This window comes from Delphinapterus leucas, chromosome 6 (assembly GCF_059928025.1).
Source record: "Delphinapterus leucas isolate spDelLeu-1000000601 "Yukka" chromosome 6, BTC_Dleu_Yukka2, whole genome shotgun sequence".
NCBI lineage: Eukaryota > Metazoa > Chordata > Mammalia > Artiodactyla > Monodontidae > Delphinapterus > Delphinapterus leucas.
Genome location: NC_143134.1, coordinates 80234636 through 80522993, shown reverse-complemented (window position 1 = coordinate 80522993; position 288358 = coordinate 80234636). Strand labels below are relative to the sequence as shown.

Sequence of the window (288358 nt, the reverse complement as noted above, 5' to 3'; positions counted from 1 at the left end):
TAACACAATGTTAGAGCTGGAAATTCTACAAACCTCTATATTTTGTGTATTATAAACCACAGAAAGAACAACTGGACAACATCTTCTTGGCTAGTGGGAGCATAGAGAACCTGAAGTCTTTTTTTTTTTTTTTTTTTTTTTTGCTTAACAGGGGTAAGAAAAAGAGTTGAATCAATTTCCCCTCTCCTTACCCAGGGACATATGAGAATCTTCAGTGGGGCAAGTTTGGAGTGTTTATCAGAAGCGGGCATAGGTTCAAAACACCAGGCTAAAGCCTGGTTCTGATACAGCTAAGGTCAGGTGGAATGTTCTTAAAGTTTCACTTTATTTATTGAGCAAATGCTTAACCTCTTTATTTGTAGTTGATTGCACCCAAAATGTGTATGTATAGAAAGAGAACAATGTAAAACTATTGCCACTGCTCAGCAAACAGCCTTTAGCTTTTCTAAGGAAGCTCCACAGTGTCACTTCTGCATGTGGAGGACTACAGTACTTTTATTCAAAGCATTATAGAAGAAAATCTGCAGTTCTTACCATGGTCTTCAGGCTGTGATCCGACTCTGACTTTTTCCTTCTCACTCTCCTCCTTGATCATTCTGCCCCAGCCATGCTCATCTTCTATTGCTCAAACTTTCAAGCTCCTACTTGTCCCAAGGCCTTTACATTTAATGTCCCCTCTCCCTCTTCACCAGATCTTCAAATGACTGCACTGTTTTGTAAGTTAGGTATCAGCTTAAATAACATTGCTCAAAGAGGCTTTTCTTGACCAGGTAACCTAAAATGAATTGTTCTAATCATTTCTCCATTTTCTTTTTTTCAAAGCTTTTAGCACCACGTAAAATTATTTATTTATGTGTTTATTGATTACCCTCCCAGTAAGCTTCTTGAAGACAGGGACCTTATTTCTATTTTCACTGCTACATCCCCAGTCCCAGCACAGTAAGAGAGCCCATAGCCACTCACTAAAATTGTATTGAATAACTGATTCAATTAGTCAACTAACATGGCAGTAATTCCCACTCCTCATTCACCCATCCAGGGGCACAAAATATGTGGTACAGACCAGAGAGATCATAGGCCTAGGTATGAGTAGATATCGAGAGCACTTAATAATAAAAACGTAAGAGAAATCATCTACTGAAAGCCTTCTCTGTCGGGCTATACACTTATTCTCCAAGCCCCACTAAAACTCTTTGGGATGTGTATTTTTACTATTCATTCCATCTTACAAACGAAAAAACCAAGGCAGGTTTTAAGAAACTTGCCCTGTGTGTTTAGTAGATGGCCAAGACCAGATCTGAAGCCAGGCAATATGCACTCTTAAGAACTATCTTTACTTTACTGTACTCATTCGTGCTGCAGTTTCAGTACTCCATCAACTTTCCCTAATTCTAGAGCAACTGGAGCTTCATTTGCTATACTGTGAAGAGTAGGCATTTTAGAAAATACTCTAAACCATTCTGGAGGTCATCACTTTTTTCTCCTTCTTAATGCCACTAAAACCAAATATTTTATCTCAGCTGCCTGAAGTGTGCAATCATGAATTTTACCCTGGAAGGCAAATATTTTTAAACTTTTATTTGTTACTCTCTGCTGTGATTACCTCATTTTATAGTAATCTGCATCGCTGTGTAAACAAACTCCTATGACATAGGAAAATCACTTGCTGAAAAGGGACAAAGGAGGGGGGAAAAAAACAGAATCAAGCTTTTACTTCTTAACTTTAGGGTTCTGCTCTGATAATAGAAACCAAGCAATCAGCTTACAAGTGTTCTGAAAAATCCTTGCAGGTAAAGGGTCTACACTGTTCAAACTTCCAAATCTTACTTCATGACTTGGTTTGTCCCCTGTCTTGTATGTAAGTCATTTTCAGAGTGAGTAAAGGAGTCAAGAGGTAGGTAATTTGTTTCCTCTTTGTATTTTAAAGAGTATATTGCTGGTTGTGGTTGTGAAACATTTTTTAATTGGGATCTTCATTCAAGCTATCAAAATGCCAGGTTACACCTGGGTGGTGCATACATAAAGCTGCCCAATGGAGAAATTAAGCTGTCTCAAAGTCCCTTTGGAGGGAGTCACTCTTCTAAGTGCTGGATTTAAGGTCTTGGAGATTGTATCTTGTGTTTATCAGAGCAAATAAAATTTCAGTCTCCTAATCTAAAGGAAATCCTTGGACCACATATTGTTCCCCTTTAAGCAGGCAGTCTGTGTGAAATGTTTTATTGTAGAATAAATCAATAAATACCTTGAAGCAACCGAAATAGTATATATACTTACATAATTCCCCCTAGCTTTGAAACTTCTTTTTCTTTGTAAATATAATGATTTTAAAAAATCAAACAAAAAGCATCTCTGGTGTATTATTAAACATACCAACAAATCTAAAATAAACAACTGGAGGAAAGGCCTAATTTTATTTGATAGTTCATAGAATGAGATAATGGCTCAAATTCATTCTCAAACAGAATGGTTTTTCTTAACCGGAAAACCCTGGTTAATCTCAATGGGAATCTCTTTTTAAGTTGATGAGTCTGAAGTTCAGCTTGAAGATGGTTAAAGACTTTTGGATATAGAGTTGTCTATGTAAGAATTATTATCACATCCATCCCCCCAGCCTGTAGATGCAATAGATGTAGAGGGAAGGGGTAGAGGGAGAAATAAGAAGGAAGAGGAAAGGAAAGAGAAAGGAAATAAAGAGAAGGAAGAAAGATGAAAAGAGAAAAATCACATTTGCCTTTGCCAGATGGCTCAAGAGCATTTTGGTTTGGGACCTTTTTTATCTGCAGAAGGTAAACGGCCTTTGGATTTGGAATATTTGTACTTGAAAATCATTCATTTCTGAAAGCTAGTCTATGCAAATATTTCAGGCTTACGGGTATAAGGAAACACATACCACACACTTCAGAAGACTATATGTACAGCCTTGTATATTTCTTTCAGAATTGAAATATCTTCACCATATTCAAAATATTATTCAAATAGTCCTCAAACTGTTTGGGATTGTCCTTGCATTTGCTAACAGCTCAGAACCTTGGCCACAGCAAGTGGTTAAAAACCTAGATAACTGATGCTATCCTGGATGAACTGAATAAAGCTTCTGAGTCTAAATCCAGGGAAACATTACTACCATTAAAACTTAAACTGCTGTCTGCAAATTGTAGTCCACAGAACATTAGACCCATGTGATGTTAATTAGTTTTCTAGGGGGAAAAGGTTACCTGATCAATTAAGTTTGAAAAAACTTGGTTTTCCAACAAAATGCAAACCTAATCACGTGGTTCTTCATGAAGGAGATATTTATGTCAGGTTTCCCAAATGTGTTTGTGCAGAGAATGCCCAGGGACTAGAGACCAATGGAACACACTTTAGGACACATTAGTCTAGACCAATTCCCTCCTTCACTTCCTTCACTGAACAATTTCTATTCTCTTTCAGGGGTAACCAGGTGGTGGCAAAATAAGGAGACAAGCTTCATTTTACTTAAAATTAGATGATTTGAGGAGAAGCAGAAGTCTGTTTTTCATATTATTTTAACATTTTGATAATCCCCAGAGTTCCAGGAGGAGCTGAAATTATCCCCACTGTAGTAGAAAACCTAGACCCTGGAAAGGTATCATGGTATAATATCAAAATAAACCACAGTTCAAATCTGGGCCTTAGCAACTACTTGCTACACGGCCTTGGGTAGTAAGGTCTGATCATCTCTGAGCCTCTACATTGTCCTCTTGAATGTGAAGAGAACAATGCAAACCTCATAACACTGTATCAGTTAAATGAAATACTGTGTGGAAAGGTACCTTTCCTAGGGTTGGCTACTGAGTTGACACAGCAAAAGTAAATTCTTTTCCCCTTTTTCATTCCTCACACTCTTGAAGCCCAAAGCAAATACAGTATCCCTGTTTAGCTCAAAAAAAACCACCCTGATAAACTCTCTTTGGCATTCCAGTCTGCTGGAGCAGATACAGAAGTTTGATTCCACTCACAGATGATGAAGCTTCCAGACTGTGCCTCCGGAGACACCCCTTCTGGAAAGGCCTCCTGTCAAAAAACACAGAGATCAATCTCATCCCAAAGGTCAACGTGTCTGTCACCTCCTGTCTAGACTACTGCAATGCTTGTGACCTGGATCTCCCACGGGGAGGCCTCCACTGACAGCCGATGACCCAGCGTGACAGCATGCCTGTTGTCAGGTCAGCCCAAGGCAAGCCCAGCGCACCCAGGCGGATGCTCAGCCTTGGCTGATGTTTTACATCAAGTCCCATTTAATTGGACTCAAATTAAATTGCTAGGCAGTGATGAGCCCGGATTGCTGGAAGACCTTTTCATCCCTCATGGCCCACTGATAACTTGTTGGACATGGAGGTATTGGGACACAATACAGATATCTCTTCATTCAGGTCTGTTTTCAATCCAAATAACTGGACTCGCATGTGCTTCTAGTTAACTGTGTATGTGCCAGGGCCATGAGGAGTTTGCATGCAGTTCTGCCCCCCCCCAGACCAGACCAGAGACTGGGGTTCAGGACATCTCAAGGGATTAAAGAAGTAAACTGAGCACAGAGAAAAAAAACGTTAATAGCTAAATTTAGCATTCTTGCACCGTTCCAGCCCTTTCCCCAGGTCATTGTCTTGAATTGCTTAGAATTCAAAATCCATTCCTGCCTACAAATCCAGAAGGTGCCACACTGGTTTTTCCAGTAGGGGTGGTATCATCAAATTCTCTATCAGCTCCTCTTATGACCAACATTTCTAATCCATTCATTTAAAAAAAATTACTGGCAAGAAGTTGGGAGAAAGTGCAATTATGTAACATAACCCTGCCCCATACACAGCCTTGGTCAGTGGGGCAAAGTAGGTCTCTTAAAAGAAAATTAGTCCTTTCAGGGATTCAACTTCTATCACCTTGAGCAAGAATTAAATTAAGCTAATCGACCATCACTTGACCTTTTGAAGACAGGAGGCTAATCTTCTCATCACTTATCAATTTGCCAAAAATATGACTTTTACTTAGATGTACTTGGCTGTGAGCAACAGCAGCAAAAGCAAGCATGTGGAGAGTAAGAAAGAATCAGGAAGAGATTAAAGACGAACAGAAAGCCAGAAATGAGGGTGTATGACAGAGAGAGGGAGAACCTCTATATTGGATTACCCTGGCTGCAATGTCCTATCAGTCAGCACAGATGACTGAGAGAACATGAAGGCATAAGCCAGATCCTATCCTCCAGCCATAAACTACACAAGCTTAGAGTCCTCAGAGGCTATGGCAAGGACTGTTTCAAGGAAAATTTCATAAAGAAATTATGCCCCATTTTTATCTAAGCAACTCTCCAGTGCTTTGTTGATTCAACACAGCTTCTGATAATCCTTTGCTTTGCACTCTTCTCCTCTTCTCATGAAATACCCTCTCTCAACTCGGAACAAGATAGAACATTCTACATTAAGAATCTTTGAGACAATCTAAGATTCCATCTAAATGTATACAGTCCCTATGGGATCAGACAGATTTACTTTTAAATATTCCAGGCACATACCTCTTTCCATATCTGGATTACTAGCAGGAACTTGCATATTAGTGCCTAGGCATTCTTTTGCCCTCTAGTTTCTCCTTGGATAAAACTCAAGGGATTTAGGAGGTTTCCACATAGTTCTCTTTCCAAGCAATCTGTCAGTCTGGGTGCATCACCCTCACTTTCCAAAAATGGCACAAAATCCAGCCAGACTCTTCCAAGAAGGAATTATGTCACTCCTTAATCCACTGCTTAAGTCGCCCAAATAAGCTCCCTTCCCACTGGAGAAGGAATGCACCCCCAGCTTTCTCTACAGGCCAAGGAGAGGATGGTGGATTTCTTGGCTTGTTCTTCATTTGTACAGTCACAGAAACAAACAAGAGTGATTTCTTTTTTCTAGATGAACATTTTGTACTGAGTGACACCCTTCTGTTGTGCTCCATATACTCTAAACTGTTGTCTATTCAATATTTCTGTTTCTTTCAACATTCCCTTCCCCTGTGGGTCTCATTCATTCCTGACTGCTGAAGAGTTCTGAGATAGGGCACCTGGACCAATGACATTAGAAGGAATGGAAGACAGAAATAAAGAGTAACAATCCAGTTGGGCAATCATCTTAATTGACCAAAAAACAAATAAGGCTGTACAGGCAAGTGCAAATTATATGCATACCATATATAAGTCCTAGACCTCTACCCTCTGGTTTCTTGCACTTCAGTAAGGCTTTGGGGTGTTAAGGAAGAAGAATCACTTCTTTCAGGAGAAATCTGATTTGCCTAAAACCTTTTTCTTCTCTTTATACTATAGAATTATATGTGGAGGCTTTCAGAAAATTTCCACAGTGAAACAAACTACTTTGTTCTTCAAAGGCTTAATATAGAAGTTTTAACTGCATTGGATTATCAACATTGAGGGAATTATTACATAAAGTAAATATATAGTATGAATTTACCCCATCACGACTGTAGAGTGGAAGTATACTATGAAAAAATCTTAAATAAAAGAAAACGGGAAAGATTGCACTAGGAGATATATGTCTATTGATAACTCTTGATATTCTATTTTCAATGAAAATTATATTTTAAAAATTATTAATTCAACAAGCATTTATTGAGTACCTAATTGTATATAAAAATCCCACCAAAAAAATCAATGAAAAATACTTCCTAGATATAAGAAATCTGATATGTAGTTGAGGAGATTAGACAAAATATAAACTTACACTGTAAAATTTTTACATATATATTTCCATCTGATATTCAAAATAACCCTGTGAGTTATGTAGAAATGTTCATTCTTATTTAATGTGAAAGAAAATTGAGGCTAAGAAAGGCTAAATGATTTGTACCAAGACCACACAGAAGTAATAAAAGGCAGAACCCAGACTCAACCCTTCCTAAGTTATCTGACACCAAATCCACTACAAGTCATTGCCTCTACAATTCAAAGTAAAATGTCACAAGTGCCAAAAGGGAGGTATGTGCAGAGTGTTATTGGTATTCTTTCTTGCTGAGGAGATCAGAAACGATTTCATGGAGGTATTTGATGTGAGCCTTGAAGGATGGCAGTTTTGACAGGCACAGTGGACCTAGAGGAAATTATAAGCTGAAGGAAATCATTTAAAGAGAGCAAAAGGTAAGGAGACAGGAACAAGTGCACATTTAAGAAATGGTAAGTGCTTCAGTTTGGCTAGAGTAAAAGTTATGTAAAGGAGAGCAGTGGGAGATAAGGCTGGAAATTTGGGTTGGAATCAGGTCATGGAGTGTCTTGAATGCTTTACAAATGAACATGAACACTTTGGGCTGGCAATGGAGAATTACTGAAGGTTTTTGAATAGAAGAATGATACAATCAGAACAGAGTTTTGAAAAGATTAATCTGGCAGTAAGACATAGAACAGTTTGGAAAAGACTGAGGAATTACAAGGCCAGGGCAATGATCCAAGTAAGAAATAATAGGGGTCTGATCTACAATAGTGAGAGTAGAAATGGGAAGAAAATAAGGAATAAATATGAGGAATGTTAAAAATACAGACTCAGAAAGGACTCCTTGACTGTATGGGAAAATGCAAATGAAAGAAGGAAGTTGGTCTGAGTGACTGTAGAGGAAATGACAATTCTTGAAAAAATAAACAATAAAAGCATGCTTGTATACAAAAAAAATGAGTTCAAATTTGACTGTGTCCAGTGTTCATCAGAGATATTTGTCTTAAAAACATGTAGCTGTAAGAAAAACATGACCTACTCTCCCTGCCATACCCCTACTCCTATACACACACCAGAAACCATGGTGGTTTCATTAAGAACTTAATCAGGCCTTTTAAGGGTCAGGTGTTTGTCTAATTACTGAAGTAGTCATTAAGAAGTATGTGGTTGGGACTTCCCTGGTGGTCCAGTGGTAAAGAATCCACCTTAAAATTGCAGGGGATGTGGGTTCAATCCCTGGTCAGGGAACTAAGATCCCACATGCCGTGGGGCAACTAAGCCGGAGTGCCACAAGTACTGAGCTCGCACTCCTCAACTAGAGCCCGTGTGCCACAAAACTACAGAGCCCACATGCTCTGGAGCCTGTGTGCCACAACTAGAGAGAGAAAAACCCACACACCGCAACTAGAGAGAAGCCTGTGCACCACAACGAAGAGCCCGCACGTCGCAATGAAAGATCCCACATGCCTCAACTAAGATCCCGTGTGCCACAACTGAGAGCTGACGCAGCCAAAAATAAATAAAATAAATAATAAATAAATCTTTAAAAGAGAAAAAGAATCCAGGAAGTACTGGGAGATTATTGTTGATTTTAATTCCCCCACTTGTCATACAACATCGACTGAATAACTCATGCAAATGTCCTGGGCACTGTCACTAACTGTAATCAACCATCAATCATCCTTCTCAGTTCCCAGAAACCACACGTGCACACTCCTCACACTGCTGCTAAAACCATAAATTAAAAATAAAAGAAATTTTTAAATTCTTGTAAGAGGACACAGGATAAATTCAGTGGCTGGAAGGTGTTTAAATCAGACACAGAGTAACCCCATTTTAGATGGCACAGGGCTGGCTTAGTGGGAAGGAGAGTATCTGGGATTTCCACTTAACCTATCCATGGCACCTTAGACAGCAGTAGAATTATTGAATGCTTAGAACTAAAAGGGATCTCAGAGAAAGTCCATTTTATCCCCATAGTTTATTATAAAGTACATAACAATAAAATGCCTTAAAAGCTGAATTATCACTCAAGTTCAAGTCCTTTGGCTCCTTGATTATCTTTCCAGTATAATACAAGGCCTTTCAAGTTCTATTTGTTATTGTTACTAGTAAGAGTGTTAGTATTACTATGTGTCAGGCACTTGGCTAAATTCTTTACATTCAGACTCTTATTTAATAAAATTCCCAATAACCTATACAAGGGAATCCCTTATTCTCATTTTTATAGAATAAGACATAAACTTAGAAGAGATCAGCTTAATTGATATAACATAGCTCTCTGTGGCAGAGGCCCACCTGGAAGCCCAAAGACAAAACTAGAATCCAAATCCCACACTCTTCTTTATCATGCAGACAACCTGCTCTCATTCACGAGTGACAATCTGAAAGTCCTATCTCCTCAAACACTGTCCGAGAATAATTATATGTCCTCGAATAATTATACAACCTCCAATATAATATTTCCTTTCAGATAGACAGACAGACAGACAGGTAGATAGATAGATCCGACCCATATTTGAGTCACTGACTTAAGCAGAAAAAGGTTAGGAATTTTGCTTGGATTATGCGGCTTTGGGACCATTCTCCTATTCCCTTTTTTTGAGAGGACATCATTTGAAGCTTCTTTGTAGGAAGCTTCTACTAGAAAGAGTCATCTCACGCCATTCTTTCCACATGAACAAAGACATCACTGATGCACCGGGTAGAGGCGAAGAGCATCAGACAAAGAGCTGAGAAATCTAAATATTAGTCCCAGCAAAGAGTAAAGCCAACTGTGACAAATGTCTTGGACTTCTGGAATATTGCCTCGGAGAACTCCACAACTGTCAGATAAAACAACTGCTCAAGTTATAATGAAAACTCTCCTTTGAAACTACCTCTGAGAGATGGACACAGTCTTGTGAGGTGAAGTATTTTCCAGAATAAAACCTGGTTTCTTATCTAAAATAAAATACTCCTAGTTTTTGCTCTTCAATGTGAGACTGAGCAAGAAAATGTACTGCTCTCCAAGACTCTCCAAGACATGCCTGGAGGTATGTCGATAAAAGAAGGTAATGTTTATACATGTGATTTTGAAACTGTAAAATTCTTTACGCGCATAAGTCAGAAATGGAAAGTCAACCTTGTTGGTTCTAAGTGGGGCAAAATACCCTGCTTTGTTCATTCCTTGCTGGAAGAGATAAATAGTTTAAGAGGTTATGGTGACATTGACCATTCCTGCTTCTTTATTCCCAGATATATAAGCACCACATTCAAAAGTTACTCAATGCTCCAGTCATTACAAAAAAGTTACCAGCAACAGGAAACACTGTAGTGATGCTGGGTGGTTTTCTTTAATTTTCTATTTTTTTTTTATGCCTTAAGAGAGAGAAGATCTTTTTGAGTCTTTGATCCTCAGACAAAAATAAAACCTGAGTCTGAAAACCCAAAGGCTTCACGTTTCTGTGAACAGCACTGAACATGCACAATAAAGAATTTATGGCCCATGATGTGAGTCGACTTCTTCGATAAGGGGCCTAAATTTAATGTGGCTGTGACCTTCCTGAGCCAATGGCTGGAGACTTGAAGCAATGTGTGTGGGCCAGCTGTGGAATTTGGCTCCGCTCCTGGTTGAAGTCACCTCCCTTCTCCAAAAATTCTTTAAATACTGGATGAGTTGTGTGTATGTAGAGCTCTGTTGCAGGGGGAGGAGGAGAGTTGGGAGCTGTTAGCAAACGACAACAGATGAGCTCGTGAAACTTTAACAAGCTGTTGGGGAGCATTCCACGTGTGGGGTTTGAAGACTGTTCCATGGCCCTTTGGTGACAGTAATAAGCTTACTGAAAAGGATAAGATTTTCAAGTGAATTTTAGTTTTGGAAAGGGAAGGGTGTATATCACATAGGAAGAAGACTTGCAATTCAGATCACACTGAAGGTCCATTCGTGAAAGCCTTCAGGCTGGCTGACTTGACTAGAGTACCTGTATTCAGGCATGAGCATTGTACACATGGTCATGATTTACTATAAAATTTCTGAAAGTATGTCACTTTTAGGTGCTCACCCAGTACTAAAACTTGTACCTGAACTTTCTGGAAATGTTCATTTCATACCCACTTATACAGTCCCAGGCAAAGACAAATGCAACATTTAGAGTTGCTGATATAGAATATCATTGGTAGCTTCTGAGTTTATACTCTTAGTATGACATGGTACCTGGTTCACTCACAACATTAGCTGAGAGACCCATATACTAGTCTGGTCAAATCTTTGACTTGCTTTTCCCATGACAGAAATATTTTCCTTAAAACAAATACTATTTTACAATTATGCAATTTCATTTTATTAACAATCTTGGTTGCATGACATAGTATTAAAAATTTTGCTCATGGGGTATGTTATACATTTGCTCTATGTTTCTGTAAGAGAATGTTTTCATAATCAAAATGTTTTTAAACAGAAAACCAGAGGGTCAAGTTTCTTAGAAAAATATGCCTGTGATCCTTTTGCATGTTTGCCCATTAAATTGTATCTAAATTCATTAACTGAATTGAAATGGCAAAACACCATTGTGCCTTTTCTTTAAGTATTATTCAAATAGAATAGAAAAAAATTATTTTAAAATAAAAATTCTCAGAGCAAATAGCTCATAGTCCTTTTCAGAGCTTTATAAAACTTTCATTGTCTGCATGTTCTTCATCCAGAAAAATCATTTGCAGAATGATCTTAATCTGCCCCTATTAACTTTTTGATCATGGGTAAGTCACTTACACCCCCAGATGTTTCCTCATCTGTTTATGGAGAGGTATTAGAAATGGTCCTAAGTTATCTTCTAGCCCTAAATTTTCATGAATAAGAAGATCTTATGGTCCCAAACCATTCTCTAGAAATTTTTTCATAGCATTTGTATTTAACTGTATATTGCACTTCAGCAAATGGTTTATTGTGTTCCAGAGGCCCAGAAGAATAAATGGAGCATTTAGTAACTAACCTATGTCCCAAGTCTATAAGAAGTAAACAAAATAAATAAATAAAATTTTAACTTAATACATTAGCATAATAGATTCTATGTGGAAAGTTAACAAGAAAAAAAGTAAAAATAGAATTATTATCCTTATTCAAGAGGCGTAAGTTGATGCATAAATGGCTAAACAATTTGAGTAAGTATGTTAGCTCTAGCAGAACCAGGCCAGCAAAAGGGAAATATTATTGGGCATCAACTATGCTGCAGACAACATGTTATGTTTTTTCACATATATTATCTCAATGATTCTCCAGGACAGACATTTTTATCTCCATTTTTAACAATAAGATAACCAGGATCAGAGAGATTATGCTATCTGCTGCTTCGAATTATGCTAATTGGTTCTTTCAAGTATGGAATTGAAACAGGAGTGTTTTGGCTGCAAGTAACAGAACGTATGATTGACAGTGACTTAATCAAATAGTGTTTTATATTTTTTAATTAACAAGAGGCCTGGAATTAAGTAATTCAAGGATTTGTTCAACCACTCAATGCTGGATCCACTTCTCTATGGCTCTTGTCACCTAACCCTGATGGTTACAGATGGCTGCAGGTCTACATCACTCAGAAGTACTATAAGAACAAAAGATACAAAATCTTGTGGGTGTATGTATATGTGTATGAAAGATGACTGAAATTGACATAATTTATGACCTAAAATTATCAAAACCTAGAAGTTCCTGGAGAAACATTCACCACTTGTCTCATAGTCAAATTTTACCCAGAAAGACAACTATGGAAGCAAAAAGTAGGCACAGGACCACTGGGAAAAACAGTCACTGCAAGGTGATCCATTCAGAGGCATGAATGAGCAACACACATTCAGTAAAAACCAGCTAATGTAAATAAACAAGATACTTTTCTACCCAAGGAAAGTCTTTTTAAAGAAACAAATAAATGTTGCTGTTGACATGATGGGCTCTCCCTTCAATGTCTCACAGATGTGATCTGCCGCACATTTATGCTGGTAGGTAACAAATGTTAACTTGTGTTCATTATCAGTTAAAAACAACAAAATTTTACAGAAGTACACCATAATACCCATGACTTGTCCTAATTCTTCTAAGGCTCTGCATTCCTCTTGCATAATGTGCTTATGAGCCAGTAGAACCAGGGCACAAACACCTAGGACTGCATAGCTCTAGGCCCTGCCTTTCTACTACTTGATGCTGCTTTTCTATTCCTAACAAACAATAGCTTTAAAATTCCTTTTATTTTCTGAAACCACCTTGCACCTTTCTCCAAGATCTTCCTTCTTTAGGTTTTCTTCACCATCTTTTCTCCTTTATTAAAATTTCTTCTTTGGCATTCCTTTTCTTAATCATAAAAAATTTTTCACCAGCTCAGAGTATCTATTTTAGAACTTACAGACATATCAAATCTCTGGGGTAGACGTGTTTCTTTAGAATCTGCTAAAGTACTTTACAGATGTCCCTGAGAATTCATATTCCCAGCAGGTTTGCAGAATTAATGCTGGTGCATTTCCTACTAGCCTTTCTGCTTCATGTTGTTCAAGCAGATGAGGTAGAGTTGCTCACAGAATATTATTTCAAAAAGGATTTGGTATGCAAAGAAGGTAATTTCAAATACTGAATCTCATATGGTCACTGTCCCCTTTTATATGGGAAAAGTGCCATGAATAAACATATACTTCAAGAAAAAACAAATGCCTATAATTCCTGCACACCTTTTAGATATGTAAAATTTCAATAGGATTCTTCTTCTAAAGCATTAAGTAAAAAAGATCCATAATACATAGCCTACAGTTGATAACAACACCACTCTCAGGTCATGACCTTAGGAAAGAATACCGGACATATTAACAGCATCAGTTTATAAGTGCAGCATGGGGTGTGAAAAGCAGCAAACTGGATGCAAGGACTGGATGTAAGGGCTTCATAACATTTCTCAGGGATGAATACATGACTAAAATTAACAGCCTGGTAATTAGATTTGGGCTTTGTGTATATTTTCCCTGGATGTGTGATATGAGGCTTTGGCTACCTAATGGCACCATTCCATTCAGGCAGAGCAATAGCCTACTATCCTCAGAGCAGCCATGTCCCAGTGTTATATAAGGATATGCTTGAAAAACAGACAGAAACAGTGAGTAGGGTCTCCCCAAATAAAGGTCTAGTCTCAGACCTAACATTGTCAGTGGAACCTTCCACAAATCACTTTCCCTCGCTAGATCTGTTCCCTCCTCTGTAAAATGAGAAAATTCTAATATTCAATATTAGAGCATCCCTGAGGTCACTTCCAACTACAAAATACTATAGTTCAGTATTATGTACTCTAAAATCTAACCAGTCCAACTACAGAAGGCAGAGAGGAAAGGGCAGATTTGGCCATTTATTTTCACGTACCTTCTCCTCTGATTTCCCATTATAATGTCTTTGAAACTCACTTTTAGCATTTGTATAATAATTACCTTTATGTGTGACAGGACCGGGTTTTCTTCTCCTTTAATCCCTTTCTTTTCTTTCCCTATTTCCCCCACCATCCATTGGTATTCATACCTCTTCCCTCAAAAGGGATCTTTGGGCAGATGGAGGAAAGCAAAAGAGCATACGATTCTGAACTCGTATCAAAATTATGCCCCAAAAAGGTGATTAATATTACAGAGAGAACGCTTTGTTTTTCTTATAGGTGGAGGACCTTCTCATGGAACCTAGGGAACATGTTACCTTCCCTCCAGCTCAGAGTTCTCCAGACTTTCTCAGTCCAAGGCACCTTAAATGTCAACTTAATTAAGACCAAACGAAATACTTAACAGTTCCATTTATGAAGTTATTAAATTCAAACCCTTAAAAAGCACCTTAGGCCTAACAACTTAGAGCAGTTTGAAAAAAATACTATGCATAAGTTGAAAGGAAAAAATATTTTTATTTTATAAATAACCACAATCACTTAGCTAATGAAATGTGTGTGCCTGTCGGGCACCACACAACTTCTTAAACCTTGGAATTATATTGCACGTTGCCATTGCCATTTCTTATTACACACTGATTTTCAAGGATACTGGCTTTTTATCACAGCAACTATGACTTCATTGAAAGCAATTTGCACTGTATGTTAAAACTGTAGTTCACCAGCAATTCCACTCCTGGGTATATATCCCCCCCAAAATGAAAACACTAATTCAAAAAGATACATGTACCCCAATGTTCACTGCAGCATTATTTACAATAGCCAAAAATGGAAGCAACCTAAGTGTCCATCAACAGATGAATGGATAAAGAAGATGTGGTGTATATATATATAAATATACAATGGAATACTACTCAGCCATAAAAAGAATGAAATTTTGCCATTTGCAACAACATGGATGGACTTGAAGGGTCCACTTATGCTAAGTGAAATAAGACAGAGAAAGACAAACATATGATATCACTTATGTGTGGAATCTAAAAACTAAAACAAACTAGTGAATATAACAAAAAAGAAACAGACTCACAGATATAGAAAACAAACTAGTGGTCACCATGGGGAAGAGGGAAAGGGGAACAGAAAACAGGAGTAGGAGATTGAGGTACAAACTACTATGTACAAAATAAGTAAACTACAAGGATATATTGTACAACACAGGGACTACAGCCAATATTTTATAATAACTATAAATGGAATATGACCCTTAAAATTGTGAATCATTATGTTGCACACCTGAAACATATAATATTGTACATCAACTATACCTCAATAAAAAAAAAAAAACTTAAAAAAGTAATGTAGTTCACGTGGTATCCAGCAGAGGCCAATCAGTTTTCCTCAAAAACAAAATATCCATTGTGGTAGTGCCTCTTTGAATTTGCTGCTGTGTTCAGGGGCAACTTGACACAGACTTTGGAACCCACAGCCTTAGCTCCCTTCACAGGAAAAACAGTTGTAATTGGAACCAATCTGGTACTAATTGTCTGAACTCCAGAAAACCAACAGGAGATAAGATGGGTAAAATATGGACAGGGCCATAAGGAAAGCAGAGGGAGAGAAACCAAAGAAAAAGGAAGGACTCCTAGTTGCCCATCCAACATGGACTTCATGAAAAAATGGTAGTTGACTCAATGGGAAAAGTAAAGTAAAATACTTCACATCCCTAAGCCTCAGCCATTATGGACATAAGTAAGAGTTTACATATGCATCTGTCTCCCTCACTAGATTAAAACACAAGCAAAAGATCTTGCTCATTTCAGTATGCCTCTGAATACCTAATTCAATACATTTTGTTGTATTGAATTCCCTTACCCAGAACACTGAACTTAAATGTAATTGCAGTAGAATGTGTTCTGATTTATTTTACACCTCTGGAGTTAGGGTTTCTTAGAATTCAACACACAGATTAATGGAGAGTATGAAAGTTTTTCTATTGCTCTACTTCTGGGTTCCCTTCATGTCCCTGCTGGAACGCTGAGAAGAGGACTGGATTTATCGTTTACTTTGTGTTTCAGACTAAGTACCTGAACCAGCAATGCATGAAGTCCAAAAGTGTACCCTCACTTATTTTACCTCAAAAATGACATTTGTCAGAGTTGATCCCATGGCTTTTTACTGTGTGAGCTATAACATGAGAGAACTTCTCCCTAACTTCTGTTAGCCTTTGACTTACCAATGTAATCAAAATGTCAGCTCTCTCTGTATCATCATTTGCCAGGAAAACATATGTCAAACAATTATTGCCCAGAGAGATCAAAAGGATGTGGGCTTTTTTCTTTAATGTGGTGATGAAAAGGACAGTTTAAAGAACGAAATTAAGTGACTAAACGTGGAGTAGAATAACTGGTTTATATTCCTTCTGGATTTGGAAACATTATCGCTGTTTCAATTTACAAGTTCTTGAGAGAGGGTGTTTGCTTTTTGTTTGTTTGGGTTTTTTTAATCCAGTTATATCATTTTGTTCACAGTCCCAGGCCTAATCATACTTTGCACTTATCTTGTTTACCTTTCATCAGAGAATTGCCATGCTAGGGATAGCCTGTGTGGCCAGATTCTTTCCCAGTGGCTGCACATAATGTGCAAGGCAGCTCTCTAAAAATCAAAGGGGTGAAGGAATGCAGGCCCCTAGAACCAGCAATCGAAATAGCCTACTGGGAAGGACACCTGATAAGTGCACTTACTTTACAAGCAAGGGAGGGATGGGATGGAATCAAATATCTCAGAGAGTAAAGAAAATGAGCACTTAGCATAGGCCCAGAAATACACTGTGGACTTATAAACCTTACCTCATTCAGCCACATTACAGAAGAAACTGAGGCCATCAGTGCTGATATAGCTTGCCCTTGATCAGCTACAGGGCACAACTAAGATCTAAACCTTGGTCGAGAAGAGCATCAAGTCAACATCCACTCGCCACACAAGTTTTTGACATAGAGCTGAGCTGTTGCCAGTGCAAATCTATGGAATCACTGGGTTTGAGGGGGAATGCAAAAGGGTCCCAAATTCCCTTTTCAACCTGAAGTTAGGAAAGTCCTTTTAGCATCATCCCACCTACAGCGGGAGACAGTTGGCCCTTAGGGGAAGGCATATCAATAGCAGTGCAGAATGATACCTCAGAGCTAATGACAGTTAGCTCTCAGTCACATAATATGAGCTGGCTAGCAATATATTTCGAACAGGGCTTCTCTCCCTCCTGCCATAAATTTACTCCTCCCTGTCATTTCCATTATAAGCCCATTATAATCGTTCCCTTCCTTATTGTCAAGATTTGTTAACTTGACTTTATTAACGTTTTTCCATGGCTAAAATTTGGCCTGATCAGCTTCATATTTTCTTCCTGTTTTCAACCAGTTGTAGAACTAAAAATGTTTAAAGCTAGACAAAGCTATTGTTCTTCAAACAAAACCGTCCTGCATGCCAAGTCCATAGATACTTTTTCAAGTATTAAATGTTTAATGACAAAAAAGCAACAACTAACCAGAGAACAGATCTCAGTGAACAGCTTTTATTTGGACCTATAAGGCAGATACAATTTAAAACAACTTCTAGAAACCAAAGTCTACGTTTTACCTATTGTCTTAGGTCTGGTTCCCTAAAAGCAGAGCCAAAGACAGAGATTTAGGCACTAGAGACTTATTGAGGGTGTATTCTTCATGAAAAATCTGCAAAAGAGTGAGGGAAATAGGAGAGGGAAGGGGAAGCAGTCTTAGTCCATGCCAAGCAGGTAATGAAGGAGGGGGGCCCCTCTGGGTTGTAGACATTACAGAGTTGTCCTCTCTTAAGGAAAGGAGCCAGGCTCTGGTCTGCCTCTATCAGTCCATCACCGACTGCTAGAGGTGCTGGGGAGGTGACCGGTAGAGAATAGGCTGGTAACCTTCCAGGCATGTCTAGGAAAGGCAGCTCCATCAGCCAGGACAATTTTCTGAGGAAGTTAGCAGGTATATGCTGTTAACAGCAGAGGGATGGATGCACCAGCTAAAAAAGAGGATCTGGGTGGACATCAACAGCATCTACTACAGCATCTCAACGTGTGGTTTTCTAGGAACTTGTCAGAAATACAAATTCCTCACCCCACCCAGACCCACTGAATCAGAAACCTGAAATGGGAGCAGTGATCTATTTTTCAATACACCCTCCCAGTGATTCTGACACACAATGTTCCAGGTGATTCTCTGAGTTTGAGAATCACTGAACATCTACCTTCCCACCAAGAATTACAAATCACAGCACTATTCACTAACAAACTTAAGTTAGTGCAAGTCATGTTGTAACCAGGAACCCCTTTTAAGATATTTTGATTCAGATATCTACAAAAGAGAACCCCATAAATAAATGCCTAGCTTCTATTAGCCAAACGTATTTCCACTTTTAGTTATTTTCCCTATTTTCCCCTAATTTTCTGGACTCTTTCCATGACTTGAGGGCTCTGTGCAACCTCTTCCCTGGAGTCTTTTTAAGAAGGCTTAATTAGTCTCATACACTCATGGGTCATAAACTCTACCTGCTCCCAAGGGGGGATTTATAACTCAATGAAAATTTTGTGTTGTGTTAGATCCTCCTTTTTGGAATAAACCTTGTGAATAGTAAGTTGACATTTACAGGCATTTTGCTCTGAGTAAGATCTTATTATTTTCTTAACTAAGCAAAGTGAAAAAATTAGGCATCCTACAATCAAATGTCTCTTTTGCAAGAAGTTAACAACTTCACACTATTAGTTAGGTTCATTCATTTCTCTCTAGAGAGTATGGAGCCAGAAGTGTTTGTAGGGTCTTTTTCCCACAAACTTCCCTCTTAACTTTTCCTTTTCACCATTAATAACCTATACTGAAGTATTATCTTAAATACTGGAAAATATTATAAACACTGCATTAAAGAATCTGCTTTCCAGAGCTAATGATATCTCCTTTATTATTGATGCTGTTATTATCATGAGCTATTTTAAACATAGAGGAAACTCCAGAGAATAATATAACAAACATCTGTAAAATCACATGTAGATTTTTAATGATTAATATTTTGTCATGTTTTCTTCAGAGCCTTCTTAAAAACAGAAAAGCTTTACAGGCATTATCAAAGCTCTCTTGACCTAGGAGGATGGCACATAGGTGTCAACTGCATAACCACTAGATTTGTTACCCTGCACAGAAATTTCTGCACTATGTACTAAATTTCTGCTTTACAATGTTGTGTTAGTTTCTGTTGTACAACAAACTGAATCAGCCATATGTGTACATATATCCTCTCTCTCTTGAGCCTCCTTCCCAACTCCCCCATCCCTCCCTTCTAAGTCATCACAGAGCACCAAGCTGAGCTCCCTGTGCTATACAACAGCTTCCCACTAGCTATCTATTTTACACATGGTAGTGTATATATGTCAATGCTACTCTCTCAATTTGTCCCACCCTCCCCTTCCCCACCTGTAGCCACAAGTCTGTTCTCTATATCTTGCATTATTTTTTATATTATATTTTGCAATAAAAATGTTTTAAAAGAGATAATATTTTACCTAGTTGTGTTATTCTATAAAATGTAAAATCTAATGAGATAATTTAAAACAATTCAAGGGATAAAGGAGGAACTTCAAAACAAATATTTCAAAATAAAAGTCATAAAGTTATAAATAAAATCTTTTTAGTAAATATAATGTGCATTCATTTTATAAAAGAATAGAAATATGGGTTTATGATTTAAGGAAAACTAAATAGAAGCAGAGTTTAAAATTAAAGAAATTAAAGATTAGAAAATTAATACTAATGAAAATAAACAGCAAAAGAGATAAAACAGAAGTTTTATAATCTTGAAGGTGAAGAAGCATTCTTTAAAAAAATTGTAAAAATCCAAAAAGTCCAAAGAAAATTTAAAAATTAACAGCATCAAGAGTATATAGCTATAAGAATGTTTGTTTGACGATGACACCTAATAAACCAGCTTTTCAAGTAATCAGTAGATTGGGAGACATTACTCTCAATAAATGAAGAAAATAATGAATATACAGGATATATAAAAATCTCTTACAAAAAATATAAAAAAGAGACAGTACTCCCTCCACCCACCACCCACCAAAAAAAGTCTCTCAGAAAAAATTCTAATGACTAAAATTTAATACAGGACTCCTCTAAACAAAAAAGCAGATTGCATGGGGTAGGAAGTAGCAATGCTTTTAAGTTAAAGAGTCAAAAATTATTGAGGCATATCTGGTATAAGTATATGTATACATACATAAATATAAGTTTTGTGTATACACATCATCACATATTATTATATTAGTTTTCTATTGCTGCATAAGAAATTACCCCAAAACTCAGCAGCTTAAAACAACAAACAAACATCATCTCACACAGAATTTGTGAGTCAAGAATCCAGGAATGATCTAGCTGGGAGGCTGTGCATCAAACTGTCTTACAAAGGTGCAGCAAAGATGTCAGCCAAGGCTGCAGTAACCTCAAGACTCAATCAGAGAATCTTTTTTCAAGCTCACTGGTTGGTGGTAGGCCTCAGGTCCTCATTGTTGGCTGGGAGCTTCAGTTTCTTGTCATATAGGCCTTTCCATAGGACTGCTAACAACATGGCAGCTTGCTTCCCCCAGAGCAAGTGAACTGAGAGACATTCCCAACACATAAACCAAAGTCTTTCATAGACTAATTTCAAAGTGACATGCTATCACTTCTGCCAAACTCTATTTGTTAAAAGCAAGATGGTGGAGGAGTAAGATGTAGAGATCACCTTCCTCCCCACAAATACATCAAAAGTACATCTACATGTGGAACAACTGCTACAGAGCACCTAGTGAACACTGGCAGAGGACCTCAGACTTCCAAAAAGGAAAGAAAATCCCCATGTACCTGGGCAGAGCAAGAGAAAAAAGAACAAAGAGATAAAGGAATAAAGACGGAACTTGTGCCTCTGGGAGAAAGCTGTGAAGGAGGAAAAATTTCCACACACTAGGAAGCCCTCTGACTGGTGGGGACAGGGGCATGGAGCTTCAGAGCCACAGAGGAGAGCACAGCAACAGGGGTGCAGAGGGCAAAGTGGAGAGATTCCTGCACAGAGGATCAGTGCCAACCAGCACTCACCAGCCTGAGACACTTGTCTGCTCACCTGCTGGGGCGGGTGGGGGCCAGGAGCTGAGGCTTGGGCTTCAGAGGTCAGACCCCAGGGAGAAGACTGCTGTTGGCTGCATGAAGACAGCGTGAAGGGGGCTAGTGCACCACAGCTAGCTGGGAGGGAGTCTGGAAAAAAGTCTGGACCTGCCAGATAGACAAGAGACCACTGTTTTGGGGTGAGTGAGGAGAGGGGCTTCCTGCTCTGTGAGCCCACAGACATCAGAACACCTAAGTGACCTCCAGAGACAGGCATGAGCCACAGCTATCATCTTGGACCCCAGAGGCAGGAACAGACTGCTACCGCTGCCGTCACTACCACCAAGGATCTTGGGTGCAAGCACACGTAACTACCGACATCCTCCTGGGAGCCTGTGCAGCATGCCACTGCCAGGGTCCCATGATCCAGGGCCAGCTTCCCCAGGAGAACACATGGCGTGCCTCAGGCTGTTGCAGTGTTACGCTGGCCTCTGTCGCTGCAGACACACACCGCATTCCAATTGTGACCACCGTACCCCTCCCTCTCCTTGGCCTGAGTGAGCAAGAGAGCCCAAATCAGCGGCTGCTTTAACCCCCTCCTGTCTGGGCGGGAACAGACGCCTGAGGGAGGCCTACGCTCAGAGGCGGGGCCAAAACCAAAGCTGAACCCAGGAGCTGTGTGAACAAAGAAGAGAAAGGGAAATCTCTCCGTGCAGCCTCAGGAACAGCGGATTAAAGCCCCACAGTTTTCTTGGTAAACACTGCATGTGTGGCATACCTGAATAGATAATGAGTCTTCCGAAAGTTGAGGTGGTGGACTCTGGGGGCAACTGTGGACTGGGGTTTGCTTTCTGCATTTGATTTGTTTTCGATTTTATATTGATCTTAGTTTAGTTTTTAGTGTTTGTTTACATTTGTGGGTTTGTTTATTGCTTTGGTTGCTCTCTTCCTTTTTTTTCTCTCTCTCTTTTTGTGAGTGTGTGTGTGTATGTTTCTTTGTATGATTTTGTCTGTTCACTTTTGTTTTACCGCTTGTCTTGGGGTTCTGTCTCTTCATTCTTTTTTTTCTTGTGAGTGTGTGTGTGTATATTTCTTTGTGTGATTTTGTCAGTTTAGTTTTGCTTTTACCATTTGTTTTGGGGTGCTGTTCGTTTTTTCTCTTTCCTTTTTTCTTCCTTTTCTTCCATACTGTGTGGCTGGCAGGCTCTTGGGGCTCTGGCCAGGTGTTGGGTCTCAGCCTCCGAAGTGGAAGAGCCAAGTCCAGGATGTTGGACCACAAGAGACCTCCCGGCGCCATGTAACATTAATCAGCGAAAACTCTCCAAGAGATCTCCATCACAACACTAAGACCCAGGTCCACCTGACAGCCAGTAAGTTCCAGTGCTGGACACCCCATGCCAAACTAGCAGCACAGGAACACAAACCCACCCAATAGCAGAGAGGCTGCCTAATGTCATACTGAACTCACAGGCACCCCAAAAACACCACTGGACATGGCCCTGCCCACCAGAGGGACAATACCCAGCCCCACCCACCAGAACACAGGCACCAGTCCCCTCCAACAGAAAGCCTACACAAGCCACTGAACCAACCTCACCCACTAGAGGCAGACACCAGAAACAAGAGGAACTACGAACCTACAGCCTGCAAAAAGGAGACCATAAACGCAGTAAGTTAACAAAGCAAAGAAGACAGAGAAATAGGCAGCAGATGAAGGAGCAAGGTAAGAAGCCACCAGACAAACAAATGAAGAAGAAATAGGCAGTCTACCTGAAAAAGAATTCAGAGTAATGATAGTAAAGTCCAAAAGCTTGGAAACAGAATGGAGAAAATACAAGAAACGTTAAACAGGGACCTAGAAGAACTAAAGAGCAAACAAGCAATGATGAACAACACAATAAATGAAATTAAAATTACTCTAGAAAGAATCAATAGCAGAATAACTGAGAGAGAAGAACAGATAAGAGACCTGGAAGATAGAATAGTGGAAATAACTGCCACAGAGCACAATAAATAAAAAAGAATGAAAAGAACTGAGGACAGTCTCAGAGGCCTCTGGGACAACTTTAAATGCACCAATATTCGAATAATAGGGGTCCCAGAAGAAGAGAAAAAGAAAGAGTCTGAGAATATATGTGAAGAGATTACAGTCGAAAACTTCCCTAACATAGGAAAGGAAATAGTCAAGTCCAGGAAGCGCAGAGAGTCTCATACTAGATAAATCCAAGGAGAAACACGCCAAGACACATATTAATCAAACAATCAAAAATTAAATACAAAGAAAAAATATTAAAAACAGCAACGGAAAAGCAACAAGTAACATACAAGGGAATCCCCATAAGGTTAACAGCTGATCTTTCACCAGATATTCTGCAAGCCAGAAGGGACTGGCAGGACATATTTAAAGTGATGAACAGGAAAAACCTACAAGCAAGATCACTCTACCAAGCAAGAATCTCATTCAGATTTGACAGAGAAATTAAAACCTTTACAGACAAGCAAAAGTTAAGAGAATTCAGCACCACCAAACCAGCTTTACAACAAATGCTAAAGGAATTTCTCTACATGGGAAACACAAGAGAAGGAAAAGACCTACAATAACAAACCCAAAACAATTAAGAAAATGGTAATAGGAACATACATATCAATAACTACCTTAAATGTAAATGAATTAAATGCTCCAACCAAAAGACATAGACTGGCTGAATGGATACAAAAACAAGACCCATAAATATTCTGTCTACAAGAGACCCACTTCAGACCTAGGGACACATACAGACTGAAAGTAAGGGGATGGAAAAGGATATACCATGCAAATGGAAATCAAAAGAAAGCTGGAGTAGCAATACCCATATCAGACAAAGTAGACTTTAAAATAAAGACTATTACAAGAGACAAAGAAGGACACTACAGAATGAAGAAGGGATCAATCCAAGAAGAAGACATAACAATTCTAAACATTTATGCACCCAACATAGGAGCACCTCATACATAAGGCAAACATTAACAGCCATAAAAGGGGAAATCGACAGTAACACAATAATAGTAGGGGACTTTAACACCCTACTTTCACCAATGGACAGATCATACAAACTGAAAATAAATAAGGAAACACAAGCTTTAAATGATACATTAGACTGGCTGTACTTAATTGATATTTATAGGACATTCCATCCAAAAACAACAGAATACACTTTCTTCTCAGGTGCACATGGAACATTCTCCAGGATAGATCATATCTTGAGTCACAAATCAAGTCTTGGTAAATTTAAGAAAATTGAAATCGTATCAAGTAAGTTTTCCAACCACCACGCTGTGAGACTAGATATCAATTACAGGAAAAAGCTGTAAAAAATACAAGCACATGGAGGCTAAACAATGCGCTACTAAATAACCAACAGATCACAGAAGAAATCAAAAAGGAAATCAAAACATACCTGGAAACAAATGACAATGAAAATACAATGACCCAAAACCTATGGGATGCAGCAAAAGCGGTTCTAAGAGGGAAGTTTATAGCAATAAAATCCTATTTCGATAAACAAGAAACATCTTAAATTTAAAAACTTAACCTTACACCTAAAGCAATTAAAGAACAACAACAACAAAAATAAAACCAAAGTTAGCAGAAGGAAAGAAACCATAAAGATCAGATCAGAAATGTATGAAAAAGAAATGAAGAAAACAACAGCAAAGATCAATAAAATAAAAAGCTGGTTCTTTTGTTGTCAAACAAAAATGATAAACCATTACCCAGAATCATCAAGAAAAAAAGGGAGAAGACTCAGATCAACAGAATTAGAAATGAAAAAGGAGAAGTAGCAACTGACACTGCAGAAATACAAGGGTTCATGAGAGACTACTACAAGCAACTATATGCCAATAAAATGGACAACCTGGAAAAATGGACAAATTCTTAGAAAAGTACAAGCTTCCAAGACTGAACCAGGAAGAAATAGAAAATATGAACAGACCAATCACAAGCACTGAAATTGAAACTGTGATTCAAAATCTTCCAACAAACAATAGACCAGGACCAGATGGCTTCATAAGTGAAAACTATCGAACATTTAGAGAAGAGCTAATACCTATCGTTCTCAAAATCTTCCAAAATATAGCAGAGGGAGGAACACTCCCAAACTCATTCTACAAGGCCACCATCACCCTGATACCAAAACAAAACAAAGATGTCACAAAAAAAGAAAACTACAGGCCAATATCACTGCAACATCACTAATCATTAGAGAAATGCAAATCAAAACTACAATGACCTATCACCTCACACCGGTCAGAATGGCCATAGGCAAAAAATCTACAAAAAATCTACAAAACAATAAATACTGGAGAGGGTGTGGAGAAAAGGGAACCCTCTTGCACTGTTAAGGTGAGCCAACACCTACCCTTCTCAAACTCTTCCAAAAAATACCAGAGGGAGGAACACTCCCAAATTGATTCTACAAGGCCACCATCACCCTGATACCAAAACCAGACAAAGATGTCAGAAAGAAAACTACAGGCCAATATCACTGATGAACATAGGATGCAAAAGTCCTCAACAAAATACTAGCAAAGAGAATCCAACAGCACATTAAAAGGATCATATACCATGATCAAGTGGGGTTTATCCCAGGAATGCAAGGATTCTTCAATATACGCAAATCAATCAATGTGATAAACCATATTAACAATCTGAAGAATAAAAACCATATGATCATCTCAATAGATGCAGAAAAAGCTTTCAACAAAATTCAACACCAATTTATGATAAAAACCCTCCAGAAAGTAGGAATAGAGGGAACTTACCTCAACATAATAAAGGCCATATATGACAAACCCTCAGCCAACATCATCCTCAATGGTGAAAAACTGAAACCTTTTCCACTACGATCAGGAACAAGACAAGGTTGCCCACTCTCACCACTATTATTCAACATTGTTTTGGAAGTTTTAGCCACAGCAATCAGAGAAGAAAAAGAAATAAAAGGAACCCATATCGGAAAAGAAGAAGTAAAGCTGCCACTGTTTGCAGATGACATGATACTAAACATAGAGAATACTAAAGATGCTACCAGAAAAATACTAGAGGTAAACAATGAATTTGGTAAAGTAGCAGGATACAAAATTAATGCACAGAAATCTCTTGCATTCCTATACACTAATGATGAAAAATCTGAAAGAGAAATTAAGGAAGCACTCCCATTTACCACTGCAACAAAAAGAATAAAATACCTAGGAATAAACCTACCTAAGGAGACAAAAGACCTGTATGCAGAAAACTATAAGACACTGATGAAAAATTTAAAGATGATACAAACAGATGGAGAGATATACCGTGTTCTTGGGTTGGAAGAATCAACATTTTGAAAATGACTATACTACCCAAAGCAATCTACAGATTCAGTGCAATCCCGATCCAACTACCAATGGCATTTTTCACAGAACTAGAACAAAAAATTTCACAATTTGTATGGAAACACAAAAGACCCCGAACAGCCAAAGCAGTCTTGAGAAAGGAAAACAGAGCTGGAGGAATCAGGCTCCCTGACTTCAGGCTATACTACAAAGCTACAGTAATCAAGACAGTATGGTACTGGCACAAAAACAGAAATATAGATCAATGGAACAGGATAGAAAACCCAGAGATAAACCCACATATATATGGTCACCTTATTTTTGATAAAGGAAGCAAGAATATACAGTGGAGAAAAGACAGCCTCTTCAATAAGTGGCGCTGGGAAAACTGGACAGCTACAGGTAAAAGCATGAAATTAGAACACTCCCTAACACCATACACAAAAATAAACTCAAAATGGATTAAAGACCTAAATGCAGGGCCAGACACTATAAAGCTCTTAGAGGAAAACGTAGGCAGAACACCCTTTGACATAAAACACAGCAAGATCCTTTTTGACCCACCTCCTAGGGAAATGGAAATAAAAATAAAAATAAACAAATGGGACCTAATGAAACTTAAAAGCTTTTGCACAGTAAAGGAAACCATAAACAAGACAAAAAGACAACCCTCAGAATGGGAGAAAATATTTGCAAATGAAGCAACAAAGTATTAATCTCTAAAATTTACAAGCAACCCATGCAGCTCAATATCAAAAAAAAAACAACCCAATCCAAAAATGGGCAGAATCCCTATATAGACATTTCTCCAAAGAAGATATACAGATTGCCAACAAACACATGAAAGAATGCTCAACATCATTAATCATTAGAGAAATGTAAATCAAAACTACAATGAGTTATCACCTCACACCAGTCAGAATGGCCGTCATCAAAAAATCTACAAACAATAAATGCTGGAGAGAGTGTGGAGAGAAGGGAACCATCTTGCACCGTTGGTGGGAATGTAAATTGATACAGCCACTATGGAGAACAGTATGAAGGTTCCTTAAAAAACTAAAAATAGAACTACCATACAACCCAGTAATCCCACTACTGGGCATATACCCTGAGAAAACCATCATTCAAAAAGAGTCATGTACCACAATGTTCATTGCAGCTCTATTTACAATAGCCAGGACAGGGAAGCAACTTAAGTGTCCATCGACAAACAAATGGATAAAGAAGACTTGGCACATATATACAATGGAATATTACTTAGCCATAAAAAGAAATGAAATTGAGTTATTTGTAGTGAGGTGGAAGGACCTAGAATCTGTCATACAGAAAGTGAAGTCAGAAAAAGAAAAACAAATACCGTATGCTAACACATACATATGGAATGTAAAAAAAAAAAGTGGTTATGAAGAACCTAGGGGCAAGACGGGAATAAAGATGCAGACCTTCTAGAGAATGGACTTGAGGACACGGGGAGGGGGAAGGGGAAGCTGGGATGAAGTGAGAGAGTGGCATGGACTTATATATACTACCAATGTTAAACAGATAGCTAGTGGGAAGCAGCCACATAGCACAGGGAGATCAGCTTGGTGCTTTGTGACCACCTAGAGGGGTGGGATAGGGAGGGTGGGAGGGAGGGAAACACAAGAGGGAAGAGATATGGGGATATATGTATATGTATAGCTGATTCACTTTGTTATAAAGCAGAAACTAATACACCATTGTAAAGCAATTATACTCCAATAAAGATGTTAAAAAAATTAAAAAACAAAAAAAATAAAAGATACAGGCACCCCAATGTTCATTGCAGCACTTGGCTATTTACAAAAGACATGAGAGCAACCAAAATATCCATCAACAGCGGAATGGATAAAGAAGACTGGTATATATGCACAATGGAATATTACTCAACCATAAAAAATGAAATAATGCCATTTGCAGTAACATGGATGGACCTAGATACTATCATACTAAGTGAAGTAAATCAGACAGAGAAAGACAAATACCATATGATATCACTTATACATGGAACCTAAAAGAAAATGATACAAATGAACTTATTTATAAAACAGAAACAAACTCACAGACTTTGAAAACAAGCTTATGGTTACCAAAGGGGAAAGGTGGGGGAGGGATAAATTAGGAGTTTGGGATTAACATATACACACTGCTATATATAAAACAGGTAAACAATAAGGACCTACTGTATAGCACAGGGAACTCTACTCAATATTCTGTAATAAGCCTATATGGGAAAAGAATCTGAAAAAGAATGGATATTTGTATATGTATAAGTGAATCACTTTGCTGTACACCTGAAACTAACACAGCATTGTAAATCAACTATACTCTATTATAAAATAAAAATTAAATTTTAAAAAAGCACTTTTAGAAAACTAGTATGATATATATCTGTGTGCTCTAATTCTTGATATGATTAATTACAATCTTCCTTTTAATGTTTATTAAAGTACTCTAAGGTATTCAACTCTTAATCATAAATAATCTTCTCTGTTTCTTCATTGTTTATTTGATTTCCAAGGAATATAATTCTTAAACTTGAAGTCTATGATGATCACAAAGCTTCTTTGTATGGAAAATTGGCTTTGTTCACTTCATCATAGAGTATTTTCATATGGGAAATTTTATTGGTTTCAACAATCTATAGAAATATTTGTTACAAGAAGCTATAAATTTTAAAATATATTTGTTAGAAAAAAATTGAATTTTTTCCCACTGTAAATGAATTCACCAACCATGGTGGTAATTAACCTCTGCAAATTAATTTATGAGCCTTGTGATAACTAATCCTCCATTGTAGTATGTTGTGTACGTTCTCTTATTAAATAGGAAGCATTTTTCCTAGGTCTGCTCTACAGGTGCAAAAATAAAAATCATCAGATAGGTTTCCTCCAAAATGAGCAGTAGGTTTGATTTCTTCCATAACCTTGCACAGCAACTCAAATGTATGCATGGAGTCATGGCTTGTGGACAGAAGCCTGGTTGGAGTAAAGAATATAAACTTTATGCCTTATGTTTTCCATACTCTTCCCTTTATCTAAAACATCCTTCCCCTAACATTTCTATCTGGTAACCTCCTATCAGCCATTCAATTCTGTGTGTGTGTATCCCATTCTCTCTCTCTCTCTCCATGTAGGACTTACTGCTATTTCTTTCATGTTCACCTAGTATTTAGATCATTTTTTGACTATGGCACTTGGCACAGTATATATATTATTTATATATATATGTCTTTCTATCAAACTAATCTATTAGACTTTTATGAAAGATCCCATGTCTTATCATTTCTATAACTTCAATGTCAAGCAGAGGAACTAGAGTATAAAGACATCCAGCCAATAGTCACTGAATTGAATTAAAGAAGACTGAATAATTACAGTGGAGTCAAATTATAGAGAATTTTGAAAGTCGGGGTGAGGAATTTTGACTTGATGGGGCAGGCTTGGGGGAGCTAGTGTGGAAGTGAAAGTTTTTTATAGGATACTAATTAATCTCTCAGACTCCTCCATGGGGTCTAACCAATTTGAGAAATACATACATGGTGATAAAAATAAGGTATTATATTTATTTTCTAAGCACTAGGATCCTTGATAAAAGTGGAATGGCTAATGCAGCCCAGATCTGTGGCCAAAAATATTCACACTAGCTCTTCTCTGAATTGAACTTACCTAGCCAGTCACAAGAGGGGTAGGGAGGGAGAAGACACACTGCCAGAAATCTATACCCTAGTGTGCTTACCACACGTGAGGCAAAAAACAGAGATAAGAAAGAAAGTCTAAGAAGGAACAAGAGCTAAGAAGCAGGGTCACACATGAGGAAAGATTTTTAATACATTATCCCCTCCCAACAAAGAAACTTGGTCCAGTAAACTTTTCCAGCTCTCTATCCAATTAGATTATTACCCCATAAAGAGGACTGAGTGAGGGATGTTGTCTTCCCTCTGAAAACTGTGTCCTTGAAGGCAGAGGAAAAAGTCTTCATGAAAAGAAGAGAAGGAGGGGAACAAGGATCCCCTTCTGATATTAGTGCCATCACCCCAGCAAGAGAAAGCTTTAGAGCAGGACTGTCCAGCAGAACTTTCTGTCCTAATGGAAAGAAATGTTTCTATCTATGCTGCCCAATATGGTAGCCACTAAGCATGTGTGTCTACTGAATACTTGTTAAGTGCCTAGATTGAAACCAAATGTTTAACTTTCTATAATTTTAATTAAATTTAAATAGCCACATCTGGCTAATAGTGGCATCCATATTAAACAGCAGAGGTCTCTAAGAACAGCTGTCAGGTTATTCTGACAATGGCAGGCAGAACTGGGTTATGGCAGAGGCACTTAGGGCAGGGAACAGATTAGTAAAACCTACCATTCCCTTGGCACTTCCTGTATGCTGGTCACTGTTTCTGTTGCTAATAGTTTAATGTGGATTAAATAATTTAATCTTCACAAAAACACAATGCAGTCAATAACTTCATTATTTCCCTCTTTCACAAATAAGAAAACAGTACCCAAGATCACAGTTGATGAATGGCAGAATTGAGATTTGAACCCTGGAAGTCTGGCTCTGCCTGGGAGGGAAGCCACATAGATTGTGGCAGTAATGCAAATGTCAGGGGGACAGAGAAGAGGTAAAGTCAAGATTTTGAAAGAACTGTAGGATATAACAAATGAGAAAAATGGGTCTACAATCATACCATCGCCAATGATAGTTTTCACTCCCTATTAAGCTCACAGCAAGATTAAGGTGACATTATGGTCTATTGTCACATCTGAAAAATGCTTTGAGGACAAAGTCCCATTAGGGAACCAAGTCACTCTATTTCCAGAGAAGTAACAGATAACAATCTAATGATAGCACAATAGATAAGACTATTACAAACTGAAGAAAGAGAACGTGAAAACTGTGCTCTGTAGAATTCACCAGTAAGTAATGAGATCATTACCCAGCAGTATTTCAAGGCTTATAATAGCAAGGTTTCTCTCCATTTATTATGGAGAATTAGAGGATAAATCACCAAATTTCAAAATGAAAGAGGACCCTAGACATAATCTTATCCAATCCCTTCATTTAATAGGTTAAAAAATTATACTACAAAAGAGATTTTTGAGACAACGCGAGCACAGCCTAGGTATTAGATAAAATTAAGGAATCATTGGTAATTTTATTATGTGTAAGAATGCTACTGCTATTATGTGTTCTTTTAAGTTATATGTATTATAATTACCCACTGAAGTTCTTAAATATATGGGGTGGTGATGGGGAGTCATAGATGAAATAATATTGATAAGATGTTGACAACTAATTAACATAGATGTTAGAAATATGGGGGATCATTAAATGGTCTCTCTACTTTTGTGCAATGTTTGAAATCTTCCATAATGATGTTTTTAATTACAACCTAAAAAGACATAAAGAGACAGTTTTAAAATGGCACATTAACATATGACAAAACTTTCAACTTATTTTGTTGTAAAAGAATTAGAAATGCTAAGATACCATTTAGGACCTATAAGGTTGGCAAATAATTGAAAGTTTGGCAACACAGTTTTTTGGCAGGACTATGGGGAAGCAAACACTCTTATATGGTACCACAGGTTAATTGTGTCCACCAAAAAGCATGTTCAAGTCCTAAGTCCCAGTACTTACAAATGTGACCTTATTTAGAAATAGGGTCTTTATAAATGTACTTAAGTAAAGATGAGGTCACACTGTCCTTACAGGAAGAGGGAAATCTGACACAGAGACATACAGAGGAAAGTATGCCATGTGAACACAGAGGCAGAGGTTGGAGTGACACATCTACAAGCCAAGGAACAGGAATTGCCAGCAACCCACCAAAAGCTTGGACAAGGCAAGGAAGCATCCTCTCTTAGAATCTTTAGAGAGAGCATGACCCTGTTAACACCTTACTTTAAGACTTCTCGAAACTGATGAGGAACTTCTGGGATAGTTGTGTAAGGAGCTCCATAGATTCACTACCCAGGGAAACATAAATAACTAATGAAAAGTATTTTAAAAACAACAGTCTCTGGAAATTGTCCTAAAGGCATATGGAAAATGAAGAAACATTTATTCAAGAAAAACTACTAAAACTTGGTTACAAAAACAGGGCTTCCCTGGTGGCGCAGTGGTTGAGAGTCCGCCTGCTGATACAGGAGACGCGGGTTCGTGCCCCGGTCCGGGAAAATCCCACATGCTGCGGAGCGGCTGGGCCCGTGAGCCATGGCTGTTGAGCCTGCACGTCCGGAGCCTGTGCTCCGCAACGGGAGAGGCCACAACAGTGAGAGGCCCGCGTACCACAAAAAAAAACAACAACAGGAGAGTCCGTGGTATTTACAGCACAACCTGCTCCCTCTCTTCACCCTGACCCCCAACTTAGCTTGAAACTCTCAGTGGGTGTGGCCAAGACTCAAAGCTTTCTGCTACCTCAGCAGCCAATCAAGAAATAGAGTTTCTAGGGACTTCCCTGGTGGTGCAGTGGTTAAGAATCCATCTGCCAATGCAGGAGACAGGGGTTTCATCCCTGGTCTGGGAAGATCCCACATGCTGCGGAGCAACTAGGTCCATGCACCACAACTACTGAGCCTGTGTTCTAGAGCCCACAAGCCACAACTACTGAGCCCATGCGCCACAACTACCGAAGCCTGCGTGCCCTAGAACCCATTCTCTGCAACTACAGAGTCCACATGCTGCAACTACTGAGCCCACATGCTGCAACTACTGAAGCCCACACACCTAGAGCCGGCGCTCCACAACAAGAGAAGCCACAGCAATGAGAAGCCTGCACACTGCAATGAAGAGTAGCCCCTGCTCACCGCAACTAGAGAAAGCCTGCGTGCAGCAACGAACACGCAATGCAGACAAAAAAAAAAAAAATACAGTTTCTCACCCATGGGGGCAGGTCATCAGCATTTCTCATTCCCTCCAACTCTGAATTTAGTCAAAGAAGCTAAATTCCTGGTGAATGCAGACAAAAGGTCAATAGATCCCTTCCTCTACCCAGCACCCAGGACAGAGAAGGAAGAGACAATTCATAAGAACAGAGAGTTCAAAAATTCTCCCCAAATAAATTGCCTTTATTTGAAACAGAGGGCAGAGAAGTTCAAGCCTCAGAATGCTCTCAAAAACAATGGCTCCTCTTTTTTTTTTTTTGCGGTATGCGGGCCTCTCACTGTTGTGGTCCCTCCCATTGCGGAGCACAGGCTCTGGACACGCAGGCTCAGCGGCCATGGCTCACGGGCGCAGCCGCTCCGCGGCATGTGGGATCTTCACGGACCGGGTCACGAATCCGTGTCCCCTGCATCGGCAGGCGGACTGTCAACCACTGTGCCACCAGGGAAGCCCCAATAGCTCCTCTTAATTAAGAGCAACAAACCATAGGCCAACTAGTTCACTGGAGAGAAACAGAGATTAAAACTAAGAGCCCTCCTGAGGTTAGAATAAACCTCAAACATGGACCTCTGTATCTCCCCTGCTCAAACTTAACTGAATCAGAGTACAGAGCAATTTATGCCCCAGGGCATTGTCTAAAGAATAGAGCAGTCATCTGGCAATTAGTGGGTCTCAACAGCTTGCTGTGATTAAAAAAAAAAAAAAAAATTAGGCCAACAGCTTAACAGAGAGTTCAGTGAAAGAGAAAGTCCCAGAGTGACTGTGCACACACCCAAGCCTGTACTCTATGAGAAGCAAAACAAAAAGCTTCCCACTATAGGAGATATATAACTCACTAAAATTATCTAGCCAAGTAATTAAACAAATAAACATGCAAACAACCAAAATAAGATCCAGAGGAAGTGGAGAATCAGTATCTAAAGCGGTCCATCAACAAAAAATTGAGACATGAAAAGAAACAGAAAAGAGTGACCCATACACAGGGGAAACAAGCAGGTGAAAAAGTCTGTGAGGAGGCTCAGACATCAAATTTAACAAAGGCAACAAAGTTTCCTTTGTAAATATGTTCTAAGAACAGAAGGCAATCATACTTCAAGGTGTAAAGGAAGCTATGATGAAAATGTCTCATTAAATAGAGAAAATAAATAAGGAGATAGAAATTATTTAGAAATAAAACAAAAAAGAACCAAGCACAAATTCTGGCATTCAAAGTACAATAATTGAATGAAAAATTCACTAAAGGGGCTCAACAGTAGATTTGAATGGCAGAAGAAAAAATCAGAAAAACTGAAGATAGATTGATAGAGAATACACAATCCAAAGAAAAAAAAAGAATAAAGAAAAATGAACAGAGATTCATAATAAAAACACTCAATAAACAAGAACAGAACTAAACTACCTCAACATGATAAAGGCTGTATAAGAAAATCCCATAGCTAACAACATACACAATGGTGAAGGACTGAAAGCTCTTCCTATAAGACAAGAACATGACAAGAATGCCTACTTTTGCCATTTATACTCAAGATAGTATTGGAAGTCCTAGCTAGAGCAATTAGGCAAGAAAAATAAATAAAATGCATCCAAATTGGAAAGGAAGAATTAAAATCATCTCTGTTCAGAGACAACATTATGTTAGATGTAGAAAAACCTAAGTATTCCACACACAAAAAAACTTTTAGAATAAATGAATTCAGTAAAGTTGCAGGATATAAAATCAACACAAGAATCATCTGTGTTCCTATACAATAACAATGAACCACCCAGTGGTGATCATTTTGCAATGTATAAAAATATTAAATCACTATGTTGTACACCTGAAATTAATATACTTTTATGTCATTTATAATGTAATTAAAAATCATAATTAAATAAACAAATAAGCAATGAAACATCCAAAAAGAAAATTAAGAAAACAATTTTATTTACAATAGCATCAATAAGAATAAATTTAGGAATAAATTTGACTGAGGAGGTGAAAGATTTGTACACTGAAAACTACAAACTACTGATGAAAGAAAATAAAGAATACACAAATAAATAGAAAGACATCCCATGGTCATGGATTGGAAGATTTGACATTGTTAAAATGTCAATACAGGGAATTCCCTGGCAGTCCAGTGGTTAAGACTCTGTGCTGTCACTGCCAAGGGCCTGGGGTTGATCCCTTGTCCGGGAACTAAGATCCCACAGGCCACATCGCACAGCCAAAAATAAATAAATAAACAAGTCAATACTACCGAAAGCTATCTACAGATTTAATGTAATCAAAATCCCAGTGGCTTTTTTTTTTTCAGAAATAGAAAAATCCATCCTAAAATTCATGTAAAATCTCAAGGGACCTCAAACAGCCAAAACAATCTTGATACAGAAAAACAAACTTGGAGGTCTCACACTTCCTGATTTCAACACTTATTACAAAGCCTCAATAATCAAAACAGTGTGGTAATGCCATAAAGACAGACATATAGACCAATGGAATAAAACAGAAAGCCCAGAAATAAACCCCCACACATATGGTCAAGTGATTTTTGACAAGGGTGCCAAGACCATTCAATAGGGAAAGGACAGCCTTTTCAACAAATATTGTTGGGAACACTGGATATCCACATGCAAAAGAATGAAATTGAACCCTTACCTTATACTTATAAAACAACTCAAAATGGAAAAGACTTAAATGTAATTCCTAAAACTATAAAACTCTCAGAAAAAAATCACAGGGGAAAAACTTCATGACATTGGATTTGGCAATGACTTCTTGGTTATGACACCAAAAGCACAGGTAACAGAAGAAAAAAATAAGTAAATTGGACTACATCAAAATTTAAAACTTTTATGCATCAAAGGACACAATCAACAGAGTGAAAAGGTAATTCACGGAATGGAAAAAGATATTTGTAAATCCTGTATCTGATAAGGGGTTAATATCCAGTATATAAACAGCTCCTACAACTCAATAACAAAAAAACAAACACACCAATACAAAACTGGACAAAGGACTGAACAGACATTTCTCTAATAATTATATACAAATGGCTAACAAGCATATGAAAATATGCTTAATATCTCATCATTAGGGAAATGCAAATCAAAAGCACAATGAAATATCACCTCACGCCCACTAGACTAACTACTAAAAAAAACAGAAAATAGCATGTGTTAATGACAGATTTGAAGGGAGAAATAGATTATTCAACGGTAAGAGCTGGAGATTTCAACACTCCATTTTCAATCATGGATAGAACATCAATTTTATACTGAATCAAGCAAGGATCATTCATGGATAACAAAACCATTGGGTGAAATTCATTGGAAAATAAAATACATGATCTCAAAAAAATGACCCTTTTATTGCCTATTAACTAAAAAGGAAAAACTGTACCTTTTATAATGGAGAAATCTGGAGGACACCTCCTCAAACAACTGGTCACACTTAATAACACAATGAAATACTTAATACCATGTGCCTCTTAATGGGATGCAATAAAAAGTCTATAATGTCATCTATGTAATATTTTTGCCTGCAAAATTATTAGCTTGAATTTAGTATTCAGAAAACAATCAGAATAATTTCAGATTGAGATATCATCTACAAAATTACTGGCTTAAACCCTTCAAAATTATCAGTATTACAAAAGACAAAATACTCAAGATTAAAAGAAACAAAAGAGACATGACAACTAAATGCAATGCATATTGTTTGTTTAGATTCTAAATTGGGAGGAAAAAACTCTAAAGGACACATTTGGAGCAAATGGCAAAGTCTGAATATAGGTAATATTTCTATATCAATGTTAAATATCTTGACAAATAAGGTAGCTGGTTATTTATAAAGGAGAATGTCCTTGTTTTTAGGTGATAAATGTCGGCATACTTAACCATGTTATGTCATGTCTGCAACTTATTTTCAAATGGTTGAGAAAAAAATTGTAAACACACATAAATACATATGTAGACAGATAATGATGTACAGAGAAATGGAACAAATGTGACAAAATGTTATCTATTGGTAAAGCTAGAGGGATCTATAACTGTTGTATTTTTCTGAAGGTCTGAAATTTTTCAAAATAAAAACGTATAAGGTGAGAGAAGAGGGAATGAAAGCTTAGGGGAAAAGTGACTTTTCCCAAAGCGCAAAGAGCCAGTGCAAGGGTCAGCATTAGCATAAGCTCTTCTGCTTTCTAGCCCAGGAATATAGTTACTGTACCACTAAGCTCTCTGAACACCCACATTTTACAATTCTTTTTATCCTCCATGGTGCATTCTACATCATGAGTTTTCATCACAAAGTGGCAGAATGAAGTACAATGGCAAATTTGTAAACTTGTTACCAGTGAAAGCTCAGAAACTAGAGTTTAAAATTTCAAGCTAGCCCGTAAACTTCCAGGCTCAAATATTTTGAATACCAGTGAGATAAGGGTTCATCTTTCAACCAAACTCTTACAACAAAATGCCTCTTTTCCTGTCAGCTACTGAGGTTTCCAGATAGGAATGAGTGTCCACACAAGTGAAGCATGGAGAAAAAAAGGTTTCCTTAATGTTGAAATTATATAAATATGTAAAAATATACATTGAATAGCAAGATGAACTCCTCTGAAGTCATATCTTATCTTTTTGATCCCAGTGTAGAAGCTGGTACTACACAGTTAATTTACAGTAAAAATCTCATTTCACCATTATTTGATAATGAATCCTGTAGTACTCAGAGTAAACAAGCTTCCATTATGTCAATGTGGAATACAGGTGGACATGTAATACATGCCATCCACATTTGTATGTCATCATGAGCCTGTTTCTCTGACATTTAAAAAATATACCAGCCTGCAATCCCTATCAAATTACCAATGGCATTTTTCACAGAGCTAGAACAGAAAAGTTTACAATTTGTATGGAAACACAAAAGACCCCAATTAGCCAAGCAATTTGAGAAAGAAAAACGGAGCTGGAGGAATCAGGATTCCTGACTTCAGACTATACAACAAGGCTACAGTAATCAAGAGAGTATGGTACTGGCACAAAAATAGAAATATAGATCAATGGAACAGGATAGAAAGCCCAGAGATAAACCCATGTACCTATGGTCACCTTATCTTTGACAAAGGAGGCAAGAATATACAATGGAGAAAAGACAGGCTCTTCAATAAGTGTTGCTGGGAAAACTGGACAGCTACATGTAAAAGAATGAAATTAGAACACTCCCTAACACCATACACGAAAATAAACTCCAAACGGATTAAAGACCTGAATGAAAGGCCAGACACTATTAAACTCTTAGAGGAAAACAAAGGCAGAACACACTTTGACGTAAATCACAGCAGGATCTTTTTTGACCCACCTCCTAGAGTAATGAAAATAAAAACAAAAATTAACAAATGGGACCTAATTAAACTTAAAAGCTTTTGCATAGGAAAGGAAACCATAAACAAGATGAAAAGACAACCCTCAGAATGGGAGAAAATATTTGCAAATGAATCAACAGGCAAAGCATTAATCTCCAAAATATACAAACAGCTCATGCAGCTCAATATCAAAAAAACAAACAACTCAATCCAAAAATGGGCAGAAGACCTAAATAGACATTTCTCCAAAGAAGACATACAGATGGTCAACAAATACATGAAAAGATTCTCAACATCACTAATTATTAGAGAAATGCAAATCAAAACTACAATCAGGTGTCACCTCACACCACTCAGAATGGTCATCATTAAAAAATCTACAAACAATAAATGCTGGAGAGGGCGTGGAGAAAAGGGAACCCTCTTGCACTGTTGATGGGAATGTAAATTGATATAGCCACTATGGAGAACAGTATGGAGGTTCCTTAAAAAACTAAAAATAGAACTACTATATGACCCAGCAATCCCACTACTGGGCATATACCCAGAGAAAACCATAATTCAAAAAGACACATGCACCCAATGTTCATTGCAGCACCATTTACAATAGCCAGGACATGGAAGCAACCTAAAAGTCCATCAACAGAGGAATGGATACATACATACAATGGAACATTACTCAGCCATAAAAAGAAATGAAATTGGGTAATTTGTAGAGATGTGGATGGACCTAGAGTCTGTCATACAGAGTGAAGTAAGTCAGAAAGAGAAAACAAATATCGTATATTAATGTACATATGTGGAATTCTAGAAAAATGGTATAGATGATCTTATTTGCAAAGCAGAAATAGAGACAGACGTAGAGAACAAAAGTATGGACACCAAGGGGGGAAAGCGGGTGGGTGGGATGAATTGGGAGATTGGGATTGACATATATATACTACTGATACTATGTATAAAATAGGTAACTAATAAGAAACTACTGTATAGCTCAGGGAACTCTACTCAGTGCTCTGTGGTGACCTAAACAGGAAGGAAATCCAAAAGAAGTGGGAAGATATATATGTGGCTGATTCACTTTGCTGTACAGTAGAAAGTAAGACAATATTGTAAAGCAACTATACTCCAATAAAAATTAATTTTAAAAAAAGAAAAACCCTAAAATATACACACACACACACACACACACACACACACGAGCTTGCCTCTGCCTAAATTTACATGTAATGTTGCTTTACGAGAGCATGCTTGGCATTTTTCTTGGGGAAAATACATATGAACAGATGATCTTTCTTCTTCAGGCCTTCTTGACCATTGTTTTTCAACTAATTAGCCATCTTGATTTTTCACTTGCCATGACCACCCTCTCTGCTAGTCATTGTTATCCATTCATCATTGCTTTCTCTCTCTAATCTTCCTCTATTCTTTCTCCTAATCTCCATAACCATCTTTTCTTCCTTCTACCACTACCTCCAGCCTCTTTTCCGTTTTTCTTTTTCCTTCTGCCCAGCCTACTTTGATCCTTCCTTCTTCCATTCTTTGCTCAATGAAACCACACTCCTTCACATCACTGAGATCAGATGAACTTGACCTTACCTCATATGTATGTAAACCCATATACATACGTACATACACACCCTATCACTCTGTCTCCTCATTATGAGCTGAATTGCATCCCCTCCCCCAAATTCATATGTGGAAGTCCATTACAACCCCCAGTACCTTAGAATGTGACTATATTTAGAGACAGAATCTTTAAATAGGTAATTAAGTTAAAATGAAGTCATTAGCATGGGCCCTAACCAAATATGACTGGTAATCTTATAAGAAGAAGAGATTAGGACACAGATGTGCACAGAGAGAAGACCTTGGGAAGACATAGGGTAAAAAAGACAGCCATCTAAAAGCCAAGTAGAGAAGCTTCAGAAGAAACTAACCCTGCCGACACCTTGATCTCAGACTTCCAGCCTCCAGAACTATGAGAAATAAATTTATGTTGCTTAAGCCACACAGCCTGTGGTACTTTGGTATGACAGCTGTACCAAACTAATACACGTCCCAATCCTAACCCACAATAATCTCACTGAGCTGTCAATGTATAGCTAAATTGGCTCACACTGCTCTATCCCTGCATTGTTCAATTCTAGCCTCACTTTTTTGTTATGCTCCAAGAGCTCGTGCTGAGATTAAGTCCCAAACACGTGGGACTGGGCATTTGACCCAGTTTTTGTGTAAGCAGCTATCTATCCAGTACCATTGGATGGGCACCAGAAATTCTATCTTCCCACGCCCAATATTCTCCTCTAGCTCTGTTGCTTCCTGCATGTTAAAACATGGGTTTAAACGCAAATGTTACCTAATAAAAGAGCAAGTCACTTGGGACATTTTAGCTTGACTAGAATTAGTCTATCATAGAGTCAGCAAAATACAGCCTATGGGCCAAATCCAGCTGGCCATCTGTTTTTTAAATAAAGTATTATTAGAACACAGCCATACTCATTCATATATATACTATCTATGGCTGATTTCACACTACAATGGCAAAGTTGAGTAGTAGCAAAAGAAACCATATGGCCCACGAAGCCTAATATATTTACTATCTAGTCCTTTACAGAAAAAGTTTGTAGGCCCCTGATCTAGACAAGTAAAAGCTCCCCTAGTCAGAGGGTAGGGAACTTGTTTGGGAACGGGTGATACCTTGGTGATATTTCTCTATGAGTGAGTGAACCAGCTGAGGAGTTCCCTATGAGTGGAGCTGTAATGGACCCACTTTGCAATTGTTACATTTTGTCCCAACTTTTAGGAACTTTTCATCTTCTTAATATAAAGCATTTCAGAAAGATTTATTTCTGCCTTTCAACCTTATCTACCATTGTTCCCTACTTCTGTGTAATCAGAATAAGAGCTGTCCTCTCATCATACTTCGTATTTTTCAACCTACTGTCTGTGTTGACAATGCTTCCTCTGCAGAATTACATATCCTTCAGGCTCTGCCTTGCAAAGTTCCTCACCAGAATTCTTCTGATCTGTTGGGCTGGCCAAAAAGTTCATTTGGGTTTTCTGTAAGATGGTACAGAAAAACCAGAACGAACTTTGCAGCCAACCCAATACTTTGGAGCCCCATATAGCACATTTCTTTTAGCTTGAAAAGTGCTGACCCCCATTTTAATGTATTCATATATGCACTTCTCTCTACTACTATATTGTGAGCTCTTGAGGGATGGGGACAAATGTCCTGTTCAATTTAGTGTCCTCTATAAGGACTTCATCGCTTTTCATACAGTAAATGTGCTATAAATGACCATTAAATTGCTAGCCACATTTCTGTATAGTGACTCACAAAATGCATGCTTCCAATTGCAAGATGGTTGTCTGGAAATGCGAACATGTTAAAAAGTAAAGTTGGGGGCTTCCCTGGTGGCGCAGTGGTTGAGAGTCCGCCTGCCGATGCAGGGGACACACGTTCGTGCCCCGGTCCGGGAAGATCCCACATGCCGCGGAGTGGCTGGGCCCGTGAGCCATGGCCGCTGAGCCTGCGCGTCCGGAGCCTGTGCTCCGCAACGGGAGAGGCCACAACAGTGAGAGGTCCGCGTACCGCAAAAAAAAAAAAAAAAAAAAAACACAAAAACTAAAGTTGGAAGCTTAGAAAAGCAATTTAATAAAACAATATTTTTAAATAGCCATACTTTTAGTATACAAGGTAATCAAAAGACAATAATAAAACGTATGCTTTAGGAAAGGAGATAACCTTTTTCCAACTTACTTTCATTTCAAAATAGAGCGCATGCTCCCTCATTTAGAAATAGAGTTCAGAACACTTGTAAAGCTTCTGCGAACTTTTGTTTCCTATCTGTCTTGTTTTGGATTGTCTGGAAGGAGACCCTGAGGCAAGGTTTTAAGTGCAAGTGGTTTACTGGGGAAGCAAGGGAGTTGGAAAGTGAAGCAAAGAAAGAATGAAGAACAGCTTATAATAAAGGGTGCAGAGTTGAGGCAGCTAGCACATTCAGTGACTGAAGCTTAATTTTACTTCAGCAACTCTGGGAGCCAATGTGAAAATGCTTCAGAGTTATCCCACCCAAAGGACAAGGGAACTAGGATATCTATACACCAACTCCAATCTGTCTGTGATTGAGGGCTGCTTCCAGGGGTATGCACACTTCCAGGAACTTTCATCCTGCTGTGAGTAGAAAGAAAGATTCAGTGGCTTAAAAAAAAAAAAAAACCCACCCACCCTTAAGTACAGATATTGGCAGCTGAAGAGAGCTGGTGTACCCTGCAGTGGCAATGGCAAGGAGTTATGGGCAGAGCATCAACATCGTCTGTTAGGCTAACTTTGAGTATTTCATAAATGCTCATTCATTCATTGAACAAGTAACCATTGTGGCCTCTGTTTGTGTCTCCAGCCACCAGGCTGGGTCCTGCAGAAGAGTAGTGAGCCAAAGCAGACACTGTAGCCACACTGATACAGCCTTCATTCTAGTGGAGAAAGCAGATAATAAACACACAAACCACCAAATAAGATAATTACAGACTGGAATAGATAATTTAAAGGAAAGAAACAGGTTGCTATAATAAAGAAAAATCAGGGTACAAACAAACTTAGATAATGTGGTCAGAAAAGACAGATTCCAAAGTAAGGGGGCTATAACAGACTAAGTAAGAACTAATTTCCTTGTTTCAAAGAAAACTAGTGCAGATCCTTTCTCTCTAGGTAAATGGGAGTTTACAGAGACTTAGATTCCCTGGGCGTTATCATCAAAAGTGACTCAGATGTGACTCCCTGTCTTAGTCCATTGGGGCTGCTCTAACAAAAATACCATAGACTGAGTGGCTTAAACAGCCTCACAGTTCTGGATACTGGGAAATACAAGATCAAGGCACTGCTAGATTCAGTGTCTGATGAGAGCCTGCTCCCTGGCTCATAGACAGCCATCCTCTTACAGTGTCCTCACATGGCAGAAGGGGCTAGGGAGCTCTCCGGAGACTCTTTTATATAAAGGGCCCTAAACCTATTCATGAGGGCTTGGTCTTCATGATCTAATCACCTCCCAAAGGCCCCACCTCCAAATACTGTCACATTGGAAACTAGGTTTCAACATATGAATTTTGGAGGGTCGCAAACATTCAGTCTACAGCACTTTCATTCCCCTAAGACCCAGTGGGGAGGAAAAAAAATCTCAATCAAAGATGAGGGTAATAATATCAACACAGATAAAGTGGATATTAAATGACAGGATTACTGAATAAAGCTCCATAAAAAGAAATCATTATCTATCTAGAACAAGCAGTTTCCTGTAGACCTCCAAGATCATATCTCTTCAAAAATCTTTTGAGCAGGCCAGAACTATTCCTCACTAGTCCTAAGTGAAGGGTATAACCACACTTCTGAATCTCTTAAAACCCAGTATCAACTCTGAAAGAAAACTAAAAGCTGATCCCAAGTGAATCAGACCCAACTGAACCTGACATCTTGAGACACTGAAGTGTGTATAATAGTTTAACACCCATCATGATTATCAAATTGAATCAGCATTCTGAAGGTCTACACAACTACACATAATTTAAGCACGTAACTATTATTGCCTAAAAGATGTATCTTCAGTGACCAAGCAGTGACTTTTAAGCCAGATAAAACACTACCAGGTTACTGAGAGCAATTTTTGCCTTTAAAAATTGTCTTAAAAATGTAGCTGACTTGCTGTCTAAGCATATTCCTCTTAACTGGGAAAGAGGAAGTGGGGAGTGCTGCAAAGGAAGAACTCGGTGATGTTCTCCTTCTGGCTGGATAAAAACCCAACCTTATTACTAAGATGGTCAAGGTATGCTGAAAGCATCAAAATTTCTTCTTTCTCAAAAACAGATTCTGTTGCTCTGTGGTTAAAACCCAATTTCTACCTATATCCTCAAAAGGTCCTTTTAACTTTCCCAGTAGGATGATTAGAAGGTTGGAGATCAGCTTCAAAGTATTGTTCTCACGATGTGATAAGGTATAAGGTTCAGCTCTGCCTTTTATTATCCCCAACATGACAATCTGGCACTCCTGGAACTTCAGTCAGTGAAGGCCTGTGTGTGATGGGACACAACACAGAACAGTGGCGTAGGCCCAGTGATGAAACTCAACTCTACCACTTCTGAGTTAAGTAGCCTTGGGCCTGTCCCTTAATCTCAACAAGGCTCAGTTTCTTCATCTGTAAAATATAAATAATAATGCAAATGTTGTGGGAATTAAGTAAATTTGCCTAGTTCATTGTCTAGTGCAAAAAGTAACGCTACAAGCATTTCTCAAATAAATGTTGAGATTGAAGGACAACCATTTTGGACAAACATTTACAAAAGAATTCTAACCATATTTTTTTTACTGCTATAAAATAGAGAAAGTTATTCAGTTTTTATGTGAGTAGGGATCCATCTATCTGTGTTTACTCAAACCCAGCAGATCTTCAGTGTTGTTTATTGATTCCTGCATCCACTGTCTGCCTGGATACTACATATCCAAGTGTGGTAACCAGACTCTTAAGATGATGTCCAATGATTCTTGTCTACTGATATTCATGCCCTTCTGCAGTTTCCTCCCATGTGGAAAGGATATTGTGGAAATAATAGTGTGACTTCCAAAGATGGTTCATAAAAGACATTGCAGTTTCAGCCTTGTTTCCTCTTGAGTCACTTACTCTAGAGCAAGCCAGCTGCCATGTTAGGATGACAACTCAGCAGTCCTATGGGGAGGTTCACATGCTGAGGAACTGAAGCCTCTAACCAGCACTAACTTGCCAGCAATGTGAGTGATTTACCTTGAAAGCAGATTCTCTAGTCTCAGTCAAGTCTCCTGGTAACTACAACCACTGCCAACTTTTTGACTGAAATCTCTCTCTGGGCCAGAATTAGCTAAGCCACTCTTAAACTTCTAACGCACAGAAACTGTGAAAAAAAAAGTTTATTGTTTTAACCCAACTTTTGAGGGAATCTGTCACTCAGCAATAGATAATTACAAACGATGCAAAATCTCATTCCTTCATCCCACAAAATCAATGCTTGTTTTCTATCAGTAGTGAGTGAGTGATATGTATCAGTGGTACAAAGCAGTTCATAACATACTTGGTATTTGAAGTGACATAAAAGTCATGTCAGAGTACAAAGATCACAGTTGCTCCATCCTGTTCCTCAAAGCGTCATCAGAAGGTACAAAGCATTTAGCTTTCATCATCACTCAATAGGGGATTTATTTCCAAATATTGATAGCCCTATTAATAATATTAATATCACTATGTTCAAAGAATAATAAAACATTTATCCATCTTTACTATGATGTTGCACAAAATCCTGCCTTCAACTGTCTATAGGAGTAACAGAGATACCAGTTTGAATACTAGATAAGCCACTGAAATAATAACTAACATTTCTGAATCTCATATTCCTCTTTTGTATAATGTAATTCAATTCACATCATATAGAACTGATGTGAAAATCAGGGATATAATTCATAACACAAATTGTATGCTCCATGAGTGAAAGCAAATAACCACCATCACCTCCAAAACCAACATAAGTAATCTCACTGTCAGTGAGCTTTGAGAAACGGGCCTCCTTTACCTGCGATGTCTGGGAATATAATTGGTACAACATTTCTGAAGGATAATGTGTCAAAAGCCAAAGAAACAATGCCCTTCAATTCAGCAATTCTATATCTAAAAATGTATCCTAAAGAAATAGTTGGAAATGTGTCCCAAAGTGTATGTAAAAGGTGTTCTTCACAGGATTGTACAAAATAATAACAACTAGGAATAACTTAAATATTCACCAATGTGGAATTGATTAACTTGACCCAAATTGAATCTAACTCAAAGGGAGCCCTTATATGGACTATCCAGTAATGCAAGACTTACATGACCTGATTTATGACCTGAACGTAGAGACTTCTGGCTAAAGTTCGGTTTTTCCTCTTTCTTACCCAAAGACCCATTAAAATAATAGTCAAAACATTAAAGTGTATAACCCCACAACAGAAACGAAAATAAGATTATGGCTAAACAGATGAAAGATTTCAACAAATTTCTGGTAGACATAAGCATGATGTTGAAGCTAGACTCTAACACATATGAAAACTGGAAGTGAGGAGAAAAGAATCTTTAGAAAGTTTCTGGACTCAGAGATTAAAGACACAATAAAGTGTGAATGTAAGAAGTGAAGATAAAAACAAGGGGAGTACTTTACGATCTGTATGCACCATAGTAGCCTACCTACTCACAAACTCCAATCTTAACACAGGTTCCCTGGCATACACCTACAGGCAAAACAATTCTTCTGATCAGAACTGCTGTTGAGGATGAGTGTTAGCACCCCAGCAAATGTCCCCTTCACTCACACAATGGGAGCTCCTCTAACAGTGTAACAGTTAGATCCCTGACCACTCAACCCAAAGGAGACTTCTTAGGTTGAACCTACCAGATCACTCTTTAGGTCTCTCTCTTAAATATAAGACCAACTAGATGTTCAAGAAAAATATGCATCAAAGAGAATGATAAAGACAAATATACCAAAAAACTGATTCCAGATGAACAGATATTTCAGAGAAGAAAAGAAAATTTTTGAAGTCCCTAATTGATATCCCTCTAAGAGATACAAGAAGTTATTACTTTCATGAAATGACAACATAATATTATGGAAAGGAAATATCATAGAAAATGAAAGAATTCTTCAATATTAAAGCCATAGTTTTGAAGGAGACCTTCAAGATGGCGGAGGAGTAAGACGTGGAGACCACCTTCCTCCACGCAAATAGGTCAAAAATAAATCTACATGTGGAACAACTCTTATAGAACACCTACTGAATGCTGGCAGAAGACTGCAGACTTCCCAAAAGGTAAAAAAATACCCACGTACCTGGGTAGGACAAAAGGAAAAACAGAGACAAAAAATAGGGACAGGACCTGCACCTCTGGGAGAGAGCTGTGAAGGAGGAAAAGTTTCCACACACTAGGAAGTGCCTTCACTGGTGGGGATAGGGGGTGGGCTGGGGGGAAGCTTCAGAACCACGGAGGAGAGCGCAGCGACAGGGGTGCAGAGAGCAAAGCAGAGAGATTCCCGCACAGAGGACCGGTGCCGACCAGCACTCATCAGGCCGAGAGGCTTGTCTGCTCACCCGCCGGGGTGGGCGGGGGCTGGGAGCTGAGGCTCGGGCTTCGGAGGTCAGACCCCAGGAAGAGGACTGGGGTTGGCTGCGTGAACACAGCCTGAAGGGGGCTAGTGCGCCACAGATAGCCAGGAGGAAGTCAGGGAAGAAGTCAGGACCTGCTGAAGAGGCAAGAAACCATTGTTAGCGGGTGCACGAGGAGAAGGGATTCCTGCTCCATGCACCCACAGAAGGTAGAGCACTGCCTAAGCATGCTCCAGAGACAGGCGCGAGTGGCGGCTATCAGCTCACACCCCAGAGACAGGCATAAAACACTAACGCTGCTGCCACTGCCACCAAGACTCCTGTGTGCAAGCACAGGTCACTACCACACCAGGAGCCTGTGCAGCACGCCACTGTCAGGGTTCCGAGATCCAGGACAACTTCCCCAGGAGAAGACATGGCACGCCTCAGGCTGTTGCAATGTCACACTGGCCTCAGCTGCCACAGGCTTACCCTGCATTCCAATTGTGACTACCGTACCCCTCCCTCTCCCGAGACTGAGTGAGCAAAAGAGCCCTAATCAGCCACTACGTTAACCCCCTCCTGTGTGGGCGGGAACAGACACCTGAGGGCGACCAACACGCAGAGGCGGGGCCAAAACCAAAGCTGAGCCCAGGAGCTGTGCAATCAAAGAAGAGAAAGGGGAATTTCTCTGTGCAGCCTCAGGAGCAGCGGATTAAATCCCCACCCACAATCAACGTGATGAACCCCGCATCTGTGGAATACCTGAACAGACAATGAATGTTCCCAAAATTGAGGCAGTGGACTTTGGGACCAACTGTAGATTTGGGGTTTGCTTTCTGCATCTGATTTCTTTCTGGTTTTCATGTTTATCTTAGATTAGTGTTTAGTTCTTGTTATCATTGGTGGATTTGTTTATTGGTTTTGTTGCTCTCTTTTTTGTTTTAATTTTATTTTTTACTTTTATTATTTTTTAATATATATAATATATATATTAGTTTTTTTCCTTTTTCTCTTTTTGTGAGTGTGTATGTTTCTTTGTGGGATTTTGTCTGTTTAGCTTTGCTTTTACCATTTGTCCTAGGGTTCTGTTTGTTTTGTGTGTGTGTGTGTTTGTTTTCTTTTTATGAGTGTGTGTATGTGTTTTTTGTGATTTTTGTCTGTTTAGTTTTGCTTCTACCATTTGGTTTGGGGTTCTGTCTGTTCATTTTTGGGGTTTATTTTTTCCTTTTTTTTCTTCCTTTTCTTCCAAGCCACGTGGCTGGCAGGGTCTTGGTGCTCCAGTCAAATGTCAGGCCTGAGCTTCCGAGGTGGGAGAGCCAAGTCCAGGACATTGGACCACCAGAGACCTCCTGGCCCCATGTAATATCAATCGGCAAGAGCTCTCCCAGATATCTCCGTGTCAACATTAAGACACAGCTCCACCCAAGGGCCAGCAAGCTCCAGTGTTGGAGGCCCCATGCCAAACAACTAGGAACACAGGAAGACAACACCACCCATTAGCAGAGAGGCTGCCTAAACTCATACTAAGTTCACAGACACCCCAAAATACACCACTGGACGCAGCCCTGCCCACCAGAGGGACAAGCACCAGCCCACCCACCAGAACAAATGCACCAGTCCCCCATACCAGGAAGCCTACACAAGCCACTGAACCAACATCACCCACTGGGGGAAGACACCTGAAATAAGAGGAACTACAAACCTGCAGCCTGAGAAAAGGAGACCCCAAACACAGTTGGTTAAACAAAATGAGAAGACAAAGCTATGCAGCAGATGAAAGAGCAAGGTAAAAACCCACCAGACCAAACAAATGAAGAGGAAATAGGCAGTCTACTTGAAAAAAAATTCAGAGTAATGATAGTAAAGATGACCCAAAATCTTGGAAATAGAATGGAGAAAATACAAGAAACGTTTAACAAGGACCTAGAAGAACTAAAGAGCAAACAAACAATGATGAACAACACAATAAATGAAATTAAAAATTCTCTAGAGGGAATCAATAGCAGAATAACTGAGGCAGAAGAACAGATAAGTGACCTGGAAGATAAAATAGTGGAAATAACTGCTGCAGAGCAGAATAAAGAAAAAAGAATGAAAAGAATTGAGGACAGTCTCAGAGACCTCTGGGACAACACTAAACACACCAACATTCGAATAATAGGGGTCACAGAAGAAGAAGGGAAAAATAAATTTTCTGAGAAAATATTTGAACACATTACAGTCAAAAACTTCCTTAACATGGGAAAGGAAGTAGTCAATCAACGCCAGGAAGTGCAGAGAGTCCCATACAGGATAAATCCAAGGAGAAACACGCCAAGACACATATTAATCAAACAATTAAAAATTAAATACAAAGAAAAAATATTAAAAACAGCAGGGGAAAAGCAACAAATAGCATACAAGGGAATCCCTATAAGGTTAACAGCTGAACTTTCAGCATAAACTCTGCAAGCCAGAAGGAACTAGCAGGACATATTTAAAGTGATGAAAGGGAAAAACCTACAACCAAGATTACTCTACCCAGCAAGAATCTCATTTAGAATCGATGGAGAAATTAAAACCTTTACAGACAAGAAAAATTAAGAGAATTCAGCACCACCAAACCAGCTTTACAACAAATGCTAAAGGAACTTCTCTAGGCAGGAAACAGAAGAGAAAGAAAAGACTTACAAAAACAAACCCAAAACAATTATAGAAATGGTAATAGGAACATACATATCAATAATTACCTTAATGGTCATTAGATTAAATGCTCCAACCAGACACAGACTAGCTGAATGGATAGAAAAACAATATCCATATATATGCTGTCTACAAGAGACCCACTTCAGACCTAGGGACACATACAGAATGAAAGTGAGGGGATGGAAAAAGATATTCCATGCAAACGGAAATCAAAAGAAAGCTGGAGTAGCAATACTCATATCAGACAAAAGAGACTTTAAAATAAAGACTATTGAGCTTCTTTGGTGGCGCAGCAGTTAAGAGTCCGCCTGCCGATGAAGGGGACGCAGGTTCGTGCCCCGGTCCAGGAAGGTCCCACATGCCGCGGAGTGGCTGGGCCCGTGAGCCATGGCCGCTGAGCCTGCGCCATCCGGAGCCTGTGCTCCACAACAGGAGAGGCCACAACAGTGAGAGGCCCGCGTACCGCAAAAAAAATAAATAAAAATAAATAAATAAAGACTATTACAACAGACAATGAAGGACACCACATAATGATCAAGGGATCAATGCAAGGAGAAGATATAACAATTGTAAATATTTATGTACCCAACATAGGAGCACCCCTATACATAAGGCAAATGCTAACAGCCATAAAAGCGGAAATTGACAGTAACACAATCATAGTAGGGGATGTTAATACCCACTTTCACCAATGGACAGACCATCCAAAATGAAAATAAATAAGGAAACAAAAGCTTTAAATGACACAATAGACCGGATAGATTTAATTGATATTTATAGGACATTCCATCCAAAAACAACAGAATACACTTTCTTCTCAAGTGCCCATGGAACATTCTCCAGAATAGACCATATCTTGAGTCACAAATCAAGCCTTAATAAATTTAAGAAAATTGAAATCATATCAAGTATCTTTTCTGACCACCACACTATGAGACTAAATATCAATTACATGAAAAAAAACTGTACAAAATACAAACACATGGAGGCTAAACAATACACTACTAAATAACCAAGAGATCAAAGAGGAAATCAAAAAATACCTAGAAACAGGGCTTCCCTGGTGGCGCACTGGTTGAGAGTCTGCCTGCCGATGCAGGGGACGCGGGTTCGTGCCCCAGTCCGGGAAGATCCCACATGCCGTGGAGTGGCTGGGCCCATGAGCCATGGTCGCTGAGCCTGCATGTCTGGAGCCTGTGCTCCGCAACAGTAGAGGCCACAACAGTGAGAGGCCCATGTACCGCAAAAAAAAAAAAAGAAAAAAAAATACCTAGAAACAAATGACAATGAAACCACGACGACCCAAAACCTATGCAATGCACCAAAAGCAGTTCTAAGAGCGAAGTTTATAGCAATACAATCCTACCTAAAGAAACAAGAAACATCTCAAATAAACAACCTAAACTTACACCTGAAGCAATTAGAGAATAAAGAAGAAGAACAACAGAAAAAACCCCAAAAAGTTAGCAGAAGGAAAGAAATCATAAAGATCAGATCAGAAATAATTGAAAAAGAAATAAAGGAAACAACAGCGAAGATCAATAAACCTAAAAGCTGGTTCTTTAAGAAGATAAACAAAATTGATAAACCATTACACAGAATCATCAAGAAAAAAAGGGAGAAGACTCAACTCAACAGAATTAGAATTGAAAAAGGTGAAGTAAAAACTGACACTGCAGATATACAAAGGATCATGAGAGACCACTATAAGCCACTCTATGACAATAAAGTGGACAACATGGAAGAAATGGACAAATTCTTAGAATAATACAACCTTCCAAGACTGAACCAGAAAGAGGTAGAAAATATTAACAGACCAATCACAAGCACTGAAATTGTAACTGTGATTCAAAATCTTCCAACAAACAAAAGACCAGGACCAGATGGCTACACAGGCAAATTCTATCAAACGTTTAGAGAAGAGCTAACACCCCCAAACTCTTCCAAAATATAGCAGAGGAAGGAACACTCCCAAACTCGTTCTACAAGGCCACCATCACCATGATACCAAAACCAGACAAAGATGTCACAAAAAAAGAAAACTATAGGCCAATATCATTGATGAACATAGATGCAAAAATCCTCAACACAATACTAGCAAACAGAATCCAACAGCACATTAAAAGGATCATACACACATCCTGTTCAAGTGGGGTTTATCCCAGGAATGCAAGGATTCTTCAATATACATAAATCAATCAATGTGATATACCATATTAACAAACTGAAGGATAAAAACCGTATGATAATCTCATTAGAGGCAAAAAAGCTTTCAACAAAATTCAACACCCATTTATGATAAAAACTCACCAGAGAGTAGGCATAGAGGGAACCTACCTCAACATAATAAAGGCCATATATGACAAACCCACATTTATGATAAAAACTCACCAGAGAGTAGGCATAGAGGGAACCTACCTCAACATAATAAAGGCCATATATGACAAACCCACAGCCAACAATGTCCTCAATGGTGAAAAACAAAAACCATTTCCTCTAAGATCAGGAACAAGACAAGGATGTCCACTCTCACCACTATTATTCAACATAGTTTTGGAAGTTTTAGCCACAGCAATCAGAGAAGAAAAAGAAATAAAAGGAATCCAAATCAGAAAAGAAGAAGTAAAACTGCCACTGTTTGCAGATGACAAGATACTATACACAGGGAATCCTAAGGAGGCTACCAGAAAACTACTAATCAATGAATTTGGTAAAGTAGAAGGATACAAAATTAATGCACTGAAATCTCTCACATTCCTATACACTAGCAATGAAAAATCTGAAAGAGAAATTAAGGAAACACTCCCATTTACCACTGTAACAGAAAGAATAAAGTACCTAGGAATATACCTACCTAAGAAGACAAAAGACCTGTATGCAGAAATCTGTAAGACACTGATGAAAAAAATTAAAGTCAATACAAACAGATGGAGAGATATACCGTGTTCTTGGATTAGAAGATTCAACATGGTGAAAATGACTATACTACCCAAAGCAATCTACATATTCAATGCAATCCCTATCCAACTACCAGTGGCATTTTTCACAGAACTACAACAAAAATTTTTACAATTTGTATGGAAACACAAAAGATCCTGAAGAATCAAAGCAATCCTGAGGGGAAAAAACGGAGCTGAAGGAATCAGACTACTGGACTTCAGACTATACTACAAAGCTACAGTAATCAAGACAATATGGTACTGGCACAAAAAAAGAAATACAGATCAATGGAACAGGATAGAAAGCCCAGAGATAAACCCACACACCTATGGTCCAATTAATCTAAAACAAAGGAGACAAGAAAATATGATGGAGAAAAGACAGCTTCTTCAATAAGTGGTGCTGGGAAAACTGGACAGCTACATGTAAAAGAATAAAATTAGAACACTTCCTAACACCATACACAAAAATAAACTCAAAATGGATTAAAGATCTAAATGCAAGGCCAGACACTATAAAACTCATAGAGGAAAACATAGGCAGAACACTCTATGACATAAATAACAGCAAGATCCTTTTTGATCCACTTCCTAGAGAAATGGAAATAAAAACAAAAATTAACAAATGGGACCTAATTAAACTCAAAAGCTTTTGAACAGCAAGGAAACCATAAACAAGACGAAAAGACAACCCTCAGAATGTAAGAAAATATTTGCAAATGAAGCAACTGACAAAGGATTAATCTCCAAAATATACAAGCAGCTCATGAAGCTCAATATCAAAAAACAAACAACCCAATACAAAAATGGACAGAAGACCTAAATAGACATTTCTCCAAAGAAGATGTACAGGTTGCCAACAAACATATGAAAGGATGCTCAACATCACTAATCATTAGAGAAGTGCAAATCAAAACCACAGCGAGGTATCACCTCACACAGGTCAGAATGGCCATCATCAAAAAATCTACAAAAAATAAATGCTGGAGAGGGTGTGAAGAAAAGGGAACCCTCTTGCACTGTTGGTGGGAATGTAAATTGATAAAACCAGGGCTTCCTTCATGACGCAGTGGTTAAGAAGCCGCCTGCCAATGCAGGGGACACCAGTTCGAGCCCTGGTCCTGAAAGATCCCACATACCGCAGAGCAACTAAGCCTGTGCACCACAACTACTGAGCCTGCGCTCTAGAGCCCACGAGCCATAACTACTGAAGCCCGTGTGCCACAACTACTGAAGCCTGCACGCCTAAAACCTGTGCTCCTCAATAACAGAAGCCACCGCAATTAGAAGCCCTTGAACCGCAGTGAAGAGTAGCCCCCGCTCGCAGCAACTTGAGGAAGCCCACGCTCAGCAACAGAAGACCCAATGCAGCCAATAAATAAACTAATAAATAAAATCTACTAAAAAAAAAAAAAAGAAAAATTTTTTAAATAAATAAATAAAATTGATACAACCACTACAGAGAACAGTATGGAGGTTTCTTAAAAAGCTAAAAATAGAATTACAATACGACCCAGCAATCCCACTACTGGGCATATACCCTGAGAAAACCATAATTCAGAAAGAGACATCTACCACAATGTTCATTGCAGCACTATTTACAATTGCCAGGACATGGAACCAACCTAAGTGTTCATGAACAGATGAATGGATAAAGAAGTTGTGGCACATATATACAATGGAATATTACCCAGCCATAAAAAGAAACTAAATTGAGTTATTTGCAGTGAGGTGGATGGTTACCTAGAGTCTGTCAGACAGAGTGAAGTAAGTCAGAAAGAGAAAAACAAATACCATATGCTAACACATATATATGGAATCCAAAAAAAAAATGGTTCTGATGTACCTAGGAGCAGGACAGGAATAAAGACGCTGACATAGAGAACTGACTTGAGGACACGGGGAGGGGGAAGGGTAAGCTGGGACGAAGTGAGAGAGTAGCATTGACATATATACACGACCAAATGTAAAATAGATAGCTAGTGGGAAGCAGCTGCATAGCACAGGGAGATCAGCTCAGTGCTTTGTGACCACCTAGAGGGGTGGGATAGGGAGGGTGGGAGGAGGGAGGTGCAAAAGGGAGGAGATATGGGGATATATATATACATATAGCTCATTCACTTTGTTATACAGCAGAAACTAACACAACATTGTAAAGCAATTATACTCTAATAAAGATGTTAAAATAAATAAAGGACTTAGTGAAAAAAATAAAATAAAACCATAGTTTCAAGTACTAGAAGATATTACGACTTTTGTTCAAAACCCAAAAGCAGTCAAAAGATGGATTAAAAATTTTTAAATATTTGCATGAAGAAAGCATTATAAGCAAAGTCAAAATTAAAATTCCAAACTGGGCGATAATATTTGCAACAGATATAACAAACGAGCTAATCTCGCTAGTATATAAACCACTTCTAACAATCAAGAAGAAAAAGACCAAAATCCCAATAGAAAAATGGGATAAAGAGAAAGCCCATAGAAAGAGAAAGGCAAATGACCATGACACAAACGAAAAGAACCTCAATTTCAGTATAGTAAAAGAAATGCAAATTAAAACAACACTGAGGTGACATTTCTTACCTTTGCAGACGGTAAAAATCCAAAAAGTTGACAATACAGTCAGTTGTTAAAATTGAAGAGAAACAAAAACTTTCATACATTCCTGATGAGAACAGAAAATGGTACCATCCTATGGAGGAATATTTGATAAAAATGTAATAAAGTTATATATGGGTTTACCCTTTGGCTCAGGAATCTCACTTTTAGGATTCCACCTGTAGATACACCAACTCAAATACAAAACAACAGGTGCTCAAAATTGTGATTCATTGTAGCATTATTGGCAAAAACAAAATACTGTGAGAATCAATTCAAATGCTCATCAGTCAAACACTGGTGCAACAATTATGGTGCATCTACCCCACAGAAAATAATCTCTAAGAAGTGATATGGAATGATTCCAGGGTATATTATATTTAGTGAACAAGCAAGGCACAGAACAGTATATATGTTACACTACCTTTCATACTAAAAAGAGAGACAGACATCTAAAAATGGGCAGAAGACTTAAGCAGACATTTCTCCAAAAAAGACATACAGATAGCCAACAGGCACATGACAAGATGTTCAATATCACTAATTATTAGAGAAATGTAAATCAAAACTACAATGAGGTGGGAATTCTCTGGAGGTCCTGTGGTTAAGACTCTGTGCTTCCACTGCAAGGGGCATGGGTTCGATCCCTGGGTGGGGAACTAAGATGCTGCTTGGCCAAAAAAAAGAGAAAAATCTGCAATGAGGTATCACCTCATAACAGTCAGAATGGCAATCGTTAAGATGTCTACAAATAATAGATGCTGGAGAAGGTGTGAACAAAAGGGAACTCTCCTACACTGTTGGTGGGAATGTAAGCTGGTGTAGCCCCTATGGAGAACAGTATGGATGTTCCTTAAAAAACTAAAAATAGAACTACCATAGGATCCAGCAAATCCAGGATCCAGCATATATCTGGAGAAAACCATAATTCGAAAAGATACATACACCCCAGTGTTCACAGCAGTACAATTTACAATAGCCAAGACATGGAAGCAACTTAAATGTCCATTGACGGAGGAATGGATAAAGAAGATGTGGCATATATATATATACATACACACACACACATATACATACACACACACAATGGAATATTACTCAGCCTTAGAAAAGAATGAAATAATGCTATTTGCAGCAACATGGATGGACCTAGAGATTGTCATACTGAGTGAAGTAAGTCAGACAGAAAGACAAATGTCTGATATCGTTTATATGTGGAATCTAAATAAAAGGGTACAAATAAACTTATTTACAAAACAGAAATAGAGTCACAGATGTAGAAAGAAGATATGGCATACACACACACACACACACACACACACACAAATGGAATATTACTCAGCCATAAAAAAGAATGAAATAATGCCATTTGCAGCAACATGGATAGACTTAGAGATTAACATATTAAGTGAAGTAAATCAGACAGAGAAAGACAAATATCATATGACAGTGCTTATATATGGAATCTAAAAAAAATGATACAAATGAACTTATTTAGAAAACATAAATAGATTCACAAACAGAAAACAAACTTATGGTTACCAAAGGGGATAGCGAGGGGCACGGGGGAGATAAATTAGGAGTTTGGGATTAACATATATACACTACTATATATAAAATAGGTAAGCAACAAGGTCCTACTGTATAGCACAGGGAACTATACTCAATATCTGGTAATAACCTATAATGAAAAGAATCTGAAAAAGAATATATATATATGTATATATATAACTGAATCACTTTGCTGTACACTTGAAGTTAACGCAAATTGTAAATTAACTATACTTCAACTTAAAAAAACTTAAAAAAAGAGAGAGAAAATAAGAATATCTATGTAGGTATGCACACGCATGTGTGAGTGTGTTTGATTAATTTTGTCAAAACAAACACAGTCAAGAATACAGTGACTAATGAATGATTACCTCAAGGGGTTAGATAGGAATGGGGTAGGAAGGCTAAGGATGGAAGAAAGGTTTCTCTGAGTAATGATTTTTACGTATGAACCATGTTTATCAGTTAAGGTTTAGTCAGGAGACAAAGCACACTAGTTATTTGAACAGAGGGAATTTAATATGACAAATTGTTAACTATATGACTGAAAGGGTAAAAAAAGAACACAAATGTATCAGGACAACAATAATTGCAGGAAACAGCTACCACCTTTATGGCAGAAGAATAATTAGAGACGTTGGAACTATTAAGATTTAGAAATTATATAAAATTTAGAATTGCTCTGCTGGGCTGAAACTCAGAACTTCTAGGAAGGGTCACTGTTCAGGTGGTGCTGAGGTCTATGAGTTCAAAGGAAGGGTCCATGAGCTGGACCTCTGGGGGAGGCTGGTTCTACGAGTATTTGAAAAACTGCAAACTGCCTTCAACTGCTTCTATGGAAGGAACTTATGCTGCAGGCGAGGTAAAGCATGGCTAGAGTGGTATGCACAAATAGCCTCACAAGGTAAAAATAGGAAGGAGCAAAGTTCCTTTTAACTCTTCTAGTTCTGCGGTCTCCCTCTAGCATCACCTTTGGAAGATCACAGCAGAGAACCAGCTGGAAAAACAGAAATGTGGTTTGCAGAATCCCAGGCCCAGCATCACAAAGCTGGGTGCAGAAGGCTGAGAATCAGTAGCTTAATAACTGACGCAACATGTGAATGTTTTATATATTCAAAACTTAAATTAAATAAAAAAGAGAAAGCAAACCATAAAATTGAACACCAGTACAAACAAATGAACCTAACTGTATAAAATCAATAACCACACAGAGGAAGAATTATTTCGAGTACAATAAACTGACTGTTTGTTCTTACTGTGATATAGTCCAAGGACAAAAAGAATTGCAAAGATATGTAAAACTTCACTCAGTATGTTTACTGTTGGTAGTAATAGTGCACTTTAGAAATTATTTTGCGCATATTACAGGATAAAGCACATGAGTACGTGAATGGTATTGAGAACCAAGATCCTCAGTGTTACAGAAAAGGTGTAACAATATAAAATAAGCTTTTAAAAATCTTATAATGTTAAATTTCAACTGGAAACAGTATGAATTTTTTTAAAGATTTCTCCCAGTTCTACTTATAGGAAGGGCCTAGAAGCAGTGACAACTAGAAGCAATGAACAAGCACCCAGATCTTGGTTTCTAAATACCATATCCCAGTAAAAGCAACCAGGGATCCTTGGAGAGATGGTTGATTCCATATCTGACGTACAGAAAGTACTAGGCAATGTGGGATATGTTGCGTCAAAAAGTAAGAAAGTGCCCAAAGACAAGCTGAGTCATGAGAAAAGGACACAGGGAGCTAGCTTGAATCAGCTCCCAGTGATCAAATTCAGGACAATCTGGCCATTGAAAAGAATAGTGATTATTATTGATTATAACATTTTAAATAAAAAGTCCTTGAAATACACAGTGAAATTCAAAATGAGAGAGAAAGGAGATAAAAACAAAGCTCTTCTCTATAAAAGAACGTCTACTAATAAATGTATAAGGAATTACAGAAGTAGATAATCACCATTTTGTAACTTTTAATATTATTGACTTAGGTCAACATAATCTTTGTTAAAACCATCAGGTGAAAGATCTTTGGAAAAACCTAATCACCTCATAGGTAACTTACTGATTGCGATGGGGAAAATATACCATTTCAGTGGGGAGATCTGAAGGGTATCACCTTAACAAAATGAGCAGACCTAGTAACACTATTATTGGAACAACCTGATATAATATGCCTTCTTACGTGACATAATATGAAATACACAACTTAACCTACAAAATTCTTGTGGCAAACTTTTTAACCTGAATATAATCAATTCTCTGGATCCAATTTAGAGGAAGTAAATTGGAAATTTAGCATGGAAAACATGCTAAATGATATCATGAGGATACAATCAGAAAAATCCAGACCGTGGGACACTATACAAGAAAACAAAATTGGTAGCAATGCGGGGATGAGAAGGTCAGTATACTTTTTCAGGCTCAAAAGAGTCAATCATAGCAACTAAATGCAGTGAATGAATCTAGATTATGTTTCTTAAAATGTATAAAAGATATTCTTTGGACAATTGAGGAAACTGAATATGGGTGGAATATTATACGATGTTACTGAATAATTGTTAATTTTCTTAGCTGTAAAAATGGTATTGTGATATTAGAAACAAATATCCTTATTCTTATGATACTCATTCTAAAATATTTAGGGGTAAGTGCAATTTACTTTCAAATGGTCCACAGCAAAGATATACATGTATATGTAAAGAGAGAGGGAAATGTGGCAAAAAGTTAACACTTCTTGAAATTAGGTAGACATTATTAGAATATTTGTTAAATTATTCTTTCAACTTTTCAAGATGTTTAAAATTTTTCATAATAGGGACTTCCCTGGTGGTGCACTGGTTAAGACTCTGTGCTTCCACTGCAGGGGGCATGGGTTCAATTCCTGGTCAATGAACTAAGATGCTGCATGCCGTGCACACGGCATGGCCAAAAAAAATTTTTAATTTAATTTAATTTAAAAAATTTCTCAAGATAAAATGTTGGGTGGATAAATGCATTGCTACAGAAAAAAACAGGGTTGCAAAATTTTTTAAACTTTAGATTAATGTACAAGCAGAATTCAAGAAATTAGAGGGGGAAAAAAAGAGAACATATGAAGACCAAGAAGATCAGACCAAGAGTTTTAACATCTAACTAACAGGTACAGCAGAAATAGAAAAATGGAAAATGTTGAGTAAAAACCTGTCAAAGAAATAATGGGAAAGTTTTCACAAAGTTGAAAAATATGTCTTCAAACTGAATGGTTCCAATGATTGCTAAGTGGAAGGAATGGAAAGAGACAAACATCTGGACTTATTCTGGTGACATTTCAGACCCCCAAGAATCAACAGAAAAGCCTAAAGTCTTCTGTAGAAAGAAACAACAATCAGACCAGCATCAGTCATAAGACTGAACAACAATGAATGCTAGAAGACCATGGAATAAGTCTTCCAAGTCCAAAGGGAAAATAATTTTGAGTATAAAATTCTACAGGCAGCCAACCTATCAGTTCAAGTAATAATGCAAAGTAAAATCATTTGCATCATATGCATATTGCATACATTGTTGTGGGGAGAATTAAGTAGAACCCATGCAAAAGTAGGAGAGGACAACTAGAAGCCTGCACTTGGTTTTTCCTGAAATCTGCTCTAAGCATCCTTTTTCCTTTGCAGATTTTAATTTGTAATAAGCCTTTCTGTAATAAACTATAACCATGAATATAACAGCTTTTCTGCATCCTGTGAGTCCTTGAGCAAATCATCAAACCTGAGAGTGGTCTTGGGAACCCTTGACAAGCAAAAAAGAAAAGAAAAAGAATTTACACTTTGCCTTATACTCACCAAAAAATTAATTCAAATGGATCATGAACTTGAATATAAAAGGTAAAGTATAAAACTTCTAGATGAACATTGGAGAATATCTTAGTAACCTTGGTTTCGGCAAAGATTTCTTAAATGTTAACAATAAAATAATGATTCATAGGAGAAAAATCTGATAAACTGAACTTCACAAATTTAAACACTTTAGCTCTTCAAAATCACAACTAAAAAAATTTTTTTAAAAAAATCCACAGACAAGGGCTCCCCTGGTGGCGCAGTGGTTGAGAGCCTGCCTGCCGATGCAGGGGACACAGGTTCTTGCCCCGGTCTGGGAAGATCCCACATGCCACGGAGCGGCTGGGCTCATGAGCCATGGCCACTGAGCCTGCGCATCCGGAGCCTGTGCTCCGCAATGGGAGAGGCCACGACAGTGAGAGGCCCATGTACTACAAAAAAAAAAAAAAAAAAAAAAATCCACAGACTTTTATATGCGCATATGAAAATATGAAAGAAAATATTAAAATGTCTTCAAATCATATATCTAATAAAAACTTGTATCTAGAATATATTAAAAACTCTTACAACTTAATTATAAGAAAACAATCCAATTTAAAAATGGGCAAAACATTTGAATAGACTATTTCACCAAAGAAGGTATACAAATGGCTACTAAAATAAAAAGATACTCAACATCACTAGTCATTAGGAATATGCAAATGAAAACCATAATATGATACTGCTGCATGCCCACTAGAATTGCTTTAATCCAAAAGAATTACAATACCAAGTATTGGTAAGGATGTGGAGAAATTGCAACTCTTATGCATGACTAGTGGGAATGTAAAATGGTATGGCTACTTTGGAAAACAGTTTGGCTGTTTCTTTCAAAAGTTAAATATATACTTACCATATGACACAGTGATTCTACTCTTTAATTTTCTACCCAAAAGAAATGAAAACATGTCCACACAAAGACTTGTATGCAAATGTTACAGCAGTGTTACTACTCATGCTAGCCAAAAACTGGAAGCTGTTCAAATGTCCCTCAACTGGTAGTGAATGGATAAACAAAACATGGTATATCTGTACAATGAAATACAGTACTACTCAGCAATAGAAAGGTTAGAACTACAACATGGGTGAACCCCGAAAACATTCTAAGTAAAAGAAGCCAGACACAAAAGACTACATATCGTGTGAGTCCATTTATATGAAGAATACTGAAAACGCAAATCTATACAGACAGAAAGTAGATTAACGCTTGCCTGGAGCTGGTGACAGGGACAGGGATTTACTCCAGAGAAACACAAGGGAACTTTTGGGGGGTGATGAAAATGTTCAAAATCTACATGTGATGATGGTCTCACAACTCTGTAAATTTCCTAAAAAATCATGGAATGTACACTTATAATAGATGAATTTTATGGTATATAAGTTATATCTGAATAAGGCTGCTTTTTAAAAACTCCAGGAAAACCAGAATTCCACATGAGGATATCATGGGCCGTATGTGAAATAACTAGGATGAGGTATGATTGTGATTAATTGGTGCAGTGTATGAAAGGAAACTCTTCACCTTGAGAGGAACAGGATTTATAATATTGCAATATAGAAAAAGAACTATAATCAGAGCTTTTTGTTCAGCAATTAACAAATTTAACATTATCATAAAAATGCAAACATTTTTGTATATTAGTTTTCAATTTTTAGAATCAACCTGTAGATACAGCATGGAAGACTTTAATCACAGCTACAAAAAATATATTAAAGTTATCTCCCTTATGATATTAAGCCATGTAATGGCTGACCAGAATTGAGGGAGGCTGAAGAAAGGCAAGGGGTGCCAACAGGTCATGTCTAAGAAGAGAGGGATGCTGGGAGTTTGGAGATACAGTTGAAAGTTGATAGAGCCAGAGATAGCGGTTTAATTCTAATACTGGAAATTCCAGAGGTAACTAATAGAGAAACTAAAAATAGCGACTTCATCATCAAAACTTAAAGAATATGCTGGGATGATGTAAGTAACCTCTATTCTCATATATAATTATGAGATACCAGAGAGTGACCAAATTTTCCCCAAATTTGCCTCAATTCTTGTCCTTTATAAGCTAAAATAGTTGGGGTTCTCCTGGATTACTGCAGACTCTTCTACTTCTTTAATATAACCATCGTCTCGGTCGCTGTTTAGCTTACACTAATTTTTAAATGTTGTATTCCATTCAATCAAAAGGACACACAGTAAAACACTATGTGAAGATGGACATGTTATATTAAGGGATCTAATTAATTATACTGAGTCTATCTAATAATAAGTCTCAGTATTAGGAAGTCCTGCTGACTGCAGCCATAAAACACCCTCCAATCTTAAGGTTTTATCAGTAATTAATGTGATATTTTGACCTTCATTTGCATTAAACCTTTGTTGCTAATTCTCATTTCAAAAATGGTGGGGAAGTGGGGTGCTATTTATTTAGTTCGCGTAAAGATCACATACCACCTACACTATGTTCCCGCTTTTGAAAAATGTATGTGTGTGAGAACACACCAAAAAAGACTTGGAAACAGATATGCTAACATACAATCAGTAATTATTGCTGAGTGATAGCATAATGGGCAAGATTTATTTTCTTCCTTTACTCTCATGGGCTTGAATTATTTTCCAAAAAAAACTGTATTAATTAAAAATGAGAAAAAAAATGATTTCCATTTTGGAAATTTGAAAAGCTTGGGCCTCATATCACGGAAAGGCATGATGGCCCAAGGAAGGACAGAGAAGAGGCGCATCTGCGGCTCATCAGCTACCAGCTTAATGACAACTCTAAAGCAGTCTTGTGTTAGGTAAACCCTGTCTTGGGGCTGGCCAAAATCATCTTTTATGCTCAAAATACTTATAAGGAAACCTATGCCTAGATTAGATCACATACTTCTCTAGCCATGGTTAGAAACTTTCTGATAATGTTTTAGTAGTAAAATCTTGAAAAACTTCAGCGAGGATCATCACACTTCATTATTTGGAGATCAATAAAGAGAACTAGGAATAGCACATAATATGGCCCTAGTAGAGTCTACCCTGCTGCTAAGTAAAGTTGCTCTCTCTTTTCTTTGGCCAACAGCACGGCTTGCACCCAACCAGTCACTGCTTGGGGCCAGCATTAGAAAATATTCTCTCCCTAATTTATGTTCCATTGACATTTTACAGTGTCAGGTACTGATCTTGCCTTGTGCTATCAGATCAGATGCTGCAACCCAATTCAGGGCCAGGATCATGACTGTAGGTGATCAGCCTTTAATGTGCAGGAGAAATGGAGGTGGAAAGCTGATTTATTTTGCTTTTGTAGTGTCTTGTATTACAGACACAGAGGTTGGGAGCTTTCCCAGCTAGAATCAGCCATAGAGTAGGGCAGGTGAGCTGCCCCGCTTTCCCAGAGTGCCACAACCATAAAACAAACTGAACATTCCAGGAGTTACTCGTTTGATCAGAGAGACAAAAATAGCACTGAGAGCAAAAGAAGAAGGATAATTTTTCTACAGGGTTACTGATGGACTCTAGGAATGGACAAAAAAAAGGATGGAGGAATGACTGACCGATTATATAAAATTAGATAAACTCAAACATCCTTGATATCTTTGTTCCAGAGCTGATAGTAAGAGTGGCTTGACTTGGCTTGACTTAGGCAATGTTCTTCTGTCATATATATTCCTTTATTGTTTTTTTTCTCTGAGTATTTTCTAAAGAGACTGACTTCATTGTTAGAGCAGAGGCACATAGGTCAAATCCCCACACAACACGTTCCAAGAGGCTGACAACATTATTCTGTTGGGCTGGAATGCTATTGCATTAAATATGCTGGCTATAGGAAGTATGCAAACCACCTGAGCCCTGGAGATCTTATAGTTATAGATAACTTTTTGTGGTATTGGAATTTCTAGAGTAAACTCCCACTGCCTTGTTATACAAATGTGGAAGATAAAAGAGAGGATGTGACATTTTAGAAACTGTGCATCCCTGCAGAAGAGGAGTAAGTAAGGGGAAATTTAGGTTGGTTTGATTTCCATCCGGAACATGAGAAAAGGGAAATATGGATGATACAATAATGTTGGGTTAGGAATATATGTATGTCTTTGTGTGTCTTTAAAGCTTTAAATGGATGCAAACTATTATATATAGGATGGATAAACAACAAGGTCCTACTGTATAGCACAGGGAACTATATTCAATTTCCCGGGATAAACCATAATGAAAAAGAATGTAAAAAGAATGTATATATATGTATAACTGAATCACTTTGCTGTACAGCAGAAATTAACACAACATTGTAAATCAACTATGCTTCCATTTAAAAAAAAAAAAAAGTTTTAAATGACTCCCTAAGTGATTCTAGTGGGCAGCCATAGCCGATAACCGTGGCTCTAGGTCCATCCCTTCCCAAGTGTTCTGAATTGAACACAGCAGCTGCTTCAAAGACAATGGTCACTGACATGCTAAACATTTAAACAGAAATATTTTGTTTTTCTACAGAGAAAATAAGTTCTTGGAGAGCAAGAACTGTTTTCTCTTTCCTTTAGATAATTTACCAGCACCTGGCTAAGCAAATAATAAGTCCTCCAGAAATATTTGTTGAAGTAAATTACTATTCTTACTCTGAGAATGGGGTCACTCTGTGACTTAAAATGTAAATAAGATTTTCTCAAATCACCAGTCCCCATACTGCGCAAGGTCCACTGCCTTTACTAATATTTGTATAAATGTTCAGGAGATTCACATTCCCAAAGTCACCTTTGGTGTTAATTTCATGCCCCTGCTCAATTTTTATTTCCTCATCCCCAAAGCATCAAGACCTTCAGCAGAAAGGTATTCCATTCTACATCACACAGCAAACATAAAATCCCACTATAGACTTCCCTATTCTTCAAGTCCTTTCTGTCATCCTAACACGAGAGACTTCTCACCTGTTCTGTCACCCTAGGTAACCTCCTATCATCTTGATGGCTGATGGCTCCTCCCCTCACCACCTCCCCCAACTCACTTCCTCAATGTCTACCTCCTCCCAGCTACCAAGTCTTTCCACTCATGGGACAGATCTGCTCTCCCGGCCCTACTGCCAAATAGCTTCAAGCTCCACTTTACACCTACCCATTAAGTGTGCCAGTTAACGTAATGGGTATCTATTTTTAGCAACACAAACCAACTGGGAGAGTCCCTGAGATTAGTGGGGGTTTTTTAATAAATTTTATTTATTTGTTTGTTTATTTATTTTTGGCTGCGTTGGGTCTTCATTGCTGCACGCAGGCTTTCTCTAGTTGCTACTAGCGGGGGCTACTCTCTTCATAACAGTGCATGGGCTTCTCATTGCGGTGGCTTCTCCTGTTGCAGAGCACAGGCTCTAGGTGTGCAGGCTTCAGTAGTTATGGCACATGGGCTCAGGAGATGTGGCCTGCAGGCTCTAGAGCGCAGGCTCAGTAGTTGTGGCGCACGGGCCTAGTTGCTCCACGGCATGTGGGATCTTCCCCGATCAGGGCTCGAACCCATGTCCCCTATGTTGGCAGGCAGATTCTTAACCACTGCGCCACCAGGGAGCCCTGAGATTAGTTTTTAGCAGTAGTTCTTAATTAGGGGTAATACTGCCCCCTTGCAGGAAAAGGCAGAAGGCTGGAGATATGTAATGGAACTGTGGCTTCCCCAGTACTACTCCTTCAGACTTCAAATATATTTAAACTACATGAGACCTGGGATTTCCCTGGTGGTGCAGTGGTTAAGAATCTGCCTGCCAATGAAGGGGACATGGGTTCGAGCCCTGGCCCCGAAAGATCCTACATGCCGCAGAGCAACTAAGTCTGTTCGTCACAACTACTGAGCCTGCGCTCTAGAGCCCACGAGCCACAACTACTGAGCCCACGTGCCACAACTACTGAAGCCTGTGTGCCTAGAGCCCATGCTCCGCAACAAGAGAAGCTACCGCAATGAAAAGCCCGCACACCACAACAAAGAGTAGCTCCGCTCGTCGCAACTAGAGAAAGCCCGCATGCAGCAACAAAGACCCAATGCAGCCAAAAATAAAAATAAAATTAATTAATTTTAAAAAAATAAATGAGACCTAAAACTTGGTTGGAAACCCCAGTACTATTCTATCTTTAATTCAGGACTTTACATGGATTGCTAAGGTGCTTCTAAACTTTGAGGCCAACCCCCATTAGGTAAAAAAGAAACATTGGTCGTGTGCTAATGCTGGCTGTGTGGTAATTTATTTCAAAATAGACTGTGTCTAGAGGCATCTGTTTAGTATTTGAAATACACTTACCAAGAACACCAGCCTCCAAAGGATTTTAGTAAGAACTTCAAATATGGTTATCGAAATCAACACCAGATGGTTTCTTTATTAGCATAAGAATTGTTAGAAATCATTTTTCTCTGGTAAAGTAAATGGAAATCAGATCGACTGTTAAGGCCTCACCAACGTTTCTTGAACCAGAAGAATAAAGTCGGCAATATCCGAAGTATCCTAATGCTTGGGACAGTCTAGAGCTTTGTTTGGTCCTATGTTCTTCCCACTTCACAGAGGACTGTCATCTGACCCAAAAAGAGAGTTAGCATCTAGTCATCAGAGAGGTATTGAATCGGCATCCCTAGAACCTCTCATTTAAGATGTCATAGAAATGCCAAAAGTCAGAGAAATAAGGACCTTCTAGGTTTACAAGAACAGGTAGTATGGCTATTTCGATGTCTCCTTACTAATGAAGCTGGGAATGTTTGGCAGAATTTGGCCTAAGGCTGTTTTCAACAGAAAATACCACCTATAGAAAAATTGTGGGGGAAATGGACATATGGGGATTTTGTGGAGTTTTAACAAATGCACCCGAATATTGCTGACTGGTCAAATTGGTTACGATCACTTCACCAACCTGAGCCCTCCTGTGTCTAAACAGAGAAACTTGAGCAGCATTTTTCAGACAGCACTGGCTCCCAATTTGAAGAATCATTGGCTTTTTGTGCCAACCTCACAACCTTAGTGGGTTCAGACACTTGCCCAGGCTCAGGCAGCCAGTTAGGGGTTCAGTTGGGCTGAAAGCCTATGACCTTCTAAACCTCTGCTTCACAAAAATTTTAAGCTCTTGGGCATTCCTTTCTCACCATTCTTCAGGAGTTGTTCTGCTGTGTTTTGTTTTGCAGAAGTACAGTGTACAGAAGTACCGTGTTCTACATTATTACAGGAGCATCTTTAAGCTCCTCAGCCTTCAGTATGCATAAGAATCAGTTCAAGTCTTTCTAAAAATGCATGTGCGGTTCCCAAACTTTACTGCCTATATTTCACTGCATTTGAGGTGGAACCCCAAAATCTGCATTTTTTTACTTGCACGTTCAGGGGACTTGAATGGAAACGCCCTGGAACTATGGTTGAATAAACATCTTTAGAATTTCACTTGGGCTTCATTAGGGGTAAGGAGGGTTATTCCAGTAGAGAAGTCTAATAAGAATGCTTCTGAACACCCACCTCTGAAAGTTTACGTATTAATTTTCAGAGAATGAAGTGACCATTCAAATCATGAAGTCCTTAGAAGCATTTATTAAATCTGGGATATATTATTTACTGAATATTATCTGTATTTGCTTTCCTCCCAGTATCTTATCTATTTCTTCTCATATTACTATTCCACTTAGGATGTTGCTTTTCTAAGTCCAGACACTAAAATCTATATATTCCTTCCTCTCAGGCACTTGGTTAGGAAATTTTCTAAAGGTTTAAATCTAATTCTGATGTTCCGTTCAAGAAATGGTTCTCAAATATTAATATACAAAAAAGTTGCATAGGAAAAAGAAGGATGCTTCCAGAAGTGATGCTTCTGGAAGCCTCTGTGAAGGCTACAAAAATAACTGGCCTAAGATAACCATGAGTGCAACCCATGCCCCAGGACAGAGGGAGCAAACTGAGCCATAAGGGGATCATACAGTACCAGGCCCTGGTCACACAGCACCATATCCCACCCACAGAGTCATTAAATAACACCCTACAGCAAGAGTATTCTCTCGCATCAGAATCACTTGGGATTGCTGGTAGAAATAGAGAGTCCTAGGACATACCCCAGATGTGCTGAATCAGAATCCCTGAGAAATAGGCCCCAAAGATGTATTTTAACAAACATCTTTGGTGATCTTGACACTAAAGTTTGACTACAACCCCAGAAGGGAACTTTTGCAATCAGATTCATGCCATTTACAAAAATTTCTCAACTGAGTGCCTGCAGTTGTGCCTATGGGCCTTTTTTAAAGAGTTTTGGTACAGAGAAGTGACACTTAAGCAGAAAGAAATGAAACAATAGTAAACATGTGATACTGGGGAGAAATGCAAATACTACAGGAGGTTCTGAGCCAGGAAGATTTAAAGATAAACAAGTGATTTATATCTAAGATAGGGTACTGTGGATAAAAGCACTACATTCTAACTAGCTACTTTAAAAAGATAATTAGGGTGTTAAAAAGTGCCAAATGCAGTTCATTTTATTTATTATCATAATGTAGATTTTTGACAAAATAAATGATGCCATAAAAATATAGATTCACGACAAGCAAAAGGCGTCAATAATCTGTCTGATGTGCAGAAACTAACCATGGGCTATTTAACAGGAACACGAATGCTAATCACCAAGTATAAAAAGCAGAAGGATAAATGCTGTGCTCTGCTGAGGGCCATGAACCAGAGCCAGAAACTCTCTCTTGAACGAGGCAAGATTTCCCATGAGGAGGGTGGTTTGCAAAGCAACAGTTTAGGCTGGTATGACTAGTAAAGGAGTCGAGTGATCAGAATTGGAAGTGCAGGAGCACAAATCACAGGTTGGTCTCCCCAGCTGAGTTCACCCACGTGTATCACAGGCAGCAGCACAATCGACAACAGCATAGATCATGGATACCTGTGGAATGCTCCAGTTTGAAAGGGAGCTCAGATCATCAAGGTGAACCTCCTCGTCTTAAAGATAAGAAACGTAGGCAAATAATTTAACCTCTCTGGCCTGTGATGTCATACCAACTCATCTGGGCCAAGGCAAGACTGCGGCCCAGATGATAAGGTTTCTCATTCAGGGCCCTTTCCTCCATTCAATCTCCTAAAATGTGGCCACTCTGCCAAGTCATAATAGACAATAGAATTTTATATAATGTCTGCCTCAAATTTTTAAAATAAGAATATTACATAAATCATGCATAACTTAAGCCTCAATTATTTATTTAATAACTCCTATGTGTGAAATTCTTGTTAGACGTTAGAATTCATCCTTCCCTCTAAAAAACCCAGCAAAGATGTTTCACGAGAGCATGCTTATTATGGTGTGTCTTCTCTTGTGTCTGTGTTGAACTGTTATTGCATTCTAGGATGATAACAGATTCTGATACCACTACATTTACACTTTGCACCTGCTGTCTACTGAGATTTGCACAAGAAACGGAAACACATTTCTTGAGGATCTCCCTTAGCAACAATGCTAACAATTCGACAAATGAAATGTTTTAAAACTGGGCTGATCTACCTGCTATTACTATTACTATCGAATATAATAAAGAGAGTTCAGAGACAGAGGCGGTGACTGAAAGTTCACCCACGTGTCTTTTCAAGGAGGAAAAGGGGTCCATTTTCACTCCAGGGAATTCTTCTATAAACTCTGCTCAAGAGGACAATACTCTTCAAACTGTGTACAGCCCAAGAGTTCCAGAAAGGTGCTTCCGAATGGATGGTGTCTGGGGACAGGGGCCTACAAAGCAGGGGTTCGGGAAGAGAAAACTGTGGATAAACGGAAACAGTTTATATACTGGGGTCCCATGTAAGCTTTCATTCCTCCCTCCCCCCCAAATTTTTCTGCTGCTGCCAAAAAAGTATCTGAAAACATCACACTAAGTCACCGTATACATCAAAAATTCTAATTTCACAGAATGGCATATATAACACTTTGCAACAACCAAGAGCCTTGGCTTACAACTGTATTTATTTCATAGGTATTTGTCTTCCTTCTCTATATATGAATATATCTTAGATCAGGAGAACTTATAAAACTCTCTCAAGGAGATCAAAACCAAAAGAACACTCTATTTAAATAATCGGTTTTTATGGGGTATGTATGTAAACATCAAAGTCCTAGATACCTGTCAGTCGTCTTTTATTTCTCTTCTAAGAAAGACTCAATAATTTCCTGGATGCTGCTCCCTTGAAACCTACCTTAATTATACCCTCATTGGTAAGTTTTCTACACATTGGTAATCACAGACGTCTATAATACTTGTCTAGTGAAAATGTCACAGGCAACTCTGTGTGATCTCTATGAGCACCACGTAATTAAAGGTCCTGATATATTCTGGGAGGGTCTCTGTGGGGATTTTAACCAGGGGCTCACTGGGCACACAGCTAGCTGAATAGATTAGCCCCTGCTAAAACCATATATCACTGTTGAATGGATTAATGGAAAAATAATCAGCAATAAAATGCTATGGGGATCTGAGAAGTTAAATACATGGTAATAGTCATCCCAATAAAACTGTTCTGGCAACAACCAATGAACCACCTCAACTTAATAGTATCTCCGTCATGCTAGGAAAGCAACAGAAGTGGAGCCAATTCGCACCTTAGAAGCTACTAGAAGCCTTTGTGAACTGGTGCCTTCTTGGGTTATTTTAGACAAGTTCATCCAACAAATATTTACTGCATGTCTGCCAAGTGCTAGGCACTGAGGGAGGTGAGGCCCTCTCTCCAGCTCTGTTCATGAAATGATGAGGGGTTTTATTTCTTTGCCGTGGTTCAATCAGTTTCCCTACCTCAGAGCCCATACTTTAGAACTTGCAAGGGTTACTGAGGTCAGGAAAGGGGCAGAGCTTGTCTCAACAGTTCCCCCCTCAACTCCGCAGCTGGGCTGACCACTGGACTGCAAACTTCGAAGGAAGATCAGCTTAGCTTCTTCTACCATCTCAACCACTGTCCATGAAGATCTTCTCATGTAAAAGTTAACTTGAAGAACCCAGGAAGGAAATGCTTTCAACATTCAAATCAAGAAGATAGAGAGAGCAGAAGGGCCTCTTTAATCATTTGCTTATTAAAAAAACCAATTCTGTGAGCATCAACCATACAGAGGTGCTATGTTAGACACAAAGGAATGAGTGAGCAGGACTCTTGCCTGAGAGAACTTAGCAGTCTAAGGGGGAGAAAGAAGTGCTATAAGTAAGACCTTGCCTTAAAGAGGCCACAAAGTGCTTAGAAAAGAGAGAAAAAGAAAACAACGCTTAACTCAGCTGACAAGACGAGCAAGGATTCACGAAGGAGGGGCAGTCTGCACCGAGGAGACTTGAGGCGATGAAGGGATGACCAGGCCAAGGCCTGACAGCCCCTAAACTCCACTGGCATTTTGTATACTAAGCACATAGAAAGCCAGAGGAAGCGTCCATGGGATATTGTTCCCCTTTCTGTTTCGCTTCATGTTTTTCCACAAGACCTTCCAAATGGGAATCTTAAGCACCATAAGATCATATTTCCATTTTTTCAGATCCAGGGAGATCAGGGCTGACCTGACCACTGGGGCATTTTCAGTCACCTTTATAAAAGGCAGAAAAGCCACTTCGAGAAGCCCAAGCTCTAGAGGCTGGAAGGATGATGTCAGATTCCCATCAAAGAGTCAAAATCGAAACATAGAACCTCTTTATCTCCTAAGATCCTCCCTGATCTACTACCTCTTATTCTCTCCAGCCTCCCTCTACTAAAAGGGTTTTGGTTTCTTCCTTGACTGAAACATAATCGTTTTTATGGAAGCCCAAAGTGTGAGATGGCCAAAGGCTAAGAAGGCCAGTGTGAACAGATTTTGAACCCTTATAGCCATCCTCACGAACCCTGCACCAACGTACCTAAGGTCTCCTCAGCAGGCGACTTGCTGTCATCCCTGACTTTCAATTCCTGGGGTGGAGGCCAGGAGCACAGGGATCCATTATTTCCCAAACAGAACTAAGGAGCCTAAGAGCAATGAGCAGAATGACAATATAGCCACCTGCTGATGGAACACTGAATAACCTCTCTGACCACTAGCTGGACAGCAAAGGCACCTTCACTCACGTGAGGGCATTCCCTCAAACAGAGTGTGCAGGTGAGCTGCCTAGCACCCAGTAGCCCTCAGTGCTTTTCCAATTCCTGGCTGCACCTGGGAACTTTGTAAAACTACCAAAACCCAAGCCCCACACCTGACTAATTAAATAAGAATATTTGAGAGATGGTGCTGAGGTGTCATTGTTGTTTGAAAGCTTCCCCAGTTATTCTAATTGAACCACCATGAGCGGTGATCCAATGGAAATGGACCTATCAGCACCTGAGAGGGTTCTCAGGCTTGAGATGCTCTGTCCTCCTGTCTCGTTAGTTTCCAGCAACCCCACACAAGTAATAACAGCACTGAAATGAAAGCCAGGAAGAGATCATTCGCAGCTGAAATCAAGAAGTCTTGTTCCTTTGTAAGAGTCCACAATACCTAACCATGGCAGTGGTTGTGTAGCAGAGCAGACATAACTCTGGAAGTCAAGACTTACTGATCAAAAGAGAGAATGAAAGAGGAGGGATCCCATCAAAAGGATGGGATACTCCCTTCTCTATTCTCTTTTAATTTTCTCTCCAGAGATTCTGATTTGATTGTGCTGGGGGTGGGACTTCAGGTATATATACTTTCTCAAAATTCCTGGGGTAATTTTAATGAATGCTAGGGCTGATATTCCAGCCTTAGTGCACAATCCTTGATGCATGTTAAAAGCACGCAAATTCTCTCTACTACAGGAGTTGTCTCCCACAGCTCTGACTGTATCTACAGCTCACCCTGCTGCTCAGAAGAGGTAGTCACCTGCCTCGAGAACTAATAATCCTGAGCACTGTCTCCAAAGCAGGAAGGTATGAGGCTTCCCAAGACGTCCCCTCCTCTCCAATCAGATAGAAGGCGTAACGTAACCATGGTCCTGCGTAGAATAGTCAGTTTGACCAAGTGTCACGGTCACAACGTGATCTGGGTTTGGTGTCGCACGTGTACAAAGAGCTATACTTGATTGATTTCGTAGTTTTAGTTCCTTCCCTGGAGCCCCGTGCATTAGGCACACATTCCCTGTTAATCTAGACATACATCACTGGCTGTGAGTCACTGGGAACAGCACACGTCAGCACCAGGATCCTCTGGACTTGAAACACTCTGTTCGCATGGCTTATTTATTTCTAATACAAGCCCACAGACGACATCACTAAAATGAAAGCCAGGGAGAATATCATTAGCAACCAGAAAACCCAGCTCCCTCTTGATAACCCACAACTGCATGTCACGGCACAGGCATTACTGAGGTTGGCAAAAGACCAGGGTTCAAGCCCAGCTCTCCAATATGCTGGCTGTGTGGCTCGGGGTAAGTGAATCTCTGCTAATGAGGCCCTCAGTCTCCTCATGTCTAAAAGAGACATCAGACAAGGTGCTTCTCCAAAGGGCGAGACTGGATGAAGCAACATAAGGGAGAGCATTTTGCAAAACATTATTTCTCTACCTTTTTTCCCTGGAACTCCTTTCTCTCACAACGCATAAAAATTCAGTTTTAAAGATTTAAATTATTTCCTGCTGTGATATAATTCCCCCACAGATGGGTCCCATTTGATAACCCAGATACCAAGTTGCTGTAATCTAACACATATGAAGGAAGCAGGCTACATGCAGAGGCTACCAATTAACACAGGATTTAGGAAAAGGCAATAATGCAATTAATAAGGAAACAATCACCATTCTCATTTCCGATTCTGTATGAGTGTTAGATTTTATCACAAGGGAAAGTGAAATCATGCAACAAGGCAGACTCTAAATATAAGACACAAAATAGAAAGGACCCGGGTTGTTGAAAAAAGTGAGACTATTCCATGACGCAAAGGCAACAACAGGAATGATAGAACAATGTTGTCCAGTGAGAAATGAAAAGGTCTTTATCAGCATAACAGGAGAGGCATGGTTCTTAGCTTCTTCTTTGTTACAGTTCTTCCAAGACCAGGGAAAGCAAATACATTCAGCTGTTGAATGAATTCAGCTGCTAGTCTATAAACCACCAGATTATAGAGAAGGAATATTACAAAAGAGATCTCTTTCTACATGTTAAATGCAGGTTATTGAAAATGATGCAGAGTATAAAAATGATGAAAATAGTGGCAGGCAGGAAGATTTCTCCTAAATTACAGATGAAGAAACTGAGATTTAGAAGATAATCCTACACTAGGCCAGTACTTCTACCCCAGACTCAGCTCTCCGCACCACACCACAAAGATGCTCTGGAAGATATATTTTCAAACAAATAAAAATACTGGCACCATTCATCTGAAAGACTACTGTCCACCTCAATACAGCCCAAACATAGAGGTAATAGTTATTCACGTGCTGAGTGCATTCTATACCCCAGGCTCTCCGTAAAATAACTGTCACATATTGACTCATTTAACTCCCAACAACCCTCTGAGTAGATGCCATTATTTCACCATTTTACAGATGAGAAAAAGAGGCACAGAGATGGTAAGTAGCTGCCTGAGATCACACAGCTAAGAACTGTCAGAGCCAAGATTCAGGCCCAGGCCGTTGTCTCCAGATAGCACATGTACAACCACTATTTGATAACGAAGTGAACCACAGACTGAGCATTGATAATAACTAACTCAAAACTCTGATCAACATCCATGCCATGATTTCTTTTCCTTACTGAAGTAGAGTTGATTTACAATATTATATCAGTTTCAGGTGTACAGCATAATGATTCAATATTCTTATAGATTACACTCCATTAAAAGTTATTACAAAGTAGTGCCTATAATTCCTTGTTGCTGTACAATATATCCTTGTTGCTTATCTATTTTATACATAGTAGTTTGTATTTCTTAATCCCATACCCCCTGTCTTGCCTCGCCCCACTGGTAACCACTAGTTTGTTTTCTGTATCTGTGAGTCTGTTTCTGTTTTGCTACATACACTCATTTGTTTTATTTTTTTAAGATTCCACTTATAAGTGATATCATACAGTATTTGTCTCTGTCTGAGTTACTTCACTAAGTATAATATTCTCTAGGTCCATCCATGTTGCTGCAAATGGCATTATTTCATTCTTTTTATGGTTGAGTAATATCCCATTGTATATATACATACCACATCTTCTTTATCCATTCATCTGTTGATGGACACTTAGGTAGCTTCTGTATCTTGGCTATTGTAAATAGTGCTGCTGTGAACATTGGGGTGCATGTATCTTTTTGAATTAGTTTTCATTTTTTCTGGATAGATACCCAGGAGTGGAAATGCTGGATTATATTTGAGGACCCTCCATACTGTTTTCCACAGTGGCTGTATCAATTTACATTCCCACCAACAGTGTACGAGGGTTCACTTTTCTCTACACCCTCTCCAGCATTTATTACTTGTAGACTTTTTGATGATAGCCATTCTGACAGGTGTGAGGTGATTTCTCATTATTGTTTTAATTTGCATCTCTCTAGTAATTAGCAATGTTGAGCATCTTTTCACATGCCTGTTAGCCACTTGTGTGTCTTCTTTGGGAAAAAAGTCTATTCAGGTCTTCTGCCCATTTTTTGATTGGGTTGTTTGTTTTCTTTGATATTGAGTTGTATGAGCTGTTCATATATTTTGGAGATTAACCCCTTGCTGGTCATGTCATTTACAAATATTTTATCCCCTTCAGTAGGTTGTCTTTTTGTTTTGTTGATGATTTCCTTTGCTGTGCAAAAGTTTTTAAGTTTAATTAGGTCCGGTTTGTTCATTTTTGCTTTTATTTATCTGCCTTAGGAGAAAGATCCAAAAAAATATTGCTATGATTTATGTCAGAGAGTGTTCTGCCTATGTTCTCTTCTGGGAGTTTTACGGTTTCAGGTCTTATATTTAGGTCTTTAATCCATTTTGAATTTATTTTTATATATGGTATATGCCATGATTTCTGACGCCTCACTGAATCTTATTTAACATCTGAAATTCTTTTTTTTTTTTTTTTTTTTTGCAGTACGCAGGCCTCTCACTGTTGTGGCCTCTCCCGTTGCGGAGCTCAGGCTCCGGATGCGCAGGCTCAGCGGCCATGGCTCACGGGCCCAGCCGCTCTGCGGCATGTGGGATCTTCCCAGACCGGAGCACGAACCCATGTCCCCTGCATCGGCAGGCAGACTCTCAACCACTGCGCCACCAGGGAAGCCCTAACATCTGAAAGTCTTAACAAGCTGACAAAGCAGTCTCACGTACAAGGCCACAAAATTTGGCCCCTGCCTACAGCTCCACCTTCACATTCTGCCATTCTTGCTCTGCTCCAGCCTCACTAGCCTACTTTAGTGCTCTCATCAGGGCCTTTGTACCTGCCATTCCCTGTGTCTAGAATGCTCTTCCCACAACCCTATGCCTGATGACCTCCTACTCAGCCTTCAGCTATCAGTTTAAACGTTCCTTCCTCAAGGGGGCTTAACACCATTCTACTTTTCCATAGTGCTTTTTATCAGAACGCTTAATAACTATAGATTTATTTATGTGACTACTGGCATTATACAGGCAAGAGTAGATACAATTCTACTCACCCCTGCACTGGCTGTGCCTAATATGCTCCAGAACACAATAGACATGGAATAAATAGTTGTTGGATATGTTAATTCAGGACATTCTTTCACATAATTTTCATGCTAACTCTAGGAAGTGGGTAGTCAAGGGTGTATTAAACTCATTTTACAGCTAAGGATATTTAAAACCAAAGAGGTTTAGGGTGATTTCCATAATCATTCAATGCTGCCTTTCATCCACTCCATGAGAGGAGTTGATAATGGAGCTGTCCTCTATTTTCAACAGCAAATAAGCTGCAGGCTCAGAGGGTCAGGCAAGGATGCTGTCAAGACCAGCTCTATGCCCATTTGCCCAGCATTGGAAAACACTAACGTTCTGTTGTTGTTTGATAGTTACGAAAAGTCCACAGTGTTCTAGGCACTGTATAGAATAAGCCTTTGGTTCCAAACATTACCTAACAACATAAAAATCAAATTCAATCTATTTTGAGGTTCCCTTAGAGTTTAGTACAAAAGCCTGGATGAGACTGATTCAGGGTTTGTTTGGAGTCAACAGAAAGAGTAACCAAATTCACGGGAAGGATTGTTCACATGGCCTTTGTCAGGGCATTGACCTTTCAGGCCCTCGGACTCCTCATGTGAAAAATGAAAATCCTGGACTTGGTGTCCTCCACAATTTCTTCTTCTCTGAATGCATGGTCTTCCAAACACACTTGTAGATTTGACCGCTCACGACTTGACAGAGTAACTTTTTGAGATACTAATTACGATTTTCTTATGTTTTCACCTTTCCATTCAAGAAGGTAGAAATCAATGTATCTATCCTGTGGAGCACACTAGAAATCAAAAGTTGCCTACATTCAATTCCTTTCCTAGATTTTATTTCCAAAAGAACCAAGACCATATAGGAGAAAAGAATTTGAGAGATGAAAGTTGAAGAGAAAGATGTCTGCAAATGTAGAGAGCAGATGGCTTGTAGACTGCTCCCTGGCAATGCCCAAGAAGCAACAGGACTGCCAAGAAAGAACCTCGTGGGACATGATGAAGGCTAATCTTCTGGGTTGGGGGCTCCCAGGCTCACCAAAGCTCACCACACACCAAGCACAACCCAAAAGCACCAGGTCAGCCAGAGATGAAAAGACCATGTGGCCTGGGACAATGGTGTTCTCACAGTTAACCACTTGTACAGAAGACAAATGACCAAAACAGGCTTGCAAACATCCTGGCACTTGCCTAAGATTTCAGAATGGGGTGTGGGGGGGAGGGCCCAAGCTGAAAAATTGAGTTCATTTCCAGAAAAAAAAATTTTTTTTTTTTTTTGCGGTACGCAGACCTCTCACTGTTGTGGCCTCTCCCGTTGCGGAGCACAGGCTCCGGACGTGCAGGCTCAGCAGCCATGGCTCACGGGCCCAGCCGCTCCACAGCATGTGGGATCTTCCCGGACTGGGGCACGAACCCGCGTCCCCTGCATCGGCAGGCGGACTCTCAACCACTGCGCCACCAGGGAAGCCCCAGAAAAAAAAAAAATAATAATAATGCAGTATTTCCTGGACTTCTGAGCTAGTTAACTATAATTCCTACTATTCTCATATGATAACCTGTATCAAGACCAATGGATCTGGTTTCAGTGGAAGCTGTGCAGAGGAGAAAATGTCACAGACAGAGCAACCTGCGTGCTCAGAACTGGCTGAAAATAGCAGAAAAGGAAGGTCCCCCTGATTTCTGTAGGGAGGGTATGAAAGGCTTTGACTGTTAACAACTTCTGGCTTTTTCTTCTAACAGAGTGTACAATTCGGTTATTTTTTCCTGTTGTCTCAGAGCCTAGCACTTAACAGACACATTTTAAACGATTCGTTCATTCTAATTTTTAGTTACTGGTATAATTTTTCATATATGTTACATTACTATATTAAGAACTATCTCAGCAATATATTCTCTATGTTCATATAACCATAGCTATTTTGGCCAGACTGTTTTTGGTATCCTATATTTCTCATTGTCAACTGAAAAAACACATCTTATAATTAAAGAGAAACTCCAACTGACATTCCCCAGTAAAGATAAATAACTAGCAAATGCATGAATAAAGTTTCTCTTTATGCTTTTATTGTAAAGAGTAATGACTTGAGAGGTGAATACTTTATATACATTAAGAATGGTAAACATTTACATTCTATGCTCTAAAATTAACCCCCAAAACATCAACATGAATAAGAAACAGAAGCACAATCTCCATTTTATAAAACCAAGGCACATATAACCCAGAGCAGCAATACATTAAGAAAGAAAAATCATGGAAGAATGGGTACAACCATTCAGTCAAGAAACAAGCTAACATATATATTTTTTTAATTCTCAAGAATTTTAGATACCTGGTAAAGCAGAAGACACAGGTGAGGCAACAGGCTGAAAAGAAAAAGATTATTTGCAAATGTGTTATGAGAAGCAATGAGGCCCCAGGTCCCTACCCAACACTAACAGATGAACACCTTCACGTTCCCTGCAGGAGATAGGCAGTATGCTGGGGGAAAATGAACAAAAGAAACTGCAGAAGTGAGGACACCAGACACAAAAAAAGGTACTGAACCAAAACCAGTAACTACGTAATTTGAAAGTCTATATGCCGAACAGAGAGACCTCCCCCAAACCCTCTTTTTTGACCAGTTCCAGAATTCTAGCAGTCCAATCTTTACTCCCCAAACAATATATTGGAGAATATTTTCCTGATGAAGTTGAACCATCCCAGAATAAAGACCTACAGAGACTGACGTGTAAGGGTTTTCAACCTAAAAGCTGGATAATCAGTCAACAACACCAACACACACTGGCTTTCAGTCAGCTTCAAGCCACCACTAGTAAATGTGAATGATGAGCCACGGATCATTTGAGGCAAATAAACAATGCCTCCAACATGAAAGATAAAGAGAAAATAAATAGATTAAGAAGAGAATTTGGAGAAAACAAGCAATGCAAGGAATGGGAGGAAAACCTTTAAAATAAAAATAGCTATATTATCAGAGGGAAAATAAAAGGTATTGCATTCATGAAAAAGAACAAGATACTATCTTTATAAATGATCAAAGAAAGGAAATAAATTTCAATATTAAAAATATGACCACCAAAATAGAAATTTCAATTGAACAGAAATTTCAATTAAATAGTGAGTGGGAAGGTAAAGTAAAAGAACTCTTCTAGAAAGTAAAAACAAAGAGACTGGAAAAAAGAACAAAAATAAGAAATTAGAGAACATCAATGCAGGAGATCCATCATATCCATATAGTAGAAGTTGCAAAAAAGAACAATGCGAGAAAATTTCCAAGTGAAATTTAATGAAAAGGATCCACTAAGTGCTCAGACTAATAAATGTAAAAGATTAATGCTAAGGCATATATTCTGAAATTTGAGAATAGCAGGAATAAGGGAAAAAATTCTAAAAATTTCCAGAAAGGATTCAGAAATCTGCATTGCATTGCATTGCATGTCCCAACAAGATCCTTAAAAGCTCTGTAGAAAACTACAGAGCAATTCTGAATTGAAAATTAGTTTCTACCCCAAATTTTATACCCAGGCAAGCTATCAGTTAAGTGTAAGGGAAGAATAAAAAAATTATCATGTATACAAAGTGTCAAAACTGTTCCTTTCCTTTAGCCTTTTCTAAGGACACTACAGAAGGATATGCTCCAGAAAACCAAAGTAATTACCAAGAGAAAAGGAAAGCAAATGACTCAGCAAAATGGGGAATCCAACACAGAATAAAGCAAAGAGAGCTTCCAGGAATATGGTAAAACAAAATGCAAAGATAATAGTTGTGAATTAGAGCAAGCAAGCAACCAGTCTAGAAGGACAGCATGGAGCAGAAGGAGAGGAACCTTGAGGAAAGATATCTACCAGATAATATGAAACTGAAATTTTATCTGACAAGTTTGTGTGGAAACTGAAATAAGAGGTATTTTACAATAGTACTGGAGGGTCAGGGAAACTAACCCATGGTTTCAAATATATATAAGCAAGTTAAAAAAAAAGAGAGAAAGAGTGAGGGAAGGGGTGAGAGAGAGAGAGAGAGAGAGAATCATTATCTCCAGGAAAAACAAAACGTTGTAGTAGAAAGAAAATGCAATCACTTGACTCACTTGAATATAGACTTACCCAAACTATATGAAACAATGAGTGGACAAAAAGAGGGAGTTGATAAAGAGCTAAAATTCTCATCTTCCATAATAGGAAGTCAATAAATGTCTGAGATTGAAGACTAAAGAGACAGATGTAAACTATATTATTTGGAAATATGGATATAAATACAGAAGATATAGCTTAAAAAATTAAAGATGGATGCCTCTGGCACTATTTACAAAAGCCAGGACATGGAAGCAACCTAAATGTCCATCAACAGAGGAGTGGATAAAGAAGATGTGGTACATATATACAATGGAATATTAGCCATAAAAAAGAAGGAAATAATGCCATTTGCAGCAACATGGATGGACCTAGACATTATCATACTGAGTGAAGTAAGTCAGACAGAGAAAAACAATATCATATGATATCACTTATATGCGGAATCTAAAAAAAAAGGGTAAAAATGAACTTATCTACAAAACAAATAGAGTCACAGATGTAGAAAACAAACTTATGGTTACCAGGGAGTAATGGGGGGGAGGGTTAAATTGGGACATTGGGATTGACATATACACACTACTATATATAAAATGAATAACTAATAAGGACCTACTGTATAGCACAGGGAACTCTGCTCAATAGTCTGTAATGGCCTATATGGGAAAAGAATCTAAAAAAGAGTGAATATATATATATATATATGTATATGTATAACTGATTCACTTTGCTGTACATCTGAAACTAACACAACATTGTAAATCAACTATCCTCTAGTAAAAATTAATATAAAAAAAGATGGATGCCTCTGGAAAGTAGATCAGCAATGGTCAGTGAGGATAGGTATGAATGGAAATAAAGATCTAAAAAGAAAAGTAATAAGGTAAAATAGAAGTTCTTTTTGGATTTTATAAGCTTTTTATCATCATTTGATATTCTAACTATACACATTCATTTTTTTCATAAAAATACAAATTAAATTTTTAAAGACAGCTAATTCCAGAACTTGAGGTTAGTTCATTTATAAGAAATGTAATAATATGAATAAACTCCAAACTCACAGTACTTGGAAAAAAACACATTTTCCTTTAATTATGAAGACTACTCGCTTTCTTTTACTGGAAAGATAATCTATGATTCCTCTTTAATGAGGGGAGTCATGAAATTACAGCCTCCTTATTGCTGCAATAACCATCAGCCAGACTAATGGTCAGCAAATTTTGTTAATGTTTTTCATTTTAAAAAGTAAACCATCTTTTAGGGAGCTTCTGAACATTTTGGAAGACCTTTGGAGCTATCCTATATATGGAAAAAGTGCCAGGATATATCCTTTAGTTACATGAATGTAAGGTCATTATCCAATCATTGCTTTTGGAGAAAAATGGGAGGCCAACTTGTATCTGAATGCAACAACTACTGATTGAGATGTTAACTGAATGTAATCATGTAAACTAAGGGTTTGTTTTACTGGACTATGCCCTTGAGAAGGGAACAGAAAAAGATGTCCCAGAGGAGAGATTTTTGGTATAATCTATAAGGTTCTCCATACTCCCCTCACCCGCATGAGACATACATACAATCACATAAATAGGGTTATGTATGACTGGATGATCCACAGTTTGAAAGCTGTGTTGTGGACTATTGTGATGCTCAGTCTGGACTAGGAAGTTTACACTGGACCATGACTTGAGGCAGCTGAATAAGACAGCTGTGTTTGCATTTGGAGCAAACTGCCAAAAAAGGGATGAGCCTGGACACAAAAAGTTGATGCTAGAACAGTTCTTGATCTAGCACTCTGAGGAATGACTGCAGGACCGGAGTTATGGCATATGGGGCCTCAAGCACCACGGTGATTCCTGCCAAGGACAGAGTCTTGCTCAGTACTCCGGATTACCTGATCGTGGAGGTTACACTGTGTCCCACCAGAAGCAGAAATTGCAGCAAGGAGGCTGGACTCTTCAGCACCCTGAACATTTTATTGATGGTGTCCTTAACTGACTCCTTTGGACTTAGTAAGTAAACCTGGGGGCTCCCAGAAAATATCAGAGAAGAGAACTTCTGAAGAAAAATGAACTTTTCATATGTCAGGATGGGGAATACAAAGCCATAATCATTTGAATAGCAAATATGCTGTGGCTTTATTATATCCTAAGCTGATGAGGTGAATGTATATCGCAGTTTATTTTGTATTGATGCTGTTATAGGTTGGGGAGGAGGGGGTATTTTTTTAAGAACGCCTTTAATCCAGCCATGAAGAGTAAAGCATTGTTAGTATTTGGGGATATTTATTTTCAGAAATGTTTCCTGTATAAATGTACAAATGCATATAGCAGCAGAGTTAATTCCCTCCCAAATGAGATAATACTATACAAACTGTTTTGCAGTCTGTTTTTTACTTGAAAAAATAATGTGATAACATTACATGTTAAATATAGGTCTATATCATTTAAAGTAATTGAATTATTTTCCATTGAATGAATGTATCATACCTTTTTAATCAGTTCCATGTTAATGAATAATTGAACATCTTCAATTTTAAAACATAATAAATAGCATTATAGAGAACACCCATTATGTCCATTCTTTGTATCACTACCCTCATTATCTCTTCCAGAACTGTTGCAATGGCTTCATAAATAGCATCATTTTGTCTGGTCTTGGCTCTTTTAAAATAATTCTCAGGGTTTCCCTGGTGGCGCAGTGGTTAAGAATCTGCCTGCCAATGCAGGGGACATGGGTGCAAGGCCTGGTCTGGGAAGATCCCACTTGCCACAGAGCAACCAAGCCCGTGCACCACAACTACTGAGCCTGCCCGCTAGATCCTGTGAGCCACAACTACTGAGCCCACGTGCCACAACTACTGAAGCCCACGTGCCTAGAGCCTGTGCTCCACAACAAGAGAAGCCACCACAATGAGAAGCCCACACATCGCAATGAAGAGTAGCCCCCGCTCGCAGCAACTAGAGAAAGCCGGAGCACAGCAATGAAGACCCAACACAGCCAAAAATAAATTAATTATTAAAAAAATAATAAAAAGAAGAAATAAAAAATAAAATAATTCTCTACTAAATAGCAGCCTCTCTAGACCAGTTTCACTATGAAATAGTGTCCAAGTTACAAATAAAAGAATTCTTCATGACCTAGACTCTGCTGACATTACTTATAACTTGATTTGGAGTGCAGTATTCTTTTTATAACCTGAAATGAAGATCAATCTCTGTTTGGAGAGGACTACCCTCTCCATCATTTGAGAAACTATTGTATTCAGTTATAGAAGGCATCCATTAGTTTACCCAAGCCCACAGCATTGCTCAGTAGGGCCACACGCTAGGGCATGCAGGACCCTGGGCAATATTAGATTTTTAAATGTATTATAAAATTCATGGCTTCACATGAAGTATAGGGAATAAGGGGTAGAGAAAGGTATTTAGAATTAACTGATTGTCCAATCGGTGCATGTGAAGATTCTTCAGAGTGTCCAGACACCACTTCTTCCTGTTCAGGTCCATCATGTCTTCTTTTTTTTCACTGTCAAATGTGTCATGCCTAGAAAATGTCCTATCTCCACCATGAGAAAAAGTAGCCACACACTTACTCACCATGCCCTAGCTCTTCAGAAACTCTTTGTGTTGAAACAACATAAGTCATCTTGCCTTTGCAGTTCCCTAATACCATTTATTTAGTGCTGATTATTTCATTACTCATAACACTGCATTATCCATTGCACTGCCCATGAAGCTGGCTTCTAATGATTCTCTCCAAGGTTGTTACTGTGGTTCACTGATGAAGACCATAAACACAAGATTTACCCAGAGTAAGAAGGGAAAATGTGGACAAAAATTTGTTTTCTGGCCGCATTAAATTTGCCATTCAAAATTTGATAGCATAAACATAGAACAACATATCTTCCAACCACATCTTCCTGTAATCACTGCATTCTTAGAATGTGAACTCTCTCCACATTAGCCACACACCTGCTCCCCACACACTGACACCTATAAGGAGGATAGGTGGGGGCCCATGGGTGCTGGAAGAGGAGCTGACCCATACACACAAGGAATGTTCATCCCTTACGACCAACCTAAGAGAGCACAAATGTCACCATATCAATTGGAGGCGAGAAAGAACATGGATGGGAAGGTTCCACTGGTGTCACAGATCAAAGGTCTTGAAAGCCCATGGAGAACATAGACACATCATGCCTGGAGACTGTCTGACAAGTGGTGGAGCCCTCAGAAAAGTAGAGTGCCAACCTGGGCACTAATGGAGGGGTGCACCCAGGATAAAGGACACCTGGCCCCACCCCTGCCATGATTACGTGCTATAGATTAGAGGTGACACTACGGTCAAGGCACATGGGTGAGCAAGAGAAGACACACAAGCCCACACACATGGCTCAAGCCCAAGGTGGACTGTTAGAAATCCAGACCAGAGCTCACTTTGAGTCTGGTGTGATGAAAGTCACCTACAGTCAGCATGTCAGCATCATTCTGGTGGCACAATCTCATGTGATCTCGCAAAAAAAATTTAAAAAAATAAAAAAAAATACTGCAACAGGAGTGATCTGCCGTCCTCCTGGAGCCAGCCAGCCACAGGGCCCCAGGACAACTCCACAGGCATGAGTTCACTGGGGCATCTGGTCAATGCCATCTGTACCACAACCCTGGCCAACCCCAGGCCCAAGTCGGTCTTACAAATTTTCAACCAAGGTATTCTAAAGCATGGGGCCCTCTGAGGCCTGGGACCCAGGCAGGCACCCTACTTGCCCTAGTCTAAGGTGAGTATTGTTCACATTCTATTACATATCTCATTCATTTCACAGTCTTTAGTTGAGTACCCTTTTTAAGTTTGCCTAGTTAAGTCAACAGATGAATCAAGCACAGCTAGTAATCTAACAAGCACTACTGATATAAATATCTGTCCCATATTTTAAGTAAAGAATTCTGATCCTCCAAAATTAAACAGAGAATTACCATATAACCCAGCAATTCTACTTTAAGTTAAAAGAACTGAAGAGAGCTACTCAAACAAGTACTTATACATCCTGCTCATAACAGCACTATTCATATTTGCAATAGCCAAAAGGTGGAAACAGTCCAGATGTACATCAATGGATGAATGGATAAACAAATTGTGATATATACATACAGTGGAATACTATTCAGTCATAAAAAGGAATAAAGTACTGATTCATGTTACAATGTGAATGGACCTCAAAAGCATCATCTTAAGTGAATGAAGCAAAACACAAAAGGACAAATATTATGACTTCATTTACATGAAATACCCAGAATAGGTAAATCCATAGACACAGAACACATATTGGTGGTTGCCAGGGGCAAGAAGGAAAAGGAAATTGAATATAACTTCTTAACAGTTTAGGCGTTTCCTTTTGGGGTGATGACAATATTTTGGAACTAGATAGAGGTGGTGCTTATTGACAACATTATGAATGTACTAAATGTCACTGAATTGCTTGCTTTAAAATGGTTAATTCTGGGCTTCCCTGGTGGTGCAGTGGTTAAGAATCCTCCTGCCAATGCAGGGGACACGGGTTTGAGCCCTGGTCCAGGAAGATCCCACATGCCACGGATCAACTAGGTCCGTGCGCCACAACTACTGCACCTGCGCTCTAGAGCCCGCGAGCCACAACTACTGAGCCTGCGTGCCACAACTACTGAAGCCCGTGCACCTAGAGCCTGTGTTCCGCAACAAGAGAAGTCACTGCAATGCGAGGCCCGTGCACCGCAATGAAGAGTAGCCCCCGCTCTTCACAACTAGAGAAAGCCCGTGTGCAGCAACAAAGACCCAACACAGCCAAAAATAAATTATTTTTTTTAATGGCTAATTTTATGTTATGTGAATTTCACTTCAATTTTTTTAAAATCTCAATCTTAAAAGATATTTATTTACAACATATTGATAATTAAGTTGTTATACTCAAACACAGAGTCAAGTCAACTGTGATAATTTGTGGTCATATTTATGATTATTATTTCTCATAGAATAAAATATCACTGAGAATATACCCCAAAATACATCTAGTTGGGCTAGTTTTCAGAGAAAGGAAATAGTGTTGAGGTGAAACATTGCTGAAAAGAAGAAAATCTATAGAGAAAAAACCTGAAAAAAAGAAATTATATTTGTTTCTTTACTTAAGAAAGTGATCTTTTTAATCAAGAATTTTTAATGTATCAAGGAAAAGAAACACACTCCAGCAGTTGGCCTTGGGAACCACAGAATAATCAGAAACCCATTTTATAACCAAAACCTTAAAAATATTACCTTAGCATGGTGGTCCTCGATAAAGATAACTGCTATCTGTTCAACAACAACTATATTACAACCAAAGATTTAAAGCAAGCACAACCTACAAATTTGCTGTGTTCTTTTATATGCTGTTCAAGAGATATTCACTGGAGAGATGAAGCAGCAATATAATTAATTCATATACGAGTTTAATCTTATTACAGCCATTACCTTCTAAGTGGAGATATGATTCAAACAATGCTATATTTCTTTTTAGACTGTTCTTATCAATTTCAGATATTAAAATAATTATTTTAAGCTGTTATAGCCCACAGGCAAAATGAAATAGCATAGAAACTATAAAGCTTTGTAAAACAAAACATGTAAGTAGTCAAACTGGGCTTATCACATCCCTGCCAGATAAAGAGGCTGATCATCAGTCAAGAAATAAACACATTAATGCTGAAGGAAGGAACATTTGCATTTCTATAATGCAAAATTACTCCTGCACTTAAAGATCATGTTGTTGAAAAAACTTAATGTATTTCTCCCCAAAACAATTTTTTAAAGTACTTCAATCCTTGGATTCTTTTGTACAAAAATGAAACAAAAATCATCTACTTTCAGACTATAATAAATTTTTAGGAGTAATTGTTCTTCAAAGAGATAAAAAGCTCCACTATTAATGTGCATGAGTTTCTAGATAATATTAAAAGCAATGCAATTACAGTTATGGTAATTGATATGGTTCTTACCTGATAATGATCAGGGGTCAAGAGTTTAAAACATAAAGCAGAACATGCTTTTCACTTTTTAAAGTCAAGTAAGCAATTTGAAGGTTGGCTCTGCGACTGCAGACCCTGGTCTCTCTCTTCCCTAACCCAGGTGGGAATGGGAGAGTGCTGCTAAGAAATTCCATGTCCCTTCTTCTCTCATTAAATGCTCTTATCTCCCCCAAACCAGAACTGTTCTTTTCTTAGGAAAAGAGTGTAATTCTCAGTTATCTAGGCAAATGAGAGTCATGCATAACAAGGATAAATTAATTTCACAGTTAATTTCAAACCCCAGTTTCAGCCCCATTTTATTAGTGTTCTACGCTTACTTAATAGATTGACTAAACAAAATCCTTAAATTAAGATAAATAAACAAATAATCTTTTAATTCATTCAAAGTGATGGCACCTTATAAAACTGTGGAGCCCTCTCAAGGTCCCATTGTGCAGTTTTTGTGTGTATGTGTGGTACGCGGGCCTCTCACTGTTGTGGCCTCTCCCGTTGCAGAGCACAGGCTCCGGACGCGCAGACTCAGTGGCCATGGCTCACGGGCCCAGCCGCTCCGCGACATGTGGGATCCTCCCGGACCGGGGCAGGAATCCGCGTCCCCTGCATCGGCAGGCGGACTCTCAACCACTGCGCCACCAGGGAAGCCCCCATTGTGCAGTTTTGAGCTTGCTGTTTTGTCCCTGCTGCTAATTGACCCCCTGACCTGGAGCCCTGTGCTACACTTTCTGACAGTGGAAGCTGTACAGAGCATAATTTAATTGGACCATTTGGATTTTCATTTGTTTGGGTATTTATGAACCAAATTCACTGGAGCCAGAGAATTTACCCAGGTGTAAGAAATACAGAGCAAGCTCATTACCTTTAATGTGACAGATAACAGGAAACTCTAAGAAAAAAAAAAGCTTAAAGGGAAGTCAATTTTTCGACAGCCTGGAGATCACAGTTTACTGTGCTTATGACAGTATCTAGATCAATTCTGCGCCTTTAATGACACAATGTGATTCTTTGTATGAACCAGAAAAAAAACTATGGCATTACCATATTAAAACACTGGCATATTTAAAAATCAGTGAGTAAACAGGGAAATGTTAACAGTGTTTTTAATCAAAGTTATCTTGGGGTGCTGAGATTATGGTATTTTCTGTACTTGTCTGTATTTTTAAGTTTTCCCCCAAATAAAATACATTGCTCTCATAAGTTTAAAAAAAAAAATCAATGATAATTTGTTACTTAATTTTAAAAATCAGTAGCATGTACTCTCACTGACCCAGAATTTTCAACTGGTTCCAGGAAAGAAGCAGAGTGTGCAGATATCCAGGCTCTTTATCCAAACTTCGGTTATATTTTCTTTAATAAAGCTTCACTTAAGATTTTTTAAATGATTCCACTGATTTTTTTTAAAAATTGATTGGACGCCATTCATCTGTTTCAGATAGTTTCTCGGAATTTACTGTAGACAGAGTTCTGTGTTGAGAGAACTGTCACACAGAGGTTGTGAGTTTTCTCTTGTCCTCCGACTCCTCCCAAATATGCCCCTCTATGCATCCACTTTTCATTGTTCTTTTTCTTCCATGAGTAAACCTCAGCCCTAGCCTAGTTTTTCCAGCTCTTACTCATCTTGATTCAGCATCACAGGGTCAAGAAACTGAGCAGGCAGAGACAGAACTTTTCTTAGAGGATGGGAGAGGACAGAACACTATATATACTTACACGTTAATTTACTATGTGTCTCCATTGTGTCCTTGGGTATTTGGGGGTGTGGGAGAGAGGATAGCTGAAGTCAGCTGAAAGGTTTTTGGTGATAAAAAGATAGATGGGGGGAAAGGGGTTTTAAGAAGCATGACTATAGGTTATAAAAAAGGATTCTTTTCGATGTTTTTGAGAAACTCTAAGATTTGATAGTAATCAATTGCAATTTTTTGTCAGACTGCTATTTCTTTGCATTTATACTTAATAAAGACACGATGCTCTTGTTATAAACAGGTTCCAACCATATGAGTGGTAGGAGCAAGAATGAAAGAAAATCTAGATGGATCTAGACATAAAACTCTCTGGGTCCTCAGCATGCAAATGTCTCTAAGGAGACTCACTGTGCCTCTGAATCTATTGTGGTTAGCACCAATATGTGGTTAGCACATATAAAATTTGAGGTGTGCCACTTACATTTGGATAACTTCCAATGTTCCTTGTAAGACAATGACTCATACAGATGCATACAGAGACAGAGATACACATACACACACACACACACACACACACACACACACACACACACTTTGTCTTCTATGTGGACCAGGAAATGCTTATCTCTGTGTCTGGCTAGTTTTTAGGGGACAAAGAGTTGAGCTAATCATTCATGAGACAAAGCATGGAAAGTTGGACAGTCTGTGTCCGGCACTGTCAGCAGGTTCAAGCCAAGGGGGAAAGGTCAGCGCTCTGCCTTGTCACAGGTGAACAAAGGAGTCATCTGAGAATCTTACAAGAGTCATGAGAAAGAGTGAAGCGTAGATGGCAAGTCGTATCTCAGTCATATGGAGAAGGGTGGTTCTTTGTGGCAAGCTGTTCCCAAAAGATAAAAGAGTGAGGGGTTCTCTTAACTGCGGTGTTCTCAGGGCTCAGGCAAAGTTCAACATTGCCAGGTTCAGTGAACTTCTGAAGGGGAAAATAATTGAGTACCTGAGACTCTCACATAAAAAGCACAACTTCATTGTATCACTGGTTACAGAGGCTGGTGTGACTAGTTAATATCTGTAAGCAAAACTCATCTGAGTAACACTTGAGCATTTTACCACTTGTAGAATTTGAAAAAAATGTAGATTAATTCCTTTCCATTGCTCGGCAACAGAATGAATATGATGAAATCTGAACGTATCTAACAGGCAAAAAGGCATGTTGGTGACCAAACTGCATTATAAATGTCATTCAGTCCAAAAAAAAAGTTTTTTAGTGACACAGCATGGTACAGAAGAAAGAACACAGATGGACTTGGGTTCAAATCCAGGGTCCATCATTTATTAGCAGTGTGACTTTGGATGATTTAACCTCTCTAAGTCTGTTATGGAAAAAAGGAATAAGAAGACTTACCTTGAAAGAGTCCCTTGATTATAGATCATGAATGTGAAGCTCCAGTGAGAGCCTGCCTGAATGTTGCAGGTACTCAGTGATGGAACCTCACTCTGGCCAAGGCTGAGGGGTCCCACACTCAATCAATGAATGCCCTCACCCAATTTGAGGAGGGTTGTGTGTATGTGAGTATTTCATAAGCATTTGAGTCTATGTACATTAAGTCAAACTCTCTCCAGTGAATGAAATTAAAGATGTAAATCTTGGGAACTATCAATGGTCATATCTCATGACATATGGGGAAAGTCTCTGCTAAGAAAGATGAATGAAGCTGAACCCAGAGAAAAGTCGGAAGGGAGGGACTAAGAGTCTTGACATTGTTCAAGTCCTTGGTTCTAATTATCCTTCTGTCCAGCTTCACCCTTCCTATAGCTTGGCTATGCTGAAGGCTGGGCTTCTGTCACTTACATGCCACAGAGTTCTAATCAATACAGGCAGCAATCATTGTTCTTCTAATAATAAGCAAAATGGCAAAAGTCAAAGAACGACAGCTGAGAATAAACAGTCTCTTCCCAACTTTATCTCCTACTTAATAATTTATTCCATCACTAATTGTCTGCTTCAGACTAACAGAAATCAAAGAATATTAAATATAGTTGATATTTTTTCAAAAGATGTTTTTTCCTACATATTTGGCTTCACTTTCTTGGAATTCTTCTTCAAAGAGTAAATTTCATCTTGACTCTAGTTCTCATCTTCCCAGTGGAGCTTTTAAACTAAGCTAATGGTTTTGATGTACATCCAACTCAAGCTGCATAGTATACTATGATACAGCCTGTTCCATCTGGGAAACACTTAGAGATAAAGGAAATAATCTGATTATTTGCTTCATACTAACTGCTGCTCTGAAAATTAGTTTTTTAATGTAGAAAATAAGACCATATTTAATGCTTCTTATCTGGCTTAGGCTTTTTAGATATTCAAAGGACTCCAACTGAATATTGACATGTAGTAAAACAGTGCAATTATATATAATAGAGAAATTTCAGACTATGCAAATGAGAATACATTTATGTTGCTATCCTGCATCTAGAGTTATTCTTAAGAGTTGTTTTCAGGGACTTAAGAACCTAAATAACCAGAGATAAGAATAAGGCACCTAAGAACTTACTAGGACATACTAAATTCATTCTGATTTTATATACTCTGGGTAGCACTACACAGATATGGCCAGACACACCTTCAACAGTAATTTGAACAGTGTTTCGTGGACAGAATGTACTGTGAGCTAAACCACTGTAAAAAAAAAAATGTAGCCTACATACAGGATCCCAAAAAGGACAACAAAAACACAGATTTATATAACTGTACACCCCTGTCATGCATAAGATGCTTCTGAAATGAGAACCCTGCTATCAACACTAGTACTTGGTTTTAAGAGTTTTAAGTTGTCTGAGTTTATACTTTTAGTTACCTTTAGAATTTAAGCAGAATGTTTTACAACTTTCAGAAAACTTATTAGAATGTCAACCTATTTTATAATTAAAATAAAATACATAAAACCAACAAAACTTTGCCTTCTTTGTCAAAAAGTAGTTACTGCTTTAATTCCTAGCCAGAAGAAATCAAGCAGATGCATACACACATGGTTTCAAAGTCCTGCCCATATCCCCTTCACCTACCCAGAGGTCACTTGCAGACAGTTCCATTTACCACTGTGGCCTCCCGCAGCATCTCCTTACTTGAGGGCATCCTCTGACCACACAAGGAGGTAAGGCACAGACTGGAAGTACCAGGAAGTAAAAGCTCCAGGAGCAACCCTTAACTAGTAAGGGTGGGAGCTGCTGGAAAACCCAAAATTCCTCATCACTCAGGGTGACATTTGGAAGCTCATTCCATCTCATTTTGAAGGGCAGGACTTATCTTTCCTCCCTTCCCTGTCTCATTTCCCCACTCCCTCACAGGACCTCCCACAGATGCTACTTGCACCCACATCCTGGTCATAGCATGTGCTTTGGGGAGAACCTAAACAAAGACCATCTCCAAGCAGCTATATTCACTCTGCATTGCTCCCTTCCCTTCTTACTACAACCTCCCTGCTTTAAACACCCAATCAGTACAAAGAAAGCTTATCTCTACAAGTCATTTTAAAAAATAGTTGATCTCTATTACACTGAGAAGAGAGACCCAGGAATAATGGACCATCCCCTTTGCTATCCAAGAATTTCACTTTTGGTAATGCACCCACACAAACACACACAAACCTGGAAGTCACATTATAAAATAGCAAGTAGATTCTTCTCATAAATATATGAAGACTACCCAACTGTATCTGTAAAGCTGAATTAATGATAAAGCCATTCCTAGACAGAGATGCTCAATCAATACTTATTCATGGATGAACAGACAAGAGAATGAATGAATGACTACCTTTCAATTGTAGAACTGAGCACATGAGTCATGAAAGCACGATAAAAATTAGAAAGGAACATAGAATTGAACATAAGGACCCAAGTAGAAAAGCCTAGCTCCAGCTCTATCACTGACAATGTAACACATACAATGTCACAATCACATATGAGCTTCACCTCGAATCAAGAGTGTCAGACAAGCCAGCATTAAGAGCTTTGGCCCACAAGTCAGGACAGCTGGACCGGAGATCAAGCTCACCAGTAATTTGACGTTTGGCAAATTACAATCTCTACTGGAATAAATCCTGGAGTGATACATATGCATTACAGATTATTATTAAAATGAAAAGAAAACATGGCCTTGAAAATGTAATTAATTAGGTTCTATACCCAAGGTAATTACCTGAGGACCTTCAGTTCTATTTGTTTTCTTTAAAGAAACAGGATAATGCAAACTCTTGGAATGGCAATTTTGGGGGGTTTATTACCAGTAGAAAGTTATTCAAACTGAACTCTTAGGTAGAAAGCCAATTTATATATGTTCATTTATTCAATCAACAAATATTTATTGTGAACCAGGCATTGTTCAAAGTACAGCAGTGAACACAATAGACATAAAACCCAGACCTTGTGGAATTTACAATTTAGAAGAAGTGCTCTGGCTGAAGTGTATTATTAGCTGGGAGAGGCAAGGGGAACAGTCCCTGGGGCTTTTCAGGATGCGTAAGAATCATCTGGAGCACTTGTGTAACTCCCCCCCCTACACTCCTCCAGCATCTGATTCTCTGGATCTCAAGAAAGGAAATCAGAACACTCACCAAGTACTCCAAACTGCCTGATGCAGGTGATACAGACCACACTGTGAGAAACACTGCCCTCAAGTTTCCTATGGCACAATTGACAAACTACATGCCTAGATGATTTCTCTAGGAGCCAGCCTTTCCGTCTTGATTCTCAGATGGTTATCAATAAACATATTTGATGGATGCCCCCAGTGAACTAGAACCTGGGAAATTTATCGTTTAATAAGAGATATACTTTGTGCCAAATTCATAGTTAAATAAAAACAAAGTACTTTAGGCCTCATATATCAGATCCTAAAGTATTCATAAGAGTAAATTGGACAAATGAATACTTGTTAGTTGCTCCTCAACCGAGTTCCCCAAGCACTTGGCACACACCTTGTACACTTACCCTAAGTATCATTAAGTATCTGTTTCTGCCAGTGTTTCCTACTCCTGAGTGGTTGTTCATCAAATATGAGAACTGTGATTTATGTTAGTCTTTGTGTCCACAGTGCTACCACAGTCTTGTTACATGGTAGACACTAAATACTTGTGAATAAATGAGGCAATAAATGAATGAACAAATGAACTGACAGGTAAATAAACAGCCTGGCTTGCATTAGTTTTCTCATCTGGCAAATGATCTCCTTCTACATGGTATGTCCAACTTCCCTTCCAAATCTCTAATCCTAATATTGAAAGAAGAAAAATCAGGAATAAAGAGAAAAACCAGCCAAATATTAACTGCTGCAATTAAACCTGCAAAAATTAAACCTGTAAACATATATCTACTAAAGAGAAAGCTTGTTATAATAAGGCACTTTATAAGAGTTTGCTGGTCCTCCAACACTAGAGTTATACAAAGGTTCCATAGCACATCCTCTTTCTACTGTAAAAACTTTTAACCAATAAAGTAATTCCAAGAATTTGATAATGATGACGACAACAACAACAACGATGATGAGGAGACGAAAAGAAAAGCCTCCGTTTTCTTAGGTATCACTGCCCTCTGCTGGATAGAATGAGAAGCTTCCACATAAATGTACATAATTTTCCAGACTCTGGCTAGGAAGGGACTTTTAAAGTTACCCTTAGGTGCTTTGTGACCACCTGGAGGGGTGGGATAGGGAGGGTGGAAGGGAGGGAGATGCAAGAGGGAAGAGATATGGGAACATATGTATATGTATAACTGATTCACTTTGTTATAAAGCAGAAACTAACACACCATTGTAAAGCAATTATACTCCAATAAAGACGTAAAACAATAAAAAAATAAAATAAAATAAAGTTACCCTTATGTAGTCAAACCCAGGGCTAAGGTGAGACTAAGGATCAGTATTTGATTTTCCTTTTTGCATAAGACTCCACTATGGTTTGGCATGCCATTGTTATTGATCCTGTCTTTATACAAAATTGTGATATTTTGTTCCTCATGGATTATTCTGCATTTCCATTTTTTAAATATGTATTAAAATATTGTTTATCTTGAGTACTGACTCTTTTTTGTGTCCTCCTAAATTTTTCACAGAAGATGACTACCTCACTTGCCTCACCCCAGTCCCAGCCCTGATTAAAAGTGCCTCCTCAAGGTGGTTGGCCTGCTGTGAACACTTCAGGGACACCTTCCCTCACTAGGTCAAGGTTCCCTAAGACAGGCTCCCACAGGGCCAGGTACCTCTCCTTGCATAATTGCTGGATAAACATCCATCTCCCACTCTAGACTCAGAACTCTATGAAAGTGGGAACCACAGCTGGTATTTGTTCTAAGCATGGGATTTCCAGCCCCTAGCACAGACCTAGCACATCATAAACCTCCATAAATATAAGTTGAATGAAAGGATAAACAAATACCACCAAGGAAAGAAGGAAGAACTGTGTAGCAGACTTTTCCATCTTCGGAAGATGTTACCATAGAGCAAAGTAAAAGTAATAAGAACAACTGCCATTTACTGATTGCTTACTGCACAGCAGACACTGTGCTAAGTAATACATGATCTCACTTAATCCACACAACCCCCTATGATACATGTACCTTTATCACACACATTACAGCAGAGGAGGAACCTAAGACCTAGAGAAATACAGAAACCAGAAACATTTCTTCCTGCAGTTTTCACACTGGTTCTAGAACTTTTCCTCAATAACACTTTCATATATCACATAAAAATAATTCCAACTCCCACCAAAAAAAGTGTTATATATCTGTTGAAGGGCACTACAGTAAGATCTTCAAGGGATAAAAAGAAAAAGTAGAACACATTTCTCTCTGGGATCCTCAGTCTAGAAAAATGGAGAGGATTTTTTAAGTATGCAAATGATAATTTAAATACATAGCTCAGTAAGGTCAAGGTCATAAGCGAAGGAGTAAGTGTAAGTTCAAATGAGAGAATGGGTATAATCGGGTTGGAGGGATCAAGAATCCCTTCATAGGAGGTGGAAGTATGTCAAATATGCCTTGAAGGAGGGATAAAATATTAGCAGGCAAAATCAAGGGAGAGAGGGAGAGGGAGAGCAATTTAGAAAGAGGCAGTAGTCCAAGCACAGTGAGAGAGGCAGGAGCCTGTGGGTGTGTGGGTGTGTGTCAGGAGTGCTCCAGTTTGCAGGGTGGCATACTGGAGCATATTACCGAGGGCTCTCTGGGCCAGCCTGAGGTATCTGTATTTAAGTATTTCCTACTAGAAAGAAAGAGGATTTTTGAGCACAACTTTCCTCCCCCACTGAAAGCTCAAACCGGCCTCCCCCACTGAAAGCCAGCAATTCAGCTTGCTAGTAGTTCCTTGGGCCATCCATCCCAGCTATTGCTGCTTCTAGAATTTGCTACCTGCTGGGACCACAAAGGCGGGTGAAAGGGTCTGGAAGCACTGGTAGGATGGGTGAGGGTGATCCTGGTGGCCGCTAAGCTGACCGAGGCAATGGGGAAGGAAGCAGCACCTTCCCTTCCCCACACTGCTCCACCAGGACCTGGGCTGGAAAACAGAGCAAGTAGGCAGCAGTCACCTTGGTGGTGGCAATGTGGGTGGAGCTGGGACTTGGGGTCTCCAGGTCCCATCATGTGGGAGGTGCTAACATCTGGATACACACCCATCCCAGGCACTTTTGGCTGCAACAAAGGCAATGAGAAAGTCCTTGGAAAGACCTTGATGGAATTCCCGGTATAGAATCATGGCTCTAAATGCAACATGATTTAGTCAGGGACAACCACAAAAACATTATTTTTTGTAAAATCAACAGACAATTTAGAAATTATTAGAACTGGATGAACGATTTACACTAGAATTTACAGCACTTGTTTTATGACATAAAGTTCAGTTAGAGAATAAGAAATACATTTCTCATCATATCTTGGGTGACAAATCAAGCCTTGGTAAATTTAAGAGAATTGAAATCATATCAAGTATCTTTTCTGACCACAACGCTATGAGACTAGGTATCAATTACAGGAAAAAATCTGTAAAAAATACAAACACATGGAGGCTAAACAATACACTACTTAATAACCAAGAGATCACTGAAGAAGTCAAAGAGGAAATCAAAAACTACCTAGAAACAAATGACAATGAAAACACGACGACCCAAAACCTATGCGATGCAGCAAACGCAGTTCTAAGAGGCAAGTTTATGGCAATACAATCCTACCTTAAGAAACAAGAAACATCTCAAATAAACAACCTAACCTTACACCTAAAACAATTAGAGAAAGAAGAACAAAAAAAAAACCCCAAAGTTAGCAGAAGGAAAGAAATCATAAAGATCAGATCAGAAAAAAATGAAAAAGAAATGAAGGAAATGATACCAAAGATCAACAAAACTAAAAGCTGGTTCTTTGAGAAAATAAACAAAATTGATAAACCATTAGCCAGACTCAGCAAGAAAAAAAGGGAGAGGACTCAAATCAATAAAATTAGAAATGAAAAAGGAGAAGTAACAACTGACACTGCAGAAACACAAAGGATCATGAGAGATTACTACAAGTAACTCTATACCAATAAAATGGACAACCTGGAAGAAATGGACAAATTCTTAGAAATGCACAACCTTCTGAGACTGAACCAGGAAGAAATAGAAAATATGAACAGACCAATAACAAGCACTGAAATTGAAACTGATTTAAAACCTTCCAACAAACAAAAGCCCAGGACCAGATGGCATCACAGGTGAATTCTATCAAACGTTTACAGAATAGCTAACACCAATCCTTCTCAAACTCTTCCAAAGTATAGCAGAGGGAGGAATACTCCCAAACTCATTCTAGGAGGCCACCATCACCCTGATACCAAAACAAGACAAAGATGTCACAAAGAGAGAAAACTACAGGCCAAAATCACTGATGAACATAGATGCAAAAATCCTCAACACAATACTAGCAAACAGAATCCAACAGCACATTGAAAGGATCATACACCATGATCAAGTGGGGTTTATCCAGGAATGAAAGGATTCTTCAATATATGCAAATCAATCAATGTGATATACCATATGATTACCTCAATAGATGCAGAGAAAGCTTTCGACAAAACTCAACACCCATTTATGATAAAAACCCTACAGAAAGTAGGCATAGAGGGAACTTACCTCAACATAATAAAGGCCATATATGAGAAACCCACAGCCAACATCATCCTCAGTGGTGAAAAACTGAAACCATTTCCACTAAGATCAGGAACAAGACAAGGTTGCCCACTCTCACCACTCTTATTCAACATAGTTTTGGAAGTTTTAGCCACAGCAATCAGAGAAGAAAAAGAAATAAAAGGAATCCAAATCAGAAAAGAAGAAGTAAAGCTGTCACTGTTTGCAGATGACATGATACTATACATAGAGAATCCTAAAGATGCTACCAGAAAACTAGTAGAGCTAATCAATGAATTTGGTAAAGTAGCAGGATACGAAATTAAGGCACAGAAATCTCTTGCATTCTTATAAACTAATTATGAAAAATCTGAAAGTGAAATTAAGAAAACACTCCCATTTACCATTGCAACAAAAAGAATAAAATACCTAGGAATAAACCTACCTAAGGAGACAAAAGCCCTGTATGCAGAGAACTATAAGACACTGATGAAATAAATTAAAGATGATACATATAGATAGAGAGATACATCATATTCTTGGATTGGAAGAATCAACATTGTGAAAATGACTATACTACCCAAAGCAATCTACAGATTCAATGCAATCCCTATCAAACTACCAATTGCGTTTTTCACAGAACTAGAACAAAAAATTTCACAATTTGTATGGAAACACAAAAGACCCCCAATAGCCAAAGCAATCTTGAGAGAGAAAAACGGAGCTGGAGGAATCAGGCTCCCTGACTTCAGGCTATACTACAAAGCTACAGTAATCAAGACAATATGGTACTGGCACAAAAACAGAAACACAGACCAATGGAACAGGATAGAAAGCCCAGAGATAAACCCACGCACATATGGTCACCTTATCTTTGATAAAGGAGGCAAGAATATACAGTGGAGAAAAGACAGCCTCTTCAATAAGTGGTGCTGGGAAAACTGGACAGCTACATGTAAAAGAATGAAATTAGAACACTCCCTAGCACCATACACAAAAATAAACTCAAAATGGATTAAAGACTTAAATGTAAGGCCAGACACTATAAAACTCTTAGAGGAAAACATAGGCAGAACACTCTATGACATAAATGACAGCAAGCTCCTTTCTGACCCACCTCCTAGAGAAATGGAAAAAAACATAAAAATAAACAAATGGGACCTAATGAAACTTCAAAGCTTTTGCACAGCAAAGGAAACCATAAACAAGACAAAAAGGCAACCCTCAGAATGGGAGAAAATATTTGCAAATGAAGCAACTGACAAAGGATTAATCTCCAAAATTTACAAGCAGCTCATGCAGCTCAATATCAAAAAAACACACAACCCAATCCAAAAACGGGCAGAAGCTCTAAATAGACATTTCTCCGAAGAAGATATACAGATTGCCAACAAACACATGAAAGAATGCTCAACATCATTAATCATTAGAGAAATGCAAATCAAAACTACAATGAGATATCATCTCACACCAGTCAGAATGGCCATCATCAAAAAATCTACAAACAATAAATGCTGGAGAGGGTGTGGAGAAAAGGGAACCCTCTTGCACTGTTGGTAGGAATGTAAATTGATACAGCCACTATGGAGAACAGTATGGAGGTTCCTTAAAAAACTAAAAATAGAACTACCATATGACCCAGCAATCCCACTCTTGGGCATATACCCTGAGAAAAACATCATTCAAAAAGAGTCATGTACCACAATGTTCACTGCAGCTCTATTTACAATAGCCAGGACTTGGAAGCAACCTAAGTGTCCTTCGACAGATGAATGGATAAAGAAGATGTGGCACGTATATACAATGGAATATTACTCAACCATAGAAAGAAATGAAACTGAGTTATTTGTAGTGAGGTGGATGGACCTAGAGTCTGTCATACAGAGTGAAGTAAGTCAGAAAGAGAAAAACAAATACCGTATGCTAACACATATATATGGAATCTAAAAAAAAAAAATGGTTATGAAGAACCTAGCGGCAAGAAGGGAATAAAGACGCACAAGTACTAGAGAATGGACTTGAGGACACGGGGAGGGGGAAGGGTACGTTGGGATAAAGTGAGAGAGTAGCATGGACATATATACACTACCAAATGTAAAATAGATAGCTAGTGGGAAGTAGCTGCATAGCACAGGGAGATCAGCTCCATGCTTAGTGACCACCTAGAGGGGTGGGATAGGGAGGGTGGGAGGGAGGGAGACGAAAGAGGGAAGAGATATGGGGATATATGTATAACTGATTCACTTTGTTATAAAGCAGAAACTAACACACCATTGTAAAGCAATTATACTCCAATAAAGATGTTTAAAAAAATACATTTCTTGTTTTCTTATTCACCTATTTATATATATAAGCATAGCAGTTGCTGACTGTTTCAAACATCACTCACGTTTATAGGCATTCGTTTCCATGGAGACAGGGAACTGTCAGGGAGGGGCCTGTGCAGGAAATGAGGGTATACAAAGACAAACCTCCCTCCTACACACTGGCTGACCTCACCTGGGTGTATCCATGACCCTTAGCTCCTACCCCACTGACCTCTGTGCTATGGTATCTCCAGCCAACTCCTCTAAGGCACATGTTGATATAATGTGCATCTAGTTTGCTTTTTCCTTCCGAGGTGGAAGAGACTGTCACCAGAACACAAGAGCTTTATTGACTGATTAACTTACCTAAAGGTTAGGTATGATGTATTCATTCATTTTAAAACATGTAAATATGGAAGTCTTGCTATGTGCCAAACACTGTGCTAGACTCTGGGGACACAGTAATGAGTGACAGGTAAGTATCCAAGGAGGAAGGACCCCAAGCCAGCCTTAGAGGGTAGGAAAAGCTTTCCAGAGAAACTGCTGTCAACACTGAAACCTGAGAGATGAACAAACATTAGCTGGACTCTGGAACTGCTGGGGAACAGAGGGAAGAAGAAAGGAGGGGAGGGAGGGAGGGAGGCGAAGGAGAGCACAACTGCTGCTCCTGCAGAAAGGACAGCCGTGCAAAGGCCTGGGAGGCGGGGAGAGAGAGAGAAAAGGGGAGGAGGAGGGAGCATGGTTCTTTGGGGAACTGTGTTGTTTTTAAGGCTGGAGCACTGAGCACAAGGTGGGGAGTAGTGAGAGCAGACTAGGGTGGCAAGCAAGGCCCAGCTCACAAAGGGCCTTGAGAGCCAATTAAGGGATCTGAGCTTCATCATGACAGTAATGGAGGGACACAGACAAGACTTAAAAGAGGAGTGACATGATCAGGTTTGCATTTGAGAAAGGACACCCTAGCTGAAGCATAGGGACTAGATGGGACACAGGTAGACTAGAAGCATGGAGACAAGTAACGATGCTTGCTGTGGTCAATAGAGTGAAAGGAAATGGTGTCCAGAACTAAATTAATTACCACAGGAGTTGAGAAGTAGCTGTTTTAAACACTATTTATTAGGAAGAATGGGAAAACCCTGATGATTGATGGATGGTGTTACTGACCAAATGTTTGTGTCCCCCCCAAAATTCCTATGTTGAAGCCCTAATTCTCGGTGTGCCTAGATTTGGAGATAGAACCTCTAAGGAAGCAATTAAGGTTAAGAGAGGTCATAAGGATGACCTGATCTGATGAAATTAGTCTTTATAAGAAGAGACACCAGAGCGAGTTTTCTCTGCCTCCCTCTGTCTCTGTCTCTCTGTGTGTCTGTCTGTCTCTCTCTTTCTCTCCCCTATGTGAACACACAGTGAGAAGGCAGCCATGTGCAAGCCAGGAAGACAGCTCTCACCAGAAGCCAAATTTGCCAGCACCTTGATCTTGCACTTCCCAGCCTAAAAAATTTTGAGAAAATAAATTTCTGTTGTTTAAGTCCCCCAGAACCTAACAGAATACTGTGGTATTTTGTTATAGCAGCCTAAGCAGACTAATACAGATGGGAATTCAGGGAAGGGAAGGAGTCCAATGGAACATCCAGGGCTCTAGCTTGGTCACTGGATGGCTTGGGGTACCAGCCACTGATAGAGAGGCACAGGACAAAGAGGCTTATGGAGAAGGATAATGAGTTCAGTTCTGTGCAGACAGAGTTTGAGAGATTACAGGATATGCTTGTGGAGATGTCCAGTGAGCAGATACATCAATCTGGAGCTCACGAGAAAAAAGCTCTACCAGAGATACAGATTTGAGAATAATCGGCATAAAGGTAATAATCAAAGCCTTGAAAAGAAATGAGATTTCTCAGGAAGAATATGAGAATGAATAAAAAGAAAAAAAAATTTAGGACATAAGTCAAAAGATCACCAATATTTAAGGAGTGGGAAAAGGAAAAAGAAGAGCTCTTAAGAAAGATTAAAAGAGAAAGGACAAATCCAAGAAACCACAGTGGACAAAGCAAAGGGGGAGCGAGATATCAAGAAGGAGGGCATGAGCAATAGTGCCAGATGTTGATGGGAGAGTAAGTTAGGCAAGGGCAGAGAAGGGATCCAAGGGTTAAGCAGCAAGGAGGAGGATGATGACTTCGAAAAGAGAACCTTCAGAGGAGTGGAGGGGGCTGCCCCTGGGGTGCAGAGTTAAGGGCTGACTATGCAGAACAAACTCTAAGAGAAATGGAGGGAAAACAACGTGAGAAATAAGAGCAATGCATATTTGCAAATTTTTTTACCCTTGAGTTGTAACTTTTTTAATAGATGTAAATAGTAGGACAGAATTCATTACTAGAGGCGTAAAGAGATACTTTATTCATGCCATGCTATTTTTTTTTTTTTTTTTTGTGGTACGCGGGCCTCTCACTGTTGTGGCCTCTCCCGTTGCGGGACGCACAGGCTCAGCGGCCATGGCTCACGGGCCTAGTCGCTCCACAGCATGTGGGATCTTCCCGGACTGGGGCACGAACCCGCGTCCCCTGCATCGGCAGGCAGACTCTCAACCACTGTGCCACCAGGGAAGCCCCACGCCATGCTATTTTTTAAATTAGGCGACTTGGCAGGTTAGAAATGAAGTCACATTTCAACCTCATGTGGAACTAGACTGGCATATTTTGTTCATGTTTTGTTTAATAGAAACGAAGCCTCATGAATCTCTGAACTTTCAAAACTGTTACTTCTGTTTTTTTCTGAAGTGGCTTGAGAGCAACTATAAATGTGTTCTGAAGACAGGCAAATTCCGGGAAATTTTTCTCTGTGTATTGTAATGGTGGTTGTCATTATTGTTATTTGGAGATAATAATATTCTGTACATCATCAAATGATGTACATCTGGGTCTTATTGACCCAGAACCTTACTCAACTATGGTTGAGATAGAAATCTCTGAGTCTAGGAAGAAACTCACCCCATCCCTCTCCCTCATCTTTTCTCTCCTTCTGTCCCTCATCCACATGTGAAGACCCCTAAATCAGCAGCTATCAAGATCACAGCTACTGTCATTTTGAGGTGACTCTGTTTACCTGTGCATTTTAATTCCTCTGAAAGAAGTCCTTTCCTGCTCTTAAATCCTCAGATGAAATGAGGATTCTGTCACTCTCCTCCTCCCTCTAAATTCTAGAACGTGGTCCATCTCAGACCCACTACCTTCACACTTTCCCTCTGATTCTCTTCTGCCCAACTCCAGGCAGACGTTATCCAGTCTTTATGCAGGACACTTTTGTCTTTGCAAGGTCTTGATTTCAAAAATACAAGTTAAAATCAGCTCTGTGTCAGCCCATCCCCATGGCATGAAGGTGAATTTCATAACACATCAAGCTGACACAGAGGTACAAATTCTATGGGGGGGAGGGGCAGGGTAGGGAGGAATATTAGTTTATTTCTCAAAATATTATCTTGCCACCTAAACAAATAAAAGAAGAAAGAAGGAAAGAATAGGGAAAAAGCAGTTGGATGTAATACAAAAACCTAAAGCACCCATCAATCAACATCATAATTACTGGGGACAATTCTGGTATACATCTTTTCAGTTCATTATCTATTTATATGTACATGTATATATTTCTACTATTCCTAACTTTTGCTACCTGTAGCTTGCAACCTGCTTTATTTAATTTAATCATTCATCTCTCTCTTGCACAACAACATTATTTAATTCTGGAAATCCCTGCAAAGTGAGCAAACAGTAATTTTTATATTTTCATTAATTTTAATGGGGAAAATTATGATACATTCCATCCCAACCTATAATACCCAGACAATTTTCACACTGCTAACTGAAAAATGAAAAGTTATATAAGCAATAGACAACAATATATGAAATGATATGAATATGGTTTGTACATTGGCTGAAATATAATAAAGATTTGTTATTCTCACAAAATGAGGAAGAGTCTTGATAGTAGGTATTGACTGGGCACTGCTTTAGGGAGTCACTCTTTCAGAAGATGAATTCTCCATGTACCATTCTCTTTACCAGATTTTCAAACTTTGGGGTATTCATGGTCATTATTTTGCACTGAAATGGGACCTAGATATAAGTTATAACACTGGAAACCATTTTTCAGGCAAAATAAAGGCTAAATCTGCCAGTCCTTAGTAACATATGGAAAGAGCACACAGAGATGCTGTATCTTTACTGCACTTGATCAGTGAACATGTAAAAAGCAATCATTTTGGAATCCCCAAATATGGTGCCCAATTCACTGTTTCATATTATATTATTTGATCAGAAACTATTGTGTTGAGAAAACTGGTGAGTGTTCATTAGCCTAAAACCATAATTTTTCTTATAGCATATTTATTTAGTATTGCTTGGGTGAAAAACAAATACTTTTTTTAAAGAGTTGTCTGAAAAATGTTAAATATGTTAACACTGTTAAATAAATATGTTAAAAAATATTAAAGCTGTTAAATAGGCAAAAAAGAATTAAATGAACATCTTATGAAGCAAATCTATATACGAAAATATCAGTTCATGCCAATAAACATTAGTCTATAGCAGTATTTGAAATGGCTGAAAAATTACATTATGTAAATTTACCATAACTCATTTAAACAATTCCCAATTGTTAGAAATTTAGTGAATTTTTTTTTTGGATTTTATTGTTATAAACAACACAACTGATGAACATTCTTGTTGTTATGTCTCCTAGGAGGTTTTTCATGTGCAAGAAGTATCTTTGACCTCGAGCTAGATCCTAATTCTTCTGATTCCAAGTTAATATTTTTTTCTCTATGCCAAAATGGGGAGAGTTAAGCCACATTAGATTTGCTATACACAGATACTGCACAAATACAGAAACAAATATGCAGATTCCCATGAACACACACATAGAAGTTTATACTGATTGCCCAATTCAGTTGAATGCAATTCTCACTCCAGAGAATTCGACTGACAGTTTATTAAATAATATGCTTTTTGAGACATACAGTCAAGAAAAAATGCAGTTCTTGCCTAACTTACATTGTCCTAATGGCTTGGATCGGGAATCCCTTCTGATTCAATGTCTGTGGGCCAGAGCCTCTTTAAGAGTTTTCCAGCTTTCCTTACTTAACCAAGTAGGGGGAAAACTGTGTTGTGCTTACACACATACCAAAAAACTGCCTGGCTCTAATTCTTCTGCCTTTATCTTTGTCTCTTTATTGACTCATAAACGTAATTAACATGGAAAAACTTTGGTGAACCATATGGCAACAGTGCTCAGCACTAATCATGTTACATACATACACAACCCACCCCCCCCCACACACACACACATTACCTGGGTAACTGCACACAGAGGCGGAAATGAACCTGGTGACAAATGTAACTGAAGCAAGACTCCATGGCCTTTGAAAGGTATAATCTAGTATGAATAGAAAAGAAAACTGAATGTGTTTTCATATACAGAGAAATAAATGGCCTCAAATCCTACTTCCAACTCAGATGTAACATTTTCCTGATGAACCATAGGTCCTGGCCAAGCAGAATGCTGTATCATAAACAAGTTTTCTATAGATGCTACCAATCTATTTCAAATTCAACACGTTCCTTTAGCTTCTCTCTCCAGTAGTTCACGTAAAATATACAGCATATTAATACAATTTATCCCTCTTGTTCAAGAAGGATAGAGCAAGGTTTACATCAATTCTGTCAAGAGAGTACAGAATTGGTGAGGTGAACTGATTTCCCATTTACTGTCTCTGGAGCTGATTTCCTTGAAAATGAGATGTGTTTGGATTTAACCTTCATAAATAGCAAATCAATGACCATTTCACTTTCCTTCATTCTCTTATAAGGAGGCAGCCTAGGGCTCCCCAGACATAGAAGCGGAAATGCCAAAGAGGTGCTACTGCTGCTTAAGGGACCGCTGGAGTTTGTAGTTTGCACAATCCCACAACCCTCACAGCAACCACCAGCAGCTTCCAGCAACCATCTGCTACTATGCAAGCCAAAAACAGAAAATGTATCTTTTCCTCTCACTTCTGAACTCTCACAAATGCCTCTCAATGACAGAACCTAAGAGGAAGCCAGTTGGCAAAGGAGCCTGGGAAATGTAGTTTGTAGACTCCCAGATGCTACAGTACAGAACCAAGTATGCAAGAGGAAGTGTCCGGCTTAGAGACAACAGATAAGTAAGTAGCATACTTCTAAAGTAAAAAACAGAAGCGGAAAAACAAAATAGAATTAAGGAGTTCAGAGGAAACAAAATACAGGGAACAGGAAACAAAACAACAATTATTAAAGTAATAATTAACAACTTCAAAAAAATGAGAGAATGTATAACCTTCATACAACAGAACTCTTAAAATAAGGGAACTTTCAAAAAGAAAATGGAAGAGTTCTTGAAAAATTAAAATCGTCATAACCAAAATTAAAAATAAAATTCAAAAGAAGGCTGGGAAGGTTAAGTCAAAAAATTTCCCATTAAGTTTTTTTCTTTTTTTATTCTGATAGAAAGTAAAGACAGGAAAATTAGAGTATATTTTGAGGAGTTTGTCATCTGAATAATAGAAATTCCAGAAAAAGAGAATATCAACAAAAAATAGTGAAGAGGAAACTATAAAAGATATAATAGAAGACATTTTCTCAGAACTGAAGAAAACAAATCTACAGTTTGAAAAGGCCCATGAAGTACCCCAAAATACCAAGACACTTCATCATAAAATTTAGCATACCAGGAATAAAAGGAAGATCATAAAAGTTTAAATAGAAAAAAAGGAGGATACATCAAAGATTCAGGAATAAGAATATAATCACATGTCTAACAAGCAAAAATAAGGGGAGAGGGGGGCATAGAAAATTCTGAGGAAGCAATTCTTTCCAAATTAGAATTCTTTCCCATCTCCATTATCAAACAAAAAATAAAAGACTTTTTAGAATATAAGGTACTCCTCAGATAATATATCTCTCAAGAATTGTTTCCCAGAAAGCTATTAGAGTGTAAATTCTAGCCAAAAAAAAAGAAACACACCAAGAAGCCACAAGATCCAGAAAACAAGGAGTTAAACAAGGAGAGAGGTGAAGGGAATTTGGAAGAGAGTGGTTCCTGGATGGCAGCTCTTCCAACCAACCCAGACTGGAGCAGTAGGATGAAAGGCTCCAAAAGAGTTGTTTCCATGGTGGGGGGACAAAGGTAATGGATTATCTGATGACTGTGGCTATGCAAAAAAGACACTTACCATTCTGACAGAACGTTTGGGGAAGAAGTAATGATAGGCACATATGAAAAAACACAGCAATTATAAACTTCAGGGAAAAGAAAACTGTTAGGAACTATAATCATATACTTTAGGATGATCTGTGAACGATATTTACATGATCAAAATAATGTAAATAGTGAATATTGATTTCACTAAAAATGTATAATATGACTGTATTAGGAAGATGGGAGCAGAAGCTTAGATGGGGCTGATGGGAGCAGGTGTTAAGGGAGTACAAGAGAGATAAAATCTCAACTTCTCTAGTAGAAAATCAGTAGAATATATTTAAAACTGAAAAACTAAGGAATATCATTTAAGCATGAGGATCCATTTTACCAATAATAAAACAAATTTTTTAATGTTGTAACTTGCCACAGGCTATACTCATAGTAATGATGGTGGCAGAATTCCAATCTAAGTCTGTTATGCAAAATCTGTGCTTTTAACCCCTCTACATGCTGATTCTGCCTCTTTGGCAATGTCATCTTTTATATCTCTAGTGTTTAAGTTCTAAATCCTACTCTACAAGATGTGCATTTCTAACAGCACAAAGTCTCAAATAGCATCATATTAGGGATATTACTCAGAAATTAATTGCAGAGAAGAATTGTACCAAACCATTTGTCAGTATAATATGCTAACAACAAAAAGTAGCACATCCTTTGACCCACATTCTCTGAGAATTAACTGTAATACTAAGATCTTCTTATAATTTTAGGAAATCATTTTAAAATAGATTCTCATTGAACGGTATGGAGGTTCCTTGAGAAACTAAAAATAGAGCTACCATGTGATCCAGCAATCCCACTCTTGGGCATATATATGGAGAAAAACATGGTTCAAAAGGATATATGCACCCCAGGGGCTTCCCTGGTGGTGCATTGGTTAAGAATCCGCCTACCAATGCAGGGGACACAGGTTTGAGCCCTGGTCCGGGAAGATCCCACATGCCGCAGAGCAACTAGGCCCATGCACCACCACTACTGAGCCTGCACGCTACAGCCCGCGAGCCACAACTACTGAGCCTGTGTGCCGCAACTACTGAAGCCCACGTGCCCTACAGCCCATGCTCCACAACAAGCAAAGCTACCTCAATGAGAGGCCTGCATGCCACAACTAGAGAAAGCCCATGCGCAGCAATGAAGACCCAACACAGCCAAAAATAAAATAAATAAAATAAATTTATTTTTTAAAAATGATCAAAAAAAAAAGGATACATGCACCCCAATGTTCATTGCAGCGCTGTTTACAATAGTCAAGACATGGATGCAACCTAAATGTCCATTGACAGAGGAATGGATAAAGATGTGGTACATACATAAAATGGAATATTACTCAGCCATTAAAAAGAATGAAATAATGCCATTTGCAGCAGCATAGATGGACCTGGAGATTATCATACCAAGTGATGTAAGTCAGGCAGAGAAACACAAATATCATGATATTGCTTTACGAGGAATCTAAAAAAAAGGGTACAAATGAATTTATTTACAAAACAGAAACAGACTCACAGACTTAGAGAATGAACTTATGGTTACCAGGACGGAAGGGTGGAGGGAAAGGATTGATCAGGACTTTGGGATTAACATGTACACACTGCTATATTTAAAATAGATAACTAACAAGGACCTACTGTATAGCACAGGGAGCTCTGCTCAATATGCTGTAATAACCTAAATGGGAAAAGAATATGAAAAAGAATAGATACGTATATGTATAACTGAATCACTTTGCTGTACTCCTGAAGCTAACACAACATTGTTAATCAACTATACTCCAATATATAATTTTTTAAAATAGATTCTCATTCCTGACCTCTTAAAAATAAATAATCACTGTTAACTTTATATTAATGATTCAATCTACTGCTTTTAAAGTCTCATAAAAATGCCCTTTTTCAGGCATTTCGAGGCTACTTTGGAGGAACTGTAAAGTAAATGGCAGGTCTGCAGTAGTTCTTTGCCAGCTATAATTAGAATCACCTGGTGAGTTTTTAAAATTACTGATCCCTAAGTCCCGCTAGAGACTGATTAAAAATCAGAATCTCTGAGTGTTTTAAGAGCATCCCAGGTAAATCTGTAACGTAAAGCCAGTGTTGAAAATCAGAGGTCTAGAACAGTGATTCTCAAAATGTTGTTCCCAGATAAACAGCACCAACATCTCATGGAAACTCGTCAGAAACGTGCATTCTCACCCCTGACTCACACCTGTTGAACCAGATACTCTGGGAGTGGGGGCCAGCAATCTGTTTCAACAACCCCCCCAGGTGAGCCTGGTGCACACCTGTATACAGTTCCTGGGGCTGCTAGGAAACCAGTGGCTTAAAACAACAGAAATTTATTTTCTCACAGTTTTGGAGGTGTCAGCAGGACTGCACTCCCTCCGAAGGCTGCTTCTGCTCCTTGCCTCTGCCAGCTTCTGGTGGCTGTTGACATTCCTTGTGGCTGCATCTCTCCAATCCCTGCTTCCATCTCCACACGGCCTTCTCCTCTGTGGGCCCGGGGCTTTTCTCTGTCTCTTATGAGGACACCCATCATTGGATTTAGGGTCCACCTGGAGATCTTTAACTTAACTACACCTGCAAAGACACCTATTCCCCTCACACTCACAGGTTCTAGGAACATATCCTTTTAAGGACACCACTATTCGGCCCACTTCAACACTCAAATTTGAGAAGCACTGCTAAAGGGAGAATGAATGAAAAAATTCCACATCAAAAGATACTCCCCTTAATTTCACATGAACCTTCCACTCTCTTTTCCTTTTCTCCTCTACATAGTCTCGCTCAATACCTTCTCTTCATTTATCTGTTTGACTGTTATGTTTTTCTATTTATTTTCCACTATGTAACTGGTTTTTCTTTCCTCATATTCCCTGAGGAAAAATCTTTCCATTATTCTGAATCCTTTTCCTTATAGTTTTATTCATACTGGAAACTTAGCAGATTTTAGCAGAAAATGCAGGGTAGCCCCCAAATAAAGCTGCCTTTCTCAGACTAAATATCAGAAATCAGATTGCACATAAAGTGTGATCAAAGCTGATTTTAGAATTAATACTATGGATATCAAATTCTGGATATAATTTTTTAGGAACTCTAATTTTTATCATTGCAACTAGTGCCCTCTAGTGGCCAATGTCAGAACTTAAAATAAAAACTAAACATTTTAATCCTTTTTCTTGCTCACTGATTAAACATATACTGAGCATCTAATATATCATACACTGCAGATGTCTATGTGATATATCCAGACAAATAAACTCCGTATCCTGTTCAACGTTTTCCCAGAGTTGGCTTGGCATTTGGGGTTCGGCTGACTGGACATACTGCATTTCTGATCAAGCAGAGCATTTACAGAGACACAAAAGATCTAAGTTTCAGTTTGCTGACGTGGCACCCCAGGCAGTTGCAGCTCCATCTTGGGTGCAGAAATTTATTTCAGTAATTGCAATACAAATCAGAAATCCTGGGTGTGATTTAATGAATCATGAATATTGATATGGAAATTTGAACTCTCTGACATTAACCTATAATTATTACACACCTTTTTTTCCTTTTAAAACTAGCAGTGATGGCTAGTTTTCAAGACAGCTAGCCAAGCATACACATTTCTCTCTCCTTCCTTCCCAATCACACTGAAACAATTAAAGAAATATAAACATGAGAATAAATCTGTAGAGTTGAATAATGGGAAAGTTGTGACACCAGACCAAAAGAAAGTGCAATTCTGACAAAATGTACATGGTAAGCATATAGAGGATCCATGTAAGGAATGCGATCTTGTGGTTACTATAGGGCTTTCCCAGGGCTGTATTGGTATTCACAAGAGGAAGAGATTAATAGGGAAGATGAGGTCACAGCAGGGAAAAAACTAGGAGGATTCAGAAGAACCAAGAAATTAGAGCAGGTGTGACCTGAAGAAATAAAAATTTCTGGAGATCTCTGGAAATACTGGGAAGAACACAGATTTCCAACAGCATATGGGACTAATGTCGGAAAAATTCTATTAGGATCAGGTAACTTCCTAAGGCTGAAGGATATGAAGACACCCAGACAACAAACTGATGGGTACGAAACAGCTAAAGTTTGCAAACCATTTGTGTGTGTTTTTTTAAAAAAAAAAGTTAGAATGGCCTTGCTCTCTCTATAATAATGTCACCCTTACTCACTTGCACTTAATATACTTAATTGATTGAGAAAGGGGCAGCAAGAGCTAGCTTGAGGGCAATAAGAACTGACCATGGGTGTGTTGTACCGGGGAATATTACCCAGCATGTTTCACTGTGGGAAAAAAATCTGAGATGATTCATTTCACGGAATTCACTCAGGGAGCCTGTCCTGATAATGCACCTGATGTGTTGTTCATAATCCTCCAGTTGAGGGCAGCTCAACCAAGGGATGGCCCACACTTCCCTGAATGATGAGAGTAGAGAATCAAGAAAAAAAGATTGCTCCTTCAGTACCCTCACGTCCAAACCAGTATATTTATCCAAAAGAGCCCCAAACATCTACTTTCCTTGTTATAGGCTGCACCGTATCCCCCCAAATTCACGTGTCCAAGAATGTGACTGTATCTGAAGATGTCCTCTTTATGCCGGAATGAGAGTGGCATTCTTATTGTCAAGGGTGGAAGGCTGAGAATTCTGTACAAACAGACTTTGTTGAAAAAGTAAATGTAAGACCAGCAACAACAGTGTTTTTAAGGCACCATTGAACTTGGGAGATTCTTTGTTTTTACCAGGTAGGTAGGTATCTCTTCATGGCTCTTCAGGTAAAGATTTGATCCAATAGCATATTGATGTAAAGGTTTCTTACTCGGTACATGAAAGACACATGATACAAAGTGTTCATTCTGAGGAAAAAAGGTTTTACTCACTGTGTTATGCTTGTGGTTACACTTCTTTAAAAAGGTGATTAAGGTAAAACGAGGCCATTGAGGTGAGCCCTTCTCCAATCTGACTAATGTCCTTATAAGAAGAGAAAAGTTGGTCACACAAAGAGACACCAAGGATGCATACACACAGAGGAAAGATACAGCAAGAAGAGAGACATCTTCAGCCAAGGAGAGAGGTCTCAAGAGGAACAAAACCTGCCAATACCCTGATCTCGATCAACCAGCCTCCAGAACCATGAAGAAAGAAATTTATATTATTTAAGCCATTCTCTCTGTGGTATTTTGTTAGAGCAGCTCTAGCAAACTAATATATTCCTCAAGGTACGATACCTGATTTTTAATTTTCTATCTCACTACTCTTTTTTTCTGCTATTGAAGTCCACTCACCAAAAATCACCAAAACACAGTTTTGGTCAAAAGAAGGTTAGGTTTGGGACTTCCCTAGTGGCACAGTGGTTAAGAATCCGTCTGCCAATGCAGGGGACACGGGTTCGAGCCCTGGTCCGGGAAGATTCCACGTGCCGCAGAACAACTAAGCCCATGTACCACAACTACTGAGCCTGTGCTCTACAGCCCGCAAGCCACAACTACTGAGCCCACGTGCCACCAACTACTGAAGCCTGGGTGCCTAAAGCCTGTGCTCCACAACAAGAGAAGCCACCACAATGAGAAGCCCTCACACCACAACGAAGAGTAGCCCCAACTCGCCGCAACCAGAGAAAGCCCATGCGCAGCAATGAAGACCCAACGCAGCCAAAAATAAATTAATTAATTAATTTTAAAAAAAAGGTTAGGTTTATTAGCTTCCTGTAGCAGGAGGGAGCACACACATCTCAAAGTAGGATAGTTAGAGAAGGGTATTTACAGGGTTTTGGGGCCTGGGGTTTGTCATTAAATGGTTTCAGGACAGAAGATAACTAGCAAGGTCTTGGGCAGGGATCAGTCAAAATTTGCAAACTAGGTGAGTTACTGGAACAATCAGTGTTTTTTATCTCTAAAAGATACAAGTCCTTATACAGTTACTATTTGATCAAGTTTGTGACTTATCTTGAACAAAGGGATCAGAGCTTAGACAGTTTGTCTTGTAGTCATGGTTTGGTACAAGTTTATCTGTTTTGCAAATTATGGTACAGTTTTGCAAGGTGTGCTTTCTGTTTCATTTCTCACTTCTCAGAACCTCTTTGTGCTTCCCTCAGTGATCTCAGATACAATCCAGAGAGCTGATATGGATAAGTGAGCACTGTAACACTGTACACTGATTATGCTTACTTTCTGGGTGATTCCAGAATTCCTTATCTGTTTACGAACCACCATAATCCTTAGAATAAAAAGAGGCAACTAAGGTCTGAAAAACTAAATGTTCAGCACACTCAGTTAACACAAATTTACTTTTTCATGTTAACTGAGATCCAAACAGTGGGATTGCATTAACAATTTAGCTCAAAAGTTGAAAGCAGGGCTCTGGAGTCAGGCAGATCTTGACTCAATTCACATCTCCCTAGCTTATTAGTTATAGGATCTTGGGCAAATATCCGGATGGGAAGCAGGTTAAAGAATCATCAGACCCATCCAGCAGCATTCGGGAGAGAAGCAACTCTTGCCAACAATTGCAGTATGTGCCGCTGAGGAGTAGTTACTGGAAGAACCATCCTACAGAACCTCCATGTTTGTGTCAAGGTGAAAAGTCTAAAGGTGCCATAAAAATAAACGCAAAAGGAGATATACAGAAATTGATCATGAAAAGACATGACCTCTATTGGTTGGGGGGCACAGGAAAGTTGATGCACAAGCCACAGTATTTTAAAGCAGAAGAAAAGGAAATGAGTGTGGGAGGAAACTTGAACTTAGTGGCATTTATGCAATATCTACAAAACGCTACCTTGGGCATGCAGGCCTAGGTAAGAGCCAGTCTTGGCACACTGATGGGAGTGCTTGTACCATTAGTCTGGGAAACGGCTTTAGTGACTAAGGGTGAGGCTATCATAACACTGAAAATCCCCACCTCCACACAGATCATTCTTACAGGAAAACTGTCTTATCTTTATAAGAATAATTAGAATCTTAACACAAAGTCACCAATGAACTTCTATGCTGCCAACACCAGTTACCACCCTCTGTCTTAATCTTATTATTTCTTTCAGTAGCTTTTCACACAGTTAACCTATCCTCTCCTTCCTTTAAATGTTTTTCTCTCTTAGTTTCAATTACTCTGCACTCTTCTTGTTTCCTCCTCTCTCTGTCTACTCCTTCCAAGTTAGTTTCCTTTGCTGGCCCTTCTCCTTGACATCACCTCTAAAGGTTGGAGGTCCTCAAGCTCCAGAAATGGCAACCATTCTCTTCCCATATAAATAAATACCACCTATACCACCTATACACTGATCACCCCCAAATGTATATCTTAAGACCAGAACCTCTCCTCAGAGCTCCACCATCATATATCCAACTGCCTGATATCTCTGCTTGTATATTTCACATATCTTATATTCAACATGTAGAAAATACAGTATTTGATTCTGCCCCTACTCACACTGCTCTTGTGCTCCCATTGCACCCTGAAATCTGTTGTTCTTTGAGTCTTCCCTATCTCAGTAAATGACGAATCACCATATAACCAGTTCTCCAGTCATATGCTCAAGAATAATGCTTGACTCCTACTTCTCCTTCAATCCACCATATCCAATCTTCATTGACAAGTTCCGCTGAGTCCACATACAAAATATATCTAGAATTCATCTCCTACCTACCTTTTCACTGCCAGAACCCCAGTGCAAGCTACCCTGGACATGGCCAAGGTCTTCTGAACAGTTCTCCCCATCCCTACCTTGACAACCCTCAATATACTCTTCACACAGCAACCACTGTAGCTCTTTTGAAAAATAATTTGTTTTTCATACATATGTATTTCCATTTTTCCTCCCTCAAAGGACTCAAGAAGAAAAAGAGTTACAGAATTCTTATTCAACTATAACAACAGCTTAGGTATCAGACCTTACTCTTTCTAAGAGGCAATGTTTCTGTTCTCATAAATCTTCTTGTCTTACTGTTCTTTTTTATATGTCAGTAAAATGCCTAAGGAATATATCCCCCACCTGCCCAGGGAGTCCACTTTTTGACATGTGTGCTAGCCAAATGAGCTCCATAGTGGTCTTCTTATAAAAGACAGATCAATTCATGTAACTCTTCTGCTTAAAACTTCTCAATGACTTCCCTTTGCATTTAAAAGGGAATCTAACCCTTTACTGGGGTCTATAAGGCCCCCGCAACAGCATTTCTCAAACTATCTATGGTAAAGACTCGTTTCTTTTTTTTTTTTTAATTTCCAATCCGTCTCTGATAGATACTTTTATAAGATATAATGGAAATGAATTACTAGAAAAAAAATAAGCCAGAAAAAAGGACACAAATACAAGTCCAAATTTTTATTAGATTTTTATAGATATAAAACCACTTGTCAAATCATTTTAAAGATTTTAAGTGCTTTTTTTCATTTTCTGTATTTATCCCTTTATGGGGCAATTCAAGGATTGGTACTGAACTAGATAATCTGGCTCCTTCCTAACTGTCCAACTATGTCTTAAGGACTCTCTTTCTCCTTCACTCTCATCCTGCCCTACTTTCTATATCTTAAACAGAACATGTTCTTTCCAGCTTTAAGGCACATTCCTTTCCCGGAATCTGAAAGCTTCACCATCCCCCACTCCCCTGCCTAGAGAGATCCTTCTCATCCAGTCTCATTTTAACTCCATCTTCTCAAATGAGTATTTCAACTGAAGTAACTAGACCTGTTATTCCCTAACACAGCACCTAGTCCATCCCTGCATACCACTTATCATAAGTCATACTATTTGTTTGTTTATATGTTTACTGTTTGTCTCCTAAACTAGACCTCAGTTCAGTAATAGCAAGAACCATATCACCTTTATTCATCACCAATACCCGGCATCTATTAGGCACTACATAAATATTTGTTGATTGACTGACTGAATGAATGAATAAATGAGTGAGCTTTTCTCACAAAGCCCACCAATAGCCGTGCTGTCTATCCTTGAATACTGAGCACTTGGGCCAAGCCAACCTAGTCAAAACAAACTACAAAAGCATACCATTATCCTGTGGGTTTGTTCAACTGTTTATTTAAATTCAAAATACCCTGAAGGATAGTACTAAACCCCAAATAATTATATAATGACACAACTGTCTGCCATTAACTGACCTTAATAGCGCTTTTGTGCAAAAGAAAAATCATTCTGAGTTTCTTCCTTCCTTTTGAGTAACTTCATAAATACTGTTTTACTCACTTAGTATTAAGTATGTGGCACTTACACTCCATTCACCCACAGGGGTCAACAATTTAAAGTTAAGACTTAAAATAGCACAACTAGGGTAGGAGGAGAGACCAAAACTATGATTTTTTTGTCTCATGGCAGTTTTGTTTCATGATTTTTTAATTTTGTCTTTTATTTGTTGGCTGTTGTATAATAACCTGAATATGAAAAATAAGTCAATCAAAACCAAAAATCTTCTCCAAGCATATAAGAATCTTGAAGCCTTTGTAGAGAAAAAGGCTCGATAAGCAGGTGGTGCCCTAGCTGACTAACTGGAAAAAAATGAAATTTAATTTAATTTCTCCACTGTTTTCCTGAAGAAATTCAATTAATTTTTATGCATGCAGGAAATATTTTTCAAGATACAACCATCCACATTTGAAACATTAAATAAGGGATCAGGAGATCCTCAATTTAGAGGGTGGGGGTTAGAGAGAAAGTGTCAGACATAAGTTGCAGAAGCCTCAAAGCCAAAGCTAAACAATGCACACGAGCCAAGAATGAGATTTCAGAATCTCTGACCAAATAACAAAGGGCTGGAGAACTAGGAAAAGGTGCCTCTTTAGCACTCCCTAGAATGTCTCATTTTCCTTTTTCAGGGTCAAAGGGTCCGGGTAGGGATGACGGAGAGGAGAGGGGTTGCCTCTAGATCCTGAAGAGTCAAACATGCTCACTAACCAGTGTAAACAAGATGAGGCAGCTCCCAGCTCTCATTTCCCATAGAAACAATGAAAAACAGGCAGAAACTGTCAGAACCACATTTGTCAGAACTGTAGCAAACAAATACTGAGTCAAAAAAAAAAGGCACTTCAAAATGTTAGGTATGGGGGCTTCCCTGGTGGCACAGTGGTTGAGAGTCCGCCTGCAGATACAGGGGACGCGGGTTCGTGCTCCGGGTCCGGGAAGATCCCACATGCCGCGGAGCGGCTGGGCCCGTGAGCCATGGCCGCTGAGCCTGCGCATCCGGAGCCTGTGCTCCACAACGGGAGAGGCCACAGCAGTGAGAGGCCCGCGTACCGCAAAAAAAAAAATGTTAGGTACGTTTTCTAATTTTACTTGTCCTTGTCTATCCACTGCCTGGCATGGCAGTGGTTTTGGTCTTTAAACAGTGGATACCTATGTTCCCAGAATGGTACACTTGTCCAGGAGGGAGCAGAGCAGACCTTATTCACAAATTGTGTACATCTGTTCTAAGTCTACGGGACTTAGTCTGGAGTTATGGGACGGACCAATGTAAGGCAATCTTCTCTGTCTTGCCTAACTCAGAAATCAGGCTGGCAAAAGGCACAGCACTGCTCAAAACCATTATAAGCCAAACAAGCAACTCACAGATACCTGGGGCAAAAGATCACAGTCTAAATGTACAATATACTGCTTAAGGCAAAAGCTAGGGAAACTGTTTTGGGATATTAGGACACTCAAAGCATCTGGGTACACTGGGATTTAGAAAGCTATGCATGCCCAGGACAAGACACATGCGGAGAAAAGACCTTAGAAGACCCTAAGCTTTCACCTTGGGCTGATCCATGGCCAAGTTGAAGGAGGGCCCCAGCACACAACCAAACTTATAAAACTGTAAAGATTGGGATAGGTGGTTTTTTCCTTTCCCTGTTTTTTGTGGGGTTTTTTTGGCTGGTTTGTTTGTGTTATTTTTAGCTCCTAGAATTCAAGGAAATCGGTCAAAACATTAGCTGAACACAACAAAGGAAAAGAGACTTCAGTGACTTCACACAACAAAGAAAGACAGTCTTGGCAATAATATTTTCAAAAATTCACTACATACTACTATAGCCTTCAACAACCAAAAAAAAAACAAAACAAAAAACAAACAAAAAAACCCACAAAGCCAACTCTAGGGAAGGGAGCAAATCTGATTTCAAGAGTTACCATGTTATAATATACAAATATCTGGTTTTCAACCAAAAAAAACCCACAAGGCATACAAAAATAGCAAGGAAAATATAGCCCATTCAAAAGGAATAAAATTGACAGGAGGAAATATCATTGAGGAAGCCCAAATATCAAACTTACTAGACAAATACTTAAAACAACTCTCTGAAGTGTGCTCAAAGACCTAAATTAAAACACAGACAAAGAACTAAAGGAGGGATTTCCCTGGTGGTCAAGTGGTAAAGAATCCATCCTGCAATGCAGGGGAAGGAGGTTCGATCCCTGGTCGGGGAACTAAGATACCACATGCTGCGGGGAAACTAGGCCCATGAGCCACAGCTACTGAGCTCATGCGCCTCAACTAGAGAGCCCCGCATGTCACAAACTACAGAGCTCAAATGCTCTGGAGCCTGCACACCACAACTAGAGAAAGAAAACCCACACACCACAACTAGAGAGAAGCCCACACACCACAGCAAAGAGCCCGTGCACTGCAACAAAAGATCCCACATGCCGCAATGAAGATCCCATGTGCCACAACTAAATACTGACACAGCCAAAATAAATTTAAAAAACAAAAATAAATTTAAAAGAGAACTAAAGGGGGGCTTCCCTGGTGGCGCAGTGGTTGGGAGTCCACCTGCCGATGCAGGGGACACGGGTTCGTGCCCCGGTGCAGGAAGATCCCACATGCTGCAGAGCGGCTGGGCCCGTGAGCCATGGCCGCTGAGCCTGCGTGTCTGGAGCCTGTGCTCCGCAACGGGAGAAGCCACAGCGGTGAGGGGCCTGCGTACCGCTAAAAAAAAAAAAAAGAACTGAAGGGAATCAGGAAAATGATGAGTGAATAAATTAAGAATATCAATAAAGAGAGAAATTATAAAAAGGAGCCAAACAGAAAATCTGAGGCTGAAAAGTAAAATAACTGAAATAAAAAAATTCATTACAGGGATTCAAAAGCAAATGTGAGCAGGCAAAAGAATCAGCAAACTTGAAAGTTTTACAATTGAAATTATTGAGTCTGAGAAGCAGAAAAAGAAAGAGTGAAGAAAAATGAGCAGAGCCTAAGGGACCTGTGGAATGACATCAAGAAGACCAACATATGTATTACAGGAGCCTGAGAAGAAGACATAGGGAAAAAGGCAGAAAGAATATTTGAAGAAATAATGGCTGAAACTTCCCAAATTTGAGAAACTCAATCAACTCCAAGTAGCACACCCAAAGAAATCCACACTTAGACACTTATAATCAAACTGTTAAAAGACAAAGAGAGAATCTTGAAATTAGCAGGAGAGAAGTGATGCATCATATACATCAGATCCGTAATAAGCTTAACAACTGATTTCAGAAAACATGCAGGCCAGAGGACAGTGGGATGACAGATTTAAGTGCTGAAAGAAAAAAACTGTCCACCATGAATTCTATATCCAACAAAACTGTCCTTCAAAAGTGGTGGGGACGGGCTTCCCTGGTGGCGCAGTGGTTGAGAGTCTGCCTACCGATGCAGGGGACACAGGTTCGTGCCCCGGTGCGGGAAGATCCCACATGCCGCGGAGCGGCTGGGCCCGTGAGCCATGGCCGCTGAGCCTGCGCGTCCGGAGCCTGTGCTCCGCAACGGGAGAGGCCACAACAGTGAGAGGCCCGCGTACTGCAAAATAAATAAATAAATAAATAAAATAAAAATAAATAAATTTTTAAAAAGTGGTGGGGAAATAAAGACACTACCAGATTAATGACAATGAAGGAGTTCATTACTAGTAGACCTAACCTACAAGAAACACTAAAGACAATCCTTCAGGTAAAAATGAAAAGACTCTAAACAGTAATTCAAAGCCATATAAAAAAAATTAAAATCTCTAGTAAAGGTAAATACATGGGTAAATGTAAAAGCAAATATTATTGTTGTTTTATCAAGTTGTATTATATTGAAATTTATAACTACAATTTTTATTTCATACAGGATTAAAGGTAAGTGCTTTAAAATATATAAACATATTACTGGACACACAATGCATAAAGATGTAATTTGTGACAACAACAACATAAGAAGAGGATGGATGGAACTGTATAGAAGCAGTTTGTGTATGCTACTGAAGTTAAGTTCTTATCAATTCAAATTAGATTGTTATAAATTTAGGATGTTAGATGTAATCCCCATGGTAACCTCAAAGAAAATATATTAAATAAACACACAGAAGGAAATGAGAAGAGAATCAAAACAATCCACTGCAAAAAAGGAAATAAATAAATACAAATGAAGGCAGTAATGGAGGAAATGAAGAACAAAAAAGATATAACATATACAGAAAATAACAAAATGACAGAAGTCCTTCCTTATCAGCAATTACTTGAAACGTAAATGGATTAAACTCTCTATGCAAAAGGCAGAGTTAGCATAATGAATGAAAAACTGTGATCCATCTGTATGCTGACTACAGAAGAATCACTTTAAATCCAATGGTACAAATAGATTAAAAATAAATGGATGGAAAAAAACACTCCATGCAAACAGTGACCAAAAGAGAGCTCAGAGCCTATACTAAGATCAGACAAAATAGACTTTAAGTCTGCTAAAAAGAAACAAGTAAGAATATTATATATTGATTAAAAGGGTTACTTCATCAAGAAGATATAACAGCTATAAACATAAATGCAATATATAGTCCCAAATATATGAAGCAAATATTGACAAAATTGAAGGGGAAAATAGACAATTCTATAATAACAGTTGGAGACTTTAATATACTTTCAATAATGGGTAGAACATCTAGACAGAAGATCAATAAGGAAATAGAGGATTTGAACAATGCTATAAACCACGTAGATTTAACAGACACGTATACAACACTCCATCTAACAACAGCAGAATACACATTCTTCTGAAGTGTACATGGAACTTTGCAAAATATCTCTCCAGGCTACAGCATGTGATAAGCCACAAAACAAGTTTCAATAAAGTTTTTAATGGAAATCATATAAAATATCTTTTCTGATTACAATACTGGAATGAAGCTAGAAATCAATACAAAAGGAAAACTGAAAATTTCACAAATATGTGGAAATTAAACAACGCATTGTTAAATAACCAATGGAACAAAGAAAAAAATCACAAAGGCAATTAGAAAATACTTGTAGACAGATGAAAATGAAACAAAACATACCAAAACTTATGGAATGCAGTGAAGGCAGTGCTTAGTGGGGAATTTCTAGCTGTAAAGAATTACATTCGAAAAGAAAAGATATGTCTAGTCAATAACCTAAATTTATACCTTGAGGAACCAGAAAAAGAAGAATAAACTAAACTCAAAGCTAGCAGAGGGAAAGAAATAATAAAAATTAGAGTGGAGAAAAAAGTATAGAAAGATAATAGAGAAAATCAACAAAATCAAAAGTTGGCTCTTTGAAAAGATCAAAAAAATTGACAAAACTTTAGCTAGACTGACAAAGAAAAAAGAGATGACATAAATAACTAAGATGGAAATGGATGCACAAGACCAACACACAAAAATCAGTATGTTTCTCAAAATCAACAATCCAAAAAGTAAATCAAGAAAGAATTCCACTTACAATAGCATCCAAAAGAATAAAATACTTAGGAGGTAAAATAAATCTAACCAAGGAGGTGAAAGACTTGTACACTGAAAACTATAGAACATTGCTGAAAGAAATTAAAGACCTAAATAAATGAGAAGACATCCCAGGTTCATGGGTAGGAAGACTTAAAATTGTTAAGATGTCAATACTATGTAAATCAAACCATGGATTAATGCAATCCCTATCAAATTCCAATGGCCTTTTTTGCAGAAATGGAAAAGTCAATCCTCAAATTCATATGAAATTTCAGTGGACTCCAAGTAGCCAAAAACAGTTTTGAAAAAGAAGAACAAAGTTGGAGCACCCACATGCCCCAATTTCAAAACTTACTACAAAGGTACAGTAATCAAAACAGTGTGGTACTGGCCTAAGGGTAGAATACAGATCAATGGAATAGCATTGGGAGTCCAGAAATAAACCTATACGTGTATGGCCAATAGATTCAAAAATCTATGAAGGACTGTCATATCAACGGGGAAAGGACAAGCTTTTCAACAAATGGTGCTGGATCAACTGGATTTCCACAGGCAAAAAAAATGAAGTTGGACCCCTACCTCACAACATATATAAAAAATTAATTTAAAATGGATCAATGATCTAAACATAAGAGCTGAAACTACAAAATTCTTAGAAGAAAACATAGTGGTAAATCTTCATGACCTTGAAATTAGCAACCAAGTTTTAGATATTATACCAAAATTAAAATCATAAGCAGCAAAAGATAAAAATCAATATTAAAAACTTTTGTGCATACCTGAAACTAACACAATTTTGTAATCAACTATATTTCAAAAAAAAAAAACTTTTGTGCATCAAAGGACATTATCATGAAAGTAAAAAGGAAAATTACAGCATGGGATAAAATATTTTCCAGTCACAAAATATTTGCCAGTCACATGTATGTAAGGTTTTAATATCCAGAATATATAAAGAACTCCTAAAAGTCAATAAAAAAAGACAAACAACCCAATTTTTAAATGGAAAAAGTACTTGAATAGACATTTCTCCAGAGAAGTGTACAAATGGCCAAGAAGCACATGAAAATATGTTCAACATCCTCAGTCATTAGGGAAATACAAATTAAAACCACAATGTGATACCACTTCACATCTACTAGGATGTCTATAAACAATGGAAAATATAAAAAATGGAAAATAACTGTTCATGAGGATGGGAGAAATTAGAACTCTCAAACATTGCTAGTGGGGATATGAAACAGTATAACTGCTGTGGAAAAGATTTTGGTAGTTCCTTTAAAAAGCTAAATATAGAACGACCATATAACCCAGCATTCCTTTCCCAAGTATAATACCCAAAAGAAATTAAAATAAGGACTCGGGCTTCCCTGGTGGCGCAGTGGTTGAGAGTCCGCCTGCTGATGCAGGGGACATGGGTTCGTGCCCCGGTCCGGGAAGATCCCACATGCCGCGGAGCGGCTGGGCCCGTGAGCCATGGCCGCTGAGCCTGCGCGTCCGGAGCCTGTGCTCCGCAACGGAAGAGGCCACAACAGTGAGAGGCCCGCGTACCGCCAAAAAAAACAAAAACAAAAACAAATAAAATAAGGACTCAAATGGATACTTGTATGGCAACATTCACTACAGCACTATTCACAATTGTCAAAAGATGGAAACAATACAAGTGTCCATCCATCAACAGATGAATGAAAAAACAAAATGTAGTCTATCCATACAATGGAATGGTACTCATCCATTAAACAGAATGAAGTTCTCATACATGCTACAACATAGATGAACCTTGAAAACACTATGCTAAGTGAAGTAAGACAAACACAAAGGACAAATATTTATGATTTCACATAAGAAATATTAGAAGAAGCAAACTCAAAGAGACAGAAAGTAAATTAGGGGTTATCAGGGGCTAGGAGAGGAGGGGAATGAGGAATTACTTCCTAATGATTATAGACTTTCTGCTTAGGGTGATGAAAACATTTTGGAAACAGATAGTAATAATGGTTGCACAACAGTGTGAATATAATTAATTTCACTGAATTATACATATAAAAATGTTTAGGGACTTCCTGGGTGGTCCAGTGGGTAAGACTGCACTCCCAATGCAGGGGGCCGGTATTCAATCCCTGATCGGGGAACTAGATCCCTCATGCATGCCGCAACTTAAGAGTCTGCGTGCCACAACTAAGAAGCCCAAATGCTGCAACTAAGAAGTCCACATGCTGGAACTAAAAAAAAACAAAAACAAAATAAAACAGAAACCTGCATGCCACAACTAAAGATCCTGCATGCCGCAAGGAAGATCCCGCGTGCTGCAACTAAGACCTGCACAGCCTAAATAGATAAATAAATATTAAAAAAAAAAAAAAGACCAAGATTCAGATGACTAACTGCAATCCAGATTTAAGGTGGATCCTCATTCCAAGAAAATTCAAATAAATAAATATTTTTTAAAAAATAAAAAGTAAATAAATAAAAATGTTTAAAATGGTAAATTCTATGTTTTATGTATTTTAACACAGTTTAAAAAATATATAAATAAACACATGTATACTAACGAATGTGAGCAGATGTATATCCTGGGAATATATGCCTTTTAGTAGGGAACTATATTTATTGAACTAACATTTCCTCCTGGTCCAGACTCTGTGCTAATGCTCTGGTCAACAAACATTAAGACAAGGTCCTTGACCTCAAGGAACTTACAATCCAGTAGAAGAGGCAGATATACCTAATGCCAACCATGATAAATTCAGGGATAGATGTAAACTTGGGAAGCCAAGCCACACACAAATAAGTACCTAATCCAGACCAGGATAGGTAAAGAAATAAGACTAAAAAGGATCAAAGTATTCTGGGCAAGAACAACAGCTTTTACACGGCTGGAGGTGAGACAAACACTGTACATTACGGAGGAACTGCCAGTGGTTGAGCGAGGTTGGAGCAGAGTTGGGGAGGGAGTGGTGGTTATAGAGGGGCAGTGAGGTGGTAATATAATTATGGGCCGCTCTATAAAGATGGATTTAAGGGTGGTAAAACTAAAGTTTAAAGGAGAAATCTTCAGCAAACAGAAGACCTATCAATAATGCCCTAAAATCACAAACTTTTGATAAATTTTCTGTTGGTGAGGCTTTGGGTAAACAGGCATTCTCACACGTTACTGACATAGGGCAGTTATCCTATCAGGGTAATTTGACAATATTTATGAAAACTTACGTACATATTCAGCAGTTCTTCTGGGAATTCATCCTACAGATAGGTATGTTCATGTATAAAATGACATACATATAATGTTATTTATCACTGCACTGTCTGTAATCATAAGAGATTGGAAATAGTCTAAATATTCATTAGTTGCAAACTTGTCAAATAAATAATGGTACAGCCAAACACTGGAATACTATTTGATAATTAAAAAATAAGTGATAAAGGTCTCATGTATACATAGAGAATAATTGCCACGATAAATTTTTAAGTAATAACAATAATGAAAACAGAACAAACTCCTCCCAAAAAGACTGTAAAATATGACACTCTTTATGTAAAAAAAAAAAAGAAGAGGGAGGGAGGATCTAAATTTAAAGAGAAAATGTTATCATCAAAATAAAATTTTAAACAATAACAACAAAAAATAAACAAAGGAAAAATAAGTTACTATCTGTGTAAAAACAAAAGAAAAAAGTCTTGGATTTAAGAAGAAAAATGCTATAAAGGACATTAGTAAGACAATTGGGGAACTAGCATGATAACCATGTTAAATTTCCTGAATGTCTTGATTGTGTTGTGATTATATAGAAGAATGTCCTTCTCTTCTATATTCACTATTTGCTTTATAATTCATTCCATAATTTTGGCAATGATTGCTGTAAAGCCCATTTACCTATAGTTTCTGCAATTCAACTCACTATATTCTTCTTTGGAAAATAAGGACATTTGCTGCCATCAAATTTATGCCTATTGGAGAGATAATAATGCCTATTGTGCAACTGACTCCTAGCAATATTAGTCATTCAACATCCAGTTCTAAATTTCCTCCTGACCATCTGTCTGACATATTGATTAGAGTCCTATGGGTTTCTCATCTTCTCTGTGTTTTAGGAACATCCATAAGAATTAATTTTAAAAGTGGGCTTCAGACACAGACCTTATACCCTTCACAAAAATTAACTCAAAATGGATCATAGACCTAAATGTAAAATGCAAAACAATAAAATGCCTAGAAGATAACATAGGAGAAAACCTGGAGGACCTTGGGTATGGTGATGCCTTTTTAGATACAACACCAAAGACACAATCCATGAAAAAAAAAAATGATAAGCTGGACTTCAATAAAACTAAAAACTTCTGCTCTGTCAAATACAATGTCAAGAGAATAAGAAGACAATCCACAGACTGGGAGAAATATCAATATTTCCAAGAGACATACATGATAAAAAGAAAAAGATGTTACCCAGAATATATAAAGAACTCTTAAAATTCAACAATAATAAAACAAACAGGGGCTTCCCTGGTGGCACAGTGGTTAAGAATCCACCTGCCAATGCAGGGGACACGGGTTCGAGCCCTAGTCGGGGAGGATCCCACGTGCCGTGGAGCAACTAAGCCTGTGTGCCACAACTACTGAGCCTGCGAGCCACAACTACTGAAGCCCACACCTAGAGCCCGTGCTCTGCAACAAGAGAAGACACTGCAACGAGAAGCTGGCACACCACAACAAAGAGTAGCCCCCGCTCGCCACAACAAGAAAAGCCCACGTGCAGCAACAAAGACTCAACACAGCCAAAAATAAATAAATAAATTTATAAAAAAGAAAACAAAACAAACAACTCAATTTAAAAAATGGGCCAAAGACCATAATAGACACTTCACCAGCGAAGATGTACAGATAGATGGCAAATGAGCATATGACAAGATGCTCCACATATTCAGAGAAATGCAAATTAAAACGAGATACCATGACTCGCCTATTATAATGGCCAAAATCCAAAACTCTGACAACACCAAACTCTGTAAGAATGTGGAGCAACAGGAACTCACATTCATTGCTGGTGGAAATGCAAAACCGTGCAGCCACTTTGGAAGACACTTTGGTAGTTTCTTACAAAACCGAACATACTCTTACCATACAATCCAGTAATCATGCTTCCTGATATTAACCCAAAGGAATTAGAAACTATGTCCACACGAAAACCTGCACACAAATATTTACAGCAGCTTTATTTATAATTGCCAAAACTTGAAAGCAATGAAGATATGCTTCAGTAGGTGAATGGATAAATAAACTATGGCACAACCAGACAATAGAATATTCTTCAGTGCTAAAAAGAAATGAGGTACCAACCCATGAAAAGACATGGAGGAACCTTAAATGCATATTACTAAGTGAAAGAAGTCAATCTGAAAAGGCTAAATACTGTATTATTCTAATTACATGACATTCTGGAAAAGGCAAAATTATGGAAACGGTAGAAAGATCAGTGGTTAACAGTGGTTGTTGGGGAAGGAGTGATGATTAGGTAAAGGACAGAGGATTTTTAAGGCAGTGTTACTGCTGTACGATACTCTGTATGACACTATAACCATGGATACGTGTCATTATACATTTGTAAAAAACTACAGAATGTACCATACCAAGAGTGAACGCTAATGTGGACTTTGGGTGATTACAGTGTGTCAATATAGGTTCATCAATTATAACAAATGTATTCTCTGGCAGAAGATGTTGATAATGGGGAAAATTATGCATGTGTGCGGTCAGGTGATATAGGAAAAAACTGTATCTTCCTCTTAATGTTGCTGTGAACCTAAAACTGCTCTAAAGAAATAAAGTCTTAAAAAAGGGTGGGGGGCTTCCCTGGTGGCGCAGTGATTGAGAGTCCGCCTGCCGATGCAGGGGACACGGTTTTATGCCCTGGTCCGGGAAGATCCCACATGCCGTGGAGCAGCTAGGCCCATGAGCCATGGCTGCTGAGCCTGCGGTCTGGAGCCTGTGCTCCGCAACAGGAGAGGCCACAACAGTGAGAGGCCCGCGTACAGCAAAAAAAAAAAAAAAAAAAAAAAAAGTGGGAGGGGGCACTTCCCTGGCGGTCCAGTGGTTAAGACTGCGCTTCCACTGCAGGGGCCGTGGGTTCGATCCCTGGTCAGGGAACTAGGCTCCCGCACATCGCACAGCACGGCCAAGAAAAAACCACTGGAATTCAGACTAAAAAATAAATTCTAAAGAGCACTTAGGAATCTTTGAGTTCAAGGTTAAACATTTAATGGCATTTTTCCTCATTTATAATGAAATATATTCCTTAATTTGTAAGCCTGGATCACAATGCATAACCTCCCTCATCACACCCTTCAAAGAAATTTCAAATAGAAAAAACTTCCTTATCTTTAAAGTGTAGAACTAAGACCAAATGATTTACTATAAAATTTTTCCAGTTGTGGATTTTTAAATTTTTACTTTTACTTTTTGTGACTGTGTGAACTGTGAACAGATACATCTTTCAGGCACAAAATTTCTAGATCAACAAGTAAACTATTATGTCTTACATTCTCTTTTATGCTCTAGTTTGACCCATGGTAGATAATTGAAAATGAAATTTTAAAGATAATGAAGTTAAATTTCAGAGAAGGAAAGAAGGCAAGAACTTAACATTTATTAAATGAATAATATGACTAGCATTTTCTGTACATTACCTCTTGACATCTGCATAACGATTTTGCTTGGTAGCCAACAGTATCCTCATTTTAGAGATGAGGAAACAGGCTCAGAGAGGTTAAGTGACTTGCCTGAAGTCATTCAGCTAGTTTGTAGCCAATCCAGGACTAAAAATTCAGCTCTCCCTGAAAATGAATGTCTTTTTCTCTATGCCATAATTTGTAAAACATACTGCCTTCTGTTAGTAAAAGGGGAAGTCAGAATGTCTTGTACTATTTTGACTTTTTCTGAGAATGTCTGGCTCTATTTGAAATTTCTGAGGATGTCTAAAGTGACGATGTCTTAAGAAATCTATATTTAAAATGTTCTGTATTTCTGAATCATAGGGAATGATTCTAGTGACAATATAAACTGACATTTTGTACCTCTTGATATAAATGATATAAACAAGCATTTCAAAAATGGTCAGTTGTATATAAATCACAAACAAACAAATCTTTATATAAGTCCTTATATTTCCTTGATTTGTAGTGTCAAGCCCCTGTTTGGGAAGCAATTTGACTTCAGAATCCAAATAATATTGATCATACCTCAGTGACACCCATAACTAGCCAGAAGTAATCCTGTTTTCCTGAAATCTGAAAGATCATTGTATGCCTATTTTAGAACTACTCATTTTATATATATATATATATATATATATACACAATGCAACTTGTATATATAATTTACTGTATGTATAACATATACATTAATTATATATAGAGAGAGAATACATAATAAGAAATATACATTTGGTCTCCCTCCCCTTTTCCTGGCTCACAGTTCCTAAAACTCTTGTAACCTCAGAAGTGATGTCTTTTTTGTATGCTAATGAGATGACTAACAGCTGGGGGATCCTGGAAAGCCTCAGGATGACAGCTGTTTAACCAAGGAAACAAGCCTCCCCACCTCTGGGAGGAAGGAGGGACTGGAGGTTGAGTTAATCACCTATAACCAATGATTTAATCAATCATGCCTGTGTAATGAAGCCTCTGTAAGAAAACCTAAGGGAAAGGATTTGGGGAACTTTTGGGTTGGTGAATACATGGAGGCACTGGGAGGGCAGCACACTCAGAGAGGTGGGGACTCCTCCAGTCCTTTCCGCCACACCTTGCCCTATGCAGCTCTGTCAAACTAGTAAACATTTTCCTAAGTTCTGTGAGCCACGTTAGCAAATTATCAAGCTCAAGAGGGGTCAGGGGTCATGGGTATATCTGAATCATTACCACCCAGGTGCACAGGTGACAACCTGGGCTTTTGATTGGCATATGAAGAGTGGCCAGAGGCAGTCTTGTAGGACCGAGCCCTTAACCTGTGGTATCTAGCCCTAACCCCAGGTAGAGAGTATCACAATTTAACTGAATTATAGGACACCCGGTTGCCCTCCGGAGAGTTGGAGAATTGCTTGGTGGGGAAACCCACACATTGGTGTCAGAGCGTGAACAGTAAAGGAAACGAAGGTTTTCCTTCTCAGCCTCCACTGAGGCCTATCCCAAGTTTTGCTAACATAAGGCAGTCCATAAGACCAAGCGGTTGAAATCGACTCACTGAAAAGGCACTTGCCTGGTGGCTGGTGCGCTGCCCGCGCTGGACATGAAGGCCTGGGCTCCAGTCCCCCAGGGCGAGGGGCCGGCAGCCTGGGGACTCGCCCTCAGAAATGTGGCAGCAGCAGGGGTGCTCGCTACCCCTGTGGCAGAAGGCACAGCGGAGCACGCGACAAAGGTCGCGGGGAGGCTGTGTTAGAAGTGCTAAAGCGACAGCTGCGACGCTCACGCGGTACTGCACGTGGTGGTATGAGATCTCCTAGTCCAGATCTCGCGAGATGACCCGGCGCAGGCTTGGGGGCGGAGACCAGCGTGGCGAGCTCGGGGCAGCTGGTGCTGCAGAGCCCCGGGCGCTCCGGTCCAAGTAGTTGTGCTTCTGCCTGCGGGTCCCCCTCCCCGGCGGGTAGACGGCATTGGCCAGCGCGGACCCCATGCTAGTCCGGAGGGGTGAGCCCTGCGTGGAGACCCTCTGGACCGGCTGCTGAATGCTTGCGGAAAATCGCGGATTTAGAGGTACAGCTTGGTTATCACCCAGGTGGTAGCAGAGATCCGTGCACCTGGGCCTTGGGTGTGTTGCCAAAGAAATGTAGATTTCCAAAGTAAATGGAAAAATATTTGAAGGACAGGTAAGGAAATCATGGGCGCAAGAAAAGGTCCATGCAGCCGTGGGAGGTTAGAATTCAAGCACCTGTTCCATTTCTGCTGCTTCGCCCCCTTCGTGAAGACGGAAATAGGCGGAAATCTGATATGCTTTCCATTTTAAAAAGAAAAGAAAAGAAAAAAAAACAAACACTTACTAAACGTGTACATAAATGTTTATGGCTTTTCAAAATTGCCAAAAACTGGAAACAACCCAAATGTTCAGCAACAAACTGTTACATTCATGAAGTGGAATATTGCCCAGCAATTTTTAAAAAAGGAACTGTTGATACATGCAACAAATTTGGATAATCTCAAAAGCATTATGCTGAGTGAAAGAAGTTTGTCTCAAAAGATTATATATACTGTATGACTCCATTTACATGACATCCTGGAAAAGACAAAACAGGGATGGAGAACAGATCAGGGATTGACAGTAGATGGAGTGATTGGGGTGGAGTAGGGGGAGGGTGTGACTAAAAAGAGATAGCACATAAAGTTATCTGGGGTGACGGAACTTCTGTATCCTGATTATGGTGGTTATACAAATATATACACGTGTTGAAATTCATAGAACTCTACATAGAAAAGGGGAAAAAATCAATTTTACAGTATAACTTTTTTTTTAAAGCACACTTACTCTATGCCAGGCGCTATGTTATCTGAGGCAAAAACAATGAGCTCAATGAGATAAGGAGCGAATATAAACACAAAATAACTATGGCACAAAAATATTTGATACATGATAACTGAAAAGTAAAAACAGCAAATGTTATAGGAAATTAAAGGAGAAAGAGATAATTTCCAGCTTAACTGAACAGAAAATGCTTCAGAGCAGAGGTTGCCTTGGATTTCAGTTTCAAGAGCAAGAGAGGACAGAGGATCATTCCCTATGGAAAATGGTCAATTAAATAATTATGTCAATAGTGTGCAGGAAGGAACGGAACAGAAAGTGCCTGAGTGCAGAAAGTGAGTCTGGTTAGATGGCAAGGAATTTGGGGAGAGCCTGAGCTGGGAAAGTGCCTGAGTGCAGAAAGTATGCCTGGTTAGATGGTAAGGCATTTGGGGAGAGCCTGAGCTGGGGTGCTGGCCATATAGCACAGCAAGCCTTTCTAGGCAGCTAGACCCACACCTGCAAGGTACCCTGGAGACCATGTATAAGGTTTTCCTGGTCCACATCTTAATTTTATTCCCACCAGTTGAGTTTTTTGCCTCATTTACAAATGTGGGGCACATCTTCATCTTCCTTGCTGCAACTTTGGCTCTTCCTAATTATAATTATACTGTCTCTTAACTGCAGTCTGTCCTCAAATCCCCAAGGACATCCCTTTCCAGCTTATTTTATTTACCAGCAACCTCTACTCAGATGCTACCCCCAAAACAGGGTCACAAACTCCTCCTTGAGAATCCAGGCAGTAGTAGTGGAAATGGAAAGGAAAGCACAGATTGAGAGACATCATTTTGGAGTTAGGATTGACAAGGGTTGTAAATTGGATGTAAGGGATAAAGGAACAGGGAAGAAAGAACAAATACAGGTTTTAAAGTTCTAAAAGGAGGAAATGTAGATAGTGATAATTTTATTATTATCCAACAATTGCATTTAAATATTAGTTTGCTTTAATCAATATTTTAAAATGAAACCAATTTTTCTTCATTAAAAAAATACATGCAGGGCAATAAAAAAATGTTCGAGAACAGGCCATTCCAACTTCAAATTAAAACCTTAAAAGTATTTTAAGCAATAGCATGATGTAATCCAATTTTTTAAAAAATCAAATAATAGACAATTCCTCAGATCACAATTAAAAACTCCTTACTGGTGTGGAGATGAGAGAATTTTCATGGATTTTATAAAATACAGAACAAGAAAATAGTATATAATCAAAGTATTCTTTAAAAATGAGTATTGGTGACTTTTCTCACAATAAAGAAATTATGTTGAAAGAGAAATAAAAATGACATATAGAGAATAAAGTTTGTTACAAAACTTGCAGTAAAAAGGAAAATTTGATAGTACTGGATGTATATTGTTACGGTTTTAGTATTAAACCGCAATTGTATGCAGCAGAAGGGATCCACAAACTAATTTGAACACAATGAGATTTTTCCTATTGGTATGAATTTACGTGAAATCATTACTAACACAGCAATAAAAAATACAGGCAAGCCATTAAAATAAGCAAGGCACATCAATGAAAACTGAGGAAGTGAAACTGGCCTTTTATTCTTACTCACTTGAAGTCATTACAAAGTTTACTGGGCTCTTGGTTCAAAGGAAACATAATAGACACAAATATTTACCTTTTTACCATGGTTTCATTCTTAGGATTCCTAGGTGGGTCTAACGACAATGCTGTTAGACAAATACTAAGTAAAACCATTCAACATATTTAGTTATTCTTCAGCTTAAAAAGGAATTCCTTAAATGCAGAAGTGTTATCAATATTTGCTGAATATTCAGCAATATTCATTGCTGAGAGATGAAACAGAGAGAAAACACAATGAACACTGATATTCTGTGATTGGACATACTCTATGGAATTGAGTCATCTTATTGTAGTAACTCAATAAGTAAAATTAGGACACAAGAGTTTCAACTCCTTTTCATCTAGGATAGGTAATAGGGGCCAGCCACAAAACACAGATGATAAATTCAATCCTTTCAGATTTCACTTTGGCTAGCATTTCCATTTCTTCCCATACTAACCTTTTATCAGGAGATAAAATTTTTTTAAAAAATTGATTCAATTAGGCCCTTCCCATTCCCCCGTGTGTGGCTAAAATGTAGTTAGAGAAAAAAAAAAGAGGACGGAGAGTCAGAGCTGAAGATAAAGAACTTGGAAAATCCTCTAGAGGAAAAAAACGCCTAAAGTAGGAAAACAGTCTCTCACACAGCAACATGATTTAGAAAGAAACACCCATGGCAGCTATTTCGAATCCTCTGCATCTGATTCCTCCTTGGTGATCAGCTCTGCCATTAATTTACTGTTTCTAATTAAGACGTCACTTCTGGGCCTCAAGCTCCAGCTATTAAAAAGTGGAGAGGGGCCAGAAATTAGACTGAATAAATAACGTCTGAGGAATGTTCAAGGACGCAATTTAAGAACAATTCTCGTACAAAAAGTTTTCTTGCTGAAATTTCCCAGTGGGGAATAAATGCTAAATAATCAGATGTAGTGGTAGTAACTGAATTCACATAACAGTACAGAAGAAACCATTACTAACTAAAAATGAAAAATGGAGAGAGAGAGAAGGCAGAGTTTCCATTTTTAAGAGGGAGAAGAAAGGCATTCACAAATCTGATACAGTATCTGTAAGCAGTGACCAAGTGGTTAAAAACGTGGAAATCGACGCAAGAGGGAGGAGATATGGGAATATATGTATATGTATAGCTGATTCACTTTGTTATACAGCAGAAACTAACACACCATTGTAAAGCAATTATATACTCCAATAAAGATGTTAAAAAAAAACAAAACGTGGAGATCACATGACTCATAGAAAAGCAGTACCCCCAGCACTGATGAATGCAGACCTAAAGATAAGCAAAAACCTCCCACTACACCACAGCACACTCATACGCAGCTGGCTTGAAGACCTCCAAGTGCCCTTTCATCCTGAGATCCACCATCTGAACCTCAGCTCTGAGATTAAGTGCAGGGGTTCTTCATGTGTCCTGCTGCAGATCAGGGGGTATCACATGATGGAAAACTGACACAGCAACCACAGTGACTTATGCTGTAATCTGAGATTCTCAAAAATCAGATCCTTGATCGAGGTCCTCTAAAAAATTGCAGCAATGACACTTGGCATTCACACAAGGAGCCAATGTCACCTGATCCTCATTACAGGGGCATCAAGGGGCCTGGCTAGTGTCACAGCGCTCAGAAATGACAGGGCAAGGGTTACAGGCCAGGTTTCCCTGAGTCCTGGTGTCATGGTGACAAATCCTCTCTACCTGAGAGCTTTTCGGAGCTGTGGACTTCTCTGCAGCTATTTCTAGTTTCAGTCAATGACTGGCTTTGGCTGATTCTCCACACCACCCAGTACCCAAACAGGCCTCACTTCTACATCTGAAACTTCCTCTTGGAATAAGAAGGCATTTTCCTGGTGGCCCCAACAGTTCCCCTCCTGGAGTGGCAAATGATGAAATACCCAATTTAGTTCTTATACTATCGCCTTCTTGTTCAAAGTTAGTGAGGATTCTATGATACTTTACTTCCAGGTGTCTTAGATTCTCTACTGTATGTCATTGACACTGGGAGACCAAATTCTTGAAGCTTAGACCTTACGGGGGAAACATACAAAGCTGAAAAGCTTATCCATTTAAATAGACACATTGTTCCCATTTTGAAGGCGTATGTAAGAGCAAGATGCTAACACCAAATTAGAAATCATCCAATTCCAATTACAAATCACCACATACCAAATATTGGACCTATGGTCTTTCTAAGCCTATCAAACCACTCCAAAGCAACAATATAAAGCTGAAGCAGTGGCAGAGACATTCTCCTCACTTGACGTTTGAATTATTTTAATAATAACAACAGTAATAACCAGGTCTTTTCAAGTTACACATCTCTTCCTGTAACTCACAGAAAGTATATTTATCTTGAAAAATGCTACTATCACAAGTAAACACATCTAAATGACTGTAAGGAAATATCATTGTCCTCCACCCATTTTAAAAGCATTTTAGGGAATCCCACTCTTCACAATAATGGTGCCTTTGAAAAACAGTGTTAATACATTCTTCATCTGTACACATCTATTTGTTTTTCATGAAAACTTCCTCATTCAAGCTTATGAGTATAGCCAACATTTATTTAGCAGTTACTCAGGCAGGTACTCTCCTAAGTCATTTCCACAGATCATTTTATTTAATCCTTTTAACTTTAAGCAGTAGGTACTATTACATCCTCCATTTTACAGTTAAGGAATCTGAGTGTTTTAGGTAACCTGTCCAGGTCACTCAGCAACAGGCAACAGAACCAGACTTGAATCCAGAGAATTCTACTCCAAAGGCCATACGCTTCGCCACTTCTTGAAGCATTCTTACGATTTCATATCAGAACTATGGGTAATTTAGGAAAGGTCACCATTTCTCCTTTGCTGTTTAGCCTCTTTCCTCCTTGTCTCTTCTTCCATCTTCCTTCCTGCTTCCTCTCAGTCTCTCTAACTCGCACCTTTAGATTCCCCAGTTTTCTTTTCCAGCCACAGCCAGGAACCTGGCCTCACTCCAGCTCCTAGCTGGCAACAGTGCAAGTTTAGGTGGGAGCCTGTGGGGAACAATGAGCAGATGGCCATTGGCAGAAGACGCAGCGGAACTGCCTCGGAAGCGTGAGGTTACCTGCATGTCCATGATGACCTCCCACGCTTGGGTAAGAAACATTCTCTGACCCTTCCCAGGGACGCATTTATTTTCATGGTGAGGTGGAAATATGTGAGGAGCCCTCAGACTCTCTGAGGGAAATGTTGAATTTAGCAATGCAAACTCAGAGCAAGATGAACAGCTGCTAATCTAGACTTTCCTTCTTTCATACTCAGTCTATGCATTGAGTTGGAAATGTTGGAAACTTAGGGGTACGACCTGCTTCATTAAATCATATTTCTTCAGGGTTACTGGGAACCAAAAAGTTTTGCCAAAATTTTTCTGGGGGAAAAAAAAGGAGATCCTTTATTAAAAAAAAAAATGCTTTTTTAGAGGGTTGGTTTAAATAACACATTCAATTACATTAGCTCAATTTATTAGATACTACATCCAAAGCTTGAGTTGGAAAAGGAGCTGGTCTCTGTCTACATATTTTTCTGGCAGCATGTGAATGGCGTCACCTGTCAGTTGCAGTAGGCAGCAGATGCATGAGCTCAGGAGTCGGCCAGACCTGCATTTCCACCTTCCAGCAGGGTAACCTTGAGCCACTTACTTAACTTCTTCAAACCTCAGCTTCTCTGTAAAAAGGTAGGGGCGTTAATGTTCGCCGCCCCAGGGTTGCTGTAAGAATCAAGTGACATCAAGTCTATGAAAGTACCTAGCACAGAACTAGCAGAGTAGGCATTTAATAAATGGTTGTTTTATTTAATTTTATGTCATTTTAAGGGAGAAGATGTACAGACTTGTTATTAAGAAATAAGGAGACAGAAACCGTAAATTTGTGGTCTGTAATTTTTCCTTCATTTAAGAAAACTGTTCACCAAAGCTATATTTTCAGTTAAAATAGAGCAAAATCTTTTGCAATACCTCTCCCACCAAAACCTCAACTTTTAGTAATCAGACACTTCGAAGTTTGACTGCACAATGTATGGCTATCTGTGTATTACTGCTACACACATATTTACAACATAAAATTCACGAGAACAAACACAAAAAAGTCAACAGGGAAATGCTGATGGTCAGATGTAAATGCTAGGCTCTTGTAGCCTATCAGAAATCATCATTTACAAAGAAAAGATGAAAAATACGTGATTCACAAAAGAAAAAATATCAGTAAATCAGAAATTCTACACAATAAAGAACAGTCATGAGGAAAGTTTATATGGAAACATTATGTTTTCAACTCTGCCTAAAATTATCTCAGATTTCAGTTTTAGCATTATTTCCAGTTTGATTTTTAAGAGAAAAAAAAATACGGTCACCACTGCTTTGCTCAACATTTCCCTTTGGGTAACAACATACCCAATCCTATTTTAAAAAGCAGCCAATGGGGGTGCTCACTGAAAAAAGAGAAACTGACAACTGTAATGCATGGCAATCTAGCAACAAATAATTTGCAAGACACCAGTCCCAGAAAGAAACTAAAATGGGAAACTATGATAAAAACTGTTCTTTGCATGAGGTTACTGGGCCTATAGCTGGACAAGTCTCCCACTGCCCAAGGGGCTGAAAGGTATTTTCTATGTAAAGGATGCAGTGTCTGGGAAGGAGTTCAGTCCACAGTGACTGTCAGAAAGCTCGGGTTACAGCAAAACCTTCAAAGTCATTTCTAGAATATAATCAAAGCTCTCCTCTGCACAGAGTCAGAGTGGTGGCAAGTTCCTGGAACTGAATTTTTTTGCTGAGTTCAGCATTAAACAATCTCTGCAAAAGCTCAGATAAGCTAGACTGAATAAACAAGCAGCAAAGTAAATTTTCCCATGGAGTTTCAACCACAGCCAAATGCATTGTGCTGTTTCAACCAAAAAAAAACTGTGCATATACCTAAGTCTACCCTCCACTGCCAAAAAAACTATACATAGTTGGCCAACTTTCTAGAATTCTCTTAGTTTTGATAATGTTAAAAGCAATGACAGTGAGGCTTCTTTTCCTCAAATACATTATAAGTCTACAACAAGCATGTAGTATTTTCATAAAAATTGTCTATATTCCTACAAACTGTGTTATCTCTACTGATGTTAAAAAAAATTGAGTGGGGCTTCCCTGGTGGCGCAGTGGTTGAGAGTCCGCCTGCCGATGCAGGGGACACGGGTTCATGCCCTGGTCCGGGAGGATCCCACATGCCATGGAGCGGCTGGGCCCGTGAGCCATGGCCGCTGAGCCTGCGCGTCCGGAGCCTGTGCCCCGCAACAGGAGAGGCCACAGCAGTGAGAGGCCCATGTACTGCAAAAAAAAAAAAAAAAATTGAGTGCTTAGTTGGCATCTATCCTGATTACCCCCGGTCCAAAGTATACAAGAGTAAAAAGTTAGAGATTTCCAAAAGCTTTTTGTTAAGGCACAAGCCCTATTTTAAAAAACAAATCCTTAAAAGGTTCTGTGGGAACAGAATTTCAATGAGAATTTCATATATTCAAGTTTATGCTTATGAAGCAATAAAAATGTTTAATTAAAATTTACACATTTGTTTTGAAAATAAAATACTAATTTTAGATTTTGTGCTCATCTTTCGCTGTTACTACTTATACAGATGTCTTTCTACTAAAATGTATTTGGGGTATTTGATAGACCTCTACCAGGCTTCTCAGGGTATCCTTTCTCAAAGCACCCACAGAGAGAAAAGCCAAAGTCACAGACAGAGGAAACTCCTCTAAAGGCAGTTATTCATTTCCTGAGCTAACCCACTTCCTTCTTCAGACATTTTCTTCTCTTCATCAATGTGTGTTTTTGAAATTAGCATCAAAGGCTTCTTGCAAAATATACTTCTGGGTCTGGGGCCTGGAATCCGGGCAAATGCCAATGGCTGTGTCATTTCTAATATCATCACTGCAGTGATACAAGATTAGAATCTCAAATGAAGTGTCACTTCAGTAGTACAGAAGGCTCCCTGCAATGTTAAACTGATGTTTTAGCAAAAGAATCCAGATCATTACGAGGTAGAGCCATGTTTAGAGAAAATAATTGTCACCAAAGTGAAAAACTGAACGCTACTCCATTATGAAAAATTATAGCAGCTTCCATAATAAGGAAATCAATTTTTTAATCTTTTAAACCTTAAGCAAACTTTAATGAGTTGCTGGGTTTCTTCATATTAAGGCCAACATTGGAGAGAAAATTGAAAGTCTCATAATTATTAAAGTTTATATCTTTTATTAGAAATGTATCTCCTCAATGACTGTTGTCTTCACTTTAATCAAAGCAGATATAGAAGGCTGAACAGAAGTTTGGCTACTATGCCAACTGGATCCCCCAAGACACTGAGAATCTCCCGACCTCCACACGATTTCCATCCCAGACCCCCTAAAGAAGGGGAGGGGCTTAGGGAACCCTACTTTGTCATGTACCATCAATAAAATACACTGTATCCAGAAAAAAAAAAAGAAAGAAAGAAAGAAAATTTGGCTACTATGATTCTTCTGTGCTAATAATACAAAATGTTATTTAAAAAATCAAATCAGTCTTTACCTAAATATAAATATAAAAACCTTTATTTATTTACCAGCAAAGAGTGATACCACAAACAAAGGAAATAAAGTCTCTTAAAATGTTTATTTTTGTCAGAATAGCTGACGATTTTCTATTAAGTCTTTCAGTTTATTATTATAATAAGCATTCCCCCCTTGAAAAATCCATTCAAAATATCTCAATCCTTGAGGTAAAGAACTTTAAAAAAAAAAAATCCCGATTTTTTTAAAGAAAAAATTTCTTAAAATTCTTTTAAGCTTGATAAATAGAAATAATCTCTTCTTGTTCTACTCTGGTGAACAAAAATGTACTTTATACAGCAAAATATCCAGTCACTTATTGGCAAACTGAAGGTGAGACCTATTCATTTACATGTTTTATTCAAACAGCGCAATACTGCCACGTTCATATAGACTTTTTTTTCTCTTTTTTTACAGTTACCAACACTCTTCTGGCAAAGACAAGGTTTTGAAATGGCAAAAGCAACACAAGTTTTAGATCTCAAAGCTCTGGAAAGGAATTAATCTGAGTCTTCATCATCAAGATAGTCCTCGGCATTGCTTAATGTTCGGACTGCATCTAAAAGGAATGGGGGAAAAGCAAAACAGAGAAATTACAAATGGCTCAGATTTTGTTTTCACTTTCAAAGCTCCTGACAATTCAAAACACTGTAATCTTCCCTCAGACCTACGGGTTGTATTTTCTCCAAGGATATTTTTCTACGTTTGCTTTCCAGTCTAACTGATTAGTTTCTGTTGCCACAGAGGCTGACAAGTACATTTGTCTGCATGTTACCTAGACATGCAGAAAAGTAAAGCACATGGTGCTGAGGTACCATTAGTCTATCTTAAACAAAATACGACAGCCACATGCACCATGACCAATGTGGAACACACCAGAAGCCCGTCCACCCTGACAACTGTGCATCCAACCTCCTTTCCCAATGACAAGTGCACAGGTGGCTTCAGTCAGTCGACAACCTGTGGCCTTACCTGAGGGCAAGGTCACTGGGTAGAAAGATAACTAATGAGGGGGGGGGAAAGGAAAAGAAAAAGAAAGAGAATGAAAACACAAAAGCTTCAGTTTCATTTTAGAAAACATTGATAAAGTATACTCAGAAGCAAAAGAAACTGAATTGAAAAATAAAAGTTTTAAAATAGAAAGAGCTGAACCCCATCAAATGTTAAGTCAACCTTAAACAGAGTTCAAAAGGAAGACATCTGATCTTTAACTGTTCACCTGTCCAGTCAAATTCAAACTGTCTAGTCAAATTCCTATAGCAACAGGTTACACGAGGTATAGTTTTAAGGGGAAAACTGAAATGCAAGTATAAGCACATTGTTAGAGCTCAATAAATGTATGTTATATATAGCACCCAGAACATGGTCTCTAAATACTATAAGCCCATGCTCATTGGAGATATGACTGATTCCAAGTCTGGGGAAGAAACTGTAAAAGAGAGACCTGAAACCTCTTGTTATGCCATAAAACAAGGATCCTAGCAAAGATAGCATCATTTTAAAAGGGCTCAGGATCCAACCAGAAGAGGCCTCCACTAGCCAAAGATAGGCTACCAGTAAGGAAACTATGCTGGATTAAAACACAGCAAATATTTCAACACACACCAAAGAGAATTCATTGGCCCCCTTCGAAAAATAACAGGGAACCAGCAGGTTATTTTGAAAACTCTTAAAAGGTAAATAAAAATCAAGGCTTTATTCTGCCCCTGATATACAAACTATTGCTCGAGTAACCAAAGAGTTGATAAGGGGAAATTTTTCTTTATAGAATGTTCCAACTAATAACCAAGAAAGGAGTGACAAAATTAGAATATCACCATTTTGCAACCATTAGTGAAATAATGAATCTAGACAATGATCATCCATGGATGCTAACATTGCAGGACAAGTGACAAACAGATACTATGCATCTCTGATAGAAGAACACAATTTTCTTTATGAAGTATTCTTCCCTCTATCCCTAAGATAGATAGATAGATAGGTGATAGATGATAGATAGAATCCAAATCTAATCAAACCTCTAGATGTAACACCAATTGACAAAAATACAGAGGACAGAGGAGCATGACAACACCATGGGAATGCATGCATGCAATGTCTACACTGGGAAATTCAGGGAAATTGGCCCAGTTTCTTTAACAAATAAACTGCAAGGCTAAACAAAGAGGAAAAGGAGAGGGAAAGGAAACATTAATTGAAAAACAAAGAAACGAGACATAGCTATCAGTTTGGACCCTACTTAAAAATACATAAATAAATAAGCAAAGAATAAAAAACATGTAAGAGAAAATGGTAAATTTAGACCATCACAAGATGTTTGATGATACTGTAGTTTTTTTAAGTCTTCATAGGTTTAGAAAAATGATTATTGAAAAAAAAAGGAAGGGGCAGGGGAGAAGGCAGGGATATAGAAACCGATTTATCTCATACAAGAGAGAAAGAAAGGTAAAAGAACAAGTGGCTTTACGCAGAACAGAGGTGGCCTTCAATGACTTCAGCTTCCAAACTATTAGAAGTCTCCGGGTTGACTGTACTCTTCTCCATTCTCCTTAAGAGGAGTTCTGGAGACCTGGGAGGAAGGTATTTTGTTCTGTTCCATACACACCCACAAACTTCAGGACTGGCCATGAACTTGGTAAAAGTAGCCTTTTAAGCTAAAGACAAAAAGACAAATAGCAAAGCTCTTCCCCTTTCTACTTTGCTACTACAAACCTGTGTTTTTCAATATTGGAGATATTCCTTGTCCTTCAATGGTTACTTTGGCACTTTGCTTTAAGCAAGAGGAAGATGACTGGCCACGGTGCAAATTCTGACCAAACAGAAAGTGAGAGCCAGGCAAATAAACTTCTCCTTCCTTCCTTCTGTGGACTGCTCTGAGGCACAGTTTCTCTGGAAACTTCTCATATGGCCAAGTGCTGATAATGAGCGGTATCTTCATAGCCCGTCTTGGGGCATGACTATCATGGTAATGTATCCCCTAGTAGTGCTTCTCAGCCTCCCCTACCTCACTTCCATTTTTTTTCTCAATCTCACTGCCCTGGATTTACATGTTCCAAAGCACCAGAACTTAGATAGACAAACAAACAAATAAATAAACAAACGGTGGAGGGATAAACACAGTAACATGTAAAATCTCATAGACGTGTTACGTGAAAGAAGTTAGACACCAAAAAGCACACACTGTTTGATCCCATTTATATCAAGTTTGAAAACAGGCAAAACTAATCTATGGTGAGAGAAGCAGAGGATTCTGAGGGAGGCTTCTGTTGTGCGGGAAGTGTCCTCTATCATCTGAGTTATGGTTAATAAGTTTAAGCACAGTGGGAATCCCCTGGCGGTCTAGTGGTTAGGACCCTGCACTTCCACTGCAGGGGGCCCAGGTTCAATCCCTGGTTGGGGAACTAAGATCCTGCATGCCGTGTGGCACAGCCGGAAAAAAAACAAAAGGTTAATTTCAGTGTAGATTAAATCAGGTTAATGAATTTTAAAAAAAGTGTAAGCACAGTAAAAAAAAAAAAATCATCAAGATGTACACTTAAGATTTATGTACTTTACTTAATGTAAATTATACCCTAGTTTTTAAAAATTGGAAAAAGAACTGAAAGGTTCAATCCTCAAGTATGGCTTGACCCCACCCTGTATCCTAAAGTTACCCTTCACGGTAACTGTAACATGTAAATTATTTTGTCCCTATAAGAAATTCAAGATGTGGTGTTTTCTTTTGTTTTTTTTTTTGTTGTTGTTTGTTTGTTTGTTTGTTTTTGCTGTACGCGGGCCTCTCACTGTTGCAGCCTCTTCTGTTGCGGAGCACAGGCTCTGGACGCGCAGGCTCAGTGGCCATGGCTCACGGGCCCAGCCGCTCCGCCACATGTGGGATCTTCCCGGACTGGGGCATGAACCCGTGTCCCCTGCATCGGCAGGCGGACCCTCAACCACTGCGCCACCAGGGAAGCCCTCAAGATGTGCTTTTAAAAGTGGACCACGATGTCAGAATATACCTCTTCTGGCTTAGAGCTCATGCTGGCAATCTGCTATATGGCCAAATATTCAAACTCTCATTCCAACGAGGATCAAAATACAAATTAAAATTTTTTAAACTGGATAATTGGGCAAATGAAGAAAAAGAAAACAGAGAAAAAGGTAACATGAAAAATGAAATACGAAGATTCATTTCTTGGCTCTGTGTGCCAGGCCCCAAGATTAATTACCTCATTACTGAAATCAGTAGAGCACAAATTTAGGAAGGTAAACTAAAGAAACTTGGAGTAAACAGAGAAACAGAACACCAACGTCCCTGCCCTTTTCTACAAAGACTACAGAAAAATGGGGAGAAAAAGAGAAAAGTTTGCCACCTGCCTCTTCCAGCTCCAGCTGTTCATGTGGAGGCTTCTGGGTGTAGCTCTCTGGGGTCTGAGCAGGTGTGATATTTTCATTGTCTGTCACCATCAAACTCATAGTGTGCATGAGACTCTGATAACTGTTAGCTCATAAGAAACCTTACTCCTCAGTCAGGATGTTTTGGAGGTGCCCATATAGCGGCAGGAAGTCAGTGGCAGAGAAAGGAAATTAGGTCATAGTCCTTCTTCCTGACCCAACCAAGGCAGCAGGGCGTGAGAGGTCCACCTCAAGTAAAAGTGTTTCTCCCACATGGCTGCAAATACGGCTTCTCAGTCAAAATGTAGCTAGGGAGCACCACTCAGCTGGTGAACACTTTCTCACTCATTTGGTAGAACCTATACACATCTATGCATGAGTAATTACTTTAAAGAAAGACTTGCTCTGCCAGCAAACATTCATGGCTTAAATAATTAAGAAGTCCCTAACTGCTTAATAGTTTACATTATACCTGAACTGAGGTTAAATAAGAATCTGGAACAAACACTTATCTGAAATAAGGGACAAACGGAACAATGGATTTGTGAGAATTATGATGGGAATTTGATGATAGGTAAGGAAGATGATTCTGGGAAGTTCCCTTGGTAAGCCACAAAGAGAGGGGGGCTGTTTGCTTTCTTTAATTGACTACAGCAGGAAACCAGGGGACTGATATACTTTGCTGCTTATGCTAGAAATGGAATATGGGACAGCATAATATTGACTCTTCTCATAAATCAAGGGATACCTGAGGGAGAAATAAGTTTTCCAAGGGTTCAAACATTAATGGGAATTTGATTCAAATGATAGAAACAGAAATGAGCATCTCATTACCCAAGTTGGAGAACTCTGAAAATGATAATACCCTAAGGATAAAATGAAAACACATGCACTTAGCCTCTATAATGGAAATTTCTAAAAAGTTGTCTTGGTGATTCTCCACCAACATGAACCAGTCTAAACTTCAGACTCTAAAGCGATACTAAAAGAGTCCAGAATGATGAGTAGCAATGCAAAGACTTGCAAAAGGTGAATCCTCCATTATACTAGTTCCTTTCTAGAAAACGGCAGTAAAAATGTATCCATTACAGGCTTATACTGCAAAGTGGAATTAAAGTGCCAAACAGGAGATAATTAAGTAGAATAAGGCTTGAGAAGTGAGAAAAAAGAGATCAAATGTTCCCTCCAACCAAGCATCTTCCACCCTTCTTTTTTTCTACCTCTCTGGGTTTCTCATGGGCCAGGAGGCTGATGATAAATGAAAGAGGGACAGAGGAGAGGTGGATAGGAAGAAGAGTTCACACCCTGCCACTCCCAGTACTCCTTTCTGGAATCACCATGTTAGAATGAATCTAGGGGAGCACATTCAGCAGGCTATATACTGAGAAGTCAAATCAACAGCCAATCTCTGAATAGTAATTATGAACAGTGCAAATGTGTTTAACACCTCTTCTTTCCTTTAACACCTTTTCAAAACCACCAAACTCTTCATTTTTATAGAACCGCATGTGAACTTTTCAAACCTCTTCTCCCACATCAATAGGCATTATCTTTAAGAATATACACTCTATCTTCAGACTTCCCTGGTGGCGCAGTGGTTAAGAATCCACCTGCCAATGCAGGGCACATGGGTTCGATCCCCGGTCTGGGAAGATCCCACATGCCGCGGAGTGACTAAGCCCGTGCGCCACAACTACTGAGCCTGCGCTCTACAGCCCACGAGCCACCAACTACTGAGCCTGTGTACCACAACTACTGAAGCCCACGCGTCTAGAGCCCGTGCTCCACAACAAGAGAAGCCACCGCAATGAGAAGCCCGTGCACCGCAACGAAGAGCAGCCCCCACTCGCCACAACTAGAGAAAGCTTGTGCGCAGCAACAAAGACCCAACACAGCCAAAAATAAATTAATTAAAAAAAAAGAATATACACTCTTATCTTTAAAAAACCACGCATAGAACTGTGAAGAGATACCGATACATTTACAAAGTCTAGAATAATTTTGATTACAAAATTTTGATTACAAATAATTTTGATACCCTCATTTAAAATAGAAACAAAATATAATCATAAAGCTCTTGAATGCATAATTAAAAAAATATTTAGTGATAACCACTCATAAAAACAAATCTGAAATGAGAATATGGAAACAATGGTTCTCTGATAAGGACTGTAATGGAAAGCACAGTAATTAGAACTTGATTGCAAGGAATAAAAGAAACATACTAATCATAGCAAAAAATCGATGTCTCTTCAAATTTGTTTGCATAAAGGTATTCTTCCATGTTGAAGTTCTGATTCAGACCAAGGATATAAAATCTAACTTGAGAATCACCTGAAGAATTTACCAAGAAAACATTTTCCCTAATATTAAATCGATAACTCTTAGTCATGATGGCATCAGGAGGAAGAAGGATTAAAATCAAGTACCTGTTCCCTGTTTCTTTTTCAGGAGAGATGCACAGGCAGCATTAGTAGCCATGTCCAGGGCCAGCTTCTTCTCATTGTTTCTTAAGTCTGTTCTAGCACCTTCCCCAACACAAGAAAGTAAATTAGGTGTTTTGAAGACTCTATAGTAGCAGCCAAACCTTTTTTTTTTTTTTAGTTTCTTTTTTCTCTTTTTCTTTTCTTTCTTCCAGTTATATTGAGATATAATTGACACACAACACTGTATAAGTTTAAGGTGTACAGATAATGATTTGACTTACGAACATCATGAAATGATTATCACAGTAAGCTTAGTAAACATCCATCATCCCATATAGATACAAAATTAAAAGAATATAAAAATTTTTTTTTCCTTGTAATGAGAACTCTTAGGATTTACTCTCTTAACAACTTTCTTATATAACAAACAGTAGTGTTAATTATATAGCAGCCAATCCTCTTTCCATCAAAACTAATCACTTTTGGCAGAACTGACTAGAGAACCATTCTGGCCCCGAACTAGGCTCTTTCCAAACAGTAAAACTTTCTCAAAACAGTAATAGCATATTTGGCAGCTTTAATCAGGGAGCTTATTGCTGCACCTGTAATAATTATACACAATTAAAATATAGCCTTCCTTTCGAGTCCCTGTAGAATTGCATGTGAACTTTTCAGTGAGGAGTTGACTGTCCCTGTGGACAGTAAATCAGTTAGACTCAACGTGCCTTGGCACGAGTTTTTGGAGATTAAATTCAATACACCTTTTGCCTCTTCTTTTCAAGAAGGTCTTTAGAAAAGACCATGTAAGTTGAGCTTGAGGAGATTAATATTTATCTTAAGTATACTCTCATGCTTATTAGCAGAATTAGTAACCCTAAAATCTAGAGGCAATCCATTGTTCCCACAGCCCATCGTCTACTCCCTTTTTTCCTTGTCTTTATTATGTGATAAATTACATCAGAATTCATAAATCTTTCTCATTGTCAAAGATTCAAAAATACAGATGTATGCTGAACAAAAGCTTATGTCTCATTTCAGCCTTCAACTAACCCCTTCCTTCCCCATCTTCTACCTTCCCCAGAGGTGACCATTCCCAACAAGTGGGCATCAGTTCCCATCTCCCTTATGTGCAAGAATGCATTCACAGACATATGTGGACATATACACAGAATCATACTCCATGTATTAGTCTGTAACTTGATTTTTTTTTTGGCCAATGATATTTTCCTTTTTGTTTAGTTGATGTACAATATTTATAAGTTTCAGGTATATAACATAGGGGTTCACAATTTTTAAAGGTTATATTTCATTTATAATTGTCACAAAATATTGGCTATATTCCCTGTGTTGTACCATGTATCCTTGTAGCTTATTTATTTTATACACAGTAGTTTGTACCTCTTAATCCCCTACCCCTATCTTACCCCTTTCCCTCCCGCTCCTCCCTGGTAACCACTGGTTTTGATTTTTTTAACTTAATAATATATCATTGTATTCATTCCTTAGTAGTACACATACTTATAACCCAATCTATTTAAATATTTATAATTATTCCATTTTGTGCATATTCCAAAATTTATTTAACCACTCCTCTACTGAGGGGTGTTTAGGCTTTTCCTAATTTTCATTATCACAAACAATGCTGCCATGAACCTCCTTGAACAACATCTTTGTTTATATGCATTTCTGAAGGACGGTTTCCTAGAAGTGGTGCTGAAATGTAAGGATATGTATGTTTTCATTCTGCCAGCTACTGTTAGACTGCCTGACAAGAAGGCTTATCAATTTACACTTTCTGCCACAGTGTTTGAGAGTGCCATTTTCTCTACAACCACATCCTCTTCAGTAAACAAAATATAAATGTCCTAAGACTCAAAGGCACAAAAATACTGTCAAGAAAACAATAATATGTTTAATTAGGAATACGGTGACCATGTGTGAAAATCTCTCATGAACAGATTTAGATATCCACAGCTGGGGTTATAGGGAAAACCTCATTCTCTCACTGTACTACAGGTCAAAAATCCTGCAGGTTCATAGTTATGTGACTAATCATACTTTACTTTACACTTGAGAACTCACATACATGATTTCTGTCAGGACGGGAAATGTTCAGAGACAGGATGCTAGAGAAGAAACTCAACCATTTCCTGTGTCCCTCTCAACCAGCGCTGCCCAGCAGAAAATTATGTGAGCCATAGATGTAATTTAAATTTTTCTAGTGGCTACGTTTTCAAAATGTGAAATTCATTTTAATAATATATTTCATTTAACCCAGTATATCCAAAGTGTTATCACTTCATCATGTAACCAATATGAAAATTACTGTGATACTTCACTCTTTTTGTTTCTACTAAGTATTCAAAATCTGGTATTCATTTTACACTTACAGCACATCTCAATTCAGACTAGCCTCATTTCAAGGGCTCAGTAGCACGTGTAGTTAGTGGCTGCCATAGCAGACAGTGCAGATGGTGGCATACCTTTGGGGGGCACTACAGTGGTCCTCAAGGTGTCTGATCTTTTGCACCTGGAGTTTACATCATCAACATCCTTTAAATCAAAAACATTTCCTCTCATATAACCCACAACATTGCTCCAAGGATCCCTAATGATACTGCATCCATGTGACAGGTAGGCAGGGGATTCAAGCATCCTATATTACAGTCTTCTAGACCAGGGTGCAGTACGGGGTGATATCCCTGGCCTTCTATAAGGGTTAACTAATATTTGTGGGACAAACGGATGAATGGATGGTGAGTCCATAATTTCACTGCTGCTTCTGACTTGTGTAAAAACAGGGAATCAACGTATCTTCTTATTTTCTGTACATCTAGCATCTGCTCAGCTCAAAGCAGGACATCACAGCCACAGCATTCTTTCTTATCAAGCTTTCCTGTGAGAACAGGGGCCTCAGCAACTTTACCCATACAGCTTTCTTAGAGAGATCTCCTCTGTATGTGTGCATGCACATGTGTGCGCATGCACACATACATACACACACACACACACACACACACACACACACACACCCCTTCTTTCTGAGGCCCTTTAATCCTGCAGAAATGCACAATAAGTTCTTACTAAGGGTAATATATGTGATTTTAAAGCTTACCAAGCTTTTGAGTTAAAATTAAAAACTTACACAAATCACCTCAATTTTATCTTATCATAACAACTCTGATGCAGAGTAGAGACCAAAATTCCAGTTTTAAAATAAGAAGCCTATTATTTTCCCTACTATTTCAAGTGGTAAAAGTGGACATAGCCTATTTTTCAGGGTAAGCAAAGACCAGAAAAACTAAGCACACTTTACCTTTTGCCAGAAGCAACTGGACAATATCTGCATAACCCTTCCAGGCAGCAGCATGCAAAGCTGTGTCTCCCAACTTGTTCTGTGGTGATATAACAAGAGAAAGCAGCATTTTAAAAAGAGAGTGTGGATTGAAACTGCGCATGAATTTAGGTTTACTCTAACCTAAGTAAATCTAAAATGAGAACGAAGTTATAAAATCATATAAAATTCCAAAGAGGGAAAGGAGACTCAAAAGATGACAGGTGAGTCATTTGGGGAAAGGGAATGGGATGGAAGAGGAGAAACTGACTCGGCAGATCACAAGGGGAAGTGCAGATGCCTGCAGAGGGAGACGCCAGGAGGAAACAAGCAGATTTGTCTCCGCAGAAACCAGCATGAATTAGGAACTGGAGATGCCTGGAGACACGGGAACAGGAATGAGGAATGGGAGTGAAACCAAGAGTACTGGGTGAAAGTGTTTCTCAGGAGTAATTAGAACCCCAGAACCCCAGATCACCTTCCTTTCTCCCTGCTGCCAGATGACCCAGTACAGATGGTAGAATTACCCTGTTGAGAAATTAACCAGATAGCTTCCAAGCTCATGGAACTTGCAGGCACAAGAGAAGGTGGCAATTAGGCTAGGAACTAAAAGCAGGGGGCTAGCTGAAAAACCTGCAAACTGAGCAGTAAGACCCCTCTCCCAGCTGCCTTTACCTACCCCAGTGCCCCAGTGTGTACAGTCTAGCATCTACGCCCAGGGAGGAGGCTGGAGAATACTTCTCTGGGAGAGCTGAACAGTCCCAATGCGGGGGAGGAAGGGAATATTTTAACTGGCATCTGGGTATAAGCCGGCAGAACATCCAGGACCTCACCACTTCACCCTACGGAGGAAACCACCAGTCAATAAGCCCCACAAGCACACAGAGCTTTCAGTCACACTCACACATGAATGGACAGACAAAGGTACTGTATATTTGAGGACAGCCTCCAATATCCGAAGAAAGATCAAAACAATGCTAATGGATCTCAGAGGAAAAAGACACAGTGTAGTGAATAGCAGAAAATGTTTTAAAATATGTATATAATTAATATATCAGAGATATAATATGACATTATGTTAGGAAATGAGAAAAAGATGCTATGTAAAAGTAAAAATAAGTGTAAAAGGGGGAGCTTGTGGTAGAAAGAATTCTAAGACAGCCCTCAAGCTCCCTGCCCCCTGGGATACAGCTCCCTGTATAATTTCCTCCCCTTGAGAGTGGGTGAGACCAGTGAATATAGCAGGATATCACGCCCATATTTTCTAATCAGTTGATGTTTACCCTGGGCGGACCTGACCTAGTCAGGTGGGCCCTTATAAGGAAAGGCATAGCACCAGCAACACAATCTCCTGCTGGCCTTGAGGAAGAAAGCAAACAGCCATGTTGTGAACTGTCCATCAGGAGGGGTGGTCTCTAAAAGTTGAGGGCCTCAGTACCATAGGTGCAAGGAACACAATTCTCCCAGCAACATGAATGAACTTGGAATAGGACTCGAGCTCCAGATGAGAACCCCACTCCAGCCAATACTTTGATTCCCACCTGTGAGACCCTGAGCAGGAAACCCAGCTATGCCACCCAGAATTCTCACCTACAGAAAGCATAAGGTAAATGGGTATATTTTAAGCTGCTAAATACGTGGCAATTTGTCACACAGCAACAGAGCTCTAATACAGTGCTCTGGGGAATTAAAAAGGCGACCAAAATAAAGCACAAAGATGAGAAAACCTCTGAGGAAAACTAAGAAAATCAGAGGCTCAATCTGAGAGGTCCCACATAGCTACTAATGGGCACTCCAGAACCAAAGAGCAAAGGAAACAGATAAAAATATATAAGAAATAATACAAGATATTTTTCCAGGCTGAAAGAGTTCACTACCATTTTCAGGCAAAGACCCATTCTAAAAGCACATCATTGTGAAAGTTTGGAATACCACGGATAGAGTAAAATTCTAATCATGAGAAAACGCAGGGAATTTCCTGGCCGCCCAGTGGTTAGGACTCTGCGCTTTCACTGCTGAGGGCCCAGGAGCCTGGGTTCAATCCCTGGTCAGGGAACTAAGATCCTATAAGCCTCGCAGCACGGCCAAATAAAAAAGGGAAAAAGCAGTTAACACACAAAGAATGGGACTCAAAAAGGCAACAAACCTCTCAAAAGCAACCCTGGAAACTAGAATACCATGGAGCCATGCCTGCAAAATTCTGAGGGAAGTCATTTTCAACCCAGAATTCTATCAGCCAAATAGTCAAGCCCAAGCTCCCCTTTCTCAGGAATTTACTTGAAGGTATTCTTCAACAAACAGAAGACAGAGGATCCAGAAAAGTGAGGACACAACACAGGAGAGAGGTGAAGCGTTTCCCAGGAAGACAGCAAAGGACAGTAGAGACCAAGTTGCTCCGATCAGAGAATGAAGATGGAAGGCTTCAGTGTGATTCCAGGAAGAAAAAAAAGAGAGCAATTATCTTATACAATTTAGAAAAGTATATCAAGAGAGTATAAAACAGTGTAGAGGTCTTTGTGAAATACAAAAAAAAAAAGCACTAAATAAAAGTCAATAAATACAGAAACAAAAAAGTTACACAAGCAGTGAATGATATTTAAATAGCCATAATACCATAAGCATTATATAGTAATATAACCAAGAACTTTGCTATGTATGATACATTAGGAGGACCGAAGGAGGAAAGATTGGGCGCTGGGTGCTGGAAGATGACAGCTGGGCGGTTGACAAGCGTAAACCTTCACCTACCAGATAGGATACCAAAATACTTTATGAAGATGATGAATTATGAGACAGCTCCACAAGCATATTCCTTAGTAACATGAAGGTAAAAGGAAAGCACTAAAAGCTGAAAGTGATATACGAGGAGGAGTATGGCAGGAATTTGGGGCTTTATGCAATTTGGACTTTAATGTAATCATAATTTTTTAACTATGTGCTTGTTGTATTTTGATTAAAAGTTTTATGAAAAATAATAAATGGGAAAAGGTGAGTTCCAAGACACCAAGATTGGATTTTACACACACATAAGCTGTACCAGGAGAGCAAGGTAGGTGGGTTAAATGACTTCTGCATAAGCAATCTCACCTGTTGGTTCAGTTCAATGTTTGGTTGAGTAAACAGCATTTCCACTATATCTGAAATTCAAATAGAAAAGATTTTTTTAAAGAATGAGACTAAAAGTCTGACAAGACTCGGCATAATAATTTTAAAAGAGAGGATTCTTTTTAGAAGAATCATCAAGAAAATAGTTATAACAAAGTTTTCAACATTTATGTAAATAGAAGACCTAAGACTATAAAAGGTAGAATTACTTAGGGAAAATTTTTTTCAAATATTTTGGCTTTTGTATTTGCACATGACATCTATGATCGGAATATTTTTACATTTGCTGGGGCACTTAATATTCATACCACTAATCTGTGTTTAAATTTTCCTTTGGCCACGCTATTTAATTTGTTGGATTCTTTCTTTCTCATTACTGTTGGGATCATTTTCTGTGTGTTGTAGAAAGAGGGAGAAAGAGAGTGGGTGTGGTAGGTTCTCAGCCAGGCTGAAATACAGCTAGAAATTCCATTTGTCATTATTATTGATTATAACAGAGGAAGTTGTCAACTGAATCACTAACTCAAGCAAATGCTGTCTCTTTCCTAAATCTTAAACTTAGAATGTAAATCATAGAAGCTTCCTGGGAGGGCTTCCCTGGTGGCACAGTGGTTGAGAGTCCGCCTGCCGATGCAGGGGACACAGGTTCGTGCCCCAGTCTGGGAAGATCCCACATGCCGCGGAGCGGCTGCGCCTGTGAGCCATGGCCGCTGAGCCTGCGCGTCCGGAGCCTGTGCTCAGCAATGGTAGAGGCCACAACAGTGAGAGGCCCGCGTACCGGAAAAAAAAAAAAAAGCTTCCTGGGAAAAACTAAGTCAGAGGAATCAATTCTAGTCCTTTCTTCTGCGAGATTAGACAGTGGGGTTTGTTTTTATATTACTGTTGTTTTCCTGTAACCTTTGCAAGTCTGAGAGAGGAGAGGAAGCTTGCACTTCTTCAAGTGAAAAGGTCCGTGTAGTGAGGCTGACCAATCACATTCTACCTACTGTTTTACAGAGCTTCCAGGGACTGGGCTTTTGGCTGACATTCTGAAAAATTTAAAAAGAATAACCAATTTTTTTTTTCATTTGTGTAAGTCTGGCTCCCCTAGATGAAGCACATTTTCAGTAGCACAGATATTTATGATAACAAACAAAATGTAATACCTTTGTGACCCCCGTGACAAGCCCAGTACAGGGCAGTGCTTCCAGCTTTGTCCAAGCCATTAACACCTACTCGGTTGTCCAAACACTCTCTCAACCAACTCAAGTTGCCTGAAAACATTTTACATTTATAAAAACACATGAAAAAGGTTTTTAGTTTTTTTCGTTTTGCTTTTCAATCAATTTCATCCTGCATAAATTCGCATTTGCAAAGGATTAATCAGTAAGTCTGAAATTAAAACCTGCCCCATAATGCATTCTCTATGGTACATTTTGACTTCCAGTTTATTAATGGAAAGCATTAACATCAATTTTTAATGGTAGGTTAATGGGAAGACTTGCCTAAATGGGTCCATTTAAGGTATTTTTACTCTGTAAAAAAAGCTTTTTTTTCCTTTGTGAAATCCTGGAACTTCGGGAAAAAATTTCAAACCTAAGAACAAGCAGACACTACTCATATTCATATTTAAAATGCATTTTCAGTTCCTATAAGAAAAGAAAAACTAAATAACCTACTCAAAGCTGCTGCTCTTATGTGTTAAAGTATAACTACTCATTTAATATCCTCTGGCTAATGCCCTAAATATCTAGTTTACAAAGAATTTTTTAAATGTCAATTTAGTAGTTCTACTTATGCACAATCCTAAACCAATAATTTCCTTTTGCACATTCAGATTTCAGAAATATCTACAATTAAATGAAAGAGAGCTTACTGTGGCCTTATAAAAAATTCCCCACAATCTACAGCAGGGTTTCTCAACAGCGGCCCTACTGACATCTGGCGCTGGAGGGTTCTTTGTTATGGGGGCTGCACTGCACGATGTTTAGCAACATCCCCAGCCTCTACGCAAAAGGTGCCAGCATCCCCCCAGTTATGACAGTCGAAATGCCTCCAGAGGGCTTCCCTGGTGGCGCAGTGGTTGAGAGTCCACCTGCCGATGCAGGGGACACGGGTTTGTGCCCCGGTCTGGGAAGATCCCACATGCCGCGGAGCAGCTAGGCCCGTGAGCCCTGGCCGCTGAGCCTGTGCGTCCGGAGCCTGTGCTCCGCAACCGGAGAGGCCGCAACAGTGAGAGGCCCGCGTACCGCAAGAAAACAAACAAACAAACAAACAAACAAAAAAAAAAATGCCTCCAGATACTGCCGAATGTCCCAGGGTTTGCAGAGAGGAATTACCCTCTGTGGAGAGCCACTGATCTATGGGACAAAGCCCCACGTACAAGCCCCATCCCTGGTGCTTCCTTCCTCCCCAACTCCATCCTCACCATTCATACTTGCAATATACCAACACTCTCCCAGGTGCTGGACCCCTGAGAAGCCCCCACCCTCTGCCCTCCTGTTACTCATTCTGGCCTCTATAGCCTGTTTAACTGAAACACACTTCAACCGCTATACTTATCACACCATCTTGTAATGATCTGCTACACACATCTCTCCCCTGCCAGACTTTGAGCTCTGCGAGTCACAGAGCATGACTTTCCACTTGCAGCTAAGCACAGGGCAGGTAAAACTCAAAAGTTATTTGTTGACTGACATTTTAAAAATTAAAATCACACATTTCTGTAGAGTGAAAGAAGGCCAGAGCAGAGATTGCCTCTGGGGGAGGCAAGGATTTAACTGGGAAGGGAACTTTCTGGGATGATAGAAATGTTCTGGATCTTGATCTGGGTGTTGGTTACACAGGTAAATGCATTTGTTAAAAGTCATCAAACTACATAATTAATATGTCTGTGTTTTACTGTTTTATCTCAATCAAAAAGAATCAGACCTACCTCTTTTTGCAGCTTCATGCAATGGATTGTCAATGGATTCTGCCTGCTCAGCCACTAGATGGAAAAAAAAAGATGCAAATCAATGTTGAGAGGGCCACCCAAAGGATTCCCTGAAGCCAGTTCAGTGTCCCAGCTTCAGAAGTGCCAGGACCTTCCACCATACAGCTTCCCTTACTTAATGTGAGTTTTAAAAAATGGCAGAAAATCAAAAGTGATGTTTTGTGCTTTGAAAGAAGCTGAATTATGTGTCAAAAGAAGCCAAGCTAAGACAATAACACAGCAATTAACTGGGAGTATAAACAGAAACAAACATAGCAATTAACTGGAAATATAAATAGAAACAAACAGATCCAGGGTCTGCCTACCAGTTTGCTCAAATATTTCACCAACAAATTTAGTCAGGAAACTGCAAAAGAAAGCATTTGAGGTTCGTTTTTACATTCTATAAAAACACCCTAGGGCTTCCCTGGTGGCGCAGTGGTTGAGAGCCCGCCTGATGATGCAGGGGACACGGGTTCGTGCCCCGGTCTGGAAGGATCCCACATGCCGCGGAGCGGCTGGGCCCGTGAGCCATGGCTGCTGAGCCTGCACGTCCTGAGCACTCCGCAACAGGAGAGGCCACAACAGTGAGAGGCCCGCGTACCACACACACAAAAACAAACAAACAAAAAAAACACCCTGCTTTGAAGATGGCTAAAAATAATTGTCTCCCTTGTGTGTGTGGATATGAAGGGTGAGGTAAAGGAGAAATATTTTGCTTTCTATATTCAGAACGGGCAATCAGCATACCTACCTGCCCCTAAGGAAGGTGTATTCACTGCTGTCCTAGAAACAGTAGAAGTGACCACATGAAGACTGTTGTTCAAATGAGACTTCACACCCACCCCTCCCACCACAAAGGGCTGTAACTAGATACTCCCTTGGCTACCAGGGATCTAGCAACTGAGAAACATTTTGCACCCTCAGTGTATGACCAGCTGGAGAAGTTGTTTATTTGGGATTTCAAAGGTTAGAGGAGTGTAGAAATGCTTAAAGTCTTTTAAAATCCAGAATGATATGGCCCTTAGACCAGGTAAGTGGGGCCCATGTGTTGAGCCCCAGGTCTCACTCATTTCCCTCCCCCCACTTTCTCTCCTCCCCTCCACCTCCTCCCCTCCCCTCCCCTAGGAGCTTTGAATTGCCTTCCTTGAAATTTCTAAGTCCCCTTCCAGTGTTTGGAACTGGTGCCTGATGTCAGCCCTATTGGTCTAAGGAAGTATCTAATGCTAAAGTCCCAAGGAACCTTATAAGTGATTTAAATCAAACCCTCTTGTTATACAGATGGAGAAACGGTCCCAGGGGCAGCAGTTAAGTACCCTAACTAAGGTCCCTTGCTGTTAGAAGTGGAAGAAGGATTAAAACCCAGGACCCTTGTTTATCAATCCTGTGCGCTTTTTACTTTACTCTGCTGATTTCTACGAAAGTCTGCTTTGTCCCCCTTCCAACTAGAAGTGCGTCTCACTGCTCAAGTGCCTCAAACTGCCCTAATATTCATTTAATGAACATCACTGCCCCAAACATTAATTAACATAACAATGCAAGGTTACTTCATCACAAAAGAAAGGGGGGCTAGTCTAAAAAAAACAAAGAAGAAAGAAAAGAAAAAGAAAAATGTTCTAAGTGTTGAATAAAGTAAAACCATAAGTATTTCCCTGGAAACCTTAGGTTCTTTCAAGAATGTTACAATGCATTTTCTTAAGCCAAGGAGTCAAGTTCAAGTACATCCAGCATCCATGACCACTCTATTAAGAGGAGGCTCAGAGTAGAACATGCCCTAGGCTGGCAATGACTCCATTGATTTCTCAGCCACAGCAGGAAGCAGAAAGGCCTCAGGAACCAGATAACTGAAAATACACAAAGTACAGCCCAAGTAAAGCCACCGCTGCCATACTTACCATAGTTGCTTGGGATTAGTCCCGTCCTGCCTTTGGAGGTGCCTTTCCACCAATTGGTATCACTCTGGTGAAAGAAGACTTAAATTAAGTGGCACCGAATCCAGTTTACATTCAGTCATTTTTAAAACCATATGGCGCATATTGGCCTCATTTTGGCCTTTTCAAAGGGTAGAGCAGGTGACACTTTTTGTTTTATTTTAGATAAAATACAACATACTTCCAATTCAAATGCAGAGTTACTGCTTTACCAAATGTCCATCAGCCCTGGTCACATTGATCAAGCTTCCTCACTCCCTAGTTATGGATGTCCATTCCCCTTATCATTAAATTACAAATATACACACATCTGCCTGCAACAAATCAAAGACACTTCATCATAGAGACTCCACATTCAAACAAATCAAACAGAGATAATATGAAAGAGAAGGGGAAAAATTATGTTTAGTTTAGACTATCTGTAGGATTTTTTGGTCCAGAGTCTAATTTCTCTCAGTCTCAAGATATGCATATATTTGGTTTTCTAAAGATCTCTTTATTTCACCTTTGCTTTTTTGGTAACTTTTTATCATAGAAAAATTCAAACCTATACCAAAGTAGAAGGAACCGTGTAAGGAACCTACACATACCCATTTCCTAACTGTATGAACTATTTACTCATGGCCAACACTGTTTCATGCATATCCTCACCTACAACCTCCCTCCCCTTCAGATTATCCTGAAATAAATTCTAGACATCATATTCTTTTATCTGTAAATATTTTAATACGAATCTCTGAAAGATAAGGACTTTTCCATAATAACAACATCATTATTATGTGTTATTTTGTTTGCTAGCTTAAAATTTTTTCAACAATAATTCCTTAATATCATCAAATATCTACAATACTCAAAATTTCCAGTATGTCTTATAATAAAGTCCATACAGTATGATTGATTGACTTGCCTCTTAAGTCTCTTTTAGTGTATAGTTTCCCCCTTCATTTTTTTTTCACTCCTTCACAATAGACTTTTCATAGAAACTAGTTTGTTCCGAAGAGTTTGGAAGAGTCTGGATTTTCCTTGTTGTATCCCTTGTTATAAAAAAATGTGTTCCTCGGCTCCCTGTAGTGCCTATAAATCGGTCGTTAGTTCTAGAGGCTTAATTAGATTCAGATTCAATTTTTTAGCAAGACTATTTCATGTGTAGCATTGATTCTTCCATCAGGAGACACACATTAGTTTGTAACATTAGTAACCACTGATGAGCATTATTTGGATCCGTTATTTCATAAGGGTTGCAAATGGTGACAGTCTAATTCTATCATTCCTTCTTCATTTAAATAACTAGAATATTACTTTAAAGACGAACTTTCCCTCATCAACTCTCAGGTTACCCAGAGATAAAGTTCATGGAGAAAGGCAGAATAAATACTGATTCTTTTCCTTTAGAGTTGTCAGAATAAATACTGATTCTTTTCCTTAACAGTCATCAGAATAAAAAGTTAGTTCCCTAGCATTCTCTCAGGTTGACCAATGATTTTTGTTTTTAAGTATCGTTAGGAGCTCATGAATTTAAACAGAGTAGATTTGTTTCAATCCTTGGGATTGTTGCCCTAACTGATTGCTCATATTGTCCTATCTTTGACCAGCGGCAGCCTCTTCAATTTAGTTCTGTGGCTTTCCAGTGTGACCCTAGTAGTCTTTGGGAGTTTCCTTGCTGTCTAAGAATGAGATGTCCTGGGATTATCTTGTACCTTTCCTGCCCCCAACCTGGTACCAGACATTTCTCAAAGGAACTTTGTTCCTTTTAATGGGAAATAACATATTATTATTAGGTTGGTCTTTTTTTTTTTTTTTTGGCCTTTTCAAAGGACAGAGCAGAAATCTTTTTGTTTATTTTATTTTAGATAATATACAACATACTTCCAATTCAAATGCAGAGCTACTTAACTTCATTGATCTTACATCTATCTGTACATCCTTTCTTGCAGGCTGAAACTGCCAGTTTTCTACGTCATTGACTTAATGACTCATTTGCTCTAAAATGCAACACACATGCATCAATCTCAGAATAACAATACCAACACTTCTCCAACATCATGATTAAAAACTGTTTATAATTTGGGGGTAGAAGTTCTTTTTGTTCTTCATATTATTCTACTAGAGATATTCAGTTGAAATGCTGAGTTTTAAAGTCACTTGGAATAGTTCCTCTCTGTGTGTCATGCCAAATACCTGGGGTACAACTAAGTTCATTTGATTCATTCTGCTTTTAATTTTTAGGGATTGCTTTTTATCATTTAATTTAATTTTATAACTATGCAAAAATTTACATGATTCCAAAGACAGATCTCCAAAACAAGGTGTAATTTTTAAAAAGTCTATATTCCATCTATGTTTCCTCTACCCTTTTCCCTTTCCTTTCAGAGAAGAAACTACTTTTTAAAAATTTATGACTCCTCCTTTGACTTTTTATTTTAAATTGAGGAAAATAAGTATATGTATATCCTCTCACCCTTTCTTACTTACATAAGGCACACTATCCACATTTTTTTCACCTTGCTTTTGTTCACTTAAATTACTCCATAATATCATACAGAGATATTCCTCACTCCTTTTTATAGCTGCATAATACTCTGTTTGTAGATAGAGCAACGTTTATTCAACTATTTTCCTATTGATGGAGTAAGGGCTACTTCCAATCTTACGTTATTACAAATTATGCTCAGTGAGTGAACTTGGGTATATGTATTTCTATACAGATATACATGTAAATAATGTACAATATTACAGCTATACAAAATAGTCTTATACATCTTTAGTTCATGCGTGGTAGGACAAAATATTGGCTGGGCTTACCATGTCAGTAATGTAGATAATATCACCTTCTTCAAAGTACAATTCATCTGGCTAAAAAAAAAAAAAAAAATTAAGTTTTACTCCATGTGATTTTTTTCATGAATTAGAATACAATGATGATGATAATTATACAAATTCCACATTCTAAAATCCTTATAGACAGCGTAGTTTTTATATTCTTAAATCTGCACATAAACCATATAACATTATTGACAAGCTAACACATGCACAGAAATGTGAATTTTCCCACGATAAACTTCAAAGAATATAAGAAATAAGAATTCCTCCCCCCCCACACACACACCTTATTTTCTTCCCCAATGAAAGCAAGGCATTTTTATACCAAAATAGAATATTAATAAAACTTTTTCATTGTAAAAATTTCAAAAGGTGATATATATTTTTTCATAAAAGGATAAATGTCTATAACTAAAACCATGAAAAATAGCTAGAAGCTTGGCTCTCTCCTAAACGATTAGCCTTCAATCCTTAAACACTTTCATATCAACATCGCTCTCTACTTATTTTGAGAAAACCATTATCTTAACTCTTCATGTTCAGAGAGAATGAATATCTTATATATGAGAACAGTTAATACGTAATTCAACCATTAATAAGACTAAAGAGGGCTTCCCTGGTGGCACAGTGGTTGAGAATCCGCCTGCCGATGCAGGGGACACGGGTTCGTGCCCCGGTCTGGGAAGATCCCAAATGCCGCAGAGCGGCTGGGCCCGTGAGCCATGGCCGCTGAGCCTGTGCGTCTGGAGCCTGTACTCCGCAACGGGAGAGGCCACAGCAATGAGAGGCCCGCGTGCCACAAAAAAAAAAAAAAAAAAAAAGACTAAAGAGCTGAAAGATATGAAGCAGTAACTCATTCTAGACCTTAAGCAAGCTCTAAGGGGTTAATTAATTACACAGACAATACATGCTCTTATACCAGCCAAATGTCCTACAAACTCCCTGAATAAAGCCGGGCACTTTAATTAAATATCGTTTTCCCATCAGTAGATAACACTTATCAGCATGACTGTAAGAGTAAATAAAATGTCTAGGGAGTTCCCTGGTGGTCCAATGGTTAGGACTCAGCGCTTACAGTGCTGTGGCCCAGGTTCAATCCCTGGTCAGGGAACTAAGATCCTGTAAGCCGCCTGGAGTGGCCAGAATATATATATGTGTATATTTATGTCTACTGATGAGCAAGTTTCAGATATTGGGAAATGTTTACATTGTCATGCTAAGTGAAGAATGTAGGGCACAAAATTTTACATAGGATAAGATCATGAGCACATATTAGTTTCATAATGCTGGTTGGAAAAAAATTTTTTTAAAAGGCTTTGATATTTGATTCCAGTTACTGCTCCACACAAATAAAAATTATGCTAGTGAAACAAATTATTTCATTCTTTCCTTTCGTTTATCTCTCTCAGCTGCAGACTACGGCAGTAAATGTGACTCTGCAACAGTCATTTATTGAGTTTCAAAGATGATCTCTATTATTTTTATAACTATTTCCCCGTGAATATAGATGAAGACTATATCAGCTATATCATGCTTTAAGCAACCACAACTCATAAATATTTAGATGCAATATGCATTCAAATATAAAAATTAGCAAATGATGATTAATGAAACTAAAAAAGGTGAGTTCCTCTAAAAAGCACTTTCTGAAGCATTTCTTAATTTACACTTCGATCTACAGAGACTAGACTTACACATAGCATATCTATGCAAAATTAGTTGAGCCTGTGTAGATCAATGACATACATTTTAATATTATTGGAAATAGGCATTTGGAAGAAAAAAAGTAAAGCCTTCTAAGACTTTTCTCAATTTTTCCCTAAAATGTCCTGATGATCTATGATCAATATTACTACCAATATGTGATGGATATAGAAAGTGATTAGGGAAACAAATTGTTTACTTTAGCACTTCCCTGCCGTTAACTGGCTCACTTCTCAGAGGCCAGAAAGGTGACTCACTGCCACCATAGCATCCCAGCTGGTGGGATGGAGTAGCCATCCTTACAACAGTAAGGAATGGGTGGGGAGAATGAAGCAGGATGCAAGGAAGTAAAGAAAATAGAATATATGTGAAATCTTAGCATTTTTTTGGAATGACTGAGTTTCTTGGAGTTTTGAAAGAGTTCAATGTCTTGAAGAGAAGCTAACCTTGCCCACTTACGTCTAACAATCAATCCTCCTCAACCAGTGCTTACGTTGAAGTGAAGGAGTCATGTCTAAAATCACAAAAGTCAAGTTTGCCTGAATTTCCACACTTAATAAGATCATTCTCCCTTGAAACAAAAGGCAAATTTTGAGAAAGTGCCAAACACATAACTTAAAAAACAAAGAACATACACAAGTCTCTGTAATTAGTCTTCCTCATAAAAAGGAATAAAGCCTGGAAGAATGGGAAGTCAGTGTTTAATGGGTACAGAGTTTTCTTTGGGGACAGTGAAAATATTTTGGAACTAGACAGAGGTAATAGCTGTACAACATTGTGATTGTACTAAATGCTTCACTGTTCACTTTAAATACAAAAAATTGTTAATGTTGTGTTATGTGAATTTTACCTCAATTTTTAAAATCATATGGTATTTGTAAATAATTCTTTTCTTTTGTGGTTTGGTAAAATGCATGATTTGGAAACTGTCACCAAGTACAGTCATTTCAAAACTTCTTGCGCTGTTTCGGATTTTAAATTAATGGCTGCTCTTCAATAGCGGTGCCTGCCTCAGCTACCCGTTAGATCAGACTTGTTTTTCAACTAAGGGAGCAACAAAAGGCAGTCGATTTCAGTTAGGTAAAAAAAGGTCTCGCTAAGTTTTCATCCTGAGAAAAGAGAGTGGAACGTTTATTTTCTTTTTAATCAATAGCTCCCAGACACACAATGCTACCCCCGCTAAAATATCTTCTTCCAAAGAAGCTAGGGGCGGTTCTTCCTAATGTAGCTGAGGAGGTCGTTTACCAAATTCTTCAGACTGCTGGTGGCAATATAAACGACAAGGTAATTTCATGATTTTAAAACTCAGATAGATTTGTACCTCCGATATTCACACTTTCCATTAAGAAACCACTTGCAGGACACAATGTAAATGTTCAGTGAGGATCGACTTTTAAATTCCTGGCATCGTATTCATGGACTATGATGGGAAAAGAGTGATACAATCAAGTAAGCACTTGTCTATTTCTAGTCTGTTCTTTGGTTTTTAACCACATTCTTCTTTTCCTCTCTCCTTGAAGAACCACAAGGTATCAGAACAAGTAAATTGTTGGCCACTGGGATGTTATAGGGATGAGTACCCACTTGGTAATGTATATCCTGTTCCATATATTCTTGGTAACATATAATTCTCAAGGCATTAATTTTGGTTGGTTTATGCAAATATGTATTTTATGAAAAATTTTGGAAAGACCGTGACGTCCTTTTGAAATTTTCCACATTTGTCAACCTGGAGCCCTGATAATTAATAAAAAGAAAAAGAAAAAAAATCAAATTCTCCACAGATGTTTTCATTTAGCACTTTACAGTATTATCATGTACCTGGCACTGGTCTGGACACTTACAATCTCACAGCAACACTGTGAGGTGGGTGCTATTCTTATCATCACATTATAGATGAGAAACTTGTCCAAGGCCATACGGCAGGTACATGGTAGACCCTAAATTTGAACTGTGACATTGAGATTCTGGAGTCCCTGCCCTTCATCACCACCTCTGCTTTCTCTCGTACAGAAGGGTCATGCATAGCCATTACTGGCTGCCATGGTGTCATGATCAGGATAAAAGGCAATGGCTGTGGAAAATATCTGTTGTTTCTCTCTTCCCCACCCCAACATAATGCAATACAACAAAATCAACAGCAGTGCCTTATACTTGCAAAGCATACTTAACGTCATTTGATCCTACAATAGCCCATTAAGGCAGGGCTGGGTCATGGGTATAATCTCCATCTCACAGCCAGGCCCAGAGAGGTTGAAGAACTTGCCACGAATCACACAGTTAGTGAGTGGTAGGGCTGGGCTCCTACTTCAGCTTTTGGAATCAGCTTTTGGGGACAGTGAAAATATTTTGGAACTAGACAGAGGTAATAGCTGTACAACATTGTGATTGTACTAAATGCTTCACTGTTCACTTTAAATACAAAAAATTGTTAATGTTGTGTTATGTGAATTTTACCTCAATTTTTAAAATCATATGGTATTTGTAAATAATTCTTTTCTTTTGTGGTTTGGTAAAATGCATGATTTGGAAACTGTCACCAAGTACAGTCATTTCAAAACTGTATGAGAAATGCTGTTCTCTCTCCATCAGTGCAACACTGGTCTATCCAGTCTTACCAGGCCTCTATATGATACTTTATTGGATTAGGGGTTGGGTAAGAAATAAGAACCAAACAGGGCTGGGTGATGTCAGGACTACCTTGCCTTCATGCACGACAGAGGAGAGAAATGCATTGACAGGAAGAACCAAGAGTGACAAGCTTCCCAGTGGATCACCGAGATGAGTTGGGTATTGCTGTCCCTATCTCCTGAGAGTAGTACAGTAGCTAAAAACTGGACCCAGGTATTTCTGGGGTGCTGTACATGTCAGCGATGGTCTCACAGAGTCCAGCTCAGCCCTTCCAACTTCTTTGTCTCAATGACTTTTAGGTGAGTTTAGGATATACTGGGGTACACCCATCCCACTAGAGAAGATGGCCACTGGGCCCAGGGGAGAAAGACCAAACCGAGCTTGTCCAAAAGAAATTCTCATTCAGAAAAGAATGTTAAGATGAACCTAGTTCTAGGATGACATTCAAAATACTGAACAACTGGTACAGCATGGGCACTTAAGCAGTCAGGAAGACCCCCGGGACCTGATCAGCCAGACACCTCCCCTTCAACATCTGTATTGAGGGAAGATGGAGAGGAGCAGAGTGTGGGAGCAGCAGGGCATGAGGTAGCCATTACTGACCATCCAGCACACACAGGATGAATTAGCGGCACTGCTCTACAGCCTAGGATCCTTGGGACCATGGATATTAAAAATAGCATTTTAAATGTGGAATATTCAAAACACCTAGTGAATTAAATGTCTATTTTCTCCTGTGCATTCAATAATAACCAAGACTTTTAAAAAGCTGTAGAGGGACCTCCCTGGTGGTGCAGTGGTTAAGAATCTGCCTGCCAATGCAGGGGACATGGGTTTGATCCCTGGTCCAGGAAGATCCCACATGCCACGGAGCAACTAAGCCTGTGTGCCACAACTACTGGGCCTGTGCTCTAGAGCCCACGAGCCACAACTACTGAGCCCATGTGCCACAACTACTGAAGCCTGCGTGCCTAGAGCCCGTGCTCCCAAACAAGAGAAGCCATCGTGATGAAAAGCCCGCGCACCGCCACGAAGAGTAGCCCCTGCTCGCCGCAACTAGAGAAAGCCCTCACGCAGCAATGAAGACCTGATGCAGCCAAAAATAAATAAATAACAGTAGAGAGACTCCATCCTGGAAAAGAACTGGAGGTGAATTAAAGTAATCAATACATCAACCAATCAAAAGTGTGTGTTAAGAGTCTATGAATATAGCAACCACTACTCCTTCTAATAGTAACAATGACTCCTTAACAGTAACAGCAGCTTTACACAATCTCACTTAATTCTCACTGAAACGCTATGAGATTATTATTATTTTCACTTTACAGATGAGTACACTGAGGCACAGAGGTTAGGCAATTTCTGAATTTACCAGGTCACACAGCTGCTAAAAGAGGCAGAGCGGGTCCTAAAAGCTACTCTAAGTTCTAAACCCCTGTGTTCTGCACCCTAGACACTGTGCTGGTGAGCAAGACTGCAATGCCACGTGCAGAAATTCAGAGGCGGGAGAGACATCCCACTCCTCCAGGGGGTGATCAGAAAGTCTTTATGGAAGAGGAAGTGTGTGATCAAAGCTTAGAGAGGTGCAGAACCATGAGTCTACAAAGAGTTCAGAGATGAGCTGTACTGTGCACCAAATCCAGACTGGAATGGTCCACGAAGGGGAAGGAGTGGAGGATGGCAGGACTAGAAAGGGGGCTGGACCACAGAGGACTCTGTCCTTAGTCAAATGAAGGGCTGAAGCAGCTGATGGCCATTTAGGACAGAGGAAGTATCTAAATGAAATCCCTTTTGGTTTTTATGTCAATTTGAAAGTGAAAAACTGCATACTTACAGTTCTGGGTTCAAACGTATAAAGAGCTCTGAACACTTTAACTTGCCCTGAAAGAAAGAAAAAACACATGATCAATTCTTTCATTTCTAAATTTGCTGTAAACAGTATTTTCCTTTATATTCTTCAGAACTCCTTAACTAAAAGCCCCTATGAGAAATTTATTTTGGAATTAAGTGTTTTTTCTGCATAGGAGGTATTTTTAAAATATTTGTTAAATGAAAGTATGAATAAACACATACCTTCCCCCTCTCAAACAACAGGAGCTACCTAATTATTTGTACTTAGCTTCTGTCCTAGGTAGAACCTCTCCAACCCTAAGATCTAAGTTTAAAAACAGAAAGGTGAGAGTTTAACATAAAGAGATACTTAATGGGACAATCAACAGTAGTTGAATATTCTTAAATTAATGGCTTAGGATTTTATATTTTCCAAGAGAAAAGAAAATATCAGGGAGAAAAATTGTACCTGTTGGAGAAATCTGTGATTCCATTAAGTCCCACAACAGAGTTCAATAACTATCCAAAAATGAGTCATGTTCATGAGAGCTGTCCATTCTGCCAAACCATCTCTCTCTTTCTATGTCCCTTTGCTGCATTTCCATAACACCTGGTATCAGAATAACTGATTTGCTGGCCTGTCTCATTTGAGGGCAGGAACCCTGACTTGTTCAATCTCCTGGCATCTACCTGACATACAGTACGAACTTAATAAATGCTTGCTAAATAAATAGATAAGTATAAGAACAAATTCAAACAGTGTCGGAAAAAGCCTACACATATCAAAATAGAAGAACTACCTACTTAAAATGTGATAACAGTTCAGTTTCAGTACTGGAAGAACATTTAGAGATGACCACCTAGTCCAAGGGCATTATTCAGAACAGTGGTCCCCAAGGTGGGACACAGGAAGACTACTTCAGAAATTATGTACATTTTTATCTTATTCATTTTCATTCCTATTTTAACATGTTTTAAAATATAACAGCATGATTGGGACTTCCCTGGTTGTCCAGTGGTTAAGAATCCACCTTCTAATTCAGGGGATGCAGGTTCTATCTCTGGTCGGGGAACTAAGATCCCACATATCGCAGGGCAACTATGCCCGCATGCCACAACTACTGAGCCCATGAGCTCTGGGGCCCGTGCGCCACAACTAGAGAGAAGCCCACGCACCGCAACGAAGAGCCTGAGTGCTGCAACGAAAAAAATCTTAGTTGCGTGCCGCAACTAAGACCTGATGCAACCATAAATAAATAAATAAATATTTAATAAATAAGTAAATAAAATATAACAGCATGATAGAATACAAATACAACTTATAAATACATTTACTGGGAGCAGTCAAAACCTTTTGCTGATAGAATGTTAAGCATTATGAGGGTAGGTGTTTTGTTTTATGAATGATATATCCAAGTACCTAGCACAGTGCCTGACACATAGGAAGCACTTAATAATTATTTATTGAATGAATGAAGAAAGGATGAATTAAGGAATGGAAACATGTACTCAAAAAAAAGTCTGAAAACCAGTAGTTTAGAACAGCACTGTCCAATACAACTTTATGCAATGATGGAAAAGCTCTACATCTGTGCTACTCACATATAGCTACTGAGCACTTGAAATATGGCTACTGAGGAACTGATTTTTACACATTATTTAATTTGAACAAGGTTAAATTGCCACAAGTGGCTGGTGGCTAGCATACTGAATGACACAAATTTAGAACATCAGAAAATGAGAAATGACATGATGTCCATTAAGAAGGGACTATGTAAATCAACTCTGATTCAACCTTATGATAAAGTCATTTAAAAAGAATGCTGCAGACAGACCCACAGACACTGATGTAGCAAAAAGCCTGCAAAATATTCAGTGGAAAAAAAAAAAAACACGTTATAGAACAGTATGCCAAGTACCATCTATTTATGTTAACAGCACACAAACATCTTGAGTGAAAACACCAATTATGGGAATCTTCACATTCTACTCTACACGCATTGTTTAAATTTATTACACTGAGCGTGTATCACTTTTATTATCAATGAAAACAATAAAGATACTTTCACTGCGGGTATAGTGGGGTGGGAATCATTCTTTCTTCTAAATGCCCTAATATAGAAGAGCCGTTCAAATCCCCTGTTACTTAGTGTGGCTGCAAGAAAACATTATTTTTGCGATCTGAATTCTAGTGCCACTTCTAGAAGCAAAAGTGAAAACTCTTTTTTGTTTGGAGTTTGTTTTTTACCCCACACCCTTAGGCCTAAGAAAGGAAACATTAAATGGAAGGAGGAGCTGCCAGGAGAAATATTTTCTGCCGACCTGTCTCTCTGAGAGGAGAGATTAACTATCTTGATTACTTCAAACTTTCCAAAGAGAAGTTACACAAGGAAGCATCCACTCGTGACCAAACTCAATAATGACAGAATGTTCTTGCTCCTTTGAGGGAAGGGCAGGGATGAGACAGGCTATGTATGATTTTGGAAACAAGATCCAATGTCAACTTAACGAGCTTAGAGAAAATTCAGTATAAATTTTAAAACCTGGAAAAAGAAAACTTGGAGTGTGACTAAGCCGCTGATTTCTGTAACTGTATCTTTTGCGATTGTCTTACTTAAAATGTTCACAACTTAAGAGGAAGTTGGAGATTTATTTGCATCTTGATTTATACTAAACAGAGGACATCAGGCAACCCTCTAGGCCATTATACGAGGGAACGCTCTCTCTATGTAATGCTGTAGAAAACACTTTCACATACACGATCCTTTTTCTCAGTTAATGTTGAGACATTAGCCCCTTGTGGGTCCCTTTTAACTCATACATTATAAAAGTTCTAGGCCTTAATTTATTCCATTCTCAAAGCTGAGTCAAGTAGAAATGAAAGAATACAAAGAAGCAGGCAGAGGTTATGAAAGAATAGCATAAAGAAGCAAAACAGATGACTTTCAACCCTGGATATAGCCTCTCAAGAGAATAGCAATTAATAATACTTAATTCACTGATCATTTTTATATCATATTTAATTCAACTGTGTGCAAGATTCTATAGCACAGGTTTACACAGAGTACTAAAGGGAAAAAAATCAGGGTACTCTGTGTTTCTATAGTATTGTCCTTGCAGACATCCAAAACACAAACAAACAAAAAAACAATCTTAATAAGTCATCAAGAGCAGGCGCTGATCAATTCCAAACATATTTAATGAAGGCAGATTCACAACGTAAAATAGTTGTGTTCTTGTATGTGCAGAGAGGCTAAATTAGATGCCTTCTCCAGATACCCTTCATCTTGACCATTTTCTCGCAGAAGTCTGTTTACATACAACGAAGGGAGAAAGTGGAACTGAGAAGATGGCATGAATTACCTGAAGTCACCCTGGAATTCACCCTGAATTAAGACTGGAAACAGGCCCAATCTTTTGCCTGATGCTTTATGTGACTCTCATAAACATGAACTAGCATGTGAATGGTGTTAAGGACTTCAGCAGGGCTGGCCTCCTAACATAAGCAAGATAAGCAAATTCCTATGACACCAACAGCAGCTGGCTCCCCACCTTGCCAGGCACACCCTTCTCTTTTGTTTGCAACCCCACCTAGACCCTGTAGTGAAAGGCTGAGTCATCAGCCAAACACTATTTTCCTCTGGAGTCAGGCTGACCGCTTCCCCTACTACCACCTCCCAACCTCCCCTCACCCCCGACTTCAATAAACTAATCCTTGTCCATAGCAGTTGAGGCTGATAGAGGGAAGGGGATCTGGGATGGGGTCTCGAACAGGCAACGAGTACGAGAATTTGCTGTTTCTGAGGTCTGAAAAAAGAATATGTATTGTTGCAGCACTAAGGCCCTGAAGCAGCACATAGAAGGACTTGGGGCTTACAAACTCAAACATACAATTTCTGATCTACTTTATTCTCTGTTGGTGGAAGAGTGGAGGAAAAGCTTCTAGACTGAGCCACTAGGACAGCATTAAAAGCAGACTGCTCACCACAATGGACAGACATACCATAAATGGCAAGAAGAATGACTATTCAAAACATCAGAACTTAGTCATCTGTAACAGATCGACTATTTCATTTACATTCTGCTGAAAACTGTTGGGAGGCATGAGACATTTTAGATGGACTTCATTTAAAATGGCTGTGTAACTACTACACACCCACTATGATAGTTAAACCCCAAAACACTGACAACGCTAAGTGTTAAGAAGGATATGGAACAACTGGAATTCTCAGACATTGCCAGTAGGTGTGTAAACTGGTACAACCACTATAGAAAATTACTTGGCAGTAGCATTAATTCATTTTTTATGTCTTAACATGTCTTTGAGATCTTAAATGCATTTCTGAGGAAGAAAACCATCCTTATTTTGCATACAAAAATGACCCCTCCCAGACAATGTCACTATCCCCAGAGTAGAGTGAGGCTCAACATTTTTAAACTCTAGATCATGACATATTAGTAGATGGTAAAACTAATTTAGTGGCTTTTAAAAATATTAAATAAAACAGAAAAGACCAGAGTACACTGTAAATAATAGAAATAATTATGGCTTTGTGAAACTTTTGTTTCACTAGGAGGACTGGACAGATGGATGCAGAAATGAATGTTTATTTTAGAAATTTACCAAATACACACTTTGGCATAATGCCAAATGGCCAAATATTAAAATCAACATTTGCCAAAGCTAAATGTTGCCTTTACAGAATGAACTACCGGGAAAGAAGAATAAATCTGAAATTTTATTCAAACATTAATTATGATTACAATTTTATTATTAAAAATCCTGGTAGACCCATATTTAAAGTTTGATATAAAAGGGCAGGAAACATAATTCCTCAGCACTGTCAACTGCACCCTGATAAAACTTCTGCAAAACTAGATAAATGTTCTCTCTAAAATGAGGTCTGTGTAAAAGCAAGACATTATGGTGCTACTTCTGCCAGTGTAGCTGTTTCTGATGATGATTTTGCCACCAAGTTAGTAAGCTGTCCTTCCTCCCTAACAGAAACCGACTGAAGTCAAGACTTACCTCCTCTTCATCTCCTGCGCTTGAAGATTTGCTCAACGCTGGTGATGCAATTTCATTGAAAGCAATCCCGCAAAGGAGACAATTGTTTCCCCCAAATTATTAGGGACTGTATTCTCTCAACACTGTCAATCCACACCTATGATTTTTACTATTTATATAATAACATTTGGACATATAAAATTCATAGCCTCACAATCATCATTGATTATCACAATATTTTATTCTCCAATAAAAAATGTACATTTATACTTTCAGTTGACTGAGAGAATTTTCATATATAAAGTACAAAGAGGCCATTTGAATTAAGTTACATTTAGAGTATGTACCTATCTTTCAAAGTGAATATTAAGAGAACAGTAAATCCAAATGGCATGCCTTGTTTGCATCACTGGCATGGCATAAGGGATACCTATGCAATCTACAATCCTTCATCAAGTACAAGTCTTGGTGTGCCAAAACTGACACTGAAGTAGGCATTCCATCATTTGGTCAGTCATCCAAAGCTGAATGGCAGACTTTGGAAGAAGTATGAGGGGAAGGTAAACTTCTGTGTACCCCTATGCTCGTGTGTGTGTGTGTGTGTGTGTGTGTTTTTGAATGTACCAGGTCATGAAGTAAAACACATATATTTCTTATTGGAGGTCAAGGTCAAAAAAAGTTTGAAAGCCACTGCTCTAGACTATCTGATCAAGTTAGAAATTTGCTACAGGACTCTAAAGAATGGGTAATATTCTTCTACTTTATGAATCTCAAAATTCAGCTAGCATATAAAATATAATATTCTCCCATCACCCCCAAAAGAGGATATTATAATGAATTTTAGATAATTATAACCAATCAAAAAGAAAGATGAGGAAGATAATTATTTGAACAAGGAAAAATTATAGAAAAATAAGAATTTACTATGTACATATATTTCTCACATTTATCTAAGCAAATGCAGGGAGTATTAATCTTAATTTATATCCTGTGAGTATAAAAAAATGTGCCTCAGGGTAAGTAAAAGTATTAATGTTATTTCTACGAGGCACATTTAAATTATTCTATTAAACAAGCATGATGAAACAGGATGTTTTCTGCTCAAAAACAAAAAAGAAGGAGTCTATGTGATAGTATCCAAGAGTCAAGGTCATCATTTCTATTGCTGGGGTGAAAGGAAACAGCTGTGCTGTTAGGCCAACACGGGGCTCCCCTGGGCTTTGTGGATTCCAACGCCCATAAATGAGGTGGTCAGTTCAGAACAGACTTCAGGGTGACGATCTCTATTTGTCAGTCCACAAAAGCCCAGTGCTCTTGAAAAATAAATGTTTTTTCTTGCAAAGAAAATCATCATGTGAGTAGAGCAATGTCCAAGAGTTTCCAATGTAAAGAATAAGTTTCTTCCCTCATACTTATATTCTTGGTTGAATTAAATCAAATCCAACGAACTCTATTTGCATATACCTTTAAAGGCTATAACTAACAAAAAAGACTATGAACATAATGTTTTCATCTCTCCTTACTCCACTACCACCTCTTCCCTGCTTCCACCCTATGCAATCCAAAGGGGGAAAAAAAAACACTAAAGAATTTGAAACGTGTCTTGATTGCAGCTGCAGGAATGGCAGACTTATTAAAAACAGTAGGCAGTGTGTTTTCTGACAAGAGGGTTCTGTTTATTAACAGTGTGCCTTTCTTATCCATTTTTTCCTTTGCTTTATACTTTGCAGTGCCTTTCGGCAAAGCTGGTTACTTTCACATCTTGAGGGGCCATATCTGCTGGTTATTTTTATTTCTTCTCTGCGGTATAACACAGAAGTCCGTAAGAGCAGGGTTCAAAATTTCAAAAGACAAGCTCACTGCCAACCATGTCTTGACTGGTTAAAAATTAGACAAAAGAGCAATGGCCTGTAAAACCCTTCATCTCTAGACACCGTGCTTCCAGAGTCAGTTTGACAAGGAGACCGGGGGGGGAAGAATGGAAGAAAACTATTTATTTCAGTCCTTGGAATTTAAAGAAAAAAGGCCACAGCACCTTCTGCAAAAGGGCAAGATGAGTCTGAGGGCTGACTCATGACAGCAACGCCTGTTTCTGTACAACCTGTGAGCTAAGAATTAAGAATGGGGACATGTGTATGCATATGGCTGATTCACTTTGTTGTACAACAGAAACTAACACAGTATTTTGAAGCAATTATACTCCAATAAAGATTAAAAAAAAAAAGAATGGCTTTACATTTTTAAATGGTTGGGAGGGAGCGGGGGAGGGAGGATTGAAAAAATATTTCATGACATATGAAAATTATCTGAAATTCAAACTGCTGTGTCCATAAATAAAGGTTTTCTGGAACGGAGCCAATATTTGTGTATCCTCTACGGCTGCTTCCCCATTCCAATGGCAGGGTTGAGTGGTTATAACAGAGACCATCTGTGGCCCACAAAGCCTAAAATATTTACTATCTGTACCTTTACAGAAAAAGTCTGCTGCCCTCTATCCCATGGTCCCCCTTTTCCTGTGAAGGACAAGTCAGACCAAAGAAGCATATGTCACAGGCTGAGGAGCTGTTGGGCCTGCCTCTCACTGGCCCCGCAAGCAGTCTGGGGCTCGGCCTCGTCCTATGGGAAATGAGTGCATACATCCAAGATTGAAATAGAAAATTCCCTAACACTGGAACCTCTAATCTAAAAGGGAATGACCCATTTAAGCTCACATTTATGGGACACTTACCACGGACCAGACACCATGCAAAGTGCTGACTTGCAGCAACTCTTTTAATCCTCAAAACAATCCTGGGACATAAATACTTTATTAAGACTATGTTACAGCTGAGGAAACTGAGGTTAGAAGGGGTAACTAGTCCAGGTCTACACAGCTAGGAAGCGGCAGAGATGAGGTTTAAACCCATGCTGTCTGGCTCCAGGGCTCATGCTCTAAACACTCTGGATGTGGCTCCAAAAGATCTGAGCTTTTAATGCTGGCACACTGGTATTAAATGGGTTTAAACAAATTTATATATGTAAAGTACTGAGTGCAGTTCCTGAGGTATTGTATGTGCCCATAAGTGTTAGCTTTTATTAATTACTATAAGTTTTTACCTTATTCCTTATTCCTTGAGTTTTTATCTTCACTGGCAAGATGGCCTTATCAAAACCCTATATATTACATATATCCTGTATATTAGATATATATATCCTATATTTTATATATATACCCTATGTATCCTGTATATTAGATAATTTATCATTCACAAGACCCCCACAGAGAAACTGAAATGCTTTTGTTAAGCAAACAAAGCATAACATCTAATATTATATCCCTTAGTGGCTATTAAAAAATTCAATGGGGGGCTTCCCTGGTGGCGCAGTGGTTGAGAGTCTGCCTGCCGATGCAGGGCACACGGGTTCATGCCTGAGTCCGGGAGGATCCCACATGCCGCGGAGCGGCTGGGCCCGTGAGCCATGGCCGCTGAGCCTGCGCGTCCGGAGCCTGTGCTCCGCGACGGGAGAGGCCACAACAGTGAGAGGCTCGCGTACAGCAAAAAAAAAAAAAAATTCAATGAGAGTTTTAAGTTGTCATTTTTGAAACCTATAGTCATTGTCCTCAGTCAGCTCAACCTTCCTCAACAAAATACTATAGACTGGGTGCTTACGCAGCAAACATTTACTTCTCACAGTTCTAGAGGCTAGGAAGTCCAGGATCAAGGTGCTGGTCAATTTGGGTACTGGTGAGAGCACTCTTCCTGGCTGGCAGATGGCTGCCTTCTCACTGTGTGCTCACATGGCCTTTCCTTTGTACAGGCACAGATAAAGAGATCTCTCTTCCTCATCTTACAAAAACACTAATCCCATCATGTGGGCCCCACCTTCATGACCCAATATAACCTTAATTACTTCCCCAAGGCCCCATCCCCATCACACTGGGGGTTAGGACTTCAATACATGAATTTTGGGGGAACATAAACATTCAGTCCATAACAGCAATGAATACAGAATTACAGAAATGCATGAACATGTTAAATGTATACATATGTTGTTATACAGGTTACCACAATAATAATAATAAAAGGATTTATGGGGGCTTCCCTGGTGGCGCATTGGTTGAGAGTCCGCCTGCCGATGCAGGGGACGCGGGTTCGTGCCCCGGTCCGGGAAGATCCCACATGCCGCGGAGCAGCTGGGCCCCTGAGCCATGGCCGCTGAGCCTGTGCGTCCGGAGTCTGTGCTCCACAACGGGAGTGGCCACAGCAGTGAGGGGCCCATGTACCGCAAAAAAAAAAAAAAGGATTTATCATGATCTTTAAAAAAATTAGCTTTGGGGGGATATGCTTATGTTATGTAAATATAATATCACTGGTGGTAATTTATACATACAATCAGCTATGTAATATAAAGATATTCACAGAAGAAAAACTGGGAGGAAACAACACAATGTAATCTCTGGGTGGTAGAACTATGAGTCATGTTTATTTTCTTCTCTATTTTCTTAATTGTCTACAAAGAATACAAATCCCATACATAACCAGGAAAACATGGTCTCTTTTAATGCCCTATTGAAGGACAACCTAAAAATTATGTGTACTTTATTTATCGGCAGAGTATTTATTAACATGAGTCCTTTTCTTTTTTTTGGCCATACCTCACGGCTTGTGGAATTTTAGTTCCCCAACCAGGGATCGAACCTGGGCCCTCAGCAAGCAGAGCATGGAGTCCTAACCACTGGACCACCAGGGAATTCCCCTCCTTTGTCCTCTTTGGCTCTCTGATCTCACTACTAAAAAAAAGAATTGGTGGAAAGACAAGCAACTGTAATGCCAAGTATGCTCACAAAAATGAGAATACAGGGATCATGTAAGCAACACAGACAGTGGGTAAACTCTTAGGTCAGTGCTGGCTGTATGGGAGAGGGCACACACTTTGTTTTTGGAAAAATGTCAGGAGTGGCAAAGAGAGGCAGGCGACAGGGTAGGGCAGACCTGGGAAACAGCAGTATACAGACAGAGGGGCTGGAGGCCAGAAAGGGTGGCCTAGGAATGTCACGTAGATCAATGTGCCTGAAGCCTGGCAGGAGAAATGGTGAGAGATTAGGCTGGGGACCAGAGCACAGATGGGCTAGAGATTTCTCAAATTTTTCTGATACCCACATTAAGAAATATTTTGCACATCAGGCCCAAGGAAACACACACACACACACACACACACACACACACACACAACGAAAAATTTTTCACCAAAAATACTTATCCTTACATTTACTGTATGAATGTGTGTAACCAGTGTTTAGAGACCAAATGGAAATTTTTCAGATTTAGATATCTGGTACTCCTTGCAATAATAAAATATTCTCAGAATATATTAAAAAATGGCCTTGGAAATTATTTTATTTCAAGAGATTTTTTTTTTAATTTGAGCAAATAATAAATGGACAAGCTTAAACTTCAGACTTCATGAATGACTAATTCCTTGGGAATTAGTACATGGGAAATAAAAATTTGCAAAAACAGCAACAAAAATGGTTTTAGCCCTCTATAAAGACACACGCTAGCAAGATAACATGATGAAAAAAATGTTTCCTTTATTTAAAGCAGAACCCCTTTAAAACCTGATATAGGGACAAAGATATACACTGTATCTAAAGGAAGAATAAGAGAATCTCTAGAGATATAGAACAGAGCTTAAGTAAAGTACTCACTTCATGCTTACCGGATGGACACACGGGGGTCAAATCTGTAGCGAGAGCATTTTACTATTTCTAGTTAATCCTAGAACTCTTGTATAATAATGCAAACTCTGGATGTGTGAAAAATATTATCAAACACAACTAGAAAAAGTAATTAGATGGCAAAGAATAAGCAATAACCTTGAAACTGAGCCCCTCTCAGTTCAGAAAAAGAATTAAAATTTTCTTCTGCAGCACATATGAGAGACTCTGAAAAAGTCCCTATCCACCACAAACAATAAATGCTGGAGTGGGTGTGGAGAGAAGGGAACCGTCTTGCACTGTTGGTGGGAATGTAAATTGATACAGCCACTATGAAGAACAGTATGGAGGTTCCTTAAAAAACTAAAAATAGAATTACCATATGATCCAGCAATCCCACTACTGGGCATATACCCAGAGAAAACCATAATTCCCAAAGACACATGGACCCCAATGTTCATTGCAGCACTATTTATAATAGCCAGGACATGGAAGCAACCAAAGTGTCCATCAACAGATGAATGGATAAAGAAGATGTGACACATATATACAATGGAATATTACTCAGCCATAAAAAGAAACTAAATTGAGTTATTTGCAGTGAGGTGGATGGTTACCTAGAGTCTGTCAGACAGAGTGAAGTAAGTCAGAAAGAGAAAAACAAATACCGTATGTTAACACATATATATGGAATCTAAAAAAAAATGGTTCTTAAGAACCTAGGGGCAGGACAGGAATAAAGACAGACGCAGATGTAGAGAATGGACTTGAGGATAAGGGGAGGGGAAAGGGTAAGCTGGGATGAAGTGAGAGAGTGGCATGGACTTATATACACTAGCAAATGTAAAATAGATTGCTAGTGGAAAGCAGCCACATAGCACAGGGAGATCAGCTTGGTGCTTTGTGACCACCTAGAGGGGTGGGATAGGAAGGATGGGAGGGAGACCCAAGAAGGAGGAGATATGAGGATATATGTATATGCATAGCTGATTCACTTTGTTTTAAAGCAGAAACTAACACACCATTGTAAAGCAGTTATACTCCAATAAAGATGTTAAAAAAAAAAAAAAGTCCCTATCCAAAATTATAACAGAATCAAAACCAGGGAAGTGAATTCAGAGAGGCCATCTATAGGAAACCAACAAGATGTCTAAGACATTCATTCCTTCTAAGATCATCTACTCACTAAGACAACAGCTTTTAAACTGGAAATTGTTTCCCTAATTGCATCCTTTCTCAAGTCACACAACAGTGCTCCTTCAAAAGGTTTATGAAGTATTCCAAAGGGTCACGTTCCTGGCGTGAAAGTGGTGAGCCTTGCCCAGTGGCCCCAGAAACGTTGGACAGGACACCTCTAGTGGAAGCTACGCCCATCGGCCATTCCAGGGCCAGACCTGGCATTGTTGAAGACTCAGCCCTGGCAAGGGGATGCCCTAGGTGATGAGTTCCTCTGCCCAACTCACCTGGTCCTGAAAGTCAAGATTGTCTATGGAAAGGAGGGGCTACAGCTGGAAGGTCTGGGAAGACCCAAAGAGACCAAGTGACTCCTGGAAAAGGTCAGGGGAGAATCTTAACCCCAAGAAATGTTCAGGTATTTTCCCAAACCAGATCAGCTGTTGGGAGGAGGAAGAGAGGAAGAGAGAAGGGAGTCCTTAGGATTTCCCCTAGAGAAGGACAAGGCTACAGAGAGACAAACAAAAAGGTCTAGTTTTCTGGGGTTATAATTAACATAGGGTAATAATTACAGGACCATTCTTATGAAAATCTCCTTTCTACTCAAGGCCTTGGGCAGGAGCTGTGATAACATTCCTGAGGGTTCTACACTTATTTACAGTGACTAACCTCAGCCACTAGAAGGCCCAAGGCACCTTTCACACCTACTCCTGAGACTGCAAATTGCTCTGGACTTTTTCTTAACTCTTTTTCATTAATGGATGCCCAGAAGATCACTTCTCTTTTTTATTAACACAGGGTCATGGGGGAAGGCAAAGTATTGAGACATTGGAATTTGTTCTTAAACTTCTAGGAATACTGCTGGTCCCTTCCCTTGACCTTGCAGAACTATTTGTTGTTTACAATGTGGATGGGTAGACAGTGCAAATAACCTCTCTGCCCAAGGGACAGAAGAGGGAAAACTCCATGCTCTCTAGGGCAATGGCTTTCCACCAATATGCAACGGTCATCCAAATTGCAGGCTTTCATAATAATTACTAGGAATTTGCCCTCCTTCAGTACCCACCGTCCATATGCAGAAGTACCCCGCCTTCTCTTGTCATCTGTCCTAACAAATTGAAGTTCTTTACCTACAGTCTTAAAGATGTTTAGTGGAAAATTAACACTCAAGAGCACAATAATAATTTTTAACTATGAAACAAATTTTTTGTGTGTGAGTTCTAAAGTTATAGCAATAAAACTTATTCCCGTCAGTACAATTCTATGTTATTAACACTGTCATTATATCAGAAGCCCTGTAAGCATGTAAATGTTATTTTCTTTAAAAAGTTGGTTTCGTGTGTCAGATCTACATAACTGACAGAGCGATGGGTCGGCTGAGAACCACTCTCTTAGAGGAAGACTGTCAATCCTCTTTTAGAGAGAAGCACTGAAAACCCTCCTTCCTGGAATGAAATGTGAGAATTTCTATACAGCGAGGTCTGAACTTGAATTCATGGCTTAAAATTATCACCTCCAATAAAGACAGGAAAAAAAAAAACAAGGAGAAAAGGGGATTCTGAACAGTATTTTACACAGAGAATTAATTTCTAAAAACTAGCCAAAGGGCTTCCCTGGTGGCGCAGTGGTTAAGAATCGGCCTGCCAATGCAGGGGACATGGGTTCAAGCCCTGGTCCAGGAAGATCTCACATGCCGCAGAGCAACTAAGCCCGTGTGCCACAACTACTGAGCCTGCCCTCTAGAGCCTGTGAGCCACAACTACTGAGCCTGCATGCCACAACTACTGAAGCCCGCGCACCTAGAGCCCGTGCTCTGCAACAAGAGAAGCCACCACAAGAAGCCCACGCACCACAACAAAGAGTAGGCCCCCCTCACCACAACTAGACAAAGCCTGTGCGCAGCAATGAAGACCCAACGCAGCCCAAAAAAACAAAAAACAAAACTAGCCGAAGATATATTCTTAGATCTCAAATCTATGGAGCTGATATTATTGAGTTATAATTAATGTTATACATTTTCCAAACACAAACGTCCACATGATGGCTACATTTTGCGAGGGTCTTACTGGAATCCGCGCATGCAGACCCCAGACACATTTCTGCAGAGCCATCCCAATGTTGCCTTCTAGGCAGCTGCAAAAAAAAAAAAAAAAAACCCAAAACTCCACTGCCCTGTGTAGCCAGAGACCTAAATGAAATCAGATCAGACCTAATTAAGAATACATTATGTCCCCACCCTAACCCACTTCCCATCCTTCTCTCTCTTTTCTCTCTCTCTCATAGAAATCTGGATTTATGAACTGCCTTTAAAAAGTATTTAATTCCTCCATGTTTGCATTCACGTGGCACTGAACACTGATAGTAGCAGGAAGATGGGTAGGGCTTATCGAAAATGTCCAGGGCCTCTATAAAAAGCACAGGATGAAATCATGTCGAAACTTGGGGAATTATGTGAAAAGTCAGTCTAAGGCAATAAAGATTCAGAATCAGATTTAGAATCAAACGAAAAACTGAGGCCCAGAACAGTCTAGGGACTGCTTATCAAAGTGACCTAGCAAGTTAATAAAAAAAAAACTGGGACCAGAACTTCACCCCAAAACTAATGTCCATTTCCCATTACTATATTCTGCATCCCTCTCCTCCAGATCACAGCTTGGTCCTAGAATATCTGCCCTAATTAGCCCATCTTTATGCTTAAATTCCTATTACTAAAGACTAGTTCATTTGAAAAGCGAATTTCTGTCTCAGGAATCTTACTTATAGCTTATTTTTTAATGTAAGCACATTGGGGAAGGGGATTTTGATAAATCAATGATTGGTTTAATACTGCAGGTGAATTTACTCATCAGATGTGAAGCAGTGAGTTTATTCTCAGAGGCCCGTGGAACTAAGACAAGAGGAAACCAAGTTCCAGGTGATGTCAGCAACGAAAACCATAATGGTCCTGAGCGGGATATTATAAGGCTCTCTGGGCATGTGGCCCTGGTCCCAGAGGTACCAAAATCAGAGCTCCAACAACAACTGGCTACGGCACTCAGGTGTGCCAAAGGTTAGGTCTGAAGGATGGGTGCCCCAGGGGAAATCCATCTAAGAGCAGACACAGACCGACGCCAATCTTAAGGTCACAGCATATTGGAAAGGCACGGGTGCGTTAGCCAAAGGGCCGTACAACATGGAGCACGTGTCCAAGCAAGCTAATGACAAGGGTTCAGGGCAGCAGATATCCCAGGGCCAGTTAATAAGAGAGTGCCTGGCTAGATGTCAAAACATCAGAGAGACCCAGTACCAACCACGAATCAGGAAATGGGCAGGAACCCATTATGGAGAACAGAGCTCCTACTAAACCAGTGTCAAGTCCTAGGGACCATTTAGAGACCCAATATTTAGGTATAGAATTGGCCCTCAAGAGTGGCAAGGTGTTAGGCAAGAACTAGAAGCAGCCCTATGGATGGGACAGACTCCCTGAAAGAGGAAGTGGGCAGTCACCCTGAGCAGTTGACTCCCACTTCACGGCTCTGCTTAACGTAGGCCCAGGCGGTGGTTAGCAGCTGCTTGGGTGTCTTAGATTTAGAACCTGAGTACAGACGAATAACAGAGAACGATTTACTCCTCAACAGAAAAACAACGTTGAAAACTATCTCCGGTTTGGTATACCGTTCAGAAACGAACTTTGGAGGGAATGGTGTCTGTTGCTATGTTTCCCAGCCAGTTTCTTTGCCTGAAAAACCAGTTTAGGTCCTCCCAGGGCTACTGTCAACAAACTTGCACTGACTCATCAAAACAATGGGCCCAAAAAGCAGCCCCCAAACCCTGTAAACATGGATAGGCAACATTTTAGAGATAGTCCTAAGAGTCTGGTTTCCGAGAAAGGAAATATGAGACTCTGGAATCTTCCAAATCTGGAGTCTTGAGATACCTGCCAACTGTGCCAAAAGCCTGGAGGAGCTCCTCTCAGCCTCTAGCTGCCCTCATCTATGCTCAGAGAGCTGGAATTTGGAGGGGTCCTCCCCCTAAGCATGGATTGGGTCAAGAAATTCCAAGAAGATAACAGCCACTCCAGAACACCCTCCAGGTGGAAGTAATTTCCTTGTCTCATACAAGTGAGTTGAATCAAGCCTTTCCTCACAGATGAGAGAATCCTGAAATAGAACCCATGAGTTTCTCAGAACCTACCAAAATCCCTGGAGTGAAGGGATGCCAGAAAGACTCTCTAGGGCTGCTTTCAGATCATTGTAAGAGGCTGGAGGCAGACCCTCCAGCAAGAGAATCAACTTGGTCTAGAGACCCTAGATCCATCTCTAGGGTCTTCCTGAATTTGAATTTAAATTGCTTTTAGGTTCCTGGGAAACAGGAGCACCAGACTGGGAAGGAACCCTCAGATCCCTCCCCCCAACCCCGGGACCCCCGGCCTCTCGCCATCCCACTGTCCCCTCTGTGGCTTGCCCTCTTGCTACAGCCACCACCTCCACCTTTTGCCCGTCTTACCTAAGTGCCCTTCCCAAAACCCTGAGTGGCACTGCCCTCCCTCCCAAGCTTGTCTCTCAGTGGCTGAAGACCCCTGGGGTGGGGGGCTTCCTCACTGTCTTGCCCACCTAGCCGCAACTGGAGCCAGGCACCTACATTCTCCACACCCTCTCGAAGCTGCTGCTCTGCCGTTGGCCCTGACACTTGGAGGGTGAAGAACAGCCTGTCTGCTCGCCTGCTGACTCAGTGCTCTACTGGCTGTGCCCGCTCCGGCCTCCTGTCTTCTTGGCTTCAGGCTGGCAGGGCTGCCCATGCCCCCTGCCCCTTCCTCTCAACCTGCAACTTGTACCCACTCTGACCTGGCTCCTCTAATAAATTCATGTCCACAGGGGGGTACAAAAAAAAGAAAAGAATGAGTACATTCTTTCGTTCCAAGAATATAAAACCAAGGTAATTTATCAAATTCTAAGGGATGCTAACAAGTTGAACATGCTAATCAAAATACAAAACTCTCCCCTAACTCTTACCCTGAGAGCAAGTTGAGGGATTTGACTTGTAACTTTCTAAAAATTCTACAGATACTCAAACAGTGAGTGGGAAACAACTGGCGAGAACTAATAAAAAGGAGGTGGCCTCAGCAGTCCCACCAGTGACTTGTGTAAGTGAGTTGAAGCTGTGGCCCTCTTTAGCTCATTTCTGCAAACTACCACCCACAGCTCTTGTTAACACTCTAACAAACAGATAAGCACGTGAGTAGATGGCTCACATGTGGACGTTCAAATGCTTGCTTTCTGTGTGGAGCGATACTGTTTTCCACAACCTGCTACGCTAGGCAAACGGCCTTCTCTTTAATTCAGAACAAATTTCTCTGGTTCACAGTTCCACACCAAATCCCCCTGGCTTCTGTGAGCGAAGCTCAGCTCCTACGCAGTCAATCAAACGTGGGCAGGACGTCATGCCAAGTTATTTCATTTCTGTCCACGTCAAACGACTTTTCCCTCTTTTCTGCCTACCAAATTCTTACTCAGCATTCAAGACCCTGCTTAATTTTCCCCTCTTCTGTGACACCTTTTCGGCTTCCTCAAGCTCCTTGCCTTGTACTTCCTAGACCTCTGACCACACTTTGATAATATCTCCTATCACATGCGTTGTAATTTTTCTGTGTAAGGCGTGCTCACACATTTTTGGTAGGAAAGTATATTAGTACAACCTCTTTGGAGAGCATTTTGGAAATGTCTGTGAATATGGCAATGCACATACCCTCTGACACAACAATCCCACTGCCAGGACTTTGTCCTGTGGATATACTCACACAGGTAAGCAACAAGGTTGTTGTAACACTATTTGTTATAACAAAAGAGTGGAAACAATCAAAGCACATTTTAATACGGGTCTGGTTAAATAAGTACAATAGAGTACCATGCAGTAAGAATCAGAAATCTCTTTCCATACTGGTGTCTGAAACTCTTTTCCCAAAGTCCCTTAATTTATCTGATAGAGAATCTTTTTTCCCCAGCTTTATTGAAATATGAATGACAAGTCAATAGAGAATTTTGACTGAATAGTTCACATCAGCCCACTAAAAGGGTGTGTCTGCCCCCTCTCTCTCTTCCTCTCCTTACCCCCATGTATTTTGCTTACCCTGGCCATTAAGCAAGTGAGGACAAATTTGGCGATGGTCTTCATTGGACGTGAAGTATGAGGTGAAGGGGATCAGAAAATGTCAACCTAAAGTATGCCACTTTGGCATAAGGATTATTTTGAGTTGAAGGCAATTGAGAAAAGGCAGACACAGGAAGGACTCTGAGCCCTCCCCCATCTGCCTGAAAGCAAGGCATAAATTCCCCATGAAGGTATCCTCCTCCTGTAGGTCCCCCATTAAAGACAGAGGAGAAGAACCCTTATCACCAGGGATAGAGATGGCACAGAGATGAGTCTGCATAAGCAAACCTTACTAAAATAACTCTTATTTTCCATTAGTTTCCCCATATCTCTACCTTCCCACAATTTACTCCCCCAGAAGTTCAACGCCTCTTTCCTTTTAGTCACTTCTCTACAATGTGTTGCCCTTTGTTAAAGTGGTATATAAATGTCCAATTCTAACCACTTCTTTGGATTTTCCCTTCTTTTCTGTATAGCCCTTATACACATAAAATTAAAAACATCAATTCAACTTGTATGCCTTTTCCTCCTGTTAATCTGGTTTTTTGTTACTTTAATTCAGTTAATTCACAGTAACTAGATATCAAACCTAAGTGGGTAGAGGAAAAGTTTTTTTCTCCCTTACAGAGGCATGTCAGAAAAGCTCATCACTTAGTCCCATTGAAGTCAAACCATGGGAACGCTGAAAACACAAGAGGGAGGGGACCCCACTACTTCCAGAAGTCGTGTTGATGGACACTGCCTCCAGCCTTTGCTATTTAATGTGAAGCTACAAGATATGCCCAATCACAGTCTCCCCTGCTTTCTTCTAGACAAAGACTTTATTATGTATCAAGACTTTTTATGTAACTGCCACACATACAAAGTTTAGTTGCTGTGCAGTTACAAAGAAACAAGAGACTATTCTACTCTCAGAAAGTGTCAAATATTGTTAATCAACTATGCTCCAATATAAAATTAAAAAACAATTTTAAGTGTCAAATAGTCTAATACAGATCCAATTAAAGAGGGGAGCTATACAAAGCAAATGCAAATAATACAACTGCATAAGTTAATAAAGGTGGCTGCCCAAGTAAACCCAGTCCAACCTAATAGAACCCTCACAGGTTTCTCTGCCCAAAATGCATAGACTCCAGTTAAGGCTTTTGTGCCATTCCCAGGCCAAACCAACCACTTCCTAGCTTTGAGACCTTACAAAGTTTATTTAACCTCACTAAGTCCTATTTCATCCATAAAATGGGGATATTAGGATCCACCTCATAGGGAAATTAGAACAATTAAATGAGACAGAGCATACAAAGTACTTGGCACAGTGCCTGACACTCAGGGCCAAGTAAATGTTAACTATTACTATTAAAATCATCATCATCATTCTGGAGTTTTCAAGATGTTTCTCACACTTCATTCTGCCATCAAGTATTAACAGAGCATCAAGTTTATGAAGGAGAATTATTCATGTGCACACCTCGAGCCAACTCCGTATCTCACCTTTAACTAATTCATTAATTCAGAGAAGAAAAAATTATACAAAACTTCAGATCATTTTAGGTGAAAACCTTTTCCCTCTCAAAGGTGTTATATAAGCAACATATGTGTGACATCTTTGAAGTTTTATGATGTTTTTACTGTAAATATGAAAGAACCCAAAACACTGACGTATGCTTCTTCAAAGTCCCACTAATTTATTTTCCCAAGACAAGCGAAATATTTATGCCACTTTACTTCCACCACCAAAATCAATAAGCCATTTAAAAGAACTGGTCAAGGTCAGACATCAGGCTTCCAACTACAGAGGAAGGTTATCAAACGTGCTTAAAATGAGAGGATTCTAGTCCAAATCTCATTCAACATCTTTTGGCCCATCTTTACCTCAAGACTCAGAATAAAGTCTCTTTTTAAAAAGTCTTTGTGAGGGAGTTCCTCAGTGGCCTTATTGGTTAGTATTCCGGGGTTTCACGGCCATGACCGTGTGATCCCTAAGCGACACCTCGGCAAACACACACATACACATCACGTTGATGTCCCTCCTGCTACAGCACAGACATCACTTAACGTCTAGAGATGAAAAACCTCATGAACGGCTTTTCAGGACCTTCTTTGAAATAAAGTACTCTGTTTAGCTATCAAAGAACAACTCTTCTTTGTTGGTTACTTGAGGTCCTGATTTACATCTGAGTTTAGAAGGCTGCTGCGTCCTACAAACAGACTTAAAATGCAAATTCCTCATCAGACTCCATATCTAAAGAAGCACAGAGCCCACTTCCAGCCTTTCTCCACCATTGCTTACAGCGGAGCCAAAGTGCCAACAAAGTCACACCCAGCCCAGCAAAATTTAAGTCCTCAGTGAATGACTATGTCATATATGTGAGTATGTACATAATTTTCAAATAAAATGATTTGAAACTACCACTGTATGATGGTAAAGGAAGAAAACTGGATAACCATGAAAGTTGAAGTGCTTGACTAAAGTTTAGAAAAATCAAGAAAAAAATTAATCACTGAAATTACTCCTTCCTAATCAAGGTTACTTCGAAATTTGATGTAAATGGATAAATTTCAGCCTGTGCTATACTGAATGAAGTTGCATGAGATTGGAAGAAAAAAGTTCAGATCCACTTCTCTTCCATTTCCCACGTTTTCAGTAACTACCTACTCAATGAATGCACGAAAGAGTTTATTACAGTGTTGAACTGCAATACCTCAGTCGCTTTTAAATTCTCCTTTCTCCATGTCCCAGAAAATATTCCAAGGATCGAATAAAAAATGAACAAGGACTATCGGCCAAGAAAGCTGCTTGAGGAACTTAGTAAGCTCACCCTCTCCAGTTTAACTCGCCTAATTCACTGAGGGAGCGCAGGCAAACGACTTGTACTGCATGATAAAGTGACACTTCCGAAGAGTAATAGCTGAGATTACTCTGCCGCAGCCTAGATTCTTCTAGTCAGGAGCTCGAGTACAGCTTTCTAAAAGCTTTTCCCAAGATCTCGAGGTCAATTTGCGGACACTCATTCACCCACCCCACCCTACCAGCAGCGCACTTCCCGTTCGCTTTGGCCGGTCAAGAGCTCAAACTTGACAGCGACACACACTGAAAAAAAAAAAAAAAAAAAAAAAGAGGAAGTGGCTAAAAAACCATTTCAAGACATTTATTTAATTTTTTTTCCTAAGGGAGATCAATGGCCCTGTCTTCCAGGAAATCTCAATGGGACGTAGCCATCACGTCGACTGGAAAGTTGCAGCTAATGACAATGCTGCAAAGCCGAGGGTGACTCCTCTTTACAAATCAAATTTTAAAAATTCCTCGAAAATCTTCTTGCTATCCAAAACGATCCGTCCCCTGCAGCGAACACAGCAACGCTAACAACTCCCACCCTGGTGGGTGGCATCGAAAGCGAGGCTCGGGGCCGGGTACGTGCCTGATCTGCCCTGCCAAGTGGCAGAGGGAGCGCAGGGCACGGCGGCGGCCAGGGGACCCAGCGAGCACCTTCCTTACCTGGTTTGACCGGTTTGGGTGGCGGCTTGGACATCTCTCTTCCTGGAGCGGCTGATTCTAAAGACCACGCACGAAAAGCCAACCGAATGCCCCTCCAGCCGGCACTCCGGGCGCCTCAGAGTTTCTTTATGTCTGGTTTGCAGTGGTGCGCCTTCAAGGACCTGCGTCCACCCCGGGAAGCCGGACGAGCAGAGGCAGGCAGAGCAGCTCGGCGAAGTGCCCCGCCCCGCCCCGCGGCCGACAGAGCTGTCCAGAGCGCGCAGCCGGGCAGACGAGGAAGTAGCCGCTGCCTCGCGGAGCGCTAATTGGCTCCCCGGCTGCCAGCTTCGCCGCTGCAGGAGCGCGGGCGGCGCGCACGGCGGCGCGCGCGGCGGCCGAACCAGCGGGAGCCGAACGGGGGCGCCGCAGGCTCGCGCCGGGGCCGGCCTGGCCGCGCGCGCCCCGGACGGGAAAGGGCTGGACTGGGCAGGAGCGCGCGCGCGCAACCACGCTCGCCGGAGTCCCGCCCCATCCAACGCCGGCCGGAGCCGGGCGCTGCGTCCGCTCAGGGTTGGGCAGAGCCCTAAGTTGGCCGCCTCTGCCCTGCGCCGCCTCTCACCCGGGAGGGGCACGGGAGAAGGGGCCGTGGGCCTCTCGGTTAACGAGCTTCGGGGGTTGCGGCGGGTTAGTGACAGGCGCGCTTGGCAGTCGCCTGTGCCGCTTTGCTTGGGACCACTCGAACTGGCGCCCGGTGAGTACCTGCCTGACGCCCCGCCGCGCAGACTCCGTGGGGCCTGGAGGTGTTTCCAGAGTGTTACTGCGCTGGAGCCCGAGCCCCGTTGTGTCTTGCAAGCCCTTTTGGGACTCCTACCACCCTAAATGGGCTGATAAGTGGCCTGCCAAGGAGGACGTGCACTCGTGATGGTGTAGTGCCCTCACGCCCCCTTATAATCCTGAAAACGGGAGTCTGCCTTCTAGAGACCGGACAGGTGGTTGGGAGAAGTCACTGAGGTCAGGGTCAGGTGTTGATCCCTGCCAGAGGAGACAGCTTGACTCCTCTAGCGTTGAGGTTGACTAACTGCGGCCCTCCTGCTGCCTGTTATTGTACAGCCTAAGAATGGTTTTCAAGTTTATTTTAATGGCTTAAAAGAAATCAAAAGAAGCAGATTTTGTGGCACGTGAAAATTATATGAAATTCAAATTTCAGTGTCCATAAAGTTTTATTAGAACAGAGCCACTGTCATTTGCTTATGTATTGTCTGCGGCCGCTTTCACTTCCTAACAGCAGAGTTGAGCAGCTGCCCGCAAAGCCAAAAACATTTACCATCTAGCACTTTGCAGAGCAAGTTTGCCGACCCCAGACCTAGCCAACTGAATTTCCACTGAGATGTAAGGGCTGGAGCAGACAATAAATGCACCGTGTGTATATTCAAAATAGCACAGGCAATATGATAAATCGCTTGTATGTTTGGGGGAAGAAAAATTGAAAAGAAAAACTTTACGTGAGAGTCTATGTAAAATGAAGCATTGAAGTTTCTACTAGGGGTTAGTGACAGAGTGATTCCAAGAGAACTGGGCAAGGGTTGTGTATTCAAACATGCCAGCCTTGGCATTTACCAAAAAGGAGCAAAGTTTAAAAAATAGTAGAAAAAGACTACCCTGTCACATAGAAGATAATCAAAATATTGAATTAAATAAATCAGTGAGAAGTCCTGAAACATTTCACTCTTTTAGAATCCAAAATGTACCGTATTTAGTAGTGAAATAATTTAAATATAGTAAACACATACCACTTACGAAAAAAGGACTCAACAACATATTTTACTTAGGGTTAAAAAAAGTATAAAAAAATTAAAAGTACTCATTTTGGATTTGCTGTTTGCCATCTTCATCTGTTCTCCTCCTCCTAAGCAAATTCACTCTGCTGTTGAGGAAAGCCTTGCACTTACTGGGAGAATAAAGTACAGTTGACCCTTAAACAACACAAGTTTTAACTGCGTGTGTTTATTTATACTCGGATTTCTTTCACTAAATTCATACTGGAGTACTACACAATCCAAGGTTGTTTTGATCTGAGAATGCAGAATGGTGGATACAGAGGGCTGAGTAAAGTTATACGTGGATTTTTGATTGTGAGGAGGTTGATATATCCAACCCCTGAGTTGTTCACGGGTCAACTGTACATAAATATCCCACAAGAGTGGCAGTGGTATGTACTCCTAGTAATTGGCTGCCCTGGATTGATGAGGTTAGAAAGTCCAAATGGTTGTCTCTCCGGAGACATCTAGTGATTTACAGTTTGTAGGGGATGGAGATTGTGTTTCATTCATTGAAGTCTACTTCTACGTATTTTTGGAGCCTGGCACCTCTCGAGTGCAAGCTTTTTAAATGTGATTTTAAAATAGTTCTTAAACGGGACAACAGGCAGTGAAATAATAGAACATGGTGTGGCGATGGACAGTGCCAGGGCTGAACTTGGAGTTCACCTGAAGCTGCCCTGTGCATCCAACACTGGTTTTGAAATACATGGCTTCTGGGATTGCTATACCCATCCCACACCCCAGCCACTCAGCCCAGCCATAGGTCTTGCTTCTGCTTCTCTCAATTCCCTAACCTCCCACCACAGTGTCACCTGTTCATTGCTAATGGACTGTGCCCAATATTTACCCAAACACTGTCTTGGAAAGGCTAAAACTGCTAACTAATATAGAAGTGAGGGTTCCTATTTTGGTAAAAACTGGCATTTGACTGTGGGAGTTCTCTCCCGAGCCCAGGAGATTTCATAAGAAGATTCTTGACTCCCTTACTGTTAGTTTCTGAATTTAGATTTTCCACCCAAATAACCACCTCAAGCCTATTTCAAGTGCTTCAGCCACACTTCCTTGTTATTTACATGCTATGTAATCAGCACAGCTTCCTCATGTGTACGCATAGGTGTGGCAAGAAGCACAGGAGACTAGTAGTCCTTGCCATTCAGTGGATACAGAAAATACCCCATCAATAATACATCAATAAAAATAACATCTATTATACATGAGAGCCTCACAATTAAGCCAGCACCTGTGCAACATCCTTCCTTTGCTCTTGGTAATAAAGTGCTTTTTAGCAGCTTAGAAAGATGGAAAGAAGTTAACTCACTTGGTTTAGTTTTGTTTCTAGTTTTGTTTTTTGGCCACACCTCACAGCTTGTAGGATCTTAGTTTGCTGGCCAGAGATCGAACCCTGGCCCCAGCAGTGAAAGCGCTAGGTCCTAACCACTGGACCACCAGGGAACTCTCTCTAGTTTTCCATTTACTGTCTGTGTGATCTTGAACAAGTCACTCCATTGTCTGGGCCAGTTTCAACTTCTGCAAAATGAAGGGGTAGACTGTGTGATACCTAAGGCTGTATTTCTCCAGGCTTGAGAAGTTATGCTCTGATGAATTATCCAAAAATAGGTGACGTGGAAGCAAGGAATAACAAACTTTCATGAATTTTTTTCTTATTTTGCCAAGTGAGGACATCAATCTACTACTACCTAGCCAGCATAATTTCATAGGAGAAAGGACATTTAGCACCAAAAAATGTAAGCAAGCTACCATCTTGCTTGTAAAAGGGCAACCTTTCCTTTCCCAAAAAAGGATAGTTGGCAGCCTTACACTGACATATTAAAGGTAATAATAAGGTAAAACATAATTCAAAAGCAGAAAAATTACAATGTAAAAATTTATTTTACAATACTCATTATATGTAATTGTTCCCTTGATATACTGTGGCAATGTGGATGGAGATAAATATTCAACAATGCAGCTCCTGGTGAAACTCAGATGTCCAACTTGATATGTTATTTTATTTCTGTCACAATCACATTCTTGTCTCATGTAATCTAGTAAATGAAAGTGGAACCAAACCTTACTAAATTGCACTCAATTTTGAATACAGCTGTTCCTTAGTAGGGGGGGTGGTGGTGATTGGACAACACCCCCCAACCCAGGAATACCAGAATCTGCAGGTACCCAAGTTCTTTATATAAAATGGCAAAGTATTTGCATATAACCTATGCATGTCCTCCCACATACTTTGAATCATTTCTAGATTACAGGTAATCCCTAATACAATGTAAATGCTATGGAAATAGTTGTAAATACAATGAAAATACTATGTAAATAGTTGCTGGTGCAGCAAATTCAAGTTTGGCTTCTTGGAACTTCCTTAAATTTTTTCCCCTAAACACTTTCAAACCACTGTTGGTTGGATCTGCGAATGTGGAACCCTCAGACATGGAGGGCCAACTGTGTTCTGAAAAAACTGAGGACAGGCCAAGGAACAACAGCCCTCTCTCCACCACGCTCTTTCCTACTATCTCCCCACAGGGGACACAGGATAGGAACTGGGAGGGTAGCTGAGAGCCTCCAGCTCAGCCACCACACACCCCAGGTGGCACAGCTTAGGTTCCTGGTCACCCCACCAGAGGAGTCAGGAATAAAGAGCAGCATCAGTCAGAGGCAACCTTCTAGAACCACTATGCTAAGGTTCCCTGCAGCTGAGCTTCATCTTTTCACTTAAAGAGATGACAGTGGTCCTTGGAATATCCACAGGACTGCTTTGGTGAGCCTTAGGGGGCCATGCATGAAGTTGTCCTCCACCCCTCATACCAGGGGTCAATAAGCAATGGGCTGCAGCTAAAACCTGGCCCCCTAGGGACTTCCCTGGTGGCACAGTGATTAAGACACCACACCCGAAGACCTTCAAGATGGCAGAGGAGTGAGACGTGGAGACCACCTTCCTCCCCACAGTTACATCAAAAATACATCTACATGTGGAACAGCTCCTATAGATCACCTACTGAATGCTGGCAGAAGACCTCAGACTTCCCAAAAGGCAAGAAACTTCCCACATACCTGGGTAGGGCAAAAGAAAAAACAGAGACAAAAGAATAGGGACGGGACCTGCACGAGTGCGAGGGAGCTGTGAAGGAGGAAAGGTTTCCACACACTAGGAAGCCCCTTCACTGGTGGAGATGGGGGCGTGGGGTGGGGGGAAGCTTTGGAGCCATGGAGGAGAGCGCAGCAGCAGGGGTACAGAGGGCAAAGCGGAGAGATTCCCGCACAGAGGATCGGTGCCGACTGGCACTCACCAGCCTGAGAGGCTTGTCTCCTCCCCCGCCGGGGCAGGTTGGGGCTGGGAGCTGAGGCTCAGGCTTCGGAGGTCAGACCCCAGGGAGAGGACTGGGATTGGCTGCGTGAACACAGCCTGAAGGGAGCTAATGCACCACAGCTAGCCGGGAGGGAGTCCGGGAAAACGTCTGGAGCTGCTGAAGAGGCAAGAGATGACTGTTTCAGGGTGCGCAAGGAGAGGGAATTCAGAGCACCGCCTAAACAAGCTCCAGAGACGGGTGTGAGCCACGGCTATGCGCATCAGAGCGGACCCCAGAGACGGGTATGAGATGCTAAGGCTGCTGCTGCCGCCACCAAGAAGCCTGTGTGCGAGCACAGGTCACTACCCACACCTCCCCTCCCGGGAGCCTGTGCAGCCCACCACCGCCAGGGTCCTGTGATCCAGGGACAACTTCCCTGGGAGAACACATGGTGCGCCTCAGGCTGTTGGAACGTCACACTGGCCTCTGCCGCGGCAGGCTCGCCCCACATCTGTACTCCTCCCACCCCCCGGCCTGAGTGAGCCAGAGCCCCCTAATCAGCTGCTCCTTTAACCCCGTCCTGTCTGGGCCAAGAACAGACGCCCTCAGGTGACCTACACGCAGAGGCAGGGCCAAATCCAAAGCTGGACCCCAGGAGCTGTGCAAACAAAGAAGAGAAAGGGAAATTTCTCCCATCAGTCTCAGGAGCAGTGGATTAAATCTCCACATTAACTTGATATACCCTGCATCACTGGAATACCTGAACAGACAACGAATCATCCCAAAATTGAGGCGGTGGACTTTGGGAGCAACGGTAGACTTGGGGTTTCCTTTCTGCATCTAATTTGTTTCTGGTTTTATGTTTATCTTAGTTTAGTATTTAGAGTTTATTATCATTGGTAGATTTGTTTATTGATTTGGTTGCTCTCTTCCTCCTTTTTTTTTTTAATATATATAGATTTTTTTTTTCCTTTTTCCTTTTTTGTGAGTGTGTATATGTATTCTTCTTTGTGTGATTTTGTCTGTATAGCTTTGCTTTACCATTTGTCCTAGGGTTCTGTCTGTCCGTTTTTTGTTTGTTTGAGTATACTTTTTAGCACTTGTTATCATTGGACGATTTGTTTTTTGGTTTGGTTGCTCTCTTCTTTCTTTCTTTCTTTAATTTTTGATTTTTTTATTTTTAATAATTATTTTTTTATTTTAATAACTTTATTTTATTTATTTTTTTCTTTCTATCTTTTTTTCTCCCTTTTCTTCTGAGCGTGTGGCTGACAGGGTGGTGGTGCTCCAGCTGGGTGTCAGGACTCTGCCTCTGAGGTGGGAGAGCCAAGTTCAGGACACTGGTCCACCAGACACCTCTCAGCTCCACATAATATCAAACACCGAAAGCTCTCCTAGACATCTCCATCTCAATGCTAAGACCCAGCCCCACTCAACGACCAGCAAGCTAGAGTGCTGGACACCCTAAGCCAAACAACGAGCAAGACAGGAACACAACCCCACCCATTAGCAGAGAGGCTGCCTAAAATCATAATAAAGTCACAGACACCCTAAAACACACCACCAGATGCAGTACTGCCCACCAGAAAGACAAGATCCAGCCTCATCCACCAGAACACAGGCACTAGTCCCCTCCACCAGGAAGCCTACACAACCCACTGAACCAACTTTAGCCACTGGGGGCAGACACCAAAAACAACAGGAACTATGAACCTGCAGCCTGCGAAAAAGAGACCCCAAACACAGTAAGTTATGCAAAATGAGAAGACAGAGAAACACACAGCAGATGAAGGAGCAGGGTAAAAACCCACAAGACAAAACAAATGAACAGGAAATAGGCAGTCTACCTGAAAAAGAATTCAGAGTAATGATAGTAAAGATGATCTAAAATCTTGGAAATAGAATGGAGAAAATACAAGAAATGTTTAACAGGGACCTAGAAGAACTACAGAGCAAACAATGATGAACAAAACAATAAATGAAATTTAAAATTCTCTAGAAGGAATCAATAGCCGAATAACTGAGGCAGAAGAACAGATAAGCGACCTGGAAGATAAAACGGTGGAAATAACTACCACAGAGCAGAATAAAGAAAAAAGAATGAAAAGAATTGAGGACAGTCTCAGAGACCTCTGGGACAACATTAAACGCACCAACATTCAAATTATAGGGGTCCCAGAAGAAGAAGAGAAAAAGAAAGGGACTGAAAATATTTGAAGAGATTATAGTTGAAAACTTCCCTAATATGGGAAAGGAAGCAGTCAATCAAGTCCAGGAAGCACAGAGAGTCCCATACAGGATAAATCCAAGGAGAAACATGCCAAGACACATATTAATCAAATTATCAAAAATTAAATACAAAGCAAAAATATTAAAAGCAGCAAGGGAAAAACAAATAACATACAAGGGAATCCCCTTAATATTAACAGCTGATCTTTCAGCAGAAACTCTGTAGGCCAGAAGGGAGTGGCAGACATATTTAAAGTGATGAAAGGGAAGAAACTACAACCAAGATTACTCTACCCAGCAATGATCTCATTCAGATTTGATGGAGAAATTAAAACCTTTACAGACAAGCATAAGCTAAGAGAATTCAGCACCACCAAGCCAGCTTTACAACAAATGCTAAAGGAACTTCTTAAGGTACGAAACACAAGAGAAGGAAAAGACCTACAATAACAAACCCAAAACAATTAAGAAAATGGTAATAGGAACATACATATCAATAACTACCTTAAATGTAAATGGATTAAACGGTCCAACCAAAAGACATAGACTGGCTGAATGGATACAAAAACAAGACCTGCATATATGCTGTCTACAAGAGACCCACTTCAGACCTAGGGACACATACAGACTGAAACTGAGGGGATGGAAAAAGATATTCCATGCAAATGGAAATCAAAAGAAAGCTGGAGTAGCAATTCTCATATTAGACAAAACAGACTTTAAAATAAAGACTATTGCAAGTGACAAAGAAGGAGACTACATAATGATCAAGGGATCAGCCCAGGAAGAAGGTATAACAATTGTAAATATTTATGCACCCAACATAGGAGCACCTCAATACATAAGGCAAATACTAACACCCATAAAAGGGGAAATCAACAGTAACACAATCATAGTAGCGGACTTTAACACCCCACTTTCACCAATGGACAGATCATCCAAACTGAAAATCAATAAGGAAACACAAGCTTTAAATGATACATTAAACAACATGCACTTAATTGATATTTATAGGACATTCAATCCAAAAACAACAGAATACACTTTCTTCTCAAGTGCTGATGGACCATTCTCCAGGATAGATCATATCTTGGGTCACAAATCAAGCCGTCGTAAATTTAAGAAAATTGAAATCTTATCAACCACAACGCTATGAGACTAGATATCAATTACAGGAAAAAATCTGTAAAAAATACAAACACATGGAGGCTAAACAATACACTAGTAAATAACCAAGAGATCACTGAAGAAATCAAAGAGGAAATCAAAAAATACCTAGAAACAAATGACAATGAAAACACGATGACCCAAAACCAATGGGATACAGCAAAAGCACTACTAAGAGGGAAGTTTAGAGCAATACAATCCTACCTCAACAAGCAAGGAACATCTCAAATAAACAACATAACCTTACACCTAAAGCAGTTAGAGAAAGAAGAACAAAAAACCCCAAAGTTAGCAGAAGGAAAGGAATCATAAAGATCAGATCAGAAATAAATGAAAAAGAAATGAAGGAAACAATAGCAAAGATCAATAAAACTAAAAGATGATTCTTTGAGATGATAAGCAAAACTGATAAACCATTAGCCAGACTCATCAAGAAGAAAAGGGAGAAGACTCAAATCAATAGAATTAGAAATGAAAAAGGAGAAGTAGCAACTGACACTGCAGAAATACAAAGGATCATGAGAGATTACGACAAGCAACTCTATGCCAATAAAATGGACAACCTGTAAGAAATGGACAAATTCTTAGAAAAGCACAACCTTCCAACAGTGAACCAGGAAGAAATAGAAAATATAAACAGACCAATCACAAGCACTGAAATTGAGACTGTGATTAAAAATCTTCCAGCAAACAAAAGCCTAGGACCAGATGGCTTAACAGGCAGATTCTGTCAAACATTTAGAGAAGAGCCAACACCTATCCTTCTCAAACTCTTCCAAAATATCCCAGAAGGAGGATCACTGCCAAACTCATTCTACAAGGCCACCATCACCCTGATACCAACACCAGACAAAGATGTCACAAAGAAAGAAAACTACAGGCCAATATCACTGATGAACATAGATCCCAAAATCCTCAACAAAATACTAGCAAACAGAATCCAACAGCACATTAAAAGGATCATACACCATGATCAAGTGAGGTCCATCCCAGGAATGCAAGGATTCTTCAGTATATGCAAATCAATCAATGTGATAAACCATATTAACAAACTGAGGAATAAAAACCATATGATCATCTCAATAGGTGCAGAAAAAGCTTTTGACAAAATTCAACACCGATTTATGATAAAAACCCTCTAAAAAGTAGGCATAGAGGGAACTTACTTCAACATAATAAAAGCCATATATGACAAACCCACAGCCAACATCGTCCTCAGTGGTGAAAAACTGAAACCATTTCCACTACGATCAAGAGTAAGACAAGGTTGCCCACTCTCACCACTATTATTCAACATAATTTTGGAAGTTTTAGCCACAGCAATCAGAGAAGAAAAAGAAATAAAAGGAATCCAAATCAGAAAAGAAGAAGTAAAGCTGTCACTGTTTGCAGATGACATGATACTATACATAGAGAATCCTAAAGATGCTACCGGAAAACTACTAGAGCTAATCAACGAATCTGGTAAAGTAGCAGGATACAAAATTATTGCACAGAAATCTCCTTTTTTTTTTTTTTTTTTTTTTTGTGGTATGCAGGCCTCTCACTGATGTGGCCTCTACCGTTGCAGAGCACAAGCTCTGGACACGCAGGCCTAGCGGCCATGGCTTACGGGCCTATCTGCTCCGCGGCATGTGGGATCTTCCTGGACCGGGGCACGAACCCGTGTCCCCTGCATTGGCAGACGGACTCTCAACCACTGCGCCACCAGGGAAGCCCTGCGCAGAAATCTCTTGTATTCCTATATACTAATGATGAAGAATCTGAAAGAGAAATTAAGGAAACACTCCCATTTACCATTGCAACAAAAAGAATAAAATACCTAGGAATAAACCTACCTAAGGAGACAAAAGACCTGTATACAGAAAACAATAAGACACTGATGAAAGTAATTAAAGATGATACAAGCAGATGGGGAGATATACCATATTCTTGGATTGGAAGAATCAATATTGTGAAAATGACTATACTACCCACAGCAATCTGCTGGTTCAGTGAAATCCCTATCAAACTACCACTGGCATTTTTCGCAGAACTTGAACAAAAAATTTCACAATTTGTATGGAAACACAAAAGACCCCAAATAGCCAAAGCAATCTTGAGAAAGAAAAATGGAGCTGGAGGAATCAGACTCCCAGACCTCGGACTATACTACAGAGCTACAGTAATCAAGACAGTATGGTACTGGCACAAAAACAGAAATATAGATCAATGGAACAGGATAGAAAGCCCAGAGATAAACCCACGCACATATAGTCACCTTATCTTTGATAAAGGAGGCAAGAATATACAATGGAGAAAAGATACCCTCTTCAGTAAGTGGTGCTGGGAAAACTGGACAGCTACATGTAAAAAAATGAAGCTAGAATGCTCCCTAACACCATACACAAAAATAAACTCAAAATGGATTAAAAACCTAAATGTAAGGCCAGACACTATAAAACTCTTAGAGGAAAACATAGGCAGAGCCCTCTATGATATAAATCACAGCAAGATCCTTTTTGACCCACCTCCTAGAGAAATGGAAATAAAAACAAAAATAAACAAATGGGACCTAATGAAACTTAAAAGCTTTTGCACAGCAAAGGAAACTGTAAACAAGATGAAACGACAACTCTCAGAATGGGAGAAAATATTTGCAAATGAAGCAACTGACAAAGGATTAATCTCCAAAATTTACAAGCAGCTCATGCAGCTCATTATCAGATAAACATGCAACCAAATCCAAAAGTGGGCAGAAGACCTAAACAGACATTTCTCCAAAGAAGATACGCAAATTGCCAACAAACACATGAAAGGATGCTCAACATCACTAATCATTATAGAAATGCAAATCAAAACTACAACGAGATATCACCTCACACCAGTTAGAATGGCCATCATCAAAAAATCTACAAACAGGGGCTTCCCTGGTGGCGCAGTGGTTAAGAATTCAACTGCTAGAATCCACCTGCCAACGCAGGGGACATGGGTTCGAGCCCTCCTCTGGGAAGATCCCACATGCTGCAACTAAGGCCGTGTGCCAGAACTACTGAGCCCGCGCGCCTAGAGCCTGTACTCTGCAACAAGAGAAGCCTGCACACCACAACAAAGAGTAGCCCACCTAGTCGCAACTAGAGAACGCCCACGCACAGCAACAAAGACCCAACGCAGCCAAAAAATAAATAAATAAAATCTACAAACAATAAATGCTGGAGAGGGTGTGGAGAAAAGGGAACCCTCCTGCACTGTTGATGGGAATGTAAATTGACACAGCCACAGTATGGAGGTTCCTTAAAAACTAAAAATAGAACTATACCATACGACCCAGCAATCCCACTACTGGGCATATACCCTGAGAAAACCATCATTCAAAAAGAGTCATGTACCACAATGTTCATTGCAGCTCTATTTACAATAGCCAGGACATGGAAGCAACCTAAGTGTCCATCGACAGATGAATGGATAAAGAAGATGTGACACATATATACAATGGAATATTACTCAGCCATAAAAAGAAACGAAATTAAGTTATTTGTAGTGAAGTAGATGGACCTAGATTCTGTCATACAGAGTGAAGTAAGTCAGAAAGAGAAAAACAAATACTGTATGCTAACACATATAAATGGAATCTTAAAAAAAAATGGTTCTGAAGAAGCTGTGGGCAGGACAGGAATAAAGACGCAGACATAGAGAATGAACTTGAGGACACGGGGAGGAGGAAGGGTAAGCTGGGATGAAGTGAGAGAGTGGCATGGACATATATACACTACCAAATGTAAAACAGATAGCTAGTGGGAAGCAGCTGCGTAGCACAGGGAGGTCAGCTTGGTGCTTTGTGACCACCTAGAGGGGTGGGATAGGGAGGGTGGGAGGGAGATGGAAGAGGGAGGAGATATGGAGATATATGTATATGTAAAGCTGATTCACTTTATTATAAAGCAGAAACTAACACACCATCATAAAGCAATTATATTCCAATAAAGATGTTAAAAAAAAAAAAAAAAAGACTCTGAACTGCCAATGCAGTGGGCCTGAGTTCATTCCCTGGTCAGGCAACTAGATCTCACATGCATGCCGCAACTAAGAAGCCCGCATTCCACAACTAAGACCTGGTGCAACCAAATAATAAATAAATATTAAAAGAAATTTTTTTCAATAAAAAAATTAAAAAAATAAAACCTGGCCTTCTGCCTGAACACCTGCAGTCCCTTTTGTAATAGGAGACACTCACTCTGATATCCAATAAGGGAAATGTTATCCCAATAGAAAAGGAATTCTATTTTCATTTGTAGACATGAATTACGGGAAAAAAAAAATTGTACTCAATTATTATGTTTTGACCTCCATCAGAAAGTTTGTGGAAATGTTTTCTCTCTTATTATATAAGTACCTACATAATAATCTTGATTTTGTCTCTTGGCCCGTAAAGCCTCAAAGATTTACTAACTGGCTCATTTTTGAAAGCTTGTCTACCCTGGCCCTAGGGTGAGGAAATAGCATACTTAAAGGGAATTCACTTCCTCTTGCCTCTGGCCAGCAGTGACTGTCTCCTCATTTCAGAAGGAGAGAGAGGCCATCTCTGCCACTTCTCTGCCTTGGGGGTAATGGGTCATCCCTGGGTGACTGAGTCATGCAGGTGACAGGCCACCTGCCTGAGGGGAGCATGAAACTCTAGTGTGCCTTGTGGCTCAGCAACTCTTCCATGCCCTTGAAAACAGACCCTCAAGGATGTATGCTTGGCCATGGGGGCCCCTTTAGTTCACTTGACTTGCTTACAGGCCCTGAGCACTTCCAGCTGTTGGCACATAGCAGGAGACTGTGGCAGAGAGAAGCCAGTATAGTGTGAAACTTTCCCACAGAATGTGGGTAATCCTAGGGGGGTAACCCAAAGATCACTGACATCTTTCCCCCTCAGCTGGCCCTTGTAAGTTAGGACTCTTATCTCTTTAGACACCTAAGTGATGTGCTTTCAATTTTTTTTTTTTTTTAATTTTAGGAAGACGTGATTTTCAAAGCTAATTATGAAAACATTTGTCATTGGAATCGGTGGGTGAGTAATTTTGCTACAGACAGCTGATTGAGATACTCAGGATGTCCAAAGGGTGTTTCCATGTGGATGTGGTGGGGGAAGGAGAAGCAGTGAGAAGGATTCCTGAGTCCCAGAAAAGAGAACAGGACACTTGAATTTAAAACGGTGGAGCACTGGCTATGTAAATGCCAACAGGAGATGGGAGAGTTTCCTGTAAACAGAAACAGGGGAGTCGGTACACAAAGTTTACCTGCTTTACTGTTTGTTTTCTAAAGCTGACACCAGAGGCAAGGCCTGATCTAATGCTACGTTGGTTCAGGGTGATTTATCGTTCTCCATATGGCTGCTTCTCCAGTGTGACATAGGAGAAAATCTATCATTTCTTGCCAGTTATGCCCAGCTTTGGACATGTGGAATAAGGAATCACCTCACCTCTACCCCTTTTCCCCATACTTTTCATCTTGAGGTAGTCCTTATTTCCCTGGCATGATTATTAATCATTCACCCCTCTCCCTCTCAGAAGTGTCCTAAATTTTATGGTCACCCTACCCATGGTACCAAGAAGTGGGCAATCAAATAAGACAACAGCAACTTAAAATGACATTATTTGTTTATTTGTTTTGCTAGTGTATTATGTTCATCTTTCTTCTGAGTCCTTTCACATTATGTGTAGTCTAGTTAATAAAATATTTAAGACTATTGAAATTAAAGGTTTATAATTTGGGGGAAATCAATGTATTATTGCATTACATAACTACAATTAATTAATCTAATTAATTAGATTAATTACTTCTAATTAATCAATTAGAAGTAACATTGAATGAATTAAATGCCAGAACTCTGCCTTGACTTGCTCTCATCTAATCAGAACCAAGTTCAGTTTTTCTCTGCATTGCTTCTCATCCCTCCTTTCCTTTCCACACTCACTGCCACCATCCTAATTCAAGCCCTCATTCCCTAATTCCAATCTCCTCCTCTTAATTTTCCCTGCATACCTCTGCCAGTTTCATCTTCATACAGAATTTTTAAATTTTCTCTCACCTGATGAACAATATTTGGTGGTTCCCAGTTATTTAAAATGCAGTCTAAATTTCCTGATATATGAGGACCATCCAAAAATAATAAAATGGACTAGCTTCGGGGTGGGCAGATAGGCAGGGTACAGGAAAGATTTGATACAGGAGCTTAGTGGTGTCACCAAAGACTCCGTTTCTCTCTGCCTCTTCTCTGTGTCTTCCTCCTTTTGGATTCATCCTAAAGTTGGCTGCATTTTTTGGTCGCAAGGGACTACTAGCAGCTCCTGGGACCTCATGCTTCTCCTTAGCCTGTCACTAGGGGGAAAAAAGTGCTTTGCTTCCCTTAGGTCAAGGGTCTTTGACAGGACCACCTGGGTCACATAGCCACAGTTACTGTGGCAAAAGCGAGGGGATTGCCTTGATTGGTTTAGGCCATTGGGGCCCTTGCTCTGGAGTTGAGAGCGGGGTCAATCCCAACCAGACCTTGGAAACTGGGGTGGAACCTGGGGAGGCCACTACCAGGTCCACTACAGAATCCAATCCGACTTCTCTTCTGCACGTGTGTGAATAAATTCTCCTCCTCTCAATATTCCAGTATAATGCCCTCTATCTAGAAACCTGTGTCATGCTTTCGTGCCACGCGCATTTGGTTCTATGCATAACTTCCTAAGAAAGCCTCTCTTCACTGTCTCTTCCTCAGCAAGTGCCAGGATTTCATTTTAGTGCTGCTGCTTCTGCAAAGCCCCTGCCAGACTCAGCTGCAGTTCCTGCCTTCCTTCCTCCAAACTCACTGTGCTGTATCTCTCTCATGTACTTACCACTTGCTGCCCTATGAACTAAATATTCAGTTGAGACTGCAAGGAATAGTAAAGGTTCTAGAGGATTCAAGTGGCATCCATGAACCTCCTGAAAACTTAATGCATGTGTGAAGATGTTCATTTTTCTGGGGAAAGATTTTACAACTTTCATCATTCTCACAAAGTTCCTTCCTTAATGTTAAGAAATGTAAACTCCATGGGTGTTAGAGTTGGACTTTGTATCTCATCTCCATTACTTGCTAGTCGTTACCTTGAGCAAGTTTTATGAGAATACAGCTTTTACTTTTCCCCCTCCCTCATCTTTCTGACCTGGACTGCCTTCTAGCTGGTCCTTCTCTACCAGGTCTACAAAAATGGGGTGCTTATTTCTCATTGGCTCTAACTAAGTCAGTGAGAAGGGATCTAATTACTGTTGGTTCAATTGCATGATCTTAACTAAAGAGGTGAGTCTAGAAAATGATACATTTTCTAGCCAGGTTGCTCATACTGTAATAAAGTTATCCCTGTTTACTATGTATTTTAAACCAAAATTCAATAATCGAACTATGGGCATTCAACATGGATTACAGACATTTTCGGTAAAGGGGGAAAAAATTTCTCATAACAGTATTTTCTCAATGCATAGGGTAATACCCACCCACTTTTCCATTTTTAAAGAGATTGCCCATATCCTACCCAATTGTGTGATCTAAGGTTAAACAGAAAAAACAAAAAAAGTGTGAATCAAGTTTCTTCTGTTAATACTTTGTAGGTGTAAGATATTTGGCTAATAATTGAATTATATCCAATAAACAATTTTGATGAATAAGTATTAGTTCCTTTCCCCTTTCTAGATTATAAACATACTGCAATTCATCTTACCTCGGAATAAGCACAATTCATGTGCAGTCAGAAGTTTTTTGTGCTATAGACATTTGGTGGTATGATGAAGTCTTGCTTCCTCCGAGTAGTGGTTTTAAATGCACAAAATAAAATACAGCAATACAGAGGAAACCAGTTATGATAATATAGTTATAAAAATATTTTTAAAAGAAAATTTGTAGCATTATGATACACATGCTTCTTTGTTAACTCACTAAATAACTGTGTCCTGTGGTGAGTCTAAAAGCTGCTGTAAATTTCAAGTAATAGAGTGTCAATGATACTTCAAGATGTCTGCCCCAAGTGCAACATGATATGAAAATACCTGTCTGTGATTTCTGTTGGTGAAAAAGCCACAGGTACTATTAATAATACTGTTGCTTGTGACTTATATTTTAATTAAAGGAAATGCCAAAATTCTGTTAGAATTTATTGAAAATAAAGATATAATATCTTTCAAGTTCACAAAGATCCTGAATCTGTCCATAGACTCTTTGGAAGTACATAAGCCCCAGGTTTTAAAAAAAAAACTCTCTGAGTGACTGAGTGGAGAAGTGCTTCCCCCCCAACAATGCATGGTTCTGGGTACTGGAAAACTGGATACATACACAGAGGTGTTGGTCAGGGTCGCCGTTCTCCTTGATGTCACAGTCCAGCCAGAGGGGACAAGTAACTGACAGGATGTGATAAGCTACAATGGACCTCCCAACCAGCGCCAAAGTGGAGAGAGATTGGGGAAAAGGAGGCATTCCAAAGGAGGTGAAAAGTCATGATAGGTGGGCTTGTAATAAGCCACTCCTCCATTTTTCTTCACTGTGCATTGAAACAAAATCACAGTGACCACGTGCAGTTTTATATACTTGCACTAAAGTGTGCTACTCATATTCTCTGTGTGGCATGTGAACCTTGTGAATGTTTCAGCATAGACAAAAAATTATTTTGCTTCCAATGCAATAGCTGTAATTAAGTCTTAGTATTACGCAGTTCACTTGCCCAATATTAGTTACCTTTCTGCTCCATCCTTTCCAGCTTATTTCTTATCATTTGTTGCATCAGACCTGCTTGAGCCTATGATTTTTGCCAACAAAGTCCTATCTATGAAAGAAATATTTTTTTCTTAGATATTACATATTGTTTTAAATATCCTTTTTCTAAGATCACTTTAAAATGTTTTATGTTCTTTTAATGCATCTTCCTTCTTGGTATTTTCTTACTTTGTTTTCTTTTTTTGTTGTTGTTCAGTGTGACAAATGGTGGGAAGACAACACTGGCTAAGAATTTGCAGAAACGCCTTCCAAACTGCAGTATCATATCTCAGGATAATTTCTTTAAGGTATCTATAAAACTTCTCAGATAATTTATTTAACCAAAAGAAGTCATAGTAGCAAAGTTAATTGAATTACATCCAAAAGCATTTGCTGAGTGATTGTGCTTTTGTAGTGAAGGGAGGCTCAATGCAGTAGTGTTAGTTCTCCACTAGATGGCACACTTATGGGAGCTAATCTAATTTTATTTATCCTCACCATCCAAAGCATTTGTTAAAATAAAGGTTTATCAACTCTTCATTCTATGATTGCATTATTTCTGCACTGCACAGTTTTTATGGGTACTTTATTATTTTTCCAGCCAGAGTCTGAGATAGAGACAGATGAAAATGGATTTCTTCAGTATGATGGTAAGTAGATGAGCTTACAAAACATTATGCAATAATGTTTGTTTCCTTTTTCAAACCCAAATAACTTTGTTATCTCTGAAGAGAGTCTCAAAATAAGTTTAAATTATGTTGCTGTACTTTAAGCATGCTTTTGTAAGGGTTTCTGATTTATGTTCAGCTATTTAAATAAATGAAACCTTTTCCCCACTTTTATAATTAAAACTGAAAACATTGGAAAATAAATTTTTCTTTTGAAGGTGGGATAAGGTGGGTCTCTGTTAGTCTACTCCTCTTGCTTGTAGCGAACTTTAGGGCTCTCTATCTTCTGAGCTTACTTTCTCAGTGACCAAGGTACTGAGTCTTTTCACTGCTCAAAAAGAATAGTGAATATTTTTTAGATGGATTCACTTTACCCTCTTGCCCAGTCTAACACTGCTTTGAAGCCAGCGGAGGAAAGTCCATCAGAAAAACATCTATATAGACCTGCAAAGGAATGCTGTACTAGTAAACTATATTTAATGGTCTTATCAACATTTATAATTAACAAGATGATCATTGAGTGCTTATGCAAACTAGCAATAGAGAGAGCTCTCTTAAAGAGCCATAAAATTTGTTCTTTATTTTTAACTTTGATAACCTTGGAGGAAAAATGTTGTGTAATCAGTTCTTACAGAAACATGATAGTTTTAAAAGAGGCAAAATCCTTGACTGGCTGTATCTATTCTTGTGTCTTGAGCTGCAGCCAGGATAGTTTTTTCTTCTCTCCCCCCTTTTCTAAAGGTTATTAAGGAAGATTATTACAAAGTAAGAGTTAAACAAGGAAAAACGGTTTTCAACAACTGACGAAGAATTACTCCTAATCTAAATAAGTTCTTACAAACTGATAAGAAAAACACTAATATCCCAATTGAAAAATGTCCAATGATGTGAATAATTGTTCACAGAAGCAAAAGGTTATATGATTAATAAACGTACAATAAAAAGTCAACCTCAAAAGTAGTCAAGGGGGGCTTCCCTGGTGGCGCAGTGGTTGAGAGTCCGCCTGCCGATGCAGGAGACACGGGTTCGTGCCCCGGTCCGGGAGGATCCCATGTGCCGCGGAGCGGCTGGGCCTGTGAGCCATGGCCGCTGAGCCTGCGCGTCCGGAGCCTGTGCTCCACGGCGGGAGAGGCCACAACGGTGAGAGGCCCGCGGTTATGATTAGGACTTGGCACTTTCACTGCCAGCGCCCGGGTTCGATCCCTGGTTGGGGAACTAGGATCCCGCATACTGCACAGTGTGGCCAAATTTTTTTTTTAATTTGAAAAAGAAAAAAGAAAAGTAGTCAAAGAATTATAACTTATTTTTTCCTCGCTTACGTAATCAACAGATTTTTAAAAGATTAATAATTAGTAATGGCATAGGCCAAATAAAACAAAAACTTATAGATGGGAATATAAATTGGTACAACCTTTTCTGGAAAGGAGGTTGAGCACATGTCCCAAAGATGGTAAAATATTCATGCCATGTGTTCAGGTGTCCCACTTCCAGGAATCTATCTTAAGGAGAAATCTGAACTTTTAGGTAAATGTACAAATTTAAGGTAAGTCAAGGTAATGTTGAAATCTTTGTGATAACTACCAAAACAATAGTTTTAAAGTATATAGCTATCAATACTTCCCTGGTGGCACAGTGGTTAAGACCCTGCACTCCCAACACAGGGGGCCCGGGTTCGTTCCCTGCTCAGGGAACTAGATCCCACATGCATGCCTCAACTAAGAGTTTGCACGCCACAACTAAGGAGCTCACCTGCCGCAACTAAGGAGCACGCCTGCCGCAAATAAATGAAATAAATATTTTTTAAAATAAAAACAATAGTAATAAAGTATATAGCTATCACATTTATAAGTAGGTAGAATCATTAAAATATAACTGATAAATGCAAAAGAGGTAAAAAACAGAACTAAAATATCAAAGGATGGTGGAAAAATAGAAGATGATAGTAAAATGATAGCTTAAATCAAACATATCAGTAGCTATATTAAGTTAAATTAACTAAAATGAAATACTCAAAAGTTGTCAGACTGGATTTTTTTAAAAAGCCAACTATAAGCTCCTTATAAGAGATATATTTAAACATTAGGATATAGAAAAGTAAATAGTAAAAGGCTAGAAAAAGATATACCATGCAAATACCTACTGAAAGAAAATTAGTGTAACTGTACTAATATCAGACAAAGTAAAATTTAAGGCAAAGAGTAGTACTAGAGATAAAGAGAGCTCAATGAATCAATTCAACTGGAATATAAAAAATCTAAAATTTGTATGCACTTAATAATAATGACCTCAAAATACATTAAGCAAAAACTGACAAAACTAAGAGGACAAATAGACAAATCTATAAGTATTGTGGGAGACTTTAATACAATTTTCTCAGTAACTTATGGAACAAACTGACAAAAATTATGAGTCTAACAGATTTGAACAACATAACAAACTTGACCAAACTAACATATATAGAACATGTACCCAACAACAGCAGAGCACACATTTTTTTCCTCAAGAACGCATGGAACATTAACCAAAATGGAAGGCATACACAAGGACATGGAACAAGTCCTAATACATTTTAAGGTATTGAAGTAATATAGAGATATCTTCTAATCACAGAGAACTGAATTAGAAATCAATAGCAAAAGAGTAAATAGTAAATTCCCAAGTGTTTGAAAATTAATCAGTACCTTTTTTCTGATTCTTAAAAACTTTTTCTTATGCAAAATTTTAAACATATACAAAGAAAGGCAGAAAAGTATAATGAACTCTCATGAATTCACCATCCTGCTTTTAAAATGATAAACTCTTGGCCAATTATATTTCATCCATACCCTCACCCTCCTGCTCCTTCTATATTATTTTGAAGCAAATTCCAGACATCATCACATTTGATCTGAAGCAAAACACTTCTGTATATCCCAGGGGTCACAGAATAAATCACAATGAAAATTAGGAAATATTTTTAACTGAATGATAGTGGAAATACATTAAAACTGATGGTACTTCTGGCTCCAGCCAAGATGGCTTGGCCCCATTCCTTGCTATTCCTCCCTCTTATAACTAAAAACCACGGATGCAATACAACAAAAAGGAAAAACTCTGAAAGATGAAGAGAGAAGACTGACTGGGGGCTTTGGATCTTGAGGAATGACATAGCTGTGAGTTTCCTGTTTGATTTTTGTTTTTTGTCTGTCTCTCATATATCTGGAAGGGGGTGACTGGTGATGGAGAAGTGTACAACATGGAACCATCAATAGGTACAACCCAAAATTCCCAAGAAACCTGTTCCGTATAGTCAAAGGACTAGAAAAAGGGTGGCCTAACAGAATAGAAAATTAATTTGTTAATATCCACCTTACTGTAGGCAAACAAAAGGAAAAACCAACTTCCCCTCATGGTGTTAGCAGGGCCTAGTGGAGGGCTAGACTTTTGGACCCATCAGCACCAGCAAGGTATGGTGAGTTGGCTTTCCATATCGTCATAGGGATCATATCAGTGGTGCCAAACGGAGCTGAACTTCCACACCTACCTGGCAGCAAAGAGACCGAATAAGGCAGTGTGAGGTGGTGCTAGTTGGCACTCCACTTTCCTTAACCAGGCAGTGTCAACTACTGTCAGCAGGACCCACTTGAGAGCTGAACTTCTATCCTCACTGAGCTATAATGAAGCCACACCCACGTGCTTTCCTCTTTTCCCCCCACAGTCACCCCCCACCTCAGTATTGGTGAGGCCCAGCAGGCAGCTGAACATCCACCCCACCTGGACTTGCACACTACACCTAAACAGGGACACTGCCTGCAAAAAAAAAAGATTAAATAGGATCCAGAGCCTCATAGCATGATACCCAAAATTTCCAGGATGAGACTAAAAATCATTTGTCATATTAAGAACCAGGCAACTTTCAACTTGAATGAGAAAAGAGAATTAGACACTAACACTGTGATGACACAGATGCTGGAATTCTGACAAGGACTTTAAAGCAGTATTCATAAAAAGGCTTCAGTGAGCATTTGTGACCATTCTTTTTTTTTTTTTTTTTCTGGTACACGGGCCTCTCACTGTTGTGGCCTCTCCCGTTGCGGAGCACAGGCTCCGGACGCGCAGGCTCAGCGGCCATGGCTCACAGGCCCAGCCGCTCCGCGGCATGTGGGATCTTCCCAGACCAGGTCACGAACCCGTGTCCCATGCATGAGCAGGTGGACTCTCAACCACTGCGCCACCAGGGAAGCCCTGTGACCATTCTTGAATCAAGTGAAAAATTAGAAAGCCTCAACACAGAAAGAGAAGATGTGAAAAAGAACCAAATAGAAATTTTAGAACTGAAAACTGATACAATAATTGAAATTTTAAAACTTACTGGATGGGTGTAACAGCAGTATAAATATGACAGAGGAAAGAATCAGTGAACTTCAAGACAGAACAATAGAAATTATTCAATCTGAACAAGGAAGAGAAAGTAGGCTGAAAAGAAATGAACAGAGGGACTTCCCTGGTGGTGCATTGGTTAAGAATCCACCTGCCAGTGCAGGTTACAAGGGTTCAATCCCTGGTTCGGGAAGGTCCCACATGCCGTGGAGCAGCTAAGTCCGTGCACCACAACTACTGAGCCTGCTCTCTAGAGCCTGCGAGCCACAACTGTTGAGCCCACACGTCACAACTACTGAAGCCCACATGCCCTAGAACCCTCACACTGCAACTACTGAGCCCATGTGCCACAACTACTGAAGCTCACGTGCTCTAGGGCCTGCATGCTGCAACTACTGAGCCTGCATGCTGCAACTACTGAAGCCCATGCACCTAGAGCCTGTGCTCTGCAACAAGAGAAGCTACCACAATAAGAATCCTGTGTACCACAATGAATAGTAGCCCCCACTTGCCGCAACCAGAGAAAGCCTGCGTGCAGCAATGAAGACACAAAGCAGGCAAAAAGAAAGAAAATGAGCAGAAATGTGGGACAATAATGAAAGATCTAACATTTATATCATTGGAAGCTCAGAAGGAGAGGAGGAGTGGTGCTGAAAAAGTATTCAAATAAGTAATGATGTAAAACATCTCAAATTTGGCATAAGATATAAACCTACAGATTGAAGAATCTGAGTGGTCCTCAAAAAAATTAAATAAGACTGATCAATAAAAAAAATAGAGAAGGCACAAATTACATATATCAAAACCAAAAAGGTTAATATCACTACAAATACTACAAACATTAAAAAGATGAGGATATTATGAAGAATTTTATGCAAATAAATTTGAAAACTTAAATGAAATTGACAGTCTTACCAAATGCAAATTAACCAAAACAAACACCAGAAAAAAAGAGAAAATCTTAATAGCTCTATATCTTTTAAATGAATTAATTCATAATTTTAAAACCTTCCACTAAAAAACCTTTAAGAACAGATGGCTCAGTTCAGTCATTCTGGAGTGGGGCTGAGAATTTGCATTTCTAATAAGTTCTCAGATGATGCTGATGCTGCTAGTGTAGATAACATGCTTTGGGAATCACTGTTATAGGGTACTTTTCTAGCATTAACAACTGTAAACTCTAAAAGTATGCACATTTTAGAATTTGAATGTGACATACTTGTATCCTTTGTAAATTCTTTTAATGATTTTCCTCCTCTTATTTATCTGTAAGAGCTCTTTATATATTAAAGATATCCATTCTTTGCCAAATACGTTGCAGGTATTTTCACCAGTGTGTCATATCTTTCAAACTAATTTATAAATATTTTGTTATCCAAAAATGTTAAACTTTTATATAGTCAAGGGAGAATAGAAGTTATAAATAAAGCAATGAGTCTATAATTGTCAAAGCTGGTAATGGGGACATGGGAGCTCATTGTACTCTATGCTCTACTTTTGTATATGTTTAAAATTTTCCAGGAGTTTCCTGGTGGTGCAGTGGTTAAGAATCTGCCTGCCAATGCAGGGGACGCAGGTTTGAGCCCTGGTCCGGGAAGATCCCACATGCTGCGGAGCAACTAAGCCTGTGCGCCACAACTACTGAGCCTGCGCTCTAGAGCCCAAGAGCCACAACTACTGAAGCCTGCACGCCTAGGGCCCGTGCTCCGCAACAACAGAAGCCACTGCGATGAGACGCCCACGCACCACAACAGAGTAGTCCCTGCTCACAGCAGCTAGTGAAAGCCCACGTGCAGCAACAAAGACCCAATGCAGCCACAAATAAATAAATAGATAAATACAATTTTCCAGGATGAAACTATATCAAGCATACCACTTTATCAATATTAGAGTTTATATTTTTTGTCTAAAACATTTGTTAATTTGGTGTTTTTTTAGTCTTAGCTGCGGCGCACAGGCTCTTAGTTGCGGTGCACAGGCTCTGCATTGTGGTGCGTGGGCCCTCTAGTTGTGGCATGTGGGCTCCTCTCTAGTTAGAGCACGTGGACTCAGTAGTTGCGGCACGTGAGCTCTCTGGTTGTGGCGTGCAGGCTCTAGAGCGTTCAGACTCAGTTGCCCCGCAGCATGTGGGATCTTAGTTCCCAGACCAGGGATCGAACCCGTGTCCCCCGCATTGGAAGGCAGATTCTTAACCACTGGACCACCAGGAAAGTCCCTAATTAGGTGTTTGAAGGGTAAATAAAATAGTGTTATTTTATATATTTATAGACCACTGGCTGCACTCATCATAAAAAGCCACAGCGTAAAACTTTTGTTGTATTGATTTCATATTTTTGTGTTTGTTTGAAGTGCTTGAAGCACTTAACATGGAGGAGATGATGTCCGCCATTTCCCGCTGGATGGAAAGCGCAGCACACCCTCTGGCATCAAGGGACAGGGGAAACGCTGAGGAAATTCCCATCTTAATTATCGAAGGCTTCCTTCTCTATAATTATAAGTAAGCATTCCCCACTCTAATATTGACTCTGAGTGAATGGGAAAAAAAAACTTTGTGCACTAAATATGCTGTTAATTTAGGCCCCTTGACACTATATGGAATAGAAGCTATTTTCTGACCATTCCGTATGAAGAATGTAAGAGGAGGAGGAGGTAAGTTTTGAAATTGCCTTTGTGGATTGTAATTCAAAAGACAAACTTTAGGAAAAACAAGGAAACAGCATTATTGAGCAATGTGTATATGTCGTTTTTCAAGCAAGAGAAGCCTCAATTCTTCATACAAAGAGCAAGACCTTTTTCCATAAATGGTCACCCACATGGAGTAATGCAAATTACTTTTCTAAGAAAAGGCTCTTGTACAAGCTCTTTGGCTTATCTTTCCTAAATCCTCATATGAAGTAATCCCATGTTGATTATGGTTTTAAATTAGGGGGCCTGTATTCTGCTACAGCCACAGAGAACACCGATTAGTTTAAAGCTTACTACAACATATCAGTATCTCTATCATTATTTACATTAACATTTGTCTCTCAATTCTTTTATAAATCACTAGAGGGGGGAAAATAATTATGAATGGTAGTGAATTAGAGTTCATTTTTTAGATCAGGGGACTAAATCCATTGGGTGTTGTCTTTGTAACTGGCATTGAGTCTAAAAAGTGTAGTCGTAATCCTGTTTAGACTCAGTCTCTGAGTGATTTCCCCGTTGTCCTGACCATTATTTTACTTTATCAATTGTGTTTATGTCAACGTAAAGTTTCCTACGTATTTTGATAGTACAAGGATCTACGAGCCTCCAGACACCCCAGGGTACTTTGAGGGCCACGTGTGGCCCATGTATCTAAAGCACAGAAAAGAAATGGAGAACATCTCATGGGAAATCGGTAAGTGCCTTTTTTTCCCCTTTTCCACACTGGCTCTCCTGCCTTCTGTTTCTCTATGGCTCTTGTGAAAGTTTGCCAACTTCTAGATGGTCATTCATTCAGCAAATATTGATTGAATGCCTTCCATGTACAAGGCACTACCCTGGTGATATCAAGGGAAGTAAGGCAGACTCAGTCTCTACTCTTATGAACCAGCATTCTATCAGGAAAATGGCTGTTAAATGGATGACGCACAAGATTATCCTTTTTAGCTGTGCTGAGTACTGTGACACTGAGCTTCAGGGGGACCGCCCAAGTCTCAGCAATCCAGGAAGGCTTCCTTGAGGAAGCCATATTTAAACGAGATGATAGATATAACTGGACAAAGGGAGGTAACTTGGGGAGATAGAAGGTCACCCCAGATGGTGGGTATGGTGCATGAAAAGACCAAGGGGCACCAGAAGGAAGGTTGTGGTAGAGAAAGCCAAGGCAAGAGGTGATGTTGCTGGTACAGGAAGGGTCCAAACCCTGCAAGACCGTAGACCAGTTAAGGACTTAGGTCATTATCCTAAGGAAAGTGGGAAGCCCTCTACAGAGAGGCTTTATACAAGGATATGGTAGATATAAAATTTTTGTTTTAGTAAGATCCCTCTGGCTATGTGAAAGGTAGATGTAGAGGGTGCAATATTGGACATATGTACTCAGAAGAACTGCGTGATAGGATAGACATGGAGGGTGCGGGCAATTGAGGTAGCAAGGACAACAGCTCAGGAATTGGCTGGCATTATTTCAGAAAATAGGAAAAAGTGAAGGAGTCGCAGATTTGCAAGGAGGAATGCGAGTCTGTTTTGCACATAATGAAGTTGAGATGCCTGAGGGACTTAAAGCAGTGATTTAGAAATAAATATCTGGATCTATGGGCCTGGGCCAAGAATGGATCCTTGGGATATAGAGTACCACATGGAGAAGATGCAGGAGGCTGGAGAGAGAAGGGTTTTGGATGGGGTAGAGCAATCAAAACTGACGTATCTTTTCAGAATAAAGGGAGTTGCGCATATTGTGAGAAGCCTCGTGGCCTCTTTGGTAGCTACAGAAAGCACACAGGGCCTCCCCATGATCTGGCGGCTATTATGATCCCTTCTTCAGTCCAGTTCAACCCCTCTTCCCCATCCACAGAGCCTCTCGTGACATTCTGGCCACACCACTCCCAACATGGACCATTGGTTGCAGGGATGTCTTCTTACTACCCCTCTCTCTCTCCATCTAAAATGCAAATCCAACCATGCTCCTACCTTGCTTAAATACCTTCAAAGAGTCTCCAGCCCTTCAGTATAAAATCCAAACAGCCAGACCTCAAGGCCACTAAAAACTAAGGCACAGCTCTAAAATCTCATCTCTATACTGTTCCTGCCTCCCCACATTCTAGCCTTTCCAAACTGAACATCTTTTCCTTAACAGGCAAAGTTCCTCCTACCTCCCTAACCTCTGCAGTTTTCTGGCTAGAAGGCCCTTTCTTTCCTTTAACCTACATAACTTCTGCTTTTTATCCCAAACTGACTATGCCAGTTTTGTTAAAAATATATATTTCATGGGCCTGGAGAATTCAGATTCAGTACACATGTGAACTCAGACCCCCTGCATGGTTTAAGAAGCCTCACAGGTGATCCTGATGTATAAGTAAGCTCAAGAACTACTCCCTTAAGTGGTTTCTTTTTCTTTCTTTCTTTTTTTTTTTTTTTTTGCCATGCTGTGCAGCTTGTGGAAGCTTAGTTCCCGGACCAGGATTGAACCTGGAATCCTAACCAGTGGACTGCCAGGGAATGCCATAAATGATTGTTTTGAGAAGGGACCTCTTCAGTGCTCCTAAAGTGCCATATGCACAGTGCCACTTAACTCTGTTTCTTCCTTTTTTAATTTTCACATCAGCTAGTTTGAATTTTCTCTGCAATAAATCAAAATTTCTTACCCGTTGTACCTGGCTGTGATATACTTCTCTCTTTAATGGCTATTAATTTCTTTTTAAGTTATGTTCCTGGGTTCTTTGGTTAAACCTATTGGTGTTCTCAAGAGATGCCAAGTGCCAGAGTAAGCATCCTGTATTAATAAGCCTGTTAGCATTTAAACTGCTCTCTTTTCTCCCTTCTCAGTTTACCTAGATGGAACAAAATCTGAAGAGGACCTCTTTTCACAAGTGTATGAAGACCTAATACAAGAACTAGCAAAGCAAAAGTGTAAGTATTGTCCAAACAAAGTGGATTGTGAAGGAGCAGCCAGGAGAAATAGTTCATTACATACCCAAGAATGGTATACCAGACAGCTAATGTAGGAGTGATTGTATCTATTCATGCATTGCTTTGAAGATAGTACAGAATCAGACACTCTGAATGGGTCTAGGGACTTGATTACTTTGTGAGGATTTTTTTAAGGGTGAAAATATTCACCCTTTGTTATATCTCTTAATGATATTTATGTTATTTAGTTTAAAATTTTTAGTAGATGGCTGTTATTTCAATGGGACTGAAATTATCCTTTGAGTCTAGTGAAGTTAAAATGCTGGTGATCTTCTTTTAATATGTATAAAGTTCCCTTTCTCATTTATTCCTCCTAAAGACTTTTCGTAAATTCTATTTCCCAAAATAAACAAAAAAATTTTTAAATTACTTACTGAGTGTTTCTTCAAGGTTTTCATATCAGACGATACATTTTGCAAGTGACAGAAATCCTCCTAAATCTGGCTTAAGCAGAAATAAAGTACAGGAGTGGCAATGGCTTCAGGCTCAGCTGTATTAAGGAGCTCAAATGGGGTCCTCATGGTTTTGCCTCAATTTCATTTTCTGTTTGGGTATATTTTGAAGTCAGTCTGTCTCCACTGACAGATATGATGTCTTTTGGCAACACCATCCTCCTAGGTCCAACAGCCCCAGTAAAAAGACAGTTTATTCTTTTTCAAGATTGTCTATGAGTTGATAAATGTTGAAGCTGGGTGTTGAGTACAGGGGGTCTATATATTATCCTCACTAGTGTTGCATATGTTTAAAATTCTTTATTTTGAACATTTTTTAAAGCAGTTTTCCATTTTAGCCCAGTGGAAAAGTCCCAGGAAAGATTTTGATTGGTCCTGCTTGGGTCACATGACTTTTGCTAAACCAGTCACTATGCCTGAGGAGATGGTTTATTCTGATTGGCTAGGACTGGATCATGTACTCATCTTGTAATTGAGTACCTCTCCTAAGACCTCCTGACTTAAGGGGAGAAATTCCCCAAGGGAAAGCAGGGCAGGAGGTAGAAACCAGAAGAAGAAGGATGACAAAGTGTGCTGGGAAAACAAAACTATAGATCTAGCTGTTTCATTGGAACTGTTTGAACTAAAAGGGTTTTCATGGCTAACATACAAAATGCAGTCATCAGCTGGCTCAAGAGATGACGTATGAGCCAGTTTGGCAGTGAAGAATATTACATGCTCTTTTGGTGAGAAACAAATCCCCCAGTCCAAATCTCAAAATCTCTCAATAAGAATTAGATTTCCTATGCCCTCAGTAAATTCCTATCTGACTAGCAGTCTAAGCCCAGCCAGGCAGCTCATTGATCCTGACACATTCCCAATTTCAGGGTCAGCCCTTCATGTAGACATGAACCTATTTAAAGAAATTTCAGGACCATATTAAAATTTCTTCCTTTAAGTGGAACTTAAAATCCTTGCCAGGAGCTGATTCACTTTGTTATAAAGCAGAAACTAACACACCATTGTAAAGCAATTATACTCCAGTAAAGATGTTTAAAAAAAAAAAAAATCCTTGCCTGCTCAGGTATGCCTACTCACCCCTGCCATCTGTTACTCTGATAGGCCTCCCATAATGAAGCTCAGGCACCAGCATAAGTGGATACAGAGTGTAGGGTGAAGACAGGGGCTCAGCCTTTGTAAACGATAGCACCTGAGCCAGAGCCACTTCTCTGAGAGTTATTGGCTCCCTTGCTGACCTTGATAAGATACTTATTGGGTGTTTCAGCAGTTGGACATCTGTACCTTTCCATCCTCTCAATAATGGCTAATGCTTGGGTCCAATTTTCCTTTAATGACCAAGTCACACGTTGAAGTTTGCCCTTATGATCCACCTGCTGATAAAAGTAAAGGAGCCTTGGGACTTCCCTGGTAGCACAGTGGTTAAGAATCCACCTGCCAATGCAGGGGTCATGGGTTCAATCCCCGGTCTGGGAAGATCCCACATGCCGCGGAGCAACTAAGGCCCTGAGCCGCAACTAAGCCCCTGAGCCGCAACTGAGCCTGAGCTCTAGAGCCCTCGTGCCACAACTGCTGAAGACCGCGCCCCTAGGGCCCGTGCTGTGCAACAAGAGAAGCCACCGCAATGAGAAGCCCGCGCACCGCAACGAAGAGTAGCCCCCACTCGCCGCAACTAAATAAATATATATATTTATTTATTTATTTATAAAAAAATGAAGGAGCCTTGATCGTGTAGCTCAGGCAAATTGCACCTAATTCCATACCAAGTACCAGCTTGTGCTATCTGGTCCAAGGCCCAAGAATAGCTGGCATGTTTTGATGAGGGCTGAAAGCCCACAGCAAAGTACATTTCTATGTGTGTGACACCCTCCTCTCTCCTTGCCTACATCCTAGAGGTTTGTAAGGAAGTATTCCTTTGTAAGGCTATCTTGCTTGTGTTCAAGATATTGCATAAAGCTTAAAAAGAAAAAAAAAATAATAGCAAAATGTTAGAAAAGACGTAAAATCCAAAGAAGATCAGCTTTTCCTACCTCCAAGATCTATGTTCATTTTTTCCAGTTGCATAAATAAGTTACTGCATTATTTATGACACATCACATTTCCTAGTTCTTTCAACCACAGTACCTGCCAAAGCCAGCCTGGAGGGATCCTCAGCATAGCCTGGTTTAACCCTCAGTATGGGTCTGAGCTAGCCAGGAGACCTTTCCAATGTTTCAGTCGACTACACCTCAAGCTTCTGATAGCATCTCATAAACTGTTTAACTAATTTTCTATTCTAAGCATATAGAATCATAATTGTGATTAAGTAATAATAATGAAAGGCAAACAACAAAGATTGAATTTAATTATTAATGAAACAAATAACCCAGGAGAGTAAGTTTATAAAGTTATATGTTTAATCCTTATTTAAATCCAGACTTTGAGGCAAAATCTAATCATTACCTATTCTCCCTATGACAAGGCAGCCCTAGCTACCAGGAACATTCAAACTCCCTTTAAATAAAATGTTTATTTTCATCTCATTATAAAAACATAATAATTTTTTTAAAATTTTAATCTTTTAGGGAGAAAATAATCACCTATATTCCCACCAATCATCACTGTTAACATTTTGATAAGTACATATCCAATGTTTTTGCTATTCCCATCAGTCTTTTATATGGTTACATGGTTTACATAGTTAATTGCCATGCTTACTTTTGTTTTTAAATTAGTATTTAATATTTAATAAGCTTTATAGAGTCCATTATGTAATGAAACTGAATAAGACTAAATAGTTCTCCCAGTTAAAGGATTCAAGGCTGAGTTCTGTTTTGCTCGTTAAAAGTAAATTATAAGACCTGACAGTGACATCTCACTACAGAAGAAAGATGTCAAATCAAAGGAACAAACATTGTAAAATAAAAATTTAATAAAATGAATTTGGGATATTTTTCTATATTGAATTTAAAATAGCTTCCAGTTACAAAGTAATAGTAGTATAATTACATAGTATAATATCCAAATTAACAAAATTATCGAACCATTTCCCAATTGTTGGATGTTTTGTGGTGTTAGAAAGCTTTTTACATTGACAAATAACATGCGGTAAAAATATCTGCACAAATTACTGGTTTTCTTCTTCTTGAATTAAAATTTTTCAGAAGCAGCACTTGCTTGGTCAAAGAGTATCATCATTTTTATATTTTACATGCTTCAAAGATTAAATAGTATCCTAAAATAGGTGTGCTTTTCCAGCATGAGATATGTAATAAGAATGCGGTAGGCTTATCACTGAGTTTGTAAGCCAAAGTCACTAAGTATTCAGCAAGGCTTCCTTACTTTACATAAATAAAAAATATTAAAAAACTAAAGATTGAAGGTAAGAATACTTCTTTCCTCAAACCAAGGATAACATTCCAAAACAAGAATTCTACTGTACCAGCCACCTTTTGTGTTTTTCTTCTAGTTCTCAGATTATTTCATTCTTTGAAGTCAAGGATTATTTTATCAATTGCAGATGAGATTGGATATCTGATAGCTGAAAATAGGCTTAAATTTAACACGAGGATTAAATGAATGAGACTTGGACTCTATTTAGTTCTTTACAGAAAACCAGCATTTCTTGCCCCACAATCCCTGTAATCTTAACATCCTTAGATGTTAGTGTGAAGATTTAATAAAATGACAATTGGAATTCTCCATTAATTTCTTTTCTATTTATAATTATTCCCCAGGTCTGCAAGTGACAGCGTAGAGTTGGAATGCACTGAATCCTTCCTGGAGTGAATTAGGAAATTCAAAGGAAGCTATGCAAGAACCTTAACCAAGATACAATGTGTACTTCGGTATGATGACAGCCTGTTGTTTCGTTTATTTGCTTCTCTGTTTGTTCTATCACACATGATTTCCTTAACACATGGAAAAGTAAGTAGTTATCCATGACAATGGACAGGAATTTACTTTAACTTTGTTCTCACTCCAGGAAGTACAAGACACAGCATAGCTCACAAAGAGTGAGTCAGTTTCTCTAGACCAGTGATTGTCAAACTCTTCTGAATGGGACCCGGAGTAAGGAATAAGATATAGATCACAATCCAGTATATATGTAATCTATTGATGTGTGTGTTTGTGTGTATGTATCTATATGTGTTGCATGTATCATATCAAGAATTATAAAATATTTACCTCACATACAATGTACTCTTGATATTTCTCTATTTTTAATTTTTTAAAAATATTGGTTACCATCCCATACCAATGCCCACCTCCTGCAAATAAAGGGATTACCAGGAGTAGTCATATTGGTAATCATATTGAATAAATCAACAATTTGCCAACAGTATCTTTTTTGTGTTTTGTCCTTGTTGCCGCTGTTACTGTTTTTTATATGTGTCTGAAACCACTGAATCATTTGTGTCACTTATGTTGAGACTTTGTTACAAATAAGGTTTTTATGTGCATGTTTTATTTTGTTTTTGTCAAACCATTGGTCTAAAATAGCAGAAATAAGTTACAGTTACTTCAGTGATATGTAATACAGGGGAGCTTTCATTGAAAAACACAACAGGAGATCTGTATAATCGTATCATTTTTTTGAGGCCTTATTCAATGCTGGAAGTTAAATTAGTGATCAACTTGTTATTTATTAATAATAGATTGCTCACACCCTCTCAGTCCTTACAAATATAAAATATATTCTTACATTAACTTTAAACATTCTCTACAGACTCATCTGATCAGCACTCAGAACTTAGAAATTTGTAACTAGCTTACACTCACCAATGACTAGGGGGTTTTTTGGTCACACACACTGAAAAAAAAAAAAAAATCTGGGCTCAAATTAAGTTCATCCTTTTAATAGCTATATGTCTTTGATCAAACCATTTAAAGTCTATACTTCCTCTTTATAAGAAGGGGATATCAACAGTGCTTAGTGTGGGTTTAGTGGAGAGTAAGGATAAAGTTCACAATCCTTCATATGGCCCCCAAGACATTCCCTGATCTAGCTTATGAGTGCCTCTCTACCCTCATTTCCAGTCACTCAACCCACTGCTGTTCAGCCATTGGGACCTCCTCTCCTCAAACTTACCAGGACCCTTCCTGCTTCACAGCGGGCTCATGTGCTGCTCCCGATACTTAGAGCAAACTTCTGCAACCCTTCCCTCCAATTAGTCTGCTAACAACTCCTCCTTCAGAAGATGCTGCTTCTCAGAGGATTCCCTCCTCCTTGCCCCGCCCTCATAGGTGCTCTCAAAGTTCTACTTTTCCTTCAAAGCGTTAATCACAATTGTAGTTATACTGCTGCTTACAGAATCACTCATTTAGTGGCTGTCTCTCCAGCTAGACTGCAAGCTGCTTGAAGGCAGGACCTACCTCTGTGACTTAATTACAAACACACCCCTGCTAACTAGCATAGTGCCTGGCACATAATGAACACAATAAATGTTGGGTACTTGTTATAAATTACTACTATGTCAGGAATGAGTTCACATGCAAGCAACGTGTTACTTGACTAATAGTAGCTTATTGGGGTTTATTATTTTTACATGACCAAGAATTATGGATTAGAGTTAGAGTTAGGGTTAGGGTTAGCGTTGTCAGATTTAGGGGGAAAAAAAACAAAAAAGAAAATTAGAGGGCATACAGTTAAATTTGAATTTCAGATAAACTATAAATAACTTTTTAGGGTAAGTCCCAAATATTACATATTGAAGACCTGTTTTTCTGAAATTTAGCAACTTGAAAGTGTTATGGAAAAGCCAGGGTCTTTCATCCTTGCCTTCGGAGCTACCCCAGGAGGTCACAGGAAGGCAGCAGAAGCTCCCCGCACAGTGTCAATTATAAAGGCAGGAAGCTGGGCAGAGGACGCACAGCCAGCCGCAGGCCTCCCAGAGTCACCCAGCAGTGACCCCAACAGCCAGAACTGCCTCCATGGCCACTTCTCACTGAAAGAGAGGCTGGGAAGAGGCGTTCTGAGAGGTTTGAGCTCATTGTGTTTCATTGTCTGGGGATGTTGCCACGGGAAAGAAAAAGCTTTTACTGAGGAAGGAGGAGAAAATAGGTAAGCAACACCAAGTATTAGCACAACCTTTTCTCTGCTTATCCTCCCTGGCTCTGATTTTAGCAAGCTTAGATAGATGTAATTTGTGTTATCAAAACAAGAGGATTTTTTTTTTTTTAGTGTAAAAGTCTAGATATGACTTTTCAAACTTTATTTTTTCCAAGAATTTCTGAAATACCATCCCCCACAGAGGGCAATTGTTGATTGAGAAGCATCATACTTGACAGTCATTTCCCCCCATTTCAGCATGTGAAAACAGGTCAGAGAAAGACTCTTTATCTTGAGGAAAAAAAAACACTTTAACAAACATTAAAAATGTAAACGTTCAGGGCTTCCCTGGTGGTACAGTGGTTGAGAGTCCGCCTGCCGCTTCAGGGGACACTGGTTCATGCGTGCCCTGGTCCAGGAAGATCCCACATGCCGTGGAGCGGCTGGGTCCGTGAGCCATGGCCGCTGAGCCTGCGCGTCTGGAGCCTGTGCTCCGCAACGGGAGAGGCCACAACAGTGAGAGGCCTGCGTACTGAAAAAAAAAAAAAAAAGTAAACGTTCAAACGGGGAAGAAGTAAACATTTTTGCTTACTACTATGAGTGAGAAGTAAATCAGGAATTTGAAATAAAGAATACTAGTGCTTCATTTCCAGTGTATGCTTTCATATTTAGTTACTCTTATCAAAGCAGTTAATGGGATAGATATCTGTTTAGAAAGACACATGCTCTTTATTTATTGAAAAGGAGCAAATCTGCTGAAGACTTCACCTTCTATGTATAAATAACCTCAATCCCTTTAGGATGAATTTGCTGTAGGAAGGTTTCATTGTGCTTAATGTTAAACCCAGAGGAGGAAATTTAGAAGAGGGCCTCATACACAGACTGTTACAGTAAAGGGTGAGATTCAAGCCCACCAAGTTACCTTTTAAGGATACGCTTGTGGTAGTGCATAGAATCATAAAATGTTGGAGCAGTATCAACTTGTCTAATGTTCTATATTTATGTGTAGAAATTAGAGCCAGAGTTGGTGACCTGCCCAACCCCATGCAGCTAGTTATTGGCAGGACCAGGGACAGGACATAATCCCTACACCACATGAACACGCACACACATATTTTTCATTTTAAAGCGAAAAACGGCAAAAAAATATCTTGCTAGCATGCATCTCACCATCTTTCCTTCAAAGGGAGCAAATTGGAAAGGCAAAGCCTATGTCGGGAAAATGAAGCTTTCTGTTCTGGGCTGTTGGAGCTTTGTCAAGGAGGCAAGCCAACTCATGAGTTATCTGAGGGGCAAGGAGCAGTGGTGAGCTAATGTGAGCTCCATGCCACTGTCTGCTATGCTGGCCTTAGGTTTGTGGCTCTAGCTCTTCTTCCAGTAACTGCAGTCATGGTGGAGACCTAGGGAAAAGCAAGGGTATGGAAAATGTAGAATGGGCATTACTCTCCGCTTCTGTGTACTCACAGAAACAGATGAAAATTGCAATAGCAGCTTTGGGGCCTGCATCAAGGTAGCATGACCTGCAGATAAGAGAACATCAAAAACAGAATTTCTTACCAAAGTGAACATAGCTGATGCAATCATGCCCACGAGTCCAGAAACACATCATCAATGTAAAAGTAGAGATTAAAATATTATTTTCCGTGCTAGCTTCCAGATCCCAGAGAAGTTAGGTTGTCTTCTTCAAGATTAAAAATTGAGACTAAGGACGTCCCTGGTGGCACAGTGGTTAAGAATCTGCCTGCCAGTGCAGGGGACACGGGTTCAAGCCGTGGTCCAGGAAGATCCCACATGCCGCGGAGCAACTAAGCTCATGTGCCACAGCTACTGAAGCCCGCGTGCCTAGAGCCTATGCTCCACAGCAAAGAGAAGCCACTGCAATGAGAAGCCCGTGCACCGCAACAAGTAGCCCCCCCTCGCTGCAACTAGAGAAAGCCCGCACAGCAACAAAGACCCAAAGCAGCCAAATAAATAAATAAATAAATAAATAAATAAATTGAGACTAAAACTCATACAGATAAATCCTTATTGACTCTCCTCTTTGTGCCTGCACAGCAAGTTCCTAGAACTTACTGTTATAACAGTGGTTCTCAAACCTTAGCATGCACCAGAATCCTTTGCAGGGCTTATTAAAACAGAGATTGCTGGTCCCCAATCCCAGAGTTTCTGGTTCAGTTAATTTGGGGTAGGGTGCTAGAATCTGCATTTCTAACAAGGTCCCAGGTGATGTCGATATTGCCTACTCAGGGCCCAGGAGGAATTGCTGCTCTATAGTGGGCAAATAAGCACCTTGCAGGCCCAGGAGGGCCCAAACTGGCTGTTATTCAGACACTACCAGACTGAAATTATCAGTGTTGTCAGATCCTAAAAATATTACAGAATAACTCTTGCATCAGTTATTGATTTTATTCACTCTTAGCTCCAAATCCTGCCTTTTTGCTTTTTCTGTGAAAATGAATCTGGGCCTTCTAAATAGTTTTCCTTTGCGGAGTGGAACAATGTTAAGCATTGTCAATAGAGGGCACTGGAGAGCCGTTGCAGGAAATGGATTTTGCTTTTAGGTTCCTGTGGGTTGGCAATGCAGCAGAGTGTCTCTGGTGAGACATCTGCTGGGGAACAGCTTTTCCATGGCAGCCTAGAGGGTGGATTTCCCCAAAATTCCAGGGGATATATTTCCAGCAAGTTTTGCCAGCATTTCACCACAGCTGCTTCCTTGACACTCAGTGAGCCATGGCAGTGCCTTCTCCAACAAGATCTGGCTGTCATTAATAAGGGGGGAAGGGGTGGGGGGGGGAATAAAACCTCTTCCTTTGGACTCAGACTGATAGATACAACCACTGGATATACTTTTCAACTGATTTATACAAGACAAACTTGGGAAATTGCGTGGCTGCTTTTTTTTCTTTTTTTACCTTTGTAATGTATGGCATAAGGAACACAGTCAATAATATTGTAATGAATTTGTATGGTGACAGACGGTAACTAGGTTTATTGTGGTTGCCATTTTGTAATGTATATAGATATTGAATCACTATGTTGTACACCTGAATCTAATATACTATTGTATGTCAATTATGCTTCAATTTTTAAAATGTCAAAAAAACCCCAAAAAACACACATACACATTTTGGCCAATAAAAAGGGCCACGATCTGCAATTCTATGATCTTTACCTTACTATCCTTTCTATAGCAGACTTTAAATGGATTTCCTAAGGATATCTTGGATAGTCTCAATTTGACAATAAGTTTTTCATGCAGGAGGAGGGGCTTAGTGTTTTGAATGAGGCTTTCAGGAAAGTTTTTAAACATGACTTGTCTTTTTTAATAGATCTATCATCTGTAAGTCTGAAGGTTATATTGGAGGACTTTCTTAAAACTTCAAAGTGACCATGATGAAAAAATCCAACAGGGAAAAGATTTCCAACAATGATGATGCTTCTGTAAAAGTATGGTATTTATTTTACTGTATGGGCATTTGGACTTCTATCTAGTGGCCTATAAATTTATAGAAATAACTAACCTTTACTGAACACCTACCATGTTTCAGGTATGGTGTCAAGTATTGTCAAGAAAACTTTCCAAAACTGGGAAATAGGCAAAAGGGCTACTGCATGTCCTTTCAGAGTTATCTAAGCATTTTCTAGCCAACCCACCTTAGCCAGTTCTCTGGGAGTGTGTATCTTTGTTTGACTTGCTATTTTCTCTTGATTAGGATATTTTAAATTTCATAAGAGTAGATGTTAACTTGTAGAACTTGATACACAGGGTTTCTCAACCTCAGCACTATTGGGATTGGGGGCTGGAAAATTATTTTTTGCGGGGGGGAGGGCTGTCCTGTACGTTGAAGGATGTTTAGGACCATGCCTGTTCTCTACCCGCTAGATGCCAGTAGCACTCACACACACCCTCACCCCCCAGCTATAACAACCAAAAATGTCTTCAGCCATTGCCAAATGTCCCCTGGAAAGAGAAATCACCCCCACTTGAGAACAACTGCTGATTGTGATGAAAATGAAATTTGTTCACTAGAGATGCAAATTATTTATCTGGTAAAGAAGACAACCCCAAAAGTTACAGTTTTATTGCCCTGTACATTAACCAGTTTTGTATCTAAATTAGCCAGCTTTTTCAAGCCTTTTTCTTTAGCCACTGTAAATACTTTGCTCTCTCCAGTTTTCTTTAAACCGTCTTGTCAGTTCTCTCATTAACATGTGAAATGAATCTTTGACGCATGCTCACTTTATATTTGTATGAGAGTCATGTTTTTAACTTTTTGGGAAGTATGTTTTGACAGTACCTTACATGCATTACTTTATTTAATTCTCATAACAACTGTATAAATCTGAGGCTTTGAAAGATAAAGTAACTACCCAGAGTCATACTGCTAACATTTGTTGGAACCAGGTTTGGAACCCAAGACTTTATGACCCCAAATAGTGAATCACCGTGCTACTCTGTATTATGAGGCTAGCCCTGAAACTCTGGGACTCGGCTTGCTGTTGTCATTGTGCTTAGCTTGCAACTATACCTCTGCAGCTCTTGGCCACCCCATTTATACACTATGAAAGGCCTTCATAGTTAAAAATCCAAGAACCAATCAGAGTAGCCTTCTAACTTTGGACCATTCCGTGCTCACTTTATTATAATATCTCAGATGTCAACAAAATAGGAGGCTGACAGAGGAGACCTGGAATCTGTAGCAACTCAACTCAAGACTCCATGTTCAACACACTTCTTGAACTTATCTTTGTGAGTGAGTTGCTATGCACCTTCTCCCTCTCTCTCCCTGCACCCCCCCTCTTTCTCCCCCAACCCTGTAAAAGACCCAGCAGGAGACTCTGTTGGAACTTACTTCCCCTGGTAATCACTTTTTGTCCCTTTCGCTGTTTTAAAAATGGGGGATGTGGTAGAATAAGGCAGAAAGGCATCAGGGATTCATGACATCAACACTTAAAGCTACTTTGTTTAGGCCTATGCTGATCTTCATGTCTTCTCTGTCTAGCCCAATAATACTAATTACAGTAGGCAGCATATAAATGTTTATTTGACCCACTGGTTAAACAATCAGTTTCCTGAGTCTTCAAAGTTTTAGGAGGTAACTTAGCTTTATGAAAAATACATGCAATAATAAAAATAGGTCTCACCTGTAGAGTGCTTACCATATACCTGGCATCATTCTAAACTCCCTACATATATTATCTCATTTAATACGCATTAAATCCTACTAGAAGATAATATTATTTTTCAGATGAAGAAACTGAGACCCAAAGAGGTAAAATAACTGACTCAAGGATGTACAAGTAGTGGCAGAGCCAAATCCAAATTTGATTTCCAATTTCATGCTCTTAACTACTATACTCTACCATAATAACAGGAATGCTTGAGTACCCGACTGGTAGGACTGGAATGAGGGGGTTAAGGGATAAGACTTCATTGAAGATATGACTGGCTGAGTATCCTGTAAGCCAGGATATATAGGGTATGTAAGAGGAGAGAACCTCCAGACCTCTGTTTTGATGTGGTCCTTACTGAAGCAAAGGTTGTACAGAGCTCAGAAAAGGTGCTATGATTACCCTGACAATATTGGATGGAGGCCATATTGACTAGCTAGCCTACAGCTGCTAAAAATAGCAGATTTATTTGGTGGGAGACTTGACATCTATTTTGGATTATCTCAGGTAATACTATTGCACATTGCTTTTACTAAGCCACAAACAACATGGAGGTGTAATTGCATATTTATAAGTTAGAAGAACAGTTAGAAGTTTGAGGCCGTTAGTAATAGAGATGATGTTTACCTCTTGAAAATCATTTATTTCACTCAAACACGTGTAGGAACACAAAGTACATCTTATCTTTCATGCCATCTATCCTTCCACACCCATGAAAGTTAGGCCAACCTTAAGAAATATTACCCAACTTGACAACAAGGGAAAATGAGATGCCAAGATGTTATTTGTGGCCACTCAAGTTGTCTGCTTTGGAGACAGATTTTCAATAAAAATCAGACAAAGGTAGACATTCCTAGAGAATTGGATTTTTTCAGTATAAACTGCAAACTAGGTATCTTTTCTTGTTCAATATATTTTTTCTCTGCCTTTCTTTTTTCATTCCAATAGGCTTGTAATGAAGTGGTCACCAAAATAACAAGGCAGAACAAAACCCAAAAAACACCATTCTTAGAGTACTATAAGTCTGGGCCTGCAATTTTTTTTTTGAATTTAATTTATTTTTTTATACAGCAGGTTCTTATTAGTTATCCATTTTATACATATTAGTGTATATATGTCAATCCCAATCTCCCAGTTCATCCCACCACCACCACCCCTGCACCAGCCTGCAATTATTGAGTCCTCTGTCTTTTGGGGAGTCCCATGCTACCATAAGATGAAGGTTAAGTCAAAGGTGTAGCATGTGGAGAAAGTAGCAGCAGCGGTTGTTATGCTGGAAAGGGAAGCAGCCAAGTGGAAAGCATGTAGGACTGTGAGAAGGAAAATCTGGGTTCCCCTTCTGGCTCCAATGCTCGGCTATGGGCATGTAATTTTTTTTTTTTTTTTTTGCGGTACGCGGGCCTCTCACTGTTGTGGCCTCTCCCGTTGCGGAGCACAGGCTCCGGACGCGCAGGCTCAGCGGCCATGGCTCACGGGCCCAACCGTTCCGCGGCATGGGGGATCTTCCCGGACTGGGGCACGAACCCGCGTCCCCTGCATCAGCAGGCGGACTCCCAACCACTGCGCCACCAGGGAAGCCCTGTGGGCATGTCATTTAACTTCTCTGAGCCCAAGGAAGCTAAGCCTACTTCAAAATTGAAATTACTAATATTGACCTCGTGGCATTTGGTTTAAAAGTTTATGAATATGAAGTATCTAGTCAAATGCCTGGCATCTGGTGGGTGTTCACTATTATTAGCTCTGTCTTTCAGTCCCAATCCTCCTGATGCCAGCCTACAAACCTAACATTGTTCTTAAGATCAAATAAGATGTTATGAAATCATCTGAGAAACTCTAAAGGGATCTGCAAATGTTAAAGGCTTATTGAGACAGATCTAAGTCTATTACCACAGTTAGAGGTGAGTCATAACCCTTGAGGTTTTTAAAATTATTATACTTTCCCCTTCAAGCCTTCCCTTGATACTCATTTTAATCACTTTCACCCTATAAACAATGAATGGGTGTGTTGGAACATATGGTATGTTTGCTCTAGGATGGTCCTCAGTCTTTGCGACAATAGACATCCCACCTGTGATGATGCCCCTCCTCCTACTCAAAGACACCTTCATCCGAGCCATAAAATCGTATCAAGCTGCTTCAGCCTTGTTCTCTCGGATTGCTTGATCTGGGGAAAACCAGGCAATAAATTGTGAGAAGACTTAAGCAGCCCTGTGCAAAAAACCTGCGTGGCAAAATGGTTTGCCAGCCATGTAACGGAGCCACCTTGGAAGTGGGTCCTCCAACCCCAGTCAAGCCTTTGCATGACTGAAGCCCAGTTGACACCTTGATTTCAACTTCGTGGAAGACCCTGAGGCAGAACCCCCAGCTAGGCCAGCCCCCAAATCCTGATCAACAGAAACTGTACAAGGTGTGTTTTAAGCTGCTAAGGTTTGAGTTGGTTAATTTGTTATGCAGCATTAGATAATAATTCACAACTCACTCCAAATTGTGGCTGAGGCTGATTTGAGTTGCTCTTTTGCTGCTTTCAGTCAAAGAAATTCTGAATAATATGCCTTCTGTACCAGAATCCCTTGGGATGGGTCTTGGGCATCTGTAGTTTTTTAAAGCTCTGCAGATAAACCTTATGTGCAGCTCAGTTAAAAAGCTTATGTGCAGCCCCGTTAAAAACCTCTGTTTTATTGGGAAGTATGAATGTTTAACATGCAATTATAATCCATTGGCTTCAAATCAGCTAAACTCCCTTCTTCCCGCCATGATGCACTGTGAGGTCAGCTTTTAGGTCAGTGGAAGCTCAGGTAGGTTTCTCCAACATCAGGAAAATCCGAGGTTTCTTCCTCTCTTCTATCTCTAACATAGAAATGAGCAAGAAAGGTTAAACTTCACTGCTTTCATCTTGAATTTCCATCTTGGCTTCACTGTTCCAGGTTAAGACCAGAGCCAGTTTATTTGAAATACTTCTGGCCATGAGACAATTTTCAGTGGCTTTCATCACATTCTGTTGTCTCCCTTGCCCCTGACTCAGACATACTAACCCTTTCATGCACTATTCCACAAATATTGTCAAGTATGTATGAAAAGTCCCTTTTACCCAGTGAAAATGAGGCCTGTGTTGAGATGCTGACTTCTCTCTCACTCATAGATACAGAACAAAGACGCTGAATTTCCAAACCTGAAACTTGAAAACAGGAGTAAATAAATGGCCGAAGACCTTTCTTGCCCTCTTTCTGTATCTTTTTGTCAGAAACATGCAAACAACATCTTATTGCAGCCACACACCAGCATATTATTTAAAAAAAAAATCTTATTAGGGAATGTGAATTACAAAGATCTTGGCCACCAATTGATAATGGAGTCAACCATCTACCTGATATCCTAATATCCTAATAATTATCCTCAGTTCCTCTGTCACTTCATTTCACTCATGGAAACAGATCCTATTCATTTTACTTTGGGAATCTCATATTCAGACTTTCACCCCCATCCCTACAGCCACAGTCTTTGTTCAGACTACCTTCATACCCTGCCTATTCTATGACAACCTCCCCTTAATTGGTATCTTGACAACAACCTTCCTTCACTGCTGTTTACTCTGCACCTCACTGTCAGAGTTACCTTTCAAAATTGTAGATTTTATCAGGCCACTCCCTTGATTAAAAACATGCCATTTACATCATGTACTCCCCAACATGGTGCACTGGGAAGGGCCCATCACATCTGCGGTATTCTTGCCAAAAATGCAGAGCCTCAATCTAAACATGAGATAAGCCCAATTGAGGGCTATTTTACAAAACAAATGATCGGTACTTTTCCAAAGTGTCAAGATGATGAAAGGAAAAGAAAGACTGAGGAGCTGTGACAAACTGGAGAAGACAAAGGAGGCATGATGAGTAAATGCAGTGCTACATCCTGGATTGGATTCTGGACCAGTGGAAGGACGTAAGTGGAAAAACTGATTAAATTCATATAAATTCTGTAGTTAATGCTACCGTACCAACTTCTTAGTTTTGATCATTGTACTATGATTAAGCAAGATGTTAACATGAGACGAAGCTGGGTGGAGAGAATATGAAAACTCTCTGTACCACTCTTGTAACTTTTACAAAGTGAAAATTATTTCAAAAGGTAGATAAAAAAGAGACCAGAGGGACTTCCCTGGTGGTGCAGTGGTTAAGACTGCGCGGTCCCAATGCAGGGGGCCGGGGTTCGATCCCTGGTCAGGGAACTAGATCCCACATGCATGCTGCAACTAAGAGTTCGCATGCCACAACTAAGGAGCTGGTGAGCCACAACTAAGGAGCCTGCCTGCCGCAACTAAGGAGCCCATGTGCCACAACTAAGACCCGGCGCAACCAAATAAATATTAAAAAAGGAAAAAGAGACCAGAAGAGAAATCATATGCTATTACAACAAATTCCAATTAACTATAGAATCTTAGTAAAGAGGGAGAGAGGGATAGCTGGAAGGAGGAACGGGAGAAAGAGAGGCAGAAAGACAGAAAATGAATGTACGTTTGGCAGGTACCATGGGATAAGACATGAATTTATACGATCTCCCACTAGTGCCTCACATACACATATAGTATGAGCATCCCACAATGCTAAATGTGGTTCACTCTTTAGAAAATACACCCCCTAAATGCAAGCTAGTTACTTCATCTGGTGCTCAGCTGAAGAAACAGTGATCTGTTCCAACAGTAGAGGAAAAACTGTGCTGATTTATTGAATGTGGCAGAGAAAGCCTCCCAATTTCTCACTGCCCCTCCTTTAGCAATAAAAATCCTGGTTTTTCAGGCCAGAGCATTGTCACCCAGCTATAAGAAATTTAAGAGATTATTTATTTGGAAAAGAGTATAGTGTGGCAGTGAAAACCAGGGCTTAGTGTCCATCACATAGAGCAGAATCAAATCTAGCTCTGTGACCTCAAGCAAGTTATTATCTATGTTGAGGCTTAGTTACCTTGTTCATAAAATAGAGCTAATGATAATGATCAATTTACTTTATAAATTTGCTATGAAGATTACATTTTTAACCCATGCAAACGCTTTACACTTAACATAGTAATCTGGCACAGAACGTGTGTTCATTAAATATTTGTTATTTAAATTTATTTTTATTCATTATTTAAATATTAGTTACTTAGAGAAAATGTCTAAAATTTGTAGCAGTGGAAGGTTAGTGACAAGACATTCAAGTATGACTCCAATTCATGCTCCATCAATCCAGTAATCAATAGTTTTTAAATTAGGAGCTGTTACTCAGCTTTCTTTTTCCATTCTAGACTTTACTCCTTCGGTAATTCTCACAGTCTCTGTATTCTATCCACCAAATCATTGAATCTCTCTAGCTTCCTAAAATGAGGAATCCATCCTCTGATCTAGTGACCAGAGAAGGGAAGCTAGAAGGGAAGATGAATGTCTTTGCCTGAATGCTAATGTGAGTCCCATCCCCCATCAAGAGATAGCTTTACCTCATGTACTTTTCATCTTTCCTCTTCCCTCTTTTCTCTTCCCTCTGCCTATGTATAATTAGTACCCCCAATTGAATAGTCCTAATTACTAAGATTATATAAATAAGCTTTTATTTTTTAAACAGCTGACAGTTATAAATAAGAATTTCAGAATTCTTATTTATATGTATATGTGTACCACATCTTCTTTATCCATTCATCCGTTGAAGGACATTTAGGTAGTTTGCATGTCTTGGCAATTGTGAATAATGATGGTATGAACATGGGAATGCAGATATCTCTTCGATACCCTGTTTTCATTTCCTTTGGTGGGGGGGAAGTATTTCAGCTGTATTAGGGTACTGTTAAAAGTTGCTTAAAAAAAAAAAAAACTAGTCTAAAAATTTGTGTTTTCAACCTGAGGGTGAAAATAAGTACATAATTACTAACAAGTAGTGCTGGATTATATAAACTAAATGTGAATTAGGGTATCAATAAGTAAATTTCTTTTATTTTTAATTTAATTTTAAAAAATTTTTATTGGAGTACAGTTGCTTTACAATGTTGTGTTAGTTTCTACTGTACAGCAAAGTGAATCAGCTGTATGTATTCATATATCATGTTTTTTGGATTTCATTCATATTTAGGTCACCAGTAAATTTCTAATGAGAAAATTTTGTGATTGTAAAAAAAACATCATTTGACAAATCATGACCGTTGGACTTCTTATGCTTATTTTACCATTTAATATTTTTATATGGAATCACATATGACGGTGGAGTTAGGTACCATAATCTTTCAGTACTTAGACCCTTCAGCAGTCTATATCCAGGCTACTGAAAGAAATCGTAGGCTAAGAGAGTAGGTGGGAGCATTGGGAGAAAGGGAAACCCACTCTCCTTATAAATTTCTATTAGCAATAGTTTTGTAACTGTAGCTACAACCTTTGTCATCCCTTCTGATTCTTCTCTTCATCCCTGTATTCAATTTAGTCTTTTCTTCCTTGGAAAGTAATATCTAGATTTACCTTAATCTCTTCCATTCACTATTACTGTCTAGCATAAATCTTTATCATGTCATTTCAGGATTATTTGAACAATCTCCTCATCTGGTCTTCCTGACAACAGCTTAGCTACTGGCTCTTGTCTGATTAATTGTTCTGTAATACTGTTTTTACCATATCACTCTATTGCTTCAGAATCTAAAATGAATCTCCACTGCTTAGTGAGTCATTCAGTCTCTTCAGTCTGACTTTTAAAGGTTCTAATAATTTTATACCACCTGAATTATCAAAATTTTCCTCTGTTTCTTGATATGGATTATACTCAGACAGGTCTTTGCTTTCCTTTCCACCTTGCTCATGCTGTTATTCCCGCACCACGCCAAAGATTGTTATACTTTCCTGTCCAGAATTGATCTTACCTTTTGGTAACATCGTTCAGAATTTCCTTTGGGAATCATCAAACTCTTACCTTTGGTCCATAGGTTTGCATGGGGCTGACTCCACAGCCACCTCTAGGGTGGACATGTGACCCAAGCCCAGCTAATCAGAGGACCATGACCCCTTGGTCACAGCAATCAGTTCAATAAAGAACATATGACCTGGGGCTTCCCTGGTGGCACAGTGGTTAAGAATCCGCCTGCTAATGTAGGGGACGTGGGTTCAAGCCCTGGTCTGGGAAGATCCCACATGTCACGGAGCAACTAAGCCTGTCCACCACAACTACTGAGCCTGAGCTCTAGAGCCCTCAAGCCACAACTACTGAGCCTGCGTGCCACAACTACTGAGCCTGTGCTCTAGAGCCCGTGAGCCACAACTACTGAAGTCCGCACGCCTAGAGCCCATGCTCCGCAACAAGAGAAGCCACTGCAATGAGAAGCCTGTGCACCGCAACAAAGAGTAGCCCCAGCTCGCTGCAACTAGAGAAAGCCCGCGCGCAGCAACAAAGACCCAACTCAGCCAAAAATAAATAACTTTATTAAAAAAATTAAAAAAACAAAAAAAACCCATATGACCCAAGCTGGCCCAATGTGAGCCTTGCCTGAACCTTCAGCAGGAACTTTTAGATAAAGTAGTGCTTGAGAAAGCCAAGAAACAGCAACTGACAGATTCCTGATGATATAATTGAGCTTCTCGATCTACATATGACTGATCTCTTTGGTAATAAGAAACAATAAATATTTTTTTCCGTTTTGACTTAAACCAATTTGAATTGGTTTGCAAAGAATACTCCCACCTCTTTGCCTCTTCAAGTTAAGTTTACCCTTTAAGATGTAGCTCTCATGCTACTTTCAAACCGTTCTTCCCTTTCCTTAACTCCCATTATACCTTACTTAATCTACTGCTTTAACACTAAATCATCTCAATTGTTTAATATTTCCTAGTTTTACTTCCCCACTGTACCATAACCTTCTTGAACGCTTGGACCATGAATTACATTTCTCTTGTGTTCACAGCACCTAAGAATTTTTTATACTTAAGGTGCAGATTGACCGATAAACTATTGGATATGTTATTTTTCTTTAGAAATCAGTGGTTAGAATCTCAGGAATAAATGAAAACTGGGCAAATTGTTGCTCATCAGGGCCTAGCTCTTTGGGTAATTCTGTTCCCACCTTACTGATTTAAAAACAAATATGGCAAGAAAGAAGGGGAAATGATATCAATGAGTGTGTTATAAAGACACATTTTGTACCACCTCCTGAAGATATCTTTTGGGGCCTTTGGAGGAGCCTGATAACCGCTCCCCATTTTAAAAAGTAGGTTTTATTATTATCCAGGTATGGTGAGACCAGGAGATCAGGAGACAGACGCCATTGACAAGATAGTTTTTACTTACCGTCTTCAAGAAGAGGGGCATGCTTCACCACATAGGGCCATACAGGGAAGCATCAGGATCAATCAGGAGATGGGGGTGGTCAAGGGGAAGGCGTGGGCAAAAGCGTTTATTGTGGTTTCCATAGTAAAGGCAAGGCAGAGTAAGCATGCTTAGGATTGGCTAGTCTGAATAATTTCAGCAGGCTCTGGGATGCAGGGACTGTCTCCAGTTATCTAGTACCTGGCGCTGGGTTGATTAGGGCAGGGGAATATTGACTTGGTGTGTGAGAGTTTGATAAAGAAGGTGGTTGAAGGATGCATGTGGGTTCTGGATTGGCCCGTTTGTATATGAAAGGTTCAGGGGATTTGTTAGCTCTTGGACAATTAGCTAGCCCTGAGAGGAGCAGTCTCTCCCCAGTCAGTGAAGCCCCAGGTGGCAGAGCATCAAGAATATGGAAGATAAGGGGGGGACGAGGACCCACTGCACCCTAGACGGCCAGGGACCATGGGCAGTGCCTGGGATCCCCACCTTGAAGGGAATTGTTCCTGAGTGGTGCCTTGGGCTTTGCCAGCCTGGATTTATGGGGTGAGCTTCCCTCCTGGAGCCTTGTGAGGATTTAGCCCTCCTTTTTGATTGTGGTTACTTAAAAAACAAAAAATTTCATTGCAACCACCTATAAATCGTATTTAACAAATTGCAGAAATGAAGATACAGAGGACTGCCACCCACTGAGCTAGGCATAGACACCAAATGTCTTGGTTCCCATTCTTTAGTTTTAGAGGCGTGTGCCTACATGTTTAGGGGTGAAATAATGTGATATCTAGAATTTGCTTCAGAATAATGGAGAGTGGGAGGTACAAAGGAAACAAGATTGGCCATGAGTGATGACTGTTTAAGCTGTGTGGTAGTTCTCATTGCTATCCTCAGTACTTTGTACATGTTAGAAATTTTCCATAATAAAACTTAAAAAAAAAAAGAATACAAAAAACATAGTTACTACACTCCCCTCTTTCCCACCTGGGTTCAGAACAATTGAGCAATAAGACAAAGCAGAGGCAGATGGTAGTCCAAATATCCCCTCTTTTACTGATAAAGCCTACCTTGGAGAATATATCTTTACATGAGAGTCAAATGGGCCTCCTAACTCCATTCGGAATTAGACTTACTCATATAGTCATAGCAGTATTGGACCAGGACAGCTTTTCCAGCTGGGAAGGATTTTATGTCATGAGTAACAGAGAAGAAATTGTGCTTACTATAAGCAAGTTTACTCCCAAGAGGGGCAAGATAAATAAGGCCCGGAGCTGAGTTGAGCACGCCCAGTTTATTCCTCCCAGATGTTCCAATCAGATAAGACACCCCACCTTCCCCAGGCAGAGGAGTAGAGAAAGTCAAGGGGTATTGCTTGACTGAACTCCCTTTTCATAGATGGACAGGTCAAGAGCGGGAAAGAAACATTACCTCGCACCAAAAAACATTGATTTTTCTGGAGATTTTAGTAAGATAATGGAATTCTGCCACTTCCCTAGCCATGATTCCAGCTTGTAAGTTTTCATTTCTTCATCTTCATCTATTGGATGGCTCTAATTCTGCAAAAGAAATTCTTCTATCTTCAGAACTTCAGTTTTCTGCTGTATGACATCATACTCTTATTCTGCCTTTGGCTGAAGGTAAAAAGGCTTTTTTTTTTTTTTCTCTCTGAAAAGACATTAAATCTGAACATGGACATCACATCCACCACAGATACTTCCTTCTTCTGCAGCCTGATGCCTCCTCCCACCAAGATTTTTTATGTCCATCCAAAATATTGCAAGCTTGTTTACAACATATTTTTTATTAAGGCACACTTTTAGTAAAATGCTGATATAAAACTTATGGTATAAAATTTTGTAGAAAAATTAGAAAATTCAGTCATGCAAAATGAAGAAGATAAATGAGCTCATATTCTTCGGGGGAACCAGATATTTTAGCAACTAATTACAAAGGAGTGTGAGGCACTCAGTAACAGAGGAAGGAGAGCTCTGAGATCATAGGGGAAGGAGTGATTGTGGGTGATAAGGTGAGGGGATGGGTGGGGACTTATAGGACATAACTGGAAAGATTGCCTGTGGCCCACTGGGAAGGATGTTATATGTTATGTTAAAGAACTTAGACTTTATTCAATAGGCAGTGGAACGTCACTGCAGGATTTGAATCAGAAGAGCAACATAATTCACTTTAAAAAAAAAGTATTTATTTATTTATTTACTTATTTTTGGCTGCATCAGGTCTTAGTTGCGGCATGCGGGATCTTTCCTTGCGGCACGCAGTCTCCAGAGCGTGTGGGCTGTGTAGCTGTGGCACGTGGGCTCTCTAGTTGTGGCTTGTGTGCTCAGTAGCTGCGGTGCACAGGTTTAGTTGCCCTGCAGCATGTGGGATCTTAGTTCTCCAACCAGGGATTGAACCTGCGTCCCCTGCATTGGAAGGCGGCTTCTTAACCACTGGACCACCAGGGAAGTCCCTACTCAATTCACTTTTTTTTTTTTTTTTCTAGTACACGGGCCTCTCACTGCTGTGGCCTCTCCCGTTGCGGAGCACAGGCTCCGGACGCGCAGGCTCAGCGGCCATGGCTCACGGGCCCAGCCGCTCCGCGGCATGTGGGATCTTCCCGGACCAGGGCACAAACCCGTGCCCCCTGCATCGGCAGGCGGACTCTCAACCACTGCGTCACCAGGGAAGCCCCTCAATTCACTTTTGAAAAAAGAAAACTATTTATTGAGAAAAGAATCATTTGAAGTCTCTCATATACCTGTGGCACTCTCGTATGTGAGGGAAATCTGGAGGCTAGCAGATAAGTTAGGAAGTGTTGCAATAGACCAGATTCTTGACCTCAGCCAAGCCCTGCCCCCAATAATTTTTATGTCAGCCTATTTATTAGCAAGTAAAGTACATACAAGGATTCATTTGGCATAGAGCATAGAGTACAATAAAAGAAACTAAAGCCAAACCTTAATTATATATACATATTAAGTTAGTTATGCTTACAGTGTGGGTATATATTAAATCAGAGAGGATTTGTTCTTTGAGAGGATTTCTGTCACTCCTACTTTCTTTTTTCTGTTTAAACGTGAAGATAAAGGTACTGTTATTTGCCTTCTTAGCAGCAAACTCCCCCCATCCCCACCTAGCTTAGAGTGTTTAGTTTTCTTCTTGGTAAGAGGGGCCTGATAAATTTAGGCGAAAATAAAAATTCTGATTGTGGGCTTCCCTGGTGGCGCAGTGGTTGAGAGTCCGCCTGCCGATGCAGGGGACACGGGTTCTTGCCCCGGTCCAGGAAGATCCCACATGCCGCGGAGCGGCTGGGCCCATGAGCCATGGCCGCTGAGCCTGCGCGTCCGGAGCCTGTGCTCCGCAACAGGAGAGACCACAACAGTGAGAGGCCCGCGTACCGCAAAAAAAAAAAAAAAAAAAAAATTATGATTGTATTTCAGGATTATGAAGATGATATTAATTAGTCTAAGCCTGTCCAGGTAATTCTATATCTGTTGTCTACTGTTAGTTTAGAAATGGGAATGTGAAGCACTATGGGAAGTCTGCTGGGTGGCTTCCAGGAAAAGTGTTCCTACTGAAGAAAAGAGACCCGTATAGGAGGAAACAGGCTTTCTTTGCTGAATTTGTTGTATCTGGGTGTGATGCCTTGAACTGTGGCAGCCATCTTACGATTGTGAGGGATTAAGCTAGCATACTGAAAATAGCAGATCCCAAGGATGGGAAGGACTGGGTTGATAATCTGGAGGTGATGTAGCTTGGAACTTCATGGTTTTTTAGATAGTAAATGTCCTTATTATTTAAGCTAGTTTTAGTTGGGTGTTCTGTTCATATCACTGAGAGCAGTCTACCTAATATAGGCTCTCAGAGAGAAAGATACAATGAGACATGTATCTATCATCAGTAAAGGGATTCATATGTGTATGTTCTGTGTTGTTTCTAAAGCAGTGCTTTTCAAATTTTAACGTACCTATCAAACACCTGGGCCTGTTGTTTAAATGCAAATTCAGTAGGTGCGGCCTGAAATACTCCATTTCTAAGAAGCTCCCAGGATTTGTCCATGGTGCTGGAATAGGGTCCACACCTTTGAGCAGCAAATGTAGACCACAGCTATAGCTCATTAAAGGTTAGATAGATGGGAAACCTCCAAGTGACTGACGGGATTTTTAAAGGGAGAGCCAGGAGTCAGGATGAGGTACAATAGTGACTGCTAATTCAAACAGATTAGCCCAATATTATTCCTTATTAATACTGATAATTTCAGAAAAGGTAAGGGGCAGATAGGTGCCAGGGGCAGACAGAAACCAGGACAAGATCTTAGAGACTGCCTCTGCAGAGAAGAAGGAAGCAGAAAGTGCCTTTCTTACTTGTAGGAGGTGCTCAGACAAAGCACAAATTCTTGGTACTAGCAGGTCTTTTAGATGACTGTTATAGGCCTTTTGCCTGAAAATATTGCGGTACTCCCATCTTCACCACCATAGGTAATTTAAACCACCACCACCAAGATAACCTGTAAAATAAGTGTAAGGAAGTGCAAATTTTGATTTTCCTCCACAATGACTACTCTGACACTTTTTTGGGGTGTGATATTGGGGGGGGAAGTAATAGATATGTTACTCTTCTTAAATTTTTGGTGGGGGTACATTTGCTTGACTGGTACCCTAAACATGCGTGGGTATATGCCAATAGGGTCGGTTGGCCCTGGATTTCTGGACAGGGAAGCATGGAATAATGTCAGTTCAAATGATTCTTTTAACTTGAAATGTTTCCCAACAGCAACAAAAAAATGATTTAGAGCTTAGAGGATGGGAAAACTTATTTGCAGGGCTACTTTAGTGCTTCTGGAAAGAAGTAGTGACTCCTAGCAGTACGGTAAATAATCTATGACTTATTTTCCCAAGTTTGAGAATAACTATTGAGAGCATTAAAATAATGTGTACACAAAGATTGCAACTGGAAGTGGCTCCTGGGATTAAGAAGATAAAGATTCTCTAGAGGGAAAAAGAGATCATTACAGGAGTCATATCTTTAGTTCCACAGTGGAGAGTATGGTCATTATTTAAAGACAAATTATGATATTCTTAGCCTAAATCCAGGTATTAGAACAAAGAATACAAAGGCAAAACTAGCTAGTTCTCAGTCAAAGACAGTACTTATAAAGAGCAGACTTAATAGAGGGATTCCAAGAAGAAAAACTGTAAACCCCAGAATGATAATGATTACAAGGGGACCCTGATATTAAGCTGAGGAAGTCCCTAGCTGCTGTCCCCTTTTTCCATGAGGTGCTTAGATCAATAGCAATTTGAATCTTTGTTGATATAAAAACAAGATATTTAAACATAAAGAGTAAGAAATAGTTTATCTCCATAAACATATTTCTTGAGCAATCTAGTCTCTTGCTTTTCGTAAGTAAAGTATACATACCTTTTCTCGCCCACCTAGAAGGTCAAATTACTGTAAATAACAATTATTTGCAAGGTTTCCAAAAGTAAAAGGACTTCATGAAACTGATGTAAGAATAAAAAAGATCAACTTCAATAGAGGCAGTAGATCCAGTGGTTAATAGTATTTTGGGCTTTGTCCACTTGCTTTCAAATCTGGGCTTTACCATATAGGAGCTGCATGCTTTGATAGCATTACTTAAAGTCTTTAAATTTCATCTGTTAAAAAAAAAAACAGGAATTACAATACTATTTTAAGTACTAAGTTAAGGGCAATGATGTATGTAGTGTTTAGCACAGTGCCTGGCACCTGTAAATTCCTGTACTCAATCCATAAACTGGTTTTAGAAAATCTTCACATGCCAGACACTGTGCTGGATGTTGGGGTTATGGTCTTGAACAAAACAGATCAATATATGCATCTCACCCTCAAAGAACTTAAGAGTCTAGTAGGGAAAGCAACTGGTTAAAAGGTAAACCAACATAATATTTAAGTGCCAACTTTCCGTGAGATATCCACTTGGGGAACATGAGGCGAATAGAAATATGATTAACAGGTGAATAGGCCTGCTGATTTCTAAGCCTTTATTTATAAACATTTATTCATTATGAAACAACCCTGAGAATAATGAAGACGTAACTTTGTTGGTAGGACTGGGAAAACCAAGGGATGCTTAGTATGTTTTGGTTATTAATTCTTGGAGGTTAATTGACCTTGGGATGAAGACATTCCCAAACTTTCAGCCCAAAGGGCTCTATTGTTTGGGAAGATTTCTATAGGAGAAACTCATTGCAAAGAAGTTAGGAAGAGGAAGTCTTAAGAAAAGTGTTTTAAAACAAGGTCAAAAATGTATTCTGAAGAGAAAACATTTATTAAGCTGATATACTAGGCATTTCTTGCTCTTTATCTCATTTATTTCTCCCAATGGCCCTGTAGGAAGGGTAATATTACATCCATTTTAGAAACAATACAGTCGACACCTCAAGTAACTTTTTTAAACAGGTCACACTTACTTACTGGCAAAGTGAAAATGAGAAGTCCATGTTTCCACAAGCTTCTAGCTGCCTTTAGCTCAGTGCAAGAGACATAGGTGGCAACCAACACATTTGCTGGAAAGAATGAATGAATAAATGTACTTTAGCTCTGCTATTTATGTGTCCCTGGGTAAGACAATTTTGCTGAGTCTGCCTTCATTTCTTAAAGGAATATAACAAGACTTACTTCACAGAGTTGAGGTAAGGAACAAATAAGGGGATACAATAGGGAAAAACAATTAAAATATAAAATATTAAACGTTAGCATGATATATGTCACAAATTATGACATGTATAATTTGTGTGTGCATATGAAAACAGCATTGGTAACAGTTAATATTATGAGAATTTATATATAACTTCCAAACACCAGACTCTAAGAAAAAAGGTACTGGATAGAAAAGTTGGAAGAACAGGCAAGGAATTGATATATTGTGTCTGGGACAGGGATATTGGTGGTTAGGGACAGGGTAAAGAAACTTTACATTTGTAACCCTTTGCATTTTCCTTTTGAATTTTGAACCATGTATTACTGCATTACTATTCAAAAAATAAATAACTTTAAACTTTATAAAAACATTGTATTAAAATGTAACATTAACACAGAATAACCACAGTACTTTTTTTAGCATTGCCTTATTTCAATTATTAATTTAAATTATGAAAATGAAGCCACTTCATTTATTTTTGAGAATTTAAATATTTTATTATATAAAGTTATACCCAGAATTGTGCTTCATTTTTTCACTGTATACTTTAACTCAAGGACATTTGTAAAAGCAGTACATTTTAGAAATCCTGAAAGAAATTCCACTAGATATAGGCTATTTAAATACTGCTTAGAGAAAGTATTTAAAAAAAAACGAGGGCGTACAAATGAACTTATTTACAAAACAGAAGTAGAGTCACAAATGTAGAAAACAAACTTATGGTTACCAGGGGATGGGGGGAGGGATAAATTGGGAGACTGGGACTGACATGTACACACTACTATATATAAAATAGATAACTAATAAGAACCTGCTCTGTAGCACAGGGAACTCTACTCAGTATTCTGTAATGGCCTATATGGGAAAAGAATCTTAAAAAAAAAGGAGTGCATATGTGTATAACTGATTCACTTTGCTATACTCTCAGAACTAACACATTGTAAATCAACTATACGCCAATAAAAATTTAAAAAAAAAGTATTAAAGGAAAGCCAGCACCATATAAACAGCATACACTTAAATAAAAGAGATGAATGCTTAACATACAGAGTAATGTTTTTTTTGTTTTTAAAATAAATTTATTTATTTATTTTTGGCTGTGTTGGGTCTTCGTTGCTGTGCGTGGGCTTTCTCTAGTTGCAGCAAACGAGTGGGGGCCACTCTTCGTTGCGGTGCGCGGGCTTCTCATTGTGGTGACTTCTCCTGTTGTGGAACACAGGCTCTAGGTGCATGAGTTTCAGTAGTTGTGGCACACGGGTTCAGTAGTTGTGGCTTGCGGGCTCTAGAGCGCAGGCTCAGTAGTTGTGGCGCACAGGCTTAGTTGCTCCGCGGCATGTGGGATCTTCCCGGACTAGGGCTCGAACCTGTGTCCCCAGGGGGATGCTTAACCACTGTGCCACCAGGGAAGCCCCAGAGTAATGTTTTTTATTCACTGATAAACTAAAGGTCCATTTCAAGATGTCTCTCTTGTATACTTCATTTGTTTTATTAGCAAGCAAAACCCTATAAGGAATGGCTTCATCTAGTCCTCAGACTCGGATCCATCTTCATCTTGACTAATCTGGAAGTAACGAAGTTCGTAAATCTCCTTGTCAGATGCAACCACACGAAGACAATCACGAAGATTTTTCTTTTTAAGGTACTTCTTGGTAAGGTATTTCAAATACCTTTTAGAGAACTGTTTCTCAGAAACAACTAACTTTATTCTTGAAGTGTTCAATGTGAACGACATTCCCAAGATTTCCAGTTTTTCCATTCACTTTAACCTTCTCCCGTATAAACTGTTCAAAATTTCCAGAATTAAAAATTCCATCTTCTACTGAATGAGTAAGGTCCAAATTAAACTTCCAGGTTGACTTCTTAGGCTTCTTGTCTTTCTTCGGCGCCATCCTGAAGGCCCGCCGCGCGATCAGAGAGCCACTTCATTTTCATTATGATTATATCTTTTTAACAGAATCCGTGGTCCCTGAGCAAGTTTAATTCTCCTGAATAAAGCAATCTTCTTTTACCATTATTTTGAAAGACTATTTTGCTGGATGGTAGATTAAATTGAGTGAAACGAATTATTTTCTAATAATAACATCAAATGCAGGTAGGGCAGAGGTTTTATCCACGAGCCCAGAGAGAAATGGGGAAAATGAACGCAGGTAAATAAGAGTTAGTGGTTAAGTCTGACATTGCTATGGGCCACCGTTTGATGTTAGTGCTGCACCGCGTTACGGCTCCTTTGCGCTTTGGTGGTCTTCCAAAGTGCGAGTACTAGCCAGAGTTAGGTTCCTGAATGTTTCCCGATCTGCTGCCATGACCAGTCCAGGGCTTGGGTTAGGGCTTTCGCTGGCCCCTAAACACTGAAAAGATGACAGTGTCCCTCTACATTTATGCAATTAAAAATAGAAATTCACTTAAGAAATTCATTAAAACAACTTAGGGCGAATGCAAGACCTTCCTTCTAGACTTTCTGAAATAAAAGTTCCTATTAAATTCATCAAAGCTGAACTTTTTTTCTGCATTTCTCCTTTGCTAATGTGTTAGCCTTAGTTCAGCGGCCTGTTCCACCACCCAGCACTCACCGGCTCTCAAGCCCGAACCACGCGGCTGCTCGCAGGTGCCACCCCCAACCTGCCAGGAATCTCCTCCTTCGCCCCACCCATCTGGCCCTTGCCCCCGCCTACTTCACGCGTTGTTGTGACATCAGCGCGCCGTCGCCAAAGGCCGGCAGCAAATGAGCGCAGGTGGCTGCGGCCCTTCGTCGTACTCTCGAATGCGCAAGCGCGGTCGTTCCGGGTGCTCGAAAGACCTGGCGGAGCCAGGCGCTGATGGAGGCCTGAGGGCGGCGGGGGCGGGGCGCGCCGCGAGCTGGGGGCATGTCCACGGCGGGCGCCGTCTAGAGGAGGGCCGAGCAGCCGCCACCACGCTTTCAGTCGCGGCGAGACGCAAGCGAGCCAGGCCGAGGGCCGCGGCGGCGATGCAGCGACGGCGGCGCCCTCCGCCGCCAGTCTCTCAGCTGCCCGAGGGCTGCGGGGGAGGCGGCGGCAGCCGCGGAGGAGGCGGCGGGAGCGAGGAGGTGGAAGTGCAGTTCTCCGCCGGGCGTTTGGGCTCCGCCGCGGCGGTTTCGGCGGCGGCGGCCACGCGCAGCACAGAGGAAGAGGAGGAGAGACTCGAGCGCGAGCATTTCTGGAAGATCATTAATGCCTTCCGCTACTATGGGTAAGGAGCCCGTGGCGGACCCCCGCTCGGCCCGTAGGCGCGCTCGCTGCTTGCGGCTGACCCGTCCGCACCGTGGCGCACGCCGCGCTCGCCCTCCGGTCGCCACGCCTCCGGGGCGTCGGAACCGGGCCGCCTGAGCTGACCTCCGCGCCCCCGAGTCATCTCGCACCACCTTAGCCCCTCCCGGCGCTGCACTCTCGCGTGTCTGCCGCGCCGTCTGTTGCTCAGCCTCTTGTCTTCTGATCTCTGGATCAGATTAGCCCTCTTGCCTTTCATTCCTCGTTAAAGGTTTGGCTTGAGGCGGGTGAGGGTGACCGGAAAAGTGCTGTAAGAATTTCAGATAGAAGATGGTGGTGGTAAAATCGTCCAGTGCTGGGCATGATTTGTATGTATTGTCGCTGTCCTGCAAACTGAACAGACGGAGAGCCCAAGTTCACCTACACGTGGGATGCCGTAGGATGTTTTTTTCTCAAACTGTTGTAAGTTCTTGTGAGAGCAGCATTAAGATTTCCGCCCCTCACACCCCCCCCCACCCTTGGCGCTGCGAAAACACAGCACTTTTGTGATGAGCGAGTGAATGATGCTGCTGCTCAGTGCCTTTAACTGGTGGGTGAAATTAAGATCGAAGATGGTCCGGATGTTCTAAAATTTGCAGAGTTTTTAAGGGGGAAATGAGGGAAAGCACTGTAGGAGCCGCTTTTATGATTTTTTTTCTGCAAATATTTATCGAATTCTCACTGTGGGTTGGGCACAGTGGTAGGACTTTTAAACTTCCTAACTTTCATTTTTCTTGTAGATAAATCGTAAAGTAGCTTAGTCACAAAATTATAATTCCAAGATCTGAAAGGGACTTAAAACAATTGGATTTTCAGGTAAAGAAAGCACTTTTATTCGTGTGAGAGATGAGTACACCGACGGCGATGTTCGGAGTCTGCAGTTGGAATCAGATAGATGTGACCTCCTACTGAAGTAAAACTGTTCCCTTAGATGGGCTCCTGCTGTGCTTTATGCAAATTTTTAAATATTGCTTGACTGACCTCCTCAAGGGCAGGGACTGAGCCTTATTTATTTTTACGTTGCCAGTGCTTGGCATGTTGTTGGAGCTCTATTTTTAACAAATAAGACAAGTAGTAGCAAAGAAGTACATTTGTCATTCCCAAATAGTTTGTCAATTTGTAACTGATGGTTAAACTAGTTTGTTACTATTCTGAATTTTAAAACTTGCTTAATGAAAGCTTAAAGTTACTTCAGACTCTGATTAAATTGGTGACATGAAGTTTTGAAGTTGAGAGATCTTGATGAAATAATTTACTAATTAAACTCGGGCATAGGAGCCATGGATTGCATTACTTATGGAGCTCAAAAGGGAATTAGTAACATGGGGATTTGATTTAGTATCAACGGAGTGAGGAAGGCAGACAACTGGAGCATTGAACTTGTTACAAGTATTGTGTCTGGAAGAACCATGCAGCGAGGGGAAGAAGCTGACAATAGATAGCCAGAAGTGTTAGCTGCAGAGAAGTCTGGTATATTTTACTGTTGAAAAATGTAGAAAGAATACTGGGAAATGTCTTGGGACTATTGTGGACTCAGTTAAAATGTGTGTTTGTACGCAGTTCTAATATATTGGGACTAATTTAAAATTGATATTTATGATTGAGTATCAGCTGGGCCTTTTTGTGGGGGAGGGCAGGGGATTTTGACCTGAAACTAGGACCTAAGTGTGGCAATATAGAAAAGGGCACTGTGTGCACGTTCTGGTGGTTGTGATACAATTTCCTATACTCTCCTCCCTCTTCTTTACCAGTTCAGTGTGGGACTGAGGAAAATTTCATTTTTAACAACAATCCTTTTTATTTGCATGTACTCTCTTAATGAAAAAATTGAAATCCCTGTACTGAAAATAGTATACAATTAAAAGTATGTTTAGGGGTATGGGAAGGATTGTGTAGCAGAAAACACTGGATTATTACATTCCAACATTTTATAATCTTCTAGACCTGTACTGTCCAATACCATAGCCACTAATCACATCTGGCTGCATTTAAGCTTAAATTACTTAAAATTTAATAAAATTAAAAATTCCTTTCTTCAGTCTCACTAGCTACATTTCAGGTGCTCAGTAGCCACATGCGGCTATTGTCTGCTGTACTGGGCAGTGCAGATGTAAGCCTTTCCATCATTGTAGTAAGTTCTTATGAACAATTCTATTCTAGACCTTTAGCAGATGCTTCCAAATTTCAGACAGTTTGGTTTTACTGCTCACTGCCTTTTTGTCAATATATAGGAGATTTAGATAAAGGTCATAAGGCAAGAAATGTCTTTTGATTAATATTTTCTCTTTCCAAGAGAAAAACAAATATATATTAACGCATATATGTGGAACCTAGAAAAATGGTACAGATGAACCGGTTTGCAGGGCAGAAATAGAGACACAGATGCAGAGAACAAACGTATGGACACCAAGTGGGGAAAGCAGCAGGGGGGAGTGGTGGTGAGGGGATGAATTGGGAGATTGGGATTGACATGTATACATTAATATGTATTAAATGGATAACTAATAAGAACCTGCTGTGTAAAAAAATAAAATTCAAAATTCAAAAAAAAAGAATTCTCTTTCCAGTGGCTTCCAGTCCTGTACTTTCTACAGATTTTGCTTAGATGACATATTCTGACTGAGGTAAAAATGATGATAGCATTGTACTGAATAGCAAAAAATGTTAGCCTTAAAATACTGCTCTTGTTATGAATGGAGATACCTACTCACAGAAGAAATACTACATTTGAAATATCAAACGTCATCAGAAATGTCCTACTTTTAGAAATAGCAGTTAGGTGAGATCTTAAAAACTGAGATGTAGAGCGCATTTTTACAGGTGAGGGGATATGGTGAGCACCTTGCCTAGGGTTATACAACCAAATTATGGTAGAGTCTGGCCTGAAATCCAAAGTCATTAACTAAAAATTTACCCTGCATTAGTAAGTAGTGGTACTAGTAAGACAATTTTAACCTTGGGCATTTAATAAATATTTTAAATGGATTGAGACAGACTCTCTTCTGAAAAGGTATGCTTCCGTGTTTGGAATTCTTAGTTCAACAGGTGCAGAGGAATGGGTCTATGACCTTAGCCCTTGGCTAGATCCAGCACTGGACCCACTTTGAGTCAGAATTGGGGTCACTGCTGAGATCAGCCTTCTAGAGAGAGCTGGAGGTAGGGATACCCTTGAGGAAATGTGGCTGCTGACTCTATTCTCCTCTTAGGTGCCCAAGGATGTAGCCTCTTAATGCTGACTGAGTTCAGAACCAAGGAGAGTCTGAAGGTTGTAAAACATTCCTTTAAATTAAGGTTGGCAAACTTTCTTTAAAGAACCAGGCAATGAACATTTTAAGCTCTGAGAGCTAGGTGGTCTCTGTTAAAACTGTTCAACTGTAAGCTTGTGTGAAAGCAACCACAGACAGTATGCGAAGGAATGAGTATAGCTGTGTTCCAGTAGAACTCTTTACAAAAACAGACAAGTAGCCAGGAGGTCATAACTTGCCCACCACTGTCTTAAAACACATTGATAATGTAGGCATTTACAGAATAGTGAAATTAGCCCCAGTTTTAATAGTATAGTAAGGATTGGACTCTTCTCAACTTTGATAAGACCTCACTTATTTCAAGAGAGTATGTAGATGTATGTTATGGACAGCTTTGCATACCATTAAGTAACCAGGGGTTAAGGGATATGCTGCATCTCATCCTGCTCTGTGTAGTTACATCACTTTCTTTGTTGTGTTTTGTTTTGGTTTGGCTTTTTGTTGTTTTTTGCTGCATTGGGTCTTTCTTGCTGCGTGCGGTCTTTCTCTGGGTGCGGCAAGCGGGGGCCACCCTTCATTGCAATGCGCAGGCTTCTCATTGCGGTGACTTCTCTTATTGCAGAGCATGGGCTCTAGGTGCGAGGGCTTCAGTAGTTGCACGCCGGCTCAGTAGTTGTGGCTTGCAGGCTCCAGAGTGCAGGCTCAGTAGTTGTGGCACACGGTCTTAATTGCTTCGCGGCATGTGGGATCTTCCCGGACCAGGGATCAAACCCGTGTCCCCTGCACTGGTCAGCGGCCTCTTTAACCACTGTGCCACCAGGGAAGCCCCATTACATCACTTTTATATGGAATTAACAGAACTTTTATATGGATTGGCTTTTCTGACCAATCCATAACTTACTCAACTCCCCTGCACTTATGGAAATAAGTAGTCTCCAAGGAGAACCAGAAGTGGTGCCGAGGGAGCATAAGTGAACATTTATTGATTGCTTTTTACATATGCTGACATATGGAGTTTAAATAGTGACAAAGATGAGTTTTTTATTTTAGAAGAATTTATCTGATTGGAGGTGGGAGGGGGTTAGGTTGGGGAAGGCATATTTAGGTAACAGGCCTCTCAGTTTATCTTTGGGTGACATAGTGAGGGCCCGAGGTAAAGCATCGGAGGAGGGGGAATATGTAGATAGTTTTATGAAGTAGAATCAAAAGTATTTCAGGCTTCTTGATTGTGTGTACTATGAGAAGAGGCATTGACTCATTAATTTCTGACTTGAGTGGATGTGTGGTGTACCATTCATCAACATCAACCATGTAGGAAGATGTGCAAGTTTTTTTGGTGGGACGTGTGCTAAGTTTGGTTTGGAAATGCTGAGTTTTGAGGCATGGTGAGAGGGAGTTGGTGGGGTATCCAGTGCCCAGGAATTCTAGGAAAGGATTACTGTGAGACTATTTAACCTGTTGACAGTGAATTGTAAACTGTTGCAACTCTGCTGTTTGCCTACTTTAAATAGTTACTTAGTGTCATACTCTACTGATAGGAATGTAAATTGGTAAAATCTTTCTGAAAATCAGTTTGTATCAAGAGCTTTAAAAATACTTATCTTTCTGATCTGGTAATTCTTTTGGGAATTTGTGGTAATTTTTTTTTTTTTTTGAAAATGTAGACAGATTTTGAACACAAAATTTCACTGTATAGACAAGTGAAAGTATCGAGATGCCCAATGTTTGGGAAATAGCTAAGTAAATTTTGGTTGCCTAAGATGGGATGATGATGAGCAGCCCTTATAGTCATTTGTCATATAGATATTTGAGAACTTTTTTTCTGACCTGGGAAAATTCTTTCGATAAGGATAAAGAATTACAAGTGTTTCTAAAACTTTAATGTGCATGTGAAGCATTTGGTGATCTTGTTAAAAGGCAGATTACATTTCAGTAGGTCTTGCATGGCACCAGAGATTCTCCATTCCGAACCACTTCCAAGTGATCTGCTGTGGTCTGTACCGCATCTTGACTAGAAAGGTGTTAGATGACTTTGTCTTAAACAGAGAGAAATATGCCAGAAAGTTAAAAGTGGTTGCCTCTAGAAGAGGAATTATTAGGCATTTTTTTCCTCCTGAATACTTTTACTTTTCTTCATTTTTCGTATTTTCACTGTGTACACATTAGTTATATAAATTATGACTATGATAAAAATCATATGACTGTGATTTAGGCACTGGGCTAAGTGTGTTGTGTGCTTTATTTTGTTACACTTTCAATGAAATCCATTAAGTAGGCAGAGGAGTATAATGGTGTCTACCTCTTGGGGTTTTATGGAGATTTTTCAGAATAATTCATTTTAAGTGACTTGGTTTAGTGCCTGACATTTATTAAATCTCAATAAATCATAGCTTCTGTCATCATCATCATTGTTATGTATTTCCTTGTTTTGGTATATGAGACTGTTGAGCCACAGGGAAAGGAAGTAACTTGCCAGGGGTCACATAGCGAATAGGTAGCATAACCTGGGTTTCAATCTGGATCTGTTACACTCCAGAGCTCACTGTTGTACTGTCTCCAGGGGGGAAAAAAAGCAAACATTAGTGCAGCCACTGCCTACTTGGTTTCACATTATCCCTAACCACCCCCAGAATACCACCACACGCAATCTTCTAAAAATGTGACCAGGTTTTTGCTTCAGTTTTGTCAAGTTTCTTCAGAACCTCTTTAAATATGACTGTTCAGAAATTATACAGTAATTTGACATATGATAAAATGACAGAATTATTTGGATAAATAGAGAGACTCAGGCAACCAAATGAAAAAGAATATTTTTCATTTCCATTTAATATTGAGTAAATGCTAAAGGACATTTAAAAGAAGCATATGCATTTATGTATTTGTTTATTTGTATATGTAAAATGTAAAGAATGATGTAGTGAACGCGTACCACCGAGTTTACAAAAAGGACATTATCTTATCCTTTTCCCCTCATAGGACATCATTTTCCTGCATTTTCGTTTCCTTACTTTCCTTGTAGTTTCTCTACATATGTTTAGTCCCTACAGTATGTTGCTTATTTTTATATAAGATGGAATTGTACATTATGTATTTTTCTGCAAGTTGATTTTGTCAACAAATGTTTTGTTTCTGAGTTTTATCCATATTATAGTGTGTAGCTGTATTTATTAACTGTATTCTGTGTATAACTATACTGTATTTTCTTCGTTCAGTCTACTGGTGATAGACTTTTTGGGTTGTTTCCAGATTTTTTGCTTGTTATTTCTTACAGTGCTGTGATGAGACTTATTCATGTGTCATGTGCCCGTTTGCAAGTTCCTTGAGTATGTGTCTAGGTGTATGATTGCTTGGTCATAGGGAGTCTGCATATTAAGCTTTACTAGGTAATGCTAAATTTTCTGAAGTGGTTGTACTAATTTACGCACCCACCATCAATCAGTATATAAATATTCTAAATCTTCCACACTTTTACCAGTATTTCATATAGTCAGGCTTTAAAATTTTGCCCATCTGATTGATGTAAAATGACATTTCATTTTGAGCATAATATTTAACTTTTAAAAATGATGTTCTTTTTAGGTTTTATTTCTTTAAAAAGTCCTCAAAGTGACCGTTAGAGTTATCTGGAAACTTTTGGAATACAAAGTGTGAATATCGTCATGTAAAAAGCTGTAGAATTTCAGTTTTTCATTTGTTTACTACTTTTGTGGTATATAAGATCTTTTACAATATTTTAAAAAATTCAACTTGGTTGGCTCTTAATAATTTCAAAACACATTTTGTATATATTCTAAAGTAACTTCAGAGCAGCATTCTGCTACTTGATAGAGAAATCTAAAATTTCTAAAATCAAAGCTGTTCTGCTGAAAATTTTAATTTTGGAAATTGAAATCATAAAAATAAACATGTGCATTAATCCTCTTTACGTTTCCTTTTTTCTCCCTTCTAATTGGTGCAGGTGTTTTAACTATTTGTCTTTTGTTTGGTTGCTTAGAGAGTTTGTAATAAGATGAAAATATACGAAACTTCGTAAATCGATATCCTTTAAGAAACCAAAAGATTGAAAATGGCTGGACAGTATCCAACATTATAAGGAAATAATTGTACAGGAAGAGAAACTTAAAATAAGATTGGCCTCTGGTGAGAATTCTTTGCCAATTTAAAAAACACCTTTTATGTTTTAGCACCAGTATGCATGAGCGAGTGCACCGAACAGAAAGACAATTTCGATCACTCCCAGCTAATCAGCAGAAACTACTTCCGCAGTTTCTTCTTCACTTGGACAAGATCCGGAAGTGCGTTGATCATAATCAAGAAATACTACTCACCATTGTGAATGATTGCATACATATGTTTGAAAATAAAGAATATGGAGAAGACGTATGTGCAAGTTTGTTCTATTTGTTTTTATTTTAGGGTTTGACTTCTATATTTTGAGATCTTTATCTTCCTGGATTTCATTTTTATGAAATGAAAGAGTCATTGGCTCTACTTAGAGAATGTTTTCACTTGTATGTTCAGTCATTTTATTAGGTTTAATAGAACAGTATGCCAGAAACTGGATTTGTTCACTGATTTTTTTCCCCTAAAAGTACTAAGATAATTGTGGGCATTTTGATACACTTTTCACAGTGTTCCGCCTATTGTGGCATATGGAGTTAGTGACTTACATTTTTATCAACAACTTTCCGAGCTGTGTGAAATTAATTTCCCTTGCTAAACATTATCTTCAGAATCTTGCATCTATTGATGTTCATCTTTTACTCTAAAAGATTATTTTCACTTATAAATCTCAAGGGACTGGAAGTAATAGAAACTGAAGTCCTGTTTTTGTATCCACAGGATAGGTACAGTTGGGCCACTCCAGTGTGAGCCTTTCCATGCTGCCCCATCAATGACCTGGAGTCTCTTTCTTTCCTTTCTTAGACGGAGAGAATATTTGGTCTCCATAGCAGCTCAGTTCTGGTCCTCTCTTGAGTAAAGACTGCTTAATTATATGGTGGTTTCATGATTAATGGACCATACTGTATTGAGGGTAGAAGTGAGACCACCAAACTCTTTTCATTTAGAATCTCAAGCTGCACTTGAACCCCGGTCAAGTTGAAAGGCTAGTGACCTACCCTCTAAACCATCTATAAAGCCCCTTAGTAGCATGTTTATTTAATCATATTCAAGATTGATTACTTTCTGAGAAACTAATTGATTTCTGTTTTTTAAACAGGAGAATGGAAAGATTATGCCAGCATCCACATTTGACATGGATAAGTTAAAATCCACATTGAAACAGTTTGTGAGAGACTGGAGTGAAACTGGGAAGGCAGAAAGGGATGCCTGCTACCAGCCAATCATTAAAGAAATTTTAAAAAATTTTCCAAAAGAGAGATGGTAAATAGTATCTTGTTTTTAACCAGTTTCTTTAAGATATGTAAGCACTGAGTTTCTCTAAGAGATATTTCACAGTGTTGATTCATTTTTACAAGTTGCTGTGTGACTGTATTTTTTCATGTGTGGGTGTATGCTGTTATATTTGTTCTTGGGTACTTTGTGTGAGATTGCAGTTAGTGTTTTGAATAATTATTGTTCTAGCACTATGGGAAATTACTCTATCTAGAAATTACATAATGAGAAGATTAGATTGAATGTTTATTATCAGTGACCTTTTTTTTATAATTTGCTTTATAGCAGAGCAAAAAGCTGCAAACTATTTTAATTTTCCTCATTATGGCATATTTGTAAACAAGTGAGGGATCTATAGCTCAGAGAAGAGATTCTTAACTTTTATATGCCATGAAAACCTTGAGCAGTCTGAAGCTCATAATTTTCTTTTTCAGAATAACATAAGTGAATAAAATAACATCCATAGGATTACAAAGAAACCAGTTATTTTGAAATATACTTATGAAAATACTTAAAAAGCAAATGTTATGTAACCTGCTTTTCATCATGTATCACATTAAACAAAAGTCTTGCAGGAAGTGTTAATGTATTTTGAAAATAACTGAACGGTATATGCTATTTTGAGAATCTCAACAGCTAATGTGAAGTGAATATATATATGATTTCTATTGGTGATACAGTTACAGGTACTCCTAAAACTACTATTGTTTGTTGTCTACATTCATAATTGACAAAAGAATAATCAGTTAAAGGTTAATGAAATGAAAATGTAATTTTTTTCCACCCCCTTATAGGTACAGTGAATTCTGTCTGTAGACCTCTTTGGTCCATGGATCCCAGGTTAGAAACCTGACTTACAGGTTATATATTTAAAGAGAAACACTGGGTGGAGTTCAGTCTATTGTTTTAAAGGATCATTGTAGAGAGAGAGGCTCCTTTTCCTCATCTTCTTCCTCTCCTCATTGATTGACATCTTTAAGTTTGGATGTATCCATTCAGAAATTTCCGTACATATGTGTGTGTCCCTTCTCTCCCTCTCTTTTTTGAAAACTTTTTATTTTGAAATAACTTCAAAATTACAGATAAATTGTATGAATTGTACAAAGAGCTCCCATATATATTTTTTTACCTAAATTCACCAATTCTTAGCATTGTACATTTGCTTTTTTATTTCCTTTCCTATTTCCCTTCCTTCCTCTTTCCCCCCTTTATGTGTTAGTCTGTAGCCGTACATATACATGATAATTACTTAAACTATTTGAGAGATTAGTTTCCATATATCATGCTTTTTCACTGCTTAATACTTGAGTTTTTTTCCTTAAGAACAATGATACTCTCTTACATAAGCATACAGTGCAGTTACCAGATTGAGGAAATTTAAACTTGGTTACTGCTTTCTAATCAATGGTCTATATTTAAGTTTCATAAATTATCCTAATAATGTCCTTTATGACACTTATTTTTCTGTACAGTTTAGGATCCAATCCAGGATATTGTGTTATGTTTAATTCTAATGTCTTTAATCTGGAACAGTTCCTAGGCCTTTTTTTGACTTTCATGACATTAACATTTTTGAAGAATACAAGTAAGTTATTTTATAGACTCTTCCTCAGTTTGTCATTGTCTGATGTTTCTTCATGATTAGATCTAGATTATATGTCCTCTCGCAAAATAATAGATAATTGATGTTGTATCCTTTTCAGGATATCACCTTCAGAGACGTGCAAAGTCTGTTAGCCCATCATTGATGATTCTAATCAAGGTGTTATTTGGTTTTCCCACTGTTTAGTTACTGTTTCTCTTCTTTTTTAAAAATAATTAATTAATTAATTAATTTTACCACGTTGGGTCTTCGTTGCTGAGCGCAGGCTTTCTCTAGTTGCGGTGAGTGGGGGCTGCTCTTCGTTGTGGTGCGCGGGCTTCTCATTGCGGTGGCTTCTCTCATTGCAGAGCATGGGCTCTAGACGCTCAGGCTTCAGTAGTTGTGGCTCACGAGCTCTAGAGCACAGACTCAGTAGTTGTGGCACATGGGCATAGTTGCTCCATGGCATGTGGGATCTTCCCAGACCAGGGCTCGAACCCATGTCCCCTGCATTGGCAGGTGGACTCTCAACCACTGCGCCACCGGAGAAGTCCCTGTTTTTTTTTTATGGAAGTAAGCAGATAAGTACTTTTTTCTTTTTAAGTACCCCCTTTTTCATACACAAAATGGAGCATACTATATATTTTATTTTGCACTTGCCTTTTTCCACTTAATCCTCGATTAGCTCTGTATCAGTTCATGGAAATCTTACTCAATCTTTTTTTTTTTTTAAACAGTTTCAGAATACTTCAACCAGTCTCTTATATTTGGTTATTTAAGTAAAGTAGCTGGCAGTATCTTGCAATTATAATGCTACAGTTAATAACCTTGTGCATGTATATTTTTGTATTTTTGGAGATGTATCTTTAGTGTAAATTCTTAGATGTGGAATTGCTGCATCTGAAATGTAAATGTATATTGGTTGCTGTGCAACAAAATACCATAAATTTAACTGCTTAAAACAACACATATTTATTATTTCATAGTTTCTGTGGGTCAAAAGTCTGGGCATGGCTTCACTGAGTTCTCTGTATAGGATCTTATAAGGCTGTAATCAAGATGTCTGCTGGGCTGTGTTCTGATCTAGAGGCTTGACTGTAGAAGCATTGACTTCCAAGCTCACTCAGGTTGTTGGCAGGATTTGTTTCATTATGGTTTCAAAGTAACCATGTTAAAGGAAACAATTAAGTGGCATTAGTACATTCACAGTATTGTGCATCCATCATCTCTGTATACTTCTAAAACGTTTTCATCAACCCAGAATAAATCCCATACCCATTAAACAGTTACTCGCCATTCTCTTCACCCCATTCCCCACCTTTGTCAGCAGTGTGACTAGATGTGGTTTTCTTTGTGTTTCTCCCACTTGAGGTTGGCTTTGCTTTTGGGGGTTTGAGTAGATATATATCACCGAATCAATAATTCTTTGCTCTTATCTCTTCACATGATTCTCCTGCCTTTTTCTCTATTTCTTTCTCTTAGCGTTGCCAGTTACATATATATTAAACTGTTTGCTATTGTCTCTCAGGTTTCAAGTGGCTCTTTTTCTACATTGCCCCTCCCCGTTAACTCATTTTTTATTTTAGTTGGGATAATTTCTATTGACTTCACTTGAACTTCACTGATTCTTTATTATGCCAGTCTGTTGATAAGCCCATTGAAAGACTTTAAAATATCTGTTTTATTTAGTGAGCCTTTAACATGTAATGGATGCTGATCCACCTTGTTTGAATACTTTTATGTCTGTGTGCCATGTAGATTGTCTTTAGCTGAATAAGTATGAAAATCACCCAATGTATTTCTGCTTGTGACCAGTAGTTTTTTGGCATGCTGTGCTGTAATTATGTTCTGAACACACAGTTGAAGAGATAATAGATTCGTTGTATACTTTTGATTTTTTTTAATCACTTAAAGCTTTCATAATTTTTATTCCATTGTTGATGAAGTCATGACACTACTGATGTTCAATTCTATAAATATTTCTTCAGTCAAGTGTATAGGGTTCTGGGTGTGAGACCCAGAAATAGCTCAGTAAGCGAGTAACTTTGGACGCCCCACAATTGAATTTATCATTATTTCAGCCATGTTGTCAGACTTAAAAAAGAAAAAAAAAGACGACTGCTTATTTCTGCATGTCCAGATATCTAATGCACAAGATTCGGATGTAGAATCGGTAATAATTCACTGCCTTTTTGTGTGTGCTCTGCAGATACGATTTAGAAAGAAGTTTTTTAGTGACATGTTTTTTCTAGAAAGAGGTTTATTCTTAGGCTTCAAAACTAGGCAGATTTCAAATATTCAACTACAGATATTTCAGATTTCAGATTTCAAATGCTTGACATATATAGTACTCACTTGACAAGCTTTTAATTTACATTTTTATTGTCCATAGGCTTTATTAATGCATTTTTATACTTTATTATGTCTGGATTGAAGATGATTTTCATAGATAAGATTTGACTCTTTTTCTTTTTTTGCATGTGTTAATCCATTGTTAGATATATGATTTGCAAATATTTTCTCCCATTCTGTAGGCTGTTTTTACTTTCTTGATAGTGTCTTTTGATGTACAAAATTTTATAATTTGAAGTCCAGCTTATCAGTTTTTTTCTTTTGTTACCTGTGCTTATCATACCATATCCATTAAATCATTGCCAAATCCAGTGTCATGAAGATTTTCCCCAATATTCTCTTCTAAGAGTTTTATAATTTTAGTTCTTAAGCTTAGGTATTTGGTCCATTTTGAGTTAATTTTTGTATATGGTATCAGGTAAGGGTCTGACTTTATTCTTTTACATGTGAATATCCAGTTTTCCCAGCACCATTTGTTAAAAAGACTGTCTTTCCCCCACATTGAATTGTCTTGGCACTGTCCTTGAAAATCAATTGACCATATGTGACGGTTTATTTCTGGACTCTCTATTCTATTCCATTGGTCTATGTGTCTGCCCTTTGCCAGTACCGTACTATTTAAATTTCTGTAACTTTGCAAGTTTTGAAGTCAGGAAGTGTGATTCGTACATTTTATTCTTTTTCAAGATTGTTTTGGCTATTTGGGGCTCCTTGCAATTCCATATGAATTTCAGAGTCAGTTTTTCCATTTCTGTGAAAGAGGCTATTGGAATATTGTTAGGGAGTGTGTTGAATAGGTAGATTGTTTTTGGTGTATTGATATCTTAATAATGTTAAATCTTCCTATCCATGAATACAGGATGTCTTTCCATTTATTTAGGTGTTCTTTAATATCTTTAAGCTTTGTTTTTTAGTTTTCAGTGTACAAGTTTTCAATGTAACACCTCCTTGTTTAGATTTATTCCTAAGTTTTAAATTCTTTTAGATGCTATTGTAAATGGAATTGTTTTCTTAATTTCCTTTTCTGATTGTTCATTGCTGATGTATAGAAACAACTAACTTTTTTATGTGTTCATCTTGTACTCTGCAACTGCTTAATTTGTTTATTAGCTCTAGTAGCTTTCTTCTGGATTCTTTGTGTTTTTCTACATATAGGAGCATCTCATCTGTGAATATAGTTTTTACCTCTTCCTTTCCCATTTAAATAGCTCTGGAAGTACATAACAGTACATAGCAGTGGTGAAAGGGGGCATTTAGCTCTGGGTTTTTCATAAATACCCTTTTTTATATTGAGGAATTTTCCCTGTATTCCTGTTGTCCTGAGAGTTTTTGTCATGAAAGAATGTTGCCTTTTGTCAAATACCTTTTCTGTGTCAGATGAAATGATCATGTTTTTTTTTCCTTTGTTCTGTTAATTTTTTTCTATTCTTAAAGCCTACCTTTGTTTACTTTAATAAATGTTACAAGTTTTTTGTTAATTTTTATCGATAGTCTTACCTTAAATATTCTACAACTATTAGAATTATAATCTAGTCTCATTATTTCCTTATTTTTCATACTTTTTATAAATATATGTTTTCAGTTTTAGGAACTTTTATAAATATTGCTGCTTCCAAAAATATATTCTTAAAGTTCCTACTTGGTGCACTCTCTTAATGTATATACTGTTTATAAAATAATGGATAATATAGTTTGATAGCTTTTGTAAACATAAAATCCAGGTATTTCTCAAAATTCAAAATATCTTTGTTTCTGAAAAGTAGGTTGTGAGATAAGACTTTTTACTGTTGGAGTATACAAAAGTTTGGGTATTTTTGGAAGGCTGAATGTCCAATGCTTAAGTCAGTATAATTTCTAGCACTTTAAACATGATTTCGTTCATACTCAGTGATCATTGAATCATGTGTATTACCATGGTATCCAGTCAGCGTAACAATGTTAGCTGTACTAAAAAGCCATGTCATTGTTAAAGGTACTTACTGAACTAGCATAAGTATTATTTTACTATTATTTATCTGTTATTGTTATTATTATTTTAAAATTTATTTATGTATTTTTGGCTGCATTGGATCTTAGTTGCAGCACGTGGGATCTTTCATTGTGGCACGCAGGCTCAGTAATTGTGGCGTGTGGGCTCTCTAGTTGTGGCGCACGGGCACAGTAGTTGCGGTGCGTGGGCTTAGTTAACTCGCGGCATGTGGGATCTTAGTTCCCCAACCAGGGATCAAACCCGCGTCCCTTGCGTTGGAAGGACCACCAGGGAAGTCCCTGTTATTGTTGTTGTTATTATTATTATTATTACTGTTGGCAGATACAATGTAGACTGGTGAGAAAAGGATGAATTCACTCAGTGTTTCTAACATTAACTCTTAATGTTTCTTTAAAATAAGTAAATAATTGAAAAAAATTTTTGAATAGGTAAAACATTTTGCAGGGTTCAAAATTTTAAAGGTTTCAAAGGATATAAAGTTTCCTACCCAGCTACCCATTTCCCTTCCCTGAAAGTAATCAATGTTATAAAAGTGGACATTGATATATGAACTTTAAATGAAGTGCACCAAAATATCAAACTTTATTTTTGGCATTCTGGTACCCAATGGAAAATTTACATGTTTCTTCCTATGTCATTTGTTTTGCTTGTTAAACTTAGATTGGTTTCCTTATAACAGATAAGATGAGCTATTAAAAAAAAACGTAAAAAATAAACCTAATAAAATACAGCAAAGCCTTTATCCATATTAAAGTTATAACTTTGCCATAAAAAGTAAACTCCGAGTCCTGGAAAAGGGAAATAATTATAGCCCTTCAGAATCCAGGTTGACTCTAGGTAAATCCTGGTTAAGTTTGGGTCTCAGATAAATTTTTAGGATTCTGTTTGTGCCACAGCAAGCGCGTGAGAATTTTATATTTTTACACTCAGGCTGAATTTGACTTACATTTATGTCAGCTAGCCTTTGGATTGTGTTCTTTTCTTTTTGAAATTTCAATAAAGGCCTTTTCTAACTGAGCTGTCTGCAAAAAACAATATACCTAAACATGCATAAATTAACTGTACTTGTGATCATTAAAATAATTTTTCCTATGAAAGCATATTTGTCTTATCAGTTTGTCCAATTTGTTCCTGTTTAGAATTTTTAAGTGTCTGAGTTTACAAGTACAAGCAGCTTTGAAGCCACAGATTAACATCTATATTGGGGTCTATTTTTAAATTAAGGAAATGCTGTTTTAATTGTGCTGAATGCCAAACACTTCAGTAGTTATTAGCTCAAGAATTTAGTGCTATAAAGTTTATAGTTGCTAAGGAGAGATTCTTAGGTACGAGTCCTATTTGAAATGGGAAATCACAACCATGTAGAATCATATTCTCTTAATGAATCCTGAAATTTTCTGGACTGTACTTTCTAGAGCTTAATTTTGTTAACCCATTCTATTTTAGAAGAATTTGAAGTGATATTTTGTTTGTGGGTGGTAAATCTATTATGCCTTTGCATTTCAGTATATGTCTAACACTTCAAGAAGACAATGATACACTATTGACTATATTGAATATATTTTTTCTTTTATATAGTTGAGCATTAGGAAGAAATATGCTGAGCTTTAAAGAAGCATTTTTCACTTAGATTGAAATAAAGAATGTAAGTTATAATATATAAAAGGGTTTAAAAAAATCATATTGTTTAATCTATCAGAGATAGTAACTGTTAAGATTTACACATTTTGAAAGGATTATTTTTAGCTGTAAGAAACCATTTTAAAAGAGCAAATGGAGATTGCCAAATAATGCCAAAGTAGTTTAGAGACTGAAAATAGTCTCTTTTTTCTATCCAGAAAGTCCTCTTAGACCAAAGACAGATATATATTTCAGATTTCTTTCAAATCAAGATCTCAAGCACCTACATTCCAGGATTTCAAGTGCTTACAAATCTAGAGTAATAACTCAGTGGAAAAACAATTCAAGACTATAACCTAGTAGAAAAATAGTGTAAATAGTAAACAGAAAAAGAAATACAGGGTGCTTAATCTCATACAAAAATGCAAATGTAAAGACCACACTAAGGGGCTTCCCTGGTGGCACAGTGGTTGAGAGTCCGCCTGCCGATGCAGGGGACGCGGGTTCGTGCCCCGGTCTGGGAAGATCCCACATGCCGCGGAGTAGCTGGGCCCGTGAGCCATGGCCGCTGAGCCTGCGCGTCTGGAGCCTGTGCTCCGCAACGGGAGAGGCCACAACAGTGAGAGGCCCGCGTACCGCAAAAAAAAACAAAACAAAAAAACCACACTAAGATGCCATTTTCATCCATTATATTGTAAAGATTTAAAAGTTATATAACTTACTGAAGGTGTGAGGAAACATGTTGCTGATGGAAGAATAAATTAGTAAAATTTTATGGAGGGCAACTTGGTAATTTTAACAAAATTCTAATGCATATCTTTTGATCCTTGCAGTTCAGTTTTGGGAAAGCTATCCACAGAGGTACATGAGGGAAACTATTTATGCCGAGGATATTAGTTTTAATGTTATAATAGCAAGAGATTGGAAACAATCTAGTTGTCCTTAATTATCAAATTTTGATACATTATTATACAGTATTACAGTGGACTACTTATTCAGTCATAAAATAGGTTAAGAAAGCTCTGTGCACTGATTGGGAAAGAAGTTCAAGATACATTAGATCAGGATTGGTAAACTTTTTCTTAAAGGGCCAGCTAGAAAATATTTTAGATCTTGAAGGCAATGTGGTCTCTGGGGACTGACTATTTCGCTCTCTTGTCATGGGAATGCAACCATAGACACTACATAAATGACTGGACATGGCTGTGTTCTAAAACCTTATTTGCAACTACAGGTGATTGGCTAGTGGGTCATAGTTGCTGACCCCTGTATTAAATGAAAGAAGCGAAGTGATGAGCTAGGTATATAAACTATAACAGAGATATGAATGAAGTACTGAAAGCATTGAGTAGTGACTTAAAGCTTTGCCTGGGATATTTGGAAAAAGAAAGACTTTATAGATTCGGTGATAATTTAAGCTCAGTTTCTATAGGAGCTCTAAAGATTAAGGTGAGAAAGTGTTTTCTGAAATGGATGAGAAGTTGTCTTGCTGATATATGGAGTTCTTTATTGGGAGTAGATAAGTAAGTTGGGACCATATTTTTGAAGGGGCTAGACACTAATTCTGATTTCTAACCCATTTTCTAGTTTGAATAAAAAGTGTTTCAACATCCAACTCTGTTAAACCTTGACATTTTGCCATAGTTGCTTCAGATCTCTTTTTTCTGTATTTTTTAAAAGAAACATTACAGATACACTTGAAACTGCCCTGCAAACAATACAGAGCACATTCTTCTCTCTTTCCAGAGATAACAACTAATATAAATTTGTTACTCTAATCTTACCTTCCTGCATTAGCTACGTGTCTATATACATGTACATAAACAACACATTGTGTTCTGTCTGTTTTAAAAGGTCATATAATGGTTTGTGGTGTCATTTCACAATTGTTTTTTTGCTCAGAATTGTGTTTTTATGATTTCTCTGTATGGACCAGCACTGTTCAACAGAAATACAATGCAAATTGCCTGTGTTACTTTAAATTTTCTCGTAGTCACATAAGAAGTGTAAATGGAAACAGGTGAAATTAATAATATACTTTAATAACCCAGTATATCTAAAATATATTAACATATAATCAGTATACAAGGTTATTAATGAGATATTTTACATTCCTTTTTTATACTAAGTCTATGAAATCTGGTATTTATTTTATACTTGAAACACATCTCAATTAGAACTAACCACATTTTGAGTATTTAGTAGCCACAAATGAGTTGTGGCTTTTACCATGTGAATTGCTGTGATTCAAATAGAACCCAGCACTTTTGATGCTTGAAAGTTGTGCATACTCCTATCACCAGGGGTCAGCTAAGTGTCACTCTGCTGACACACCGAGAAAAAGAATTTTGTGTGTTGGAATTTGCTGATTTGCAGCTGCTATGCAAAAATCATTGTGTGTACAATAAAGGAAACTTCTTTCAAGAACAACATTTCCTGCTGGTAAAATAGTTGGATCACAAATTTTGGTGCAAACATGATCCACGGCCTCTTCAGACACACTGGGGCTCTCTGTCGTCTTCATTCTTGCTTGCCTGGGAAACCATTGAAACTTTTCCCACTATTATCAGAGGTGTTAAATTTGTAGTGAATATACTGCTTCTCCATAGTTGGGCCTTAATAACTACATAAACTTGTTTGCTTGCCAGTTTTTTGCCGAGAATCTCAAACAGGCAACATTTGATTACTGAGGCACATATTAGTCATATGGCTCTATTCCCGGTTTTCTGAGTTTAAAGTCAGTTCACCATTAAGGTCTATACTTAGACTTATATGTCTCTTATTCTCCACAGAGTATAAATGCCCTTGACTTTATAAGAACTCATACTAGAAAATGCCTTTTAGAGTGCCTTAGTTTTATACACATTGTGTTTAGAGGGACTTTCTTGTATGCTGTTAATATCCCTTATATGAAGACCCAATTGGGGGAAAAAAAATCTAGCTAAGAACAAAGATTTGGGGAAAAATTCTCCCATTCAGTGCTTGATTCTTGATCATTTTTTCCATTCTTAGAGAATTTGTTTTAATGTGTCTCCTTTAATATTCCCACTAAAATCCTTCTTTTTTCTTTCTGTAATACAAATAATTGATAGATCTATAGTAATCTCTACTAACTCTTGATAGATCTATAGTAATCTCTACTAACTCTTAAGGTAAGGCTTGATGTATTCTGTATTCCATGGCTTTATGACAGCCTTTTAATAGCATTTTTATATAGAAACTTTCTGCCACAAGGTAGGGATAAAGAGTTCTATAGGCCTGATCAGTTTGGAAGTATTTGGTAATAGCTATCATAAAGTTAACTTTCTTTAAGTGAACAAAATAAATATTAGTACAGTTATTAACACAACTTTCCCTTAAGTTTGACATGATTTCTAATTTCTGCATGGTAATCTTTTACTCGGATTATGAGCTGTTCAGAAATTGATTATTAGTGATTGTTTTTATTAAAATTTAAATACTCTATGAATTTACTTCCAGATCCTTTTACCTTCTGTTGCATTACCTTGATTTTTTAAAAAAAATCTAAGCTGAAAACAGCCACTTGTAAAAAAACTCATGATTTTGATTGGGCAAATGGGAAGTGGGAAAAGAAAAGAGGTAGTAGTTCTGGAGAGTAAGTGTTTTGGTGGGTCTGGTGGGGAGTAGAAAATGACAGTGGCCGGTCCTTTATACAAGGGCTAGCATAGAGTCCTACAGCTAGGAGTTTTTCAGATTCTAGTATTAAAAATATATACGTTCATGTTAGATAACTGATATAGGTAGGCCTGAACAGAATGAGAGCATGTACCCATTCTCTTTATTAAAAATTAGTGTTCGCACATACAAACATATTGCATATAGTCTGGAATGAAAAGGAAACATTCTATTTTATTTTAGTGAAAACTATTATAAGGCACCTTGGCATTAGTTTGTCCATGTCAAGTATTAAAGAATATCTTACTAATCATATTAAGCCTATTTGTCAGAAATCATTTTTAACAAATTTCAGTTTATGCCTTATTGTATATATAAAATTCAGCAGTAAAACAGACTAAATAGACTTTGTTGCGATTTTTATACAAATACCTGTTCCATATATAGATATTTAAGATTGAAGGATGCTGGGCAAATTCCCTTGTTACTGTATTTGTAGACTGAATTTTCAGAAGCCCCATAGTTCTATTTGTTTCTTTTCATTTCAAAGTGGGAAATGCTAAAGGTTATCATATGGGCTACTAGTAAAAAGTCCTGTTGCCATTTGGAGCACATCAAACTTAAAGCCCATACAGTTTAAAGATAAAAAAGAATTGTTCATGGGAGTAGACTTGGAAATTGGATTTGACTTATGAGCTAAATTTGGGGAATACAGACAATAATGAAATTCCTTTTTAATTGACACAATGACAGCTGATTATACACATTTTTCTCTAGTTTTTCACAAGAACACATTTTAGTTTCCTTAGGCTTATGTTGATTTGCCAGAAGTACTGAGAAAAGTCTTTGCTTTGCTAAGGCTTTTCAGTGGTCTGAAAATAGAATGACAGATGTTACAGTAAAGGAAATTTGTGATGGTAGAGTTATGCTAATAAGTGGAGAACAGCTTGATTGTGAACCTCTGGTTTGGTGTGATATGTTTGCCATCATATATGCTCAATTAGAAGGCAGTTCCCCATTTTCCCCATGAGAATATCCCAGCTCCAGCTTCTTTTGCCAATTGAAACATATAAGATTTTAAGGAGAGACCTGACACATTAAAATCTGCTTGTACTTAATTTGGTCACATAAACCATTGTATTACATATAGAATTCAGAAATAAAGTTATGTCTTGTTTTACTGTCTCATATGCTAAAATAATTTTGTTCAGTCTCTTTGTATGTATAGGGATCCTTTTGGAATAATTTGTCTTCCCAGATAGGTGATAGCTACTAGGAATATGAGTGTCTTCATAAGTCTTGGATATAAGGCGACTCCTTTTTCTTCTTAAAAATAATACTTTGGGGATAAAACCCTAAAACAACAACTGAACATTTGATAATTCTTTATATCCTTATTTCTCACTGATATTTAGAAGTATTTCTCAAATTTAAGAAGTCAGAGTCTTGAGTGAGCTTATTCTTACTAAATATCTTAAGTTTTTAGTTGTTAATATGGATTTTGTATATTTTTTTTTCCCCTTTTCTTTGAGGGGTTGGACATAATTGCCTTATTTCATTTCAGGGATCCTTCTAAAGTAAATATTCTGGTACCTGGTGCTGGACTAGGAAGACTGGCCTGGGAAATAGCTATGCTAGGTTATGCTTGTCAAGGAAATGAATGGAGTTTTTTTATGCTCTTTTCTTCCAACTTTGTACTCAACAGGTATTTAATTTACTTTTTGCTGGAAATAGTAATTTCTCAGAATCAGATTGACTTACCTATTTTTGCAGAATTCTGAATTTGAAGATAAGTACGTAGTGTTTAAATATGGTATATATCATAAATGTTTCTGATCGAAATTAAATTGCTTATACAATTACTACTTTAATTAGTTGCCTAGTTAACAGAATGTTGAACGGGATGGGTAAGTGATATTTTAAAAAGTGATTGGGTACTCCATGAAACTGAAATGATTTCTCTGCAGAATTTTGGGCTAAGTATTGTCCTGGAAGGAGTATTTTCTTATTGTTCCTTAAACTTATTCACCCCTTTGTTTCTTTAGTGGAGTAAGATTATAATGTAGCAATCATAATTTTTTTCTTAGTCAAATTCTTATAAATGGCTCACATATCTTAGTTGGAAAGATCTCGCAGAACTTCTGTGGCCTCATTTAGAAAGTAGTGGAAAAGAGTTTTTAAAGCCAGAAGAGGTGTGTTAGAGAAAAAATAAATGGCTGCCTTGTTTAAATAATGTGTTGTCTTGGTAGCAGTGTGAGTTAGGGGATAGTGAGAAGGTAGAAAGGAGAGTGTTGTACAAAATAATTAAAATAATTAGGTAACAAACAAAACCCATACCTTTTTTGAAAAAAATACTTAGACTTTTTTACTTGAGCTTGAGTTTCAGTGATATATTTTTAAAAATTTGAGTGAAAATAGCACATTTATATATCTGAATTTACCTTAATTTTGTTTCTGTGTTTTAATCCGTGATTGGTTACTCATCTACATGCCTATGTGGAGTTTCAGATAATTGGGTGGAGTGTAGTGGTAACACTTTTAAGTATTAATTATATAAGTAAATCTTCAATCAAACAGATTATATTTTAGTGTTTAAAGTAGATTTCCCTGGTAAAATATTTAGTTAACACTGAATTTTATGCTCATATTTTGCAGATGTTCTGAAATTAATAAATATAAGCTTTATCCCTGGATTCATCAGTTTAGCAATAACAGGAGGTCAGCTGATCAGATTCGACCCATCTTTTTCCCTGATGTTGACCCCCACAGTCTTCCTCCCAGTTCTAACTTTTCTATGACAGCAGGAGATTTTCAGGAGATATACTCAGAATGCAGTAAGTCCAAAGATCACATGCTTTATTCTAAATTTAGTGAGCTAATTTTATACTAGGCCAACGTTGTGGTCATTCATTTTGACGATAGAATATAAGGTATACTTCAACGACAATTTAGAATATTTTCAAAGTTATGTATAAGGCAGTGATGGGAAATACAAAGAAATATGAGATCCCACAATTAAGAAATTTAGAATCTGTTGGGTCTATTAATATAAGACAACATGTAAGCAAAGGTTGAGTAATGAATACAATAAAGATGGAAGTAGGTTAGTGTGAGAAGTGAGCTCTTCGTGGCGAGGCTGTGACTTGAAGGATAGGGAGGAATGGCATTCAGAGGTACAAAGATATGAATGAGTAAGGTAATCGGGGATGGTAGAATAGCCTTACTGGAAGGAAAAAGGACATTTGGGGATTTAATGGGAGATACGGCTAGAGAAGTAGGTTGGTTCCAGATTGTGGATGACCTTTAAAATCAGGCTATGAAGTTTGGACTTCAGCCTGGCAAAATGTTGAAGAAATTTGAGCTAGGCATTAGAGAAAGGGAGATGATAATGGGGAAAGAGGAGAGAGGGATTGGCAATAAAAGGAAGAAGAAAAATAGAAGGCTGAGGGGTCAGCAAGTTCATTCATTTAACAGGTATTTGTTGAGTACCTGCTAAGTAGCAGGCATTGCAAAGACAGCAGTGAGCAAAACAAAGCCCCTGTGCACAGGGAACCCATATTCTAGTTCGGAGAGAGAGGCGATAACAAATTAATATTGTGAGGAAGAAAAAATAAGGCAGGGTAAAGGGGATAATGAGTGACTGGGGAGAGACTGCTGGTTTATATAGAATTCCCAGGGAAGGTCTTTCTAAAAGGGGAACTTAAGAAGAAAGATTTAGCAGAGAACCTCAAAGGAATGAAGAAGCAAGCCATTCAGATATGTGGGGGAAAGAGTTGCAGGGGGAATGGCAAAGGAAAGAAGATTTAGGGGGTGGGAAGGACGCTTGTTCTGCTCAAGAAGAGTAAGAGGGTCAGTTTGGCTGGGGTGTGATAAGCAGTGGGCAAATGATGGGAGATGAGGTTGGAGTGGGTTTGGTGGGGCTGACTCGTAGGCCACAGCGAAGACTGTGTTCTGAGAGAAATGGGAGGCCTTGGAGAGATTAGAGTGGGAGAGGAACAAGATAGTAAAGTTTTTGTTTGTTTTTCCCTGAACGCTGACCTTGTGAAAACCTGCACTCTGAAGGTAGAAGGAGGGAGATAGAAGGTGTTAGGTGCTGGGGGTAAGTTAGGGAGCAGGGTCTCAAAATAGGAGTGAAATAATGGAAAACATTGCTTTGTCAAGTAAAAGTGACTTTCTTCTGGAGCAGGTTTGAAAGAGGAGATGGTGAAGGTAATCCGCAGTTGGATCAAGTGCCTTATTTGTACAGACAGCCACCTTCAATGCAGTCTCTTCTGTCTCTGTGCCAGGCCACAGCCTCCAGAAGGCAAACAGAGTTCTCTGCTGGGTTCCCACCCACTGCTGCTGACTGCCCCCATCCCCCTTTTCAACTGGCAGTTCTCCCAAGTACTGGTGGATGCTTATGTATTCTGATGCCATTCATTTCTCAATTGGCAGCAAATGCATGCAGTCTTTTTGAAACCTTCCGGAATTGGTAGCTAACACTGGTTTAAATCACAACTTAAAATTCAAATATTATTTCATCTTAACTGATTTAAAATGAAGGCTAGAAGTTGAAAAGATTATAAACAAAACTCTTATAAATATTATTTGGTAAGGATATAGTGATATAGGTTATAAAAAATGATTTCCAAATTGATTACCTTATCAAATTAGTAATAAAAGTAAAAAGTAAAAAAAGTATCTCATAAATGATTATTTGGTAGCCTTGATTATAGCAGTTGATTGGAAGAGTTTAGCTTCTATACCCCTGCAGTTAAATGAAATATTCATAGTCTGTAAAGAGGTAACTGGTACCTTTATAGAATTCATTAAAAGAAAGGCAAAATAATATAACATGTAGTAATTTGATTTTCCTTGAATAGGTACCTGGGACTGTATTGCTACCTGTTTCTTCATAGACACAGCTCACAATGTAATTGATTATATTGACACAATATGGAAAATACTCAAACCAGGTGGAATTTGGATAAATCTAGGTAAGTTCCTCAGTATTTATTAGAATTTACACATTAATCTGAGTACTTAGAGCTGTTCTGCATTTGGTAACTTCACAGTACTAAATGTTCATGGAAGTTGTAATTATGTCATACATGTTTTAAAACCTCCGCAGTTTCCTTTAGACTGCATTCTAGTTAGTGGTACAGTTCCTCCAGTCATAGTTAGTTCCTCTAAAAGCAGTAGAACCCCCAAAGTTTGTATATTCATACTAGGTCAGTCTCACAGCAGTCATAATTTCAAAGAGGTACTAACTATTAACTTGATTTTAATCGTTCCCTCATCTTCCCTACCCTCCATTCCATGGAGACAGCACTTCCTTTAAGAAGGAAGTGTTCTTTTTTTATTTCTGTAATGAAACATTTGAGGGAAAGCACTTAATCTCTCCCATGGAAACCTCCTCCCCAGTACATATACATACTAGGAAAAGAGTAGGTATGATAACTTTTGTGACTACCTTGAGTTTAAGAAAGGTTAGAAATATAATTTAATTTATGCAAAAACCTTTTTACTGCATCCTATTGCCACGTGCTAGAAATCAAATAATGAGTATGACGTGGTCCTTCCCATCTAGAATCTAAGGGAAATTGCCAATTTTATACTCTTCCTTTAAAATAAAGGGAGAATAATGATAAGGTAAATATACTTGTCTTTTTTAGTAGGATATATAATCCATACTAAGGAAGACTTTATATTACATAAAAGTCAGATAAACATTGAGTCCTTGGTGTCTTCAGTATTGGTGTAGTTTTGTTGGTGGGTTCTGTTACGTGCTCTCTTTAATTATTTGACTTTACCAGAGATTTAGCCAGTAGGACTAAGCCTACAGGTAGTAGTAGGTCTTTTCCAGACTTCTCTTTAGAAGTCCATAGGAAAGATGAGAGCAGCTGTAAACTGTAGCCATGATATGAAGCAAATATCTCTAACCTTGGGTCTTCCTTAAAAGAAAAGTATTCTTTTTCCTGAGGAATGATTGACAGATAACATTACCTACTGGGTATTTGCTCCCTGTGGGTTAGGCATTATGTTAGCCACTTAAAAATACCTTGTTTAGTCTCAAAACAACCCTATGTTGAAATGGGATTATTGCTATTCTATAATTGAAGAAACTGAATCTTGGGTTAAGTAACTAGCAGAAAGGTTGTGGAGCTTATATATGGCAGAGACAGGCTGACAGCCCCCATCCAACCCCTTGAATGCCCAATCAGCCACCTCTGCAGGCTTGTGCTGGGTCAGTCTAGAACTTAGCATTATTCTGACTGTGCAGTCATTTTGGGGTTGGGGGTTTGTCCTGTACACTGTAGGGTGGTTGACAGCATCCCTGGTTTGTACCTATTAGATTCCAGTAGTGCTTCCCCAGTTGTGACAGCCAAAAATGCAAAACTACCCTTGATCAAAAACCATTGCTCTAGCCTTGTGCTAATGCCCCAGTCCAGGCCCTCATCATTGCTTGCCTGGATTAATGCAGTAGTTTTCTTAAGAGTATCCCTGCTTTCAAGTTATCTTCAACCCTCTACACCTCTTTCAGTTTCTCCGCTTACCACCAGAGTGATCTTCCCAATGTGCAAATCTATCCCTGACAGACTCCCTGCATAAAAGTCTAACTTTGTTGGTAACCTAAACTCTTCTGGATGTGTAGTGCCCTTTGTGATCTTTCTTCTATCTTGTGTCTCAGCTTCATTTTTTTCTTTTCTTTTTTACTGCTGCTGCCCTGACCTCAGGTGCTAGTCCTCTGGCCTAGGAAGCCCTTTCTTTTTCTTCTCTGTTTTCATTTGGCTCTTCCCTATGTGCTCTTTAACACTCAGCTCAGGAGATCCTTTCAGATTGGGTTAAATATCCTGTATTTCTCTTTTATATTCTCACAGAATCTGTCCCTAGCATTTAACACATTGTGGTATAGTCAGTCATCTTTTTGTTTCCCCTACTAGTCTTTAAGCTTGATGAGGGCAGGAATCTAATGCCTCTTCCTCACTTGGAGTGAATATTTAGCAACTGTTAGGTGTATGAATGGATGTATTGTTTCAGAATTTGAAATCAGGATCAAAGTAGTGTTAAGATGCCACAGAAGTTTGCTGCCAAGGGACTTAATAAAATGGCATTTATATTGGTAAATTCATAACATTCCTATTGTTTCGGCTTCAGCCATGTGGACTTGGAAAATTAGTTTTATCTGTAAACTGAGTGTGTGTCCCCAGCCCTTCGGGGACAGTTTCACCCTAATCATGCTTACATAGACCAGAATGTCAACATACTCATATGTAATGAGAGAGGTAACTGCTAGCCATTCTGGAATACTAAAAAGTTACGTTGGAAGTTAAATTGTAATGAAAAATTGGCGACATTATATGAGATTAGAGTTGGGAATATTATTAATTTATAAAATGCTTTAAGAGGTATTTAAGGTATTCACTTTAATGTTTCCTAGGTTCTGGAAAACTAGTGAGCTTTTCAAGGGAACGCTTATGCATATGTCCTTTGGGAAAGGCTCTGATCTGGCAAAATGCAGAAGAATGCCTGTGCATCCTGTGCAACGGTTTTTCAGTTTTTCATGGTGATCAGTACCCCTTAAATGCATTTATACAGAATTTATTTTTAAAAGTGGGGGTGTAGGTGTGCGTGTCTGTGCCCATGCACTGATACATTTATAGTTGGATAGGGGAGGGCAGGGAATTAGCAAATTGAATCTAACTTCATCTGGAAGAATAAACAGTTTAAAGTACCAAAGGAGGTCTTTGTAAAGTGTAATGAGAAATGGAGCCTATCAGATTTGAAAGCACTGTAAACCTACAGAATTTTTAAAAACATGAACAATTTCCTATAAAAGGTGGATGATTGAACACATACATTATCTCCTCACTGAGATCTTGTTACAGTTTATAAAAAGGTATAAAACACACGAACAAATAATGGCAGGGATGTCATCAGGGGACAAAAGAATGTAACAGTATTTCAGAAGATGGGGTAGGTGGATAAGTTGTGCAAAGAAACCAACGTGAATAGAGCTGGTTGACGTGGAATAACCCTGGAAAATGAAGCACCAAATGAAAACAACATAAGTTGAAAAATCTGTATTTAGGAAACAGTTGACCTCTTATGTAACCAAGATGCCTACCTTATGCCCCCTTCCAGTCCATGCTCCGGCAGGAGACTAGAAGTTTAATTCCCTGGAAAAAGTAAATGGAAAATGAGCAGAATTTATGAAAGCATGGCCTAGTAGAGAGTGAGTATGAAATGTAGGACAGAAAAGAAGAGGATTAATTAAAAGTCTGCATTGGAAAATGATCAGGCAGTGACCACCAGTTCACCCTACTCCTACCCCCAACACCTCCCTACCCTGCCTATAAAACTTTTTGCTGGAGTTTGAGTGCCAGCTGTCTGTTTTGCACAGATGCAAGCCATGTTTCTTTAAGTGGGCATGTCAGTATAGCTACATGAGCTTTTTTTTTTTTTTTTAATTATTTTTGGCTTCATTGGGTCTTTGTTGCTGCGCGCAGGCTTTCTCTAGTTGTGGCGAGCGGGGGCTACTCTTCATTGCAGTGTGCGGGCTTCTCATTGCGGTGGCTTCTCTTGTTGTGGAGCACAGGCTAGAGGTGCGCGGGCTTCGGTAATTTTGGCATGTAGGCTCAGTAGTTGTGGCTCGTGGGCTCTAGAGTGCAGGCTCAGTAGTTGCAGTGCACAGGCTTAGTTGCTCCGTGGCATGTGGCATCTTCCTGGACCAGGGCTCGAACCCGTGTCCCCTGCATTGGCAGGTGGATTCTTAACCACTGCGCCACCAGGGAAGTCCTACACTAGCTTTTAATAATCGTATGGTGGATCTTTTTCTCTTAAATCCTTTCTGTATCTTTATGTTTTAGATGCGTCTCTTATATACAGCATACAGTTAAATTTTCTTTCACTATCCAATCTAATAATCTCTGTCTCTTAACTGGAACTTTTAGAACCTTAAGGATATAAATGGTTTAAATCAACTTATCCCAGATTTGGTAAATGGGATCTCCTTCAAGCTGGCTCCTGTGTCCTTTTGACATATCCCTGTCATTTTTTGAGCACCTCCGTTCTGGCATAACCAGGTATACCAGGCTCATCTTATACTTTTTCTGCCTGAGATCCCTGAAGTCAGTCATTTTTTCCAAGGATTCCTGGTTCCTTTTAGTGGGGAATGGTATGTAGAAATGAAAATCTGGATTTTACCACTGTGATGGTATTGCTTCTAGGCCTTTTTAGAAGTATATGTTTGTACCCTTCTATGTCTATAGACACAGTTCATGTTTATAGGTCATGAGTTTATGCTGGTACTTTTAGTTCCCAAGCAACACTAGGTATAGAGTACAAGGTTGGCATATAGCTTTCAGTACATGGAAGATATCATTCCAGTGGCTTCTAGCTTCTGTTTAGACTTTAGCTATTTTAACTGTTGCTTCTTTAAGTAATCAGTTTTGTTTTTAAGATTTTTCACTTTTTAGTTTTTTCAGGTTCAATATTACATCTAGTTGTGATTTTTTCTTTTTAAAAACTGTACAGTTGGGCTTCCCTGGTGGCGCAGTGGTTGAGAGTCCGCCTGCCAATGCAGGGGACACGGGTTCGTGCCCCGGTCCGGGAAGATCCCACATGCCACGGAGCGGCCGGGCCCGTGGGCCATGGCCGCTGAGCCTGCGTGTCCGGAGCCTGTGCTCCGCAACGGGAGAGGCCATGACAGTGAGAGGCCCACGTACTGCCAAAAAAAAAACAAAAACGAAAAACTATACAGTTTATTGGGATACCTGAGTCTGTAAATTTTTTCATCAGTTCTGAAAAATCTTAGCTTAATAAAGGGTCTCCACTTGCCAATATGAGACAAGCATAGCATCAAAATAAGTAATAACACGTATTATTTCTATTATTTCATAAATCTCCTCTCCCTCATTCTTTTTCTCTCCTGGAAATGTAATCAAATGTATTTTAGACCTTCTCACTCTAGCTTTCACTTCTCTTTACTTGCTATTTTTTTGTCTCTCTGTTTTGCATTCTGGATAATTCATTCTGACCTGTCCTCCCATTCACAAATTCTCTCTTTCACTGTGTCTAATATCTATTTTATTTCTATTAGGTGGGGTTTTTTTGTTTGTTTGTTTGTGTGTTTTGGTCTATGTCATTTAAGAATCTTCTATTCTCTGAATATATTTTCAAGATAGTCTTTTATTTCTTTGAAAATACTGAGTGTATTTTGTCCAATAATTGTAATATCTCAAGTCTTTGCAGGTGAGTCTCTGCTTTCTCCTGTTCCTGCTGGTTCTTGCTTATGGTTCTTTGTTTCCCTGGGCTGTGGACCTTAACCATTTATTTATTGCTCATTGCCCTTGAGAAGTTACTTTTGGAGATTTTTGGAGACCTACATTAAAGGGTTTTTTCTCCAAAGGAATGTGCATTTGCTTCTGGGAGAAGATTGGAAAATTATCAGGAAAACAACAGAATATTAAATTCTAAATTAAATTAGAATCAAATATTAAACTAAAACCTGGACTTGAGGTTCATTGGACCACTCATGTTATGTAAAATTAAGCTGAAAATCTACCCTAGAGCTAAAGCATGATTTACAATATCTCTCCAAAATTATTTTTTTTCTCTTTTTTCCCCCCTGTTTAGTAAGCACTAGGTCAGCTTTTCTTGCAACCCCCTTCCTCCCCCACCCCCAGGTTAAAGGATAGAATTCAATTTACTTATTTCTTACCTTAAAGATAGCCCATAAGACAAAGTGAGAGAGTGGCATGGACATACATATATACACTACCAAATGTAAAATAGATAGCTAGTGGGAAGCAGCCACATAGCACAGGGAGATCAGCTCGGTGCTTTGTGACCACCTAGGGGGGTGGGATAGGGAGGGTGGGAGGGAGACTCAAGAGGGAGGGGATATGGGGATATATATATATATGTATAGCTGATTCACTTTGTTATACAGCAGAAACTAACACAGCATTGTAAAGCAATTATACTCCAATAAAGATGTTTAAAAAATTTTTTTAAAAAAAAAGAAAAAGAAGATAGCCTGTAAGATTCCAAATATAATGTTGGGTGATCTGTCAGACCTACCTTGGGTAGGCTCAGAGTTTTGTCTTTTTATCACCCTGGCCAAAAGAGTTTGTTAAATTGCAGGCCCATTTCATATGGATAGTCAAATACCCTCAGGGTAAAAAAAATGGCATCTAGCTTTACCTCTGGTTAATCCTCTGGGCTCCTGGTAGTTTCTTAGTAACTTGCCATGTATTCTTTATTTTTAAGATTTTAAAAAATATATACGCCAATTTTAGTTGTTTTCAGTAGAAACACTGGTCTGAATAACCTAACCTGCCTTTACAGGAAGCAGAAGTTCCTTTATATGTTTTTGTATTTTTGCAATGAGCTCTATATTTTTTAATTAGAAAAACATTGGAAAGGGAAAAAAAAGTAAAAGTCTTTAAGAGAAACCTACTCAGAAGTGAAATAGACAGACAACATAAATGTATAAGTTATAAAAGAGTAAATGTAAATGACCTATATACAGGGGGAAAAATGTTCACCTTCCTTGTTAATCAAATAAATATACATGAGATGCCATTTTTCACGTATCATATTGGGTAGATTTTTAAATTTTTTGCTTGATGTTTAGATAAGGTACAGTGAGATAGGGTGTGCTTATGTACTGCTAGTGGGAGTATAGTAATAAAACTTTATTCAAGAAGAAAACATTTTGATAATGTATGATAAAATCTTAACAATTCATACACTGGTCAGGGTTTGGCAAACTATCACCCACAGGCCAAATTTGGCCAGCCGCCTATTTATGGCCCACCAGCTAAGAGTATTTTTTACATTTTTTAAAGCGTTGGGGTAGGGGGACACACAAATAAGAATGTGTGGTTGAGATTGTATGTGGCCCACAAAGACTCAAATATTTGCCTTGCTATCTAACCTATTACATAATTGCATTCAGTATTACGTATATGTGTTAGGTTAATTATACTTGTAGAAGTCTGTCAGAGCGAAATAATTAGATATGGGTGAAGACTAAAGACCAATTAATGGACATACTCACTGAGTGAAAACTTAGACTGAACCTACATTTCTAACAGTAATGGAATGGATAGTCATAGGATAGCCACATAGTAAATAGTCATAGGATAGCCACATAGTAAAACCATTCTCCAGAAATAATCAATAAAATAGTGAAATGTTCCTAATGAAGTGTAAGATGCAAAACTACATACGTAATATCTCATGCTAATGCATCAAGGAAAGACTGCAAGGAGATACATTAAGTTTTCAAGTGGTTCTCTCTGAGTGTTAGGATTACTCATTGGTTTGATTTTATTTTTATGAAATTTCATGTTATTTTAGCTTTCTCTTACTGAGCTTGCTTTATACTTATGGTCAAGGAAAAAATATTTCTTTGCTTCTTCTGTTATTCCCATTAAAAGATGTGAAGAGACACGCGAGTTGAGAAAATAAAGAACTCCTTGAGGAGTGTGGCAGTGTTTTATTCATCTTTATATATCCAGTGCCAGGTATTTGCTAGGTGCTTGGTAAACATTCATTTAAAGAATGAGCAACCAGGTAATAAATGTGAAAAACTGCTCAGCCTCAAGGAAATGCAGATGAAATCATGTCTGGCCTATCATTTTCCTCTTGCCAAATTAGCAAATACTTATTGTGTTTTTTCTTTTTAAGTTAGATTTGGGAGGGGTATAGTTGACATATAATAAATTCACCCTTTTTTTTTTAAGTGTACAGTTTGATGCATTTTGAAAGCTGGATAATCATGTAACTGTTACCTCTGTCAAGATAGGGAACATTTCTATCGTCCCCAAAAGGTCTCTTGTGCCGCTTTGTAGTCAGTTTTCTCATCCTTAATACCTGGCAGTTCTCTGTTTTATGTTACTATAGTTCTCCCTTTTCCAGAATACCATATTAATAGAATCATACAGTAAGTTGCTTTTTGTGTCTGGCTTTCTTCTCTTAGCATAATGCTTTTGAAATTCATCCATTTTGTTGCATATACCAGTAGCTTTTTTCTTTTTTATTGCTGAGTAATATTTCACTGTATGGATATACTACATTGTTTATTCTTTCACTGGTTGATGGACATATGGGTTGTTCCCAAATTATGATTATGAATAAAGTTGCTATAAACACTTGAGTACAAATCTTGTAGCCACAAGTTTTCATTTCTCTTGGATAAGTACCTACTGGTGGAATTACTGGGTCATATATGGTGCATGTATGTAAAACTTTACAAGAAACTGCCAACCAGTTTTCCAGAGTGACTGTACCATTGCATTCCCACCACTTCCTAAGTAAGGTGTTAAAACAAGTACTTACCATTGCAATTGTGAGTGAAAACTGTTATTAACTCCTTTGGAAAGCATTTTGGCAGTTTGAATCAAGTCAGTAAAAATGTTTATTCTCTTTGTTTTATTTTATTTATTTATTTAATAAATTTAGTTTTGGCTGCGTTGGATCTTCGTTGCTACGCTTGGGCTTGCTCTAGTTGCGGTGAGCGGGGGCTACTCTTCATTGCAGTGCACAGGCTTCTCATTGCAGTGGCCTCTCTTGTTGCAGAGCACGGGCTCTAGGTCCGTGGGCTTCAGTAGTTGTGGCATGCAGGCTCAGTAGTTGTGGCTCACGAACTCTAGAGTGCAAGCTCAGTAGTTGTGGCGCATGGTCTCAGTTGCTCCGCGGCCTGTGCAATCTTCCGAGACTAGGGATCGAACCGTGTCCCCTGCATTGGCAGGCGGATTCTTAACCGCTGCGCCCCCAGGGAAGCCCTGTTTATTCTCTTTGACCTGGAAATTTCACTTCAAGGAATGTCTTTGTAAGGGAGAATCTGAAATATACACAGAGCTATTTGTTGAAGTACCATTTGTGATAGGAGACTGAAAAATACAGCGCAATTGTAATGGCTGTCTTTGGGTGGTAAAGTTACAGATGCTTAACTGTACATTCAGTGCTATGCTGGGCATTATGGTGGATTCAAAAGAAACCTAAGACATATAGCTTGTAATGGAATAAAACATACGTAGAAGTAAAATCTGGCCTAGGAATGTGTTTATGTAGATATAATAAAACAATATTGTTGGAGGTTCTTAAAATAACAGAGAAGGAACAGCATATGCTTTAGAGCTGGAAAGACTTTGCTATGAGGCTCTGCGTTCTTTAATAAAAGGCTTCAAAAGCTTTGGGATGATCTTGGATACAATAGGTGCTCAGTAAATGGTAGCATCTTTCATTTTTACTAGTACTAATCCAGCTAAAAGGAATTGAAGCTTGATAGAGTGAGTAGTTTGGTGGGGAGTCATTGTTATCTTTTGAAAAGAGCACTAATATATAAATTATAGTTATTTTTTTCTAGTGGTTTATGTACAATAAAAAAGAGAAGAAGAAAAACCTTTTAACCCTAAGTAAGTATGTTCCACAGAGTGGTGAGCAGTTTGGGAGCAGAAACTTTGTCTTGTTTGTTACTTTTATCTCTTGTGATTATTAGCACATGGTGTGAGCAGTGGGGATGGGGTGTGGGTGGTGAGTTGGTCTCAGGATTTATAATTAACCCAATGAAAGGTGCAGAGACGATTGTCTAGATTAATCCTTTAGTATAACTTTGGAATGATAATGTTACCTGGATAAAGCCGATAGATTGGGCAAAATGTGAGACTAAAAGATTGGAAAATTTGGTTTGAGTCAGGTGATAGTTCCTTGGATATCTGGAGTGAGAGAATAGTAAAGGGGGAATGTCATTTTAAGAAGTTGTAATAGCTTTGATGAGCTTAGTGCCTACAATATGCCAGGTGTGTTATCTCACGTTAAAGTCATGTTACAGATGGGACAGAGTTAGTGACTTGTTCATAGGCACACAATTAGTTGGTGTTAGAGCTGGGATATGAACTGTGCTCTTAAAAAGCGAGCACAAGGCGGTCAAGTGGTTAGGACTCAGTGCTTTCACTGTGGTAGCCCGGGTTCCATCCCTGGTCAGGGAACTAAGATCCTGCAAGCCACAAGGTGCTGCCAAAAAAGAAGGGGGGGAAAAAAAAAGCCAGCTCTCGTATCACCTTTTCCTTCTAGGAAGCCCAGCCTATAACTCTCCAACCCGCCTTACCCCTGCATTTTTCCTTCCCAGTCTGGCTTGAGGACTCTTCTCTGTTTTCACGCGATACTCAGTTTGTAACTGCAGTTTTGCATTTACTTATGGAATTATAATTACAGTATACCCTTGCATTTTGGGGACTAGGCATTCTGTGATTCAGCTACTCCTTCAGGACCTTAAGAGTTACAGGTGTAAGGCCCATGATGTGGAGAATCACAGTGCAAGGCGGTTATACCAGAGGGTCTTGCTCCCCATGAATGTAGGCCCAGCACTCAAATGGCAGTTACTTGGCCAAAGTTTCAGTGGTCTGGATACTTGTCCTTGGCAAATGTAATGGTTCTTTACCTCTCCTTTTTACGTTTCATCCTCTACCCAACTTATTTCTCAACTTGGAGTTCAGTTTAAACGGCTACTAGTGCATGTTTATATTTAAGTAGTTCATTCATAGTATCTTTAAACCATAGGTCCTCTGCTATACCACTTTGAAAATTTGGCAAATGAACTTTCCATAGAATTGAGCTATGAGGATATAAAAAACGTTGTCCTGCAGTATGGATTCCAGGTAGAGGTAAGGATGGAATGAAGTATTGCCAAAATTTAACTTCCAAAGCACTTAAACAGGAATGGTGATGTTACGGTAGTTACTGGCTTTACCTCTTAACCTCTTTGTTTTCTCACCCATAAAGTGAAAATAATAATACTTAGCTTTTAGAACTATAAGGATTTGAGATAATATGTATGTAAATGGAAAACTGTAATCTCTGGTGTAATCACCTTTCAATAAGTGGTAGCTGACCATTATAATATTGGCCTTTGCAGACTGAAAAGTACCAGGTAGACAGGGTGGGAGGGCAGGTGTAAGAGGGATATTGTTAACTGTATGTACTTTTGTACTGTTCAGTCTCTCCTTATCATGTGATTATAAGGTTTCATGATACTTTGACTATTGTGTTTTAGTTGTATGTTTATTTAGAAGCATTTGATTCATTTAAAAAGTAAATAACAGGTTTGTTCTTAAAGATAAAGAAAAGCAACATATTATAGTAGTTTAGAGTTCAAGCTCTGGAATTAGACTTCTTGAGTGTGAATTCCAGTTCCACCACTTATTAGCGGTGTGACCTTGAGCAAAACTGTTGTTGGTAAAGTGGGATTACTAATAGTGCCAATCTTAGGGGGTACTTGTGTGTAATAAATGAATTAATATACAGAATATGTTTAAAATAGCACCATGGTTGTCATCATCATCATCATTATGATTATTGTTTGCATTTCAGGTGGAAAAAGAATCTGTCTTGTCAACATATACTGTGAATGATCTCTCCATGATGAAGTACTACTATGAATGTGTCTTGTTTGTGGTCCGTAAACCACAATAACGGTCTCAAGTGGTATCACAAGGAAAAAAGTTTAATAATAGCAGATGCTGAAATAAACAACTCAAAGTCAACTATCACAATGACAGGACACAACCTCAAGTCAGTGGTGCCTTCTTATTCCTAACAAAATTAAGAAATAGCGTCTATTTTCTTAATATGTCTATTGCTTTTTCAGAAACATACTATGCCATGCATATTTGTACTACACAAGTAAAAATGGAGGAAATGTCTTCAAGTATACATCTTCCTTGAAGCCCAGAATTATCTTTCAGTAGAAAAAACTTTATCTCCAGTATCTTCAAATATACATTTTCCTTGAAGCCCAGAATTATCTTTCAGTAGAAAAGACTTTGTCTCCAGTGTCTTCATGAAGCTGTCCATTGCAAGTCTGCCATATGAATGACTAATAGTATTGAAGTCCATAATAATCTCCTTTTTTGTTCTTTTGTATGCATTGCACATGTTATTTTTTTAAAAGTCTAAGGATCCTCTGTCACTTTCAACATCTGGAATTGGGAATTTTGTTTACTTTGGACCTAAGGAATCTGTAGATAAAATGTGCATCTATTCTTTTATCATTCAGATTATTTGATTTTATTTTCTAGCTCAGCTGACTTTATAGTTAGCATCAAACATTTCATTTTTATGAAGTGCTGAATTCATAGGATCACAGGCCAGTAAAATGCATTTTAAATAACTGAGAAATTAAGTATTTTGGACACACTAAATTGAACGCTTTTTGAAAGCATACTCATCATGGATCACTCTGAAATGTATGAGATCTCAACATTCTAAGTGAGGCACAAAAGCCTTTATTAAAGGTACTGCTCGGAAACTGGGGACATAAGAATAAAATCTGCCCATTTGAAATGTATGATTTCAAACTATAAATGAATACAGAGTTTGTCAGTGAGATGTTTACAATAATGTCTTTTCTTTGGGTTACATGAATTACAAAAGCAAGCACTTTTTTTTCCGTTAAAACAATTATATACTAGTAAAAACTGTCATGATAGTATTAATGTGGAGAAATTTTGATTATGAAATTTAGGGATAAATTACTGCCATGGTCTGTGTCTTTAATATTGTAAGAAGCAGCCATTAATATAATTTCAGATTAATACCAATTTTGTTCCCTGATAGCTGTAGCTAAAACAGTATATATGCTGCTTTAAACTTCTACCTCTAGCGGATCTTTATTGGAGGGAGTTTTCCTTTGTATTTTTTTAATGTTTATTATCCTGTTTTCCAGTAGCTTGATAAGTAGAGATGACTAATTTAACCTTTTCTTGGAGAAAAGGAAGTTATATGGAATATTTTCACAGATGATTGTGATGATATTAAGTGACCTCTGTGGCAATTTGGATTAGATAGACTTAATCTCAGTAATGTGCTGGTAGCATAAATGTCATGTTTTCATAGGAAAACTTACTTAGAAATCTTTAGACCTTTACTGTCAGTTAGGTGCGGGGGAGTCACTACGCGATTTGGCATCTTACCAGTGGGACCTTTTCTGCATACACTACAGGAGCTCCTGTGGCCTTTATGCCCATGATGCAGTGAAGGATTCCGTGAAGTTAATTTGATTTGTCAAGTTATGGACACGTGTATGTAACCTGTTGAGTATTTCTGAAAAACTGTTTCTCTTTTTTGTGTTCCTCAGTACTTGGCAGATATTCACTTAGTGGGAATTCTTCTTACCTACCACATGGATGAACTTGAAATTAATTGCAAGGGGAAAAAGCCCCCAAATTTATTATTTTCTTTTAAAGAAAGAAACTTAAAAGGAGCATAAGTATTTTTAAAAAGCCATTGAAAGGAAAGGAATCATGCTGTTTGTAATTTAGAAATGCTTTTTATTCACTGATTGATATTCACTTTTTTACAACTTGTATCAAAACAAACGATCTTGGTTTTCTCAGAGGGAAAAACAGGTTGACACCAATGGGTTGGCATTATTACTTAAAATTTTTGCTATCAGGTTTTATTCTTTAATAATGTTACTTATATTTCTAAATTATAGCTTATATTTTAGTTAATTCTGAAATCATTTCATTTGTTTCTAATTTCTCCCTCATATTATGAATACTGTTTTTTAAACGTACTTCACAAATTTGCATCACTCTTTTTCTTATAGCTTTTGTAGTTAATATATTCTAAACTTGAAAATTGTGGTATCAATCAATAATAGAGGTGTCACTGGAGGATTTAATTTTGTATTTCTTATGTGTATAAATAGCTACTAAAGTGTGTAAGCCTTAAAGTTTAAAACATTTTTCTTAAATAACTCTATACACAAATGTTTTCATTCATTTTCATCAAGTGGGAGGAGATAGGTCACTGTGCTTGCTTTTGTTGTTGTTTTTTATTAAATTTACATAATCTGAAGCAATGCAGGCTAGGGTATATTAATCAAGTGAGCAAGATGGGATATGTAAAATATAAAGAGAAGCTGTATAAATCACAGTATAAAATTACGAAGTTTGGGAACTGTAAAATATACTGTATTTATAGGTAACTCTCATTCTAAAAGTTGCCACAAAGGCTTAATCGGAAGCTTCATGTCTGCATGAAATTTCCTATATTTTTAATGTGTATGATGGACTTAATTTTTCTTGAATATTAAAGTCTGCCAATTGCTATGAAACAATATTTGCTTGGTTGTTTCCATCCAAATTACTCATAACCATAGACATGGGAATTTTAATTGAACACATAATACTTTTGAACCCTTGGATTAGCCTATTTTTATATGCTTCTAATATGATTACTTGGTTTCTGAGTATGCTGCGCCTTATACTAATTAATCTTGGTCTTTGGTTTTGTTAAATAATCAACCAAGAATTGTAAAGGAACCAGTAGAAGAAAATTCCAGGACCAGCCATTAGTAGGATGAGCACTTAACTTGCACTTAGGTACTTTTCCTGAATTATTATTTGTGATCTTGGGCAAGGTGCTCCGAGTTTGTTTCCTCATCTATAAGACAGGATTGATACCATCTATTTCAGTGGGTTTTTATGAGGTCGTATGTGCTATCTGTGAAATATTATACAGGCGTACCTCATTTTATTGTGCTTTGCAAATAGTGCATTTTTTACAAATCGAAGGTTTGTGATAACCCTTGTGTTGAGCAGGTCTGTCGGCACCATTTTTCCAACAGTATTCGCTCATTTCGTGTCTCTGTGTCACATTTTGGTAATTCTTGCAATATTTCAAACTTTTCCATTATTGTATTTGTTGTGGTCATCTGTGAACAGTGATCTTTGATGTTACCATTGCAAAGAGATTATGACTTGCTGAAGGTTCAGATGATGACGGCATTTTTAAATTAAGGTATGTACATTTTTTAAAAACACAATGCTACTGCACACTTAATAAACGACAGTAGAAACATAACTTGCAGATGTCCTGGGAAACCAGAATATTTGTGTGACTCACTTTATTGCGATCTTAGCTTTATTGCCAATGGTCTGGAACCAAGTCTGCAACGTCTCTGAGGTATGCCTGTATGTGAATATGTGAAAGCATATGGTGGACAAGTAAATGTGATTTCAATCTGTGTTGACTGTTGTATAGTGATAGAAAAAGATGAAGATTGGTAACAGGACATTACTTTTAATATTTATGGTGACCCTTTGAAAAAAGTTTCAGTGCAATCTTAGGGAAAAAAA

At 39.0% G+C, this 288358-nt stretch overlaps 3 protein-coding genes, 2 non-coding genes and 1 pseudogene across 10 annotated transcripts; 3 read left to right on the top strand and 3 right to left on the bottom strand.

Moving 5' to 3' along the window:
* Positions 1–141987: 141987 nt before the first annotated feature.
* On the bottom strand, positions 141988–190754 carry OSTF1 (osteoclast stimulating factor 1). 2 transcript variants are annotated; one of them, XM_022573486.2, is made up of 10 exons: positions 190613–190754; positions 169119–169165; positions 162932–162982; positions 160094–160157; positions 158160–158213; positions 156391–156498; positions 155228–155277; positions 152123–152201; positions 148810–148908; positions 141988–142565 (listed from the first exon to the last, which is right to left on the bottom strand). In XM_022573486.2, the coding sequence occupies exons 1-10, from the start codon at positions 190644–190646 to the stop codon at positions 142507–142509; spliced, it is 645 nt and encodes a 214-aa protein (XP_022429194.1). In that variant the 5' UTR covers positions 190647–190754; the 3' UTR covers positions 141988–142506. The 2 variants fall into 2 exon arrangements, with proteins under 2 accessions (XP_022429194.1, XP_089769440.1); XM_089913314.1 differs by lacking the exons at positions 169119–169165; positions 190613–190754 and adding an exon at positions 166238–166388.
* Positions 163989–164060, top strand: TRNAV-UAC (transfer RNA valine (anticodon UAC)). Its single transcript has one exon. It is a non-coding gene; the product is annotated as a tRNA-Val (tRNA).
* Positions 178781–178853, bottom strand: TRNAA-UGC (transfer RNA alanine (anticodon UGC)). The gene has a single exon. It is a non-coding gene; the product is annotated as a tRNA-Ala (tRNA).
* Positions 190755–191227: 473 nt separating the features above from the next.
* NMRK1 (nicotinamide riboside kinase 1) lies at positions 191228–226987 on the top strand. 2 transcript variants are annotated; one of them, XM_022573493.2, is made up of 9 exons: positions 191228–191342; positions 204082–204135; positions 208052–208142; positions 208436–208484; positions 215211–215358; positions 215439–215510; positions 216134–216240; positions 218367–218450; positions 222676–226987. In XM_022573493.2, the coding sequence occupies exons 2-9, from the start codon at positions 204107–204109 to the stop codon at positions 222693–222695; spliced, it is 600 nt and encodes a 199-aa protein (XP_022429201.2). In that variant the 5' UTR covers positions 191228–191342; positions 204082–204106; the 3' UTR covers positions 222696–226987. The 2 variants fall into 2 exon arrangements, with proteins under 2 accessions (XP_022429201.2, XP_089769442.1); XM_089913316.1 differs by lacking the exon at positions 215439–215510.
* An 11965-nt stretch (positions 226988–238952) lies between these two features.
* On the bottom strand, positions 238953–248937 carry LOC149748978 (ribosomal protein eL22-like pseudogene; annotated as a pseudogene).
* On the top strand, positions 247861–288083 carry CARNMT1 (carnosine N-methyltransferase 1). 4 transcript variants are annotated; one of them, XR_016393576.1, is made up of 9 exons: positions 247861–248345; positions 255831–256026; positions 256868–257031; positions 269788–269928; positions 270879–271057; positions 273086–273199; positions 283776–283879; positions 284586–284786; positions 284863–288083. XR_016393576.1 is itself a non-coding variant. In XM_022573487.3 (8 exons), the coding sequence occupies exons 1-8, from the start codon at positions 247861–247863 to the stop codon at positions 284685–284687; spliced, it is 1485 nt and encodes a 494-aa protein (XP_022429195.3). In that variant the 3' UTR covers positions 284688–288083. The 4 variants fall into 4 exon arrangements, 3 of the variants coding, with proteins under 3 accessions (XP_022429195.3, XP_022429198.2, XP_022429200.1); XM_022573487.3 differs by having other exon boundaries at positions 284586–288083; XM_022573492.2 differs by lacking the exon at positions 247861–248345 and adding an exon at positions 248357–248824 and having other exon boundaries at positions 284586–288083.
* The last annotated feature ends 275 nt before the right edge of the window (positions 288084–288358 follow it).

Coding starts and splice junctions, on each gene's coding strand:
- OSTF1 (XM_022573486.2), bottom strand. CDS start 190,646: ATGTCCAAGCCGCCACCCAAACCGGTCAAACCAG. Junction 148,909..152,122: donor CCAGTTGCTTCTGGCAAAAG/GTAAAGTGTGCT, acceptor GTGTTGGGGAAG/GTGCTAGAACAGACTTAAGA. Junction 142,566..148,809: donor GAAAAAGAAACAGGGAACAG/GTACTTGATTTT, acceptor CATTCCTTTTAG/ATGCAGTCCGAACATTAAGC.
- NMRK1 (XM_022573493.2), top strand. CDS start 204,107: ATGAAAACATTTGTCATTGGAATCGGTGG. Junction 208,143..208,435: donor CTCAGGATAATTTCTTTAAG/GTATCTATAAAA, acceptor TTATTTTTCCAG/CCAGAGTCTGAGATAGAGAC. Junction 218,451..222,675: donor AGAACTAGCAAAGCAAAAGT/GTAAGTATTGTC, acceptor ATTATTCCCCAG/GTCTGCAAGTGACAGCGTAG.
- CARNMT1 (XM_022573487.3), top strand. CDS start 247,861: ATGAGCGCAGGTGGCTGCGGCCCTTCGTCGTACTCTCGAATGCGCAAG. Junction 256,027..256,867: donor ATAAAGAATATGGAGAAGAC/GTATGTGCAAGT, acceptor TTTTTTAAACAG/GAGAATGGAAAGATTATGCC. Junction 269,929..270,878: donor TCCAACTTTGTACTCAACAG/GTATTTAATTTA, acceptor CATATTTTGCAG/ATGTTCTGAAATTAATAAAT.